The following is a 288358-nucleotide window of genomic DNA, read 5'->3' on the forward strand; positions in this document are numbered from 1 at the left end:
TTAGTATATATTAGAATCCTAAAACTATATTAGTAAATTAATCCATTAGTATCCTACAAATGTACATTGCTCTTTCTGTACAAACTTTACATATGTACAACTATGATACATTTTTAACATGAGTCCTGACCAGAAGTCATTCAGACAAGAATCTTTGTAACTTACTGCCTGCATGAGTCCTGCAGAAGCTCAAATAGCTTGATCTTATTTCGATGCAACCCAAAATCAGTATGAAATAAATGTGTGTGCTAATTATGAATTGTTACATACTTACTCCATCCATGAGTCCTCTTTGTGTTATGATTTTGATGTATATGTATGCATTGATCTATATGTGAAATTAGCATATATGATGAATAATATTACATGACCCATTATCATCAGTCTTTGAATTTAATGTTCTTTTGGTGTTCTTGGTGTTGATTGAATGCAAAAATACAGGTCCTGTGTCTTCCTCTGTACAGTATTCATATTTGCCTGTTATCTCACCTTGATTGAAGTCCTATATTCTCTGATGATTTTAAAATGCAGGATCATGCATGTGTATAAAATTATCATATGCATGCATGTAAGATTGATTTTCTTCATGTGTGCATGTTCATGTTAGTAATTCTGAAACCTTCATGTGTGCATGTCAGTCTTCTACAGTGTGAATATTCATGTGTGAGTGTATGCAATTTATTTTTTCTAATCTGTGATAACTGTAATTTATGATTTTAAAATTTGATATTGATTTTTGTAATTTGAATATCTGGTTATCTGGAGATTTCTGAATCTGTGGAGACTTGGATACCAAGAGAATTTGGATATCTGAATATCTGGAGAAGAAAACTTTCTTTTACTCTTGATTTAACCTTGATTGTTGATATAAACAGAGATTCTTCAAGATGTTATGTGTTCACAGAGGTATGTTTTTGTTTTTCTGTTAGCAGGAGTTTGTTTTACTCTCAGCAGAGATTTGATTGTTATCTGGAGCTATTTTCTTGATATCTAAGATTATCTTATATTTTTATGCAATGCTTTTATTCTGTTTTTTCTTTCTTATTATTTTAATAATTTCTATTTATAGGGACCTTATAAGTTGTTGCTCTTCCTCCCCCTGTTGGTTTTTAGGTGGAGGATGAGAGATATGGGTAACCTGTTTCAGTTCTCATCTGTAAGTTGATTTTAAATGCCTTTAATAACAGATTCATGGTTTCATCCTATGTTGGTAAAATGTTCCAATAGCCTCTTAGATGTTTCCCATATTCATTACTGTGGTCTTTGGACTTGTCATAGCTATGTAGCTAGAGCTTTTTCAATATGATCCTGGGGGTTTTCCTGTTTTGGTTAAATTTTCTTTGTGGTTCTTATGTCAGATCTTATACCTAGTAGTAGTCTAGGTTCTCATAAGGTTTTGTGTTGTATATTACCCTATGGAACTCAAACTAATCCTAGTCTCAACTCTTCTCAACAGATGGTATTTGTTATGTTATGATGTTGAAGGTTATAGAAAATGAGTGTGATATTATCAATCTCTTCTCTAGTTTGTTCTCTAGTATATTTCTTCTAATTCAGTGTTGCTGTGCCCCCAAAAGTCAAATTTAATTACAAATTCTTCATGATTATTGACTCAGCAAATATTTCCTCTACTGATAAAGAGTTTCCTAATTGCTTCATCATCAGGATCATATTCAGAAGAGCTTGTTGGTTCTTAATTTAGGTGTTCACTATGCCAATTTGTGTCCCACACATCCCAATCTTTGTGAACTTTATCATAGAGCTTGATGTACTCAGAGGGTTCTCTTTCTTCTTCACTGTTTTTTTTTGGTAGTTTTTTTTTTTAATTTGTTTTTTTTTTTAATTTGATCATTTCCAAACATTATTCACTGGACACAAAGATCATTTTCTTTTCCTGCCCCCCACCCCCACCTTTCCCATAGCTGACGCGCGATTCCACTGGGTATCACATGTGTTCTTGATTTGAACCCATTTCCATGTTGTTGGTATTTGCATTAAGGTGTTCATTTAGAGTCTCGCCTCAGACATGTACCCTCAACCCCTGTAGTCAAGCAGTTGCTTTTCTTGGTGTTTTTACTCCCACATTTTGTCCTCTGCTTGTGTATAGTGTTTTTTTCTCCTAGATCCCTGCAGATTGTTCAGGGACTTTATATTGCCACTAATGGAGAAGTCCATTACATTTGATTGTACCACAGTGTATCAGTCTCTGTGTATAATGATTTCCTGGTTCTGCTCCTTTCACTCTGCATCGCTTCCTAGAGATTGTTCCAGTCTCCATGGAACTCCTCCACATTATTATTCCTTTTAGCACAATAGTATTCCAACACCAACATATACCACAATTTGTTCAGCCATTCCCCAATTGATGGGCATCCCTTCGTTTTCCAATTTTTGGCCACCACGAAAAACGCAGCTATGAATATTCTTGTACAAGTCTTTTTCCTTATTGTCTCTTCAGGGTAAAAACTCAGCAGTGCTATGTCTGGATCAAAGTTCAGACAGTTTTTTATCGCCCTTTGAGCATAGTTCCAAATTGCCTTCCAGAATGGTTGGATCAATGCACAACTCCACCAACAATGAATTAATGTCCCTACTTTGCCACATCTCCTCCAGCATTCACTACTTTCCATAGCTGTCATGTTAGCCAATCTGCTAGGTGTGAGGTGATACTTCAGAGTTGTTTTGATTTGCATCTCTCTGATTATAAGAGATGTAGAGCACTTCTTCATGTGCTTATTAATAGTTTTGATTTCTTTATCTGAGAACTGCCTATCCATGTCCCTTGCCCATTTATCAATTGGAGAATGGCTTGATTTTTTGTACAATTGATTTAGCTCTTTATAAATTTGAGTAATTAAACTTTGTCAGCGGTTTTTATGAAGATTTTTTCCCAATTTGTTGCTTCCCTTTTGATTTTAGTTACATTGTTTTTGTTCATACAAAAACTTTTTAATTTGACGTAGTCAAAATTATTTATTTTACATTTTGTGACTCTTTCTATGTCTTGCTTGGTTTTAAAGTCTTTCCCTTCCCAAAGGTCTGACATGTATACTATTCTGTGTTTGCCTAATTTGCTTATAGTTTCCTTCTTTATGTTCAAGTCATTCACCCATTTTGAATTTATCTTGGTATAGGGTGTGAGGTGTTGATCTAAACCTAATCTCTCCCACACTGTCTTCCAATTTTCCCAGCAGTTTTTATCAAATACTGGATTTTTGTCCCAAAAGCTAGGATCTTTGGATTTATCATATACTGTCTTGCTGAGGTCACTTGCCCCAAGTCTATTCCACTGATCCTCCTTTCTGTCTCTTAGCCAGTACCAAATTGTTTTGATAACTGCTGCTTTGTAATAATAGTTTGAGATCTGGGACTGCAAGGCCCCCTTCCTTTATATTTTATTTCATTATTTCCCTGGATATCCTTGATCCTTTGTTCTTCCAAATGAACTTTGTTATGAATTTTCTAATTCAGTAAAGAAATTTTTTGGAAGTTCAATGGGTATGGCACTAAATAGATAAATAAGTTTGGGTAGGATGGTCATTTTTATTATATTGGCTTGTCCTATCCATGAGCAGTTAATGTTTTTCCAATTGCTCAAGTCTAGTTTTAGTTGTGTGGAGAGTGTTTTGTAGTTGTGTTCATATAGTTCCTGTGTTTGTCTTGGGAGATAGATTCCTAGGTATTTTATTTTGTCTAAGGTGATTTTGAATGGGATTTCTCTTTCTAGTTTTTGCTGCTGAGCTGTGTTGGAGATATATAGAAAAGCTGATGACTTATGTGGGTTTATTTTGTATCCTGCAACTTTGCTAAAGTTGTTGATTATTTCAATTAGCTTTTTGGTTGAATCTCTAGGATTCTTTAAGTAGACCATTATGTCATCCACAAAGAGCGATAACTTGGTCTCCTCCTTGCCTATTTTGATGCCTTCAATTCCTTTATCTTCTCTAATTGTTACTTCTAGTGTTTCTAGTACAATGTCAAATAGTAGTGGTGATAAAGGACATCATTGTTTCACTCCTGATCTTATTGGGAATGCATCTAGTTTATCCCCATTGCAGATGATATTAGCTGATGGTTTTAGATATATACTGTTTATTATTTTTAGGAATGACCCTTCTAATCCTATGCTTCCTAGTGTTTTTAATAAGAATAGGTGAACTATTTTATCAAAGGCTTTTTTCTGCATCTATTGAAATAATCATGTGATTTTTGTTGGTTTGCTTGTTGATATGGTCAATTATGTGGATGGTTTTCCTAATATTGAATCAGCCCTACAACCCTGATATAAATCCTACTTGATCGTGGTGGATAACCCTTCTGATCACTTGCTGGAGTCTTTTTGCTAGTATCCTATTTAAGATTTTTGCATCTATATTCATTAGGGAGATTGGTCTATAATTTTCTTTCTCTGTTTTTGACCTGCCTGGTTTTGGAATCAGTACCATGTTTGTGTCATAAAAGGAGTTTGGTAGAACTCCCTCTTTGCTTATTATGTCAAATAGTTTGTATAGTATTGGGATTAACTGTTCTTTGAATGTTTGATAGAATTCACTTGTGAATCCATCAGACCCTGGGGATTTTTTCTTAGGGAGTTTTTTGATGGCCTGTTGGATTTCATTTTCTGATATGGGATTATTTAAGAATTCTATTTCTTCTTCTGTTAGTCTAGGCAGTTTGTATTTTTGTATATATTCATCCATATCGCCTAGATTGGTATATTTATTGCCATATAATTGGGCAAAGTATATTTTAATGATTGCTTTAATTTCCTCCTCATTGGAGGTGATGTCCCCCTTTTCATCTTTGATGCTGTTAATTTGCTTTTCTTCTTTCCTTTTTTAAATTAGATTGACCAGTACTTTGTCTATTTTGTTTGTTTTTTCAAAGTACCAGCTTCTAGTCTTGTTTTTTCATTTAATAATTATATCAGTTTTGATTTTATTAATTTCTCCCTTCATTTTTAGGATCTCTAGTTTGGTTTTCTTCTGGGGATTTTTAATTTGTTCCCTTTCAAGTTTTTTATTTGCATTTCCAATTCATTGATCTCTGCCCTTCCTAGTTTGTTAATATATGTACTCAGGGATATGAATTTACCTCTGATTACTGCTTTGGCTGCATCCCAAAAGGTTTGAATGGATGTCTCACCATTGTCATTTTCCTCGATGAAATTATTAATTGTTTCTATGATTTGTTCTCTAACTAATTGATTTTGGAGTATCATATTGTTTAATTGCCAATTAATTTTTGATTTGGTTTTCCATATACCCTTACTGATTGTTATTTTTATTGCCTTATGATCTGAAAAGGCTGCATTTAATATTTCTGCTTTTCTGCATTTGTATGCCATGTTTCTGTGACCTAGTGTATGAGCAATCTGTGTGAATGTGCCATGTGGTGCTGAGAAGAAGGTGTATTCCTTTTTGACCCTATTTATTTTTCTCCATATGTCTATTAACTCTAATTTTTCTAAGATTTCATTCACTTCTTTTACCTCTTTCTCATTTATTTTTTTATTTGATTTATCTAAATTTGATAGTGGTTGGTTCAGATCTCCCACTAATATGGTTTTACTGTCTATTCTTCCTTCAAGTCTCCTAGTTTCTCCATTAGAAATTTGGGTGCTATACCATTTGGTGCATACATGTTGATTAGTGATATTTCCTTGTTATCTAAAGTCCCTTTTAACAAAATATAATTACCTTCCCTATCCCTTTTAATCATGTCTATTTTTGCTTTGGCTTTGTCAGATATCATGATTGCAACTCTTGCCTTCTTTCTATTAGTTGAAGCCCAGAAGGTCTTACTCCATCCTTTAATTCTGACCTTATGGGTGTCTACCTGCCTCATGTTTGTTTCTTGAAGACAACATATGGTAGGGTTTTGGATTCTAATCCATTCTGCTGTTTGTATATGTTTTATGGGTGAGTTCATCCGATTCATGTTCAAAGTTATGATTGTCACTTGTGGACTCCCTGCCATTTTGATATCCTCCCCTAATTCTGACCTTTCTTCTTTAGCTATAACCTTTTAAACCAGTGATTTACTTTAAATCAGTCCACCTAGACCCCTTCTTTGATATGTTTCCCTTTCTAGAGCCTCTCTTTTTGTTCCCTTCCCCCTCTCCTTCCCTCCCTTTTTTTGTTTCCCCCCTCCCCACCCCCCTTGGTTTTCCCTTCTCCCTACCCCTGTTGGATAAGATAGAATTCAAGATCCCAATGGATCTGGATGCTTTTCCTTCTCAGAGTTGATTTCACTGAAAGATATAAGTAAAAACTCTCTTCCTCCTCTCCTTCTTATAGGAGTTATCTTCCCCTCCCCTTCCATGTGTATCTTTGTGTGAGAGAGATTATTCTATTTAGTTTTTTTCTCTCCCCTCCCCCTATTTCTTGGAGTATATCTTAGTACCATCAATGATTCCCCTCTCTCTTTTCCTTTCTATCCCCCCCTTCTCCATATCATCTTGATGCCCCAAACGTTCCCTATGTGTGATTCTTCTTACTACTCTGATGATGCATATAATTTTTGAGAGTTACACATTATATTTTCCCCACATATTAATATATATAAATGTAGTTCTTATAGAAGAGAGTTTGAAGAAAAGAAAAAGATGACATTTTTCTCCTTTTCCCTTTCCTTCATATTTACCTTTTCAGGTATTCCATGCTCTTTGTTTTTTGATATCGAACTTTCCACAGAGCTCTGGTCTTTTCTTTGCAAAAACTTGGAAATCATCTATTTTGTTGAATGCCCAAACTTTTTTCTGGAAGTATATAGTCAGTTTTGATGGATAGTTGATTCTTGGTTGAAGACCCAGCTCTCTTGCCATTCTGAAAATCATGTTTCATGCCTTACGGTCATTCAGAGTGGAAATTGCAAGGTCTTGTGTGACCCTGATTGGCATTCCTTTATATCTAAATTGTCTTTTTCTGGCTTCTTGTAAGATTTTTTTCTTTTGCTTGAAAGCTTTGGAATTTGGCAATTACATTCCTGGGAGTTGTCTTTTGGGGATTTAGTGTAGAGGGTGTTCTGTGAACTATTTCAATGCCTGTATTGCCCCCTTGTTCTAGAATCTCTGGGCAGTTTTTTTTTTAATTATATATTGTATTATAATGTCGAGATTATTATTTATTTCTGTTTTTTTTTTTCTGGAAGGCCAATTATTCTCAGATTGTCTCTTCTTCCTCTATTTTCCAAGTCTATCACCTTGTCAGTGAGATATTTTATGTTCTCTTCTAATTTCTTGGTCTTTTGACTTTGCTTTATTAATTTTTGCTCTTTTGAAAGATCATTGTATTCTAGTTGCCTGATTGTGACCTTTAAAGCCTGGTTTTCCTTTTCAGTTTGATCAAACTGTTTTTTAGTTGTGTTTTTTTATGCTTCAAATTATTAAATTCTTTTTGTATTATTTCCCACTTTTCCTGCCAGAAGGCTTCCATCTTTTTGATCATTTCCAATTTAAATTCTTCAAGAGTTTGTGTAGAGTTTCCATTTCCTTTGGAGGTTATCAGAGAATTTTCTTGTGTTTCCTCTTCTATCTCCTCTATATTTTGTATTTTTGCTCCATAAAATGTGTCCAAAGTCACCCCCTTCTTCTTGTTTTTCTTGGTGTTTGGAGGTTTTTGTACTTTTGTACTGTTTTCCATCTTTATCTGAGTTAGGAGGACTGGCTCTTCATGTATCTGTCTGATGGTCCGAGGCTTTAGCCCCAGGCAGATTGTCCTTTCTCTGCAGCTGTTCTGTCTTCCCAGGGAGGCCCAGGGTCTGTCCTCTCCTGCCTGCCGGCATTTTGGGAGTTACTGCTCTCAGTTCCCTCCAGTTGCTTCTCTGCTGCCTTACTTCCACGCTCTGGGCCTGGCACAGCACTGTCCGAAAGGCATCCCAGTGCCTTTGCCAGCCCTGAGGTTTGTGTTCTTTCAGAAGATCCTGCTCTCTAAGGGGGGAGGGGTCATGGCCTCCCTGGGGTCTGAGGGCTCCTGATGGGATTAAGTTCAGCTGGTGTTGGCCAAATGATCCCCGAACAAAAAAACAAAACAAAACAAAACAACAACAAAAAAACTCCTCCTCTAAAGTCTGTGTTGAATGCCCAGAGATTGGCCCAGGTTACTTTCAAGGAATACCCTTCAGAGCAACCCCTTTGCCGTTCCTGAGGTTTCTGTCCTTTCAGAAGCTCTGAGGGCTCCTGATGGGATTGGGTTCAGCTGGTGTCCTAAAGCTGGAACCTCCCTTGAGACTCAGAAGGAAGGATCCAGGCAGGGGGCTACAGGCTTCCCCCTTCTCTCTATGTTTCCCTGCCATCTTTGTTGGGCACCTGGGAGACTGGCTCAGGTCACTTTCAAGGTGAGTCCTTCAGAATAGCCAGCCCTGAGGCCCTTTTGCCGGCCCTGAGGTTCCCCTTGCTGCCACGAGCTCAGCACTCTGGGTTGGGGGGGATGAGTCCTGGGACCTTCCTTCTGACTACCCCTTAGATCCGAGTGATCTAGGGTTCTGGCTTTTGGGGAGCTGTACCTTTTGATCCAGGTCCAGGAGGAGGGTTCCCCGGGTCTGTCCTGTTGTTCAGTTTGAATTTTGGTGTCCTAGGAGCATTCAGTTTGTGATTGGTAAGGAAGGGTTTTCAGAGATCTGAACTTTCGCTGCCTCTAAGCCACCATCTTGACCGGTAGTCCTCTTCACTGTTTTTATCCACTATTATTGTACCATTTGGTATTGTATTATCTGGGTCTGAGTCTGACTCTTGGTCACTGATTTCTATAATCTTCAGATTTTTCATTGGATTTTGTTCAGTGACATGTAATCTTGTGTCAGATGTTATTAACTCGGGTTTTGGGTCTTGGTCTAACCCTACTTCATTGGTTTCTATATTTCCCAATTGTTTTTCTAGTTGTTTCCCAGTAATAAACTCTAGATCTATGTTCTGTGGTTACAAATTTGATATTAGGGGGTTTACTGCTTCTTGAAGATACACTATGTTGTTACTAAAGTGCACAGGTTCTACCATATCTTTTATCTCAGGTTTTTGTTTATATTCTCCCTCTTTTGAATCTGAAGTAGAAACCTTTCCCTCTATGTTGGTATATTCTGGGAATGACTTTAGTACAGATGCACTTTCCCCTGTATCACTGAGATCCGTGTATTCATTCTTTCCCACTTTATTCTGTACATATGTTTCAGGTGTTTCAGTTGTGAAAGAACCAATTGTCACATTGTTGATTTGCACTGCCCCTACATTAGCCTTTGACTGTATGGTTGGACTAATTAAAATATCTTGGTTTAATTCATTTCCTGACTGATCTCCATTAACACTCTGTCTGTAAGTTGTTATGACTGGGAAATTGAATCAAAACCATGGATAGCTGCCTGCTGTTTTTTACTGACATGGTCAGACAGTCTCCCAGCATTTAGAACTTTGACATCATGGAGGCTGTTTGAACACTGAGCCACCTTGGCAGTTGCTGTTTCCTGCATTCCATCCATATTTTCAAATGTTTCTGTTGCATATTCTGGAAATGATGTCAACCTATCAATAATTTGAATTTGATTTGTACTATCAACCCCATTTCTAAATGTATAATCATTTAAATTGGAATTTTCCTTATTATACCGTAATGGATGAAATATTTCAGCTCCAGGGTTCAAACTAGTCCTTTCTTCTATAGGGGTATACATTGAGCAGTCTTTTGTCCTTTCAATTAGTCCGAGTAGGAATTTGTTCATTTCTGTGAGAGTATTGACTTTTTATTCAGTGTCTTCAGTTACAGGTGTTTTAGTAACAATTATCTCTGCTTTCACATTGCTGACTTGGTTTAGAGAATTGAAATTTTGTTTCCTTTTTGCTGATATCAAATTATGGTATTGTTGATGCCAGGTTTTATAACTTTTTTTCTTTTCTGACCAATCCCTAAACCAAATCTGCATCCAAAGAAATTTTCCAGATATGGTTTAATTTGTTCTCTAGTTTTCTCTTGTCCAGTTACTATGCTCCCTGTTTCTGAACTTTCGACATCTTGTTTCATCTCTGCAATAATATGTCTGATCTCTGTGTCCATCTCCATAACTTCTCTCTGCTTTTTACTAATGTTTTGTTTTAATCCTTCATGGAAAACTCTCACAGAACTTGATTTGCAGGTACCACCCTTGTAACATCATGTCCCTTTTTATATTTTAATTTCAATCCCTTTTGTTTCTTCTTATTGACACTAGTCCAATCATTTCTCCCATACACAATCTTTTGCTTTAATAATTTAGGGTCCTGGCTCCATGCTGTATATCTACCTTTTGCCACAACATCAGAGTAGTGTGGTTTTGTACCTTTTTTGTATAGCTTCCTGCATAGATTTTAAATTCCGCATTTGTGAATCTTTTAGCATACATGTTAGTGTTCCCATAATAAATCTTGCTTTGGTTATTTGCCTGGTTTCTTGTGGTTCTGTTATTACCCTGTTCATATTTCTTCTTTAAATAGAAGTCTCTGACTATATGATTGACCCTGTTGCATAAAAAGCATTTTTGTTTTTCTCTCTGATGGCTGTGATTTTGGTAAGAAGGTTTAGAGTATGTTTTGATGGTGTTTAGGCTTTTCACTTCTTCAATTTTCTTTTGTCTCAGCCTGTTTTCTGTACTTTGCATTTTTTGTTTGAGTTCATCTTTCTCCCTCTCCTGCTCTTTCTGATTTTCATAAAGGTAAGTCGCTATGTCCCTTAGTTCAGAAATATAGAAGGTGTCATACTTGGGGAAGAAATTCCTGAAAAAAAATTCTTAATTGCATATTGCATCCCTTCAAAAACTGCCTTCTGGTCCACTATTTTATAAAAACTGCTGGGGAAATTGGAGGACAGTATGGGAAAGATTAGGTTTAGATCAACACCTCACACCCTATACCAAGATAAATTCAAAATGGGTGAATGACTTGAACATAAAGAAGGAAACTATAAGAAAATTAGGCAAACACAGAATAGTATACATGTCAGATCTTTGGGAAGGGAAAGATTTTAGAACCAAGCAAGACTTAGAAAGAGTCACAAAATGCAAAATAAATAATTTGGAATACATCAAATTTAAAAGTTTTTGTACAAACAAAAACAATGTAACTAAAATCAGAAGGGAAGCAACAAATTGGGAAGCAATCTTCATAAAAACCTCTGACAAACGTTTAATTACTCAAATTTACAAAGAGCTAACTCAATTGTAGAAAAAATCAAGCCACTTTCCAATTGATAAATGGGCAAGGGACATGGATAGGCAATTTTCAGTTGAATAAATCAAGACTATTAATAAGCACATGAAAAAGTGTTCTACACCTCTTATAATCAGAGAGATTCAAATCAAAAGAACTCTGAAGTATCACCTCAGACCTAGCAGATTGGCTAACATGACAGCTATGGAAAGTAATAAATGCTGGAGGGGATGCAGCAAAGTAGGGACATTAATGCATTGCTGGTGGAGTTGTGAATTGATCCAACCATTCTGGAGGGCAATTTGGAGCTATGCCCAAAGGGCGATAAAAGATCGTCTGCCCTTTGATCCAGCCATACCAATGCTGGGTTTGTGCCCCATAGCTGCACTCTTTGTGGTGGCAAAAAAATTGGAAAATGAGGGGATGCCCTTCAATTGGGGAATGGCTAAACAAATTGTGGTATATGTTGGTGATGGAATACTATTGTGCTAAAAGGAATAATAAAGTGGAGGAATTCCATGGAGTCTGGAACAACCTCCAGGAAGTGATGCAGAGCGAAAGGAGCAGAACCAGGAAAACATTGAACAGAGACTGATATACTGTGGTACAATCAAAGGTAATGGACTTCTCCATTAGGGTCAATGCAATGTCCCTGAACAATCTGCAGGGACATAAAAAAAAAACAAAAACCACTATCCACAAGCAGAGGATAAACTGTGGGAGTAAAAACACCAAGGAAACACAACTCCTTGACTACAGGGGTGGAGGGGATATGACTGAAGAGAGACTCTAAATGAACACTATAATGCAAATACCAACAACATGGAAATGGGTTTGAATCAAGAACACATGTGATACCCAGTGGAATGCGCATCAGCTATTGGCGAGGTGGAGGGGAAGGGGGAGGAAAAGAAAATGATCTTTGTTTCCAATGAATAATGTTTGTAAATGACCAAATAAAATAATGTTTTTTTTAAAAAAACTGCCTTCTGATTCTTGTGAGTCCTGGCTAATTCCCATAATGGATTCTATGTTTTCTGTTAATCTGTCAGTGTAAGTGGTTGGGTGCTCATTCTTTTCCTGTACCATCTTGTCAAATTTGCTCCATGCATTTGGTCTAGAGAAAAATGATTTTATTGCTTGCAGGAAGTCTTCTCTGCATCTCTTTAAGTAAGCGAAGTTAGCTGGTCTAGCAAAATCGAAATCCTCAAATTTGTGTGTCCTAGGCCAATCTGTCAAGCTCTCATCTTGCCTGGTCTTTTCTAAAAACTGCCTCTGTTTATGGGGGCTGAATACTTCTCTCATAATCAAATCAATATCCTCAAAATTGGGCTCAAAATTTTTGAAGGCCTATTTCAGCATTTTAATACATTTGTTGGGTTCATTTATGAATTTTGGGAATCATTTTTTCAGTGAGTCCAAGTCTTGGGTAGTGAAAGACTTGTACACTTTTGAATGTAAAACACAAGCACCATCAGTGATTTTTGCCATGTCACAAAGAGGCAGGATTTTATGAGCCTGTGTGACCTCAGTTGTATTTTCCTGTCTGCTATTGTTCTTTACATTGTCAGAAACCTTTTACTTAACCGTGGTGTCATTTGCCTTGCCTTTACCATTTTCTAAATCAACTTTGTCCCGAACCATATCCTTAGGTGTTTCAACCCCTTCCCTAGCATTGTCTTTTTCCTTTTGCCAAGTATTCATTACACATTTTCTGGACCAAGTCTTCTTATTTCCTGTCTAATACAGTGTCTGTGCAGCCTTCCTTGGTGATAGCATCCTTAAAACAGCTATTACATAAGAGAGGGACTGTATGGTGGCCATGAGGATCACATAAATTCAGGTCACCACCTGCCAAACTACAGTATTGGAGAATGATATAATGGTGATGAATGAAGTGGTGTTAGCTATTAGTTCTACTGTATCCATCATGACACTTGTCACAGTAGTATAGATTTTACAATATGCCCAATAGATCACTAGTACCATTAGCACAGATGCCCAGAAAATAAATTGCAGCATCTTGTGTTCTATTCAAGAACTCCTCTGTCCTTAAGCCTTCAAAATATGGCTATCTTTGTTTTGGGGTTCCAATTGACAATCTTCCTTTCAATTGCCTGGGATGGATTCTGGCTTTTTCCTGAGATGCCAAAATGCAATAGCAAGAGGAACTTAGAAAAAAGGAAGGAACCAGTGAACAGCTGTTTGGGGACTGAATTCTATGTGGCACTTCTTTTTTCTTTCACTGATTTGAGCAGTTACTAATGGTGTCAGTCAAGTCAGACTAAAGGGTAAGTCTACTCCCCACAGCTTCCTTCTAAATTGATGGATTGGAACTGTAATATTTATTGGGAAAGGAAATAGGATTTGGAAAACAAGGGGATAATGGGAGGTTTGTATGGGTTATGGAGGAGTTAAGGGAAGAGAGGGAATATTGCTCGGTGATGCAAAGGAGGGAGATGCTCCCTGCTGAGAGGAAACAGCAGGGGTCCAATGAGGTCTTTGAATGACTGAAACTGAAGTTCAGCTCCCTCTATGACCAGAAAAGATAGTCCACTTATCTGACTGCGAATTCAAATAATATAACGATTAAAAACTAGTTGGGATTGGAGTTTTTTTCTCAGCTTCAGACCTGAGGCCAGGCCCCAGATGCTGGCGGAGAATTTGTCCCACTCACGTCTACTCTTGTTGTTCTAATTCAGAATCTTAGCAGTACACAGAAAGCAAACAAGAACAATTCTAACCTTCAGAAGAGATTAGGCTTGAATCTTCAGGCTGAACCAAGAAAAAGGCGGCACACCACACCAGACTGGTCTGAACAAGTTCCTCTCTCCTCCAACACCAGGAAGCAAGTCCCCACATGGCAGGAAGGAAGTGCTAGTCACAAGACCCAACTGCCACTCCCAGTTGGCCCCTTCCCCCACAAACTGTCAGTCTAGTTTCCTTTCCACAATCATCCCCTTTTTTTGTTGTGACCTTCCCAAGGTCACATATTTATATTATAGTTACCAATTTACTAACTCTACTCTAAGGATTCTTTGTGGGAAAGTAAAGGTAAGGGTAATTTTGGGGTTTTACAATAAATTCAGTACAATAAATGTTGAACAAAACTATTAAAAGAAATTTGAATCTTAGTGCTAATACTACTTATTCTAAGTTAACTAAAACTAATACATTATTTACAGAAATTATTTACATATAATACAACAATATACATTGTTCCACATCATGATGTCAATCAAATAGAAATATCTATTGATCTTTCTATTTTCCTAAGACCTTATGGAACTAACTATATACATATTTACATTTGGCATAAATACAATTTCAGACACTTGTTTATATAAACAAGGTCTCTTAATGTGTTAGTTTGTTATTTTGTGTTTTGTGTCTAATAGTGTTGTGTTGAATTAATACTTATCAAGTTTCTTCAGATTTTCACTTCTCATGTTGACTGATGGATCTCTTCTTTCTTCCATGTTATGTAGTGATGCATGCTATTTCCCTAATATGTGAAATTACTTTTGTTTTATTATTATTTCAACACACTCAGTCTTACACATAAGTCTCATTTTCGATCTGTCCTCTTCTTATATAAACAAATTTACAAAGTTAAAAGTTCAAAGTCTTAGCTGTCCATTTCAGCTTTTTCCTCTTTGTTTCTTGTCTCTAGCATCTTTTCTTGATGCTTTTCCTCTGGGCTGGTTTAAAATCTTTTCCTCTGGGTCGCTTTTCCTCTGGGCTGGAAAGTTGTCTCGAACATTGTGTCACTATTATTTCTTTGTGTTGTACTTTTTTTGTTAATTAGTTTTTGTTTCCATTTCTCAGCCCTATCTGTTGTCTAATTATCTTCGATGTCTGTTACAGTGGTGTTGAACTTTTTCTGGTTTCACGTGGGAACAGTGAAACCATGAGTCTTTCCCTGCAACTTTTATAGCTGTTTGGGTAGTAAGCAATACTTCATGTGGTCCAGTCCATTTTATGTCTGTAGCCAATTTTCTATTGAAATGTTTTAAGTATACCATGTCTCCTGGTTTGATGTTGTGCAAATTGTAATCCAGGGGTACGGTTTGTTGTATCAAGCCCATTTCATGCAATTCTGCTATTCTTGTCTTTAAAGCTTGTATATATATTGTTAATTGACAGTCTATTTTTTGAGAAGTTCTACGTCAGAGAAAGGAAGATGTGATAGGAGCATTACATTGTTTTCTTCTTCCTTTTGTTTTGGATCAGGTATATGATTTTCTTGTACTGCAAATTTAGTGTCTCTATCCACTTTATCCACTTCCACATACTTTTCACAAAGTTCTTCGTAATTCTTGACTCCCAATGCTGCCAGCATTTCTTCTGTTGTGATTGTGTAGTTTATTTCCTTAACTAACTCTTCTGACTGGATCGTTTGTTATTGATTTGAGTTGTTATTGTAATTATCTGCCTTTCCTCTTGTAAAGCTTTGTGATCTTGATTGTAAGGTTTGATATATTCATAAGGTTTTTGGTCTTCTTCATTTTCTGAATCAAACATTATTGATAATAGTGATTCTGTGTGATTTGTGTCTTTCATTGACTCTTGCATGGTGATTTCTATATTCCCCAAGTCTTTTGCAAGCTCTTTAACTTGGACGTAACTGGTGATTTGGCTGTCTTCAGGAGATGTTTTAAAAACAGTTTTAGTTGCTCCTATATCAATAAGAGCTGGGTAGATCTCATTACCCACTTTTATCATTTCCCTTGGTTCTGTGTTCTCATTTTGTTGGCACACTTGGACCATAGGTGCCTCTATTTCTATTTTGTTCAAATCTCAGTTTTGTTCTTCTTCTACAGACTTTTCTTGTTGCTTTGAACATTCATTTTGCAATCCATCATCAGTTTGCAAGGGATTTGCATTATCATGGAGACTTAAGGATGGCATGGCAATGTTTGTGTTTGCTTTTTCTTGTGCATTTACTATTGGTTGGAATTTTTCTGCATAAGGATTTAAAATTGACTTTTCTACTATATCATTGGTATTTTCTTTTGTAATACAATCCCTGCTTTCCATGTCATTGTCTCCAGGAGGTCTGCTAATTTGAATGTTTTATGTTATTGCATTTTCCTCCCCATTGGACCCTTCTATTGTTAGTTCATATGCTTCAATTAATTCATTTACAGTTTGTGTATTACAGACTGTTGCCAGTTCAGTTTCTTCCTCTTTCTTTGTAGCTTGTTCCACTGTTCCAAAAATTTTCTCTTTAATCTCTGTTACATCATTATCTAATTGGATTTCTTCTATTTGTTCTTTAGTTTTATTTTGTGCTTTTGGCACCCCATATTCTATCTGCATGCAGTCTCCTTCCTTTTCATTTTTCCCTTTTCCTTTCCAATTTTTCCTTTTTGATGTTAGCCCATGCACCTGGCTTCATAACTGACTTTGTTTGGCAGAACCTGAGACTACTTGCGAATAACGTGGTTTTGCTCCCTGTTGGATATATCTCTCCATGGTTTCTCAATTTGGTGCTTGCAATGATTTATTGCAATTACAATCACAACATTTTGCATTTGTTTGTGTATTATTGCTGCTATACTTTACATTGCTTTTCCAAGACCTTTGTTTGTTATTGGCTTGGAATAATTGTGCCTTTAAATAACAGTCTCAAACCATGTGACCCATTTTTCCACAGAGGAAACATCTGGGTAAATTTCTCCTTTGATTGCTTTGTGTGTAATTTCTTGTGGGTTTGTACAACTTCCCAAGGAAGTGGCAATAATCCACTGTAAATCACACACAGGAGCTAATGATCGTGTGTCTTTAGGAAACTATAGAGCTGACATTACAGCAAAATTTGGAGCTAGGGAAGGACCTTTTCATGTATTGAATTTCTCAATAGTTGAACAGGACAATCTAACTGATGCCTATAATGACCAGGAAATTCAATCATGGATAAAGAACTTAGTAGCAAAACAAATAAGAGAAATATGGTTTTCGCAACTAGGCAAGCCCATCCTGCCTAAAAATTTATTTTATCATGTGTGCAATGCAATACATGCACAAGTATTGTGCTGTGACCAATTCAGTGAGACGATTTTGGACTGCACCAGGAATATCCTCATACGCCATAAGAATTTGTCAAAAATGTAAAATTTGTATGCAATTCAATCAGGGAGTTTATAAGACCAAAGGCTTAGGAGGTCGTCCCTTAGCATATACTCCATTTGAATGCATACAGATAGATTTTATCAATATGCCAAAAGACAAAGGGTTTAAGTATTGCCTTGTCATCATAGACAGACTGACTAGATGGCCAGAAGTTTTTCCTTCCAAAAAGAACAACACAGCATTTGTGGTCAAAATCCTATTAAAAGAAATCATACCTAGATTTGGGGTTCCCTCATAATTGGACTCAGACCATGGAAGTCACTTTACTTAGTCAATATTAAATGAAATTTATAAAAATCTAGGAATACAAGCAACATACCACACACCATATCATCCCCAAAGTTCAGGGCAAGTGGAAAGATTAAATAAAGACATTAAAAAAACATTGATAGGAAAAACACACCAAAAATGAACAAACATTCTGCCATTAGTTCTGTTCCATCTTAGAACACAACCCAGTGGAGATTTGTACATCTCTCCATTTGAGATGCTATATGGACACACAATTTGGCAAGGAAGGAAGTGCTAATCACAAGACCCAACTGCCACTCCCAGTTGGACCCTTCCCCCACAAACTGTCAGTCTAGTTTCCTTTCCAAAACTCCCTTCCTACAACATAGACTCTGAATCACTTTCTGTTATAACTCAAAGTATCTAATTTATTCTGATATAGGATTATAGAAGGAATGAGGAAATGAAAGGAAGGGAAAGGGCAGAGGGAAGGAGGAATATCCCTAATATTTTCTTTCTTAATATAACTCTGGAGGATTTGATAAAGGAGAATCTCTTCAGGGAATATACTCTGGGTTCCCCTATGGGAAGAAGAGTCTTTATCCCAAATTAGCTTCAGCAGATATTAATTGACATTTTCATTCAATTCAAGCAAAAGGATTTTGAGATGAGTACTTCTTCCACCCAGCTCTACACAGAGTCCTAGATAAGAAGAAGAGCTCTCTCTCTCTCTCTCTCTCTCTCTGCTTCAAATGCTTTTATATTGTCATGGAACTCTCCCATCCCCACAGGTCTCATGAAGGTTCCATTTGCCCCTTTTCTGAGGCCTTCCTTCAAAATTCAGGTTTTCTTGCTCTTGGCCATTTGCTTATTCACACCCTCAAGAATTAATATTATAATAGAGAAAGACATTCTAATAGAAGAGTGGTTGGTTAAGGAAGGGAATTTTTGTATTTGGAGACAAACAGATCGTAAATGAAGTAAAAAATAAATAATATAAAATGTCCTCTCCAGAACTGGTTTCTAAACTCTTCATTATTATTCATGAAATTTATATATGTTTTATGTTTTCTCTCTAGCCTAATGATATAACTGGTAAAAAAAAAACACACATACACAGTATCACTATACAAGAGAACTAGTTAGGTATATGAAGCAAAAAAAAAATATTTTTGTTAATTTGATTAAATAATTCAACAAAAATGTATTTTGTATTGAATTGGGGAAGAATTTGGTTTTCTTCTTTCCATTTTTTTATTAAATTTTCCAGTATTTGTCTATTTTTTGTTTTGTTTTTTCAAAATACCAGCTTCTAGTCTTATTTAATTCAATAGTTCTTTGACATTCAATTTTATTAATTTCTCCTTTAGTTTTTAGGGTGTCTAATTTAGTTTTCAATTGGGATTTTTCATTTGTTTCCTTTCAAGTTTTTTCATTTGCATGCCCAATTCTTTGACCTTTGCCCTCCCTAATTTGTTAATATATGAGCTCAAGGATATAAATTTACCCCTGAGTACTGCTTTGGCTGCATCCCATAGATTTTGAAAAGATGTCTCATCATTGTCATTTTCTTCAATGAAATTATTAATTGCTTTTATGATTTGTTCTTTAACTGGTTTTGTAGAATTATTTTATTTTATTTCCAATTATTTTTTTAATTTGTCTCTCCACGTACCCTTACTAATTATTATTTTACTACATTATTATCTGAAAAGGTTATGCTTATTATTTCTGATATTTTGCTCTTGGTTTCCATGTTTTTATGACCTAATACATGGTCAATCTTTGTGAATGTACCACATGCTGCTGAAAAGGTGTGTTCCTTTTTGTCCCTTTTTATTTTTCTCCACATATCTACTAACTCTAATTTTTCTAAGATTTCATTTATTTCACTTACCTCTTTCTTATTTATTTTTTTGGTTTGATTTATCTAGATCTGATAGAGGAAGGTTCAGGTCTCCCACTAGTATAGTTTTACTATCTATTTCCTCTTTTAACTCCACTAGTTTCTCCTTTAAGAATTTGGCTGCTATACAATTTGGTGCATATATGTTGATTACTAATATTTCCTCATTAACTATACCGCCTTTTATCAGAATTTAATTACCTTCCCAATCTCTTTAAATCAGATTTATTTTCACTTTGGCTTTGTCAGATATCATGATTACAACTCCTGCCTTCTTTTTCTCAGTTGAGCAATAGATTTTTCTCCAGCCTTTGATCTTTATCCTGTGAGTGACTATCTGCCTCATGTGTGTTTCTTGTAGACAACATATGGTAGGATTTTGGTTTCTAATCCACTCTGCTATTTGCTTTTGTTTTATGGATGATTTCATTCCATTCACATTCAGAGTTATGAAAACCACCTCTTTATTTCCCAACATTTTTATATCCTCTCCTAGTTCTGCCCTTTCTTCTTTTTCCATTTCTTTTTAAAGCAGTGGTTACAAATAACATTTTCCATATATTAATATAAACAATTTGATCTTATTGATACCATTCAAAAAGAAAATTTAAATAGAAAATCATTTTTTCTTCCTTTTCTCTCTCTTTCTTATTTGTCTTTTCATGTTTCTCTTGATCTTTGTGTTTGTATATCAAACTTACTACTTAGTTCTGGTCTTTTCTTTACAAATACTTGGAAATCTTCCATTTTGTTGAATGCCCATACTTTCCCCTGGAAGTATATAGTCAATTTTGATGGGTAGGTGATACTTGGTTGAAGACCCAATTCTCTTGTCTTTCTGAATATCATTCTTCTTTGTGGTCCTTTAGTGTGGAAGATGCCAGATTTTGTGTAATCCTGATTGGTGCTCCTTGATATCTGATTGTCTCTTTTTGGCTTCTTTTAAAATTTTCTTCTTAGATTGGAAGCTCTTAAATTTGGCAATTACATTTCTTGGAGTTTTCTGTGACTTCAGGGCCTGCCTTGTTCACAGCCTCAAGGGTCCTCGGCTAGATATGGTGACAAAGGCATAAATGAATGATGGAAAGCAGTTGGGAGTGTCAGCCTGGGCCAGGCTTTGCACAGAACTGTTTCACCAGGCCCAGGGTTGGTTTTTATTTTTATAACCCAATGAATATTTATTTTCTTGGCACACAGCTACATTATTCAACATACATGTTTAAAGCATATAATTGGATAAGTGATAGATTAACTTTTAACAAAGCATTTGATTAACACTCTGTGATCATTCTATATCCTTATATTATTACTATTGATTCTGACAATTCTGACAGTACACATAAAACTTCTGTAAAAGATAAATGTTTTTGTCTCAGGCAGCATAGCTAGAAGTCAGTTGGACTTGTGTACAATCAAAGAAAATCATTTGTTACTTTTAATAAAAATAGATAATCAATCAGAAGTTCTAGAAGACAGTCAACAAACACTGCAGCCAAGTTGAGGGAACAAAGGGTCTTATGTTTTATGGGGAGTTTCCAAGATATATTTTAGTTGGTAAAATAAGTCAATGAGGCATGGTGTGTTAGCCTTTCCCTAAGGTGACTGATGTACCTGGCTTAGGAGAATTTGTTCTGTGCATAGGAATGGGGAAGCTCTGAGCACAGTTTTTTTAGAAGTAATATGCATGAGCAGAAGTTAACCCATGATAGTCAATAAGGTTTGATTTTGTAAGTATGATCTTTTGGTGATATTCTGGTGGGATAATGTGGAGCATTAGTATTAATTCTATAAGTATTTTGCTCTCATATTGTTTTTCCTGAAGCTAGGGAAAGAATAATGATTACAGCAATTCCAATAGTAAGGAATATTAGTGAGAGAAGTCGCACAGAGGGGTGCTAAGAGGATGTCTCCATCATTCCAAGGAGCCACTTTGTGATCTCCTAGTTTTCACAGGTGACCATGTTAAAGCATCATGGTTTGCTGGCCCCCAGCAGGAGTTGACTTTTGAGGATTTAATGTAGAGGGTGTTCTATGAACTCTTTCAATGTCTACTTTGCCCTCTTGTTCAAGAACATCAGGGAAGTTTTCTTGGAATCATACTTAAAGATTTTATAGGGAAGGTTTCAGGGAAAGGTTTCAGGGAAGGGCAACATAAAATAACACTAATAAATATATAACAGGGGTATATTTAATAATATGAAGATAAAGGGAATTGGAAGGGGATTTAGGGAGTACTACTACTATTAACCCACCCAGATATTACACCTAAAACCCCTTAATGTAACTAAAACTAAACTACAAGGGTTAGTAATATCCACAGGGCCAGATTCTTACAAACTCCAAATAGTTGGGTCAAACAGCAGAATCCAGATGTAATGTCTTTACAAGGTCCAAAAAGGGAGAAGGTTTTCACCATTCACAATGCCCAACAATGTGAAGGGGAACACTCACTCAACCTTATTTGATAACCCAAAGTCCTTGGCAGCTCCTCAATTGGTTATTCAGGGTGAGCATTAGGCACACCTTCCAGTCTGACTAGCTTGAGAGAAAAAGCCTCTTCAACTGCCTTAGAATTCTGACCCACTCTTATAATCAGAGAGATGCAAATCAAAACAACTCTGAGGTACCATCTCACACCTAGCAGTTTGGCTAACATGACAGCAAAGGAAAGTAATGAATGATGGAGGGGATGTGGCAAAGTCAGGACATTGATTCATTGCTGGTGGAATTGTGAATTGATACATCCATTCTGGAGGGCAATTTGGAACTATGCCCAAAGGGTGCTAAAAGACTGTCTGCCCTTTGACCCAACCATTGCACTGATGGGTTTGTACCCCAAAGAGACAATAAGGAAAAAGACTTGTACAAGAATATCCATAGCTGTGCTCTTTGTGGTGACAAAAAATGTAAAATGTGGGGATTCCCTTCAATTGGGGAATGACTGAACAAATTGTGGTATATGTTGGTAATGGAATACTATTGTACTCAAAGAAATAATAAAATGGAAGAATTCCATGGGAATTGGAACAGCATCCAGGAAGTGATGCAGAGCAAAAGGAGCAGAACCAGGAGAACATTGAACAGAGACTGATACACTGTGGTACAATCAAAGGTAATGGACTTCTCCATTAGTGGCAATGCAGTGATCCTGAACAACCCAGAGGGATCTATGAGAAAGAACACTATCCACATTCAGAGAAAAAACAAAGGAAGTAGAAACACAGAAGTAAAACAACTGCTTGAATACATGGGTCGGGGGGATATGATTGGGGATATAGACACTAAAGGAACATCCTAGTGCAAATACCAACAACATGGAAATGGGTTCTGATCAATACCCAGTGGAATACCCAGTGGAATTGCTTGTCGGCTATGGGAGGGTTGGGGAGAGGGGAGGGAGGAATAGAATATATTTTTTGTAACCAAGGAATAATGTTTGAAATTGACCAAATAAAAGTTTAAAGAAAAGAATCCTGACCCAGCCAAGCTCTGTGGAATCTTGATCTTGCACCATCCCAGGCTGCCAACCTTCATTGCTATGCCCAGCTAGAAATCCGGATTTCATGGTCTATCATCTTGACAGTGAGATATTTTATGTTTCTATTTTGTCAGTCTTTTGACTTTGCTTTATTAATTCTTGCTGTTTTGCAAGATCATTGGCTTCCAATTGCCCAATTCTAGTCTTTAAAGACTGGTTTTCTGCTATAATCTTTTGATTTTCTGCTATAATCTTTTGATTTCCCTCTTTGGTTTGGTCTATCCTGCTTTTCATGGCTTCCAGCTGTTCAATTTTGGTCTCCAATTGGGAGTTCCTGTCCTTTAAACTGTTATCTTCTTTTTTAACTATTTCCTACTTTTCTTGTCAATATTCTTCCATCCTTTTCATAAACTCCAATTTAAATTCTTCAAGAACTTGTGGCCAACTTCCTTTTTGTTTTTGGAAGGTTTGGATGCATTTATTTGTTCATCCTCTTCTGCTATTTCCTCTGTAGTCTAGATTTTTCCTCCATAAAAATTATCCAGAGTCAGTCTTCTTCTTGTTCTTATTGGTGTTGGGAACTTGTTTTTCCTGGGCATTGTTTGCCATCAGTATGCTGGTTTTTCCTTCCCTTTCCAGTCAGAAGTCTGAGTGAGGAGGGCAGGCTTTCTGTGTATGGAGCTACGGAGCATGGTTTTTGCCTGAGGCCACCTTTTACCGGAACTTTTACTGTTTGCAGCCCTTCTCTGAACTATCTCCATGCCCAAGGTCTGTGCTCTTCCACCTGTTGGGATCTCAAGTCTAGCTGCTCTCAAGGATAGGTCTTTGGTGGTCTTAGTCAGCTGCCAAGGACCTAGAGGTGCCCTCTAGTGGCTTGCTCACTGATTCTTGAGCTCGCCAGCTCTGAGTCTAGCACACTTTTTCCATAGGTGGGGTGGGAGAGGGTAGATTGGCTCACATTTTGGTGGGAGATATTTCACACCTTTATAGTGTGGAAATGCCCAAATCTCACATACCTTCAATGCTGCGCCCTACTGTGGAATCCCTTCATTCATATGAATTCGTTTTTGTTTGTTTGTTTGTTTGTTTGTTTTTACCTTTTGAGGTAGTCAGTATATGTAGCCAATGAGGAGAGGTAGATTCCTACATCTAAACTGCAGCCATGTTTACCTGGAAGTTCACTAGTAATAATTAACATGGTTCTTTGAGGTTTCAAAAGAGCTTTAAATGTATTAACTCATTAAATCATTGCAATAAACATGTGAGTTAGGTACTATTATTATTCCCCTTTTGCAAATGAATCTAAAGCAGAAGGAAATTAAGTAAACTGTATAAGATTATTTTGTTTGGTAGGCAAGATTTGAATTCAGGTCTTCTTGACTCCAAGTCCAGTACTCTATTCAACTTAGTCCAACTTAGTTGCCCTACTATCATGGAGTAAGTACATGTTAGAAGATTGAAGGAGGAATATTACACAAATGCACACACACACACACACACACACACACACACACACACAGAAAGATCTACAATCTAAAATGGTATATAATAAATAACTATAATATAGACTAATGTATAATATAGAAATGAGATATAAAACAAGACCTATATAAGATTGGATATGCCTAAAAGATCATTATTGAATAGAAGGGAAAGAGGTGGAAAAGAGCAGAAAAAAGATTTTGGAATAGTAATTTTTGTGGGTAAAGGTAGAGAGAGTAAGTAGACATACATAGAATGATAAATAGCCCAGTTTCACTGGCATAGAGCAAGTGAAGAGTAAGATAAACTATGTTTTTTAAACAAACCATATTTTTAAACCTTTGATTACATAAGTCCATTAATTTCAATAAGTCATATAATGTATTACTTATATATATATATATATGTGTGTGTGTGTATATATATATAAGATTCTTAATTATTTTAGAAAGCCTTTAAATCACACACTCTCATTTTACCATAAGAATCTATTGCGAAGTCCTAATGTCTGAGAACTACAAGTTTTCAAATCAATTCAGTCCACAAACTTTTAGCACTTAGATTAGTGCTTATCAAGCACTATTCTAAGTGCTAAAGCAAAAAATAAAAAATTAAATAGTGCCTACCTTTGAGAAACTCACAATTTTGTACAAACCAAAAACAGACAAGACAAAGTCATCTTAGCAGGAGGGCTTAGGGACTGAAAAGTCTTTTTATCAGAAAATAAGACTTTAAGCTAAGTGGTAGAGATCAGGAAGGGGTAGGGGAAGACAGAGAAACAGAGATAGGGAGAGAAAGAGGAATAGAGAGAAACAGAGACAGATAGAGACAGAGACAGAGACAGAGAGTTGGTTCCAGGAATGGGGAAGAGACAGTGAAAACTCTTGGAGTTAGAAAATATTTGAGAAAACAGTAAGGAGGCTCATGTTGGTAAATGGCTTTGTTCTGAAATAGGTGGGTAGAATAAGGGTTCAAAACTATAAATATATAACAAAATAACAGGTTTATTTAATTAAAGGGAGAAGGGAAAGGTAATCAGGGAATAACTAATTTTACCCCCAAAGATTAAAACCCCTTATAACTTCCTATAACTATTCTAATCTAACTCCTTACATTATTAATTAAGATTAGGAAGGGTTTGGTAGGAGCAAGAATAAGGCCAAAGTAGATCTCACACAACTGGAGTCCTTCTTTGGGTCAATCAGCAGTCTCAGTAGGAAGTCAGCAGCAGCTCTGTTGAATATCCACTCCTCAGTAGCAGCTGCAGTAGAAATAGGCAGAATCTCAAGGAAAGCCCACAGGAGAAGCTCTCTTGGTCCACCCCAGAATAACCAGATTGAATACCCTCTGGGCTCTCTCCTGAGTGTTAGGGGAAAAGCAACAGTCTCTCTTCCCCAAAGTTCTGGAATCCTTCTTGCTCTCCCAGGACTTCCTGGTTTGCAGGATTTCCTGTTCCTGGTAAAATCCCTTACATAGAGGAGAATAAGGTATGAAAAAGGTAGGAAGTGGCCATATTATGGGGAGTTTTAAAAACCAAATAGAAGATCATATTTGATCATGGAGGTAATAAAGAACCAATGAAGTGTATTGAATAGGCACAGGGCAGAGATTAATTATCTGAGTGTAAGGAAGAACTATTTGACAACTGTGTGGAGGATGGACTGGAGTGGAGAGACACTTGAAACAAGGAGACCACTAAGCAAGGTATTTTAGGAGTCCAAGAATGAGATGATGTAGACTGTACCAGAGAAGAGAAGAGGACATATATGAAAAATGTTATGAGGTAAAGAAGAGATTAGATATGGATTATGAGAGGGAGAAATTAAGGATGAATTGATTGTGAACTAGGCAAACTGGGAGGACAGTAGGACTCTCAAGAGGGGAATTATGAAGAGGGAAGTGTTTTAGGAAAAAATAATTAGTTCAGTTTTGGACATGTTAAGTTTAAAATGGCTATGAGACATTCAAATTCAAGATGTTCAGAAAGCATTTAGAAAATGTGAGGTTAGAAGTCAGAAGAGATGTTGGGATTAGACAAATAGAGCTGTGAATCATCATCAGAAAGATTAAATCCATAGGAGCTGAAACAGTAATCAAAAATTCTTGACAATTCTAAGGATAAAAACAAAATTCTTTGAAAAAGTTGTCATGGTAAATACTGGTCTGTGTCAGAGTTAAAAGAGAAATAATTAGGCAGATTGTTTATTTTACAAAGAATGTTTAACATTAAATCATAGCATATGTAAAGAATTATCACGTATATCTACATATAAATGTGTATATAATATATATATAAATTTATACATTGTGTGTGTGTGTGTGCCATGTCTGAGAGCAACTATAGCATAGAGAGCTCGCCTTAAAGCCAAGACAACCTAGGTTCAAGTTCCATCTCTTACACCCATCTCAGTACTCCAGGCAATTCTTTAATATTGTAATTAAAGAAATTGGAAAGAAAGAAAGAAAGAAAGAAAGAAAGAAAGAAAGAAAGAAAGAAAGAAGAAGAAAGAAAGAAAGAAAGAAAGAAAGAAAGAAAGAAAGAAAGAAAGAAAGAAAGAAAGAAAGAAAGAAAGAAAGAAAGAAAGAAAGAAAGAAAGAAAGAAAGAAAGAAGGAAGGAAGGAAGGAAGGAAGGAAGGAAGGAAGGAAGGAAGGAAGGAAGGAAGGAAGGAAGGAAGGAAGGAAGGAAGGAAGGAAGGAAGGAAGGAAGGAAGGAAGGAAGAAAGAAAGAAAGAAAGAAAGAAAGAAAGAAAGAAAGAAAGAAAGAAAGAAAGAAAGAAAGAAAGAAAGAAAGAAAGAAAGAAAGAAAGAAAGAAAGAAAGAAAGAAAGAAAGAAAGAAAGAAAAAGAAAATTATGGACTGAATTAAAATATCTATAAAATCAAATGTCTAATATGAGCAAGAAGTCGATCTATTCCTTTGGAAGTACACATTAGTCAAAATGAATTCACATAAAGGAATTTTGTATAATAAGTTTACTAATACATTTTTGAAATAGAGTTTCCAATTTTCAGTATGCCATTCACATTCATTAAGTGTTTTCTTGCACATGGGGCATTGTATTAAATTATCTAATTTCGCTGGCATGGGGGAAACCAAAGTCATAGTATCAATACTCAAAGAACCTAAATGGAAAAAATAAAACTTGCATACAGGAAACAACTGGAGATCACATTTAATTAGCAAAATATAGCTGTAATTGCAAATAACTATACTATATACCTAATACCCAGCCATAATATGTGATCATAGATACTCTTAAAAAAAACTCTTCAGTTTCATGCTTTTTTATTTGCACTGTATTTACCTCAGTTAAGCCAAAATAGATATAAATCTTCACTTCCCTTAAAGCTGACTCATATCTGAAAAAAGAACAAAAATGTGTGTTCTAATGATGAGATTCACAATGAATTGTGATCTATTCCACTTTAAACAATTCGTAGCCTGGCTTTAGGACTTTCTAAAATGCCATAGTGGTCTCCATACACGTTCCATCTGCCAAGAATAAATATGCCTTGTTAATTCTACTTGAAGGTTATAATTTATGCCCATGGAATTCATGTAAATTTTCTCCTTAGCCTTGTGATTTATATTTCACTTTTCCAAGTTTGCATGTTCTTCCATGGTTAATGTTTCTGAGCAGTAGATGAGAATAGGAAACATGATTGATTTCTGAGGCTACTATAGCTTCATTGGCACAAAAGGGTGGAGAAAGCAAGTGCTTAGTGAATAGAATTATAAATAAACACAGTTGTTAGGTTCTTTCCATCTCAACATTCTGGTATTGGTTTTCATTTGTATTGAAGTTTTGAAACTCTAAAAGCAAAGCATTCTTTGTGGCGTTAACTGTTGTTCACTGAAGGTATATTTTGCTGGAACTAAGACTAGGTAATCCTAATTGTGAAGATTAAAATGAACTCTCCCCTGATAACCAGCAGCAAATAGGTTATTTCTTATGTGAAGATTAAAATTGTAACCCCTGCCTATTTTTAGATTTAATCACCAAAAGTGTAAGCATCCCACTTAATCATTAAGTGGGAGGTCTGTGACCCACGTGTATAATAGTGGGTGATGAATCAGAATTAAAGTAACTGCCCCTGGGCAGTTTTAAAGCAGGGCTTCAACTGTGATTGGTAAACATAGACTTAGGAGAAGGCACAGGAAGTGATGCAAGAGAAATTGTCTTTAAAAGGGAGTTACAATTTCCTAAATGGTTTCAACTTGGAGTTCTACTTGGAGTGGAGGCTGAAGATAATCTGCTGACTGGACCGGAGACCCTGTTCCTGGTGAGGCTGATCTAAAATCTCTTCCTTTGAACCTACACGTGGTGAGTGAAAAGTTGACTTTTAACTGCTGGATTTTCTGAAAAAACTAACCTCAGGAGAGACTTACCTGTTGAGAGAGACTTCCCCAGGTCCTTGGCTTTGCCGAGGCCTAAGGGAGACTAAATTACTTATTGCTTAAGCTAGATATCTAACCCTATCCTCTCTCTGATTTTCTTACTTCACTCTTCCTACATTTTGTAAATAAATGATAAATAAATCTCTTTGGAATAAATTAAATTCCTGGCGACGACACTCTTAAATAATCCAGTCAAACCCTTTAAAAAACAACCCCTTTCCCCCCTTATATAATCCTCTCTAACCTGAAAAATCAACTAATGTCCCTCTATCTCTTTTTATTGATAATACAAGGCTTAGATAACCTGCTACTTCTCTCCACTTGTTTATTGAATTCAATTCAATAAACACTGATCAAATATGTAGTATGCAAAGCACTAGTTGGACTTTTGGGAAAAATAGAGTTTGGATCACATAAACCCCTAATCTGGCCTCATGTATCTTAGAATCTTATTTGGTACTCAAAGGTTTTGAGATGTTGTCATCCTGTGCAATTCATTCACTGATGTAGATTATAACCCTACCAGGCCTGACAATATTGTGATTCTTTTCCATGTCCTTAAACAAATTCATCACAAGTTAAATACAATTATTATCTTCATTTTACAGATGAGAAAATCAAAGCTAGTAGAGGTTAAGTGACTTGTCCAGTATCACATAGCTAGTATGCAGCTGAGAAAAGACTCAGTCAGATTCTCCAAGTCCAGAATTCTTATCACATACACAACCTATGTGTCTAGGAATTAAGGTTTATTTTTCTTATTTTTAATTCTAATTTTTAATTTTAATTCTTAATCTCTTTGTCTTTTTTGTCTGAGTTGGCATGAATAATCAAGATGAGAAAATGTTTTAAATTAAATAACTACTAACTATTTAAATGTAACAAACATAAATAAAGTTAAAATAAATAAATAAATATTACTTATAGTTGACTTTCTTCTTAGTATCTAATATCATCAATAACAAAACCACCATTTTTATTGACTCATTTCAGAGGAACCTGAGATCCTAGAGAGAGTAGAGATTTATGCATTTTCTTAGAAATCATTATAAAAAAATCCATAGTTAACATGCTGATTTTTATTCACAGTCTTAATGTACAAGCTGTGTTGGGCTTGCAAATGACTAATTCTAAAAGCCCCATTCAGGGTAGTTGTGAAATGATATCAGTCCAGACATCGAAAGTAAATCATTCCCAAACATTTTCTCCAATTCTGCCACTCTGTTTCTACCAATCATCTATTTCTCTCTTTCTCTTCCACAAGTTGTAATTGCACCTCCTGAAGTTAAAGCACCAACCTATTTCCATTTGCAATCACAATCTTCCTTGGCATAATACTTTTTTTCTCATTTAAAAAGAAGTATTTTATTTTCCCCAATTACATGTAAAGCAAATTTAACATTCTTTTTTCTTAAATTTTGAGTCCCAAATTCTCTCTCTCTCTCTCTCTCTCTCAGAATAGCTGTCAATCGCAGTTGACCATATTACAGTATTGCTAGTACTGTGTATAATGTTCTCCTGGTTTGCCCACCTCACTCTGCATCAGTTTATATAACTCTCCAAGTTTTCCTGAAATCATCCTGATCATTATTTCCTATAACACAATAGTATTCTGTTACCATCATATACCAACCATTTCTTTTTTGGCTATTCTCCAATTGATGGGTATATGCTTACTGTCCAATTCTGACATAATACTTCTGACTGAGTAATAGCTAGACTCTCCCAGGTCTTCAAAAGGAAGAGAGTAAATATAGCTAATTGTATATACTGTAAATTGGCTGCTGGATTTCCCAGGGATCCCAAAGGCAAGCCATGGTGCTAGGTCTGTCCATTTTTTGAGTTTTGATGGAATTTCTAGGCTAAGATTATGACCATCTATGAATCACCAAGTATATCTGAACAGATTTTTATGCTAAAATGAAATAAAGCTTACATCAAATTGATGTGGTACACCACTTTTATTGAGCTGCCTAGCATTTGGACTTAAATGATGAGTTATTTCCCCAAATGGTGATTATTGGCATCATGAACCCATAACCAAACCAAGCTATGGGCCATTTTTGGAGGGAAAATTTGTGTAATATCTGTCCCTTTCTACAACAGAGAAAGGAACTAACTGGCCATTGTTCTCATTGCTTCTCCAACCGGGTCTGATTTAAGAGGTTGATAGTTTCTTAAATTTCTATGTCATTAAAGGTTTGCAAAACCCTTTTATATACATTATTATATTTGATACTAACAGTAATCATGCCAGATCCTTATTTTTACAGATAAGGAAAAGGAGAATTTGTGAGATTAAGCGACTTTCCCCAAGGTCATACAGGAAGTAAGTAGCAGAGACTGAATGTGAACCCAAGTTTTCCTGACTCAAAACTTTAATACCCTTATCAAGCTGGTCCTAGAAAAAAAAATATATATATATTATCTATCTGTCCATTTACAACTACCCAAAAGGGTCAAATCTGATCTCCTTGGTGGGCTTTTTAATTCAGGGAATATATTAAAGTTTCTTGTTATATATTAACTAGAGTTGGAGAGAAAGGTCTGGGATGGAAATGGAATAAAGGAAGTCCAAGCATCAGGTGACTAACCCAACCATGATCCTTAATGTTTGGAGCTGTCAAGGATCTCAAGAGAGTCTACCCCACTCCCTTCATTTTACATACCAGGAAACTTTGACTCATGAGGATTAAAAGTCTTGTCAAGATCACAGATGTAGTAAAAGACAAAAATCTGAATTTTCTATTTCTAAATCTATCGTTCTCTGCCATATCTCTTGGTACCAAAGAACTAAAAATATTGATTAAGAGAATTATAGGAGTATATATTTAGAGCTAGAAGTTACCTTACAGGCTATCTGAACCAAGTACATTTTATGGATGAGAAAGCTGAGGTCCAGGAAAACTAAAGGACTAACCCAAGGTCACATACATAGTAAACAACAGAAGTAATATTGGAACATAAGTCTAAACCCAATGCTCCTTTTGCTATACTTCTATGGATAGGGCAGGTTTATAGGAGCATTACAGTTAAATATATGGTTTGAAAAACACGAGCCCATTGGTTTCTTGTGTGGCAGGTTGAGAAGAGAATCATCTTATTGTGTATTTAGGGGAAAGGACAAAAGAGAAGACCTAAAACAAATTTCAAAAGTTTGCCTGAAACTAGATTACTTCCTTTCTAGGAACAAAGCAGTAGTCATTTTATTCTTGTCATGGCCCACTTTGAGCCTTTTTCTACCTATTGTGAGGAGAAAGAGATGAATAAGCCAGGAGCTAGCATAATACATTGGGAAACTCTCTAGATTTGAGGTCAGTCAAATTCTAACATTTGCTGCCCATTTGACTTTGGGTGAGTCATTTAACTTCTCCAGGCCAAAATTTCCTCATCTGCAAAATGAAGGGTCATTGGCAAATGGGAGGTGGTACACAAAGGTTAAAGTTATCTCTTTACTGGACCCCCCCCAAAATTGTCTGAGTTGCCTGTGATAGATAAAAAGGGAAGGGAAGGAAAGGGAAGGGAAGGGAATGGAAAGGAAAGGAAAGGAAAGGAAGGAAGGAAGGAAGGAAGGAAGGAAGGAAGGAAGGAAGGAAGGAAGGAAGGAAGGAAGGTAAGAAGGAAGGAAGGAAGGTAAGAAGGAAGGAAGGAAGGAAGGAAGGAAGGAAGGAAGGAAGGAAGGAAGGAAGGTAAGAAGGAAGGAAGGGAGGTAAGAAGGAAGGAAGGAAGGAAGGAAGGAAGGAAGGAAGGAAGGAAGGAAGGAAGGAAGGAAGGAAGGAAGGTAAGAAGGAAGGAAGGGAGGTAAGAAGGAAGGAAGGAAGGAAGGAAGGAAGGAAGGAAGGAAGGAAGGAAGGAAGGAAGGTAAGAAGGAAGGAAGGGAGGTAAGAAGGAAGGAAGGAAGGAAGGAAGGAAGGAAGGAAGGAAGGTAAGAAGGAAGGAAGGGAGGTAAGAAGGATGGAAGGAAGGAAGGAAGGAAGGAAGGAAGGAAGGAAGGAAGGAAGGAAGGAAGGAAGGAAGGGAGGGAGGGAGGGAGGGAGGGAAGAAGGAAGGAAGGAAGGAAGGGAGGGAGGGAGGGAGGGAAAGACTGAGAAAGGAAATAATGAAAAAGAAATAAACAAAAATGGAATATAGAATCATCCTGTACTGTTATATTGGAATAAAAAAATTCCTCTGAGATGGAGTCTGAGGTTATCTATTATAAAGAAAACTGCTGAAGTAAAAGACAGACAATTGTGGTATACAAATCAAAAGGCTAGCTGAGATCTGCATTTATTAAATAGATCTACCCCTGCTGATTGTAGCAGAGGTCATCATATTGATTGTACCTTCTATAATTCTCTTAACTCCAGTAATTTTCAGAGAAATACCTTCCAGTGATCCTTCTTTGCCCTCATTCCTTCTTTCCATTCCCCAGTTTATTTTGTCATTATGATTCACATCTTAAATAATAGTCATATTTTAAAAGTTTTTAATAATCAAAATATAAAAAACAAAAAAAAAAGAAAACCAGTGAAAAACATTATGCCCCCTGTTAAAAAACAAAACATTGTAGGTAGTAAGGAAAAAAGAATTTGTTTAATGGAGGTATCTCATGTGTTGGTTTGTTGGGGTTTTGCTTTTGGAGGGAGAATTAACCTAGTACAGGATCTCTGAGCTTTTCTTAAGATTGCAACCAAATAATTTAAAGGAGGAGGAACCATTTGAAAAGCATTTTTGTGCCTTTCAAATGCAAACATGCATGGTCCTCTACATATTTTTACTATACAGTATAACAAAAAAACAACAGAAGAATAAATTAGGAATATTTAACTTAGGATCATCAAATTTGATTTTTTTTAATATTTTGATAACTATTCCAATGCACCTGGTTTCCCTTATATTTCTACATATCATCTTTTGGAAACTTTTAAAAAATATTCTGAGAAGGTCTCCTTAGATTGTAAAAGGGAACCATGACACACAAAATTTTAAGTATCCTTCTTCTAGGTGAAAGATTCAGTGAGATTATGTTAAAAAATGCTTGCCATAAAGATTGATTAGTATTTCCATTGAAAATAAAATGATGCAAGTCATACAAGAATTTTTAGAAAGATCAATTAATTTTTAATAACAAATATTATAAACCACTGGCTCCAGGGGAATCACACTGATTTTTCCTCAATAAGACTAATTTTCCATTATATTTGGTGTGTTGTGTTTTTTTTTCTACATAAAAGTCAAATACTAATATAAACCTCCTCTGCTTTTGAGTTCCCTTTGGATTTGTTTCACTTGAGTATGTTTTCCTCTTGATTTTGTGCCCGTTATTCTTTTAAATATAATCATGGTGTGAATTCTTCTTTTTTCTTATATTTCCTTTATGTTGATCTAATAACATAATATAACCCATTACATTAAAGCATCACAATCTATTCAGCCATTTCTCCCACTCATTGCATTTATGTTATTTCCAGTTATTTTGTCATAATAAAGCTTCCATGTATATTTTCATATATAAACAGCTGTTCACCCTCTCAATAATGTCCTTAGACCCTAGCCATCGTAATGGGATCTCTATGTCAATGATCCACTGGCATATTTTATTTGGAGATTAAGCCAAGAATTTTCATCTTCCATTCTAAGGAGAACAATTCAATGACATGGGAAGAAGAATATCAATTGCATATAACCAGTAGCTCTTGAACATGGTTTGGGTTATAGAAAAGTTCCAAAGTTCATCTATTTTATCCAACATATTACTTCCTGGTGGGAACAGAATACATCTGCAGCTCTTCTAAGATTCCAATACAGCATTTTTTCCAAGTGTTTTTCCCCATAGGGTGAAATGAGGTTCATAAAAATTTGGTAGTTGGGCAACTGAGGTTAAATCACACCTAAGACATGTCTGAGGAAAGGCAATTTCTCAAAATAAGACAGGTGCTGATTGATTCTTCCTTTTACTTGAACACTTAGAGGTCATTGTAGGCTTATGAACTGATCTAATTTCAATAGGTTGTGTCTTGGGAAATAAAGAGCCCTGAGGAAAGGAGGAAAGACAGTTAATGCAAGTCAGTGCCACAGTCAAGAACACATATAATATTTATCAGTTGTTTCTCATTTTACAAAGGCACAATTTGTGGCAACCAAAATAATAATAATAATAACATCAAAAATCACTGATCACAAATAATCATAACAGATATAATAATGAAAAAGTTCAAAATATTATAAAAATTACCAAAATGTGAGACAGAGACAGGATTGGATATGAGCATACATGTTGTTGGCAAAACGGCACCAATAGACTTAATTAATGCAAAGTTGACACAAACATTAAATGTTTTTTTAAAAAAGTAGTATTTGCCAAATTCAAAGAAGCAAATATTTTCTTTTATCTTTTTGTTTTTATTTTTACCCCTTATTTCCCAACAATTTTTTTTATCAAACTGGAAGAAAATATTAAAAATGCAGATCTTTATATATAACTTCATAGTCCAGTAAAACAAATTCCCATGACAGTCATGTCAAAAAATATACATATTTTTTTTCTCTAGCAGGAGTAAAATTATATATTTCATTTGCTTTCTTTTGGACTCTTAGTTTTTCTCTATGTTGTAATTGTATAAACTATTCTAGTTCTGCTCTCTTAAAAATATATCATTTCATAGATGTTTCTTAACTTTTCTCAGAAGCTGTCCATCTCATTATTTCTTATAACATAATAATATTCTATTACATTCATATACCACTATGGTTTTGGACTTTGGACACTCTCTAACAGAACAAAAACTTCTTTGTTTCTATTTGTGGCTCACCATGAAAAGAACTCAAATATACATCTTCTCTCTCTCTCTCTCTGTCTCTCTCTCTCTCTGTCTCTCTCTCTCTCTGTCTCTCTCTCTGTCTCTCTCTCTCTGTCTCTCTCTTAGTTTCTTTAGGTCTAATAGTGATATTGGTAGGTCAAAGGGTATCCACATTTTAATAATTTCTGAAGCATAGTTCCAAATTGGTTTCCAGAAAGGCAGTACTAATTCACAGCTTCATGAGTAGTGCACTAGTGTGTCTGTTTTTTCAAAGCCCCTCAAAAATTCCTCATTTTCCTATTTTGTCATCTTTGCCAATTGGGTAGGTATGAAGTAGAACCTTAAAGTTGCTTTATTTTGCATCTAATCATTCATGATTTGGAAGATGGTTCCTATGACTTTTGATCACTTGAGTTTCATCATTTGAAAACTATTTATATACTTTTATTTAGTAATTACCTAATGGAGAATGAATTTTAGTTTTATAAATTTGAATCAGTTCTTTATATATCTCAGAGATGATATTTTTGTATAGAGGGGGAGGAAGGAATAATCATAAAAACTGGTCTTAGTTAAGAATAGATGAGTGGATCCACTGAACATATTAAAGGGAGAATTAAAATAATGCAACTCAATCAAGTGTTTGATAAAATTGAAAACAAAAATATTCAAGATGAATTAGGAAAGAATTGTCTATTTGATAAAATTTGCTGGGAAAAGCCTGACAGAAATTGCTATCATCTTAAATGATATTGCATAATAAATTCAAAGTGGATGCATGTCCTGAATATGAAATATATTACTATAAAGAATTTTAAAAGAAGCAGATCATATACTTTTCAAAGCTAAAGGTGGAAGATGTATTCTTAACCAAAAAGGGAATAGAGATAATTACCAAAAAAAAAAAAACCAATGATAAGAAGAGAAGCACATAAATGTGAGGGGGCAGGTATCAAATTTCTTGGAAAATAGTTTGTTATTTAAGATGTGCAGACAATTAAAAGAAATGAATAAACCTAAAATTCATTCTCTATAAATAGGTCATCAAATTAATAAAAAATTAATTCTCAAATGAAGGATTATACATGATTGAGAACTATGGGGGTGGGGGGACACTCCAAAATACTAAAAATAAGAGAAGTAGATTTCTTTTAAAAACCCTGAGATTTCACTTCTATATAAAATGATACCACCTTTTGCTTCAATTCTATCAGTATTTATTGTGAATAAGGGAGTGTCTTCATATTTAAGTTTGTGACAATGAACAGGTATCCCTTCCAAATCACAACTTTCTCCATCATGGTTTCGATATATCACAAGTCAACATAAGATATTAAATGGAAGATTGGGGGGGGGGGCAGGGTAGAAGCCTCAGACAACATGCAAAGGGCAGTAGATAACAGAAAAAGCTTAGAAACTCAGAAAGGCATAAATATATATGTAGAGTATTGTATAATACCAACATATTTTATCTTTTAATAACATAAATATACACAATTCCTTTTTTTTATTAAAATAAGTAAAAAGTTTGCAAAAAGAACATGAAAACCAGCAGATGACATACCAAGGCTAAAAATGTAGGGTGATCTTAAAATGTTTAGTAACTCATAAATGCATATAAGATACTAAGAATATTCGATAAAAGAAATAGAAAAAAATCCAGACTTCTCTGGAAAGAAGGGAAGGCCAAAAAACTTTATGAAGATTTTCCAGATCACAGGATCTCCTCATTCCTAACTGAAAGTTGTGAAAGGCACATCTGTAAATCTTTTCTTACTTTTTTTTTGTTGAGAATGAAACAGAAATTTTTATAATGACAAACTATTATAAACCACAACTAAAATAACTTTGTAATCTCTATATTCTAACTGATTTCACCTCCTCCGTCCCCCCAAAAAACAAGCATAAAAATTGGATAATTTAATCCAATTTTAGAGAGATAGGAGGTGGACCTCTGAATATATTTGGTACAGAAAATTCCTGAATAAGGCAAGTTCATCTACCAATGCAAATTGGCACTTTCAGGGAAAAATTTATTACTTCCAGATTTAAGTAGAATGCTGAGGGGCTTACAACTTGGTCACCAAGGCAAGATGTGTCAGAGACTTGAAATGAATGTAGCTATTCCTGATTCCAAGTATACCATGTTGCTTTTCCTTTTATCAGAAACTATAACTGAACCAGAATTGATTTTGTGAAATTTCAGACTCAGTTATTTTTCTAAAGACAGCTAAGATTTCAATGCTAAATTTAAGAAGTGTGACTTTATATGGCCAAGTGAAGAAATATAATTGGATACTTAAGCTAATTAACTAGACAGTTCAAGAATTAAGAAAAAATCTTCTGAATTCCTCATCTGAATAATTCAAGTAAAATAATTATGATCGAAAAAGTCAAAATCATTGTCTTAAATCACACTTCATTTTTCATGTGCTGATGATTTCTGCATTACTGATAGCAAGTCTCTGAAGGTAATAATCTAGAAAAAACAAATCAATCAAAGTTAGTATAGAATGAAATCAATAAAATTACAATCAAAAAATTTTTTTCTTGGATAACTTCAAGAATTTTGTCTAATTGTAAGCACAATCAAAAAGAAAACTCATTATTTAATTTCCAGGACTTAATTTCTCCACTTGAAAAATGAGAGAATTTGGCCAAATAGATTTCATCTCTTTTAGCTCTAATATTCCATAAGATTATGAGTCTTAAAATACTTGTATAAGTTTGTGGGTAGATGAGAGACAGTCTTTCATCTTTAGATATAATTTGAGCATCAAAGAAAATGGTCAAAATGTTTGTGCTGTTTAGAAAAATGATATACAAGTTTAATATTTCACATAGTGTCTGCTTTCCTGTCATAACCATTAATCATCACTAAATTCTCTGGTCTGTTTATAAGCACACGTATAAATGAATATGCAAAGATTTTCAAAAAGTGTATTTATATCAATTAAGAATAATGATAACTGCCAACATCATCATTCATTTTTACCTATTTTCCCAATTTTGTGATTGTCTGAAGATTCAGCTATGAATGGATGACAATGAACAACTATTCTCCTCTCAAAATGAATAACACTTTATTTTTAAGCTTTCTAGCTTCAGGTATTCAAGTGGAGCCTGGCAATGGGCCCTGTCTCCCTTGGAGTATGAAGTAATGAGGCAGTACCACTCAGCAAGTATGATGGAACCCCCATGATATAGACTTCATTTTATTAGACACAGTAATGAGAGCAAAAGAATTCTCAGACATGGTTCTTCTACAGGAATTATAATTATATAATAATAATAAAATAAGAGCACATGACCTACTCACCAAAAAGAAAAAAAATCCTATATAATTCCAGGAGAAAAATATCTAACATTTCTCCCTATTCCTTTTTTTTTCAATTTTGCTTTAATTTAAACTTAACAAATACCAAATATACAAAATGAACATTTCCATATTCATGTCAAAACCATAAAGAGACTTACACAAGAAACAGTGAAACTAATATGTACAACTTGTTTTTTTCTTTTAAAATGTAAAATGAATTCAATAAACAACTTTTGAAGTTCTCCTTTTTGTGTTTCCCACTGATTTTTCTTCAGTTCTCTGCTGAATTTTTGTAAAAATTACATCAAAGGCCCTCTTTCCTTTTCATTCTTTTTTTTTTACAATCCTCTCTCTAACCCCCATTCTTCTCAAATCTCCATACCAAAATGGAAAAACAGAATCTTTCTTTAAAAATTCATGTTCAGGTAAAATATCTTTGAATACATCTCATTCTACATCTTCAGTGAATTATACCTCTGGCAGGAAGTGGATATTATGCTTCCTCATCACTCCTTTAAAACTGTAGATAGTCATTTCAATAAACACAATTCTTATGTCTCTCTGAAGTGCTTTCATTACAATATCATTTTATGAAATTTTCTCCTGGTTCTATTCACTTCACTTTGCATCAATCAGACCATGTATATCTTCAGAGTTTCTCTGAAAGCATCCCATTCATCATTTCCTATGGCAAAATGAGATACCTTCACATTCAGATGCCACAATTTATTTATCCATTTCCCAATTAATAGACACCCTCATTTTTTTCATAGCTATTACTTTCCCTTTGGCCAATTCTAATTTTTAAGTGTTTTCTTCAGTAAGGCTTTGTATATCTTTTTCCAAAGCTGCTAATGTTCTTCTTATATATTTCTTCAAAGATCAGGGACATATATGAGTGAAATTAATGTAACAAATATTACTTAGAAATTGTGCTGAGTGAGCCCACTTTCTGCAGAGATTGAGGTGAGATATGAGGAACATGCCAGAGTTTAACGTTCTGTCAACATGGTCCTAGAATAGGAAGGAACTAGAAACCAAGGGATGTCTATGAGTTGTGGCATCCAAAGCCTAAGGTCATCTCTGTGTCTCAAGGAGGCATTATAATAACATTTTTTTTTGAGAATAGATAGATTTTTTATCTAGTGAGTTGTCAGTCCATTATATATAATTATAATTCATATTTTAGTTCTATGTGGAGAATATACCTCAATATCCCATTAATCTATGGGATAGATATGCATGCATATTTATGATGTCCATATATTTAGGTGACTATATGTATATATGCATCAAATATGCATACATTTATGCTCTGATGACATGACTTTTGAAACACTAGTGTCATTTGCATGTCATGTTTTTTGTGTAGTATAAGGATGATATTAGAAATTAAGTCTTGTTATATTAGTTTAGAGATAAGAAGTAGAGAAGCTGGCTTGAGAAAGAATTAGACTCTAATTATTAGAATTTGAAAGAGATCTAAGACAGTGTTAGTTTCAAATGTTGACAGTTTAATGGTTTTTCTGTGACAGTAACACACTCTTGGTGTAGCAGTTACTCTGAGGGATTTGGGAGTTGGGAGTTACTCTGTCTCTGTCTCTGTATCTCTCTTTCTCTGTGTGTCTCTGTCTCTGTCTCTATCTCTCTCTCTCCCTCTCTCAGAGTCCTAAATTGGTTCTTGCTAAGACTCAGCCAGCTAGCCTTTGTTATTTTTATAACTTGGAGGTGAAGTTAAGAATTATAAGGATAATAGTGTTAGTTTATTTAGAATAGTAAAAATTTGGGTTAGTAAGATCAGGAAGGATCAGTGTAGCCTGGGAAAACAGGAGACACATTTCCTTGTGGAACCAGGGAGTTTTATTTGGGTGGAGTTAGAATCCCTTAGAGTTAGAAATCCTTTTATCCTTATGTATTTCAATAAATATTTTGTTTTTATAACATGAGTCTCTTTAGCATCCTTGCATCTGGCCCTGAAGAGAAGTTCACTTATGAGGGTCACTTCACTAATATAAACTGATGATACTTTGTAATCACAGCAAGCAGAGTATCTAAATCAGTTTATAATCAATAATCAATCCATTGCTCAATTATTTTTATAATCTGCTTTTTATTTTTATAGCATATATGAATGTGGATATAGATGATGTACATATATGTATATGAAGTACAAAATATATACATATATAATGTTTATATTGGATTTTACATTATATGGCATGTATATATGGTATATATGTGCATGTATATGAATGCATATTCGCAAATACAACTTCCAGAATTATGTCAAAATCTTTTGTTTTCTCACAAATAAAATAGAAGACAAGGCTGCATTGTATTGGCTTGTGTTTCTCCAAACCCATAGGAGATAGGAAAAATCAATTCTGACCAAATTTCCAAATGGAATTCTTAAGAGAAAAAATGTGAAAAAAGAAAATTAAAACTATGAAACATCCTGTCAGCTCTTCATGATAAACCAGGATAAGGTAATACATGGCTAAGTTTTCCTCTAATGTTCTATTTTATTTATATGTTAGCTATACCATTGAAAGAATGGGCATTTAAACAATAGGTAAAGAAAGTTAAAAAGATTTTTTGTATATAACTGTATGTATATATGTGTAAATATACATACATATATGTATTTCCCTCTCAAGTCCAAAATGGTTGACTCTGGCCATTTTCATAGCCAGGACATTTATAATGCAATGAATAATACAAATCATTCCTCCTGGTGACACAGTACATTCCTGAAAACCACATGTATAAGTACATTTTCACAAAATAAACTGAAGCCTGCCTTGACACACTTGTATGCTTAATTGTGTTCCAGAACATCTTTCTACGATTCTCTTCTTGATTTTATATGGTGAAGTACTTATGGAAAATACATGGTTGCTTTTAGTTATTTTTACATAATGAGATTTATTGATGCCTTTCATTTTTTTTATTTTTTACTCTGATCTAAAGGTCATTCATGAATAAAGTCCTCACATATCCAATATCCAAACTGTAACTAAAATCTTCCCTTTTAACAAATAAAATGCTAAGTAAAACCCTCCAACCAGTGACAGTACCTGACAGTTTTGCAATAAGCTGTACCTACCCTTTCAAGAGGAGAAATTAGTTTTTCATTATTTGTTTGAAGTAATTAAAATTTTTCTGAGATCAACACTCTTTCAGGTTCTTCTATTTTACATAACTTTGTGCATGTAGGGATACTGAATCAAATCGATCAAACTAAGTGGATAGAAAACACTGATATTGCCTTCTTAGGTTACTTTTCTAACTCAAAAGGATCACTTGCTAAATCAGAGAGTATCATGAGGATACCTAAGAGTATATATAACCCGATATTACATTATTATCTGTATCAGAAAGTTTTGACCTCCACCCAAGCTAGAGAGACCTAATTGGCCTGGGGATTGTCTAACCCTAGATTTTGTTCTCTGGATATTGTGTCTATACATAAAGAGCTGTCAACCTATGCTTAGTCTTAGAAAAAATTATTTGAGCTACTGAAATTGGGCCAGTTCAAGTTACCCTGAAGAAATTAATCCAGAAGGTGGTAGCAGAGATCAAAGGTTAAACTGCTAACAGAATTATACTCAAATTAGCAGAGCATAAATACCAGCAGGCATCATGGAACCAGCTTAAAAAAAGACTACAGGTCTACCTGCCACAACAGGACCAGTACAGCCTAATACAAAGCATTCATCAGGGAGAAAACTCAAGGAGGAAATAGTGTCCCAAAAGCCATAATGACATCAAACAATAGCAGTGTTCTTACAGCATCATAAGTGTGAGTTGTTCCTCTATGGATATTCCCATGGAATGGTCCCTCAGGAATGATATCTATGCATGGTATCTCTCTCCCCACTCATGGACTACCATATTGTGTGGAAGTAAGCCCTGGGCTGAGGATGGGAGGAGGCAGGATTGTCTATTGTGAACCTTCTTACTAGAATATTTCATTCAATGACTTGCCTTTGAACTAGTTGTATCCTCTGGCCAAATTAAAACAAAAAATATTGGTAAAGGATTATGGTAATATTTGAGTGGATGTAGAGTTCTTTGAAGTTGAGGTAGCTACTATGAGGACCCCACATGTGAAAATGGGATGTCCTAGGTATTATACATATATCATCTTCTTGACCTGCTCTATTTTTTATAGTATCACACTAGTCTGACCATATTTCTCTGGTTTATTCATGTTTATCATTTTTATTTCAAAATAATAATCCATTATATTTAGATTCTACAGTATTCAGCCATTCTTCCAATTAGTGATCTAGATATTCATAGTACCAGACTATACATGATCAAGGAAAAATGGGGAAACTGAGGCATAAGATGGAAAGAAAGAGAGCACAGCCAGAAAGGGGATAAGAATCAAGCAGTTCAAAGGATGATATTGACAGGAAACAGAAAGGCTGAGTAGGAGACATTAAAAGGGACAGCTATGATTGGAAACAGCCTGGGTCCCTCTGTGAAAGAGATATGGTATAAACTATTCATTGTCAAGAAAATTCTTCCAGTAATGGAGAAATGTGATTCCTGGATCCTCTTTAGAAATCCCACATACTTTCAATGATGAGAGCAAAAAGTCCAAGTTGAAAGAACAAACACAAAGAATATTTCTATTCCAATTCTTTTACTGAGTAGCAAAATGTTTAGAAAACGGGTTTATGCCTCCTCACAGTTTTTCATATAATTTCTTGCCATTTCTCTCTCTCTCTCTCTCTCTCTCTCTCTCTCTCTCTCTCTCTCTCTCTCTCTCTCTCTCTCTCTCTCTCTCTCTCTCTCTCTCTCTCTCTTTCTCTCTCTCTCTCTCTCTGTCTCTCTCTCTCTCTCTCTCTCTCTCTCTCTCTCTCTCTCACACACACACACACAGACACAGACACACACACACACACACACACACACATTTCCCTCTCAAGTACAAAATGGTCAACCCTGGCTACCTCTTTGGAAATCCCACAAACTTCCAGTGATGAGAGCAGAAAGTTTATGTTGAAAGAACAAACACAGAGAACATTTCTATTTTATTCCTTTATTGAAGAGCAAACTTGTTGGAAAAATAGGCTTATGCCTCCTCACAGTTTTGCATATACTTTATTGCTATTTCATTGACATTTTAAATCTTGGAATTCTTGAGCATTTTAAAATCTTGCTAATATGCTTGATAGAGTACCTATAAAGGACACTTATTCAGAGCTCACTGAAGGGTAAATATAGCAGACAAGAAGATGATTCATCTTAAAAAGAAACTGAAAGACAGGTCAGGCTTTAAAACCTACACTCACAATAAATCCAGGGTAACAAAATCCTCACATTTTATAACACTTGGACCTTTTTTGCTGAAGTTAAGACTATAAGCCCTAATTCTTTTCCTTCTCTTCAAACAAGTGATCTTTTCGTGACAATATATTGACTCACATTTTGGATCCCGGTTGTGCCTCCTATCTACAACACATCTACTTTCCACCCCAAATTTCTGACAAATAGGAGAACCAAAAAAGAATAATATCAAAAAATCTCAGAGAGGAGATAATAAATTGGAAAAAAAAAAGGTAGTTAGCAGTGTCAAATGCCATAGAGAGGTCAAGAAGAACAAGAAGTAAAGTATTTAGTTTTGGCAACTATATCATTGGGTATGCATGAAATTGTATGAAATAAAGGAAACTAAAATGAGAGAGAAGTAGTCAACTGGGGAAAATGTTGATGCAAATTTCTTTGATAAAAATTTATTCTATAAGATATTAACTAACAGAAAAATTATATAAGATATTAACTAACAGAAAAATTAACAACCAACAGAAATTTACAAGATCAAAACTCACATTATTGCTGATAATTGGTCAAAACATATTAGCAAACACCTCTTAAAAGTTATAAACTATCATCAGCTATATGAAAGAACACCCTAAATCCCAAATAATAATAACAATGAAAACTTGCTTCACACCCAGGAAGCTGGAATATATGGGAAAAGTCAACACTGGAAGCATCATGGAAAGACAACTACACTAATGGTGGAGCTATGACTCTGGAAAGCAATTTTGATTTATTCAAATACAAAAATATCCTTATCATTTGACCAAAAATTCTACTGCTAAGCGTATATGCATGAGAGATCTGAGTCAAACAGAATAGTTTCATGTAAAATGAAATGTGAAGTTAACAAATCACTTTAACCTCTTTGAGTCTAAATTTTCTCACTGACAAAATCAGAAGCTTGGCCCAAATGGCCTCTCAACTTTCCTCAAGTCCTAAGTCTATGATCCTATGACCTATTTATCACATAATGTTATGTAGTATTTTAATTTATTTTATTACACTGTGGAGAAGAGAGAGTCAAAGATGTAACTGAGAGAATGGTGATGGTAATAACAGAAAAAAAGAAAAAACTCACAAATTCATATAATCATAAAATTTGACTACTAGAAGGTATCTTAGCATCCATCAAGTCCAAACAATTTCTTAAAGAAATCCTAATTATAATATACCCAATCAGTATTTATCTATTCTTTCCTTAAAGACCTTCAGGGAGAGAGAATCCAGCACATGCCAAGGCAGCTTATGCCACTTTCAGACAGCTCTAATTGTCAGAAAGGGTGGTAGTTTCGTTGGCAGCTAATTTACATTTACCTCTTTGTAGTTTCCATCCATTGTTCCTGATTTTATCTAATCCCTCTTCTTTTGACAGCCCTTCAATTACTTGTAAACCATTAATATCTACCCTCTCTCAATCATCCATTGCCAACCTTCTTTCCTCAAACCTAAAAATCACAAGTCCTTCAAGTGATGACCATATGCAATGAATCTAGGCCCTTCACAGCCCTGATTGTCCTACTCTGCATACTCTCCAACTTATTGATGCCCTATATAAATTGTGGTTCCTAGATCTGAACATAGTCATGTATTTATTTTTATTTTTTTAAACCCTTATCTTCCATCTTGGAATCAATACTGTGTATTGGTTCCAAAGCAGAAAAGTGGTAAGAGCTAGCCAATGGGGGTTAAGTGACTTGCCCAGGGTCACACAGCTGGGAAGTGTCTGAGGTCAGATTTGAACCTCCCATCTCTAGGCCTGGTTCTCAATCCACTCAGCTACCCAGTTGCTCCCCCCACCCCAACATAGTCATTTAGATGATGTGACACAGCAAAACACCAAAGAAATTACTCTGAATAAAATTAACTTCAGGAGCCTAAGGCAAGATCCAGCACCAAGATTAGAAGGCTATTAGAAGGGATGACCCTGCTTTAAATAAATCACCTTCCTTCTCATCATTCATCTTTTAGTTCCTTACACTGAAAATAAATGCATATCCATTTTGTATATGCATAGGTACATCTTCCCTTGCTAGATTATAAGCTTCTTGAAGATTGGTACTATTTCATTTTTTTGTAATTCCATCAAGCACAGTATTAGGGACTTAAATATTTTTGGTTGATGATATCATCTGTAAATATGACAGTTTCTGGACAAAGAGTTCAAAAATAGAATTTCAAACTATTAATAATCACACGAAAGAATGTTCTAATTAACTAGTGCAATGTTCTTTATAATGACTAGCTTATTGAGTGCAATATAATGACCCTTCAGGTCTACTTAGTTTTCTTCTCTTTGGCAGTAGAGATTTTATTTTAGATGAAAAGTTCTGAGTTCAATCAAATTTCTTTGAGATCCCAATTAGGAAATTTCCAAATATCTTGGCAAATAATAACGATTTCTAGCTAATCTCTGGACTCTTTATGGTTGAGGCAAAATGGAATTTACTAGAAATTTTGAGTAACTAAATAACAGATTAAATTATAGTTTCTTTGCAAAGATAGACATTGGGAAGAGACGTTTTGGGAAAAGCTGGCTTTTTCCTGTGACTGGAGTCTTCTGTTCTGAGAAGCCTGCAAATACAGTGACTCTACTGAATTTTTTCCTTCACAGTCACAGCTCAGTGCTCCCTTTACTCCTCAAAGATGTTCAAGAAATATCATGATTGCTCCAATCTTTCAAATCCAGAAGCCCAGAAACTCTCCATCTAGTTCTAAGTCTGAGATGGATTCTTCCTTTTATTCAAGGTGCTTATGGCATGCCTCATTCTCATACAATGAAGTTGATTGTTTGAATGAGGAATATAGACCCTAATAAAATTCATTTCTGTCTGTTTGATTCAATCCATCTGAGTATCTATAATTCATCAAAAATAAAATCAGGTCATTTCAAATCCATTCTTACACCAATAATAAGAAAAAATCAAATCAAAACAACCCTGATATTTCACCTCAAACTCAGCAAATTTGCAAAAACAACAAAAGATAGGAATACACAATGCTGTAAAGAGGGGAGGGGAAGCCCAGGATGCACTTTTCAGGGAGCCTTGAATGAGTACAGTCATTGTGGAAAGCAATATAAATTATGCAAATATAGTAACTAAAATGTCTACATGTTGACCCAGAGATCCTAGTATTAAATATTTTAGAACTCATTCAGAATGGCCTCCACTTCTTCTGTGCAAAGATCAAGAAGTCCAAAAACAAAATCTTTTCACTGCATTGACAATCTTTTGTAGTCATCCTAGGAAAAGGAGATATAATAACAGAGCTGATTTTATAACTTTAAACCCAAGGAGAAAATTTTCTCTGGCCAATTTTGTCAACAATTCTAGGTTGGGTTGAGGGGGACTATTATTCCTTAATATTTCTCACTGTTTGCCTAAATTAGCATGGAAAATCATAAAACTTTATTATTATACCATAATAAAGAAGGAAATGTTACTGGCATGTGTATGTAATTCAGATGTATCCAAGGACCCAAGGAGGTCACTGATAGAACATCTCCAAATATGTCAAAATATTTATAACAGCATTTTTTGTAATAACGAAGAACAAGAAACATATATATATATGTATATATATATATATATATGCCTGTGATTAGGATATGGGTAAACAAATTGTGGAAAATTAATTAAGAAATAAAGAAATAAAACATTTATTATGTACTAACTATATACAAAGCATTCTGCTAAGTGTTGAGGATACATATAGAAAAATAAGATAGCCTCTTTTCAGGGAATTCACACTCTAATTGGGGAAAGGAGGCACAACACATATGGAAGGCTTCAGTTACCAAGCAAATGGGAGTCCCAAAGATCCTTAGAGTGCAGTGGCAAAGCAGGCGCTAATTCTTCCTTAATACAATTTCCATTGGGGGTTGGGGAGATAATATTTGTTTTTAATGATGAACCATTAAAAATGTTGGGGATTTTCATGACAACTTTTTTTTTCTGGGTTTTCAATAGAGGTATCTGTAGCCAGGTTGCATCTTCACATTCCTAGGATGATATCTGAGGACACAGAATTGGGTGCATTGCTATTCCCAATGCTCATGTAAGTCTCAGGAGAGACGATGGTCCAGGTTATAGTGATGGCATTGTGTTTGCACATTCTGCCTCTTGGGTCTCCTTCAGCATATATGTCCTGATGCTTCAGCTGGGATGAAATGCCTTTCCTCTGTGTAGGGATTGGTTGGCACTTGGCAAAGATATCTTGTCTCTTTTCCATTGCCATTACTTCCCAAGCTGAGGATTATGAGCTGAATTGATGGTGATGATGGGCTGAACACAGAACCAGAAGAAGTGACACTTGGTCCTCAGTTGTTGCTAATGATGATTAAGAAGGTGAGTACCCTCCATATAATAATTTCTACTCCCAATGATTGCTGTGGCAGCTGGGTTGGGAGCAGATATAGTGGTCTGGGCTGGGGCACTGGTATCCTTAAGGTTCTTGAGTTATGGGTGCTGGATTCTCCCTACCAGGATCTGAGGGAGATGATGGTGAAGGGAGTGATGGTGGTGGTTTGTCTTGCCTGACAATGCCACATCCTATCTCTCTTGTAGACTCTTGCTGCTTCAATTAGATTGGCTTTCTTGCCCTATGTGTGATAGTTGGTCAGCAGTTGGTGATTATAATGGAATATTACTACGTGATGAAAAACAATATGATGAATATAAAGAAGCATAGAAAGACTTATTTGAACTGATATAAAGTGAAGTAATTGGAGCTAAGAAAATTCTACACAGACTATAGCAATTCAAATGGAATGCCCATGAAACAACCAAAAATGAATGATATGAGAAAATACTTCCCTCCATTCCTTTACAAAGGTCGGAGGTATCCAATATGTAACATTGCATTTTATTGTCAAATTGTTGGGGGTTTGGGGTGTGTTTTTTAAATCTAATTTTTTCATTTTTATATGAAAAATGTTTGTTGTAAGAACTAGCTTCTGGAAGAAAATATAGAGAGGAACTGGGGAAAATTTAAGTGATATAAAAATAAAATTATTTCTTTTTTTTAAAATATAAACTGGTTTCTACAGATATACTAGTAGTCTATTTATATAAACCTCTCTCCAGAACTCAAAATGTTTTAAAAGTATACCACATAATACAACCAAGATATTTGTATGTGAGGAAACTTTTAGAGAGGGGGAAGAATAGTAATGTGCCTCTGGATTAATATACAAGCCTGTGGTGACTTACAAATAGAATTCATATGGCCATTTTTGTATAATATTGTTCTGAAGGAAAGAGAAGCATATGACTTTTTTTAATAGCCAGAAATGACAATAATTTCTTCATTGGTAGAGTGAATTACTTACAAAAATGAGGCCAGTTTAAAGTCTATGAATGTAGTACCCACAGTACTAAGATTTTAGGGACATACTCTAAAATTAAATTACTGTGACAATTTTGGAATAGTCTCAGGTCTATTCACAGCTGCGATAGTAAAGAAATTGTAATCCACAGAATTCTGGGATTCAGTCAATCAGCCAACAAGTAAGTATCAGAGGAAAAGTGAGCATGCAGTTGAATTTTTTAAATTTTATTTAATTGATTATTTAAGAAAAATTTTCCATGGTTACATGATTCATGTTCTTTCCCTCCCCTCTTCCCACCCCCTTCCCATAGCCAGTGCTCAATTCCACTGGATTTTACATGTGTCATTGATCAAGATCTATTTCCATGTTATTAATGTTTGCACTAGAGTGATTGTTTAGAGTCTACATCCCCAGTCATATCCTCATTGAACTATGTGATCAAGCAGTTGTTTTTCTTCTCTGTTTCTGCTCCCACAGTTCTTTCTCTGGATGTGGATAACTTTCTTTCTCATAAGTCCCTCAGAATTGTCCTATGTGACAAGGAAATCACTTTTAAAAGACTGATATATATTAATTTAAGGTCGCCAAGGAATTCAGCTATGTAATTCCTAAATGAAAACTCAAGTCAGCCGTCAACCTTTTATGGAGTTTTAATTACAAACAGGAGGAAGAAAGGAATTAGAGATAGAGAGATAGAGGTAGAGAGAAAGGGGAGAGAAGGGAATAGGGCTTAATTACCCCTTCTGTTTAGGCTGGGCCAAAAGGCCCAAGCCCTTAGACAGCTGGGGCAAAGAAAGGAGATCAGTCCCTATTACTCACGTGACCAAAATGGAGAAACAGTCTCAGAGCCCCCACCTTCAGCTTCCTTCAGAGCAAGCTTCTTAGAGCACACCGCAACCACTCCGACAAACTCCTAAAAAAAACCTCTGAGTCTTCAGACCCCTCTCTCTTTAAGGAAACCATCCAAGTTGCCTCCCTTCAGTTCTCACATCTACCAATCACTGTCCATCAATTTCCCTGTGCCAATGGAGGCTCTCGCTTAACCCAGGACCGCCCAGAGGTCTCTGGCTTTGCACATGTCTGTTGAAGGTCATATTTTCAAATAATTAAATCTTTGATCCTTTGCTACAGCCCTTCCTAAATCCTGTTAACCTGAGTAGGGTAGAGATTGGAATAATTAAATTTTGATCTATGCTGCAGCCCTTCCTCAATCCTGTTAGGACTGAGTAGGGTGGAGATTGATTCCAAGTATCTCCATTGTATCAATTCTAAAATCAATCATGACTCAAAGAAATTCCTGTTCTATGCTTAAGCATAGGTCAAAGTCCTTTCCATTGTTCAGCAAAAGGTTTCTGTCCTAAAGTAATCTTAAGAAGGGAGGAGGGGGAAACTCTCATGCCAATGAGGTTCACATTCCAATAGAGTTCCCACAATCAATAGGAAATTTTTCAAGTATGAAATTTCCCAATGGTGAAATTTCCAACATGTATAAGTCTAAGAAATTTTGAGGTTTACACCTAGATCATTGCATTGCTGCTAGTAGAGAAGTCCAATACATTCCATTGTACCACAGTGTATCAGCCTCTATGTACAATGTTCTGGTTCTGCTCCTTTCACTCTGCATCACTTCCTAGTGGTCATTCCAGTTCACATGGAATTCCTCCAGTTTATTATTCATTTGGGCACAATAGTATTCCATGACCAACATATACCACAATTTGTTCAGCCATTCCCCAATCGAAGGGCAAGACTGAGTTGAATTTTGAAAGAAAAAGTCATGTCAAATGTATGTGTATAACTTTTCCATCACCTCCAAACTCTAGCCTAACTTTTTAAAACTATTATCTTCTGTCTTAGAATCATTTCTAGGTATCAGTTTCAAGAGAGAAGAGCACTAATGGCTAGACAATTGAAGTTAAGTGAGTCACCCATAGTCACATAGCTAAGAAGTTCCTGAGGTTCCATTTGAACTCAGAACCTTCAGTCTCTGGCTCTCTATTCACTGAGGTACCTCGCACTGTTTTTATTTTTTCTTACTAACTATAATTGTTTCGGTGACATATTTTTTCTTCTGGAAATTAGAATTATAAAAACCTTATTATGAAGCACTTAGCACATTTAGTAGCACTTAGCCTGGCATATAGTAGCCACTTAATATTCTTTGATTCATTGATTGATTCATCTCCTCCTCCTCACTGTAACTTCTCTTTTATATCTCTTAGAAAATTCTGAAATATAACCTCTTCAGCTAATTATCTCATTCAAGCCTCCATGTCCCATTCTTAATTACAGTGAGCTGTGAAGGGACTTTACAAATGATCAAATACAAAATTCCTCATTTTAAAGATGAGAAAACTCAAATCTAAATATGTGTCCAGAGTCACATAGTTAACTAGTAGTAGATCAGGAAGTTGAAACACGGTCTCTTAATTATATATGCAAATACTACAATATCATTCCATTTGTTATGAACTACAAAGCAAATGCAAATGAGTATCGCAAAATTGCAAAGAACAAGCATTGCCCCACAAAGAAAAGATATGAAAAGATATATCTATTTCTTGTCCTTTATGGAGGTAAAGGTGTCTATAGCTCTGAAACATATCATATATTGTCAGATTTGGGTGATATATTTATTGGTTTTTCTGATTTTTCTTCTTTATTAAAAAATATTTGTCATGAGGGACCCTTTTCTGGAAGAGCATATGGGAAGGGACTAGAGGAAATTTAAGTAATACGAAAATAAGGGATACCAATAATTAATTTTAAAATTAACTGTTTTCTGAAGTTATATCATTTAGCCTATTTAGTAAATTACCTCTTTCTACTATATTTTACAAGGTTGTCTCCTCTAGTTTTGCTTTGATGTTCAATGATTTTTGTCATTTTATTATAGAAACAATATTTTATGATAAATTAGAAAATAAATCTATATTTCATACAGCCTTGAGTCTTCAATAAACCCCGAAGTAGAATTCTGACTTTCCTGCAGACATTCAACAACTGACAAAGATAATTTTCTGTTTCACATTATTTTTTATATGAGACAAATTTTATCATAATAATTCACACTTAAGTTCTACTTTTCTCACAATAATCCCATTAGGGTGGATGAATTTAATATAAATTGTACCCATTTATTCCATTTGAAAGCCCATTTTGATCAGTATCAATCCCACCCTCCAACTGGGAGAGCAGGCACTCATAATATGCCAGAGGTCTCATGACTCCCTGGTTCCCAGGGGAGACTGGACCTCAGCTCCTGGCACCCCAAAGACTTGGCTCTGACTTGATGTCAAGTCTGTCCAAGCAAAGAGATTAGAAGGGGTGACATACAAGCTTTTTTCCCCCTAAACTAGAGAGTCTCATGAATGGAGTAGCAGAGTGGCAAACATTAATTAGGAGTGTCGGGTTCTTATGTAATTCTTTTTCTTTCTTTAACTTTTACTAATAAATAACAAATAATTATAAATTAATATGCAGTATCCTGAGAATTTTAATCAAAACAGTTGTAAATAGGGTGAACATTATTTATCCCCATTTTAGAAGTGAAGAATCTGAGGTTCTAAAGAGTTAATTGACTTATCCATAATCATACAATGAACATATGCATCTCAGGGGAGATTAAATCCAGATCTCCTGAATCCAAATCCAATATTCTAGTTGTCTTCTGAAAATTCTAATTTCAAGCTGGAAAGCCTAATAAATTATATAACATAGTCCCCCACCTCAAAAAAACACCCACAACCCATCTTTTAAAATAGATGTCATTATCACAGTACTTTATCATCTTTTTAAATTCTCACACCCAAAGTCCATCATAAATCTCTTCCAGGTTTTGTACTTCTCTCATTGGAATGTCACAGCAACCAAAAGCACAAAAATTAAGGCACAGAAAAAAAGACAATGCCTATGAATAAAAGAAGAAATGTCTTGACAGAAACATGGGAAGGGCAATTTATTAATCTCAACAATTAAAGTAAAATGACACAGGAACAATAGGGAGTTCATTGATGTAGATGTCTTCCTCCAGGGACTCTTATTTACCCTTTTATCCATCTTTTTTGGTAGCCACAACTTTTCAGATTCAAGAAACATAAAGAGAAATTCACCTGCTTTCTAACTCCTTTCCTGAAAAAAAAAGACGAAGAGTAAGATTTTGTTATAATTTTATTTTTGAGCAATGGCATAATTAAGAAACATGGGGCACTCAAACAAACACAACATCACCTTAGGCAACTTGTAAACTAATAAGATCATTCGATTCCTGATAAAATAGAGAATAGGAAATATATATAGAAATAGACATATCTATATAGATACACAGATATTTCATAAAACCATCATAAAAATGATGCCACAATAAGGCAATAAAAATATTTGAGCCTCAGACACTTCATAGCTGTGTGGCCCTGGGCAAGTCACTTAACCCCCATTGCCTTACCACTCTTTTGCCTTGGAGCCAATATACAGTATTGACTCCAAGACAGAAGGAAAGGGTTAAAAAAAAGAATATTTGAACATCAAGGCAGACCTGGAAGAGCTAGAGGAGACAAAAGAATGGGGATATTGGTGAGTGGAACCAATTTCAGATGCAAAGATTCAAAAATTTTAAATCATTTAACTTTTCAATGTCCTAGCAAGTTTCTAGTACTATAACCTGAATATTACACTAGGAGAGGAATTTTCTACCCTGAAGAAGCTTCTTACAGCAAGGAAGGCATTAACTTTGATCCCACCCCCCCAAAAAAAAAGTACATGGAGAGAAAAAAGAAATGGTTTCTTTCCTTTGCTCACCATTATTTCTGTTACCCAAAATGTCCTCCTTTCTCCTTCATCTTCTGAATATTTCCCAATTTTTTAAGTCCAATAAGAATGCCACCTGTCCTTAATTCCCCTTCTCTATCTATCTAGACACTTTACTCTTCTTTCCCCAACCTCACAGAGAGGAAAGAATTATCTGTTGCCTTAATTGAATCTTGTTCCCCACTGACAAGTGCATTTTTCTGATACAGATTAGAAACATGGAAATTTAACACACTCTGAATTACTGGAAGTCAGTGAGTACCTCCTTAAAAATAGAGAGGCTTTTACTGTAGAGGAATTGAGGAGTGGTACTTTAAGGATGCTTAGTGGCCTCTGATAGCACATAGGTAATATCCTTTGTGTAATTAACAAATTCTTCAGGCACAAAAGATTTACCTCCCCCCTAAGACTTTCAAATTAAAACCCAATCTACATACACATCTGCAAAGACCTTCAAATTAATAATAACTAGGGGCTACTTTACCTTCTAGGTGCCCAAGGTTTGCAGACATGACCTTGAACAATTTCTCAGATAGGACAATATTCATTGTAAAGATGCTAACATCTCTCACTACCTTCCTTTTTCAGTTTCTCTTCAAATGGTATCAGGTTGCAATGTACACTAAGAAAGAAGTGATCAGCCCCTTTCTAAGTAGATTCCTAGGTCAAATAAGTACTATTATGGCTTTAAAATTGTTATGACCCAATATCTCATTAATCCTTCCAAAGGCATAAGTTGCAATCCTATATAGATGATTTTTCCACCCTGGAGAAACTTCCTATAGCTAGGAAGGCTTTGACTTTGACCAAAAAAAAATGTGTATTGTAAAGATTAAAATTAATATCCAGAACTCCAAGTATTATATTTAATATTTATTTATTATTATATATGCAACATATAATATTATTATTGTAATAATATTTTTAAATATTTATCTTAAAGTATAAGGAAGTAAGACTAGCAAAAACCAAGAGCTGCTCCTCCCTCTTCCACCATGGAACCAGAGAGCTCCCAGTGCATGGAAACAGAAACTCAAAACTCCCTCCACTTGTGGAGAAGCACAAACAGGAAAAGGAAAAGGGGACTGTGGGAAATGTAGCCTCTAGGGTTCAAGATTCTAAATCAACACAGCATGGAGAGAAAAAAGAAATGTATTCTCACTCCTGTCCCTTTACTCACCATTATTTCTCATTCTCATCTTTTTTAACTCTGGTCTCTGCCATAGGCTCATAGATCTAGAGATGGAAGAGACCTCCCAAAAAAAAAAACATATATATATATATATATATATATATATATATATATATATATATATAAGATGGTGAATAAATGCTTGTTTCCTTCCTCTTTCCCCCTCAAAAGATTTTTAAATCTATTTCATATGCTTTATAGAGATTCAAATTATGATTAAAAAACTGACATTATACAGATGTCTTATCTTATCTGAGTCTTATTGCAACACTAAGAATTAAGTACTACAGAAATTATTTTTTCAATTTAACAGAAGAGTAGCTTGAGACTCAGAGAACTTAATGATGACTATGGCTATACACTTAATAAATTCAAGAGGAAGTTCCAAATGCAGATCTTCCTAGATTAAGAAAATCTGAGTTCAAATCTTGTTTATGGCATTGGTCACACTGGGTGACCCTAAAGAAAATCAGATAACCTTTCTCTGTGAAATGGAGATAATAAAAGTACCTACTACTCAGGGTGAAAGAATAAAATGTATAAAGTGCTTTGAAAACCCCAAAATGATAACTAAATATGAGTTATTATTATCATTGCTTTTGATTTTTATCTTTTTAATTTTTTTCTCTTGGTTTTTAGATAAACACTTACCAGACTAAAAAAACACCCTTTAATACCTGGCTTTCTCTAGTTTTTACCATAGATATGTCCATTATATTTCAAAATCATATAAGTTTTTCAGCACTTGTATTTTTAATGTTTTAGAATGAAAATATTTTTAATATTCATTCATCCTTGTATACCACGTATTAATAACTTCTTGAATATGTTGCTGTAATTTTTACTAAGATTTTAGTTTAAACATTTTTATGTCAATTTCCAGTAGGGATATTGAGTTCTAGCTCCCCTTTGTTTTATCCACTCCGAAATTTAAATATTAGGAACCTGTTTATCTCATAAAAAGAATACTTTCTTTCTCAATTTTAAAGGACAATTTATGAAGCATAAATATTTATTGTTCTTTCATTTACATGTGGAGTAAGGGCTTGCTTAGCCCTTTTCAAGGATACTTACCCACCACTGGTGTCTACTTGCCACCCTAATCCTGCCTGTGGCTTCAAGAAGCTGTCGTATGAAAAGCAGCCAGACTCCAGCAAAAAGGCTAAACCAGCTAATCAACAGGGATTTAAACCTGTCACTGAGTTTGGGTTATGTCTATCACAAGCACATAAAGAATTCCTCCATTGAAAGAGACAGATGAGAACAATTTGTTCCAACAGCCCTGAGGGCAGCTCAAGCAAGTGATTGGTCAGACATCAAAGATGCCAAGGTCATCCATAGCATCCCAAGACATCATCAGTCATCTTGACTTTTTTTTTTTGACTGTGGAAGAGAGAATAAGGCTGGTGACTTTGTTCAATTCTGCCTCACTTAAATCTAATTCATGAAAAAGTCAAACCATGATGTCACTAGTCCTTTTTGAAAATGAAAAAACAACAAAACAATACAACATTGAGACCAAATCTTTTTTTCCTCTTTTGTTAGTTATTTAATGGCTTATTCAACTTACATTTAGGAGGTTAGAGTTATTTAAGATTTCTATTGTATTTCTTTTATTAGTTTCTTTATCATGTGTTTTTAGGTAATACTTTTAAATTTTTTGTTTTGTTAGTGTAGATAGTGTATAATAGTTTTTGATAATAATTATTTTTATTTACTTTCTGTTTTCATCTTTTTTCCGTTTTTATTTTAGTAATTTCATTTTCCTTCCTCTTCTTTTTTATCAGGTTAGTTAAAGATTTGTCAGTTTTCTTACTTATGTTCAAAGAAATAGCATTTAGTTTTTGGTGTTGGTAGTGATGGTGATTTTTGTTTGTTATATCATTTCTAGCACCAAAGAGATGCAAGAATGGAGTGCAATGTCAGGAGTTAGGGAGACCTGGGCACAGATTTGACCTGACACTTATTAGTTGTGGGGTCCTGGGCAAGTCACTTAACCTCTGTTTGCTTCAGTTTCCTCATCTATATAATGGGGATAATAATAGCACCTACTTCCCAGACTTGTCCTAAACATAAAATGAGATAATAATTGTAAAACACTTTAGTGCTTGGCACATAGTCAGCCCTATACAAAAATTAGCTATTATTGCTATTATTTCTATGGTCTTTTTGTCCTTTTTTCCTATTTCTCTAATTGTCAGTGCTTTCTACTTTATTCTTCCTAATCTATTTCCTTCTTTCCATTGTTTTTAAGCTAGTCTCCCATGACAAACTTCACCCCTTGCTGCCTACTTTGTTAAGAGACTATAGAAATTGTTTTTGGTAGGAATGCATCATTCATTTCCCTCTATATTTGATATCTTCATTTTCACCTGACTTCTCATTGAATTATGCCCTTTTCCCTGCAAAAGATACAAAATATTTGTTATAAAATAGTCCCTCTAGCATTTATTGGCTATAGGATGCTAGACAAGTAATTTTAACTCTCTATACCCCCCAAGAAAATTTTCTAAAAAATGTAAATTGCTGGGAGCCATCAGACCATGACACCTCGACAGAGTCACACGTGGTAGCTGGGGAAACCATAGAGTGGTCCTTGGCGAGATATGATTGCCCACCCAACCCTCTTTTACTTGACCTCTTTTATCAATGCCCCTTACCTATGAATTAGCATGATCATTATTCCCCCTAGTCTCAAAAGAAATAATGCAAGAGCAAAACACCTGTACCCTAATTCTCCAAAACACCACCAAAATATCAGACCCTTAAACCCAATCCCAAAAAGACTATCATGGGTTAACTTTTACTTAGGTACATAATCCCCAGCAAAACTGCAGCTACAGACCAAGCCAAAAACTTCCCCACATACAGAAACCTATTTTCATGAAGTCAGCACACAAATCAATCATAGAGGCCCAAGCGATAAATACAAGTACATCAAGCTTCAGTATGCCTCAGTGACTCGATTACACAAATCAGTAATTTCCTAGAAGTCACCAGTCTAAATTTGAATTGTGTTCCCAGACCCCTCAGCCTGGATGATATGATTGTTGAATTGTCTTCTAAGAATTGCTGATTAATTATTCCATTTTATTAAAAGCAATACATAATTTTCCTTGATTGTTTGTAAGTTCAAAACTTCTCACAGGGTAATAAGAAAATTAAGCCACCTGTGATGAAATCATTTATCTTATGTGCAACCTTTATTCTGTCTGTAATCACAATGCAAGAATATAGAATGTTAATCAAGTGATTTGTTACAAGTTAATGTATCACTTCTAATTATCTCTCTTTGAACATGTGTTTTAGGTAATGTAGTCTGCCTGCCAAGAAAATGGGTATAAAAATAAATTCCAAGCCTGGGAATGTCGGAGCAGCTGTCTGATGCAAAGCAATCCTATGGATGTTATGATTTAGCTGTCTTCCATTTGTTATTTTTGTTGACTGATCATTCGCCACCAGTCAGGATACCCTGGAGTTGTGGGCAAGGGTGAACTTTGCCCGCTGAAGTAAATTATAGATAAATTCTTGAACTATATCTATGGAAATAGTTTCCACACTGGAAATCACAGCCTTTGATTAAATCAGAGCTCCAACTCACCACTACCACCATCACCACCATGACCAACATCACCAACATCACCAAAAGAAGACAAGAGAAAACATTATTCTCTTTCCCTTGTTTTCTTCATTATTTATCTCCCCTTTCTTCTATTCTAGACTTTTATTCTTTAATGTTTAGCCACTTTACTTATTTAGTTATTTTTTAGTTTTTATATTCTTCATGGAATTAAAGCTTTGAAAGTCTATATCCCCTCAAATATGTTTTAGCCTAAGGAAAAAAAAATTGATCCAAACAACCACGTAATTGCAAAAGGACATAATTCTCTTTGTAATTTCCTCTTGATTCATATTGAAGATGAGATATGATTAAGCAACACTTGCAAATGCCTCAGTTAGTCCCATGCCATTTAAAGTAAAAAGAATAGGTTGCTTTATGACTAAAATGCAGGAGGTTTTTTCCTACAGTGTAATATTTTTTTAATTAAATAACCTATTTTAGCAATAAAATGCTAAAAAATGCATATTGCTGTGTAGTTCATTCCTACTTTCCATTTCTTATCAGCTGAGCTCTTTCAATATCTTATTATGTAGGGCTCAATCTCTTATTGACAAGAACAAATACAATATCAAGGAGACAAATTAGAAGGCAAATAGCTATTTTTAAAAATATCATTTTAATAGAGATGTCATGTAATTATATTGAATTATAGAAAGGCAAAGAAATAAATGTAGGCACAAAATTCTATGTTTCAAGCTAAGAACAAATATTGCTATGGGAATGGTTTTACTATTGTGTTAAATAGACTTTAAAGTCCTCTTTTTTAAGGTATTTGAAGCACTTGAAGGACACAGTGGGAAAATATTCTAGTTTCTTTAATACTTTGTGCACGTAGCTGTGCACAGTGCCTGACACATAGTACATACTTGTTGACTGAATGATTGACAAGGCGCTAAACAAATTCAAATTCTATCAATCTACTATACCTTATTATGTTCCTTTTCTAATGATCTACATCAACAGGACAATAACTTTGCAACATGTCTTGTGGACAGCTCATCACTGCTAATCTGTTGTTGTCCATTGACTTTGTCATCTTCTACTATGATTCTGGTGTTTTATGGTTCTCAGTTATGTAGCATCACTGGAAAAACACAAATGGTTTATACATATGTGTGTATTTCTATATTGTGTGTACATACATAAATCCACCTTTATAAATGCATATAATCATAAACAGGAACACTTTACATACACATGCATATCTATTCATGTGTGTGGATATTTGTATGCTCACAAAGTACACTTGTCTGGTACCAAGCAGTTTGGAACTACTGAAAATAATGTCTAATTTCCCAGATGCAATCAATTTGATCTATAATAGCCCAATTTGCAATGTATCTTTTTTCTGCAAAGAATGTAATTAATATGTGCTTATACATATAAGAAGAGACCTGAAATCTCTAGACCTGAAGTCAGGATGATCTGGTTCAAAATCCCCCTCTGGCACTGTCTTGTTGCATGACCATGGGCAAGTCAAATAATGAGATTATGCATTCTAGATGGCTTTGCAATCTGGGTCAGTAGAGTGAGTTTATAAACCAGGAATTCTCATCCTGATGTACTCAAAGGTGCTTGATTTGCTGACATAGGAGCATCTCGAAATGTTTATGTTATACCCAAGGCTTTTGACCAGCCCATTCCAATGCTATCCAAAATTAATACTAAACTTCTCTACTAGGAGCAATGCAGTGATCAAAGACAATTCTGAGGGATATCCACCTCCAGAGAAAGAACTGTGGGAGTAGAAACACAGAAGAAAAACAATTGCTTGATCACATGGGTTAATGGGGATATGATGGGGGAGGTAGACTATATACAATCACCCTAGTGTAAACATCAATAATATCTTAATCAGTTCTTAATCAATAACATATGTAAAACCCAGTGGAATTATGTTTTGGCTAATGGGGGAAGTGGGGAAGAATATGAATCATGTAACCATGGAAAAATATTCTAAATTAATTAAATAAAATTTTAAAATTAACATAAATAAATAAAATTTTTAAAAATCAATACTGAAGGGGCAGCAAGGTGGTTCAGTGGATAGAGAACTGGGAGATCCTGGTCTTAGACATATCCTAGCTGTGTGACCCTGGGCAAGTCACTTAACCCTCATTGCCTAGCCCTTATTACTCTGCTGCTTTGGAATCAATACTTAGTATTGATTCTAAAACAGAAGAGAAGGACTGAAAAATAAAAAAATTAAAATATTTTTAAAAAGCTAACACTGAAGAACTAAATGAATCTTGAGGAATATTTTATTCTGGATAGTCAAGAAGAATTGTAGGGATGTTAGTATGTACCCAGCAAAGTGCTAAATGTTCTAAAGGATAACAAAGGAGCATAAAATAGGATCCCTAGCTTCAGGAGTCTTAGCTGCCAAAGACTTCTGCTGGACCTAGATGATCTGCCCAGTAAGAAGACACTGCCATCCACTGCTTGACTTCTATCTCAGATCCTCAGATTTCTCTGTCTAGACCTACCTCGTACCAGCCTTTTCCTGCCTCCCAAATGAACTCTCAGTTTCCCAAGACCTTCCTTTCCCCTGCTCTAACCTGCTTTGATATGGGTCTTCTGGATTCTCCTAAGGGAAAAAAAAAACCTTTGCCACAAGTTAGAACTTTGAGAGAGGATAATATTATTTCATTCATTTCTCGCTGCTATACTCCTAACCTCTTAGAGTTTCCTCATACCAGTCATTTTCAACCCTGTTAATATACAAACATGAAAAACATGTTAGTTATCTTGATAACTATCTCAAGTTGCCCTTATCTGTGTGATGAGAATGTGCAAGACTGACTCTGTTTACCTGGGATTCAGAGTGAGAAATTGATTGTCTTTGGGACCCAGAGAAATCCCAAAAAACTGTCTTTGAGGTAAAGATCATAGAAATCACACTAGACTGAATTGGGTTTCCACCTGCCACTGGCTCATTCCATTCTAGTTCTCATGATTTCTCTGGGACAAGCTAACTAAAAGGCTCATGTTTTGTGTAAGAATGTATGATCCTAGACATGGCATCTCCAGTCACAGAGTTTCTATCCCTGGTTCCACAAGCTCTGCCTACCATTGAATTTATCACTTGGCTTCAACTGTGGGATATCTGAACCTACAACTCAGTGGGTCACTGTATTGCTGAAACCTTGAAACTGAGTCACCTCATATGTTTCTGTCTTGTGCTAAAACTATATACCAGAAATGTCTTTGTACCCTCTTGGGAATCCATCCTCCCCCTTGGAGGAAAGAGAGACCTGGCTTCCATAAAATTCATGCCTCTTTACAAGCCCTCTTTCCCACTTCCAACTGCCTGATGATTTACTCTCATCCTCCTAACCCTATACCTAAATCCTGCTCCAGATCTGCCTGCCCCTTCCAAGGTGCCCTTCTGAAATATCTGCCCCATTATTAATAAGCTTTCTTTTATCTTAAACCTCTTCTTTTCTCATCTTCTAGCCCTGTCTAAGACCCGAATCACTCTTGATGGCATTAATTTCTTCACCATCTTTCTCAGAACAGAATGGCATTTTCCTCATACCCCCCTCCTACTCAATGGATCAAAGTGGGGGGAAGTTTGGAATTTACAGGTTTTTCCTCTTCCATCATTCAGTAACCTTTCCTCTTTTGAGGTCTATACTATACAAACTTATCACTGAATATATCACTGACAGTTATTCTATCAATTGCCTGTACATCATTCTCCTTCCGGCAATGAGATAAGAGTTTTTCTCTCTAACCCAATATTTTTCCCATACTACCAGGCACATATACATGCTTATGTATATGTGGCTAATTGTGTGTGTATACATATACATATATATATATGTATATATATATAGAGAGAGAGACAGCAGTGACAGACAGAGATAGAGATAGAGAGACAGAGAAAGAGACAGAGAGGGAAAGAGAAAAGAGGGAGAGAGAGAAACAGACAGAGAGAAACGGAGACAGAGAGGGAGAGAGACAGAGAGAGGAGAGGGAAATAGACAGAGAGAGGAGAGGGAGAGAGAGAAGAGAGGGAAATAGAGAAACAGAGACAGACAGAGGGAGAGAGAGAGGCATGAGGGAGAACTTCAGAGAAGTTCAGGCTAATGAGAAATCTTCCCTTATGCTTTCTCGACTTCATCATGCCCTTGTATCCCTCTCTCCCCTTTAAGCTTCCTTATATGTGTTGTCTTGCCTCCTTAGAATGATGGCAGGGACTATCTTTTTCCATATATTTTAGTTCCAAGTCATTGTCACACAGTATGTTTTTAATAAATGCTTGTTAACTGATAGAATAAGTACATATTGATGCAAATACCTTAACTAACGTCCCAGTTCCTCAATCTATTCAATTCACATGACTTCTTCCTCCACTCTGTATCAGATACCCACAGAGGTAATCATGCCTTTAATATTGTCATCATCCACAAGGATTCTGTTTCCATGTTCATTAACTCCAAAATTCCTTTATCTGACCATAATCTTTATCACTCCCATCTTTTCCCCTTTCTTGTGACCCCAAAACGCTGATCTTCATTCTCATTGTGTCTTCTATTCCCTCCTCCCCTCACTTCTTTTCTAGGCTATCATCCTTATATTGGAAACATTCTCCTCTCTTTCCCATTTTGAACCCTTGGTGAACCGGTTCAACTCTCTGCATTATGAATAGGAAAAATTAATCTTCCCTCCATCTCAAGCACACTCAGAGTGGTCATATCTTTTACCTCAGCATCACCGTAGATATTCTACCCTCTCAATCCAGAATGTACATTTCTCTATGATGATAACCTCCTGCCTTCTGAGGAAATTGAGGGGATTAGAACAGCAAGTGGTTAATGGTGGGAATTAAGTGAACCACACTGACTCCATCTTTTAACTCAATTCTGGAGCTACTTCAATCCTCTTTCTATCCAATTATGAGTCTAGTCTAAATTCTGTCCTGTGAGAAAATTTTATTCAGTTGTGGGAATTGGGAGAAAAACATATTGCACTGTCTAAACCTAGCCTGTGTGACTAGGAAATTGGATCACCAGAACATGCTGCTTAGAGACCCTTAACCAAGGATCTAGGTTATATTGACCGGAACTTCAGTCAGACCCTAAGGCTGATGTAAGGAGTTTTCTCATAATTGTGCATCTCAAACAACTAGTATGTCCTATCTAAAAACTGGCTCCATATTGATCAGTCATTATTTCCATATGCCTTTGATTGGATACAGACACTTGAGGGAAATAGGGCACCTCCTTTTCTGATTTCAAGAAATTGCACCTGTTTGCTTTCCCCATCCCAATTTGGAAATTCCCAAATCTTCCTCCAGTTAGAAATCAGATTACCTAACACTGTATTGTTCCTTTTAATTAATTGACCTTATTTGATTTTTTTTAATGTGTAAAGATCTGTCTCCCTCAATATTAAGGGTCCAACCCTAAGTTAAGGAAGAGGGCCTAATCCAATTTGTTGGGCAATTGATATGCATTACTTAATAAATGAATATCCTCTGAAGCTTGAACCTTGTTTCCCCAGTCATTTCATCCTTCACCCACTACACTTTCAGTTCTCCTCTGAACTTTCCTCCTTCTTAGTCTACCCTCACCGTGACTCTCCATGTCTCATTGATTTCTCACACATCGCCCCTGCTCTGGTCTCCATTTCTACTCTTGAAAATTCTGACCTTTTAGTTTAACACATCAACTTTCCAGTATTCTTTACCCTTAAATCCTTTGTCCCCAAGAGTCATCACTACCCCTCCCTTTCCAAAGCTAGTCTTTGCATTATTCCCTCTATCAGTCTTCCCTCCTTCTGCTTTTTTGCTGCCTAATACCATTCTCTAGTGACTGGGTCCACTACAAATGTATGTTATCAAATTTCATCTGGACCCCACATGCTGTAAGATATACCCCTCTCCACAGCCTCTGTGGCAAGCTTCTCTCTTTCAAATCTACCTACATGACACATTCTTTCCTCTCACTTAGCAGTATGCCAGATCTCAAACTTTACTTTACAAAGGTCATCTCCCCTGAGTTGCCTACCCTCCCCACTTCCATACACTAAATAACCTCATCATAATCCCCCTTCTCTTTTCTTTGCTCCACTCTTGGGGGATGAGGCGGACTTTCTCATTGTCAATGTCAGTCCTCTCTCTGTATCCTCCATCACATTTTCTCATATCTCTTCCTAAACATTGTCCATTTGATCATTCCCCATTGATTAATTCCCCACCTTTTCTTTATCCATGTATTTCTTCTCTGCATACCCAAATCTCTTCTATCCTTAAAAAAAACATTTACTTGGCTCTCTACCCCTTAAATTAGTGTCCTATTTCTCTACTAGACAACTTCTAAAAAATTCATGGAAAAAGTTATTTACAAAAGTATTTGTCTCCACTTTCTCACTCCCCACTTATTTTTAGTAGTACTAAAATTGATTAAAACATCAATCCAAGGTCTACAATGATAACATTATTGATAAATCAAATATTTTCTCATCCAGTCCTCATTCTACTTCACTTCACAATAGAATGATCTTATTGATCACCCCTTGTTTGGGATGGATTTTCATGGCACTATTTTGTGATAGTTTCCTTTTTATCTATTTAAAGAATCCTTCTCAGTTGACACTCCAGCATTCTGCCCTAGGTCACTCTCTCTTTTTCTTTTTACATGGTTTCATGGAGAATCTCAACTTTTCATCACCATACAAATAATTTCCAATCTATATATCCAATCCTCAAGTCTCTATGGAGCTTTTGTCTTTCATCATAAGTTATCTGTGAACATTTCTATTTGGAAGTCCCATAGGCATCTCAAATAAAATATATCCAAAAGTGAGCTCACAATCTTCCCCCCCTTAAACTTCCCTTTGAAGGCACTGCCATTTTTCTAGTCACTAAAGATCAGAGCATTGAAGTCTTACTTGATTCTAACCCACTACCACTACCTCATATTCAAACACATACCAAGTTTTGCCAACTCTTTTTCTGTGACATAGTTCACAACCATCTCCTTCTGTCACTTGCATAGTGTAGAAAAAAAGCTAAAAGAAAAACACCTTTCACTGGAATCTTTTAAACATTTTATTTAAGCAAAAGGCAACCAGAAGTTTCCCTGGATATAAATAACTAATCACTTTCACTACTCTCCCCATTTACTAACCACCTTCCTAGAAAGAGAGAGCCCTGCCTAAGTGTAGAATTGGTCCTTATATAGACCACCCCCACACCCAGAAGTAGGAGGGGGGGCTCCCTAGCATGGGATTGGTCTAATTTAAGACCAATCCTGCACCAGGAAGTAGGAGGGAGGGACCACTGGGGCATGCTGGGAAATGCCATCCCCATCCAGGATGCAGTTTGAAAGTCACATTTCCCATGTGATCCTTTGAGAGACCAGTGTCCCCAGTGAATCATAACAAACATAACAAACTAATATACATATAATTTTACACGGGGTATATACAACAACCTGGGGACAATGAAGCGAAAGAGAACCAAGAATGAAACCATTTAGAGGGCAGTCCCTTTTGCACAACAAAAATATATATAAGACAAATGTGTTTTAACAAAATAAATGAATTAACCCCCAAAAGTTAAATTTTTCACATCTGGTTTGCTCAGGATCTCCTGGAGCAGTGTGCAGTCTCCACAGGCATCTCCATGGCTTCTTCCGTAAGGTGTTCAGTCTTTGGATTCTGGGAGGTGTTAAGGTCCGGGATTTCACCCACCACCAAGAAAGACTGGGGACAATGTAATCAGGCAAAGAAAGGGCCGTTTAATGAACTAATGCGCATTAGAGGGAACTCAGCCAAAAGAGTTCCGAGTGCCCTCTTGAAGATTCAGTCTTAAATACTTTTCAGCACGAATAGGCCCCCTCTCTTCCTCCTTCCAGTCCGTTATCTGTTGCATGCCCTTGTTGGAAAGTTGCCTGGTCTTTTTGCACCTGGGACCAAAGTTTATCTGTCTGTAGTTGGGAAAAGTATTTAAGACTGAACCTTCCAGAGGGAACTCAGAACTCTTTTGGCTGAGTTCCCACTAATGCACATTAGTTCATTAAATGGCCCTTTCTTTGTCTGATTACATTGTCCCCGGTCTTCCTTGGTGATGGGTGAAATCCCGGACCTTAACAGAGTCAGCAAATGTTTTACCCTTAAAATAATTTAAGCTTTTTATACAAAATAAAGCACATTCCCTCCCTGAGGAGGATATAAAGAAACATTGAAATCACACAGAGATACATGGGTGAGGTATGAGGCATATGAATTGTTGCCAATTAAAACCATTGGGGGAAAAAAATCACAAAAAACCCCAAATAACTACTGGATGAAAATTCTAAATATCCAATTCAAAATCTTTTATGTAAAAATTCTAAATAAGGAAAAACAGAACCATAATAGGTCCCTCAATAATGATCTGATTAAAGCAATTCATATCCTATAAGTCTGTAACAGCAATCATGTACTTATCCACTCAGCAGCCAGGACCACAGTCAACCACCACAGCATAAAAGATGGAAAAGGGACTAGAGTTCTATTCCTTGGTCTGACTTTTTGTCATTTCTCAGGGATAGGGGAGCCAGAACAGCCAATTGTTAATTACTTGAGATAAAGTATTGCACAAGGGGTGTGGTACAAGGAGTCCTGCATCTTAATATATGTAAGTCCCTACAACCACAAGTCTCACACACAGTTCAAGTCCTTTCATATTGATGTAGAAGTTCATCAATCCCACCTGGATTGTTTTCTTTTTGACCTGTGTACTCTTTTGGCACTATTTAGGTTAAGTCCATGCTTCTTTGGCACTGCATTGATGAAGTCTATATTCCTTTTTTATTCCATTTCCTTGAATCAGACATATTCACAAAGCAATGTTCCATAATATTTAAATAATTTAAATAATTTTGGCAGTTTCCCAAAGTAAAAGGCTTTTTGGGCAGGCAGTTACATTTAGAGCTACTGCATATACTAAAGGACATACTAAACTTACACTAATGAAAAATAAAAAAGTCTTCAATTATAAAAAAAAGTTCTAAAAATCCAAATTATATCTTACAATCAGTGACAATCATATATATATATATATATATATATATATATATATATATATATCAAGTGACAATCAATGTCGCTTAAGGAGAGGTAGAATATAAAGGTGTCTTACCCAAACATTTAGATCCATTACTTTTTAACTTAGCCATGATTCACAGTGTGAGTGTAAATGATTTTTCTCTAACTAAAGTAATAGGTTTACAAAACAATAGGCAATGGGTAAGACAAGTTCAAAGGAAATTTCAAATTTTCAAAATACATAAAATATAAGTACATCAAGTTTTTTGTCCAGTTTGTTTATGGACTTTTACAAAAGTATATGTTCATGGTCAAATATAGGATGGTACAAAATACATATCCAATAGCAAAATTACAATAGCTATAGAGCAATAATTCTCAAAGCAACAATTAGTACAACACAAATAGGATCAATACAATTACTCATCATCAGTTAGAAGGTGCTCTCTTTACATGGGAGTAGTACTAGAGAAGGTGTTCTCTGTACATGTGAACAAAATTATAGATAAACCAACACTTTAAATATGGAGCCACACCAAAAATTGGAAAATGAGGGGATGCCCTTCAATTGGGGAATGGCTGAACAAATTGTGGTGTATGTTGGTGATGGAATACTATTGTGCTAAAAGGAATAATAAAGTGGAGGAATTCCATGGAGACTGGAACAACCTCCAGGAAGTGATGCAGAGCGAAAGGAGCAGAACCAGGAAAACATTGTACACAGAGACTGATACATTGTGGTACAATCGAAGGTGATGGACTTCTCCATTAGTATCAATGCAATGTCCCTGAACAATCTGCAGGGATCTAAAAAATACTACCCACAAGCAGAGGATAAACTGTGGGAGTAAAAACACCGATGAAAAGCAACTGCTTGACTACAGGGTTGGAGGGGATAAGACTGAGGAGAGACTCTAAATGAACACTCTAATGCAAATTCCAACAACAGGGAAATGGGTTCGAGTCAAGAACACATGTGATAACCAGTGGAATCATGCATCGGCTATGGGAGAGGGAAAGGTGGGGGTGGGGGGGAAGAAAAGAAAATGATCTTTGTTTCCAGTGAATAATGTATGAAAACGACCAAATAAAATAATGTTTAAAAATTTAAATAAATAAATAAATATGGAGCCACAAATTTTCCCTTCAAAGGATTTACATCAATCACAATGTAATGTCTATTATAAAAATACAGAGATAGTTATTACTATAAAGGTTCCAAATACTGTAAGTCATTTTAAATTTAATAATGATTCAAATTTCTAGTGATTTGGATATGCCATTGTACTTTTTAGCCAATGCATACATTTCTAAGAGAATCTTTTCAATGACAGGAATTAATAAACTCTTATATATACTTGCAATGTTTTGTTAGAAATATTCCTTTTCAATTTCTGGAATTAAGACATCAGGGTCTGGAAAATCAATGGTTGTACCCTCTGATTGCAGTGCCCTAATCCCTCCTTCACACTTTCATAAAGATCTTTCATTATTTGGTGTATTTTGGAAATTTCCTTGGGCTCCCCTAGGCTGAGGTGCAGTCTCACCCTGAGTATAGCGTGTATATAGTATAGTAAGCTCCACTTTGGATATATTGTTGTTTTTGGTTTATCATTTGCCTTATTTGGATTTGGATGTGATATATTATTGCCATAATTGTTAGGATTTCTATAATTGTTACAATTTCTAAAGGTGTTATTATTCCTGAAATTATTATTTCTAAAGTTATTATTCCAAATTGCCTGTTTCCATTTGCAACAATTCATCATTATGTTACCCCATTTTGCATAGAAGTGGCACATTAACAATTGATGTGTGGATTGCTTCAAAGGGCCAATGGCCATTGGCAAGACATTCATTCTCTCTTTCTTTTTTATCAAATCTTTCAGTTAAGGATTTTAATTCCTTCCACAATTCTGCTACCAAATCATTTGTTTATATATATATATATATATATATATATATATATATATACACCTTCCTCCTAGTTCAATTAGTCTGTCCATAAATTGAGAGGGTGACTCATCCTCCAATTGTTTAAGATTTTCAAATTTGGTCCATGTGCCAGGACTGTTGAAGCATTCGCACATTGCCTTTAGCAATGCCTTCCTGGCATGGCAATAGCTGCAAATATTCATCCTCATCATTATAATTCCATTTTGGGTTGTGTTTGGGCCAATGAATCACATTCCTTCCTCTAGTCCTATTAACAGTGGAAATAATTTTGCCTTTCTCCCATTCAGTCAAAAATGTCTGGAGAAAGTTTTGCATATCCTGATGAGCAGGATCATATGTGTGGGAAATGTTCTCCAGGGTTTTTAAGACTACAATTGTTTCTTCTTCATATGAGAGAACATTTTGCTTAAGTTTTTTTTTTGTTTGTTTTTTTAATATCCTGGGTAGTAAAAGGCATGTGGTGTTTTAAGGCCACCACATCTCCTTTTGTCAATAATGTGGGCACTCCCCTTAAGGGGAAAATGAATTCATATGATTCATGTGGAGTCCTTGTCATTTTTGAAGATGTTTGGGTCAAAACCAAAAAGTAAGTGGATGGGTGGGGAAAAAGGGAGGGGTAGGAACTGGGTCTGGGGATGGGCAATGCTGTGGGCTGGGAGAAGGAGCAGGGGATGACAGGTTGGCCAGGCTGTGAGAGGAGAAATTCCACCTGAGATACAGGTAGAGAGGGGTCTTCCACCTGAGATACAGATAGAGAGGTGTCTTCCACCTGAGGTAGAGGTGGAAAGGAATCTTCCTGTTGTATATGGACAAGCTGTGAGAGGAGAAATTCCACCTGAGATACAGGTAGAGAGCGGTCTTCCACCTGAGGTAGAAGTGGAGAGGAATCTTCTTGTTGTATATGGAGAACAGGCAGGGATTTCTTTAAAATCTTCAGTTGGGCTTGCATTTGGGCCTGCATTTGGGCCTGCATTTGAATCTGCATGTTAAGCAGCCAGGACTTTTGGTGTTTATTATTGAGGAATAGAAAAAAGAAAACTTTCTAATATTAATAAAAGAAAAAACCACTCTGAACCCCTAAGGTAATCAAAAACCCCAGAGGACAAGAGACTGTCCATCATAGTGTGCAACATTGTGCTTTATTTTAGAACAGAACAGAATGGGACAAAAACAAAACAACAGGTGCAGGTGCAGGTACAAACCACCCATAGGCAGGAGCTCAGGGATAGCATTGGGCAGGAAATTGAAGGTTGTAGGGGGGTGGGGGAGAATTTGAGAGAAAAAAAATCCACATGAGTGGGAGGGTAGGGCTTCTATGTTGGGAGGTGGTTGAGAAAAGTATATATACTTTACTTTCTTCTGAAGAACTCACAGCAGGGAGTCTGGGATCAAGGGCTGCAGGCTGGGCAGCAATCAGGCAGGAGCAAGGAGCCCAGGGATTGACCAGGAGGGAGGGAAGAATTTGGGGGTGGGGTGATGGGTAGCCTTGGAGTGGAGAGGCTGGGGGGGCAGGGGACAGGCATGAAGTGAGAGAGAGAAAAAGAGCAACAGTAGCAAGAAGCAGGAGGTAGGTGGATGAAAAACAAACAAGCAAAAAAAGAAAGAGAGATGGAGAGTACCTAATCTGAGGTGCTCAGGGGAGATCTGGATCTGGGGAGAGCAAGGAGGAGGGAAAAGTGGAGGAGGAGGGGAAGGAGGATAGCAGGAAAACAAAGAGAGAGGGGAAAAGAGCCCCACTCAGCAGGGACTCTTCTGGTGGGGAAAAGAACTAAGCTGAAGGAAGGGAAGGAGGAAGGAAGGCAAACTTCTCTCACACAGATCTTTTAAACTCTTCATTTAAAGAAAAGGTAAGCCAGTTTTCCACCTGTAATTAACTAATCACTTTCACAACTCCTCTCTCCATTCACTACCCTCCTTCCTAGAAAGAAAGAGCCCTGACTAGGTGCAGGATCGCTTCTTATATAGACCAATTGTGCAACTGGAAGTAGCAGTTATAGACGCTCCCTAGCACAGAATTGGTTCAATTTAAGACCAATTCCATGCCAGGAAATAGGAGGGAGGGACCTCTGGGGCATGCTGGGAAATGCAGTCCCCAGTCAGGATGCCGATTGAAACGCACAATAGCCACCACTCTAATTCATGCCCTAATTACCTTTAGTCTAGACCCTTGTAATAACCTAATTTGTCTACCTAAATCTAGTTTCCCTACTTTTATTCCATCAAGAAACTCCAGTAACTCCTTCTTCTTATACTAAAGAAAAATTGTCATTTAAAGCCATTCATAATCTGATTCTAGACTACCTTTCCAAAGTGATTACTCATTATCTATTGCTTTATGTTATATCCAAATTGACTTACTTGATGCTAATATATGACACTCTTTTCTTCTTTCTTTTACACAAAGATCCTAAAATGCCTTCTTCCTTTACTATCATTAAGGTTCAGCTCAAATGTTGCTTTCCCTAATCCCCTTTGAAATGGAAATGTTATTAGTACCACCTCCCACCCTAAAGGTCATTTTGTAGTTATTTTCTACATGCCTTTTATTTAAGAACCTATGAACATGTTACTTTCCTATAGAAGGTAAACACCTTGAGGTCAGCACTGAAAAATAAAATAAATTGCCCAAAGTCACAGAGCTAATATGTGTTAGTCAAAATAAAAACTCACTTCTTCCTGGCATTGAGGTTGTCTATATCAGACTGTCACTCATAGTAGGTACTTAAGAAATAATTTGCAATTGAATCAATTGGAAAGTCTTTTATTTAAGTACCTAAAATATTCTGAGTTAGAAAAATAAAAAGTACAAAACAAGAATATCTTCAAGGCATCATACAATTAAGTACCAAATATATATCATCAATAAACCTTATGAGTTTACATGATTGAAAAACTTGGAAAATTGGAAATCTTTTGAAAGCCTTCATGGAGCAAATGAGACTCAACTAGGTACTTGAAAGATGTACAGAATGTAAATGGGTTCAGAGAAGTGAGGAAATTACAGGCCAAGAGGATAGCATAATCCTAGAAAGCACCAGGTTCCTTTGGGGACTAGAACCAATTAAGCCAGCATGTGTTAAGGTCTGGGATTTCACCCACCACCAAGGAAGACCCGTGGACAATGCAAACAGATAAAGGGTACTTTATTATGGAACTGGTACATGCACCAGTGGGAACTTCTGCCATCAGAGTTCCGAGTTCCCTCCTTAAGGCTGGGCCTTAAGTATCTTTCATCATGTAGGCTCCCCTCCCTTCCTCTTTCCAGTCCCTTATCTGTTGCATACCCTTGTTGAAATGTTGCCGGCCCCTCAGCCCTTATCTGCTACATACTGTTCTTGGTACCTTGACATTTTTATGTCACAGGGTCTTTTCAGCCCCAAAGTTTATCTGTTACCCATTCCAGCTGGGACCTTGGCATTTTTAATAGTTCTTCCAAGGCTGGGTAATTCCTTGCTCTGGCCCCCCTCACATGAACAAGTATTGATATGAGGTGGTAGAAGGGAATTAAATATGATATATGACACATGGGTGGAGGCTAGCATGCCAGCTCTTGAAGCAACAGGGGAACAGGGACCCTGTCACAGTTCCAATGTTGAAAAGAGTGCTTGTAGTTACTCACAGATCAGAGCATAGGAAATCAAGGAGAGTAGTAAATACACCTCCCCTTTGATCATACCACCTTGTGTTAGGGTCTGGGTATTCGCCCACCACCAGGGAAGACCCGTAGACAATGCAATCAAGCAAAAGGATCATTTTATTGAACTGGAGCTCACCAGTGGGAACTCAGCCAAGAGATTTCCGACTTCCCTCCTTAAGGCTGGGCCTTAAATATCCTTCAGCATGTAGGGGCCCCCCTTCCAGTCCTGTATCTGTTACATACTATTCTTGGGACCTTGGCATTTTTATGTTACTGGGGTTTTCCTGGCCTCTAAGTTTTTATCTGATACCCACTGCAGATAGGACCTTAGCATATTTGTAGTTCTAAACTTCCAAGTCCAGGCAGCAACTTGCTGAACTTCCAAGGCTGGGCAATTTCCTGCTCAGACCTCCCTCACTTGAAAGAACTGAAAACTTACAAGCCACAGAAGAAGTTCTGAAAACAGTTGCACAAAAAAACAATAAAAATAATAATTTAAAAAACACATAAAGCTTGGGATAATGCCCTCTCCACTCTGAGAGAAGAGCCTAATTTTAAAATAAGGTTAAGAGTTAAGAATAAACTTGAAAAATGAGCAAACAACCAAAAAAGAACCTGATCATAGAAAGTTACTATGTTGATGGGGAAGATCAAAATGGAAACTCAGTAAAAGACAATAAACTCAAAGCTTTCACATCCAAAGCATTAAAGAAAAATGCTAATTGTTCTCAGGCCCAAGGAAAATTCCTACAAGAGCACAAAATGGATTTTAAAAAATTAAATAAGAGATGTAAAGGAAAACTGGGAAAGAAAATGAGAGTGATGCAAGAAAATCATGGGGAATAAAGAGTTAAAATCTTGGTAAAGTTGGAATAAAAAAGATGCTAAAGAAAATAAAACCTATTCCTGGCCAAATAGTCAAGATGCACAAAAATCCACTGAAGAGAACTCATTAAAAAATTGAAGGGGGAAAATAAGTATAAAAGTTCAGTAAAGAAAAGAACTCCTTAAAAAGTAGAATCATTCAAATGGAAAAGGAGGTATAAAAGCTCATGGAAGAAAAATCTAACTTGAAATTATAATTGGGTAAGTAGAAGCTAACAATTTTATGAAACAATCAAACAAGATCAAAAAAATGAAAAAAGGAGAAGAAAATGTGAAATATCCCAATTTAAAAAAGCTGAACTGAAAAATAAATATGTGAGAGATTATGTAAAAATTTTTGATCTTCCCAAAAATCTTGATCAAAAAAATAACTTAGATATCATCTTTCAAAAAATTGTCAAAAAGAAAGCTACCCTGATATATTCTACAACCAGATGATTAAATAGAATTTGAGATAATCTTCTGATCTCCTGAAAGAGATCTCAAAAATGAAAACTCACAGGAATAGTATAGCCAAACTCCATAGCTCCCAGGACAAGGAAAAATAACTGCAGGCAACCAGAAGGAAATAATTCAAAAATCATGGAACCTCCATCAGGATAACACAAGATTTAGTAGCTACTACATAAAAGGATTGGAAGACTTTAAATACAATATTATGGAGAGAAAGGAGCTAGAATTATACACTAGAATCACATACCCATAAAAACTGAGTATAATCCTTCATGGGGGAAAATAACATTTAATGAAATAGAGGATTTTGATGAAAAGATCAGAGCTGAATAGAAACTTTGACTTTCAAATATGAGTCAAGAGAAGCATAAAAAGATAAACATTAAATAGACATCATAAGGGATTTGGGATTTTTTAAGTTTTTACATTTTTAAATAGGAAGATGATACTTGTAACACCTAATAATTTTATCATTATAAGGTCACTTTGAAGGAGTGTACATAATCAGAGGACATGAGCATGAATTAGATATGATGGAATAAAATAAAATATTAAAGGATGAGAAGAAGGAATAACACAGTAGGAGAAGGGATAAGGAAAGGTAGAATGAGGTAAAATATATAATATAAAAGAGGCATTAAATAGCTTTTATATTAAAGGGATATATGAGGATATTAGGGAGGAACATTTGAACCTTACACTCATTGGATTATGCTCAAATAGGAAATATCATACATACTCATTTGGGTATAGAAATAGATCTTGCCTGACAGGAAAGTGGGAGGAGAAGGAAATAAAATACTTTTGAGCATGGACAAGGTGAAAAGAAAGAGAGAGAGAGTAGGATCAACAATTGGGAAATAGGATGGAGGGAAAATCACAGTTAGTAATAATAAGACAGAAGAAAATTTACAAGTATCTCCAATAAAAGCCAAATTATCAAATATGGAGAACTGAGTCAAATTTGTAAGAATATATGTTATTCCTCAGTTAATAAATGGTCAGAAGATATGAACAGGCAGTTTTCAGAAGAAGAAATCAAAGCTATATAGAGTCATGAAAACATGGGCTGAGCCACTGCTGATTAGAGGAATGTTAATTAAAACAATTCTGAGGTTTCTATCAGATTATTTAATATGAAAGAAAAGGAAAAGGACAAGTGTTGGGGGACATGTGGGAAAATCAAGGTACTATTTCACTGTTGGTGGACATATAAATTGTTTCAACCATTCTGGAGAACAATTTGAAACTATGCCCAACCAGTTATAAAACCATGCAAACCCTATGATCCAGCAAATAACACTACTATGTCTGGACCACCAAAAAATCAAAGAAAAAAAGACATGCACAAAAATATTTGTAACAGCTCTTTTTGTGGTGGCAAAGAATTGGGAATGAAGGGGGTGCCCATCAGTTAGGGAATATCTGAACAAGTTGTGGCATATGATTGTGATGGAATAACATGATGCTATATGAAACAATGAACAGGGTGCTCTCAGAAAACCCTGGAAAAACCTACATGAACTAATCTGATGCAGAGTGAAATGAACAGAACCAGGAGAACATTGTACATGGGAGAACACTGTACAGTGACCAACTGTGAATAACTTAGCAATTCTCAGTAATACAATGATTCAAGATAATTCCAAAGGACTTATGATGAAAGATACTATTCACTTCCAGAGGAAAGACCTGATAGGGTCTGAAAGTAGAATGAGACCTACTTCTTAAAATTTCATTTTTCTTGTGGGGGTTTTAGTGTGTTTTTTTCACAACATGATTAACATGAAAATATGTTTTGCATGTCTACACATGTACATCCTATATCAAACTCCTTACCATCTCAAGGGGGGGAGGGGAAGAAAGGAGGGAGAGAATTTAGAATTCATATTTTTAAGACATATCTTTAAAAATTGCTTTTACATGTAACTGGGAAAATTAACTCAATTTAAAAAAAATAAATTTTTATAAAACAAAAAATGTACATACAATTGGGAGATTTTTGACAAAATAAATAAAAAACAATTAAAAAAAGAATTGAGGTTTATTATCTGGTACTTTAAAGAAATCCATGATATAGTTAACACAACATTACTTGGTCACTTTTTTCCCCTCTACTTTCTGCCACAGTAGGAGTGGAAGTCAATACTAATGAGATAATGCCTGATTCTAAATATTCATATTTGGATTGTTTGGTACTAAATAAAAGAAGAACAAATGCACAAAAATATCCCAAAAATGATTAAAAGGAGAAAATAAATTTGATCTTAATAATAATATCTAAGATAATATGCACACTGAGATCATTTAACTGGTGGAATTGGTGGATAAGAACATTTATTAGAATCTTTTATAAGCTGACATATGACTCCCTTCTATAAACATCCCTTAGAAATTTTTGGGGAAAATAGTTTTACTTCGACCTAGTGTCACAATGATGTAAAAAAAATCCTCAAGAAATTAATGTAGGATTGGATAACAAGGAAAAAAATCAACTTACTAAAATTACTGACAATTAAGTCACTAGCCTCTTATAGTTAGAGAAATATTTGTTCATATTCTGAAATGGATCTAACCACTTAAATAGACTTCATGGAAATAGATGAGATTAGCAAAATACAGAAGCAATGTTAAGGGGAATGATTCCCTAGTGGGAAGAACTACTAGGCAAAATTGAAAGCAATATAGAAGAAAATAGGTTCAGACCCATCTCATATATCATACATCACAATAATCACCAAATAGATTAAAAACGTCAATATAAAAGGGCATTCTTTGCATGAAAAGAACAGAATATGGTAACTTTCAAAAAATATAATCATATTACATAAAGTAGATAATTTTGATTATATAAAATTTAAAAAATTTTGTATAAGCATGTCTTATGCAATTAAAATAAAAATAGAAATTGGCATGTGAGGAAAATATTTTCATCTAATATTTCTGATGAAAATCTGAGAACAAAGACTATATATTGGGAATTGGCACAAATATGAGACCAAGAGCTATCTGCCAACATATCTGCCTTGGCATAAAGGGGCAAAGTCAGCCCCTAGAGAAGCCCAGAGGTAGGTTCCAGGACAGAGGGGTTGTACTTCTATCAGGGAAGCCAATGTTTGAGCTCCAGACACCCAGATCCTCCTAGGAAATGGAGTAGGGAATGGTCCCAGGCATCAAACCTTTTTTTACTGTAGTTTTTCAACAATAAAGTCCTTCAACCTCGTTATAAGCGCAGTACCCATTTTGCAAATAGGTATCTGTTATATGTGGACACCATTTCATAAGGATCAAGAGAGGCTGGAATTGTCAGGAGATGCCTTCATATATAACCACAGAAAGAAGTGAAACTATGCATCATCACCCAGGTCTCTCAGAAGAAGTGAGTGGTATCTAAGGAAAAACCTCGAAAGGAGCAAAGATTTACTCTCCCACCTTGGACTTACAGGGATGGAAGGATAGGTATTCTTGGCTGAAGGACCAGGAAGTCTGAGTCTGGGGAGGAACAGGGCACCTCAGTATCAATTCTGGCACTGCTATAAACAATATTGCAAAGGACTCTTAGCAACTGTACTGTGGATGATAATGATCTATGAGGAGAATTGGTGACTGTGTAGAAAGTGCTCTCTATCATCTACGCTGAAGCTTGGATGTTTCTGGTATTGCTCCAGCTGATCAGCTCTGCTTTATATTAGGAAACTCATTGTAATCTGCAAACATTTGTCATTCCTCACCACAAGGTCTTTAGTGTTAATTAAGATCAAGGATTTTAAACTTGTAAAGAGGAAGGGCAAGTCTAGGATTACTGTTCTTTACTCACCTCCATATTGGGTCACTCCCATAGTGGTTCACTGTCTTCATTGATGTCTAATTTGGCATAAATGTTAAAAATACAAATTTTTAAAATATTTTAAAACACTAAAACATTGGGGAAATTAATATTTAAATTATTGAGGAAATTATTATATAGAGAAAAATGTTTTTATAGGTAAAACCTTAAATCATATTACAGTATTCAAATTAAATTAATTCACTATTTTTAAAGCTAATATTGAAAATGGGAGAAAACAAATATGCTTATTTCAAATATGGAAAGGGGGAAATACTTGTTTACATATTTAAAGTACAAATATAAAGTACAAAATAAATATTTAAAGTACATGAATTTAATTACATAAAATAAACTTTACATAATAAAAGGGTAGATAGGCATATATACAAATGTGATCTAATATAATTATTTCATGGATATCTTTAGAGTTCTTTTTAAATAAAATACTCCATGAGATATATAAACTAAAAATATAGCTATTTTTTACTATGAAACCATTCAACTTTTTGAAAAGTATTTATACTGAATAATGAAACCACTTCCAAAATGTTGTTAATTTTAAAATTACAAAGCATAATTTTTAAAATTTGTAGATATTTATATTATATATATGTTATTTATATTATGATATATTCCATGAATATGTATATATTATTTAAAATTTTTAAATCAAAGACTTTATTTCTCTCTTCTTATTCTATTCCACTGATCTGCTCCTGTTTCCTCCCCAGTAGCACTACGATATTTTAAAAATATAAGCATTGACTTTTGGGTAATCATGGCTGCAATCTAGACACCACATGCTTCCTCTCCCCGGCACCAAACGAAATAGACTACATCAAAGGAGCATGTTATTCTACAGGAGATTATAAAAGAAAATTGCCCACACATTCTGGAGCAAGGGGGCAAAATAGAAATAGAAAGGGTTCATAGAACACCCTCTATACTAAATCCCCAAAAGACAACCCCTAGGAATGTAATTGCCAAATTCAAGAGCTTTCCAGAAAAGGAGAAAATCCTACAAGAAGCCAAGAAGAGGAGCTTCAGATATAGGGAGGCTCCCATAAGGATCACACATGACTTAGCGGCTAACACACTAAGAGACTGCAAAGCATGGAACACGATATTTAGAAAGGCAAGAGAGCTGGGTCTCCAACCAAGAATCAACTACCCAGCAAAACTGACTATATACTTCCAGGGGAAAGTATGGGCATTCAACAAAATAGAAGACTTCCAAGCATTTGCTAAGAAAAGACCAGAACGTAGTGGAAAATTTGATTTCCAAGCACAGAAAGCAAGAGAAACATGAAAAGGTAAATATGAAATAAAGGGAAAAGGAGATAAATCTTATCTTTTTCTTTAAGTCAAACTCTCTTCTATAAGGACTACATTTACATCAAATTATATATATATTAATATGTGGGGAAAATATATTGTGTAACTCTCAAAAATTGTATGCATCATAAGAGTAGTTAGAAGAAACATGCATAGGGAAAGATTGGGGCATTAAGAAGGTTTGGGGAAAGTGGGGGCAAAGAAAGGAAAAGGGAGGGGGGAACCATCGATAACATTAAGATTTACTTCAAGAAATAGTGGGGGACTTAATAGAATAATCTTTCCCATATAAAGATACACATGGAAAGGGTAGGGGAAGAACTCTCATATGAGAAGGAGAGGAAGAGAGCGTGAAGTGGAATTACTTAAACCTTACTCTCAGTGAAATCAAATCTGAGAGGGAAGAACATCTAGATCCAGTGGGATCCTGAATTCTATCTTATCCAACAGGACAAGAAAGAAAGGAAAATTAAGGAGGGGGAGGGAGGATGGAGTATAAAAAGGGAGGGAAGGAGAGGGGGGAGGGGAAGGGAGCAAAAAAAGGGAGGGGCTAGAAAGGGAAGCATATCAAGGGAGGGGATGAGGGGGACTGACATAAAGTAAATCACTGGTTCAAAAGGAGATAGCTAAAGAAGAAAGGTAAGAACTAGGGGAAGATATCAAAGTGCCAGCGAATCCACAAATGCCAATCATAACTTTGAATGTGAATGGGATGAACTCACCCATAAAACTTAGACAAATAGCAGATTGGATTAGAATCCAAAACCCTACCATTTGTTGTCTTCAAGAAACACATATGAGTTGGGTTGACACTCACAAGTTTAGAATTAAAGGTTGGAGTAAAACGTTTTGGGCCTCAACTGATAGAAAGAAGGCAGGAGTTGCAATCATGATATCTGACAAAGCCAAAGCAAAAATAGACCTGTAAAAGGGATAGGGAAGGTAAATATATTCTGTTAAAAGGCAGTATAGACAATGAGGAAATATCACTAATCAACATGTATGCACCAAATGGTATAGCATCCAAATTTTTAATAAAGAAACTAGGAGAATTTAAGGAGTAAATAGACAGTAGTAAAACCATATTAGTGGGAGACTTGAACCAACCACTATCAAATTTAGATAAATCAAAACAAAAAATAAACAAGAAAGAGGTAAAAGAGGTGAATGAAATCTTAGAAAAATTAGAGTTAATGGACATATGGAGAAAAATAAATAGGGACACAAAGGAATACACCTTCTTTTCAGCACCACATGGCACATTCACAAAAATAGATCATATACTAGGTCACAGAAACATGGCATACAAATGCAGAAAAGCAGAAATAATAAATGCATCCTTTTCAGATCACAAGGCAATAAAAATATTGATTGTTAAGGGTACATGGAGAGCCAAATCAAAAATTAATTGGAAATTAAATTATATGATACTCCAAAATCGGTTAGTTAGAGAAGAAATCATAGAAACAATTAATAATTTCATTGAGGAAAATGACAATGTCGAGACATCCTTTCAAACCTTATGGGATGCAGCCAAGGCAGTACTTAGAGGAAAATTCATATCCCTGAGTGCATATGTTAACAAATTAGGGAGGACAGAGATCAAGGAATTGGAAATGCACATCAAAAAACTTGAGAACGAACAAATTAAAAACCCCCAGAAGAAAACCAAATTAGAGATCCTAAAAATTAAGGAAGAAATTAATAAAATTGAAAGTGACAGAACTATTGAGCTAATAAACAAGACTAGAAGCTGGTACTTTGAAAAAACAGACAAAATAGACAAAGTACTGGTCAATCTAATTAAAAAAAGGAAAGAAGAGAGGCAAATTAACAGCATCAAGGATGAAAAGGGGGATCTCACCTCCAATGAAGAGGAAATTAAGGAAATCATTAAAAACTACTTTGCCCAACTATATGGCAATAAATATACCAACCTAAGTCATATGGATGAATATTTACAAAAATATAAATTGCCCAGACTAACAGAAGAAGAACTAGATTTCTTAAATAATCCCATATCAGAAAAAGAAATCCAACAGGCCATCAAAGAACTTCCTAAGAAAAAATCCCCAGGGCCTGATGGATTCACAAGTGAATTCTATCAAACATTCAAAGAACAGCTAACTCCAATACTATACAAACTATTTGACATAATAAGCAAAGAGGGAGTCCTACCAAACTCCTTTTATGACACAAGCATGGTACTGATTCCAAAACCAGGCAGGCCAAAAACAGAGAAAGAAAATTATAGACCAATCTCCCTAATAAATATAGATGCTAAAATCTTAAATAAGATACTAGCAAAAAGATTCCAGCAAGTGATCAGAAGGGTCATCCACCATGATCAAATAGGATTTATACCAGGGATGCAGGGCTAATTCAATATTAGGAAAACTATCCACATAATTGACCACATCAACAAGCAAACCAACAAGAACCACATGATTATCTCAATAGATGCAGAAAAAGCCTTTGATAAAATACAACATCCATCCCTACTAAAACACTAGAAAGCATAGGAATAGAAGGGTCATTCCTAAAAATAATAAACAGTATATATCTAAAACCATCAGCTAATATCATCTGCAATGGGGATAAACTAAATCCATTCCCATTAAGATCAGGAGTGAAACAAGGATGCCCATTATCACCTCTACTATTTGACATTGTACTAGAAACACTAGAAGTAGCAATTAGAGAAGAAAAAGAAATTGAAGGCATCAAAATAGGCAAGGAGGAGACCAAATTGTCGCTCTTTGCAGATGACATGATGGTCTACTTAAAGAATCCTAGAGATTCAACCAAAAAGCTAATCAAAATAGTCAACAACTTTAGCAAAGTTGCAGGATACAAAATAAACCCACATAAGTCATCAGCATTTCTATATAATTCCAACAGAGCTCAGCAGCAAGAACTAGAAAGAGAAATCCCATTCAAAATTACCTTAGACAAAATAAAATACTTAGGAATCTATCTCCCGAGACAAACACAGGAACTATATGAACACAACTACAAAACACTTTCCACACAACTAAAACTAGGCTTGAACAATTGGAAGAACATTAACTGCTCACGGATAGGACGAGCCAATATAATAAAAATGACCATCCTACCCAAACTCATCTATCTATTTAGTGCCATACCCATGGAACTTCCAAATTTTTTTTTTACTGATTCAGAAAAAAAATAACAAAGTTCATTTGGAGGAACAAAAGATCAAGGATATCCAGGGAAATAATAAAAAAAAAACACAAATGAGGAGGGCCTTGCAGTCTCAGATCTCAGACTATATTATAAAGCAGCAGTCACCAAAACAATCTGGTACTGGCTAAGAGACAGAAAGGAGGATCAGTGGAATAGACTGGGGGTAAGCGACCTCAGCAAGACAGTATATGACAAACCCAAAGATCCCAGCTTTGGGGACAAAAATCCACTATTTCATAAAAAACTGCTGGGAAAATTGGAGGACAGTGTGGGAAAGATTAGGTTTAGATCAACACCTCACACCCTATAGCAAGATAAATTCAAAATGGGTGAATGACTTGAACATAAAGAAGGAAACTATAAGAAAATTAGGCGAACACAGATTAGCATACATGTCAGACCTTTGGGAAGAGAAATACTTCAAAACCAACCAAGACTTAGGAAGAGTTACAAAATGCAAAATAAATAATCTGGAATACATCAAATTAAAAAGTTTTTGTACAAACAAAACCAATGTAACCAAAATCAGAAGGGTAGCAACAAATTGGGAAACAATCTTCCTAAAAACCTCTGACAAGGGTTTAATTACTCAAATTTACAAAGAGCTAAATCAATTGTACAAAAAATCAAGCCATTCTCCAATTGATAAATGGGCAAGGGACATGGATAGGCAGGTCTCAGATAAAGAAATCAAAACTATTAATAAGCACATGAAAAAGTGCTCTACATCTGTTATAATCAGAGAGATGCAAATCAAAACAACTCTGAGGTATCACCTCACACCTAGCAGATTGGCTAACATGACAGCTATGGAAAGTAATGAATGCTGGAGGGGATGCGGCAAAGTAGGGACATTAATGTATTGCTGGTGGAGTTGTGAACTGATCCAGCCATTCTGGAGGGCAATTTGGAACTATGCCCAAAGGGCTATAAAAGACTGTCTGCCCTTTGATCCAGCTATAGCACTGCTGGGTTTGTACCCAAAGAGATAATAAGAAAAAAGTCTTGTACACAAATATTCATAGCTGCGCTCTTTGTGGTGGCCAAAAATTGGAAAACAAGGGGATGCCCATCAATTGGGGAATGGCTGAACAAATTGTGGTATATGTTGGTGATGGAATACTATTGTGCTCAAAGGAATAATAAAGTGGAGGAATTCCATGGAGACTGGAACAACCTCCAGGAAGTGATTCAGAGTGAGAGGAGCAGAATCAGGAGAACATTGTACACAGAGACTGATACACTGTGGTACAATCGAAGGTAATGGACTTCTCCATTAGTATCAATGCAATGTCCCTGAACAATCTGCAGGGATCTAAAAAATACTACCCGCAAGCAGAGGATAAACTGTGGGAGTAAAAACACTGATGAAAAGCAACTGCTTGAATACAGGGGTGGAGGGGATATGACTGAGGAGAGACTCTAAATGAACACTCTAATGCAAATACCAACAACAGGGAAATGGGTTCGAGTCAAGAACACATGTGATAACCAGTGGAATCGTGTGTTGGCTATGGGAGAGGGAAAGGTGGTGGGAGGGGGGGAGGGGAGGAAAAGAAAATGATCTTTGTTTCCAGTGAATAATGTTTGGAAATGACCAAATAAAATAATGTTTTGCAATACATTTGGGGTTAGTTGGAGCTTAAGGAACATAATTTTTTTCTTCCTTTTTATCAATCAACTTTTTATTATATTTTGTTTTGATACAATATGAACTTTATAATGAATAGCCAGAAAAACTCCTACAATTCTCAAAAATAATTAAACAAAATCATTTAATTATTTAATTGTAACTAATAATATATGTCATTTTCTACCCTTGTAGTTTACTGGCTTTTAATGCTTTAATTTTTAATATATAATAACAATATTATACATTGTATTTGACTTTAGTCCATAGTTTTCTGTGCCATCTACAGGTCATTTCCACATTCCACTTTGGACTTTGACTTCTTTACCCTACCTCACTTCATACACATCTTCCATGTTCTAAATTTTTATATTTTTTCATTCTTTATGATTCATTAATAATACTCTGTTTCATTTAGATGCCACCTTTGTTTTAACCATTTCTAAATCTTTTGGGTATATGCTTTGTTTCCATATCTTACTTATGCATTTTTGCATATAGTAGTCTTTTCTTTCTCTTATTACGCTCCTAGGTTATATCTATAGTAGGATCTCTAGGACAAGGTATATGAATAATTTAGGAACTTTTCTTGCATAATCACTTCTGTTTTACAAAGCAGCTGAACTAATTGTCACTTCCATCAGCATTAAATTAGTATAATTCCCTTCTCACAACATCTCCAATACTATTTCCATTCTTCATCTGATTTTTCAATCTGATTATCTAGAGGTAAAGACTCATCTCCTTCATGCTATATAACTGACTTTCCAAGACATTTAAATAAATGAGATGATGTTGAAATTGCTCATCTAGTAAGCTATAACTTATAGACTTTACATGAATCAATGATCTTCTACTGTGAAAGGATACATCATCAGGCAAGACTGATTTTTCCTTTGGATAAAGTAATAGTGACTCCAAGCATTTAGCCTTTCAGAGACTTGCAATACAGCAACATGTAAAAGTCTCAAAGGCTTACACATAAAACTAATAGGAGTACTCTTAACCTTTCAGTGCCCTAACAGGGATTAAAGTCAAAAAAAGTGTCACAGGAAGTTTTTCATTCTAAATCCCATGTCTCAATCCTACTGTTAGAGCATAATGTTTTTCTGGAGATTGTAATATATTTTTATAACTTGACACTATATTCTGTCATAAGAATTCTTAATCTGTGTGCATATATTTTTACAAATGAAATTTCTGATAATTTTTTCAGCAATCACCACTATATTATCTAGAATTACTGAGTAATTTAATTGATTATTAAAAGACTTTTCATGTAGTTTTTCAGATTATATATTATTCTTCATTGGAATTATGTATTTTCCATTGGTGGATCTTTGTTTTTAAGCAGGTCATCAGTTCAATTCATAAAATGAATTCATTTTTTGAGTTATTAATACTGTACCCTCCTCTTTTTTTTAAGACCAAATTTCCCTATCTCAACCAGTCTGAAAGTAAAATGGCCTCTCTTGGATCCAATACCACTTTTTCCTATTCCATTTTGAAACTTCTTTGTTTACATGAACAACTATGGATGTGAAAATCATAGTATTAGACTTAATTTATGGATTAGTTAGATTTACTAAATTTCTATTTTCCCCCTTTTTTATTCTTTGATAAGAGAGATAGATTTAAGAGCTGATTAAAAACAAGAATAACACAATATGTTGTTTACAAGAAAAATATTTGAGGCAGGGAGATGCAGAGAGAGTAAAGGTAAGGGGCTTGAACAGAATCCTTCAACTGAAGTTAAAAAAAGCAATGATAACACTCATGATTTCTGAGAAAGCTAAAACAAAAAGAGATCTATTTATAAAAGATAAAGAAGGAAATTATATCTTGATAAAAGGTACCATAGACAATGAAGTAATATCAATAATAAATAATAAATAATAATAATATTATTATTTTATTATTAATATTTATTATTTTTATCTTTATAAAGATAATATTAATATATTATTAATATTAATATTAATAAAAAATAATAATAAAAAGTTAAGAAAGTGAATAGAATTTTAGAAAAAAATCATATTTAGTAGATCTTTGGAGAAAATTGAGTGGAAATGGAAAGGAATATACCTTTCTCTCAGCAGTATATGCCATGTACACAAAAACTGACCGTGTATTAGGACATAAACATCTCACAAACAAATGCAAAAAGCAGATGTAATAAATACATCCTTTTGAGAAAATTCAATAAAAATTGTAATCAACAAAAAGCCATGGAAAAAACAAATTTAAAATTAATTGGAAACTGAAATCTAATTCTAAGAAGGGGGATTGTCAAAGAACAAATCATAGAAGCAATCAATAGTTTGATTTAAGAGAATGAAACAAAGAGACAACTTATCAAAATTTGTGAGATTCAGCCAAAGCAGTATTTAGGAGATAATTTATATCACTCAACGTATCAATAAAATAGAGGAAAAGTAGGTCAATAAATTGGCCATGCAAATAAAAATAAGTAGAAAGAGAACAAGTTAAAATTTCCCAATTAAAAATCAAATCAGAAATTCTGAAAAATCAAAGGAGAAAATCAAAAGTAAGAAAACCATTGAACTGACAAATAAGACTGGGAATTGGTTTATGAAAAATGAATAATATAGAGCATAGGTTAGTTTGATTTTTAAAAAGGAATGAAGGAAATCAAATTACCAGTATCAACAATAAAATGGGTGAATTCATCACCAATGAAAAGGAAATTAATGCAATCATTCAGAGTTATTTTGTATGATCGTATGCCAATTAATCTGACAATCTAAGTGAAATGGGTGAATATTAACAAAAATATAAATTGCCTAGATTAACAAATCCTATATCAGAAAAAGAAACTGAATAAGTTACTAATGAACTCCCCAAGAAAAAGTCCCCATGGCCAGATGGATTCATAAGTAAATTCTATCAAGCATTTAAAGAACAATTAATCCCAATACTATATGAACTATTTGGGAAAAAAGGCAAAGAAGTCCTACAAGATTCCTTTTATGACACATAGGATGATACCTAACCCAGGAAGAGCAAAAACAATAAAAGAAAATTATAGATTAATTTCTTTTATGTATATATATGTATATATAGGCACAAAAATGTAAATATAACACTGACAAGGAGATTACAGCAATATATCACAAGGATTATTCAATATGACCAGGTAAGATTAACACCAAGAATGCAGGACTAGTGTAAAACTAGGAAAATTAAAAGTATAGTGCATCGTATCAATAAAAAACTAATAAAATTTCATAAGCTTGCAACAAAATTAAAAGTATAGTGCATCGTATCAATAAAAAACTAATAAAATTTCATAAGCTTGCAACAACAAAATATTTTCCTATAAAAAAAATAAAAACACTGTAAAACATAGGAAAACATAGGGCCTTTCCTTAAAGTCATAACTAACATCTATCATCAAGTATTATCTACAATGGATATAAGTTAGAAGCCAGATATCAAACTGTATGATAAAGAAATAATCATCAAAATAATCTGGTCCTGGCTAAGAAATAAAGTGGTAGATCAGTGAAATAAATTAGATACATAATAAACAGTGGTATTTGATAAACCCAAAAATCATGGTTTTTAAGATAAGAACCCACTTTCAGACAAAAATTGCTGGGAAAACTAAAAACAATAAGGCATAAATTTGGAATAGACCAATATCTCACACTCTGTACCAAGATAAAGTTAGTATGGATATATGACATATATAAAAGGTGATATCATAAACAAATTAGGGGAACATGGACTAGTTTGACCATCTGATGTATAGAGAAGGAAAGAATTTATGACCAAACAAGAAATAGAAAACATTGTGAGAAGAATGAATAATATTGATTATATTAAATTAAAAAGGGGTTGTACAAAAAAAAAAAGGAACCACGGTTGTCAAGATTAGAAGGGAAAAACCAGAGATGGGAGTTGGGGGTGGAGACAGATTCTTACAGCAAAATTCTCTAGTAAAGTCCTCATTTCTCAAATATGCAGAGAACAGAGACAAATAGGTAAGAATACAATTCATTCCCCAATTCACAAATAGTCAGCTTGAGTAGGGAGTTTTCAGATGAGGAAATCACAGCTATCCATAATTATATGAAAAAAAAGTTCTAAATCACTCTTGATTAGAGAAATTAAAACAACTTTTGAGGTATGACCTGTCAGATTGGCCTATAGGATAGTAAAGGAAAGTGAGAAATGTTGGAGAAGTGGCAAAATTAGGACACTAATGCATTGTTGGTGAAGTTGTGAATTGTTCCAATCATTCTGGAAGACAATTTGGAACTATGTCCAGAGGGCTATGAAACTGCATACCTTTTGATCTAGTAAAAAACTGTCTGTATTCCAAAGAGATCCAAAAAATGGAAAAGATCTGTTTGTATAAAAATATTTATAACACCTCATTTCATATTAGCAAGAAAAAATGGAAATTGAGGGACTACCAATCAGTTGAGGAATAGTGCAACAAATTGTGGTATATGATTGTGATGGAATATTATTGCACTATAAGAAATGATGGGCAGATTAATTTCAGAAAAAACTGGAAAGACCTACATAAACTGTTGGAGAGTGAAGTAAGCAGAACCAGGAAAATATTGTGTAAAATGATAGCACTATTATATGATAATCAACCATGAAAGACTTAGCTATTATTAGCAATTTAAAGACTCAGGGCAATTCTGAAGAACCTATGACAAAGAATGCTGTCCACCTCCAGAGAAAGAACCACTGGAGTCTTTATTCAGATCAAAGCATACTAATTTTCATTTTATTTTATTTGTGCTTTAACTTGGGGTTTTGATTTTATATGAATATTCTCTTACAACAATGATCAATATGAAAATATATTTTGCATGATCATACATATATATATATACATGCATACATACATATATAACCCAGATCCAATGCTTACTATCTCAGAGGAGGGAGGAAAAGCGGGGGTAACATTTGGATCTTATAATTTTTAAAGCATATGCTGAAAATTATTACATATAATTGGGAAAATATGGATAAGGAGAAGAAAAGAGAAATATTTGGAAATAAGAAGATGAGACTAGCAGAGAAGAAAGAGTGGGAGAAAGGAGTATGCATCACAGTTATCTTAAAAAGACCTAGAAAACACTCCAGTAGGAATCTTGCTTGGGAAATTCTAATTTTGAAAAGGGAGGGAGAGAAAAAGGAATATACTGGGGATGGTGAGAAAGGAGAAAAAGAAAAGAGAGGCATTATCTCACCTAATTAGGGTCTGGAAGGAAAAAACTATATAAGAAAGAAGTGGGAGGTGTTTCATCTGAACTTGTCAAAGGAGAGAAGAATATATGTGCACAAACATGCACACACACATAAACATGTACACACACTGAGTACAGAAATACATTTCACTAAACAGGAAAACAGAATGGAAAAGGATGAAGAGAAAGGAAGGAATACAAGAAAGGGTTGATTTGGGTTGATCTCATGTCAAGATATAGATAGGGAAGTGAAAGTGAAGAAAGAAATAAGAACCAGTGACTTGACTCTCTGCATGGGAAAGAGAAGAAGGGTAGAAGAAAAAAGCAAAAAAGAAAGAACAACAAATTTTCAAAACCTAATTAAACACAGAAGAGAAATTCTGAAAGTTAAAGAAGACACTAATCAAAGTTGAGAGATGTTTCTTTAAAAGAACAAAAAAGACAAACCATTAGATACTTTCATTGTTAAAATTAGAAAACCATTTGTAGCCCATGACAATTGAAGACAATGTGAAAAGAAGAGAATGTATATTTGAAATCATAATTTCTATATATTTTCATTTTTAAAAATCTAATTTCCATAGGTCCATATTTAAGATGAAACACAAAGTGAGACAAGCCCACTCTAAAAATAACTGTTTTCTTTTATTCCATTTTAGTTACTAGGTACCAGAAAAAGAAATGTTAAAATACTGCTAAGGAATGTTCATTGCTCATTCCAAATGGGAGTCTAATTGCTACTACAAATTCCAAGGTAGTTTTTTTCTTTTCCAGGTAATCAGTCATTCCAGTCTTGGTAAGCAGTCAAATGTTAATGTGACTTCAAAAGAGTGACCAGATTTTCTACAGAGAAAAGAAATATGAACCATGCAAAAAAAGGACCTCAAAAAGCAAAGGTAAAAACAATAAAAAGATAATTTCATGAAAAGAAGCTGTATGATTAATTTTTGAGTCAGCTGGGTGGTGTCATTGGTAGAGTGTTGGACCTGGAGTCAGGAAGACCTAATTTGAATCAGAATTCCCTTTGGAATAATGTTCACAAACAGTATTGGGAGTAGTTGGGGCTGTTAAGATAATAGAAGTATGTATAGCACCAGGAAAAGTAAAGGAGAGTTTGTTCCTCATTTTACTACTGCTCACAAGGGAGAAGGAAAACAGACGCTGACAAAAACTGCCTTGGGCTGTGGTCACCATCACCCTTGACTTAGGAAGTGCACAATGAAGTGGTTTCCAGACACAGAACTGATGCAAAGACTTTTACCTCCATCAGAGGCTCACAACCCCTTAGGGATACCTCTATATGGTTTGAGACAAAGAACCGATTAGAACCAATAGGAGACTGACCCATGATTCAAAAGGGAAGACAGTAGGGACCAGCAAATAGTACCTACTTTCTAGATTGTCTAATAAGAAGTAAGGAATGGGGGGCAAGGAGGTTGGGCACTTAATTCTAAGGATGTCACTCCCTTTCTCTGGACCTAGAAAATACAGACGAGTTACATTACTAGTGTCTGGATTTCTTCCTCCTAATTGTGGCTCTATCCCCAGTCCAAAAAACCAAAAGAGTCAGTGTGCCCAGGCAAATTGTTTTTTTTTTCCTTTAAAAGAGAAAATTCAAACCCACATATGGAGGATTTGGATAGACCAAAACCCTGGGAAAGAGAAAGAGGTTATTGGTTTTTATGGTGTTTTAAGAAAGAAGGGAAAGGATCTAAGGGAGAAACTTCTGCCCCCAAATAGATGTTCATCAGTCTCTTGGAATATTCATCAGGAGTTGACTCCTATAAAACAGAGAAAAACAGTCTTGCTGTTATTTGCAAAAAAAAAAAAATACTTCAGAGCAGTCTGAAATGTTCTTGTACAGAATTTCCAAGGCATGCATCATTGCCTTAACAAATTAATTCTGAAGTTCTAGGGTAATTTAAACACCAAAAAGTCATTAGAAAGTTGTTAACCTTTGACAGAAGCAATGTGGTTTAATGGATAGAATATTGAATAAGGACTCAGGAAGACCTGAGTTCAAATTCCACCTAGATACTTCCTGACTGCATAGTCCTAAGCAAGTCTTTTGTACCTTGGATTTCCTTGTATCTAAAACAAGGAGATTTAAATCAGTGGCCTCTAAAATCACTCTCAGCTTTAACACCAAAATTCTAAATTCTTAAAAGTAATTAAGTAAATTTGACCTCACTGGTATAGTCTTTAAGAGTCATTTAATAAAACATTCCATCTAGTATAGGAATTCCTACTACCTTTGCTCTGATAAATGGCATATAACTTCAATTTGAACACACTTCTTCAAATTCATTATTCAGATTTAATAATTATAAAAATGTCTATCTTAGTTCAGCTGAAAACTATATATTTCTATTTCACTCATTGGAAATCTCTCTTTACTTTTATCATAATTAATTCTGTTGCTTCTCTTGAGAGACAGTCATATAAAAAAGGAGGAAACCAATGTGTTCAATTCTCAGCATCTAACTTGTTCTATTAATCCCTAAGATACTAACTCTTAATTGTCTGCCAAAAAGGCAGCCTAGAATAGTGTGTAAGCACTGAATTTGGAGTCAAGAAGACATGGGTTCAAATACTTATTGGCTGTGTGAATCTAGCTTTAATTTTCCCTAGCTTTGTTTGTTTTCTCATATGTAAAATAAGGAGGTTGGATTCAGGGGACACTTAATTGCCTGTGATGCAGGGAAAGTTACTTAAATATTCCTAGGTCTCTGTTTTCTCATTTTTAAAATGGGGAGAGTGGATTTAATGGCCCTTAAGGTCCCTTTCTGCTCTAAATCTACACTCCTATCCTCAGTAAAAGTAAACTGAACTTGATATGAATCACTGAGAATGTGGAGAGTGTGTAAATCATTCAATAACTTCAATTCAAAAAACAATTCTTGTCTACATTGTATAAGGTACTCAGTTAGGTGCTCAGGTTACAAAAATGGACATGAAAAGTGATCCCTGGCACTAAGGAATTTAGGTTCTATTCATGAATGGAATATGGTAATGAACAATTGTCTTTTTAATCAAAAAGATGATAGGACTATAATATAGTAGCATCACATATAAAGATTTGCTCTCAGGAAGTATGAGTCAGCAAAGAGAAAAATGCTAGAAAATCTTTGGACAAAATCAATGAAGAAAGAGAAATGGGATTCGATAATAATTTATTCAAAAGGAGAAATGTATGGTGAGTTCTGGAAGCAGATGGCAAAGCTAACCACAAAGGCATGGCATAGCAATAACATTGGTCTTCAATTATCTAAATATGTATTGGAGTTGTTCCTAGATGTAAAAAAAAAAAGCAGTTCATATGTTATTTATTTCATTATGAGTAGTTCCATTCTTTACAATCTTTTATTTTCTTAAACTTTCCACAATACTCCTCCCTCATTCTCTCAACTGAACACCCTCAACCCAACAATTTGCCAAAGAAATCCAAGCCATTAACTATGAGCTCCCTCTTTCCCTTTCTCCTCATCTCACAACCCTTTGATCTCATTACCTATTACTAGTCTATTTACTCCCATTTCTGTTGAATAGCTGACCTCAGCAAATTCAACACCCTCACATGTACACTTGATTTTATTCATCAGGTTATTCCTACTAACATCCTCATCTCTAATCTTCAATGTCCCCCTCAATTATTTCCTTTCCTGTTGACTACCAAAAAAAATCCATCCTTAGATCCTACTGTTTTCATTGACTTTCTAATCCATCCTCCTTTTCTCAGACTCTTGAAAAATCTCTTTATTCTCATTGCTTCTATTTTTCCCCCTCACCTTTTTTAATCTCCAGTGATCTGACTTCTACACGTTTCAACTCAAACTCTCCTATCCTCTGTCAACAACAGTCACTTAATTACCAAACATGATTACTGTTCTCAGTTCTCATTCTTTTTTTTTTTGCCTCCCTGTGGTATATGGCACTAATGAATACCCTCTCCTCCTGGGTTTTCAAGACATTGTTCTCTCCTGGTTCTCCTACCTATGGTGACCTGTCTCTTTTTTCTGGATAATCAATTGCATCTAGCCTCAAAATTGCAATGTTCTTTATGTATTGGTCTAACTGGAACCTATGATGAATGAAGGAGAGTTGTTGATCAGGAATTTTGTGGAGAATAGCACCTCAGACCAACTTCAGACATGATACTGGACAATTCACTTAAGTCCTGTTTGCCTCAGTTTCCTCATCTGCTGATGAGTTGGAGAAGATGACCTGAAGAAGGAAATGGCAAACCACTATTTGCCAAGAAAACCCCAAATGGGGTCACAAAGAGTTGCACATGACTGAAACAACTGAAAAACAATGTATATACACATTATGCATGTATCTTTATCTATATATGCATATATATGTATATATATATATGTATACATATATATCATCTATCTCCCTGTCTCCATATATCTATCTGTATAGCAAATGTATACAGGGTATTCCAAAATTTTAGTATGATTTTAAATTAATAAAGCTTAATGCTTCAGCAAGATTTTTGGAACACCCTGTATATACAGTAAAACTAGATTTCAGCAAAGTGTCTGACAAAATTTCCTATGATGTTCCACAAAATAAAGTGGAAAGGTATGAACTAAAGACTAATAAAAGAGAATGGATTCAGAATTAGCTGAATGATTAGACCTGAAAGATGGATGATTAATGAATCAATTACAAATGTCAACTTAATCATGCACTGTAATTTTCCTGGTGTAATGATGGGGAGTAGAACAAAAGAACCATTAGGGAAAATGGAAGTTGAGAGCTCTATCGTAAGAACAGCAGTTGGGAACTGAAGAAGGACTTCTGGGAAATTCTTTTGAGGAGGGGGTCTTGGGTGCTGAGACACATAAGGGAGTGGAAGGAGGAACTATTTCTCAGGGCCATTTCAGGGCACCTGTGGAGATTTCTGACACTGACAGAAATCTTAACATCAAGGGTTCCTGTTTAAAACATTGCTGGTTCCTGTCCAGAAACCTAATTTCTTCAAAGACTTTCATTCCATAAACTATTGAGATACTGGACTCAAATTGGTGAGCAGCGCTCTCTTCCCTTTTTCTAGCTCTCCTTTGCCTATGAGAAAACCTAGTACTTCAGTCATTAGTTTTATTTAGGAAAAGATTTAGGACGATCTACAATCCCTCTAGCCTTTACCTTTTGCCCCAATCAAAAATTAATTCAAACAAGCAGTCAGATAGCAAATTCAATCTCTTTTATTTACAACTAGAGAATAAGCCCATTGGCAGACTCCATCTTGTTGTCAGTTCTCAAGACATGAAGGAGAGGTTTTGTGAGTACCCCAAAGCAGTGCATATCCAGATTGAGGTCCCTCATACCTCTCCTTGTAGAGAGGACTTCCCAGCCACCCTTGAGGGCCAGCCCGGCCACCGAGGGGCAAGCCTTCACTGAGGGGAGATCTCCATTTTGTCTCCCTCAAGTAATTCAGGGACTCTGGGAGGGAATAGTGAGGGAAGCCGTTTTCATTAACCCCTCTTCACTGCCTTCAACCCTCATTTCTCCATCTAAGGAGTGTGAGTCCCCCAAAATTATACTGGCATTGTCTTTAGAGGACTGTACCCTGTTTGCTATGTTGATCTTCAGATATCCCCTTTTATTTTACCTTTTCAATGTAATAATCTATGAATCAGAAGCAGATTTTTAGTAGAGTTGTCAAGGTTCTTCCTTTAACCCTACTCCATTCAACAATTTTATCAACAACTTGGAAAATACTATGGATGACATACATGCTTAACAAACTTTCAGATGATGTAAGACTGAGGTCAGTTCACATCAGTTGGAACACAGTAGGGTACATAAGGTCATAAGCAGAATAGAAGGATCCTTAGAGGGCACTGAATCCAAACACTCCTTACTGGACAAGTAAGAGAACAGAGACACAGTGAGATCAAATATTTGCCAGGGTTACATAGCTAATAAGTGTCTGAAGAAGAATTAGAACTCATATTTTCCTGACTACAATGCCAGCATTCTACACTTATACCATTATACCATCACGCTCCTCAATTCAGGAGAGGGGACAGGTTAACATGAGATGAGACAAGAACAGCATGAAAAACTATACCATATGAAGATTGACTGGAATAAATAGGGATATTTATCCCAGAGGGAAAAAAAAGACCTGGACTTACAAAAATATCTATCTTTAAATACTTGGAAAATTATCATGAAAATTAAACTTGTCTGCTTGACTCCATAAGGCAAAAATCAGACCAATCCATGGCCAATATAATAGTAAAGGAAAGTGATAAATGTTGGTAGGTACGTAGCAAAATTGGGATACTAATGCATTGTTGGTGAAGTTGTGAACTGTTCCAACTATTCTAGAGGACAGCTTGGAACTATGTTCAAAGGGCTATAAAACAGTGCATTCCCCTTGCTCCAGTAATACCACTACTAGGTCTCTATCCCAAAGAGATAACGTTTAAAAAAAGAAAGAAAGGACCTACTTGTGCCAAAAAATATTTATGGCAGCTTTTTTTGTGATGGTAAAGGATTGGAAATTGTGGGGTTGCCCATCAATTGGGGAATGGTGGCATGTAGTGGTGATGGAATACTATTGTTCTATAAGAAATGATGAATAGGATGGTTTCAGAAAGAGCTGGAAAGACCTACATGAACTGATACAGAATGAAATGAGCAGAACCAGGAGAACATTGTACACAGTAACAGCAGTATTGTGAAATGATCAACTGTGAATGACTTAGCTACTCTCAGTAGTTCAATGATCCAGGACAATTCTGAGGGACTTTTAACAAAGAATACAATCCATCTCCAGAGGAAGAATTGTTGGAGTCAAAATACAGAATAAAGCATATTATTTTTCACTTTAGGTTATATGGGTTTATATTTTGGGGTTCTGGTTTTATATGAGTATTCTCTTACAAAAATGAACAAAATGTAAATATGTTTTGCATGAAAAGATTTGTATAACCCAGATCAGATTGCTTATTAGCTCCAAGAAGGAGAAGGGAAGTAAGGGCAGGAGGCAATTTGGATAATATAAGTTCAGAAAACTTATGTGGAAAATTATTACATGTAATTGGTAAAATAAAATATCTTTACACAAATCAAAAATAAAAAAAAATCAGATCAATCTGGTAGAAGATTCAGAGGAACAGGCTGATTCAACATGAGAGAAATTTCTAACAATCAGAGCCCTTCAAAAGTAGAATAGAACATTTTGTGAAATAGGGGACACTAAAATTCTTTAAGTGGAGGTCAAAGATGTTGTTGGAGTAGGTGACATACAGCTCCCTCTCAACATTGAGAATGTGGTCTCTTAAAACTTTATACTCCTCTTCTACATCTATTATATTCTAATTGTCTGCATAAATATATTCTCTCCCTAGTAGTCTGTAATCTTTATGAGACCGAGAATCATATTTCATTTTTTTCTACTCTCCTCTAGTGCCTGGAAATGCATTACACAAGCTACAAATGTAGCTCATGTTTACTTAAATAAGTGAAAAAGAACAGTGTTTCATGTTTGAAATCATGTTAAATTTGAAGATAATTGATAACTTTCATTAATTTGTTTCTGGGTGCCATTCAGAAAAGAAATGTCTCCTCCAGATTTTTTCTAGCTTTGGCAGTATTTCAGAATGATTTTCACCAACATTACCATTGCTTTCATCTTCCACTCCAAAAGACACCCAACTGCAAACATCATTTCTCTATGTGTTATGTGCAGAGTCCTAGAGCTACTAAAGAGATGAAGAGACTCTTGCAATTAGTAATTATATTATATCACCTCCTTGAGAGAACAAAGCAATTAAAAGAGCATTTGTAACTAAATGCATTGTCTTTTTTTTAATCCAAGTAATTGAAATGAATGGCCAGTGGGCATAATCATAATACCAAATGGACATTTTGTGCAAGTTGGGGTAAAAGCATTGAAAAGTTTTCAAATTTTTAGGATTTATTCTAAAACAAAATCCCATTTTTTCTGCTTTGGGTGAAGAAAATCAGTTTGAGTTGTAACTAGGGTGGGGAAATCAGCCTGTGCCCTAGGGTGCTGATATATGAGAGAGAAGAGGTGTTTCCTTTCTTTAATAGTCCTCCAAACCACTCTTCCAGGTCCTTTCTTTAATAGTCCTCCAATCCACTCTTCCAAGTCTCTAGTCCTGAACATTTCTCCTCCCCCCTTTACATTTTTGGCTGACCTCTCAGCAAGACTATATTAAACTGATTGCCAGTATCTTTGTTGCTCCCTTTCTCACCCTCCCCCTAGAATCTTTCTTCCTATCCCCATGCTGAACTGAATTTTCCATGAACTCCAGAATTCCCTCCCAAGTCCTTATTTAGCTGTAATGGAGCTACTTCTTAAATATTAGATTTTTAGAATTGTAGATACCTATTCTGTTAAAAATGGTTTCTCTTCTGTTCTGTATTTTCCAGGGAAAACACGTATTCAGATATATGTGAACTTTATGCCGTACATGAACAAACAATCATTAATAATGTAAGTGCTGAATTCCATTTTTAAAAACTGTCAGGCACCTGGGAAAACTCAAGTAAGACTTAGAGTTACTGAAGTGAGAAATAGGAAATGAGTCATTGTTGATAACATAAACATACTTTGGAGGATCTACCATTTATGGCTCTTAAAAAATAATAAAATCATACATTGAGAAGTAGAAGGACCCTCATTCCCCTCCCTTACAAATACAAATGGGGGGGGGGGAAGAGACCCACTGAAGTTAAGCAATTTGCCCAGCATCTCAATGGTAGCAAGTACCAAAGCAGGACTTTGAATCCAGCTCTTCTTACCCCAAAGCTGGTGTTTTCAAGTTGTCATCTTTTACTCATATTATGTTCAGTCCTCAGGTCTGGATACAATTTTCTGGTGTAGTAAAGATAATTTCAACTAAAAAGCTAACACACTTAATAAACACCAACTGAACTGAGACCAAAAATATCTGCATACAAATAACTAAGGAGAAAAGTACCATCTCTCCAAAGTTACTCCTTGCTCACTATGGATCTCACTGAGGGGACAATGATTGATTTTATTAAATAATTTTATGAGGTTTGGTTTTTTTTTCTTGTTAAAAGAACCATCTATCAATCACTCTCACTTCCATGTACATAGACATGGAGAAAAAAAAGGGTTAATGAAACATTAAGAAAGTCAAGAATTTGAATTGCTTGCCAGATTGGGGAGGGAGGGAGGAGGGAAGAAGATAATTCAAATCATATGACTTTGGAAAACATGTAGAAATGTTTTAAGTTTAGTTGGCAAAAATTAAAATTAATTTTTAAAACAGTAACATTAAAAGAAAATCAAGAATTCTTTTCAAAAAACAACTGCAATTAGTTATTTAGTCATAATTTCTTTATAGTTATTTATTATAATAATATTTATTTTTTAAAAAACCAGTCCATTCCATTCCCTCACAAGTCTATTGCCAAAAATGGAATATCTACTGTTAATTTTTTGGAGGGTGCAGGAGTCTTACTAAAACTATGCAATTTTTTGTCTCTCCCAGCTGCACTCCTGATGGTCACCTCAATATCTCTATTTTGTCTCAAAAGCCTCTCCATTCTAGCTCTATACTGCCCTATTGGAATTAAGCTTCTTGAAGACAGGAATTGTCTTTCTTCTGTTTGTATTTGTATTCCCATTTCTTAGCATAGTCCATCATATATAAGTTTAATAAATGCTTATTAACTTGATAAAAATATAGTTTCTTCTTTAAAAAAAATTAGTCAATATTTGTTCTATCTACCTTGATTAAAAGAAAACACCAGTGGACTTTGGAAACAACCGTAAATATTCTGTATTACCTGTGTAATGAACCTTTGTGCAAGCAGTTGCAACCTCTCCATATGGAGAGGGAGCTTGGCTTTGAGAGAATCATGTTAATGTTGTTTTTTATAATTGTGTTGGAAAGACTCTTAAGCATGTTTGGACAATTGGTTCATGTTGGCTAACTCCATGGTCAAGAGGATCCTTTTTTTGATTGGCTGCATAGCTAGAACTATCAGCATCTTGCAAAGGAGAAGCTTGTTGATTCTTTTTTTCACAGCATCTGATGATAAAGAAAAAAGTTTCTGTGAATACTTCTTTTCTGAGACTTTGTGGCCCTAGAAATAAGCATCAGGGCTTAGTCTCTGGGTTTGTTCTTTGCCCTTTTAGCTGAAGAATTGGAGCCCTAGGAGTTTCATAAAGTGGATAGAGCATGACACAGAAATCCATACATCTAAATCTAGACTTAGTTTTGCAGACATTCCAGAATCAATGCCAGGAGTGCACTCTAGCAGGGATCTCCAGAATCCTAGACCAGGGGAAGCTGAAATGATGATTCACCCATCAAAGAGGCAGGATGAGTCCATATCCAAAAGGATGTGAACATGATGAGACCCAACCTATGAAGCAAATTTTGAACCTATTGTCCCAGAGACCAATGTGTTATGGGGGAGAACAGGTTCTAGGGTGTTGAGAAGGGTTAGAGTGAAAACAAACACCTTATGGGGGGGAAGAGGGGTTAAGTCCATGACTGAAGATAAATCACTGATTGTAGGGTGTCTTCAAATGAAGCTCCACTAGCACTGATCTTAAGACCTCTCAAGTCACTCTGCATGATGATGAAACTTCAGAGCAGAGCCTTAGTGGAATACAGAGGGGAAATGAGGAAAAATTATATGAGCAAATGCATTTAATTTACATAGAATCTTGACAGGCTGAGTGAATTGTTGTCTAATATTTGTTGTTGGTTTTTAAGAAATAAATAGATGCAAGTTCTTGAACTCAAAGTTCATACATTACATATTGTGGATAGTTTTTCTAGTCTTTTATAATTTTTTTAACAGATGTAGTTGGCCTGGCTCTGGGAGAGAGGGACAGAACACATCATATTACACAAATATTTGGAACATATTTTCTTGTATTTGTGCTCAGAAAAGTCCCCTGAGACTCCTCCTTCCCCAAATGCTCTCTACCACCTGGGTATACTATGAGAAATTCATGGACAAGCTAGTGTAGGCTTAAAAAACTTAGACCTATACCTTTTTAAATTATTCCTCTGTCATATCTACTGAAGGTCAGACCAGACTTTTTTCTACAGTGGAATGATCACAAAGAATGTATATACAGAGAGGCAGTAAGTTGTTGAAGATAAAACAAAAAATTAAAATTAATAATAAAATAAAATATAGAACAAAAAATAATAAACTGTGAACCAGAAGACCCCTAACTTCATTTATCTTTCCTCTACCACTAAATAACTGTGTGAATTATAGATAAATTCTCCCTTTGGATCTCAGTTTCCCCATTTGTGAAAAATGGATAAAAGAGTTTATAGAATTCCTGCTAATTCCAAAAATCTCCTTAACCCTTAGTGAACAGTGTTGCATGATGCCTTTATGCCAGATGTTCATTTGTTAGGCTGGTTGTAAGGGGAGTCATTTTGACTATGAGAAGGATTAGTTGATTATTGAGATCTCTTCCAACGCGCTCAGCATCAGTAATTCCTTAATTCTTAGTCTTTTAGTTTGAGCAACATTGATTCAAGAATATTTCCCATGTACTTGAGTAACTCTTGTAATTATTTTGAAAAAATTGGATCAACTTTCCTAACAAATAGTTTGAACTGAATGAATATTTGCATTTCCTTAAATTATAATCTGCACTTTTGGAGAAAATAGCTAGCTATACCAATGAAATCCAAGCCCCAGTCTCCTGTAGCTCTTACCTAACTGCTCTTTCCTTCAACCCCAGTGGTATAGTTAGATACTTCCTTTAAAAATGCAGATTATGATTCATCAAGTAAATGCAAATATTTATTAAGTACTGACTAGCAATTAGGAACAGGTACTAATGCTACATGGACAGTTAAATGGCATAAGTGAAGGGCAAGTCAATTATCTCCCACTTGCCTCAGTTTCTCAATTGTAAAATGGGGATAAAAATACTCACCTTGCAGGGCTATAGTAAAGGTCAAATGAGATAATAATTATAAAGTGCTTGATACATAGTATGTACTATATATTCCATTGCCTTTCTCCATTATATGTGGGACATTGGCCTAGGTTCTAAAGATTAAAAAAATTTAAATGAAATAGTCTTTAATCTTAAGAAGAATATAGTATAATACACATTACATGATGCCAGTACCCCTCCCCCCCAAAATGATGATTGAGGAAGGAGAAAAAGAGAAGTCGAGTAATTGCTCAAGGAAAGTTTAAGAAGGAAGAGCACTTAAATTCAGAAATCAAGGGGAGCTTCATGGAGGATATTACAACTGAGCTGTACTTTTCAAATGATGGGGAAGAGAAAATATACATTCTAGTCACAGAGATAGCACTCCTGTGCAAATGGATGGAGACAAGAAAATAGAGGACATCAGAAACGGCTAATAATCCAGTTTGGTTTACAATCCAATCAGGGTAGACAACACACAAGAGAAGTCAGGGATGGGGTACCAGGGGCATTTGGGCACAAAGGCATCTTGTTCCATGGAGTTGGAACAAGGTAGAGGCACAGATGTAAAGGGACTGGTCCCAAGTCACTCAGCCTCTTCTCTCTTCTCATTAGAGGGCTGTAGAATAAACTCTTCCCAAAGTTCTCTTTTATAAAAGACTAGAAACAGACTTTCTCACTAATTATCCATTTTCTATCTGTAGCTCTGCTTGGTCTGCACTCAATGGAGCAGTATAATGTCCCTGATGACATTGCCTTAGATATCCCCTGGTCCTTACCACCACCACTTTCCAGCTTCCTTTTGTGTTTTGTCTTCCCTCCATTAAAATGTAAGCTCCTTGAGGACAGTGGCTGTTTTTTATAATGTGTACCCCTAGGGCTTAATACAGTGCCTGGCATATAGAAGACACTTAATAAAGATTTATTAAATTGTTCATCGATTATCATTCGAAGACAGTTTAGATGCCATTTGCTACATCTCTTATTTCACAGATGAGGAAATTGAGACCCAGAGAGTTGGTCATACAAAAATTATATGCCAGAGAGGAATTTCAATCCATTTCCTCTGACTCCAACCCAGTGCTCTTTCCATCATAGTGAAGAGTTTCTAAATTCTGTTTGTAAGGCATTTTCAGAATTTAGACAAGTCTCTAATGTGTACACCACTGACTATGAGCACCATCTGTCCAGGCTAGTCTGGCTTCTAGGAAGAAATCCAAGAAGTGAATGAGGCCTCACACTTAATGAAAGAAGTATTCACAGATCAATCAAAATAAAGCCAGAAAGAGCCTGTATTATACTAGATAATTAGACAAAAGTCCAAAAAATGTCATACATAGAAAGGATTCATCAATGAGAAGAAGCAGGAGGGCAGAGCCATGACTATAATCATGGAGAAAAGAAAAAAATCAATGAAAATGAGAACTTGGTAATTCAAGGGAAAGTTCCAAGCAATGCACAATAATTTGTCCCACTTAGCTAGAGCAACCTGGAGGCTTTTTGCTAGGGAGTATCTGGCTAGCTCCATCTACCTAGTTTTCTTGCTTTACTATCATTATCAGAGATTCTCATTTTACTTTCTCATTATCTTGGATGGAATTGATGACAAGATGTCCCATAATGAGGAGGGATCTCAGAGATCATGTTGTCCAAAGCTCATTATTCTATAGACAAGTAAACTAAGGTCCAGAGAAGTTATTAAACTTACTCAAAGTCACATAGAATCTGTTGTTTTTCTTGACTCCATGTGCAGTACTACATAACAGAAGGTCCCTATGTGCAGAGCAGCAGCAGAAACAATTCCTTAAGTGATGTGTGGCTTCACCATGGACAGATGCTTCCTAAATTACTAACTTAATGATTTGAAAAGGCCACAAGAGAATGGATTTGCTATGACCGCTAGCCAACCTAAAATCTCTGAATCTCTGTTCCTCTACTGGAATTGCAACTATGGCACCAATGGGAGATTCCTTCTTCCATTATTCATTGAAGTAAAGTAATATCCACTTCCATGTACTGTCCATTGTGTACAAGGGAATGATAAAGAAGATTTGAATTTGGAAGAAATGCTCAGAAGAGGAGCAAATGGAACCCCACAAGACCTGGGGGGATGGGATGGAATTCCAGTCAGGCTCAAAAGCAGTTGGAGGAGAAAAACCAAACTTCTTATCTTGAACTTTTTGGAGCTGGAAGGGAGAACTACTTGACTGGGAATATCAAAAATCTCTCCATCCTTTGCTTGAACAGAAGATAACCAATCTTTGGGATAAAGACTCTCTTTTCCCTTAAGGGAACCCAGAGCTTATTTCTGAAAAAGATTACCTAGGTCAAAGCCTCAAGAGTTTTCTAGGAAAGATATCTTAGGGATATCCTCTTCCCACTGTCCTTTTCCATTATCCTTTCAATCCTTTATACCCAAATAAATTAGATATCTTGATTTATAACAGAATCAGAGCCTATGTGTTAGGAGGGGAGCTTCAAAAAAATCCATCATTACAAGAAGGAAGCTGAAGGAAAATCTGACTTACCCTTTAGTCTAGACTGACTGACTCCATTGGTAACAGCTCAACTTTGGGGGAAGGAGGAAAGAAGTGTCACCATATATTAATTCCCCCAATTAGCTGAACTTTGAGTTCCTCCTTTTCAAAGTCCCCCTCACTAATACACCATGTAAGTTATGTATATCTCCATGAGTCTATTTAGATGTGACTCAGAGAAAGAAAATATAGATATTTCTAGAGTATCCTTCACCTATTCTTCTCCTAGGGAGACTGATTCCTACAAGAAAGGGAAGCAGGAATTTGGGACCAGAGGCAAGTACTGTTTTTGCCTTTCTTTGTACCCTCAGTACTACCCATCATTCTTATTGTTCATCTTCTGTTTCAAAGGGAATCAATGACATCATGGAGCAAGATAAACTCAGGACAGCTGGTGATGGCCCACCATTCAGTAGATGACCTTGACAGATATAAGTAAACAAGTCTTTGGGAGCTCTTGGACAGCAAGAAAATTCTTTGTATTCTAAGAAATTCATTCAGAGCTTGACACACTATGGTAGATGGTTAACAAATGCTTATTCGTTTGTTGATTTATAGAGTTTCTGGGCCACTTCAAAACTCTGCCCCTACCTTTCTAGCATTACTTCTCATTTCCCTCCCACTAGAACCTAGATTCTGTCTTCTGAGACTTAGGTCTCTGATAGGCTAGTTTTCTCCTTATCTTGTGCAGAACCAAGTTTCTAGCTCAAATTCCAGCCATCTTCACACCACACTACCATACACATAAATTCTCCTTTTCCAGCTCCCCTTTACATATTATCTTCTGCTATTACAATGTAAGTTCCTTCAAAACATGGGTTGTCTTGCTTGTTAGCATTTGTATCACCATTGCTTAGCCCAGTGCCTAACTCATAGTAAGCACTTAGTAAATGCTTTATTATTCATTCACTTACCAGAAGTACCTAAAGAAGTTTTAATAGAGAAAAAACATTCAACCAATATTAACAAATGACCCAAATGCCTTTCTACCCCACATACACAAATGGTTGGAAGACAGAACATCTGCACATACCTCAATCCTTTGACAAATCAATGATTGTATAATCCATATTGTAATGGATGGGGAAATGGAGCCACCCACTACCTATACTTTGAGACTAGAGAGTGACAGAGGTGGGATGGAGTCAGAAGATAGAGAGGGAGGAGAGATTAGTCCTCCCCTTTCTTTCCCTAGTGAGGACAGTTCAAGTTGTCTATGGAAGGAACAGAATATGTCCCTTCAGAGACTGAGTTGAACGTAAAGTCAAGGGGACTTTTTGAAGAGAAAGTACAGCCTTCCTCCCCAAGCTTCAGGTCTCTCTCTCTCAATATTATGAGGCAGGCACTTGATCTAAAGAACAACTATTTATTCTAAAGGGATACACACAAGACAGAGTGAATAGGGTTATTGAGTAAGGAAGTGGGAAATGAGAAGTAGGAGATCCCTAAGAGCTAACACCTGACCCTCTCCCCCAAACCCTGAAGGATCAGGTTGCTTGCCTGACCCTCCTAAGTCGGTTGTGAGAGCTGTCCTGACTTCTATCTAACCTGGTTGTGGTATAAAGTTCAAGGACAACTTTAGGGGATGAAGAGGAATGTCTTCTTTGGATAGATAGCTTTATAATAAAAGTCCTATCTACTCCCTTTCTCATCAGCTGGATCCAAGGGGTTTGGGTTCACAGAGAGAGATGGTCAGTGCTCAGAAGTTCCTCTGCCTCAGAAATTTCTCTTAGACCAATCACCCTTGAGGAATTCTGAAAGAAGTAACTGCTTTTGAATCTTCTCAGGTCTTCTGTTCTTTCCCAGAATTCTCTGTCTTCCCTTGCTCCTCCCCCACTTGGGTTGCTTTTCTTGGATGTTGAATATGATTTTCCTCTCTTACAATATCCCTTTTTATCCATAAATTCTTGATAGGGCATCTATAAACTATACAAAACTCTTCTCTTCAAAACCTTTGGTCCTTGGGGGTAGTAAAAAAGTTGTCAGGATATATTTTGTCTTGAATCCTGAATACTCTACTAGTCCCAAACCATGGTGCCCCCATTCCCATCATCATCTTTACCTCTTCCCCACAGAAAACTTGGACTCCAATCTGGTACCATTCTAGGCTCTTCTAGTTAAGCTTTCATCTTATATTTCCTGAAACACAGGGATCTATCTCATTTCCCAACCCCTACTCCCAAATCATTATTTATTTTCTTCCCTCATTAGGATACCCATTCAGAGCAGAGTTTATCTTAGTTGGTTGTATTTATATCTTCAATATTTATCATCTTGCTTAGAATATGGCAATCATTTCATAAATGTTCTGTCTATATCTCTCCATAAGCATCCCCCATTTGGTCTGTTTTCTTTGTAGATAGAGGAAGCTGATGCAAGGTCCTACAGCTAAGAACAAATGTCATGTCCCAAGACCTATATGTAGATTTCCCTTCCAGCATGAGTCAGTCACCAATGTCAAGATACATGGCTCTATACCAAATGTGTGGGACACAGGGGGATAGCTGAGATGTTCTCATCAATCCAAGGGTAGCAGTTAAGGCTCTGAGCATGGGTCCCCAACCAGACAACTCAGGAAGCATTGACTCCTTTTCTTCTCTGGTCCAGATACAAGTGAAGTGCCCACAACTCATCTTTCTCTGGGCTTTGTTTCCTACCTGTGTTTCTCCATCTCTATACTCATTGGCCTTCAAAGGGCATAAACAGGTCTAGAACTCAGGTCACTCCAGACACAATTGATTTCACTGCTTTATTGAGCATTTTGAAATTGGAATTGAATTTCCTATAGGATTGTTCAAAGTCCTTCCCTGACTTCCTCAAGCAGTTTTCATGAAATTGAAGTCTTGAGCACTGGTAGGCATGGATTTGGAAACCCATGAATTAAAATCTTATCTTAGACACTTACTAGCTATATGTCCTGAGGTCCTACATCCTCTTCTTATCGCAGTTACTATACCTGTAAAATGAGTGAGTTAAACTCAATAGTCGTTAAGGTTCCTTCTAAGTCTAATTCTATGATCCTATGATTCTCTACAGAGCTACCCCTATCACTCATTCTCTCTTTTATTATTTTTCATTTTTCCTTATCTCTCTACCATTCTGTTTACTCTAGTTAAGAAAATATATTCTCAGTTCCTTCACTCTAGTAAAGCAAATCTGTTCCCACAAATGAAATACCAATAACATGATTATGAAAAATACTACTGAAGAAAAAAGTTGATTGATTAATACATTGACATGACTTGGTGAAGAGGCCTCTGAGACAGCATGATGAAATGGAAGGTTAGCTTTGGAGTCAGAAGACATTATTCTTAATTCTGTCACAGAATTATATATGATTTAAGTCAACTTACTTAATATCTTTGAGTCTCAATTTCTTCCTCTGGAAAAATAAAGAGGCATCCAGACTAGATGTTTTATAATATTCCTTCTAATTCTAAATTAATGGTCATATGATATCAATTTTAATGTCATTGGCAAATGAAAGATACATGCTAATGATAAAAGGATAAAGATAAAGATAAAATGGTCCTAAATTGTATTAGGAAAACTATAGTCCACAATGAACTAAATCCTCTATGTAACTTCTAAAAACAATAGAAATACATTTTTAAGGTATGTTAGAAGGAAGCGGGAAAGGGCTAATTCCAGTTTGGGATGGATAAAATAATATATATTTCAAACCTTTCCCTTTTGTCTGAGAGAGAAGAGTGATCAAGACTAGGTACAGAGTTAAGGGACTTGCCCAGGGTCACAAGAGCTAGGAAGTGTCTGAGACCAAATTTGAACTCAGGTCCTTTTGACGTTTAAGTCTGATCCTCTATCCACTATGCTACCTGTTTATTTTTTTTTTGAAGTGACAATAATAACAGTTGACCCAGGAAGAGCATTAATGAATATACTTTAAATTTGCTTCTGTCATCTTTATCAAGGAATGACAAGAGATAAGGATAGACCTATAATTTCAAATACAGACAATTCCCAAGATGGGAACCTCCTACCAATGAAGGTAACAATCTTCTATTCAACTTACAGTCGCAGAGAGCTTCCTAGATCTGTGAGAAGTTATAAATTATCAGGATCATACAGACAGTATATTTCTAAAGCAAAACTTGGAATCACATCTTCCTTGATGCCAAATAAATTCTCTATTATGCCTAACTGTCTCTCTCATCAGGAAGAGCACTTTTAAAACTTGAAAGGAAGAATAGATATGTTTTAAAGGGAATGGAAACCTAACATAAATAAGGAAATGTTATGAAAGAAGAAAGGTTTAAATAAAAACTTAAGTTCACATTTTATAAGTACTTTTTTTCACAGCTCTGTGAGAGAGCTAGAGCAAATATTTATTACAATTTTCTGGATGAAGAAACAAATTCTCAGACATTTCATAACTTATCCATGGTCATACAAATAGTATTATAGGAGCTTAGTCTTAATTTTAAGTCATGAGCTCTTTCCTCTATATTGTAAAAATAAAAATGATAATGGTGAGTTATAAAAAATAAAATATTTAGATGGAAAAACTGTTCAATATCTGTTCAAAATTGTTTGGATACTTTTGATATAGTTAATCAAAAGTATCCTCAGTTGATGAAGTGAAATTCAAATGTGAACTTCCCTTCAGGGCCAGGTGCAAGGATGCTAAAGAAACTCTTATAAAAATAAAATATTTATTGAAATATATAAGGATAAATGAAGGGTTTCTAATTCTAAGAGATTCTAAATCCACACAAATGAACTTCCTGGTTCTGCAAGGAACCACTTCTCCTGTGTTTCCCAGGCTACACTAATCCTCCCTGATCTGACTAACCCAAATTTATACTATCTAAATAAAAACTACCACTATTATCCTTATAAATCTTAACTTCCCCTTCAAATTATAAAATAGCAAAGGCTAGCTGATTGAATCTCAACAAGAATCAAATTAGGACCTTAAGACTCAAACTGAGTCTTAAGAGACTCAGAGTCCAAACCAAAGACCAGGTTTTTCTTTGGTCTTCTCAGAGTTAAACAATCTATAAAAATCCAAAATAGATATTCAATAGTGTTTCCCAAGTTGGGAAAGGAAAACACTAAACTCCTTCAGATCTTTCCCTCTGACAGAGAGAGAGGCAAAGATGTTACCTCCTTCAGCCCTGACTGAGTCTCTGAAAGTCTGCCAGAAAGCAACTCCCAACTTCCAGAGAGAGTAATTGACATAGAAAAATGGTTATAACTGTCACATCTGAAATTAGCACACTCTCTCAGCTCTGCTTCAAACTCCAGTTCTTTTCTCGAGCATGCCACTTTACTTCTTATGTCTAAACTAATAAAACAATACTTATTTTCTAATATCCTTCAGAACCATTATCTCAGCAGGAGGTCTGTGGAAGCAGCTAGAGCTGACAGTTTCACTCCCAGTAAACATGATACAAAGAATCTGTACTCTCAGAAAACCTGGTGAATTAACTATATAGAATCACCATGGAATTTTTTTTCTCTGTTAGATATAACTTCTCTCATTTACACCATTGTACTGGAATATATACAAAATGTACTTGCTTATGACTCTCTAATGCCATTCCTCTCATTGACACTCCTTCAACTAATCTCTTATGTCCCTGTGCTTTTTTTTTATCGTGTTTTCACATGATTATCAAATCTTTGTCAGTTGTGTTTAAACATTTAAAAGCAAGCATCAAGTAAGCTACTGCAAAGAGTGATCTAATGTTATAAGTGAACTATCTTGAGACTAAACTAAATAGAATGCAAACTCAATATGAGGAATTACTCAAGGCTAAAGGGACAATGGCAAAACTAAAGAACATGACGCAACTAAATTAGAGGGTGCAACTAAATCAGATAATCCAACTAAATTAGAAATGGAAACTGAAGAATTAGAAAGCAAACCAGCTCATATGTTCCCTCTAAAGGAGGTAACTATAGTGTCCTCAGTGTGTGGTATAGTTAATCTTATATGCCACAAAATGTTTACACAGGCTGATTTAGACAATTTAAAGAGAAATACTCCATCATATGAAGAATAACCCATGGAAGTTGTAAAGCAGTTCAAGCGCTTAGTTAAAGCTTTACAGTCCTTCTTATTTGGACTTTGACATCTTTAGGGATTTATTATTAACAAAAAGGGAGAAATAGCATATTATACAGGACACTAATAATAGCCCCTGAATTGCCAATTAGCCAACTGAGGATCCTGGGTGGGAATATAACTCTTTTGCAGGGTACAGAGACTTAACTAGAGCCAGGGAGGCAATAATTGAAACTATGAGGCAAAATTCCAGATTCCCAGGAACCTGGTCTAAATTTGAGCACCTAAAGCAGGAAGTGGGAGAGACTACCTCTACTTTCCTTGATAGAATTATTGACTGTGCAGGAAAATGGATTGGGTTGGAAAATTTAAAAGATGAAAACATAAATCACATTCACAGGCAGTTTGTAAAAAATACATGCCCTGTGGCCTGAAATTATTTTCAGAGCAACTGTCCAAATTGGTTGGACATGGGTCTTGACAAAATTAGGAGAATTGCAAACTATGTTTTCCAAGATGAGAAAGATAGGCAATCAGAAGAGAAAAATTATATAATTGATAACTTAAGCAAAGAAATCAGAGAGCTTAAACAAAAATTGAAATTGAATAAAGTGCAGGAAAAAACAGTAACTGCACTAAGAACTTATAGACAACCCAGAAATAATTATAACTCCAGACAATACAGACAAACCCCAAAATATTTTGTTAGTAAAAGACCTGGTCATCTCATGAGAGAGTGCAAATTTAGGGGACAATTTTTTGGATAAAGCTTCAGGGGAAACTGAGGCAATAGATTTAATAACTTTAATGGATTTAGGAAAATGGATATAGAAATTATTGGTTTAATAATGGAGTTAATAATGCATTCCAGTATGGGAGACCAAATTACCCAAATTATTTGGATACTGGATGCTACCATAAGTCATAACAAGTCACAGAACTGAATACCATGCAAGAATATATCAAAGCAGGTGCTCATCCAAAATATTAGCAAGTAGCTGGTGAGAATCCTCAAAAACTTGATATGCAAAAAGTACAACTTCATTATGAAGGCATGCCAAGGCCTGTGCAGTTAAAAAATATAGTATATGGAGAAAATGGACTAGGAAGTATGGGAAATAAATAAAAAGTAATGAAAATGACAAAGAGATTTTAAAAACATGGGAAATTGGTGCAGTAGAAGTCAATGAAGAATTAGAGAATGAGGAACAGGAACAATTGTTGAATTTTACTGATTCTAGTGTGTTAGTTCCTGTGATGCCTGTCCATTCTTCAGAAAATAGCACAGAATCCCATGTAACCCTAAAAATAGGAACACAAGTTTATGATTGTCTCTTAGACACAGGTGCTGCCAAATCTGTATTGCAGAAATCCCCTGAGGAGTGCAAAGCAGTGGGTTCAATAGAAGCTGTGGGTGTGACAAGAAGACCTCAAAAAGTCAAAAAACTAGAATCAAGAATGGTTTCACTTGGATCTCTAAGTGTAGGACACTCTTTTCCCCAATTGAAAGCTAATGATAGTATGTACTCCAACCAGAGATATTTCTTTAAAAATCTCAAAAGAATCCCTAAGCCTTTTCCCTATATTATTCCTAGATACAGTAGAATCAGAGGGAGAAGGGAATAACATCTATCAGATACCAGGTGATATTCCATAAGAATTATGGGTTACAGATTCTACAGATGTAGGTTTATTAAAATCAGCAACCCCTGTTAAAATGCTGACTAAAGGAGGTACACCACATGTATTCCACAATACCCACTTAGCAAAGAGGCCATTGATGAAATTACACCAATAATAAATTCATTATTGCAGCAAGCCATAATAATACCATGCATCTCTGAATATAACACCCCAATTTTACCAGTAAAAAAAACACAAGCTAGATTGAGAAGGATGAATAGTCGATAGATTCTTTCAAGATTTAAGAGCTGTTAACGGCCATATAATAAAATCTTACCCAGTAGTACCAAGTCCTGCTACCATCATTTCATCTATCCCAAGTCATGCAAAATATTTTATTATGGTTGATTTATGTTCTACTTTTTTTCTCAATACCTATACATGAAGATTCACAAAAGATATTTGCATTCATATGGCAGGAAAAAAAATATTCATGGTCCCATTTGCCACAGGGATTGTGTGAAAGTCCTTCATTAGTTTCTCAAATCTTAAAGATTTGGAAAATATTCAGTTTAAAGTCAGTAAACTAATTCACTTTGTAGATGATTAACTTCTAGCATCACCATCTGCAAAAGTGTGCCTACATGATAGTAAATATCTTCTGTGTGAACACTACAAGAGGGGACACAAAATATCAAAAACTAAACTTCAATGGTGTCTTCCTCACATAGAATATTTAGGGTTTGTGCTGTCTGAGGGGTCCAGAAGCATTTCCCAAAATAAAGTAGCAGGCATACAAAAGCTGAGTGCCCCTAAGACCAAAAGACAACTCAGTGCTATCTTAGGAACCTCATGGTTTTGCAGACAATGGATACCTAATTAAGGTGAACTAACAAAACTACTCACTGCTTTAACAAAAGACTCTGAGAAACATCCACTGAAGCTAAAACCAGAGCATTTGCAAGCAATTGCAAAGTTAAAAGAGGCAATATTATCAGTTCCTGCTCTTGGTATCCCTAATTATTTGAAACCATTCTCCCTCTATGTCCATGAGTGAAAGGGAATACCTTCAGGAGTTTTGACTCAGAGCGTAGAACCAAACCAACATCCTATTGCATATTATTAATGTCAGCTAGATCCACCTCCATGCTTACAAGGGGTGGTAGCAATTGCATTGCTTGTTACCAAATCTGCAGGTTTAGTGTTAAGCTGCCCACTGACAGTTTGTTGTTCACAGGAAGTCGAAGCACTTCTCTGAAAGTTCAGAACGCAGGTATTTTCAGATCAACACCTGACTAAATATGACATAGTGCTTTTGGGGAATTAACATATAACATTAAAGAGAAGCAACACTTTAAATCCAGCTACATCATCACCTTATTTACCAACACAGGGGAAAGCACTGCACGATTGTGGAACTGTAGTGCAATTAATAGAAAAGGCCTCGAGAAAATCTGTCAGACACACCTCATGACAATCTTGAGCTGATCTTATTCACAGATGGATCATCATATATGCAGAATGGAATAAGATTAGAGTTGAGGTCTCCCTTTTCATCATGGATATTGTCAATTTGGTTTTCTTCTTTCCTTTTTTTTAAATTAGATTGACCAGTACTTTGTCTATTTTATTTGTTTTTTCAAAGTATCAGTTTCTAGTCTTATTTATTAAATCAATACTTCTTTAACTTTCAGTTTTATTAATTTCTCCTTTGATTTTTAGGATCTCTAATTTAGTCTTCATCTGAGGATTTTTAATTTGTTCACTTTCTAGTTTTTTAATTTGCATGCCCAATTCACTGACCTCTGCACTCCCTAATTTTTTAATATATGAACTAAAGGATATACATTTCTCCCTGAGTACTGCTTTGGCTGCATTCCATAGTTGAAAATTATTCATTATTAATTGTTTCTATGATTTGTTCTTTAACTAATTGATTTTGGAAAATTGTATTGTTTTTGTTATTGTATTTGTTATTGGGAGTAAAAGCACCGAAGAAATACAACTGCTTAAATAAATGAGTTGAAGGGATATGATTTGGGATATAGACTCTAAATGAACATCCTAGTGCAAATATCAGCAACATGGAAATAGGTTCTGATCAAGGACACAAGTAATACCCAATGAAAATTGTGAGTCGGCTGCGGGAATGGTAGGTGGACAGGAGGGAGGGAAAGTATATGATTGTAACCAAGAATAATATTCTAAATTGACTAAATAAAATTTTAAAAAAGAATGGGACAAGAATTGCAGTATCAAGTGAATTTGAGACCCTATGGTTTGCTTCACTACCTAGGAATATAAGTGCTCAGGGAGCAGAATTAATTGCTTTAAAACATGCATGTGAGCTTACAAGAGAGAAACGTGGAAATATTTATGCTGATTCCAAATATGTATTTGGAATTTCCCATGCCTTTGGTTCAGTCTGGTTTCAGAGAGGATTTTTAAAATCTACTGGGAAAAGAATCACTCATGCAGAAATAATTTGAGAATTACTGTCATCTTTCCAACTTCCAAAAGAGTTGGCAGTGATTCACTGCAAAGGGAATTCTTTAGGACAAGACTTAGTTGCCAGAGGAAATCATAGGGCAAATATGACTGCACAATATGCTGCGCAAAATGCTCCAGCTTGCATTATGAATCTCTCTGTTATAGATACCACAGATTTAGAAAAAGCATACAGTGACAAATAGGTTCAGAAGTGGGAGCAAAATTTTGGATCTAGAAAAGAAAATGGGATTTGTATAGCATCAGTGGGAAAACCAAATCTTCCAAAAGCATTTTACTCTTACATCTTCCAAGAAATATACACAAAAAGGGTTATTTTGGGACACAAGAATTAATTGATACTGTTAAAAGAACTTGGTTATCTCCAGGAATTAGCACTGTGGCAAATAATATTTGCTCAGCTTGCTCTGTGTGTACACAATTTAACCCAAGCATATTTAAGCAAAAGGCTTTTGGTGGTCATCCACTAGCTCACGCACCATTTGAACATTTGTAAATAGATTATATTAACATGCCCGATTCAGGACAATTTAAATTTTGTCTAGTAATACTGGACCAACCAACTAGATGGCCAGAAGCTTTTCCATCTAGTAAAAACACATCAAGCTTAGTAGCCAAAATCTTTTTGAAAGAGATCATTCCAAGGTATGATACACCACTAAGAGCAGATTCTGACAAAGGGAGCCATTTTACAGATTCAGTTCTAAAAAAAGTTGGAGAGAATCTGTGTATCATGGCAAAATTTCATGTCCCATATCATCCTCAAAGTTCTGGGCAAGTGGAGAGACTAAACAGAGAAATCAAAACTATGGTTGGGAAATTATTCATGGAAACTCATTTGAAGTGGCCAGAGATTTTGCCTCTAGTGTTGTTCTATCTGCACACTAGAACAAGAGAAGATGTGCATATCTCACCATATGAAATGTTATTTGGACATTTACCATTGCAGGCAAAAAGTTTTAAAACAGGTTATGCATCTGTGCTTGGAGGGGATCTTTAATATATGTTGGATGTATCTGAATATATGACAGAGTTACAAAACAGGGTTAGAGAATTACAAGAAATGGGAATTTTAACTCAAGGGCTGTGTTACATTATGCATTCTATTCAATAAAACCTGGGGATTCCATTTACATAAAAACTTTAATAGTACTAGAGCAACTCAACCATTATGGGTAGGACCTTTCCATGTTATTTTGACAATATCCTCAGCTATTTGTGTATTAGAGAAAGAAACGTGGCTGCATTGCTTGAATGTGAAAAAAGTAACAGCAGCAGAAGAGATTGCATCAGACAATGTGACTGCAGTCAAAAAGATAGAAGAAATTATTCTAGAAGAATAATGAAATGAAGACAGAGATCAAGATCAAGACAAAGAAGAAGACAACATAGAAGAAACATAGTTGACACCAAAAAGGATGATTAAACTGTAACAAAGACATTGAAAAACAAATCAACACAGAGAAGATGAACACAGATTGAGTATGGACATGAACTGTAAGATTTTTTTACACCATTCTAACATTAAACACTTTTGTTATAATTGCAAACAAGCACTACATAGTGTTGGTTGTCTCTCGAACCAAGGATGACGATTGTCTTTGTGCATTTTTGTGCACAAAGACACCTGTGCATGAAGATTTAAGTGGAAAAGTCGATGCACAGAGATAGTCCCACTCTCTCGGCGTTGGAAGCCTGGGTCCATTGGCACGAAAAGTCGTTACACCTGGAGACTTCCTCAGCTGCATTGGATGGCCGTGTTGTCTTTTGTGCTCCAACACGCCTTAAGCACTCCACAGTGCCTTGCTGCATCGCCATTTCAGCCGTTGAACCTTCTTGTTGGTTTCTTCCGCCTGTTCCGCCGAAGCAGTCTTCACATGCTGAGTGAGCAAAGCCCTAGTTCACTAGGGGTCAATGACCCGATGACTACCCTCACAAGGTTTAGCCGGCAATATGAAGACAATAGCAAAGAAGGTAACATTAAAGATTTGGTAAGCATTCACTACAAAATAACATACACATATAGGACCCATTTCTCACAAACTGCAACATTATAACCAGGTGATGAGTATCCATAGAAATAAATAAATACAGATAAATCACCTTGGGAAAATAATAATAATTATATACATTAAAATAATAATATCTTATCTCACAGGAAGACTTTATGTATTACTAAGAGATAAAATCAAGAAAACAAACATATTTCTAAAGAAAATCTTTTAAGTTTTTCTTAGACTATCTTAAGGGGGAAGTTTATTTTCCTCCTACAACATGTAAATAGTTTATACATAACATACATAGATTTAGAAATTTTACAGATCTGTACATTTATATAGATGTGTATATAGTTAAATTATTAAAAGGTTTGGTTTTATTAGTATAGTAAGTTGATTTTGAGTTTTAATGTAGTTAGTTTTGGTTTTCTGTATTAATGATAAGTTCTTAGCATAGTAAAAAGTTCCATTTGTATTGTTCAAATAGGATTTGTAAAATGAAGTTTGCATGAGTTTTGCATAGTTATTACTTTAGATAGACTTTAGTTTTTTATAAAATATAAGTTAGTTTATAGCTATATTTAATTGTTTCAAAAGTTTTTCAACAGTTTGCATTTTATATTTTGCATTTTGAATTTCTGTAATTGTGTTTTGCACTTGAATTTGTGCAAATATGTTTTCATTGATTATTTGTTTTCATTGCAATATTCTTTTCTTTCATTTGTATCCTTAATACATGTTAGCATAGATAAAGTGTAGCAATAAGAATAGAATAAGATAAGCAAATGATTAAGACTATTTTTAGGAAATATAATAATAATAAGGTTAGGTATAGCTTTAGGATTACATAGAATAGCAAGCATATGGGGGAGATTTTTTATCTCTCCATATGCTCAAAGAGGGAAAATTGTAAGGATAATATTAGAAAATAAGTATTGCTTTATTAGTTTAGAGATAAGAAGTAAAGTGGCTGGCTTGAGGAAAGAACTAGAGTTTGAAGCAGAACTGGGAGAACATGTTGATTTCAGATATTGACAGTTATAATCGTTTTTCTGTGTCAATTCCTCTCTCTGGCATTTGGAAATTGCTCTCTGGCAGTTAGCAGAGACACACTCTCAGAGACTCTCAGTCAGCGCTGAAGGAGGTAACATCTTTGCCTCTCTCTGTCAGAGGAAAAGATCTGAAGGAGTCTAGTGTTTTCCTTTCCCAACTTGGGAACACTATAGAATATCTATTGTGTTTTTTTATAGATTGTTTAACTCTGAGAAGACCAAAGAAAAACCTGGTCTTTGGTTTGGACTCTGAGTCTCTATCAAAAGTATCTGAAGAGTTTGAACCTGATTGGTGAATTAAAAAGTTCTGAACCTATATTGGAACAGTTTTTCCATATAAATATTTTATTTTTATAACTCACCAAATTTATTTTTACAGTTTTAACTGCCCAAATTGACAGTTAAATACTTAAAATCAGATTGTTAGGTTCTTTGTCCTATTTAGCTCACCAAACTGTAAAAGTAAAAATGGTGAGCTAAACAAATAAAATATTTAGATGGAAAAACTGTTCAATATAGGTTCAAAACTGTTTGGATACTTTTAATAATCAAAAGTATCTTCAGTAGATTTAGATTTGACATAAAGAGGGCTTAAAAAACTAGAGAATGCTATAAATGTAATTACTAAGTTCCCTGGTATTTAAGCAATCAAGCAGAATTTATGAATGGTCATTTGTTGAAGATATTAAAGAAAAAAAGTCACAGGAGATTAGGCTAGATAATTGTTCTTCCAATTTAAATAACATTTTCTGTTGACATAAAGTACCCCTGTCTGAAAGTGATTCATTTCTAAAGTTTTGGGAAACTCATCATCTCTCTCTGTCTTTGTTTCTTAGATCCTTCATCAATAAACCAATGATCTCATATTTTCTTCTGCCTAAGATTTTTTTGAACCACTGAGGTGATTGATTGCCATTAACTTTGAGGAAGGACTGTTCAAAAGAACCATGCAAATATTATTATGATTTGCATACCTTCTCAATATTTTTAGAAATAAAAAACACATACACACACAAACAGCAACATGTCAGTGGAAAAGGATAAGTGGGGAAATTAAATCTGAATGTGATAGAAATTTCACAGTTTCTCTTGGTAAGCCTGAGAAGAAAAAAACAATTCCAGTTCAACACATGAATTATATGTTTCCAAGGAACACAGTGTAAAACAGTAAGGGAAGAAAGCATGGAAAATCCTGGGAGAATTAAGTATAATGGTAAAAATATCAAACTATCTCATCAGTTAATTAAATCATTAAATTAAATTATTAATTATTAAATTAAAATCATTAAAAAGTTGCTCTTCTAGCATACAAAAAATATGCATTATACCATGAAAAAAGTAATGTTTGCCCTAACAGTAAATGATCATGATCTGAATATGACTATGATTTCTTAAGGCAATACACAGATATTATTTGCTACAACAATGTTCCAAGAAAATCAGTATTCCTTTGTAATTGATACTCATAAACCTAAAAGTGAATCATAATTTGTTTAGCAGGTTGAAAGACCATTGTCAGATATATTTTTTCCAAATATAGATTTGAAACATCAGATGAAATAATATAATAGTAATTTACAACATACAATTTGTCCCTACAAATCACCCATTCAAAACCAAACTTTTATTCCAGAAAAACAATGCTTTTGAAATGTATGGTTTTTTAAATCTTTACCTTCTGACTTAGAAGCAATAATGTATTGGTTCCAAGGCAGAAGAGCTGGGCAATGGAGAGTAAATTGCTTTCCCAGGGTCACAGAGCTGGAACATGTCTGAGGCCAAGTTTGAACTCAGGACTCACTGACTCCAGCCCTAACTCTCAATCCACTGAGCCACCTAGTTGTCCCCTGTGTGTGTTTTAAAAAAGTAAGTGCAATTTAAAATACAAAAAATAATTTAAAAATAAAAAATAAAAGTAATGAAGTGCAAAGGACTTTATTAGAACAATATCCCTTTCATCCTATCCTTCTCAAGATAGGTAACTAGGTAGATAGAATACTGGGTCTGGCATTAGGAAGACCTCAGTTCAAAGAGGGAAAATGTAGTCCTACCAAAGGCTTAGTTTATCACTTCATCAGAACCCCTGTGGTTCAAGAAAGTATTGATTTAGTTGTCTCCACTTTATATGTATACAGGTTCTTTATATAGGGAAATGAAGAGGAAATCATAATGATTTTAGTTTGGATGCTAGGTGAAAATGACATTCCAATTATATATTCTGGACAGTTATACCTCTTGGTGTCATCTCTAGAATAAATCTCACTGGCAAGATTATCTTGGGAAGTATGATCCAGGAATTTTGTAATCTTAGGCAAGAACAGAAAAGAGGATCAGACCCATGGTTCCCATAAATGAAGGATGAGCAAAGGGTTATAGCCCTAACATGTGGAATCAAAGGAACTGAACTTCTTTTTCCACTATTAACTTGAATTATTTAAAATGCACAAATCTTGTAGGAAAAAAAAGGTTGCCTTTCTAGCAGCCCTAAATTCATTTATCTTAAAAGATGAGTTCAGATTACAAGATAGTATTGTATAGGATATTAGGAATCTGAGTAAAAGTGAGGTCCTCCAGAGAGGGAACAGAATTGTTTTCTTCTATTGACTATTTATGAATGATGGAGTCCACTGGGGTATTGTGCATTTTCTCTGAGATGGAGTAAAAGCTGTTGTGAATTGATTGTTTTATTAACCTCAATGCTTGTATGAGAAAGAGGAGCCTGTGGAGAATTTGAGCCATAATTGAGCTACAATATATTTTGAGGCTAACTGCCACAAGCCACAGAAGGAAGATGAAGGAGGTGAAAAAGGAGAAAGGGCAAGAAGGAAGAGAAGAAGTATTTAAGGAAAAATTAGTAAGGTTATATTGGGTGATTTGCAGAATATGTGTGGAAATAAAATTTAAACTTCACATATATATAAAAGAAGATAAAATTATAATGAGTAATAATTTATATACACTGGCTGCTGCCAAGTAAAAACAACAGGGGGAAAAAGGCAGAATACCTTTAGCCCAATCATATTATTGGAGGCCCACAAAACAATCAGGAGTATAAGAGAGGATCAATATCAACAATAACTGAGACCAAGAAGAGAAATTGTGTGCCATTTCACCAAAGCTCTTTCCTTTAGTTCTTAACCTCCACCTCCCAAACCACTCTCTGAGGAGACATTCTGTCCCCTAGGGAGACAAAGCCTGGTTACCTTCCCCAAGGGGAAGAGGGGAAGATCAATCTCTTCCCCTTTTTCATTCTCTCAATTCTTTCTCTCCCTCTCTCTCCAGTTCCCCTGTGTATGTGTGTGTGACCCTCTTTCTGATGATACATTACAGGAGTTAGATGAGTAGTTTCTACTTAAGAAAATGAAAAATCCTCTCTTTACCAGGAAGGGGTAGCTAATGCTTGGCTCTGCAGCAAGGCAGAGAAGGGGAGCTAGGTGATGCATGGTGGATAGAAAAATAGTCTTGAAGTCGGGAAGTCATCTTTGTGTGTTTACATTTGACTTCAAATACTTTCTAGCTGTGTGACCCTAGCCATGTTACTTAACCTCAGTTCCTTCTCTATAAAATAAGTTGGACAAGGAAACAACAAACCAACAAAAGATACAGGAGAATCTTTGCTAAGAAAACTCCAAATGGGTTAACAAAGTAGCAGACACAATTGAATTTTAAAAATTTTGCTTGGTTTCCTGTAAAGAGCTATAATAGATTGTGCCAGCATATTTTAATCAGGGTCATGATAATGTGGTTGTTGGAAAGGTTTGTGTGGTTGTGTGGGTTTGGACAGGAGGACTAGGAAAGTAATTCAGGTGCTCTCTTAAGGATGTGTTGTCTTGTCTTCACTCCTCTCCAGTCTTCACTCCTTACTCTCCATAAGACTTAACTTCTGTGATGTTAGAAACCAAGGATCTCATTCCACTTTGGGAATGGCTTCTATGGCTTCTACACCTCTTTGTTTCCTCCTAGAACTTCCATTTTAAAGACAATGTCCAGGCCAACCATATTTTCATTCCTCTCCAGTCTACATTCCTGATGCTTTCCATAATTTCTGCCTTTATTTTTTTTTTATTTCCTGGCCTTTTCAGCTTCTTTTTTTAGTTTTTTTCCCCCCATTTAATTGTGAACTCCTTGAAGGCAGAGACTGTAATTGTATTCCCAGAGGGTAATAGAGTGTCTGACACATAGGAAGAGCTCAAAAAATTCTTGTTGGAGTGTCAGCTAAGTAGCTCAATGGTTTGAAAGCCAGATCTAGAGACATGAGGTCCTGGGTTCAAATTTGACCTCAAACATTTCCTAGCTGTGTGACCCTGAGCAAATCATTTAATCCTTATTGCCTAGCTCTGACCTCTTCTGGCTTGGAACCAAAATACAGTATTGATTTTAAGATGGAAGGGAGAGAGAGAGAGAGAGAGAGAGAGAGAGAGAGAGAGAGAGAGAGAGAGAGAGAGAGAGAGAGACAGACAGACGGACAGGGAGGGAGGGAAGCAGGAGCAGGCAGAGAGATAGAAAGATGTTCCTTGCCTTCACTTGTTTTCCCCTTTCAGTGTCGCCAAGTTACTTTCTAATACTATAAATTGCAAGACTGATTGAATTTAGTAGAACGTTTGCTCTCAGATTCCCCACCAAAGAAATCAAAGGTCTGACTCAAAACAAACTCACAGTATAAATCAACCAATATAACTCTCTGTAGAGGAAAGCTGCTCAGTTGAGGTTGCTAGAAGTGCTCGGTTTGGTTTGAGAACCCCAAACTTACAACAGGTAAAAGGAGTGAATTTGTATGTTTGTCCCCATATTATCTTTTATATTCTGCGGCCCAGCTCTAGCTCCTTAGCTCCTGTATTTGGCTGGCCAGATGGAGATCATGTCCTAGAATGACTCCTGGCAGAACCCAACATACCATGCATGCATTTAGCACATTATCCTCTTCTAGGTCTCCAGTCAGTCACCATTAACGCCCACCAAATTCAAACTCAGAGAACTCTCTCCATCCTCTGAGAAACCTCCAGAAAAAAAAAAAAAATTGAGCTTCAGGCTGCCCCTGCTCCCCTTGTACTAATGTTGACATTGCTAGAGGATTTTTATTTCCTCTTTGATCAAAGAGTGCCTATTTCCGCAAGACAATGCAAGGAGTTAGGAAAAAGAAGTTGTACAGGTCTCAGAGAATGAGAGAAACAGCCCCGGAAGGAGAGAGGAAAAAGAAATTCCACTTGAAGAGAAAGTTGAAATTGCAAAGAAGAAGGAAATCAAGGAAGCCTGGAGTTTGCGGCAGTGGAGACTTCTCTCCCCACCTCCTGAAAAGCCTTAATAAGATACTTTAAAAATCACTTGGGCAGACATTTGGCTGAAGAGAATATCCTAAATCACAGAACACTTAGAATAGGTTCTTGCTGTAGGGAAAAGCCTGTAAAAGTATCTAAGAGAATATATAAAGCAGCTAAGAGATGTAAAGGAATGAGACTCGTGGTTTCGGGGGGCTTGTAAGGGTCCAGGAACCTAAGTTTCTCCACCTCGCATGCACACACCACCTAGCAGCCCTGAATGAATGAAAGGCGGGGGTGGGGAGCCAGGCAGACGCGAGTTCCTCTCAGCCTATGAAGCGCCGGCCTCGCTTCTCCCTGACGTAGCTGAGGGCTGGCGATGTCTATAAAGGGTGTGCAGGCTGCTGCAGCGCGGTTAGTTCAATCCCAACGCCCGACGAGAGAGAAAGATGGCTTGAGCTGGACTCCCTCCAGCCTGACCAAGGGAACGCTTACACCTGCTGCATTCTTGGTGACTCGGTTAAAACCGCTAATATCATCGTCCTCTTTCTTCCTTCCTTGCATCTCGCCTTCATCCTTCCCACCCCACCCTCCATCCCCCACCTTGCTCATGTCTCTGGATCTCCAGGTTCCAGACTCTGCCCGGACAGTAGGAGCGCGTTTTGCCGCCCATTCAGTCCAACTCCCCATATATATCACTTTGCTTGCCAGGGAGTAGAAGGTGTCGTTTGCATTGCTTCCCTGGAAGGTGGAGAGAGAAGAGGAAGGAAAGAGGAAGGTCAGGGAACTTTGAGGGGATCTGCGGTCAGAATGGTTGGCAGGTGGGACAGTTGAGAGACTTCAGCCAGAACTGGGATGATGGCATCTCTGTCTGGAGCCACGAACTGGACAGAGGACGGTGGTGGAGTTAACCCCATAGAGTGGGGGAACCAGAGCTCCTCCACTGTCCCAGGGGCTCTGGAGGCAGCTGGGTTCGCAGGAGGCGACTGGATGCAACTGGTGGCCCAGTCGGGGAACCTCTCTTTATCCTTGCCCTCCCTGGATTTATTCGGGAGTGCTTTGGCCACAACCTCCCCAGCGCCTTTGCAGCCGATGGCAAATGTCACCAACCAGTTTGTCCAGCCGTCCTGGCGCATCGTGCTGTGGTCCCTCGCCTATGGCGTGGTGGTGGCGGTGGCTGTCTTCGGAAACTTGATCGTGATTTGGATCATCCTGGCCCACAAGCGCATGAGAACCGTGACTAACTACTTTCTGGTCAACCTGGCCTTCTCGGACGCTTCCATGGCCGCCTTCAACACCCTGATCAACTTCATCTATGCTCTGCACAGTGAATGGTACTTCGGCGCCAACTACTGCCGCTTCCACAACTTTTTTCCTATCACCGCCGTGTTCGCCAGCATCTATTCCATGACTGCCATTGCGGTGGACAGGTAAGAAGGGGGAATGAGGAGAAAGAGCAATGTGAAGTGAAACTTCAAAAATAGAAGGATACATCCAGGGAAGAAACCTTGAGCTTGCAAGCTGTTTGTAACAAGGGACAGCTGTTGGGGAGCTCGGAAGGGAGAGCTAAAAAGGAAAGTGGAGAAAGGGTTGTGAGAGAAGAAAATACAAGCAGGATTCATCCCCCAGGAAAGATTTTCGTCTTTAGAATCTCCTTTGCCAAAGAGGGTCCAGAAACAAAACTGTATTTCTTCTTTTCATAATCCAATGCTCTTGGGAATTCAAAGTACATACATTCCAATCCCCTCATTTTACAGATGAGGAAACTGAGAAATTGGAGAACAAAGCAACAGGAAGTGTCAGGCAGTTTTTGAACGCAGGTCTTTAGAATCCACTATCACTGCTCTTTCCACTTATCCGTTAATCTCATTTTTCTTCACGTGCTTGTCACCAATCCACGCAGCAATTCCTTTCTCTAGTCTGATTTGGAGTTGTATGGAAGCACCCTCTCATTTCCCCAGGCTAGCACTAGAGGGAGAAGGAGTAGAGGGATAGGGGAACTGTGAATATGACCTTGAATTCTTTCTCTACTTTTGTGAAGTGGGTAGAGTTTAACCCAAGCCTAATCATTATTAGCCCAAACCTAATTAATCTGGCTAATATTCCCTGAGCTGGCTCTTGGTATTTCATTTAACTGTTGCTGCTCAAACTTTATTTCTTCTAGTCCCAGGACTATATTCTAATCTGTCCATCCTCCACACACTATTCCATGCTTGGAATGGCTGTGGCTTGAGGATATCCCCCACCGCATTCTGGGACTGGTGGCTCTCCTTCTGCTTGGGCAGTCTTCCCTGTATTTGGTGCAGAACTCCAGGAAGAAGTAGAGTTAGAAATAGCAGTTGGGGGTAGGGTTGGGGGAATGGGAAGAAAGGAATAGTGTTCAAAACTCCTGCCTTTGGCCATAAGGCCAAAGAAGCAAGCTGATGGGACCTGTTCTGCTTTAGTACTACCCCCCACCCCACCCCCCACAGTATTATTATCTTGCTATGAAGTTGGGACTCTGAAGCTCATTAAAAGTCTGTCTTTTAGTAAGACAGAGGGAATTGAATCATATGCTTGCTGGTGCTAAGGACTGCCCTGTTTCCTTATAAATTACAATGTTTACATCTGTTTGGCACCTCTAACTTTCCAAAGCCCATACACATCATTACCTCATTTTAAGGGAGGTAACACTCTTTCCCAAGATGCCCAAGTTATTAATGTTACACCAGCAAAGCTAGATTACTTGCTCCTATTGTCCCCTTTAAAAACAATCATGAAAAAAAAATTTTAATCTCCATTCTCATTATGAACCTTTAGAAGCACATCCAAGGGAAAACAACTTTGAAATCCTTATCTATTAATGAAAGTAACTTGCACAATGATTCAGTTAACCTATATTAGGCAAATTTTGTGGATGTATAAATGTGTGAATATATAAATGTCTCAGAATAGGGGCTGGATCTGGAATTTCTTTGAAATAGAAGACTCTAGCAATGCAAGGGGGCATCTTCTTTGTAATTTACCATCCGAGAATTGCTAGAACACCCAGAGCAGTAACTTGCCCAGGGTCCCAGAGATGAGGTTTGAACTGAGAGGTCTTTCTGCTTTTTAGACAAGCTCTCTGATCATTACAGTGGTGCTATCTCTCAATGTAATATATAAATATATATGTTCATATGTATGTACATATATGTTGTTATAGTTCAATTGTGTACAACTCTTCCAGACCCCATGGAGTATAGTTTTCCTTGGGGTTTTTTTGGCAAGGACACTGGAGGAGTGTACCATTTCCTTCTCCAATGAACCCAGTGGACCCTTTTGTCAGGCAATGAGAGGTGAAATGCCTTGCTCTGTGAGTTAGGGACAATAATTCCAGGGTCACACAACTGGGAAGTGTCAGAGAGTGTGATTTGAACTGTCTTCCTTACTTCAGGTCCAGAGCTCTTAACCATTGAGCCACAGCTCCCTCCTCTATTGATGTGTAGATATATGATTTGAATTGATATAACTAACATCCATCTATCATCCTTCTACATCTCCATCTAACCTATTTGAGATTCATGAACCCTAACATTCATCCATATATCTATATTTTTCTCTCTGGCAAATATCTTCTCTATCATCTATCTTCCATCTGTTTCTCTTTCTGTAATCTCTGTCATCTATCTTCTACCCATTTCTCTTTCAGTCATCTATCTTCTCTCTTTCTATCTATCCATCTATCTTCTAATGATGTAGTGGATAAAGAGCGATCCTAAGCAACTCATTTACCTTCTCCTAATCTAGGAAATTCTCTGAGACTAAGTTGCAGAGAACTGGAAATGTAGGGGGAATTTCCTCAAAGAAGTTCCCCTATGAGTGAAGTCACAAGTCTAGTCTAGTCCTTACCCCCACAATATTCATACACACACATCTAATTTGCGTTTTCCAGATCTGTCTCAAATTTGCAGGTTAAGTTGGTTAAAGCATTCAGGAACGTTAGCCTGAGGTGCTTCATTCTCTTCCTGTGAAAAAAGAATTAAAAGAATTATTGTTCCTAATTCACAGGATAGTTTTGAGGTTAAAAGGAAATGATGTGCTTCATTTATTCCTCTCTTTTCATGATTTTCCCTTCCCCATTTGAGGAGAAAATTGAGAAGAATGATTCTCCTGCCTAAAAGCTCTTGACCAGGGGTCCATTCACTCCCCCTATGTTGAAGCAACCACCCTGGCTCTCAGGAGTTTTAAGGATCATCAAGGAGCAGAAACTACAAGGGATTAAACTGGAGGAACAGGGGCTGCTTGCCACTCTGGGATGAGGAGAATGAATCAGCATTTATTGCTCTAATCCTACAGTTGCTTCTTCCTCTGCCCACATTTTAATCTCTGTCTCCTTCCCACCACTTCTCTCCCTTGAGCTAGGTGCTAGAGCACTGAGCTTGGTCAGTAGTAAGTGTTAATTGCCAGTAAATAGATTCTGCCTTGGTATGAGGTAAACACTGACTCCTTTGGGCATTTCTTGTACATTCCAAAGCATTTTCAACCTAATTGTGAGTTGTTATAATGATTGCCTCTTAATCCTTATGGCACTAGGGGAAGAAAGGGGATTTAAATCCTTTAGGCAATTTCCTGAGAGTCTCTGTCTGTCTGTTTCTCCCCCTCTCTCTTACTCTTCCCTTTTCCCTTCCATTCCTTCTCTTTCCTCTCATCACTCTCCTTTACCTTTGTTCCTTTCCCTCCTTCTCCCACTCATCTTCTTTTCATACATTTCTCTCTGTATTCTCAAAGGATACTCTAGTATGCACAGGGCATCTTCCAACGCAACTCATCCTTCTTGATTCCTTTATGACAAAATTTGATATTGGTGCTGAAGCTTCCATCAGCTCAATTTAGAAGGCAAGGAATAGGGAGAGTTGGTTGACATTCCAGAGAGCAAGATTATGTGGTTATTGATAACAAACCTTTTTTTCTGACAGCCTGTCTACAATAGAAATTCAACTTTGTAAATGACTCATGTTTTCTACAATTAGAAATTGAACCTAAGGTTTACTATGTCTGTGATTTTATAAGTTGATCTTGTGTTTGGGATTCACAAGTGATCCTGTGAATTGGTATAATGTTGATTGCTGACAAAGTCAAATGTCTACTTTTAGAAAATTATTTCTCCTCTAGCATAGCTTTGATCATACTCAGAATCCTCTACTCAAAAAAAAAAAAAACATACAGTAGCTCTACATTGACTGATAGTGAAAACTAACATTCAAGATCTCCCCAAATTTAGACCCAGCCTCTTTTTTGTTTTCTCTCTCTTACCTCCTAAATATTCCAGCTTCTCTGATCCAGCCAAATTTTATTGCTTGTCATTATCTAAATTTGCTTAACATATTCCTAATCCACTGATCTTACTGTTCTTTCATCCTCAGATATTGCTTCTCATCATCTTCAATAGTCAAAATCCCAGTCAGCCAGCCAGCCTTCAAAATCTGGCTTAATTGGCAGTTCCTCCATATTTCCGTATCCAATTGTCCTAAAAGGAAGTATCCCTTCCTTCCTCTAAAATCCCATAGCACTTAACATATTTTTAGAGAAATTAATGCATTCTGCCCCATATTATTATTATATATTTAGCAGGAGATTAGGCTGGAGAATCTCTCATGGAGATGTGCATACATTTTGGCTTCTTGCTAAAGATCATGTTATCATTGGAAGGGGCCTGAATGCCTGCCTAGATCTTTGAGGAGTGCTATAGAACATCCTTAATATCTTTTCTATTAGATTCTTAATTTTCTAAGGTAAGGGAAAAGCACTTTGAACAACTCTAAAGAGATATATTGATATAAAATATCATTATTATTATGAATGTTGGTACTATTATTACTCACTATCCCTGATAGTGATTACTTATAACATAGAATCTTGGAATTTTTAGAAAGGAAGGAATTTTAAAGATTATGCTGTCCAGTTCTCTTATTTCACATATAAGGAAACTGAGCGCTATCTTAGCACAGTGCTTGTTGATTGACTATAGGGGAGTTGTTTACTCAAAGTTATATAGCTAGTTATTGGAAGAAAAGGCATTCATTTGGCTTCAGAGCATTTCATAAGCACTCTACCTTCCCCTGATTTTAAATTCACTTCAATATATATTATTAAGCACTTGCTGTAGGTTCCAGGCACTGTGCTAAGGCACTAGGGATACAAATAAGAAAAAGAAACACAGTCTCTGCCCTTTAGGAGCTTACAATCTAATAGGGGAAGACAACATACAAAAGGAAGCTGAAAGTGGGGCTTAGCGCAGGGAAGGTGTATAGAGGGGCACCCCAGAAGAATCTTGTGGAGATCAAAACAAACAGAACTGGAGATGGAAAGTGGATCAGGCAAGTCAAAATCCCTACATCTATAAAGGAAATCTTTACTTTCTAACCCTTGCCTGACATTCCCATTGTTTTCTACCTTAAAATTGTCTGTTTCTATCTGTACTACATAAAATCACAATTTACCTTTTTAAAAAGTCACCAGGGACTGCATGCCCCATTATGTTCTTTTCCAAACAAAGGTTTTTGTTTTGTCGTGTTGTGTTTTTTCTCTGCAATTGAATGATACATCATTGAAACCCTGGTCATATCCAATGATCAGATGAACTTGATCCTGGTCAGAGTGCAAAAAAGGCACATAACTTGAGGTTTTAGGGGTATGTTCTTTGAGTCTCTCAGACTTGTTAAACAACTCTGAAAGTGCAAATCAGTTACTTGGATAGTAGTGTCAAAGTAATTTGACAAAATTGTCAACCTGCAGCAACAGGATTTTTTTTTTATTCTACTGTACTTGTGAACTCATCAGTAAAGGGCTATGTGAGTGATTAAATTTCTCCTACAACTGTTTTGCAACTGACATGTATTTGGATTTTCTTGGAACATTGAAAAGTTAAGAGACTTTCCAGGTTCACACAGCCAGTATACATCAGTGCAGGGAAGATTTCCATCAAATCTTACCTTCTGTAAGAAATCTCTCCCATTTCCCTCAGCTAATAGTGCCTTCCCTATTAAGGTTAACTTCCAATTACTCTAGATCTCTGTACCTAATTTGGGCACCCGCCCCCAACATAATAGAAGCTCCTTGAGCACAGGGTCTATCTTTGTTTTTTCTTTGTAACTCCAAAGATTAGTACAGTGTTATTACATATTCAATACTTAACAAATTTCTGTTAATTGGGTGATTGATTGATTGAACCTGGGTTTTCCTGACTTTTCATCCATCACAACATCCTGGAGTGGTTGGATATTTGAAAATGATAAAAGGTAGTGAATAAGATCCATTTGCTGGTTCTGACACTAATCATTGAATTGGCAAATACTGATCCATTATGTTCTCCTGATTGATGAAGCCATTATGACATAGAAAATATAGCATTGGCAATAGAGGCACCAATAAACTCCTTTTATATTTCCTTCCTTATTTGAAATCTAGCATTTGTGCAAAAAATTCCATTACATAAAACCACTAAAGGTACTATTTTAACCACCCAAACTGGTTTCTAGCAATTAAACATCCCAGTTCTAGCCTGAGACTTATTAAGGGGACCAAACCCTCCTATCCCTAAGCCATTCTGAATAGATGAATCTTTAAACAGAAAATTTCATGTATTGCAGAAAAAAAATTTATCTAACTCTTAGAGAGGAAGTTTACTGTCCCCTGCCAATATACTTTTATTGTCTATTTCCTCTTGTAACTCATGTCATTTCTTTTAGGAATTTGGATTCCATGCCATTTGGTGTATATATGTTTAATATTGATATTGCTTCACTATTTTTGGTTCCTTTTAGTAATATGTTATTTTTTCCTTATCTATTTTAATTAATTAAAAGTAACTGATTTGCACTTTCATAATTGGTTAGTAAGAATGGGAATATTAATTAGTTAATAATCTTCCTTATCTCTTTCTCTCCTCTCAGATTTCCCCTGTTCATAAATGTTTTTGCTTCTGATTACCTGTCTCTCCAAATTTTTCTTCCTTTTGTCTGCCCCCCCACCTTTTTTTGTTCTCTCTCTCCTTTTTACTTAACTATTGAATGAGAGAGTTTTATATCTTATTGTGGATGTTATTCCCATTTTGTTTCAATTCCAATGAAAGTAAGATTCAAGTAATGCCCACCACCACTCCCCCATCTTCCTTTAGTTTTCACTTTTGCTTTATCTGAGATCATACTTGCTACCCCTGCTTTTTAACTTCAGCTAAAGCATAGTAGATTTTGCTCCAGCCCTTTACAATTACTGTGTGTATCTCCCAACTTTAAGTGAATTTCTTGTAGACAATAAATTGTGGGATTCTGCTTCTGATCCATTATGCTATGCTCTTCTCTTTTATGAGTGAGTTCATCCCATTCACATTTACAGTTACGATTATAAACTATCTTTCCCTCTGCCTTATTCTCCTGTTTATCCTTCTCTTTCTCTCCTTTCAGACTTCCTGTTCACAAATATTTTTGCTTCTGTTTTCTTGCCTCCCCAAATTTCCCCTCCCTTTTATCTGTCCCTTCCTTTTTTGTTGTTCCTCTGCTCCTTCTTACTTACCTATTAGATAAGATAGGTTTTTAAATCTGATTGTGGTTGTTATTCCCATTTTGTTTCAATTCCAATAAAAGTAAGATTCAAGCAATGCCTTCCACCACTCCCCCATCTTCCATTCTACTCTATTGATTCTTATCTGCCTCCTCCTGTATACAATTTCCCCCTACTTTCCCTCTTTTTCTCTTCTCTCAATTGGAGTATAAAATGAAACACAAAAGCTATAATTATGCAAGTACTTGACTTTTCATTTGAACCCATTAAAAGTCGAGGATTCTTGGCTTACATGAGGCATTTAAGATTATATGAGAGGGGGTATCTACATGATACAGTAGATAGAGCATGAAGCCTGGAGTCAGAAGGATCTAAGTTCAAATTTAGCTTCAGATATTTCCTAGCTATGCAACCCTGGGCAAGTTGCTTAGCCCAATTCACCTAGCCTTTCTGTTAAAGTTGTTATTAAGACAAAGAATATATGAGGATTCTTGCATGGCACAAAATTTAGATAATTTGAGCTTTTAGGATTTCTTTTAACTTTAAGATGATATGATTCTATAACTTTGGAAAATACATATAACAAAGATAGAGAATATGCTAAAGGAAATGTTGATATGTTTGAATTCAAATAAGTAAGAAGTATAAACTCTTACAGAAGATAATGGAATTGTTTTATAAAAGATAGGAAGAAAAGTTTATGGTTATAATATAATATAATATATGATATGATATATATATATATTATAATATAATAGCATATATAATACTGAGATAAATAGGTCAGAAAAGAAGAATATAGTAGGTTATGTCTTCGGACAATGAGATTTTATAGGCATCATTTATTTATTTATCCATCATATGACTATTGAGAGTTTAATATATGTAAGTCGTTGCTTTATAAAATATCATGAATATCATATGGTCTTGGCCTCAAGGAAGAGCTTGGTTAGACATCAAAGAGACCAAAGTCATTCATTGCATCTGAGTCATCATTAGTCATCTTGACCTTTGTCTTGCCATTGGACTTAGTTGACTGGAAGAGAGAGTAAGGTCAATGACTTTGTGCAAGTTGGCCTCACTTAAATCCAATTTATATGCAAGTCAGAAGACATCAATAGTGATGTCATTTTGGTCCTCTTTGAGTCTCTTTGTGTTTATGAGAAAGGTAGGTTAAATTATGCTGTATTATGTCATGTGTATGTTATTTCACATCATGTCAATTTTATTATTATAATTTAATTTATTAATATAGTAAAAATAACTTAAGTTGATCAGTTTCACCAGAATATATTAATGCCTATTCCTATAAGACATATGGGCAGCTAAGTAGTGATAGAGTACTGAACCTGGAATCAGGAAGTTTCATCTTCCTGAGTTCAAATCTGATCTCAGACACTTAACTGTATTCCCTGGGAAAAATAATTTAACACTGTTTGTTCCCATTTCCTCATCTATAAAATGAGCTGGAGAAGAAAATGGCAAACCACTCCACTATCTTTGACAAACGTCCAAAATGAAGTAACAAAGGTTCAAACCAACTGAAAAACAATTGAGCAACAACAATAAGAAGACATATAGCATTTGTGGGAAAAACAAATAGTATGATTTTTCTTGAGATAGGAAATTTGGGAAACTGAAATCCCTTTTTCTAGAGTCTAGGCTATCATCCTGAAAATGGCTTTTAGTGCACATTATCTTTTCATTATCTTGACAATTAAGTTGAGTATGTTTGAAAGCTACATTAACTCTTACTAAATACAATGGTATTATTTTAGGGCATTGACACATTAATATTATACTTACTTGACAAAATATTAATATAATTTCAAAAAATGAATTTAGTTACCTCATGTCCTAGGAGAATTTAGCCCATTAACACAATTCATTTAATCTAAGTAACCAGAGTAGCTATTCTTTTGAGTCAGACACCAGGATTTAGTCAACATTTGGTGCATTGTGGAAAAAGTAGTTCCTTTTTAAGATTTTAATGTGAACAGTATTCAAAATAGTACTACAGCTGATGTTTCCAAGAATTTATTATAGAGTTATAAAATTGTGTTCTCAGGTTAATAAACAAAGAAAGCTTTAATTTGGGAATCACCAAAAATATTTTTATACATTTTAAATAATCATTGTAAATATTTTAAACACAAATATTTTTTTCTGACCCTTCAAAAACTTTAGTACCCCCTTTTTTGCTAAAATACATCTACTCTTCCTTTCCTTTTCACTTCTACCCTGGATTGAATCCTTGGCAATAAAACACATTATATGGGCTTTATTTTTTTATTATTATTCCATATAGCCTAAATCAGTATTTAATCAAAGTAAAGGAATATATAAATTTAAATTATAATGTTATTTTCCTGGAGACAATTAGCATCTACTAGAGCTACTTAAGAGGAGAGACCATTGTAAAATCTGTGCTCAGGAATGTCACTTTGTCCACTAAGTGGAGACTGGATTTGAGAAGAGAGACTTGAAGTGTGGAGACCTATTAAGAAGCTATTGCAACAGTCCAGATGAAAGGTGATAAGAGTTTGAAATAGGCAATGAATATAGGGATGAATGGAGGTAAATTTGGCAAGAATTGACAACTGATTAGATATGGGGGAAGGGAGAGAAGTAGATGGAAAAGTTCATAAGGAATCTTGAAGTTGTGAATCAGAGTATGGAAAGAACAATAGCACCACTGGCACAAATAAGGAAGTTAAGAAGAGAGGGTTTGGGAGAAAACTGATGAGATCTCTTTTGGATATGTCAAATTTAATATACTTACAGGATATATGGTTGGAAATATTCAAAGGATAATTAAAGATTCACTTCTGGAGCCCAGTAGAGACAATAGGTTTAGATATTTAGACATGAGAATCATCTCCTTATGGAGATTAATTGCACTAATGGGAGCTAATGAGATCATAAAGGAGGGAAAATAATTGAGAGAAAAGAAATAGTGCAGGATCCAACAAAGGAGGAGGAAGAGAGCGACAGACAGAAAAAAGAGAGAGTGAGAGAGGTGATGATGATGATGATGATGATGATGATGATGACAATGATGATGGATAACAAAAACTCAATGAAGGGAAAGTAACTAGGAGAAATCAAACCTTTCAATCCTTTCAAAAGCAGAAATGAGGTCATAACCCTGGGAGATAGATACTATTATGAAAATAACCCTATTAGCAAAATAACTGAAAGAGGTTTGAGTACTGAACATGTCAATTTATTAAGTAATGCATAAAATTGCATAACAAATCAGGACCAGGCCACTGCTGCTGAGCACAGTACCCTGAATTCAGGGGGAGATGGATTTTTATGCATTAAAAGAAAACAATCAGCAGAATATATGCCATGATACAAGATTGGGTAATCTGACTTCTAATTAGAGAAAACATCAGGAACTTTCCAAGTTGGGAGGGGAGAATGAACAAGAACAATTCCCTGAAATCAGAAAAAGAGGAGTCCCGTTGACTCTCAAGTGTAAGAATTCAATCAAAGGAACACAGAAACTGTAAATGGATTGACCAGTACAGAGTCAGTTTTCAGATAAGGGAAAGGAATTTCTGATGCTGTATAACTGTAAGGAAACATCCTGCATTAATCATCAGATCTGACTGGGTTTCTGGTCAATATAACCTAAGTCTTTCTGACTCTCAAATCCAATGCTCTGTCCATTTTGCTATCTACTTCCTTGTTAATAATAGTTTAATAAATGTTCTAACAAATATAATAAATTAGTTGAAATTTTCCTGTTCAGAATCATTTTATGTCTCTTTTTTCCACTCTTTCAGAATATTCCCTTCTTTTCTCCTTTACATCTTCTTTCCCATCCCCTCCTAATCTTAAAAATCAATTCCTACCTGGAGGCAACTGGGTGATTCAGTGGATTGAAAGCCAGGCCCAGAAATGGGAGTTCTTGGGTTCAAATATGGCCTCAGACACTTCCCAGCTGTGTGACCCTGAGCAAGTCACTTAACCCCCATTGCCTAGCCCTTACCACTCTTCTGCCTTGGAATCAATACACAGTATATGGAAGGTAAGGGTTTGCTTGTTTTTTACTGCAGAACTAAGATTTAAATTCAAGTCCCTTGACTCCAAATCCTATGTGTTTTCCATGGTGTCATATACCTTTTTCATAGTGAAGGGGCTAAAAGTTTATTTAGAGTAATTAGGAGATGCCACTTTGGAAGACAGAAGGAAGTAGGAAAGAATGAGAAAAAAAAATTTTTTTGAGGAATATTGAGAATTGATAGATTATGAAGTAAAGCAAAAATTCATGTTCCACATTGACTTTGGTTTTTATTCCTTTGTGAAGAATAGTTATGCATTTTTCATTCAGCAATTTTTTAAAAATATCCATAGTATGCAGTGAAGTGATAGTCTCTGGTGCTGTCTCTTTGTGTCTATGTATCTTTGTCTCTTTATCTTTCTCTCACTATGTGTGTGTGTGTGTGTGTGTGTGTGTGTGTAAATGTGTATTAATTTATCCATCTATCCATCCATTTAGATGTATTTTTACAAAGAGGAATAAAATATGATTCCTCTTCGAAAGGAATCTAAAACTCAGTAAAGGAGATGACTAGGCCACAATTAATTATGATACAATTTTTATCTAATAAATGTATAAGAAAAAAAAGTACAACAATTCTTCCTGAACATTCCTTAATCCTAAAATTCTGAATCAAGTCAATCCAAAACACTGATTTGGTAATAAGGAAATGTAAGAATAAGAAACATACTTAATGGGCCACTACTAAATTCATATACAAATTATTTAATGACATTTAATGAATAACTTTAGATCTGAAAACGTCTAATTTAGCCATTTTAGATCATATGAGAGATAAATTATTATTTTAAATTTTTATTATTTTATTATATTTTATATTTTAGAAGTATATTATTTATGTCATGTAATAATCATATCATAATATATTGTTTTCTTTATTATGTAAATATACATTTATTACATTTAGCTGAAAATTTTACATATGCATTTAAGACTTTAAAGATAACTATTAATATCTACATAAATTCTGTTTAAGCTGTTTTCCTTCGAGCATTCTTCTTGTTTTACAGAAGTAAGAGCAATAAGAAAAAGTTGCAGGTTTTAACAATAAGAAGAAAGAAATCTTTTCCTTCAGAGAACCAGAAATGTAGATCACTATCTGAAAATTTAAATAGAAAGACAGCCATGTACAATGCACAATTTCATCTCTTATCTACAGTCTAATGCTCCATTATAGAAAATTCAGCCATTCCCAAGTAGTTATTAAATGCCTATTATGTGCAAGGCTCTGAATAAGATCTTGTATAGAATACAAAGTTGTGTAAAACAGTGTCCCAGCATGCACAGACCCATTCAACAAAGCTCAAGTTGGAATGGAGATGATGAAGGGATGAGGGGAAGGAATGAAGGTGCACCCTTGTGTGCACAGAAAACTTGGCTCAAGTCAGTAATAAGGATACAATAACTTCTTACAGAAAAGAGAAAAAGTAATCTAGAAACAGGGCCATAAAGAAATCCTAAATTAAAATCCCAAATTCTTTTTTTTTCTACTCAATGTAGTTATACTTTTCAGCTGTCCACCCTTTGGTGGGCTAATTTATCCACCTATAAAATTATAACAATAAATATCACTGTAATTACTGTCTATAATGTTTCATATTCCATGACTCCTATATAAACACAAATACAAAATATAACTATGAAGTAATGACAGTAACAGTTGCTACCTAGGAAGGAGAAAAGCCTATAGCAAACAAATTTTCTCTGGAGAAAAACAATTTAACCTTTCCACTGGAACCATCTCTAGAGCTACTGCTTGGGCCATTCAGAGAAAATGGATTTTTGACAAAAGCATAGTGTTTCTCTCTAGCTTCATTAGGCATAATCATCACAAGGTGTCTTGGGAAGACTTTTAACTCCTTCAAAAAATCAAATCCACTCTCAAAGAATGTGACATAGTCCTAGAGAGAATGACATAAGGGGGAGAGCCAAAAATGTTATGTGATATCAGTAAGTATTATAATAAAAGTATAGCCTACCATGGAAACTGGCTGATGGGGCCGGCATTAAATTTAGCCATGGTTGTGGGAAAAGTCTCTCTTTATCCTATGATCACTTCTATAGTAGTTGAGAATCAGGACTGGACCTACGATTTCACCAGTTTAGGGATAGAAAGGGGAAAGCATTTATTAAGCACTTACTGTGTTTCAAGAGTGCTTTATAAATAGCTTATTTGATTAGCAACCCTGAGGGGTAAATACTATTATTTCCATTTTTGAGTGGAGGAGAATGTCTGGTGTATTATTTGAGCTCAAATCTGTATACTGCGATAGTAAGTTGAGTGTCTACCCTAAATCCAGAACCAATTTAGTAACCCTCTGTAAGAAGGGGCCCACCAGGCTGCTTAAAAGGAAGGCCAACTGGCCAAAATCAGCAACAGGGTTGGTCAAGATTCTTGGACTGATTATTAGTGGGATCAAGTGAGAAGTAGCTCCTCCGTTACTTCCAATCTAGGTTAGATATAGAAACCCAGTCTCAAAAACAAACATAATTGCCATCACCATTAAGGACAGAAGAGGGAAAGAAATTAGTTTAATTTAGGGCAAAAGGAGGAATTTCCAAAGAGGTATCTTGAAAAGTCATATTCCTAGAGATTCAAAGCATAGTCTTGACATATTTTAACTTCTCCCTCTCTTTCACCAGTCACCAAATCCTTCACATATTTCCTTTATCACCTAATCACTTGATTACTGACTTTCTCCTGGTCCCCTTGTCTCTACTATTTCTCCATTCCAACATGATCTGTGTATATACTTCAGTGGTACTACTTGTTCTGAAATAGTTATGAGCTATGTTGTCATGTTTCTTATCATGACTTCATGTCTATGTTAGATGGGATTCAAGTGCCACAGTCTGGCATTCAATTAATTAATAAATATTTATTAAGCAAGTAATAGGTACTAGGAAATCTGTTAGGTAAGTCCTTAGGCTACAAAGATAAAAAAAATAATAAAACATTCTCAAGTTTCATTGTTTTTAATGAATTCATGCCCTCAAGAAGCTAACATACCATTGAGGGGGGATGTGTTCAACATTAAATATAGGGAGAATAAATACAAAGTAGTTAGTAATTAATTAGAAGGTAGATTGAGAGGGACATCACTAGTATGAAGGGAACATGAAAGACTTTGTGAAAAGAGTGGTATTTGAATGGAATCTTGAAAGAATGGGGGAACCTGTGAAGTAGCAATATGGAAGGAATGATTCCAGATTTGAGGGACAGCCAATTCAAAGGCAAAGAGAAAGGAAATGTGGTGTTGTAGTTGAAAAACAGAGAGAAGACCAATTTGAATGGGCTATACAATTCACGGAGGAAGGAGAAAAAATTATACCAAGGGTGGAAAAACAAACGGAAGCCAAGTTTCTAAGGGCTTTAAAAACCAAACAGAAAAATTTTAACTTTTTTCTAGAGATAGTAGTGAGCTACTAGAGTTAATTGAGTAGGACAGTGACACAATTGGACCTTCACTCAAGAAAAAATCACTTTAATATCTATGTGGAGGATGGATTAAAGTGGAGAAGTGACTTGAGGAAATGAGACCAATTAGAAGGGCACTGAAAAATATTAAGGTCTGAAATTAATTGATAGTTGTGTGAGTAGAGAGAAGGGGCCAAATGTAAGAGATGTAGAAGTCAAAATGGCAAGATTTGGCAAATTAATTGGGTATATAAGATGAGGAAGAGTGAAAAGTTAAAGGATTTTCTCAACTGGCTGAATCATATTTATATACCCTTCAATATGAATGTTTTTCAACCAGAAATCTCCTTTAAGAAAACAAAAACAAAAACAAAACTTATTTTCTGTCATAGAATCTATACTAAATATCAGTTCCAAAGCAGAAGAATGGTAAGTCCTAGGTAACATGTGTTAAGTGATGTAGGACCTCCCATCTCTAGGTCAGATACTTTTTCCCCCCATTTGAATAGGTTTATTTAGTCAATTTAGAACATTATTCCTTAGTTACAATAATCACATTATTTCCCTCCCTCCCCTCCACCCACTCTTCCCACAGCCAACTCAAAATTTCATTGGGTATTACTTGTGTCCTTAATCAGAACCTAATTCCATGTTGTTGATGTTTGCACTGGGATATTCATTTAGAGTCTACATCCCCAATTATATCTCTTCGACTCATGTATTGAAACAGTTGTTTTTCTTCTGTGTTTCTACTCCCACAGTGTCTCCTCTGAATGTGGATAGTGGTTTTTCTCTTCCGTTCCACCAAGTTGCTCAGGTTCATTGCATTGCCACTAATGGAGAACTCCATTACGTTCGATTTTACCACAGTGTATCTATCAGTCTCTGTGTACAATGTTTTCCTGATTCTGCGCCTTTCACTCTGCATCAATTCCTGGAGGTTGTTCGAATCTCCATGGAATTCTTCCACTTTATTATTCCTAATGATTAGGGAAGATAATTTCTGCCCAGGAATCTAAATCTCTTGGATCTCAGGGATTCTGAATAGGAACACAGAGTTCAAATGTGTTTCAAATCTGGCCTCAGACATTTCCTAGCTGTGTGACTCTGAGCAAATCACTTAACCCCCATTGCCTAGGCTTTACTCGTCCCCTGCCTCAGAACCAATACTTAGTATTAATTCTAAAACAAAAAGTAAGAGTTTAAAAGAAATATAGGATTTATGATGCTACCACCCCTGCCTTAGAGGTGGGCCACTTGCCCAGGAATAAAGATATTCTTGAGGTTCTTCCTTACATACATTCTAGGAGAGATAATCTACTCTACTATGAAATGAGCTCTTGAGTAAAGCTGACTTAATTAAGAATTGGGTTGTTAAAGACTAGGCAATGAGGGTTAAGAGGCTTGCCCAGGGTCACACAACTAGGAAGTGGCTGAGGTCAGATTTGAACCCAGAACCTCCCATCTGGTTCTCAATCCATTGAGCCACCTCACTGCCCCCCTATAGTTCTTTTGAGGCACAATTTAGAAATCAACATGTCAGGTCTCATTCTTTAATTTGCTTTTCCTACTTTATATTTTTCCCACAGACAGGTAAAAGTGTTGAAAGTTATCGTGTACTTCAGGATTAGTATGAATCAAAAGTATGTCATAACAGTATGAAAATCTGGTCCATTTTATTAGAATTTGAAGCCCAGAATAAGGGAGTTGATAGTTGCAATACTCAGCTATAATCAGACCATCTGTAATATTATGAGTTTAAAGTGCCAATCAGATGGTCCTGTCCACTTATCATTCACTACCCAAAAATAAGGATCTTGAACCAGTGTCTATAAAACATTTTATCTGCACATTGTTAGAGTCAAGAGGAATAAAGAGTAATGAAGGAAAGAACAAAGGTATCATTAGATTTTCCCTAGGCTTGAATTACTTAAATCTCTTAAACACTTACCCAAGCAAGTCTCTAAGCATTAAATCACACTATATAGGTTGGAGAAGAGAAAATGGATTGATGTTAATTCAGATATTTTGTTCAGTATTTTCCTTTGTGTTATTTTGCTATTAGATGGAAAAATTGGACCAAAAAATATTAACCACATGTAAAGTCAAGCTACAATGAGTGCCAAGAACAACCATTATGGGGCACAATGTAGTATAATGCAAAGATCACTGGTTCTGGAGTAGAATGTAAGCATTTTGAGGGCACTAACTATTTCTGTGTGTTTTTGTTCCTACTTTGCTTATTTTGTATATCCAGCATTTGTCATAGAACGTTGATGTAGACTGTAATAAATGCTTGTTAAATTCAATTTAAGTCAGAGAACTTGGATTCAAGTTCTTTATTAGGACCCTTACTTCCTGGACTAGCTGGTTCCTAAATTCCATTTTTTTTAATACTTCCCAGCTTTAAATGGGGAGGAGAGGCACTCAAAGCCATTTCATACAAGAATGTGATGCAGGAATTGAAGATATTTACTTTGGAGAAGGGACATGATTAGATCATGTGGTTGCTGTTTTCAAATATTTCAATTTGGAATTTTTGTGTAATTGAACTTCCTGTGCTTGGAGGCATTCTACCAGATGAAGAAACTGGATGCCCATCTTCTTTTTTTTTTAAACCCTTATTTTCTGTCTTAGTAGCAACTCTAAGGCAGAAAGAGATTTTTAGCATGCCCCACCCCTCTGTACAGCTGCCCAAAGCAAACACTGACCTATTTTAGCAAAATATTACTGCCAGTATGACAAATTATAATAGAATCTCCTTTGAAGGAACTTAGAATTCTTCTCTCTGTCTGGAGTGGCTTCAATTAAGCTTGTCTATAAGAAAAGGGATGGATCAAGTCACTGTTTCTGCCATTTGATTACTGTAAGTAAGGATTATAGGTTTTAATAGAGTATATTTATATTATCAGGGCAGGTAGATGGCAAAATGGACAGAGTATCTAGACCTGTCAGGAAGTCTCATCTTCTTGAGCTGAAGTCCAACATTTACTGGCTATTTGACTGGGCAAGTCACTTAACCCTGTTTACCTCAGTTTCCTCATCTGTAAAATGAACTAGAGAAGGAAATGGCAAATCACTCCAGTAGCTTTGCCAATAAAACTCCAAATGGGGTCATGAAGAATTGGAAATGACTGAATATCATTTAAGTCATACTATTAGTTCTCAAATTGGACTTTTATTTTCTCACTCATGTTTCTAAGTTTAGTTTAAATTTTCCTTAATGAACAGATTAAAAAGTATATAGTATGATTCCACTTCAGTCAATAGTGATCAATGTATTTCCTATAAATAATTTTGAGGATTTGTTTTTGCCTACAATTGTAGAGCAGGAATGGTTCTACTAAATGTGTTGTTGGCTGGAAAATCTATTCTTTCTCTATTTCACCAGAAAAAGAAATAGAATTTTCCTCAGATTGTATATACCACATTTAAATTCAGGTTGGGGGAAGGGCTATGAAAATTCTCTTCAAATACAAATTCAATAATATATTTATATTAAGCTGAATACTGTTATCTCTTCTATAGATAGATTCTATAAAATGGAAAGATATTTTCTTTCAACAAGAACTTGAGTTTCCAATAAAGGAAGAAAACAATTCTGGTCAAATCCCATATAAAATGCTATCTATTCACCCAAAGGATTAAGCTTCCATGCTGAATAGCCATCCCTCCCCCCCCCCCTTAATTTCAATTAAGATATCCTTTTGAATTACTAAAATACAAGATTACACAATAATACTATTTTTGAATTTATATACATATAAGAGGGGCTGAATCACAAAAGCACTCTCCTAAAGATGTCCAATGAATTACAAACTCTTAAGCCAGGAAACTCAAATCTTCATTATATCTAGGTTTTATCCTTAACTATATTAAATACAGATATTTTAAAGGTTTCATCAAAAAAAGATTTAGATTATCTAACATTCAGATGGAGGACTTCAGAATTTTTTATCAAGAGGGATTAGAGTAATCCAATTTCAGCCACAAAAGAAAGGATTAAATTGAATAGCTTTCCTTTGTAAGCAACTAGTGACAGCCAGCATTCCCAAGCCTTAGGAGCCCAATAGATAATAATCAGCAGTCAACCAGAGTTAGACAGAGACTCCTTGGACACAAATCAAAGAAAACTGCTCCCTTAAACTGCATCAATTTATAAATGGAGTGTAAATCTCAAAGAAGAAAAGAGTTTTCAATTTCCAGACACAGAAGAATAACCAAATTCCAAGTACCATAGAAATAGCCATTTTTGTTTTTGAATGCTTTTTCTTAGAGCATGCTACTTAATTTTAACTAATTGATTAGTTTTGATCATACAATTGAAACAGGTATAAACATTCTTCTAATAAAAACATTATTAGAGGAATGAATTGCATAGTGGCATAAGATAGGGATAAAGTCAGTTGATGCTAAAGATCCCAAAAGTAACTATGTAAAAAAATTTGTTGGTTTATTTTAACACCAGGTTTTCTCTAGGACAAGTGTCTTTAATCTTTGTTTTTCAACATTTTGATTACTATAGTTTAATATAATTGACTTCTGCTGTAGTCTTTTGTATTTTATCATATGTATTTAAAAACATTCTGAGAAGGGATCCATGACACATGCAAAAAAAAAACATTAAGAACACCATGATCTAAGACAAATATGAATAAAGCTCATGTTTAGGCTAGGTTTCCCCAAATATGTGTAAGGAACTTCTTAACTCCTTCAAGGAATTATGGGTGGCATTATGGGTTTCTAATACAGAACATTTCATTTACCACCACTCTAAACACAAAACATGCAAAGGATTCACAGGAATCCATCTGTAAAAGTACTCAAATAGCCCATTAGACAATAAATAAATAATCATTAAGCACCTACTGGGTGCCAGGCACTTAGCTCTAGGAATACAAGGAAAGATAAAAGAGAGTCCCTTTGTTGGAGGAGAACATGCAAACAATCAGGTATAAGCAAACCATGCAGAGAATAAATTGGAAGTAATCTACAGAGGGACTGTATTACAATTAAGAAGGATGGGGGACCAGGCCTAGAGACAGGAGGTTCAAATCTGTCCTCAAACACTTCCCAGCTGTGTGACCCTGGGCAAGTCACTTGACCCCCATTGCCTAGCCCTTACCATTCTTCTGCCTTGGAGCCAATGCATGGTATTGACTCCAAGACGGAAGGTAAGGGTTTAAAAAGAAAAAAAAAGAAAGATGGGGGATAGCTTCCTATAAAATATCACATTATGCTGTCTGGATTGTTCAACATACCTACCTTCCTGTAGATGATGGAGTTTTACTTGGGACATAAAGGAATCCAGGGAAGCCAGGAAGCAAAGCTGAAGAGGGAGACTACTTCCAGGCTTGAGGAACAGCCAGTGAAAATATCTAGAATAGAGAGATGGAGTGTCTTATTTGAAGAAGGGTTAAGTCTAGTGTCACTGGATTAGAGTCCATATCTAATAGGATAGGATAGATAGGATGTTAGATATAAGAGGACTGGAAAGGTGGAGACTGGTAGGTCATGAAGGGCTTTGAACACCAAACAGAGAATTATTATTCTCCCCTCCTGAAAGTTAAATCCATTTCAGAGGTCTCTCTGGACCTATACCTTTTAGCAACTCACCATGAGAGCAAAGGAGGTAAGGTCCAAATCTCCAGACACCCGATAGCATGGTTTAAACCTTTAACCACAGTGTGATTCTACTTCTTCTCTGAGGGACATGTTAAAGAATTCTCATTCTGGGAAGCTGGCCCATGAGTGCTTGAGCTAAGGAACTTTGGAATTCAGGGTGTGCTGTCTTAATACAGACTTGGGAAATTGCAGAACACTAAAAGCCTAGTACCAGTACCAAACAATGCAGAAACACTGATGTAGTTCTAATAATACTCGCCTTTAATCAGAGCTCAGATGGCCAACACAGAGCCACCCTTCACCAAACAGAGCCACCACTCTGCGAGCTCTGCGAACACTGTCTGCAGAAAGACACCAAATAATGGGAATTTCCTTCAAACTAAAGAACCTTAGGGAATATAATCAAGTAGAAACAATTGACTGTTACATAGATGCTTGGGAAAGAGGTTGTAGCTAGAGGCTAGAAGATCTGAAAGAAGCCAATTCACCCTATGAGAAATTCAGAAGACAAAAAAGGTTCTTGGTCCCATCTAGGGTGCTCAGTCTGCTTGATGGTTTATGGTCCAGTCTGGGACAAGGGTCAGTCAAGGAGTTCCTTGAAGGCAAGTTCTGATGGGACAAGGGCCAATTTGGGGTTTCCTAAAATAAGGCTGTCATCAGGAAACACATTAATCATGACAGAATAATAAATAAGCCAAGTTTTGAGAGGGCATATATTAGGAAGGACAGTTAATCAGGGAAGATGGAAATGGAACAGTCTGGCGATCGGTTTTTTAAGGGTTTTTTTGGGGTCTAGCAGTCCCAGGCATTGGGCAGAAGGTGTGTGGAGTCTGGACTAGGAAACTGATACAGATTTGTCCTAAAAGGGGAGGAAAAGGGCCTGAAGAAATGGGAACCTAGATGATATTCTAACCTCCCTCCATGAGAAAGAAATTTTGAGTCCCCTCTTTGGCTGACTTGACTTTGCCAGAGTGGCTTACAGGTTTCTTCATTTAATAGGGTGTAGAGGCTATTGGGGTCATTACATTTCCCAAGGAGTAACTGCCAAGGCTGGAAGTGCCCATTTCAGAAACTCTCGTGTCTGACTGTGCTCAGAAAAGGTAAAGGAAAGATAGTATAAGCCTGGTTGCCCATCTAAGGATGACTCCACCCTGGGGTGACATCCCTGTTTGGAGAGTCCCTGCCCCAGCCATTCTGCTTATTTCAGTTCAAATTCTTGGTTTGCTCTACATTCTTACCTCACCAGCTTCTCTGGGGCTATCTTATTCCCCTCCTTCTCTTCCTCCCCTTTCACTTCTTTTTTGTAATTTGTCCTTTCTCTATAAGAATGTACAAGTGGTTAGATGGTACAATGATAGAGTTGACCTGGACTCAAGAAGACTATACCTGATTTTAAATCCCTCCCTAGACTCTTATGGCCCTGGGCAAGTCACTTAAACCTGTTTATCTGAATTTTCTCATCTGTAAAATAAGATGGAGAAGGAAATAGCAAACCATTCTGCCAAGAAAACTCGAAATGGGGTCACAGAGGGTTGGACATAATAGAAGAATGACTAAATAACAATTAGAATGTGAGCCTTCCTCAGAGGAAAGATTGTTTTCTCAATTTTATATCTCCAGCACTTAGTGCACAGTTACACTAAATGCTTTAGCAATCAATCTAGAGGACCTTAAAGATATTCTTCGGGCTATCTGGAGAAGCCTGGCTCCTGACCTGATGGTTCTCTTTCAAGTCACCATTTTTTATGCTCCTAGGTAGAGGGGAAAGACAAGATCCTCTTTGTTAGGTTGCATTAGCTCTGAGGACCTCAGTTTCTGAATTCAGTTCAGAATGAGCCACCCTTTCAGACTACAATAATGCAATTTTTACCTTTTATGAGAATGGTTGAGGATAAAGAAATCTAGGGGACATGATGCACAATGAGACACAAAAGCATGTCTGTTGGTAGAATTTTTTTGTCTCCTTCTGTCCCCTAAAGTAAGTTTTATTCCAAGGGTCCCAATAACTGGGATGCTACTAAGTGATGCCTTCCTGAGACTGCTTTTTATCAACAAAAGTTGAATGCTGCCTTAGCCCTGAGATCCATAAGACATCTGTCAAAACAGGTCTTCATAATTTGGCCCTGGTCTCTGAACTGTGTCCAATTTTTTGCCTTCTTTCTCTGAACTCTTCCTCCCAACTCCACTTAAATTCCTACTATGTCTTTGGACTTCCTTACTACAGAGACTTTTTATCTGGCGTCCATGAACTTTAAAAACTATTTTGATAACTATTTCCAAATAATTGATTTCCTTGACAACCCTACATATTTTTTATTCATTTTTTAAAGGCAAAAGAGATTAAGCCACTTACCCAGAATCATGCACCTAGTAAGTGTCTGAGCCTGGATTTGAACACAACAAGATGAATATTCCTGATTTTAAGCTCTATGCTTTTTCCAATGCATCACCTAACTAGCTGCCCTGTTTTATTCATTTAAAGACATCATTTTGAGAATGGGCTCCTAAACTTCACCATAGAAACCAAAGAGGTCCAAGACCAAAACCAAGGTTAGGAACCACGGACAGATGCTTAGATTGCCAGCCTGGTCAAAGCCCACCAGAGTGGTGAACCAGCATCTTGGCTCACCTTAATATATCATGCGGGGAAAAAGTGACCCATCCAAGCAATAGTCAAAGTTGCTTGACTCTCCAGTCACTGATTATCTTGAAGGCAACCCCCTGCCACTGGGAGCATGCTTGACCATCACCACCACTATGCCCTTATAAAAGGAAACAATAAAAAAGACAAAAGACTAAACCATGTTATTAAATGCATTTATAATTATAAATCTAGAGCTGAACGAGACATCATAGACCACAGAGTCCAACCCCTTAATTTCATCAATTTATCCAAGAATTTATGCTTTATATTTATTGTTTAAAAGTTTTTACAATTTTATTATTATAATTAATTATAATTTCTCCTAAGCAAATATAATTTAAATAAAGCATATGTTATCATTTTACTTTGAAATAAAAATTGTGATCTGACTATCTCTGGTACATACAAATCTTTTGAGGTATTCTTTAATTCTGGTCCTTCTTAGCACTTGAGGAAATAAAGGCCTAGAAAGATGAAACAACTTATCTGAGGTAACATAAAATAAGCATCAGAGGGTTTTTTTTTCTTTTTTCTTTCTTTTAAAAAACTGCTACCTTCTGTCTTAGAATCCATATAAGTATTTGTCCCAAGGCATAAAAGTGATAAGGACTAGGTAATAGGGGTTAAGTGAATTAGCCAGGGTGACACAGCTAAGAAGTATCTGACGCCATTTTGAACCCAAGATCTCCTATCTCTTGGCTTGGTTCTCAATCCATTGAACAAAAGAGTTGGCCCAAGACAATGCTTTTTCAATGGTACCAAACTTCCTCCTATTTATAGACTCTATTTGCTGTCTTGCCTTTTTCTTATCATCCTATTATTCTGTTTCTTTCTAGAATTCAGGCTGAGCATTTCGGTTTCTCATGGATGTTCATGCAAGTCTTTGAAGTCATTAAATGCAGGTCATTTATCAATAGATAGCATCATCAGTTCAATCCAAGGAACATATATTAAATACTTACTGGGGGAAGAGCACTGGGAAAGATGCAACTTCAGTGAATGAGGAGATGGGTGTTTACATTTGTTTAAAACAGGCTAAATGGCACATTGGATAAGACCTCCAGACGTAGAATCAGAAAGACCTGAATTCAAATTTGGCCTCAGATACTTAGTGGCTGTCTGACCCTAGGAAAGTCACTTAACCTCATTTGCCTCAGTTTCCTCAATCTGTAGAATGAGTTGGAGAAGGAAATGGCAAACCACTCTAGTATTTTTGCCTTAGAAAACTCCAAATGGGGTCATAAAGAGTCAGGCATGACTGAAACAACAACAAAATTTAATCACATAAAAGAGGTGATAGAATGCATCTCACTTCTTTGAAGAATGGAGGACTGTGAGTGAACTAGATGATATTGGTTGGTTTTTCTGAAATGCATTTTTCTCTCATTCTTTTCTTCTTTTTTATACAAGAAGAGTGAGGATGTTCATATGGTGCTAAATATGTTTGGAAATGAGGATGATATAAAAATGAAATCCATCAATAAAAAAATAAAAATAAAATTCACAAGAGTTGGATGTATCTCCAACATCTAGGCTGATATTTTACTGGGTTTAAAAAAATACATCATTTATGTGCACTATATGCACATAAGGTTTCAAAATAAATGAAACAGATAATTGCACAATAGTTCAGAACTGATGTGCTTTCAGATACCCTTTTTTCTAGTTCCCATTTTAAAATCTGGATACTGTCAAATATGGTGCTATATAATGCAGTCTCTTATTGTAATTGTACTGTCAGATATGTTTAGATTCCTTAAATTTCTGAGGTCATTGGTTGATTTTTAATCATATTTCCTTCACACGAGTCCATTTTATAATGAAACATTAATGTTTTCTTCAATACCAAGCAACATTTCTGGGAAAAGTATAAATTTAATAAATCATCCATCTTCATTTGAATGCTTCTTACATATTCACTTAACTTAAAAATGATGAAAAATGCTTTATATTTCTCTCATTTGTATTTGTACCATATAAGGATTCAATATTGTTTTGCTTATGTTTAATTGTATTGCAAAATAAATTAGTTTCTTTAAGGTCAAGCTTTCAAATACTCCATTGTGATGTGTCATTCATCCAAAGAAATTGAATCTTAGAGAGGGGTGAGTTGTAGAAATATTACATTTCTCCAAAATAAAATCTAGGGGAAGGGGGAAAGGAGAATATAAGATAGAAGAATCAAAAAAGCAAGAGCTAAAGTTATTAATAAAGCTAAAAGCTAAATCCCCCCAGTAGAAATAAAGGCAGAATTAATATGATAATTCAATATAACACTTAGATTTTTGTTTATATATTTCTTAAATTTATACTTATGCTGTATAGATTATGTATGCATATGTATAAGTATATTTAATTTATATATTTAAATTTACTCACTGTCTCTCAAATTATAATGTAAACTTATTGTGAATAGGAATCATTTCATTCTTAATATAGTACCTAGCATATAGTTAGTATTTAATTGATACTTCATTGATTGAACAAGACTATATTGAGATAAATGTTATTAAAAGTATAAAAATCATGGTTAGTTTTTAGGCAAATGTAGACTGAAGCAAATGGTTACTTGATAATCTTTATTCTTGAAACTATATATATTTTATATATTTGTATAATATACTTTATACTACACATCAAGCTTAAATGATGAAGTATGTCAGGCAAATTTAGGAGAGAGTTTAGATGAATAGCATGCAGCCACTCTAGGAATGGCTTACTAATACTCACAGCCAAGCCAAGAATAGAAGGATATAGATGGATAAAAACTTAGTGTGGCAGTGGCAGTCAACATGCATCCTTCCTGATCCCTAGGTAGCATTCAGGATGGAGATCCTGAAAACCAACATCCATATGTCCTTCCTTCAAAAGCCCAGAGAAATGTCGGTGATTCCAGTTTATAAAGGATTTTTACACAAAGGCCCTTTTAAGGTAACTGTCATGGTGGCAGTGGAGTGATGGGGTCAAGGAATATTATTTGACTAGTAACAAAAGAAGGAAGTTTAAAAATAATTCAGAAAGATCTATTAAGAATGAGAACAGTAGAATTGTTTAACAGTGCTCCAAAAGCAAGCTTATAGGAAGGTTTCATTGCATAGACCTATCTAGAACAAAGTGGGATTAAACTTTTAGTATGCTAGAATTGTTTGGCTGGGAGAATTAGACCAAATCAAGTTTTCCCTACTTGCTTTATATGAATCTATATGGTTTGCATACAGAATTGATTTTAGTTATAGTCATAGTTTTCCATATTAGAAACAATTCTGATCTAAAGTTTAAATTGACTACATGTTCAATATTGGGCTAAAGCTATTATAACCAGAACAGCAATTTTTGGCTGAAGAAGTCTCATATCAATTGTACTCTATTTTAGTTAGACAGCATTTGAGATGTTGTGACTTCCCTTTCCTCTTCTCTTCTCACTTTTAAACCCTCTGTGATCTGGTTTCAGATTTTCTCATTCAACTGAAAATGGTCTCTCCAAAGTTACCACTGTTTTTGTTTTTGTTTTTTAATTGTGTTGATATCTTTTGTTTTTATATTGCCTACATTTTCCTGGGTCCCTCCCAGTGAGTCTTCAGATATTATCAAAAAAATGTGGTGTTTTTTTTTTAAAGAAATAAGGAAAAAAGAAAAAGAAATCAACACACCCAAATCAATTCATTGGAAAAAACAAAAACAAACAAAACAAACAAACAAAAACAACTGATGACATATGCCAAGTTGCCCTCCCACAGATCCCACATCTCTGCAAAGTATCAGGAAAAAGTATATTCTTATATGTCTTCCTTGGGGCCATGCTTGTTCTTTTTTTTTTTTTTGTAATTTTGCAATATTCCTTTCCAACTGCTTTGTGGTGATTGTTCTTTCCATTTACATTGCAGTAATGCTTCTCTATATTATTTTCTTTGCCCTGTGTACTTCACTTTGCATCAGTCCATACGAGTCTTTCCATGCCTCACTGTAACCATCATATTCATTGTTTCTTACAGGGCAGTAATATTCCATCCAATAATTGCTTAATTTCCAAATCCAATCAACTCTTCTCAATCTGCATCCTTCTTGAGCTCTCTGAGCTTTTGACACTGCCCATTGCCTTCCCCTCCTATAGAGTCTATTATCTGTATTTTCTGGGTTGTAGTTTACTTTGATTCTCCTCCTGCCTGCCTGACTGCTCTTTTGAAGTCTCCTTCACTGAGTCATCTTCATGTTCCTATATGTCATGCATACTAACTAAGCATCCCCTAAAGGCCATGTCATGAGCTCTCTTCTCTTTTCTCTCTATATTCATTCCTTGGGGATCTCATCAGTTCTAGGGATTAAGCCAAAGTGTTTCTCCCATGTTCTCCAGTACCCTATAACCAATTCTCTATTTTACATTTAGAACTGGTTGTCCCATAGATATCTCAAATTCAACATGTCCAAAATAGAATTCATTTTCATGAAATCTAAATGAAATGAGGCTTTAAATTTGCATTTCCTTCAATTACTTAAAAACTGTAAATGGGTCCAGTGAGTCAAATAGCGTTTGTTAATTATTTACTATATTTACAGTGTTGTACAAAAGGCTGAAGGAATAGAAAAATGTAACAGCAACAAAAAACAAAGTCAACAAAAACCTGCCTAAGGAGCCCATCATACACACACACACACACACACACACACACACACACACACACACACACACTCACTTACAGTAAAGGGTATCATCATTCTCCCAGTCAGTCAGATTTGCAACCTCAGATTCAATCAGCTTTTATTCAATTGGCCCATCAAGCCACATTTTCTTCCTTATTGTGCTGAAGACATCACACCATCATATTCAGGCCCTTATATATATTCAGAAATCTCAGAGAACTCTCTGGACTTGAACCTGGCTCAGTGGAAGTAGATGCTTTTATTATTCCACTAATTACTAGGTGAGATAGAAACAATGATGTTTGTCCCTGTAGTGTGCACTAGTCATCCTGGCTTCCCTGGCTTTCACCTTTCCCTCATAATTGTCTGTCATCCTGAGAGCCAAGTGGTTGATTCTTCATAACCTGGACATAATTTTGTTCTGAGGAACAATAAATGTCATATTTTGTTATCAGTAGAGCCAGTCAATGAAATAGTACCATAGATTCATCAACTTTAGATTTACAAAGGACCTTAAAGCTATATCCTTTTTATATTTTTAGATAAGCTAACTCAAACCCAGAGAGATTATGTCTTTCACCAGAGTTTTACAATAAGATCCAAGTCATTATTGCATGTAGGTCCTTTGACTCAAAATCAAGGCTGTCTCCATTACAATTTGCTGTATTAACCACCTTGAATCATGAGACCCACTTAGCTGTCTCAATAAGCACCAAATAAATATTTTAATTCTTATTATTAGGAAGTCACCAACATCATCATTATTGAAGATCCATACTCCCTGATCTTAACACCCCAACCTGCTGGACAAGATGAACTAGGTGGGGTGATCTTTACCAAGTTGGATTTAAGGATATCATACAACCTCAGCTGTGTACAACACAAATACCAGGTTATAAAATCTGGATTGTTCAGAGACCCTGCAATGTTATGATAATTCATAAACACCTACCATCTTCTAAGACTTAATGTACTGTGGAAATGATTTATTAATGTATTACCCAAAACATAACCAGCAGACTTGACTTTTTACTCTAGCTCATTGCACAAGAACAAATGGTGAAGTTATACTTTTAAAACCACAGTTCATGTGCTTAAAAATAAAAAGAAGAAACAGACCTAAGGATTTTAGTGGACAAAAATCAGAGCTATCAGCAGGATGTAGCAGTGAAAAGAGATGGCATAATATTTGATTGCAGAGAGGATCAAGATCTTGGTGATTATTCCCCCATATTCTGCCTTAGTCAGCTGACATCTTGAATGGCTTTGTTCAGTTCTAGGTACTATATTTTAGAAAGGAAATGGATGAACTAGGATGTAGAAAAAGAGGATTACTAGAGGGGTGGGTCTGGGAATTCTGTTTGAAGTGGAACAACTGAAGAAATTGTTGTTTATCTTTTAGAAGAAAAGATTTAGAAGGAACATGATAGCTGTCTTTAAATATTAGGGAGATTTTCATGGGGAGAAGCCTATAACTTATTTTCAATCAAGCTGGAAGGATGAAACTAGGACCAATGGGTAAAAGCTAAAAAAAAGTAGTTTTGAGAAAAAAAACTGACAAAATTTAGAGCTGTCTAAAATAGAACCTTCACAGATAGTGAGTCCCTTGTAACTTGAAGTCTCCAAGTGGATGGATGCATAAATTACTCATCCAACCTCCATTTGGAGATTTCTAGTTATAAGAAATGCACATAGAGATGCTACTCATTGAAATTGAGTATGGATTGGTCTAGATTAGGATTCTTAACCTGATATCTAAGGATTCTTTGGGTATCTGTGGATACATTACAAAGGATCCATGAAGTTAGATGTGAAAAAAGTTACATTTTTTATTTTCACTAGCTTCCAATTAAAATTTATAATTTTTAAATGCAGTAACACATATTTTGAGAAGGGACACAAGGTTGGTTTGGGTCTAGATTTGGTAGATTATTTAGGCACGAAAATAGATTGTACTAAAATGGGAAAAGATAAAGACATGGAAAAATGTAAAAACTACTAGTCTGGATGATGACTCTGGTTCTTTCAAACTGTAAGATGGTATTATTTTAAGGTAGTAATTGAAGTTTAGAGACATGGAAGGAAGCTATTATTCTATATTACCTCCAGGGATTATAAACAGTATACCCAGATTCTGAGGGGGTATCTACAAGTGAATTTCTTATAACTGGAACATTTCAAAAGGAGGATAGATGATCATCCATCCATCTATCCATCCATCCATTCATCCATCTGTTTGAGGACTTCCAATTAGAAGGAACTTGATACCTACAAATGTTGCTCATTCCATTTCTAGACTGTTCTAATTTTTAGCAGTCCCCCCCACTTATCTATTGATAAGTGTCAATCTATTGAGTCAATCTATTCCCTTATCAATAGCAGATATTTTTTATGTACTATCATTTAGCAAACTAGACTTCTGTTATCTGTTCTCTGAGAGGCAGCAATTAAACAGCCAATACATTATTGTGAAATCCAGAAGAAAAATACTTTCGTGGCTTATTTATCTTGCTATGTCCTCTTATAGTTCAATAACTTTTATATATCAGAGTCAACTGGACCTCTCAAAGCTCATCAACCAACAACAAACTAGGGGCCTCCCTAACAGTTGTAACCTCTACAATATAGCAGACTCATTTTTATTGTGATAAAAAATTAACAATAATTTGAAACAAAGTGGTTACCTAGCACTTGAGGATGACTGAACAAACTATAGTACATAAATATCATGAATAGTATTGAGTCATAAGAAATGGAAATAAACAAATGGAAAATAATTTATTAAATATTTACCAAGTTTTAAATACTCTTATGAATATTGAGGATACAAATGAAAAGTGAAACAGTTTCTGTCCTAAAGGAAGTAACATTCTAAAAGGTGGCTGAAATATCTAAGGTAAAGTGATAGTCAAGGAAGAGAGTTTTGATCTGGTGAGACACAGGGATTGATTGCTGAATTGGATCCACAGATCAGTTGGCTAAGTTTTCTATACCTATTTCAGAAGCAATAATAATAATACTGATTATTGCTGAGTTCAAAATGAGAGTTAGAAAAAAATATGGCAGAGCAGAAAGGTGGCAGGACCTCATATGTGAATGACTAGATGGGATGTGTAACAAGGCTTTTTTGGGTCTAGATTTGCTGGAGTATCCAAGAAGATCTGACCAAGGGAAGTTACGAAACTGAAAAGAAAGGAGAGAGAGAGAGAAAAAGGAAGGAAAGAAGGGAGGGAGGGAGGGAGGGAAGGAGGAAGGAAGGAAGGAAGGAAGGAAGGAAGGAAGGAAGGAAGGAAGGAAGGAAGGAAGGAAGGAAGGAAGGAAGGAAGGAAGGAAGGAAGGAAGGAAGGAAGGAAGGAAAAATAAGATGACTTCATCAACGTAAAAGGCAGCCAATGTCAGGTGAATGCCAATGACCAATCTTTGTCTTAAGGAGGAAAAGATGAAACATACCTTTTTCACCTCTTGGTAGAAAAATAGAGGGCAATGGATGCAGAATGATGTCTATACTATCAGGTACACGAATCTTCTCTTTGTTGGTTGTTTGTGCACAAGTATTTTTTGTTTTGTTTCTTTTTTGTTACAAGAAAGGGGTCAGTACTGATAGTAGAGCTGTATATCAGAAAATGACTATGATGAAAGACAAAAGGCATAGATTGTAATTTGGGCAGTCAGTAATATGATTAGAAGTTTTGATGTTACTTTAGGAAAGGTATGTTGGGTTTGACTTGGCTTTCCATGATTACCTGCTAACCCTCTATGCCACCTCATTCTCACCTTTGAACACTATTAACTCAAAAGTTTTTCAGCCATACCTGGATATTTGATCTTTTCTTTTTTGAAACTTGTTTTTATATAACCTTCACACCAAACTCCCTACCCTTCCACATTAGTTTTCCTAGTAAAAAAAGATTTTATTTTATTTTTTAAATTAATATATTTAGTCAATTTAGAACATTATTCCTTGGTTACAAGAATCACATTATTTCCCTCCCTCCCCTCACCACACCCTTCCCGTAGCCGATGCACAGTTTCATTGGGTATTACATGTGTCCTTGATTAGAATCTATTTCCATGTTGTTGGTATTTGTACTAGAATATTCATTTAGAGTCTACATCCCCAATCATATCCCCTCAACCCCTGTAGTCAAGCAGTTGTTTTTCTTCTGTATTTTTACTCCCACAGGTTTTCCTCTGCATGTGGTTAGTGTTTTATAGCATACATCCCTCCAGATTGTTCAGGAATATTGCATTGCCACTAATGGAGAAGTCCATTACATTTGATTGTACCACAGTATATCAGTTTCTGTGTACATTGTTCTCCTGGTTCTGCTCCTCTCACTCTGTATCAGTTCCTGGAGGTTTTTCCAGTTCCCGTGGAATTCCTCCACTTTATTATTCCTTTGAGCACAATAGTATTCCATCACCAACATATACCACAATTTGTTCAGCCATTCCCCAATTGAAGGGCATCCCCTCGTTTTCCAGTTTTTGGCCACCACAAAGAGCACAGCTATGAATATTCTTGTACAAGACTTTTTCCTTATTATTTCTTTGGGGTACAAGCCCAGCAGTGATATGGCTGGGTCAAAAGGTAGACAGTCTTTTAGCATCCTTTGGGAATAGTTCCAAATTGCCCTCCAGAATGGTTGGATCAATTCACAACTCCACCAGCAATGAATTAATGTCCTCACTTTGCCACACCCCCTCCAGCATTCTTTATTTTCCCTTGCTGTCATGTTAGCCAATCGGCTAGGTGTGAAGTAATACTTCAGAGTTGTTTTGATTTGCATTTCTCTGATTATCAGAGATTTAGAGCACTTTTTCATGTGCTTATTGATTTCTTTAACTGAGAATTGCCTATTCATGTCCCTTGCCCATTTATCAATTGGAATTGGCTTGATTTTTTGTACAATTGATTTAGCTCTTTGTAAATTTGTGTAATTAGACCTTTGTCAGAGGTTTTTGTTATGAAGATTGTTTCCCCATTTGTTATTTCCCTTCTGATTTTGGTTCCATTGGTTTTGTTTGTACAAAACCTTTTTAATTTGATGTAGTTTTTTATTTATTTATTTTACATTTTGTGACTCTTTCTAAGTCATACTTGGTTTTAAAATCTTTCCCTTTCCAAAGGTCTGACATGTATACTATTCTGTGTTCACATAATTTACTTATTGTTTCCTTCTTTACGTTCAAGTTATTCACCCATTCTGAGTTTATCTTGGTGTAGGGTGTGAGGCATTTATCCAAGCCTAATCTCTCCCACACTGTCTTCCAATTTTCCCAGCAGTATTTATCAAACAGTGGATTTTTATCCCAAAAGGTGGGATCTTTGGGCTTGTCATATACTGTCTTGCTGACGTCAGTTACTCCAAGTCTATTCCACTGATCCTCCTTTCTGTGTCTTAGCCAGGACCAAATTGTTTTGATGACCACAGCTTTATAATATAGTTTGAGATCTGGGACTGCAAGGCCACCTTCCTTTGTATTTTTTTGTATTTTTTTCATGATATCCCTGGATAGCCTTGATCTTTTGTTCTTCCATATGAACTTTGTTATGGTTTTTTCTAAGTCAGTAAAAAAGTTTTTTGGAAGTTAGATGGGTATGATACTACATAAATAGATAAGTTTTGGTAGGATGGTCATTTTTATGATGTTAGCTCATCCTACCCATTAGCAATCAATGTTTTTACAATTGTTTAGGTCTAGTGTTAATTGTGTGGAGAGTGTTTTGTAGTTGTATTCATATAGTTCCTATATTTGTCTTGGCAGATAGATTCCTAAGTATTTTATATTTTCTAAGGTGATTTTGAATGGAATTTCTCTTTCTAATTCCTGCTGCTGAGATGTGTTGGAGATATATAGAAATGCTGATGACTTATGTGGGTTTATTTTGTATCCTGCAACTTTGCAAAAATTGTTGATTATTTCCACTAGCTTTTTAGTTGATTCTCTAGGATTCTTTAAGTAGACCATCATATCATCTGCAAAGAGTGATAACTTGGTCTCTTCATTGCCAATTTTAATACCTTCAATTTCTTTTGCTTCTCTAATTGCTACTGCTAGTGTTTCTAGTACAATGTTAAATAATAGAGGTGTTAATGGGCATCCTTGTTTTACTCCTGATCTTACTGGGAATGCATCTAGTTTATCCCCATTGCATATGGTGTTGGCTGATGTTTTTAGATAGATACTGTTTATTATTTTTAGGAATGACCCTTCTATCCCTATACTTTCTAGTGTTTTCAATAGGAATGAGTGTTGTATTTTATCAAAGGCTTTTTCTGCATCTATTGAGATGATCATGTGATTTTTGTCGGTTTACTTGTTTAAATGGTCAATTATGTGGATGGTTTTCCTAATATTGAACCATCCTTGCATTCCTGGAATGAATCCTACCTGATCGTAGTGGATAACCCTTCTGATGACTTGTTGGAGTCTTTTGGCTAATATCCTTTTTAAGATTTTTGCATCTATATTCATTAGGGGAGATTAGCCTATAGTTTTTTTTCTCTGTTTTTAACCTGCCTGGCTTTGGGATCAGTACCATGTTTGTGTCGTAAAAAGAATTTGGTAGAACCCCTTCTTGGCTTATTCTGTCAAATAGTCTGTATAGTATTGGGGTTAGCTGTTCTTTGAATGATTGATAGAATTCACTTGTGAATCCATCTGGCCCTGGGGATTTTTGCTTAAGGAGTTCTTTGATGGCCTGTTCAATTTCTTTTTCTGATATTGGATTATTTAAGAATTCTATTTTTTCTTCTGTTAATCTAGGCAATTTATATTTTTGTAAGTATTCATCCACATCACCTAGATTGGCATATTTATTGCCATATAATTGGGTAAAATAATTTTGAATGATTGCCTTAATTTCCTCTTCATAGGAGGTGAGTTCTCCCTTTCCATCCCTGATACTGTTAATTTGGTTTTCTTTTTTCCTCTTTTTTATTACATTGAGGAGTATTTTGTCTATTTTGTTTGTTTTTCAAAATATCAGCTTCTAGTCTTATTTATTAGTTCAATAGTTCTTTCACTTTCAATTTTATTAATTTCTCCCTTAATTTTTACATTTCTAATTTGGTTTTCCTCTGGGGGATTTTGATTTATTCACTTTCAAGTTTTTTGATTTGCATGTCCAATTCCTTGACCTCTGCCCTCCTTAATTTGTTAATATATAAATTCAAGGATATAAATTTTCCTCTGAGTTCTGCTTTGGCTGCATCCCATAGAGTTTGAAAGGATGCTTTATCATTGTCATTGTCTTGTGTGATCCTGATTGGTGCTCCTTGGTATCTGAATTGTCTCTATTTGGCTTCTTGTAGAATTTTCTCCTTAGCTTGAAACCTCTGGAATTTGGCAATTACATTCCTGGGAGTTGTTTTCTGGGGATTTACTGTAGAGGGTGTTCTATGAACTCTTTCAATGTCTATTTTGCCCCCTGTTCAAAAACATCAGGCCAGTTTTCTTGGATGATTTCTTGTAGTATGATGTCAAGATTTCTGTTTATTTCTGGCTTTTCAGGTAGACCAATGATTCCCAAATTGTCTCTCCTTCCTCTGTTTTCCTGACCTGTCACTTTGTCAGTGAGATATTTTATGTTTTCTTCTATTTTGTCAGTCTTTTGACTTTGCTTTATTAATTCTTGCTGTTTTGCAAGATCATTGTTTTCCACTTGCTCAATTCTGGTCCTTAAGGCCTCATTTTCTGCTTTAACCTTTTGGTATTCAGCTATGATTTCTTGGTTGTTGGTTTTTTTTAAACATTTCCCACTACTCTTGCCAGAAGGCTTCCATCTTTTTGATAAGCTCAAATTTAAATTCTTCCAGAGCTTGTAGACAATTTCTGTTTTGTTTTGTTTTTTTTTTAGAAAGTTTTGCCTTTGTTTGAATTTCTTCCTGTATTTCCTCTGTAGCCTGGGTTTTTCCTCCATAAAAATTTTTGAGGGTCACTGCCTTTTTTTTTGTTTGTTTTGTTTTGTTTTGTTTGTTTGTTTTGGAAGGATTTTGAGGATCCTGTGTGCAATTATCCATCACTATGGATGTTTTACTTTCCCTTTTTAGTCAGAAATGTGAGTGAGCTGGGCAGGTTCTCTGTGTATGGAGTTAAGGAGCAAGGATTTTGCCTGAGGCAACCTCTTGAATCTCTGCAGTCCTTTGCAGCTCTTCTCTACATTACCTTCCCAGGGGAACCCAAGGTCTAAGCTCCCCTGTCCACCTGGGTTTCCGATTTAACTGCTTTCAGAGGTGGGTCCTCGGTGGGTCTTGTCACCTTCCAAGGACCTAGAAATGCCCCTTGCTCGCTCTAAATGTGCCCCTTGCTCACTTGCTGGTTCTGGCGTGTGCTGGCTCTGAGCACTGAAGGTCTGTGCTTCCTCACACACCAGGGTTTCCAGTCTAGCTGCTTTCAGGTGTTGGTCCCCAGCAGTCCTAGTCAGTTCCCAAGGACCTAGAAGTGCCCCTTGCTCACTCTAGAGGTGCCCCTCATTCACTCACTGGTTCTGGCACGCTCTGGCTCTGGCTCCGTAGGTTGGGTGGGGGAGGCTGGATCGGCTCACATTTGAGTGGGAGCTTTTTCACCCTCTCATAGTGTGGAAATGCCCAAATCCCACATACCTTTAATGCTGCAACCTACTGTACAGTTCATCCATTCTTCTGAAAATGATTTTTAAGAACTTTTGAGGTAGTCTATATCAGTGTGTGCTGGGGAGAGGAAGTGTCCCTCATCTAGACTGTTGTCATGCTTACCTGGAAGTCCTCAAATCTACATTCTTTTCTTGAAAGACATTAAATGCATGCTAAGGTTGTAATTTGTAAAATCTCCCTCCTGGCATAAATGAGCATGAGGCCCATATCATCTGAGCAGTTTTGAGTTACTTTAAATATTGATGAGCAAAGTCTATAAATCTTTGTGTTAATCAAAATATAGATGTCTTTTTGGGGTTGTGATTTTCAAATTTCTTCTAGGACTATCAAGATTGTGGAGCAGGAACTATCAAATTATACCTTTACAGTTAACTGCAAGGACATGTACAAATTCAGCTATAATTTTACTAGCATTTTATGCCATCTCCTTCAGATGGGAGTACTATTTTTAACATTTCTAAAAAAGAGGGACCTGACTGAAATTACTAAAGAATGATCAGTTTTATGCCATTTGTTTTGGGAGACTATTTTGATGTGTCTTCTTAATTTAGACTCAGTAATTTTAGAAAATATCTGAGTCTAGTTTGGATTTGAACCACTTCATGAGGTTTCCTTGTTTGTTTTAACAAGCAAAAGTATGGTTCTGATTGAAGGTCAAAAAATAATATTTGGGCTCAGTTCATGATTTAAAAAGTTAACTGATTCATTATAGTTTAGAAATCAAAAAGTCTAGAAAACACAAATACTGTTCCACTCCCCCCACCTGCCTTTTTTTTCCTGGGAGATAGAGAAAGGCAGTTTATTTTTCAATTCTAAATGAAAGCCAAGAAAAAATTCCTTCATGTCAAATCTGATGAATTCAGATTTCATGGGCCATGGGCAGCTGCAGCAATAGCCACTAATCTTTTTGATGAGAAGTAGAGTCACCAGCCTCCCTTCTACATTGGACTTCAAAGATTAAAACTTTTTGTACTAGATCCAGAAGTAAATGGGAAGGTGGTCAGGTCGGAATAGTACAAACAAATGTGCTTCACCTGGTTAGCCCTACCAAGCAAGTATCTACAAATGCATTATGACTTCAGAGAAGTGATAAGTAGCCAAAGGAAAGCATATTCCAGTAATCTCACCTACAGGGTACCCAGGGATATAAAGAGTAAATGCATCTAGGAAACTGAAATTGCCTTAATAATGGCAGCAAGAAAGGAGGGCATCAAAAATTACCCACTGCAATGTCCCAGAAAAGCAAAGAAACCAGAGGAAAAAAGAGATAATTGATAACAATCATAATAATTAAGATTTATACATTACTTACTATGTACCAGGCACTGTGATTAGGGTTTTACAATTATTATCTAATTGGGGGGTGTTGTTTATTTATTATATTTTTTTTATTTTTCCAGATTACATGTCAATGCAATTTTTCAATATTCACTTTCTCATATTTTCTAATCCATTCCACCCTATCCCTCTCCCCCAGATGGCAGGTAATATGATATAGGTGACACATGTATCCTAAAATACATATTGCCATGTTCATCTTGTCAAAAAAAGACACTTATTGCTTTTACTAGAGAAAAATTTATGGTGGAAATAAAGTACTTGTGTTTGGACTCAGTCTATCCTATTCATGGTGATAGGTTTCCTTTTTTTTATCAGAGTCTCTCAGAGTTGTCCTGGATTGATAATGGTTATCAAGTTGCCTTGTTGATAATAGTTGTCATTCACAGCTGATCATTATTCATTATTGCTGCTACTGTGTACAAATTTCTCCTGGTTCTGCTCACTTCACATTGTATCACTTCATGTAAGTCTTTCCAGGTTTTTTTTGTGATCATCCTGTCTGTCACTTCTCAGGGCACAACAGTATTCCATTATAATCATATCTCACAACTTGTTCAGCCATTCCTCAAACGATGGACTTCCCTTCAGTTTCCAGTTCCTTGCCACCAAAAAAGAACTACCATAAATATTTTTGTACTGGTAGGTTCTTTTCCCCTATCTTTAATCTCTTTGTGATAAATTATATCTCATTTAATCCTCACAATATTCCTGAAAGATAAATGCAGCAAGTAAGTGTCTGAAGCTGAATTTGATCTCAGGTCCAGCATCCAGTATGGGGCTCTTCACCACACCATCTTGCTACTCCCAAAAGACATTTTTAGAAACCCGTTATAATGTTTTATAAGGGAAACCCAAAACTACCTTCAAGGAGGTCCAGCTCAAGATCAAGTTAAAAGAAAATTAGACTCTCTATATTAGATTAGAAGGAATAATGAGGAAGAATGGAAATGGCAATGGTGAGTTTTTACTCTTTAAAAATCTATATCTAAACAATGACTTTGAAATTCTTTTGGCAATATTTGTTTGGAGAGTGAACTCAGTTTGAATAGTGAATGATATAGTTAAAGATTATTTCAATTTATTGTGTGGGCACAGGATTAAAATCCCTGCTACTGGGAAGGCCAAAATTGGTGGATTCTTGAGCACTGGAGAGGTCTGAATTTCAGTGAATCTGGAGCTGACTAGGTGTTTACACTAATGCCAATATGGGAAGGGAATAGGAATAAACATTTATTAAACACTTACTATGTGTCATCAAGCTCTATGCTAAACACTTTATAATTATTATCTATTTTTAAATTATTTTATTAAATCCATTTAAATTTACCATTAATTTAATCACTTAATTAATTTGCTTAATTATTAATTAAGTTAATTATAAACCATAACCCTGGGAGATTAGTGCTATTGTTATTCCCACATTATAGTTGAGGAAATTGAGGCCCACAGAGGTTAAATGACTTGCCTAGAATCATAAAGCTAAAAAGTAGCTGAGACCATGTCTGAGTTGAATCTTCCTTCCTCCTGACTCAGTGCTCTTTCCACTATTCCACCTGGTTTCTTATGGTTAACCTCTAAGGAGTGGAGGACCACTAGGCTTCCTAAAGAGGGATGAAATAATACTGGAAGAAAAAAAAAAGAACACATTATAGCTTCTATGCTCATCAGCAGATCAGTTCTGATCATCGAGGTCTTCTAAGTGGTTCCTATACTTCCAACCTAGGAGAAATGAAGAGTCCTGGGCTCAAAAAATACATAAACAAAAACATTATTTAAGCAAACTAGATTTTACTTGTTATAATTTTATTGAATCCAGAGTCATTATCTCTGTTAAGAATTTAAGAAGTCTTGGAGAAGACTTAATCTATAAATGATTAGCTCATGAGAGATAAACAGATTTAGAGACAGGGACAAAAAGAAGCAGATAACATAAATAATATGATAAAATTCATATAAGTACATATATTATGTGCAATATATTATATGTAACATATAATTTTATGTAGAAAGAGAAAAAACTTCAGTAAATTAAAAATGAATGTAAAAGAGAGACCTGTCTGGTCCAGAGAAATTTACAAGTGAATTTTATTTTATATTTAAAGAACAAGTAAAGCCTATGCTACTCTAAGTCCTACATAGGGAGAAAAGAAAGGACTTCTTAAATGTCTTAAGTGAAATGCTCCCACCTCAATTTCCACTGTTCTCCACTCATGTATTCCAGAAGAACAATTTTTGCCTGTCATTACTGAGCTGCCCTTGCTCAGACAATCTAGAATGGTATTCCATTTTGAACAGTCACCGTGCTAAGGTACTAGTACAGAAGTGCTTTGTTTCTCCAGATGGCTACCATTTCTCTGATATAGTCTCTTCAAGATCAAAATCCTCAGAAACATGGGAACCTTTGAAAAATGCCTGCCTATCTATAGAGAGACACTTCTCTTCCAACAAGTCAACATGGTAATGTATCTAGGCTAGAGGAGAGATCCACACTGAGATAAGGACTACACTACAATAACTATTTATAATAACTGAAAAGGAAGATACTACACTACATTCCTTTCATGATTAGAATGTGGTCCAGATTACTCAACAAGGGAGGGAATATAAAATAAAATAATAGCAACTATATTATAGGAATAGATATCAGATATTATTCATTATGACCATGTTGGTTTTATAATATTAATTCATCCTTTGGTAATTTGACGTAACAAGCATTATTCTTCATATAAACTATAATAAATACATGATTATATCACTAATTGCAAAAAAAAAAAGTCTTTTTTTTAAGTTTTTTTAAAAGTTCATTTGTGTTTAAAATCATGAAAAGAATGCAAATGAAGAATCTGCCTTTAATATGAAAAATGTATTAAAAATCACAAGTTCACATTCTTTGTAATGAAGAAATATTGAATGTTTTCCTATTGTAGACATGGATGAAGCAAGATACACATTTACCTCAACATTATTTTATATAGTTCTGAAAACACTTGCCACAACAATACAAAAGAAAGGTCAAAGGAAAGGCATATACAGAGGCAAAGAGCAGGCAAAAATTATAGCTCTTGATAGGTGTCAAGAGAAAGCTGCAAAGAATCAGCAAAGAAATTAATACATATGATTGGTATTATAGCAAAGGAATAGTTTTAGTGAAGCAAAAAGATAAAAGATAAATTAACAAAATCTTTTTTTAAAAAAAGGATAGAAGAAAAATCTGTTCAAAATTACTGTAAAATGATGAAATGCCTAGAAATGAAATTTCCAATTCACACACAATCAGAACTCATGCAAATATAAAAACTAAACATTCTTAAAAAGACACGTACAAGAATATTCATAGCTGTGCTCTTTGTGGTGGCCCAAAATTGGAAAATGAGGGGATGCCCTTCAATTGGGGAATGGCTGAACAAATTGTGGTATATGTTGGTGATGGAGTACTATTGTGCTCAAAGGAATAATAAAGTGGAGGAATTCCATGGAGACTGGAACAACCTCCAGGAAGTGATGCAGAGCGAAAGGAGCAGAACCAAGAGAACGTTGTGCACAGAGACTGTGTTACAGTCTCTGTGAACACTGTGGTACAATCGAATGTAATGGACCATTTATGTACCATTAATGGCAATGCAGTGATCCTGAACAACTTGGAGGAATGTATGAGAAAAACCACTATCCATATTCAGAGGAAACCCTGGGGGTAAAAACACAGAAGAAAAACAACTGCTTGAATACATGGGCCAAGGGGGATATAATTGGGGATATAGACTCTAAATGAACATCCTAGTGCAAACATCAACAACAAGGAAATAGGTTCTGATCAAGGACACAAGTAATACCCAATGAAATTGAGCATCGGCTGCAGAAAGGGTGGGTGGAGTGGAGGGAGGGAAATAAAGTGATTATTGGAAAGAAAGAAAGAAGGAAGGAAGGAAGGAAGGAATGAAGGAAGGAAGAAAAGAGAAAGAAAGAAAGAAAGAAAGAAAGAAAGAAAGAAAGAAAGAAAGAAAGAAAGAAAGAAAGAAAGAAAGAAAGAAAGAAAGAAAGAAAGAAAGAAAGAAAGAAAGAAAGAAAGAAAGAAAGAAAGAAAGAAAAAGAAAGAAAGAAAGAAAGAAAGAAAGAAAGAAAGAAGAAAGAAAAGAGAAAAAACCCTAAACATTCTTTTCAGAAATAAAGGAGAATAAATAATTTAAATATTCACAGATATTACTGAGCTATGCCCACATAATAACAGTGCTATTGATTGTCAGTTGATAAATGTTTTAAAATATATATAGTATATAGACTGACAATCCCATGTTATTTTCAAGAGCAAGACAGACCATATATAATATAACTCAAGCATTTTCTCTTACAATGCTAGAATTTTTTTTCTGGAGTTTTCTCATTGTGTTTGCCTTTTAAAACAACAATTCAAGTAATCTACTATAAATAAATACTATAAATAAAATGTTTTAAAACAAAGGGATATAATAGCTACTATATTCTTAAATTTTCATTTTTCTTATTCTGAATTCACAACTAGTTGAATTCAGAATAAGAAAAATGAAAAAATTTTTTTGTAGAGACCAGAAGATTATACATGTAATCATGGATGTCTCTTTAAGTATTTCTTAATTTTATTTGCATAATAGCTTCATTATGTAGTTTTTAATGCTATCCTATTATTTATGTTTTTTTCTGCCTATCCATTTTTTTTTCATAAAGCACTTTATTTTTTTTTCCTTTTTTTTAAACATTATTTTATTTGGTCATTTTCATACATTGTTCATTGGAAACAGATCGTTTTCTTTTCCTCCCCCCCAAACCCCCCCCCCCCATTCCTTCCCTAGCCAACACACGATTCTTCTGAGTATCACATGTGTCCTTGCTCTGAACCCATTTCCTTGTTGTTGGTATTTGCATTAGGGCACTCATTTAGTGTCCCTCCTCCATCATGTACCCTCAACCTCTGTAGTAAAGCAGTTGCTTTTCCTCGGTGTTTTTACTCCCTCAGTTTGTCCTCTGCTTGAGGATAGTTTTTTTTGTTTTTGTTTTTTTGTTTTTTTTCTCGTGGATCCCTGCAGGTTGTTCAGGGACATTGTAAAGCCATTACTGGAAAAGTCCATTACGTTCTCTTGTACCACAATGTGTCAGTCTCTGTGTACAATGTTCTCCTGGTTCTGCTCCTCTCACTCTGCATCACTTCCTGGAGGTTGTTCCAGGCTCCATGGAATTCCTCCACTTTGTTATTCCTTTGAGCACAATAGTACTCCATCACCAACATATACCACAATTTGTTCAACCATTCCCCAATTGACGGGCATCCCCTCATTTTCCAATTTTGGGCCACCACAAAGAGCACAGCTATGAATATTCTTGTACAAGTCTTTTTCACTATTATCTCTTTGGGGTACAAAACCCAGCAGTGCTATGGCTGGATCAAAGGGCAGACAGTCTTTTATCACCCTTTGGGCATAGTTCCAAATTGCCCTCAAGAATGGCTGGATCAATTCACAACTCCACCAGCAATGAATTAATGTCCCTACTTTGCCACACCCCCTCCAGGATTCATTACTTTCCTTTGCTGTCATATTGAACAATCTGCTAGGTGTGAGGTGATACCTCAAAGTTGTTTTGATTTGCATCTCTCTGATTATAAGAGATCTAGAACACTTTTTCATGTGCTTATTAATAGTCTTGATTTCTTTAACAGAGAATTGCCTATTCATTTCCCTTGCCCATTTTTCAATTGGAGAATGGCTTGATTTTTTGTACAACTGGTTTAGCTCTTTATAGATTTGAGTAATTAGACCTTTGTCAGAGGTTTTTGTTATGAAGATCATTTCCCAATTTGTTATTTCCCTTCTGATTTTGGTTCCATTGGTTTTGTTTGTACAAAACCTTTTTAATTTGATGTAGTCAAAATTATTTATTTTGCATTTTGTGACTCTTTCTAAGTCTTGTTTGGTTTTAAAATCTTTCCCTTCCCAAAGGTCTGACATGTATACTATTCTGTGTTCACCTAATTTACTTATAGTTTCCTTCTTTATATTCAGGTCACTCACCCATTCTGACTTTATCTTGGTGTAGCATGTGAGATGTTGATCCAAACCTAATCTCTCCCACACTGTCTTCCATTTTTCCCAGCAGTTTTTATCAAATACTGGATTTTTGTCCCCAAAGCTAGGGTCTTTGGGTTTGTCAAAGACTGTCTTACTGAGGTCATTTACCCCAACTCTATTCCACTGATCCTCCTTTCTGTCTCTTAGCCAGTACCAAATTGTTTTGATGACCACTGCTTTATAATATAGTCTGAAATCTGGGACTGCAAGGCCCCCTTCCTTTGTATTTTTTTTTCATTATTTCCCTGGATATCCTTGATCTTTTATTCTTCCAAATGAACTTTGTTATGGTTTTCTCTAATTCAGTAAAATAGTTTTTTGGTAGTTCAATGAGTATGGCACTAAATAGATGGATAAGTTTGGGTAGGATGGTCATTTTTATGATGTTAGCTCATCCCACCCATGAGCAATCAATGTTTTTCCAATAGTTTAGATCTAGTTTTAATTGTGTGGTGAGTGTTTTGTAGTTGTGTTCATATAGTTCTTGTGTTTGTCTCAGCAGATAGAATCCTAAGTATTTTATATTGTCTTGGGTGACTTTAAATGGAATTTCTCTTTCTAATTCTTGCTGCTGAACTGGGTTGGAGATATATTGAAATGCTGATGACTTATGCAGGTTTATTTTGTATCCTGCAACTTTGCTAAAGTTCTTGATATTTCGATTAGCTTTTTGGTTGATTCCCTGGGATTCTTTAAGTAAATAATCATATCATCCTCAAAGAGTGACAGCTTGGTCTCCTCATTGCCAATTTTAAACTTCAATTTCTTTTTCTTCTCTAATTGCTACTGCTAGTGTTTCTAGTACAATATTAAATAATAAAGGTGATAATGGGCGTCCTTGTTTGACTCCTGATCTTATTGGGAAGGCTTTGAGTTTTTCCCCATTGCAGATGATGTTTGCTGATGGTTTTAGATAGATACTGTTTATTATTTTTAGGAAAGGCACTTCTATTCCTATACTTTCTAGTGTTTTCAGTAGTTATGGGTGTTGTATTTTCTCAAAGGCTTTTTCTGCATCTATTGAAATAATCATGTGATTTTTGTCAGTTTGCTTGTTTATATGGTCAATTATGTGGATGGTTTTCCTAATATTGAACCATCCTTGCATTCCTGGAATGAATCCTACCTGATCGTAGTGGATAACACTTGTGATGACTTGTTGGAGTATCCTATTTAAGCTGGCTAGTATCCTATTTAAGATTTTTGCATCTATATTCATTAGGGAGATTGGCCTATAATTTTCTTTCTCTGTTTTTAACCTGCCTGGCTTTGGGATCAGTACCATGTTTGTGTAGTAAAAAGAATTTGGTAGAACCCCTTCTTGACTTATTCTGTCAAACAGTTTGTATAGTATTGGGGTTAGCTGTTCTTTGAATGTTTGATAGAATTCACTTGTGAATCCATCTGGCCCTGGGGATTTTTTCTTAGGGAGTTCTTTGATGGCCTGTTCAATTTCTTTTTCTGATATGGGGTTGTTTAGGTAATTTATTTCTTCTTCTGTTAATCTAGGCAATTTATATTTTTGTAAGTATTCATCCATATCACTTAGATTGCCATATATTTTGCATATATATCCCCCCTTTTCTCTATGTTTCCCTGCTGTCTGTGTTGGGCATCCCGGAGACTCTCTCAGGTTGCTTTCATGGTGAGTCCTTCAAAATAACCAGCCCTGGGGCCCTTTTGCTGACCCTGAAATTCCCACTGCTGGCATGGGCTCAACACTCTGGGTTGGGGGGGATGGGTCCTGGGACTTTCCTTCTGCCTGCCCCTTAGATCCAAGTGATCTAGGGTTTTGGCTTTTGGGGGGCCATACCTTTTGATCCAGGTCCGGGAGGAGGGTTCCCTGGGTCTGTCCTGTTGTTCAGCTTGAATTTCGGTGTCCTTGGAGCTCTCAGTTTGCGATAGGTAAGGAAGGGTTTCTGAGGTCTGAACTTTTGCAACTTCTAAGCCGCCATCTTGACCGGAAGTTTCCTGCCTATCCATTTTAATTTAGTTGCTTTTCCTTCAATGAAAAAAGAAAAATAATACCCTCATAACAAATATGCACAGACAAGAACATTCTCACATTGTATCTAAATATGCATGTCTTATTTTGCACTATTATGCTCTATTCAATCAGAAGCTCATTAGCAAGCTTCATTTTTCATCTTAGGGATAATGGTTTGTCATCAGCATTCCTTAGCCTTTCAAGGTAGTTTTTCTTTACAATGTCATTGAAAAAAAATTGTTCAGCTAATTTCACTCTATATCAGTTCATAAACACTTTCCTAATTTTCTCTGAAACCATATTTTTCATAATGTCTTAATATTTCATTACATTCTTATACCACAACGTGGTTAGCCATTCCATACTTGGTGAGAGTCCCCTTAGGTTCCAGTTCTTTGCTGTTGCAGAAAGAACTATTATCAATATTTTCATACATTTTGATTGGAAAAGCACTCTCCAAGACACAAGGAAAAACTGTGAAAAGAGAATTTCTTCAGACCTCTTTCTTGCTAATGAGAGACTCCTAAGGGTAGGGTTGAGCCTTCATCCAGCCAATCACTAAAAGTTCCTTGTTTCCCATCAATTGCCTCCATCCAAAAGCCAATGCCCAATAATTCCATCAGGTTGACTAAAAGTTCCATTGTGTTCTCAAACCACTTATAAAATTTTTCATTCAGTATGTTACCAAATAATTACCTTACATTTTTAAAATTTGCTTATGAAAACTCCAATTTCATTTTAATTATCACTTAATTTCAGCCTCAGAATAGCACTTATCTCCTAGGGTTATTATGAGGATCAAATGAGATAAAACACTCAGCAGGTAGGTGCTTAATAAAGACTTGTTCCCTTCTCCTTTTTCTATTCCCTGATTGAATCTCCTAACTCAAGGAAGAGTTTGGTGTCAGATTAAGAGATAAACAGGGAAGAGCCCCAGATAACTGTTTTTGGCCTGGTACTGTTTAACATTTTTGTCAGTGACTTGGAAAAAGGCATACTGATGCAGGTCAATCACATTTTCAAATGACACAAAACTGGGAAGGCTAGCTAACCAACCAAATGGAGATTAGAGGTGCAAATCTTTGACTAAATCTAAAAAGGAGTTAAAAGAAATTGAGTAGTAATAAATAAGCATTTTTATACTTAGTTTCAAAATATCAATTGCCCAAGCACAAAATGGTTAGAAAGTAATTTGGTTTTAAAGATCTGGGGGTTGGGGGGGTGGTATTAGTGGATTGCAAGTTCAACATAAATCAACACCGAAATATATTAGCCAGAAAAGTGACTATCATTTTCAGCTAAATGAAGGAGAGCATAGCATTTAGAAATAAAGAAATGGGGATAGTGTGGATCCTCTGGTCAATTAAAATCATACTTGGAATTTTTTATACAGTTCTGGGAACTATATTTTATAAATGGCATTGATAAACTAGAGAAAATACAGAATAATGAAAGGCTTTAAACTGACACTACATGTATGGTCTAATTCTCAAAAAATAATAAAAGAAAGGAAAAGGACCTACTGTTATAAAAATATAAATATTTATAACAGTTCTTTTTATTGTGGCAAAGAATTGGAAAGTGAGAGGATTTCCATCAATTGGGGAATGGCTAAACAAATTGTGGTACATATTGGTGATGGAATACTATTGTGCTATAAGAAATGATAAGCAAGATAATTTCAGAAAAATCTGGAAAGGTCTGCATGAATTAATGCAGAGAGAAATAAGGAGAACCAGAAGAACATTGTACACAGTAACAGCAATATTGTTTAATGATCAACTGTGAAAACTTGGCTACCCTCAGCAATGCAATGATCTGGGACAATCCTGAAAGCCATATGGTGGGGAATGCTATCTACCTCCAGAGGAAGAACTGTTGGAGTTGAATAGATGCAGATCATGGCATATTATTTTTCACATTAGTGTATTTATGGTTTTATTTTGGGGTTTTGTTTACATATGACTTTGCTCTTATAGCAGTGACCAATATGGAAGTGTGTTCTGCATGCTAAAAAAAATTAATTAATAAATAAATTGACACCATATGAAGAAAGAAGTACAGAGTGTTAGCCTGGAGAATAGAAATCTTGGAGGGCATGATGACTATATTTAAGTATTTGAAGAGCTGTCATAAGAATTTAGTCTTGTTCTATTTGTTCTGGAAGGCAAACTAATTGAATGTTGAAAGAAGAAAATTTGAGCTTGATGTTGGGAAATTTTTAGTAATGACTAGACCTATCTAAAAGTAGAACAGTCTAACTTGAGAAGTAATGGAATCTCTTTCATTAAAGGTCTTCAGTCAAAGGTTGGATGTCCATTAGTCAGTCAGACTGTAGCAGGCTCCTTTCTAGGGTATGTTTTGGGCAAGATAGCCTTTTGAGATCCCTTTTAATTCTGTGATATCCTTACTATTTTCATCTAGAACCACAAGATTATATTTTTTATTCAATCTGATTATAAAAGTATCAAAAACATAAGTCCATATCCAGTACACACCAGAAAGGAAATCATGTTTTATTCAAGTATATTCTGTATAATTGGTGATTCATGATACAAACATGGGTCCTTCATGTACTCTGTTCTCTCTTAGTTCTCTTGTCAAAATTGAGGATATATTTGATTTAAGAGTGAATAGGTACCATTAACACTGTTTCAACAGCATCAACAATATGAAATTTCTCTTGAAATTGAACATTGAAAAGGAAAAAAAATTTTAACCATCTTCATTTTGCTTTTCAGCATAAGGAAAATCTTGGTCACTGAATCTTGAACACTTTCTACATGAAACTCAGTCTCCTAACAAGAATTTGGGTTGTTGGTTTGTTTTCAAAACAGATACATGGCCATTATAGATCCTCTGAAACCCCGACTGTCTGCAACAGCTACAAAAGTTGTCATCGGAAGCATTTGGATCCTGGCTTTCCTTCTTGCCTTTCCCCAGTGTCTTTATTCCAAAACGAAAGTGATGCCTGGTCGAACACTTTGTTATGTACAATGGCCAGAAGGTTCAAAACAGAACTTTACGTGAGTTGATTTCATCCTTTATCTCTCTTGTAAATAAAATCAGGGTAGGAAAAAATTGTGAAAGAAATGGAATAGCAGGAAGAATTTTCTGTATCCCTACTTTGTATGTCATATTTTAGATGTATGTTTAAGAAAATCAAAAGGGGGAAACATTCTTTTTAATGAACTTGAATGTTAATATATCCCATGAAGGAAATGAGAAACACCTAATTATACATTTCCTGGAAGTCATAGTTCTGGATTGATCTTATGTCTCAACACATATCTAGGGGAAGTTCTATGAATACCACCACTTGAGAGATGTTTCATTTTATATTGCTTTTTACTTTTACTGTTCTTATGTTAAGATCAATGCTGTATACAATAGAATATATAGGTATATGTGACATATATTATGTATGCCATTAATTCCAACTGGAATTTTAGTATTTCTATCAGTTTTTATATTTCTGGCAGAAGGATAAAAACCTAACCCACTTAGAAAAGGAAGTTAGCTCTTCTATGGGTCCCAAGGGCCTGTTGACAATTAATTGTACTAGTTTGTTCATCTAGTTCTAGAGGACAATTTTGGGCATTCATTCAATAAGCATTTATTATGTGCCAGGCACTGGGATTACAAAGACAAAAATGAAAGGAATTTTGACTTCAAGATTACATTTTGTTGGGAGAGATTGGAAGGGGGACCAGATGCATGAAAGGAAAAAGACAAAATGGAAAGCCTTTTCTAATGAGGGTAGTAGCAATTAGGGGATCAGTCTGTATAAGATGACATGAACTAAGCATCTAAGGAATGGGAGATAGAGTGAGTGAATTCCAGGCAGAGCCTTCTAAGGTTTGAAGGTAGGAGATACAATTCCCTAGATGGGCAACAGCAAACAGGACCACTTGGCACCTTCAGGTTCTCATATATATCAACCTGGAAAAGCTCAGAAATACCAAAACAGTTACAAAGGACAAATTTTTAAACAGGACAAAGGAAACAGAATTCTTATGGCGACCACACGGAGTCATGCACACACAACACCAAGACCATACCAAGCTACTCTCCAAGACTCTGGGAACAATGTCTCTGGGAAAATGCCCCATGAATGGGAATTTCTATTATGAGAATTTCCAACAAATGATGAAGAACTTGGGGTTTAATATATATTTTGGGGAATAAAGGAAAGGATAACTGATTGATTTACATGGAGACAGGGAAGGAGGTTTCCAGCCAGGGGCTGGACTACCTAGGAGATGCCTAGATACAATGGAAGAAACTTCTAAGACAAAAGGGTACTTAATATTAGACTATATCTACTACTTATATATAGGTTGAGATCGTTGGGTACTTGAAGGTTTATTATTCAGCCTTGGACAAACCTACTAATCCTATCTAGGGTGATTCTGAGGTGTCTGAGGGTTTCATAAAGCAAAATTGTCATTTGCTTCTTCCAGTTATCATTATCCCCCACTGTGAGACTTTGATGTATATGTGCTTTGTTTTCTTTTTAAAAGTGAAAAGAACATTCAGAGGGTGAAAGCATAGCTATTTTTTTTTTGAAAATTTTCTGTTTGATTCACAACCAGAGCCAATTCAACCTATGTCTTTTCCTAGAGTTCTCTTTTGACCTTTGTTCTTTTCCATTGCAGGTACCATATTATTGTGATTATACTGGTGTATTGCTTCCCATTACTTGTCATGGGCATCACCTACACCATTGTGGGAATAACCCTCTGGGGAGGAGAGATCCCAGGAGACACATCAGACAAATACCATGAGCAGCTCAAAGCCAAAAGAAAGGTACTATTGTTTCCTTTCACCTCTCAGCTAATTGCATGTTAATTCATTCCTCCCCATCCCCTTTTTTATAAAGTCAATTAGCCAACATGCTTTTTGTCAAATGGGATGGCATTCATAATCACAGCTAGATTAGGGAGAGAGGGGAGAAATACATTGATTAAAATGTCACCTTCCTAGAATTATTTCAAGTAGCTTCTATTCTAGTGAGTAGATTTTAATTAATTAAAAGTCTATCTGGAAGAAACAAGCTTGGTTTAGGCTATTCGGTGACTGAAAACTTTCTTGGGTTCCTAGGGTGGGAAGAGATCTCCAAAAGTTGTTTCTTCTTTTCCTTGCCTCCAGGCTGTCTCCTTCAGATTATCCAAGGATCATATCCAATGATGGCAAACCTTTTAGAGACCATGTGCTGTGCCCTGCCCCCAGAGACTGTGTGCTATGCCCCATGCCCCCATGGGTGCCAGGCATCCCCTTCCTTCTTATCCCACACAGGGAAGGAAAAAAGCACTCCCATTGGGCTGTTGGGCAGAGGGGCAGGGCAAGTGAAAAAATGTCATCAGCAAGTGTAGAGAGAGGCAGGGAGCACTCTGCTCCCTTCCAGCTCTGCCACCTGTGAGCTGTGTGTTTCCATTTGGCTGCTGGGCAGAGGGGCAGGTGATGTGAAAAAATGTCATTAAGTATAGTGGAGAGGGGAAGGGAGCAGTTCCACCCAAGTCCCTCTGCATTTCTAATAATGAACTTTAGCGGGGGACAGTGCACATGCCCACAGAGAATGTTCTATGTGCCATCTTTGGCATGCATGCCATAGGTTTGCCATCTCTGGTGATGTCCTTGCTAATTGTGTGAATTATGTGTGAATTATGATTCTATTCCTCCCCCCTACCAGAACCAAGAAAATAAAAATTTAGAGTTCTGCATTTTTATGCAAATCTTGACGATCTTAACAAAACATTAAGAAAAATATTTCTGTAAGTAGAAAACATTAGCTAAGATCAAAGGGTCACATTATTGTGCTTATTCTCAAATTATATGTAAATAATTCCTTTGCACTTTGGAAACCCAATTAGTGTTTTTGTTTTTAATCTCCACAGAGACTCATGCTATTCTCCTGCGATGCATTTATATTTCCCCCTTTTTGCACCAAGTCTATGATTCCAGTGGTGTAGAGAACTCCCTATAAGAAAACTCCTTTTATTAATGAAATCGCCATTTATTCTGTACTTTATTGCATTAGAGATTTGTCTAGGGAACTGAAAAACTGTGCCAGTCCCATAGCCAATAAGTGTTGGAATTTAAACCTGGGTCTTCCTGATGCTTAGTCCACCTCTCTATTATCATTGCCCTTTTCCTCTTTTCTTTTTTTTTTACTTACAAAGAACATTATAATTAATCTATTTATTTCATGAATTTGTCAATAAAAATTGCTTCACAACCTAGTGATATGCAAATAAGTAGTAATCTCATTCTTCTCGTATTTTTGTGAAATGTTTTGTCATTCTTATTTATTCTTCAAATCTTCAAAATTCTTCAAAATGTTTTCTCCATGAAAATTCCATATGAAGGTGGCTCAGTGGATAGAGAGCCAGGCTTGAATATAGAAGGACTTGGGTTCAAATATGGCCTCAGACACTTCCTAGCTGGGTAACCCTGGGCAAGGGACTTAGTCCTAATTGCCTAGCCCTCATTGCTCCTCTGCCTTAGAATTGATACTTAACTGTTGATTCTAAGACAGAAGGTAAGTGTTAAAAAACAAAACAAAACAAAAAAAGAAACCTCCTCATAGTGGAAGGGGAACTGACCCTGGGTGAGTGACTTAACCTGTCTACTTCAATTTCTTTACCTGTAAAATGGGAATTGATAAATAAAAGCATCTAACTCCCAGAGTTGTTAAGAGAGTGAAATGAGATAATGTTTGTAAAGCATGTTGTAAATGTTAAGGCTCTCTATAAATTCTATATAAATACTAGTCATTATTATGGCTGTTCTTTTCCTGGTTCTGCTTGCTTCTTTTTGAATCAGTTCATGTAAGTCTTTTTATGATGCTCTGAGATTTTATAGCTATTTTTATTACAGAACAATAATATTCTGCTTATAGTCTTATGCTACAATTTATTTAGTCATACCACGTCCAATTTTATTTCCAGTTCTTTGGTACAACAACCATAGCTGATAGACTTCTCTTTCTTTGTATTGTTAAGTTCCTTGGAGTTTGCACCTAGTACTGGAATCCCTGGGCCAAAGGGCATAGATATCTTGTCATTGTTCATATAATTCCATATTGCTCTATAGAACAGTTGGACCAATTCACTGATCTACCAATAGTACCTTATCCTACGTTCTACCTTTGATTCTTTGGAGTCTGTGACTAGCAGTGGAATCAGAAGGCATGGACATTTTAGACATCATCTGACCTAATTACTGAAACAGAGAGGTGGAATAAAGAGAAATCCCCAAATGGTCAATTGGCTTAAATCTTTACCCAAACACTCTATTATGTGTATGCGTTGTCAAATTATCCTTCAAGCACCAAATGTCTAATAAAAGTTTGAGAGTCCTTTCTAAGGAACCATTCTAAAGTTTAAATTAGGGACAGAAGGCAGTCATTGGGGCATGATTTTCCATTCAAAGCCCTAACACTAACATACCTCTTTCTTCCTGGCTAGTAAGTTATAATTAAAATTAAATGTTTTCTTTGTACCCTTCACATTTTAAATAATGCAATTGAAAGATGAATATCAAAATGACATCACGTCCTCCATTCTTATATAATGCTATTTTCCTTCCTTGTGCTTAGGTTCCCTTCATTCCCTCCTGCTTGGTCTCTTCTTCATAGCCTGCTGTTTTTTTGAAGGCCAGCTGCCCAAGAGCAGCTCAGTTATCACTCTAGATGTTCAAAGTCTCACCCAGTTTTTTGTGGACTTCTCTAGTGAGCTTAATTTTCTGAAGTTCCTTTAAGTTTACTTATTTGTATACCTATCTTCTCAATTACATCCCCATGGAATGGAAGCTATCTGAGGGGAGGAACAGTGTTTGTTGTTGCTGTTTTGTTTTTTATTTTTATTTTTGTTTTTTGCCTTTGAATCTCTAATGCCTTAGCACAATGCTTGGCACATAGTAACCCCTTAATAAATGCTGATTGAATGATGGAAGTGTTTGTTGATGTCTACCCCTACATCCAATAGCTGAGTGTCTTATCCAAACTCAGTATCTCCCTGGCCCCAAGATATTTTTCTGCGTACAGCTAGCAATTAAGAAATATGTATTAATCAATTATCTTTGCATCGCTAAAGCCATCATAATCCCTTGCATGCAGGAGTTGCTTTAGATTGTTTACTCAATCAAATTAAACCAGTAAGCTTCTCTCTTTAGAGATGAAGTTCAGAAGACCCTGAGCAAGTAATTTTACTTTTCCATAATCTGAGAGGATTGGTCTCCCAGAGCTCTAAATCTGTGATTCCCTTAAAAACAACTTTAAATCTGTAGACACTATTTCCAGAATCTGGGGATATCAGGTTAGCTCCATTTTACGGGCCTGGAAATGGTTCAAATATTCATCAAACCTCCCCTCAGGAAATGCATGTGTATTTTGCAATTGGACATAAAGTGCAACTTAAAAATAATAACCATTTTGTGATTTAAGGAAGGTGCTGGGCATCATGACCTCATTTACACAGTTAGCTCATCTCTCAGTACTCAGAGGCTAATGAAAAAGAAACTAAGAAGTCTAGACAAGGAAACTACATGAATATAAAAAACTGCTACTATAGTGTCAGGAGGAGAAAAAGAGTCTAGAAGCCTATTTATTTAGCAGTGCTCCATCTACCTACTTTTCTTAATAAATAAAATGTTACAGTTTTCCTGGTGGATACTATCACCAGAGAAAGAAACTAAAAAGAAAACTTTAGTGGCAAGATTATGTATTAAAAATATTTAAAATTAAATGCTGCTTTGGAATATGTGTATAGATACATATGTGTATATATGCAGAGATATCCTTTAAAAATGTTACCTCATGGGGGCAGCTGGGTGGCTCAGTCAGGTCTAGAGACAGGAGGTCCTGGGTTCAAGTCTGGACTCAGACACTTCCCAGCTGTGTGACTCTGGGCAAGTCACTTAACCCCCATTGCCTAGCCCTTACCACTCTTCTGCTTTGGAGCCAATATGCAGTATTGATTCTAAGATGAAAGGTAAGTGTTTAAAAAAATGTTACCTCACATGTCTGACATATGCAAACACAAGTAGGATTTAAAAAAGAATGGGCTCATTTGCAATTTTATAGAGAATTCTGTGGTTATCATAGGCTTTGATGACAACTCATTTATATAACACACATATAACGCACAAAATATTTTCTTTATAATAGTCCTATGTGTAGATGGTGCAAGATTGTTATCTTCATTTTGCTTAGAATTTATGCATTCTGATTCTAGGTTAAGAGCATGTATCTTAAATTATAGCCCACTGCTAACTAAGTGGGGATTTCACACTTTTTTCTGTGAATATACTAAAGGGTATAGCACCAGTCCCTGACTCTCTCTAGGCTTTGTTTCTTCCTAAGTTGCTTTGAGTCACTCAAGTAGCCATGATGGGAGTCTAGAGTATTCTTCAGGAAGAGGGTCACACTGGCATAATTTCCTTTCAGGATCCTGTTGGCACCTTCACTGTGGGAGAAATATTCATTTGCATTCGTTCATTTAACTCATGAGTCCCCACCAGTGAGTTTCCCATTTATATAAATTAATAACAATAACCCCTTTAACCATTAATATATTTACTAACCCAAATAGCAAAAACAAAAGCAAGCGTAAGATTTACTCACTAGAAGGAAAAAGCGATGGTAATTAAAACAACAGTCTATTTATAAATCTGGATCCCATTTTCTCACTAACAGCATCTATGGGAATAGGGAAACATGAACTCTTATCATTTCAGCCATGAGGCATATAAGAAGAGAAAACCATAAACCTAGAGCAAATCATGACTGCAGGCTGTGGTCTATTTGTCATCTTTTTAGGGGTAAGTGAGTCAAGCCAACCTAGAAAGAGTCAGAGCCCAGAAAGAGTTGGAGGTTGGTGCTTAAATATTAAATATTCTTTATTTAAAAAGTATATATACCTCATATCATCTATATCATCCACCATCTACTTCTCTTCTGAACATTTCTAGTATCCCGTCAGACAAAGGTGTTTCTCTACTGCTCTTGACACCAAAATAGTGTTAAACATTTTTAGCTAAATGGGGTGAAGACTGAGGTCCAGAGAGTTTCTGAGGCCAACCCCCTTGGCTATATGCTAAGTCAGCATGACACTCTTTCAGTGAAAATCAGTTCTCATTAATCTTCAGATCTGAAAAACTATTCAGATCTTATTCCATATACAAGCTTTTCCCTTCTTGAACCACAGAAAAAGTAAAGGAAAACATAAACAAACCTTTGGTGATTTTTCATCTTTTAGACAGCACTAGATAGTGAGAGAGCTTTTTTCCTACCTAGATATCAGAACACCTCAGAGGATTCTCCTCTTACTATCAGATATTTCTTTTTTTCCTCCAATATATCATTTAACTTTTTCCCAAATATAGAGAGAGACAATTTTTAACACTCATCTTTTAAAAATGTTAGTTCCAAATTCTCCCCAGCCTTCTATCTCCCCTCCCTGATATGGTAAGCAATCTCATATAGGGTATACATGTATGATCATATAAAATATTTCCATATTGGCCATATTGTGGGAAAAGAGATATCAAGGAAAGAAAACTCTTTCTCTGGGTGTGGATAGCATTTTTCATCAAGTGTACTTTGGAATTATTCTGGATCACTATATTGCTGAATGGCCACGTCACTCCCAGTTGATAATCATACAATATTGCTGTTATTGTGTACAGTGTTCTCTTGGTTCTGCTCACTTCACTTTGTATCAGTTCATATAAGTCTTTCCAGGTTTTTCTGAAATCATCCTTTTTGTCATTTCTTTAGCACAATAGTATTTCCTTACAATCATAAACTACAACTTATTGAGCCATTCCCCAATTGATAGACATCTCTGCAATTTTCATTTCTTTGCTGTCACAAGAAGAGCTACTATATTTTTTGTACAAATAGGTCCTTTTCCTTTTTTAAAAATCTCTTTGAGCTAGAAAGACCTATATGAGCTGATGCAAAGTAAATTAAACAGAATGAAGATGACTTTGCACACAGTAACAGCAATATTGTGGAATGATCAACTGTGAATGACTTAGCTACTCTCATGAATGCAATGATCAAGGACAATTCTGAGGGACTTAGGACAAAGAATACTATCCAATCACTAAAGAACTGTTGGAGTCAAAATGCAGATCAAACCATGTGATTTTTCATTTTAATTTATTTGGGGATTTTGGTTTTATATGATTATTCTCTTACAAAAATGAACAATTTGGAAATTTGTTTTTTGTGATAATACATGTAAAGCCCAGATCATTCCTTGTCAACTCCAGAAGGGGGAAAGGAAGAAAGGGAAGGAGACAATTTGGATCATATAATTTATGTGGAAATTAGTTATTATATGTAGTTGGCAAAATAAAATTTCATTATAAAACCTTTTTGGCATACAGACCTAGTTGAAGATTTGCTGGGTCAAAGAGTACTCACAATTTTATAGCCCTTTGGATATAGTTCTAAATTGCCCTCCAGAATGGTTGGATCAGTTTACAGCTCCATCAGTGCATTAACATATCAGCTCTTTCAAATAACAGAACTTTCCCACAATGAGATCAGTTCTCTTCATCAATAGTATGGTGAAGTGTCAATTGCCCTTAGTTTCTTTCAGCTTTTCAGCACCAGTGACTTTCCAACTCCATAGGCAATGATCTTTCTCCTCAGCTCTTCATCTGTATGCAAACTTTTCCAGCAGCCCCACTAATTTTTCCCTAACTTTGCTTCTTCTATTTCTGACCCCTGGTCTTCTGATCTGGTTTTTCATTTGCTTTATTTACTGAAATCAGTGTCCCTTCTTGTACAGTGATCTCTCTCTGACTTGGCTTAAGAAACCCCAATTTTCACATTTCTGTCAGATATTCTAGAAATAGTCCATATACCATAACCCACAAACAGTGTTTTGATTCAGGGTTTTCCCAGTTGTTACCTTCAAAGTAACATTCAGAGGAGCTGCTTGGAAACAATGCATTGCAGTCATTTCTACTATTAATCAGTACCTGCCTCCCTGAGGTGTTGTTTTGTCTTAGGTCCTTACAGAACTTTTGTCTGAGGACCTGCTTTTCTCTCAGTACTGTTTATGTTTCTTCAAATTTCGTTTCTCAATGTTCCTCACAGAATGTCCTTTTTCTGTCCCTTTCAACAAGTCCACATAAGAAAAGGAAAGTACCTTACATTTCCCTACCAGCAAAGATTTTCATTCCTTGAAAATTAGAAATCTCAATGACAGTGTGCCAAGATAATATAATCAATAATACCTCAAATATTTCAGATGATTGTATTTTTGTTAGTTCAACAGAAAATAAGTTTTCTTATTCAAGGAAATATATACATGGCATATGGTTTAAAAGTTTCATTCATGATGCTACACACATAATTATATTGCACACAAGCAATCAAATACTCATCTGTAACTATCCTGTAAATATAACATGTAAATATATGTAAATATAACAATTACACACTTTGTCAAAAATATATATAATCAATATAAATGATGAATATACATGAAGCATACATACATATGGATCACGTTTTTATAAACACTTGAAAATACCTTTTGATAACAGCACTGAATGGTATAAAACAGAGCAAACTATAATAGCATATATTGTATAAATTTAAAGAATTAATTGACTATATGAATAATTGCCTCTCATTTTGCTTGATGTACTGTAAAGTTTGGCCACTGGTTTAATAGTTTTGGCCTTCTTATTTTGAGTTTTGAGCTTTCTTAATGGTTTATTATTAATATGTAATCATAACTCCAAATTCCCAAGTGGCCCAAGCTAACTATCACTGTCCATTTTGGTGTGCTCAGGTCCCTCCTTTTATTGAGATAAAATGGGGCTACTTTGGGATTTAATACCCCCCCTCACCTGAACTAGTGTTCTCTTAAGACTGCACTGTACCTCATGAAATTACTTGAACCTTTAGCAAAATATAATCACATCTATATCTGAGGTGGAGTGTTCCTCAGTTCTGGGCATGAGGTCTTTTTATTGGGGGAGGGAATAGATGACATGTTTTTGTTTGTTTTGTTTGATGGAATTCTCTTGGACCCTTTCCTACATTTATTATCTTATACACTTTGCAATCAAGTGACATTCCCTTCTTTACTGTTCCTCTTACCAGACCCTTCATCCTCCAAAGATAAAAGTTTTCCCTGACTATCCACCATGCTTAGAATTTTCTTCCTCCTCATTTCCACCCCCTATAGCTTCCTTTCCTGGCTTCCTTCAAGTCTCCACTAAGATGTCACTCACCACAAGAAAGCCTTTCCAAATCTTCCTTAATCATGGTGTGCCTTCCCTGTGAGACTACTCTCCATTTTTCCTGCACATATCTCATTTGTACATAGTTGTTTACATGGTGATCCTCTCATTGAGACATAGGAGCTCTCCAAGAGCAAGACACTTTGTTTTCTTTTTTCTTTCTTTTCTTTTGGTCTTTCTTTACATCCCCAATGCTTAGTACAGTGTCTGGCATGTAGTAGGATTCTAAAAAATGTTAGTTGACTAGTTAGTCTGTCTGCTTTCTTGGAAATAAACTTAGTTGCCCACTCGGGCTGTTTCTTGGATTAATTAAATTACTGATGACATCTGACTTCTGGTTCATATCACATTGTAATTTTTTCTTCAGTTGACATGTACAATTCTTTAGCATTTCTGCCTAGTCATCAAGTTTCTCCATTATTCTCTGAACATTGAAGGATCCTCCCCCTCCCCCTTCAAAACATTGTCATCTTGCTTCAATTCTTTAAATCAGATCAACACTAGCATTCCTGGTATAGACAAGTCTATTCTATCTATGGGTGTATCACCATTCTCTCTTGAGTTCCATGTCCAGAGCACTTACTTCTCCCATACTGTAACTTGCCTTTCAGTCTTTTTTTTTAAACTCTTACTTTACTCTTGTCTTAGAATCAATACTGTGTATTGGTTCTAAGGCAGAAGGGTAACAGATAGGCAATGGGGGTTCTGTGACTTGCCCAGGGTCACACAGTGAGGATGCCTTTCAGTCTTTACTTGGTGTGTCTATGTCCATATACACATGTATACCCTACTTTGATGCCTAATCATAGAATGGAAATGACCTGGGTTTTTAAAGATGACTTTTGGAGAACAAGTGGTGGTTTTTATCTTGGGATCTGTGAATTTGTATAAATGCATGTGTATATGTGTATATATGTATACATCAGATAAAGCAATAGATGGAGAGAACCAATGCCAAACTTTGCCAAATCATCATAGGACAAAATTCTGTCTTAACTGAAAAATAGAAAATCTCAGAATTTTCTAACTCCATGTATTTTTCTAAAAAAAAAAGTGTAATAAACATGTTCTTTGCTCTATCAGTTCTATAATGTAGAAGTCTGTTTTTCAGTCCACCAAATATCAGAATATTAAAATTGACATCTTCTAAATCTCTTTTAGCATGTACTCATTAGCTATTTTTCATTATTGAACTAGCCAAAAAAATTAAAATGCAAAACCTTGTTACTAAATCCCACTAGATTATGCAGGCCAACAAAAAAAAGTGAATCTATTTCCAAATTATAATTAGTTGTTTTTCTCATTCCTTCAAAACATGGGAAAGACTTTATGCCTTTTATAATGCATTTGACCCCCAAAGCAGAGGATTTTGAAAAGTGAAGCAAAATTCCTCAATGTTTGGTGCTATTGTAGCTATATTAAAGGGTGGAAGGATCTTGTAATTTTTTCAAGTTCTGGTCAAGATTATGCCAGGATGCCAGAGTCATAAATTCTAGAGAGATGGTAGAAGAACATATTATTGATACCCTCTACTGCTTCTCCATGCTAATATTCAACTATATCATGCTTTATGAAGAACGTTTGATGATTATGTCTGCAGAGCTAGTGAGGACCTAAAGAGAGGCAATACACCTTAGAGGATATGTTGGATTTGTAGTCTGGGACAGCTGTATTCGTCTGACACTTATTATTTGGGTGACCCAGGCAAGTTACTTAAATTTTCAAAGTCTTAGTTTCTTCAATGATTAAAAGAAAGGGCTAGACAAGATGGTTTGAGGGCTTCTAAGGTCCCTTTCAGCTCTAAATCTAATGTTGCTTCTTGACTTTCATTCCCATGGTCCCCTCAGAACTAATACACACACATCAGCAGCAGCCTAAAAGCCAGACCCTAGAAGGTATTAGAACCAAGAAATCTATTTGGACTATACCTAAATAAAGCTAAAGGTAACCCTCAAGAAGTTTTACTTATACCTGATTAGAAGAGATGGGGTAGGAGTGGGACACATGGAATACCTTATCAGTTTAAATATGCTATCAAACATCAGCCCATCCTTAAAATTATTTGAAAAGGAAAAATATGGGAAGATATTCATACTGTATTTGTAATTACAAGTTACCAAGTTATAGTTTGGAGAAGTTCTCATCTTACTTAGGGAAAAGAGTATCAGTAACTTTTTCTTTCTCATTTTTGTTCTTAATTTTCCATACAAAAAATTTTATATAACTACTAATATTTACCATTGGTGGAACATAAAATCATAGAGAAATTTGGTGTTGGAAAGGACTGTGGATTACTTCTAGTCCAGCCTCCTCATTTTACAGATAAAGAGAATTGGTCTCCCATTAGTTTTACCATAGGGTCACAATTGAACTTGAACCCAAGTCTAATTATCTAGGTGTTTTTCCATTCCATTGAGAAATGTCATCCTTTACATGTATAATGGGTATCTTGTCTCTCATCTTCAACAGAGAAGAAAGGGGAGAGAATTTGGATCTAAATATATATATTTTAAATTGTCATTATGTGATACATGTAAAACCCAGTGGAATTGTGCATCACCTATGAGAGGGGGGTTGGGTGAAGGGGAGGGAAAGAATATGAATCTTGTAACTGTGGGAAAATATTATAAATTAACTAATTAAATAAAATTTTCCCAACAAAAAATAAATTAAACCATAACCAATTAAAAAATGAATTGTCATTATGGTCCTATGATGTGCACTCATCTCTAAATTATGTTCTAGAGAACTATATACAAATGAGTACGTATTGGGTAGACCTTCTCCCAGCATGCTCTATCCCTTGCTGTCTGGCTAGAGACTTTAAATTGATTTTAACTTTGGTTTAAGCCATATGCACCTGAGAAAGTAAATCTGCTCTGAGAGGTTAATTCATTATGTGTTAGGGGTGAGGGAATGCAGCTGTGGCAAGAGGCTAAGAAGAATTACATCAAAATGCAAAGATGTTGAAATACTCAGCATTATAAACAAGCAAGTCATGTTTGCTCGTGTGTGTGTGTGTGTGTGTGTGTGTGTGTGTGTGTGTGTGTGTGTGTGTGTGTGTGTGTGTTTCAAACTTTATCTCTCAAGGTCAGTCAGTTTTAATCAAATTCCTTACCAAATAAATCCCTTTCCATCCTAAAAAAGCCTCTTTTATTTTAATCTGTGAAACCAGACTATACTGGCCATTCAGTGATTGTCATTCACTCATTCTTTTCATCCATGACTTACAATTTATGACCCCTTTTGGGGGGTTTTTGGGGGCAGAGATACTAGACTGGTTTGCCATTTCCTTGCCAACCTCATTTTACAGATGAGGAAACTGAGGTAAACAGAATTAAGTGACTTCCTCAGGATCCCACAGATAGGAAGTGTCTGAGGCTAGGTTTGAACTCAGGTACTCCTGATTCCTGACTCCTGACTCCAGACTCTGCACCTATCCACTGTGCCAACTGGATGCCCAGTGAATTACAATGGCTATATCTGAATCTGAACTCATCTTTCCTCTGAACCTCATTTCTTCTGATATCTTCTACCAGTCCCAGAAGATCAAAAGATCACTGTCCCTTTTGATTGCTTATTCTTTCTTCTAGGCATTCAATAGTCAAATTCTTTAGAGTTTAACTGTAATACTCCTCAAATTCACACCTTCCTTCCAATTCCAACGGTGACCTGACTAGTTTAGGTCCTCATCTCTCCACTGGACTATGATTCAATCCACAAGCATTTATTAAGCGATGTCTGTGTACCAGGCACTGAGCTGGGTAAAAGGTTAAAGAGACACATCCATAAACATGGGGGAAAATAGTACCTGCCCTCAAAGAGCTTATATTCTATGTGGGGAAGGAGGAGAACAACTTGAATACAAATACAAACCAAATATATCTAGAAACCAAATCCGTGCAGAAACCAAATCCATACAAAACAAATGCAAAATCATTTTAATGGTAGGTACCAGAGTCAGGGGTAGGCACACTAACAACTGAGAGGATCAAATCGCCTCTTTTTTATTTTTTTTTACCACATTTGTTTCTTGGAAATTCTAAATTCTCTCTCTCTCTCTCTCTCTCTCTCTCTCTCTCTCTCTCTCTCTCTCTCTCTCTCTCTCTCTCTCATTCTCTGTCTATCTCTGTCTCTATCTCCATCTCTCTGTTTCTGTCTCTGTCTCTGTCTCTGTCTCTGTCTCTCTCTCTCCCTCCCTCCCTCTGTCTCTTCGTCTCTTCCTCCTTCCCACCCTCCCTCCCTCCTCATCCCCATCCCTGAAAGACAGATAATTTGATACAGATTAAGGTACAGCCTCTTGAAGGACATAACATCACAGGAAAGTAGAGATCCCAAGGGGAGAATATTCCAGGCATGGAGGACAGGCTATGCAAAAGACAAATGAGAATATATTTGTTTCATCTATTATAATAATTAGACTCACTTGTTTTGTTTTGTTTTGTTTTTATGGGGAGGGATCATGACTTTACCTCTCCCTGAGTACCTAGCATACTGTCTTGAATTAAATAAATATTTGTTGAATTAAATAAAATGATTAGGGGCAGTTAAGTGGCTCAGTGAATAGAGAGCCAGACTTGGATATAGGAAACCCTGGGTTCAAATCTAGCCTCAGACACTTCCTAGCTGTGTGTTCCTGTGTTTAAGTGACTTGCCCAAGGACATGCAGCTAGAGTCAGCCTGGTGCTCTATCCATAGTGCCACCCAACAGTTTTATATAAATACTAGCTGTTCTTTGCTCACCACTCACAATGCACTTACTTATCACCCTTTCTTACTAGTTAGACACAAATCCCTCTTTTTCATCTCTGACAATTTTTGCATCAACAAAATTGCTTTCCTTCTTGCTTCTTCTATCCTACTTTGTTCCTCATTGGAGTCAAGGCATGACCTTAAGTCTGAAAGTAGAACCAGTGCCACGAAAGTACCAAGAGAAAGAGAAGACATAAGGTCAAAATGACATCATGCCTAATAAGCAGTTGATAGCATCAATCTCCAGAGTCCAGAAATCCCCTTTATGATATTCACAAACGTCTTTAATTTAACCTGCTTTTCTTTAAGCTCCAGCATTCCAAGTGAATAATAAGCTCCTTCTTATTCAATGGCATTCTCCTTCTGTATTTGTTTAATCACAATTATTATAATTGTAAGCAGCTTATTTAGATAAAGTACTGAACAGGGCGTCATGGGATCTAGAGCTGAAAGAGACTCTGGAGGTCATCGAACCAAACTGCTTATTTTTAAGATAAGGAAACTGAGGGAAAAAGTTTCCATGACCTGCTTATGGTCACCTAAGTAATAAAGGAGCAGAGCCAGGTTATCTCTAAATTCTGGTTCTCTGATTCTAAAGCCAGTACTGTTTCCACTACACATGTCTAGGTCACTCTGATTACATCAATAACTTTGATACTAACTGCTGTGTGACCTTACCTCATGTGATCCCACTGAAACTCAGTTTTTTCATCTGTAAAATGAAAAGGATGGACTTGACAGCCTTTAAGATCTCTTTTAATCTTCAGTGATTCAATTTCAATCCAATTCAATCTGTGATCTCACCTCTGACACTACTTATATGGCAATCTGCTTGTAACCTAACTTCTCTTTGACTCAATAATAATAATAATAATGACTGTGGATTACAGACAGGAAGTTTCTGATTTGTTGCTTTTGAGGAAGGAACTCTACCCAAAATGTTGGACAATGGGCTTCCAAAAAATGTTCACGTAGTACTCTTTTAACGTTAACCTGTATTATTCATATCTTTCCTCATTTTTTAAGTTGTAAAAACACAAAGACTTATAAAACTTGCCCATTTCCAAGGTGTAAATACTCACCCTGAAAACTTAACAATTGGCTCAAGAGCCTTTTAAGCAGGATCCACCTTGCTGTTTTCTCACACTAATGAAATCAGAAATGCTTGATTTTTTATGTATTGTAACTATATTGTTTTCTATCATTTCCCTTTAAAATCTGTTGTTTAAATTAGGTTGTGATGAAATATATATTTTTGGTCTAGCAAATAATCTAACCAACATTTATAATACTATTGATATGAGAAAATAAACCGTCAGCTTGAAACACAATTGATTTCTAAGTTGGAAGAGGCATGAACTTAAAAACTCAGAAAAAAAGAAAGGAAGGAAGGAAGAAAGGAAGAAAGAAAGAAAGAAAGAAAGAGAGAGAGAGAGAGAGAGAGAGAGAGAGAGAGAGAGAGAGAGAGAGAGGGAGGGAGGGAGGGAGGGAGGAAGAAGGAAGGAAGAAAGGAAGGAAGGAAGGAAGGAAGGAAGGAAGGAAGGAAGGAAGGAAGGAAGGAAGGAAGGAAGGAAGGAAGGAAGGAAGGAAAGAAGGAAGGAAGGAAGGAAAGGGAAAGGATGGAGAGAGATGGCAAGGAAAGGGAAAGACAGGAAATGGAAAAGTCATGTTGAATCAGAAAAAAATATATAAATGTTGGTGTCAGAATACTAGTCATGTCATCCTGGGAAAGTGATTTAATGACTCAGCGCCCAAGGCAACTTTTTAATGTTATAAATCTCAGAGCAGATGCCAAACTGTGCAGAAGGAGTTTCCCTATTAGAGAGCTCCCTAATGTTATGAGACTGAAGGGCAGACTTCATGAACTAATAGTATACTCGTTCAAGAACCAAAAAGTCCTGAGATCAAATCTTGCTTCTCATGCTTACTAACTATGTAAGTTTGAACAAGTCATGGAATCTCTGTGGACTGCCATTTCTTGATCTATAAAATGAGAGGGTTAGACTAGTTGGCCTCTCAGGTCCTTCTCCAGATATAGAGCTATGATCTTATGGTACTTAAAAAAATAAATTAACAATTAAATTTATTTTTTCATTTATATTTAAAAAATTTTTTTAATTTGGGTAAGCTGCATATTTTAGCAGTTTCTAGCTTTTTTTGACAATGTCAACAAAATGCAGATTGAGAATCACTCTTAAGCCTCCTTTTAAATTGATATTACTCACACCTAACCACATAAGTATGATTAGACATTTAAAAGAATTACATTCACATCATTCCTTACATAATAGAATTTAAAAGCCAGAAATTACCTTAGAGATCATATGGTCCAACCCCTCATTTTACATATGAGAAAACTGAGGACCAAACTGAGAGTGATTTCTTCAAGATTAAACATGAATGGGGCAACTAGGTAGCACAGTGCTAGTCTTGGAGTCAGAGTTTAAATATGACCTCAGACCTTCCTAGCTGAGAACCCTAAGGAAGTCACTTACCTTGTTGCTCTTCTGTCTTAGAATTGATATTGACAAAAATAAAAATTTAAAAATAAAAAGCTGGAATGTGGAATAGTAGCAAAGTCAAGATTAGAACTCATGTCTTTTGGCTCTCAGCTCATTGTTCTCACCATTGGACAATATTATCCCTGATATAACTGGGTTAATCTAACTATGAGAGAAGTAAAGGGAAAAGAAAGGAATAAACTTTTATAAAGTACTTATCATGTGCCAGTGACCTTGCTAAGCACTTTATAATTGTTCTCTTATTTGATCTTCACACCAAACCCTGCAAGATAGGTGACAAATGGAGGGTGACTTGTCCAAGGTCACACACCTAATAAATGTTTGAAGCTGGGTTTGGACTCAGATCTTCCTGACTCCAAAGCCCATCGCTGTAACCTCTACTCCATCTAGCTGCCCAAATACTCCTGATTTAGCAGCATTTGAAACCCAATATGAGTATTTCCCCCTGCATAGAGAATCCATTTTTTTATATTTGGCACTATATTACAAATATATAACATGTTTATGTGCGCTGAGCTGTTATGTGCCCTACAGAGTCACAAAATTCATAGGCACTCAATAAAAAGCAAGTAATGAATCAATCCCTACTTAGTACCTGATCTGAACACCAGAAGAGGAGAGAGATCATGATTTCAATTTTGCTTTCAAAGATCTTAACATCTCCCTTGTGTGCATAAAACATTCACAAGGAAAAAAAAATTAAATGATGCCATAAGGCAGAATACAACAAAATGTCAAATGAGTTACAGAAGCAATATGGAATATGGGAATTCAGAGAATTTGGGGGAGTCTTCATAGAATAGACAAAACTCAAATATATATTAAATAGTATTTGAACAGATGGAAGGTAGAGGAATGAGCCAATAAAGTAATAAATACTTCAAAATCTGATAGCTCTGTGCAGGTTACCACAGCCAAACACATCCATCACTCAGTGGCCAGGGAGCGATGAGTAGATCTTTAGCTTGCTAGGATGATCCTCAGATGGCAGGCACATTTTGTTATCGAGGTCATTCTTGAAACTTTTACATCACATTGGAACCTATAAGAGCTGGTGTGTCACCAAGAAGACTTCTGAGGCTCCAGATTCCCATTTAAGCCACAATATACTTTTAAAATAAGAAAAAATATTCAGGACAAAAAAAGATCTAAATTTCATTCTCACCTAAGATACTTAGGGTCTCTGTAATGCTATGAATAAGTCACTTAGTCACTGAGCCTTTTTTTTTAAGCCCTTACTTTCTACCTTAGTAACAACTCTAAGATAGAAGGACAAAGGCTAGGCAAATAAGGTTAAATGACTTGCCCAGGGTCACAGAACTAGGAAGTGTCTGAAGCTAGATTTGAACCTAGGTCTTCCTAGCTTCCAAGCCTGGCTCTCTATCCACTGGGCCACCTGACTCTTAACCACTGAGTTTTAAAATCTTCATCTGTAAAATGAGGATAAGAATAGGACAATGTCACAGTTTTGTGTAATGATCAAAATCAAATGAGATAATGCAGAAAATGCTTTGCCAAGGTTAAAATGATATCTGAATATAATATGAACAATGATGATGTGGCAAAGATGATAAGGCTATGACAAAAGCAAAGGGGTAACAGAGGTACATCCATTATGCTGCACCCATACCCACAGATTTTAATATTTAATTTTTATCATAAACTTAGTCCAAAAAAGAACATTTTATTATATAAAGAAAAATGAATTATATTGTGTATGAAACTGACATTTCTATTCCTAAGTGTATATTAAATATAATATGGTTGCCCTGCTTGTGTGTTTTTATAAATATAAAATTTTATAAATAATAAAAATTTTAAAATGTAAAAGGAGAGAGTTCCTGCTTTCAAGGAATTCATATTCTACTTGAAGAAGATAGCCCTTAACCATTTTCTGACATTTTGAAATCCATGTTCTTTTCCTCCCTCTCCTTCATGAGATAGCAGTCAGTATGATATAGGCTATACATGTTCCATCAAGCAATACATTGTTCTATCTTCATCATAGTTTGAAAGAAGACACATATTGTTTATACAAGAAAAAACCTCTTGGAGGAAATAAAGTGAAAAGTGGTCTTCTTCAATTTGTATTTAGAATCTATCAGTCTCTTCTATGGTGGTTGATGGCCTTTTTCATCATGAGTAGCCTTGGATTTGTCTTGGATCTTTGCATTGCCATTCACATTGTTCATCATAGTAATTGTGTGTAAGTCCTTACAGTACATTGGAAGGACAAATGGTTGGGCTTAGACAGCTCCAAAGCATGCCTGCAGGACGAATGGTAAACTATCCCTTACATCAGATAATTATTGTCAAGAAAAATTATTCAATGCATCATATTGTCTAAAAATGCACATTCTACACCTTTGGTCTATCAGCTCTCCGTCAAAAGCTACGAGGCATACTTTGATTGCCAGTCTTTTTATAATTATTCAGTGTATTGATCAAAGTACTTTTCCAAAGGCATTTTCCTCTAAACTCTGATGGTCATTAAGTTATTATTTTTCAAATTCTATTCATTTCGCTCTGCATAAGATTATACAAGTTAGATTTCTTCCATCTATTAAATTTAGTTTGTTTTCCCAAAGTCACAGCAAAGTTTTAAATGTTAACAAACTTTAAGACTTTTTAGATATTCTTTATATGGTAGTAATACAATTGTTCTAAGTCTCTCTAAATTCATCACATTTGTCATTTCCTTAGAACAAATAGATCCACTATATTCGCATACCAGAATTTGTTAGCTATTCACCAGCTGTTGAACATTCATTTAGTTTCCAAATTATCAATATGATATAAGTGCTATAATAGATATTTCCTACATATATGTCCTTTCTCTCTGTCTATGCCCTCTTTGAAGTAGGTACCTAACAGTTTGTATTTATAAAACGTGAAAAAACGTCAAATGGGACATTTTAATCTTTTGAGGGTCATTGATTCCTTTGATAGTTTAGGGAATCTTATGTACCTAGAATAATACTCTTAAATGTATACAGTCAAATATATAAAATTATAAAGGATATCAAAGATTAGCGAAAGTCAAGGTGTTTATTTATTCCCCATCTAAGTTCATGGATCCCTGAAATCTTTACACAAATCCTTTAGGAGGTCAAGAACTTGGAAGAATATCTCTAGTATAATTGCAGAGAAACTCAAAAGGAAGATTTATGGGGAGAATCTAGACATAGGAGCAGTGAGGTGGCCCAGTAAATAGAATTCCAGGACTGGAGACAAAAAAGGCATCTTCCTGAACTCAAATCTAACTCTTACTCCATTTCCTAATCTGTCAAATGAGCTGGAGAATAAAATGGCAAACCATGCCAATATCTTTGCCAAGGAAGCACCAAATAGGCATCTATGTCAATGGGTTGAGAACCAAGCTTGGAGATGGGAAGTCCTAGATCCAAATCTGGTCTCAAGATACTTCTTAGTTGTATGACCCAAGGCAAGTCCCTTAACCTCAATTACCCAGACCTTCCCAATACTTAGTATGAATTCCAAGACAGAAGATAAGAGTTTAAGAATAAAAAAAGAAAGTCCCAGGATCACAAAAGAGGCAGACATGACTGAAATGATTGACCAACAGCAAAGACATAGGTCCCACAAAATTATGAGATATTGTTAAAGCCCAGTCTTGGATAGTGTACAGTGAGGAGGGACAGAGAGGAGAGAAACAATTAGAGCCCTGTTGTCATCATCTGGTTGTGATGCTGGCAGTGCTTAGAAAAGAGTGCAAAGAAAGAATGGAAGTGACAAGTGTAAAAGAAAATACTTAACAGTACTTGACTGATTGAACATGGGGTAGGTGAAAGAAATAAAAAAAAAAAAAGAGAGGCTAAAGGAAACCAAGATTCCTAAACTGGATGACTGGGGGAAATAGTTACTTGTTTGACAGGAAAAAAAGTCATCAGCATAAGTTGATGGGGAAAAGAGAAGTTTAGGTTTTTATATATTGAGTTTGCACTGATAGAAAAATAATTGATGGACAGGTTTTTTTTTTCATGATCTAATGCATTTTTAATTTTTAAAATTTCTTTTCATTTATTTTTCCAAATGTTCATGGTATCTCCCTTCAACTTACTCCTTCCCAAATAGAACATAAAAAAAAAAAAAACCAACACCAAGAGATCTCTAATTAAACAGTTCAGGACATTACTGATAGATATCAAGGAGGGAATGGTCCCCTTAAGCATTATTGGACAGTCGGTCAATCAATAGCCATTTATTGAGCTCTTTCTGGGTTCCAGAAACTGTGCTATGAAATGGAGTTACTAAGAATGATAAAAGTCCAACCCCTGCTCTTATTGTCGCCTGGGGGAGACACCAGAAAACGTCTATATTCAAAGATACATACAGACTAAACTGAAGATTTCAGAGTCCAGACTCTAGTATTAAGGACAGTTTCTACCTATTATTTTCTGTGACTCAAGTAGAAAAGTCCAATAGAAAAGTTTATTCTTACCTTGACTAGATAGAACATAATACCTAATATCAGATAAATATGGACTAGATAAATATTTACATATAAATTATATAATTATAAAATGCTTTTGAAAAAATGGCTTGACAAAGAACTGACAGCTGATGGCACTATTCCTATCCTTTTAAAATCATTTTTAAAGATTTTAAGCTCTTATTTTTTTATATCCTAGTAATAACTCTAGGACAGATGGAAAGGTCTAGACAAATAGGGTTAAATGAGATGGCCACAGTCACACAACTAGAAAGGGACTGAGGTCATATTTAAACCTCGGTCCTCCTGACCCTAAGCTTTGCTCCAACCATTGTGCCACCTAGCTGCCCCCATCCCTATACTTTTTGGACTATAATTCAGTGATTTGTTTCTCTGTTCTGAGCACCATTCAGTTTATCATCTACCATTCTTTAATATTGATCACAAAATCACTTGCAGGGTAAATAAGTGGCACAGTGGATATAGCAATTGTACCTGGGGTCAGGAAGATCTGAGTTTTTAATTTGGCCTCAAACACTTCCTAGCTGGACAATTTACATAAATATGTTTGCCTCAGTTTCTTCATCTATAAAATGAACTGGATATCTTTGCCAAGAAAATTTCAAATGGAACAACAACAAAATAATGATTTTGCTATTCCTTTCTCCACTAAAATCCTGCCCTAATGTCTCATCCTAGACCAGAGGAGATACTTAGTTATCAAAGGATCCCCACCAGTGGTGTGGATACCAATACAAAAAGGCAGACAAGTCTCATCCTCAAGAAACTTACATTCTACTGACCACCTCAGCCAGCTCAGTCAGGCTCATCATCAATGGTCAGCTTAAATGGCCAGTTTAAAGGCAGCAACTTGGGACGGTGTCTACTAAAGAAGGGAGGAATCTCAAATCTGTGCTGGTAATCTCTCATACTGATGAAACCAGTTTCATTTCAAGTGAAAACTTTGAATTATTGAAGGAAGAATTAGCAACAAAGCAATTCCCTTTGGATTATTCTTCCATTATTAGTAAGGGAGTAGACCTAATCTAGCTACAACCTCTTGAAGCTTCCCATAAACCTCAAACCATACATTTATTAAGAAAACTGGCTAAAAACTAACAGAATTCTGTAGTGAAGCAACAGAAAAGGAATAATTAACATTAGCTATTTGCTAGAATTGAACCCTTGACTCTACCATCAAAAGTAACTTGTTCTTACTTAGTGGTTAGTACTCTATTTTTGTTGTTGTTGTTGTCTCTGCTAATATTTTTTTACCTTAACATCAATTCTAAGGCAGAAGAGTGTCAAGGGCTAAGCAATTGGGGTTAAGTGACTTTCCCAGAGTCACACACCTAGGAAGTATCTGAGGTCTGATTTGAACCCAGGTCCCCCTGACTCCAGACTTAGCACTTGATAATTATTTTTTCCTATGCCATTCAAACATTATTTTGTTGTTGTTCAGCCATTTTCAGGCATGTCTAATACTTGCTGACCCCAACTTTTTAAATTTTTTTAAAAATTTTTTACTTTTTGTAATATTCATGTATTTTGTCACAAATACTAACTAACCTTTTTTTTTTTTTAGAAAATTGTATTTAGTCAATTTAGAACATTATTCCAGGGTTACAAAAATCATATTCTTTCCCTCCCTCTCCTCCCCACACCCCTTTCCATAGCTGATGCACAATTCCACTGGGTTTTACGTGTGTCCTTGATCAGAACCTATTTCCATGATGTTGATATTTGCACTCGGATGAGCATTTAGAGTCTACATCCCCAGGGTGACCCCATCTGCTTGAGTAAATACTGGAATAGTTTGCCATTTCTTTCTCCAGTTCATTTTACAGATGAGGAAACTGAGGTAAGCCAAGTTAAGTGACTTGCCCAGCATCACACAGCCAGTAAAATATCTGAGACCAGATTTTAACTCAGGTCTTCCTGATTCCAGATCTGGTTTTATATCTTCTATGCCATCTAGTTGGCCTCTCTTCAAACATATGAGAGGCAATAATGGCAAGAGAGCTAGCTTTAAAGCCAGCATTCAAATCCTTACTCTGACACCTGGGTAGATCACTTAACCTCCCAGTTCTCTAAGCAACTTTCTAAGACTGCATAGAAGTCTCAAACCTACAGTTGTAGAGGGAGATTCCTCATCTAGAAGCTTCTGATACTGAGGAAAGTACAAATCCAATTCCTAATCCTATTCAAAAGAATAGCAACTTGCTATCTATTGCTATACCTCCTTTGTGTGTCTCTCTGCATGATTAATTTGCAAAGAGATGCCAGATAATATCAGGGTTCCATTGATGTATAATAATATCTTAAAAGAATAAAAGCCATTTTCTTATTTTATCCAAAAACTCCTTATCTCTAGCGTCCATATTGAAAGCAACAGAACATCCCAATTGGTTTTATCATTATATGTCTGCTTCACTGGTACCTTCTTTGCTTCTCTCATTAAACATCTTGAGATAGCCCATCATCTCAAAATGATTCTCATAGTCCTCTGTTGATAAGTTCTCTGACTTGGAAAGTGTGTCTTGCCACTGCTTTGGATTTTCATTCTTCTTTGTTCCCAAATTTTGAGACAAGCTTTGATACTATTATTAGTCTGATGCAATGACGATCAGAAAGTAATTTATCAGACAGAAATCTCCATGAGCACTCTTTCACCTTTAAAAGGATTTTTGTGCTCTGAATCTCCTGACTATCCTATCCTTTTCCCTTTCTCCACCCTGAGTTCCACAATGGCCCCTTACTTTTTTTAACTATAAATATAAATAATTTCAGTTCTCTGATTTGTAAATTGTGAGATGTGAATAAATATTTCACTCAATCATCTTCATTTTCTATTTAAGGATGCTTTGAAAATAAGCTTGGCATTATGGGCAGGAATAAAATTAAAGAGAATGGCATAAGAAATGAGGAAGGGAAGGAGAAAGATGAATTAAAATGAAGCCCAAATTACAATTATTCCAGATAAGACAGTCCACAGTGAACAATGTAAAAGTTTAAATAATCATCACAACTGAAGAAATAAACATTCATTGCCCCTGAACAAGAGTGATCAAATCTGTTGTATTTTGGTACTGATCCTTCTCTCTCATGTGGAAAGAAAAACAAGGAGAAAATGTCAAGTTTAAGAATTGTAGCCAAGAAAATGACCTTTACATAAATAATATTTTATTGGTGGTTGCCATAAAACCATGGAAATAATATTTCTTTTCTCTTTCATTTAAAATGAAAACTTCAAATTATTTTTGATGAAGTCAATCAATTAACTGGTTTTGCTATCACATTGATGTTGAGTCATTTCAATTGTGTCCAGTTGATTGGTTTTCTTGACCAAACTACAGAAGTGGTTTGCCATTTCTTCTCTGGCTCATTTTACAGATGAGAAAGCAGAGGCAAATAAAATTAAGTGACTTTCCCAGGGACACACAGCTAGTAAATGACCGATGCCAGATTTGATCTCAGAAAGAATTTTGACTTCCAGCCCAGGTGCTCCATATCACCTAGCTGTACCTCTTAGTATCTAGACATCTCTGAAGCTATGAAAGTGGCAAGAAATGTGCATGCATGTATAATGTTACAAAATAGAGCAAAAAACATGATTTGAGGTCTGCTTTTGGGGGTAGTCTTCTTTACTCTACTTTACAGTCTTATTCCATAAAAATGGCAATGAGTAAGGCTTACAAAAAGTGGGTGGAATTATGGACTTTAGAAGTGAAAAAATCTATCTAAAGAAATCTCTGACCATAGGAACTATCGAACAAAGATTACTTGCAGCCCACAATACTCTTGAATGTGGTCCAAGCCAGGTTAAAATGTAATTAGTAAATATTTAATCAATAAAACACAGATAATGGCATTATGTGGTTTTCAAGTCCACATGCAGCTTGCAGGAATTCTGATGCACAGTTTAGTGACCCTCATTTCCATTTCCATTTGACCCTGCTGCTCTAATAATTGGCAGAGCTGGAAGTTTTTACAATTGACAAGGAACCATGGTCAGGAGGCAATGAGTCTCCAGGGGTGGATTTACTTCACAAACATATCCTTCTGCTTTATGGATATCTGGTGCTCCATTGCTAGTCACTCTATTTCCCTTAATTTATGCCTTAAATTTCTAAAGGCAGACATTATTAATGACAGATCCTGGTGCTAACTTCATTCACTATTTAGCTTAAATCGCTTAAAATTGCATTGAGACTTTGGGGATATCCTGGTTATATGAAGTCATAACCAACATTTCATGCTCCTCCACTAAATAGGAAACTTCAGATGAATTCCAAAAAGACTATGGATCAAATGTAAACAAACAAAAAAGTGGCATACTTGAACCCTATCTGATAGGTTATTAAGCCTTCTGACATTAAACATATAATCCTTGTTTGATGGTGACTTTTTTACAGTGACAATGAATTGCTAAGTTAGATGAAAAGGTTAGATTTTGAAGAGGAGTTTAATGAGAAAATAAAAGGCAGGTTTTATACATTCAAGAACTCGTCTCTTTCAACTTCAGTCTCTTGAAAGTGTTTTTGAGATCATGACTAAATAATGTGCATAGAATTGGTCTCTTTTGTTAAATGGATTGTGAAAAGTAATCTATTCCTCTTCTGAAATGAGGTGTAATCCCTGTTTGCCCATAAGTAGAGAAAATAGCCCTTGATCAGTTGCAAGTTTTCACTTTTCCACCATTTGTTCAAACAATTTCTATTTCTTCTAGAGTCAACAAAAAACTAATGGATATATTTCCTTCAAAAATCCTAACAGTTGGGGGCAGCTGGATAGCTCAGTGGATTAAGAGCCAGGCCTAGAGTTGAGAGGTTTAGGTTCAAATCTGGCCTCAGACACTTCCCAGCTGTGTGACCCTGGGCCAGTCACTTGACCCCCATTGCCTAGCCCTTACCACTCTTCTGCCTTGGAACCAATACCCAGTATTGATTCCAAGATGGAAGATAAGGGTTTTTAAAAAAATCCTTACAGTAAACTGAAATTAATGACTTCTGTATACCTAATATATTTTAGCCAGAAAGTTTTAAGTGGGAGTCAAGGAAAAGATTTGAAGAAAGGATCCTCATTAGTAAGATTTATTAAAACAATTAATTGCTTTTCAACTCCTTTATTCTTTTACAAGAATCCTAAATTCCCTGGTACTAAAGACTGGCCACAGGTTGTAAATAGATGATATATAGGCATTTACTTTACATGGTATAACTTTTAGTTTTAATTTTAGGGTTTTTTTAAACTCTTACCTTCTTTCTGTCTTAGAATCAATATTGTGGATTAGTTCTGTAACAGTTAAAATTTAGGACTATGGGGTGTAAACCTTAAAATTTCTTACACTTATGAATGTTGGAAATTTCCCCATTGGGAAATCTCATACTGGAAAAAATTTCCTACTGATAGTAAGAACTCTATTGGAATGTGAAACCCCTCGGCATGGGAGGATCTTTCTCCTCCCTACCTAAGACTACTTTAGGACAGAAACCTTTTGCTAAACAATGGAAAGGGCTTTGACCTATGCTTAAGCATAGAACAGGAAGTTCTTTGAGTCATGATTGATTTTAGAATTGATAGAATAGAGATACTTGGAATTACAGAACCAGGTCTTGAAACTACAATCTCCACCCTACTCAGAATAAAAGGATTTAGGAAGGGCTGCAGCAAGGATCAAGATTTAATTATTTAAGAATATGACCTTCAACAGACATGTGCAAAGGGGCAGACCTCTGGGTGGTCCTGGGTTAAGCTAGAGCCACCATTGGCACAGGGAAGACATGGACAGTGATTGGTAGATGTGAGAACTGAGGGGAGGGAACTTAGATGGTTTCCTTAAAGATAGTGGGGTCTGAGGAGAGAGGAGAGGAGAGAGGTTTTTGGCTCTGGGAGGAGGTTTTGCTCTGAGAGAGGTGGCTCTGAAGGAGGACTGAGGAGGTTGCTCTGTGGGAGGACTAAGAGAGAAGGCTGGCTCTGAAGGAGGAGAATTCTCTGGAAACATTTCTTGAAAGGAGGCTCTCTTGAAGGTGGAGCCTGAGGTTGCCATGAGAAGCCTTACCTAGAGAGATCTTGGGTGAGTGATAAACCCAACTGACTGATTTATTCATTCTTATTCCTTTCTTTCTCTCTTTTTCTATTGATTAATCAGTGTATTATAAATTAAATTTCTCTATAAAACCCAGTTGGCTTGGGCATATTCATAAATTGGGAATATATTCCCTGGCGACCATCTTATATTTATATAAAACCAAGACACAGTAGAAAACATATTTCAGTGGTCATAATTGATATATATTTCCCTTGCTCCCAAAACATTTTAATTATCATAGTTTATGGCTCCCAGTCTCTTATCTACAACTATTTAACACTCAAAACTATTTTAAATCTAACAGGGGAAACTGAGGCAGGTAGAAATTAGTTTCTCTCTGCAAGGAGTATTATATTTTTTAGAGGTTTATGAAGGACTAAGGATTAAAGAATATACAAGTAAGAAACATGTGCCTAGGCCAGAGGCCTAGAAAAAATAACCTCGTCATGGAAGAGATGCCTCTGCTCCAAAATGAAAATCCAAAAGAGACCCAAAAACCTTTGCCACTAGCTTAAATCCTTCCTCAATCTCAGCCCACCTCAGAATTCCCATGAGATTACAAAGCATTTTGGGGAAGTGGAACAAGGGCTTGTGGGGATTGTAGTCCTGTATTTGAGTCTATTTTTTACATGCCCACCGTCTGATCCTCTGGGAAGAAGTCCTTCCCCAAAGGATCATAAAAACATAATCAATTTAAAGACTACAATAATTTGAGGATAAGAGAAAAAACAAAACAAAACCAATAATTACTGGACACATTGACAGAAAGCCAGTTAGGGGGCAGTCTCGTTTGGCATAAAAGTATACATACAAATAAATGTTCAATCAACCACACCCAAAGTTCAATTTTGTGTAACTTGTGGTCTGGAGGCTTCTTCATGGTGGCTTCTCCAACAGTTCAGTTCTGGATTCAGAGAGGTAGCTTTTTTTTTACCTAAAATTCTTCTCAAAAGGAATTTAAACTTTGCAATTTAAATAATAATATTTTCTTTTACATTCCCCCCATTAAGAGGGTGATTAAAAAACCGGGATCACTTAGGGATGCATGGCTGAGGTATATGAATCAATTGGCAACAGATATTAAAAGACATCAGAAAAATCAAAAAAAGAAAAAAAAGAAAAATTTCTGGATGAAAATATAGACTATCAAAGTCTTATGTGTAAAAATTCCAAGTAAAAGAAAAATAAATCTATAACGGGTCCTTGAATCAGGGCCCAATTAAAATGATCTTAGCAATGATGCATTTACCCAGTCAATAGCCAGGACTACAGAAAGGTACCACACTATGAGAGGCAGAAAAGAAGGGGACCAGATTATAGAAGCCAAGTAGGAGCCAAGGTTTTGGGGATACTCGTCTGTGAGTATCTTCAGGGTGAGTGTGGATACAAGGAAAGCCTATGTCTTAACACATGTTAAACATAGTAACCTTGAGTCTTCACACTAGGTTCAAGACCTTTGTATTGGCCTAGATGTGCATCAGTCCATCCTGGATTGGCCTTTCTTTGGCTCTTTGCAATGGCTCTTGTGTGTATATCTTGTCCTGGAATCAGACAGAATCATTAAGCAAAGTCCCATCATTTATTTAAATAATTAGTGGCATCGTTTTTATAGTCACAAGCCTTTTGGGGCATGCATTAGCAAATGTATTTCAAACTTGTAGCACTGAAAAGTCAAAAAGTTAAAGAAAATCTTAATGCTGGTGACATGTGCTTCAAATATAAAAAGGAGAGAAAAAATAATAAAATAAACTGAAAAAGTATATTGCACATGCAAGAAAAATATAATAATAAAAGAGCTTTAAAAATTAAAAAATATAACTCATAATCATTGACACTCTGTGTCAGCTAAGAAAATATAAAATACAAGGCTTTCTCACCAAAAATGAGATCCATTTCCTCTTAATATCTGGCCATGATCACTGTGAGTAGAAAGCAAATGAATTGAACAAAGGTTAACAATTTTTCATTTTTAAAAATACAGTAGTACAAATATGTAGTTATCAATGTCTCCAAAATTCTCAATAGCCCAATCAATTACAATAGCAAACAAACACACTTTCACATTTCACATAAGTTGCTGTATGACATTTTTAAAACCTATGAATTGATGGACATTTGTCACAATTTTTACAAACGTAGCAATCTTTCAACCTTGGCATTTAAACATTTTTAAACAAAGTAAAACTCATCTTGGGTTTAGAACATAATCAAGAAATCTATATATCATTCTGGTAGAAGTAAAGTAGTGAGCTGAAGAGTATAAATAAAGGGATACTCCTTTTATTGGAGGCTTATTAGGGGTACAAATGCCCTGAGATTAACTGCCCAACTTCCATTCACATATTTAGAAATATGGGAAGGTTGGGGGTTATAAAATGTATTTCACTTCAGCTACTATTGGCCTTACCTTGCAGTAGGAGTAGGCAAAAATAACCAGAGATTGTTAAAAAAAAATTCCAAAAATCATATTTAAAAAACCCTTAAAATCAAATCATTTGAGTTATTTAGCACATTAAATTTTTCCAAGGTTGTTAATACAATTATAACCAGTTCTGAAGTCCATCTATGTGATAATTTACAAAGTCAAATTAGAAAGGCTTTTTTTTTCATATGGGCTTAATTACAATAATATTTGTTCAGCACAATTATAGGGGGAAAACAATAGAATTTCAAAACTCAGTACATTCAAAGTAAATTCAATCAACCTTTAGTGTAACAGGATAATATTCAATCCCGTAATATATGAACTTAAAATCACAAAGTTATATCTTAAAACAATCAGGAAAAATACAATAGAGATACACAGATTTTTTTATAAACCATTGGAGTCTGAAATGCCTTAGAATATAGCCTTTAGTCTCTTCAAAGTTCCTTGGGTGTTTTTTTTTTTTAATTATTAATTATCCATTTAAATGCCTATTGTCCGAAGGCAGAGTGGTAAGGGCTAGGCAATGTGGTTTAAGGGGTCTGCTCAGGGCCCCACAGCTGGGAAGTATCTGAGGCCAGATTTTAACCCAGGACCACATGCCCTCAGGTCTGGCTCCCAGTTCGTTGAGCCACCCATTTGCCCCTTCAAAGTTAAAGTTGAATCTTTGGGCTGAATCTTTCTTCTGGCACACAGGTGAAATCAATGAAATTACCAGAACAGTCAAAAGGTATCCTTTTAAACAGACCATTGCTATTAAGTTTCTGTTTGAAAAATCTGTTTCTTCTCTCCCTTTTCTCTCTCCCCTGCTCTGATACCTCCTCCTACCCTGTCCACTCGGAGGCTTAGCCTAAGGGAAAATTACCCGTTCTCCTTTCCCTCTCGTCTCTCCCCTCCGCCTACGTGGCCAATACTGTTACCAGCTGGTCGCAATGAGTCCTCAGCGATCTGCTCCAAGGATCTGGGTGATGAGCTGTCTGGGTCGGAGGCCAGATGAGTGAGAGACAGACCTCCGGGGTGGGTAGGGCCAGGAGCCAGAGTGCAGACAAACAGGGCCAGGAGCTCGGGCACCAGGTGAGAGGCCAGGAGCAGAAGCAGGAGCCAGAGTGGGCTGCAGGCAGGAGCTGATCAAGATGGTTTTCTAAAAGGCATCTTGGAGATACGTGGCTTAAAAATTTTTTTTTCTAGGCTAAAAAATTTGAGAAGTTCTCATCCAATCTAGTGGTCGCCATCTGTAACAGTTAAAATTTAGGACTATGGGGAGACTGAGGCAGGTAGAAATTAGTTTCTTTCTGCAAGGAGTATTATATTTTTTAGAGGTTTATTAAGGATTAAGGATTAAGGATTAAAGAATATACAAGTAAGAAACATGTGCCTAGGCCAGAGGCCTAGAAAAAATAACCTCATGTCGTGGAAGAGACACCTCTGCTCCGAAACGAAAATCCAAAAGAGACCCAAAAACCTTTGCCACCAGCTTAAATCCTTCCTCGATCTCGGCCCACTTCAGAATTCCCATGAGATTACAAAGCATTTTGGGGAAGTGGAGCAAGGGTTTGTGGGGATTGTAGTCCTGTATTCGAGTCTATTTTTTTTACAGTTCCAAGGTAGAACAGAAAAGGCTAAGCAATGGGGGTTAAGTGACTTGCCTAGGGTCACACAGCCAGGAAATGTCTAAGATCTTATTTGAATCCAGGAACTGGCCCTCAATCCACTGAGTAACCTTGCTACCCTCTTGTGGTGTAGATTTTGGGACATAACTAATGTGAGAATCTATTTCTCTTGGATTAGTATATTTATTATAATTTGTTACATATTTATAACAAATTATATATAATATTATTGTTATGTTACATGTTATATTGTGCTCTATATAAAAAAGTAAAAATAAATGGTAACTAGAGAAAATCTAATTTTAAAAAATTTCAGGAGTGCAAGGAATGATCTTTTCTGAAATATCTTCTTTGTCTCCTCCATGATGGATTAATAGAACACTAGAGTCTTCTTCAATCATAATTAGAACTAAAGCTTAACACACAACTGAAGGAAGCAATTCATTGACTTATACCTTTGTTATAACATACATTATATGTGTTTTCCTAACTAGTGAATAAATTTAGATGGGAGCATGCTAGTTTGCAGAGCTGCCCACTAATTAAATGATGGAAAACAACTTCATCCCACTTACTAATTCTGCCTTGGCATGCCTCTCTTGTCACTGTACTGAGAAAATTATAAATCAGTCAGTCAGTCAACAAGCAATTAATTGCTTACTATGAACCAGACATTGTGTTAAGCCTTAGGGATACAGAGAAAGGCAAAATCATGAACCCTATTCTCAAAGAGCTCACATTTCGATAAGAGAGACTCCATGTAAACAACCATTTATATACAAAATATATACAGCATAAACTGAAGATAATCTCAGAGGGAAGGCAAGAAGCCGTTAAATTCTCAGGCATAGCCAAGATACACAAACTGCAAAATAGTTCAATTTATTCAAGATTAAGTCAGAACTGAGGATTTTTTAACCTTTGAAGGAGGCAGGGAAGGTGCCTTAAAGTGGAGAAAAAGGGGCACTAAACATCTTAGGACCCTGACATGAGGGATAGTGGAAAGAGCTCACTTATGCAAATCACCTGGTGCTATTCAGTCCAACAAAGCATTTATTAAATGCTTTCTGTGTTTTAGGTCCTGGGGATATAATGAAAACAAAATAATCCTCCCCTTTCAGGAATTTGCATTTTATTAAGGAAAGGGGAATATGACATGTACACAGCTAAGCATATACATCATAACTCGAGAAATGAAGGAGCATCAGCAACCAAGAGGATCAGAAAGAAGTTCCTATAAACTTGCCATAAAGAATAAATAAGATGAACCTCAGAGTTAAAAAATGGTCAAAGAATATGAAGAGGCAATTCTCAGATGGAGAAATTAAAACTCTCTTCAGTTAATCTTATGGGGAAAATGCTCTAAAACATTAATGATTAGAGAATGCAAATTAAGACAATGCTGAGGTACCACCTCATATCCATCAGACAGGCTAACATGGCAAAAAAAGGAAAATGATAAATGTTGGAGGCAATGTGGAAAAATCAGGACATGAATACACTATTGGTGGAACTGTAAATACATACAACCATTTTAGAGAGCAATTTGGAACCATGCCCAAAGAGCCATCAAACTCTGCATACCCTTTAACAGCAACACCAGTACTAGGTCTCTATCCCAAAGAGACTAAAGATAGGGGAAAAGAAGCTACCTATGCAAAAAAATATTTGTAGCAGCTCTTTTTGTGGTTTCAAAGAACTTGGAAAGTGAAGGGATCTCCATCAATTGGGGAATGGCTGAACAAGCTGTATTGTATGATATGATTGTAATGGAATATTATTTTTCAATAAGAGATGACAGACAAGATGATCACAAAAAATCTGGAAAGACATATATGAAATGATGCAAAGTAAAGTGAACAGAACCAGGAGAATGCTGTATACAGTAATAGCAATAATGAATGATGATCAACTCTGAATAACTTAACTATTTTCAACAAGGCAAAGATCTAGGATAAGTCCAAGCAAGAGATTGATGACAGAAGGATATCCACTGCCATATAAAATTATATATATATATATATATATATATATATATATACACACACACACACATATATACACACATATATACACACACATAAAGAGAGAGATCAAATGCAAAACTGAAACATACCAGTCTTCATTTCTTTTGTGCATTTTTCTTTAGTGTAAGCAATATGTGCCTTTTCACAACATGATAAACGTGGAAATACATATTGTATAATATGCAGCCTATAGCATATTACTTGCCTCCTTGGGGAGGGAGAAGAAAAGAGAGAGAAAAAGTACGTGGATTGAAAAAATCACAAAACAAATATTTTTACATTTTGCACTGACATATAAAAATTAAAAAACAAAAAAAATTAAAAGATAGAGCTTAAATTAAAAAAAAAAGATGAGTCTCAGAAGTTAGCTAGGAATTCTTAGAAGTAGAAGTGACAAGAGAGAACATCCCAGGCACAAGATGGAAAGCTGAGTTCCAGTATCAGCAAGTAGAGTACAGTGTGTATGAAGGGTGGGTAGGAGAAAATTAGCCTGAAAAGAAGAAATATTTTCTAGAGTTAAAGTACATGGGAAAAATTAAAGGAGTTTTCAAAAGACCTAAGAGTTATTAACAAAACATGAAAAGTTGCCCCAAATCAAATAAATGAGAGAACAAATAAACAATAAGGTAGAGCTCTAGCCTTGGAATCAAGAAGAACTAAGTTCAAATCAAACCTTAGACACTTACTAGCTGTGAGACTCTGAGCAAGGCAATTTACCCCTGTCTGCCTCAGTTTCCTCATCTATAAAATGGAGATAATAATAGCATCTATCTCATAAGGATAAAATGAGTGGTTAATTGTAAAGTGCCTTAAAGTATTATATAAGTTCTAGTTATTATTATTAATAACCAAAATCCAGTGTCCACCACCTTTGCCCTGCAACACCATCAGATGAGCACTACAATTCAAATACCATCTACTTCTATGTATACTGTGGCTAGCAGACTCCCAGAAGCACCTGTTACTCCCCCCCCCCCATCCTCATATTACTTCATCAGAAGCTATGTAGGAGCAGAATATCTTCAAATATCACCTCCCATTTTCTCTTTTCCATACTCTTCAAACCTATCCTGTCCATGTTGCCCTCCAATACTACCCATCCACTTCCATCATGCTCTCTATAATTCCCTTTTCATAATGAACAAACTTCTCTTTTTGGACCTTTCCTCCTCATCCTCTTCTCATAGACTTGCTCTTAGAGACTTAATTTTCCTGAAACGACACTTTGTAGCACTGATAGGAAGAACTCTTACGTGGTTCTCCTCCTAACTTTGTGTTCATCTTTGCTCTCCTCTCCTGGACCCCTTCCTTTCCTCTCTTTCCCTCCTCTTCTCTCTCTCGCTTAACTTTTTTTCCTCTCTTTTTCTTTTTTTCCTATCCTTAAAAACTCACCAGGTTCTACCACTTGAATTATCACCTCTATGCATTTGATATATAAATATATACATCCAACTCCAGTTTCTCCCTAAGCCTCAATCTTACATCACCAATTGCCTATTGAACATTCCTGAACTCTTTCAAACATTTAAAACAGAATGCATTATCATTTCTCCAAAACCTACCCATCCAATTATAATATAACTAGGAGTTTTCATTTTGAGGTTTCCTTCTGCTTATACATCACCCTCTTGTTCTAAAAGATCAGAGCAGGATTTAAATTTCAGTCTTCCCTATTCTGTGTTAATAGTTGTGAAACTATAGGCACAAAATTTTAGGACATTTAATCATACAGGAAAAGTCTAAAAAATTAAATCATTGTCAGAAAGTAAAACTTCAGGAGTTTCTAATAATTATATAATAATAATAATCTAATAATATATAAAATAAACATTCTAATAACATCTAATAAGACATTACATTTTGTGCCACAACTTCTCCAGAAGCTCACTTGCCATTTGGAGAAATATTCGAACACTACCCTTATGAAAACCTTATTCTAAGTTAATGTCTTAGTTGTAAGCAAGAACTTACTGGTAATATTTACCATCCAGCTGGGGGTGAGGGAAGGGCAAATGTCGGTTTGACACACTTTTCAGTTTAATATGCATGATTAATATTTTCTCTGTTGTTTTCTTAAGTTTAGACAATTATAATAATAAAATGAGCCCTGATTTATAGCTTTTTTCTGATCTTCAAAGTATATTCACACTAAATATTTCATATTTGACTTTCATGAACTAGTTTGACTATGCTACTAAGTGAAATAGAATTCAGTAGCATGTATCCTCAGGATCTTTCTTCTAGCTGAGCTTCAGTTTTATTTAAAGAAACAACAAGGACTGATAGAAAATACATAGGCTAGGAATAAGAAAATTTGATTTCAGTATTGGCTTTGCCATTAATTAGTTAAAGTGATTTGAGTCAAGTCTCTCAATTTTCCTGTCTCAGTTTCCTCATTTGTAAAAACAAACATTTTCATTCTTAAATCACACAATTGTGGGCAAGATAAAATGTTGAAAAAGTACTTTTCATCAAGGTTAATGAGAATGTAAAAGAAAAATGACGGTAAAATATTATAGTTAGACTTTCTTACACTTTATAGGAATGGAACTAGTGTTTCATAATATATTTTCATTGTCATTTTCCTCCTTTTCCATTGTAGTAGAAACAAAAAGGACAAGGGGTCATATACTTTCCATTTCAATCACTCATTTTATAATAGGCTGAGACTGCATATTTGCATAAATTAAGGGTTGCTATTACCTTAATTATTATGGTAATTCCAATAAAGTTCTAGTGTAAAATGGGAAAATTATGCAATTTTTAATTTAGAAAAATATGAGAAATTTCCCATCAGGCAATACTATTCTTCCCCCCCTCCCCATGTTTTAGAATACACTCTATTTTTTAAGACCTTGGATTTTGTGTATAATAAAACATAACCAAGAACTAAAATGGCTTAAATGAAAAGATTTTGATAATTATTCATCATTAGCATATTGACAACTGTTTTAGTTATTCTTTTGCTCACTTCCCTCATGGTGGACAGTCTTTTCCTGAATCCTTGCAGTGCTGATAATAATTAAGTTGTTCAGAGTTGAGTTTCATATATTATTATTGTTGCTGTGTACAATGTTTCCCACATTCTGCTCACTTTACTTCGAATCACTTTGTATAAGTCTTCTTGTCTTATGGCAAAATAGTATTCCATTACAATTATATACCACAACTTACTGATAGACATCCCTACACTTTCCAGTTCATTGCCACCACAAAAAGAGTTGCTATAAATATTTTTGTACATGTAGGTGCATGTCCCATATTTTTAATCTTTTTGGGATATGAACTTAATAGGAGTATTGCTTTTAAGTTTAAACTATATTAACAACATTTTCTCCATCAATTTCTCTAATACACTCCATCACAAAACAATAAATCAAACCCTAATCTGTAGCATTTGCCAATTTCACAGTGTAAATGTTCACACTGAAAATTTAACAATTTCATAAGACAATATAAGCCAACTCCAAGACATTTTTGCACCCTTAACAAGTGTTCACAAGGAGTAAAGATTGGGTCTGAGACTAGCTCTTATTGTATTGATACAGCGTCACTGCCATTGATATTCACTGCAAAGGACAAATATGTAATGCAATGGATGGAGCACCAGGCCTGGAGTTGAGAGGGACTGGGTTCAAATATGGCTTCACATAAGTTTCTAGCTGTGTGAGCCTGGGTAAACCCTGATGACCTAGCCTTTGCCACTCTTCTCTCTTAGAATTGATTCTAAGGCAGAAGATTATGGTTTAAAAAAATAAAAGAATCACTGTAGAAGATGAAAATACTGTCCTTCAAATTACATCAAAGTTTTCTTTTTTAGTCTATAAAACCTGTATTGGAAAATATGTTTTGAGATCAAGAAATGAAAGAGGGCCAGTGGCATATAGCTATTCCCACTCCCCAAGGAATGATGATGCAGTTTCACAGTTAGAAAAGAAATGCTGTCCTGTAATGGTCATAGGAAGAATAGCTGAATTGATGATTGGTTACTCCATGCCAAAGCAGCCACTTTTTGGCACTACAAAAACAACTGGGCTAGATAATGGATTCTCAGGATATGTTTGTGTTGTATGTATGTAGTTGTTGTTGTTTTTTGGTATTGTATTTTGAGATTTTAGCACAATGCCTGGAACATAGTAGGTGCTCAATATACATTTAATGTACTGAATTATAATCCAGAGGTAGATAGATAAATATCCCTTGAGTTTCACAAATTTTATTTTAAAAAACAGATGTGGATAGCAAATCACCCTCAAATATCTAGAAAGCATAATATCTGTAAATATGTGACACTATAAGTAGAGATAAATAATAATTCATAGGACACAGTATCTAAGAAGAAAACCAACAATAAACCCATGCCCTCCCTGATGTGGAAGTGTATTGCATGTAATTGATAAAATATCTTTATAATAAATAATGTATATATGTTCATTTAAAAAAATAAGACCCATGACCTAATAATCTACCCACAAATAAAATGTGGGCAATAAAATAAACTAGAAACTCTAATGCAGGGAACCAAAGTCAGCCACAAATTTTCCTGGAATTTGATGGAATGTGACATACAACTAGAATATAGAAAATAAATACTTGCCTTATTAACAAAGAAGATAGATAAATGGGGCAGTGAAAGAACATTTTATTTTAGGAAGATATGATCATGCCAGAAAATAATGTAGAGCTTTTAACTGAGATTCAGCAAAGAAAGAAACAAAACCCATTATTCTGACAATATATACTACAGGCCACCTGTGGGAGGATAAAAAAAAATGAAGAATTTGGGGAACACGCAGAATTTAGGCATGATTTAACAGTGATGAAGAATTTCAGTTCTCCCAAAAGATGATAATTAAATTTTAGTATGTCAATGATAATTTATTTATTTAAAGGGTGAAGAAAGCAGTCCTGATCTGAATTTGATTCTGATTAGGAACAAGGATCAGTTGTTGATGCAGAAATAAAATAGAATTTGTGACAAAAAAAAAGAGGGAAGTAGGAGCCTATTCCCAAAATCCAAAATCCCAAAACACTAAATTAAGGGTAAATAGTGTTATCAACCAGTAAAGGATGTTTTAAGATATTTTCACTTTCATAAATGAACAATTTGTTGCCTGAAAAGAGTTTGAAAAGAATTTTGGTTTAATGGAAATTACTAAATCTTTAGCTGCTAGTTTCTGGTTGGCTGAATAAAGGTTAGAGTTCTAGTCATTGTCCTTTGATATTACCTAATAATTAAGAATCCTTGACTGACTGGCCAACTGTGTGGTACAACACTCCACTCAATTTCTGAAATAAGGGCTCCAGCCCAGAGGCATCACAAGGCAGTAAAGTGACCTGGCAGGGTTTGAATATTGTACCTCTTGAATGTGAACATCCACCAGTCTTCTGCTTTGTGGTCTTCTCTGTAATAAATGCAAACTCACTTAACACCAAATGACTATGTGCCATAGAGAGTAGAGTTCTCGAGCATTAAAATGCATGCATTTTAAAATTATAAAAAGAAATATTCTTTATAAAAAGAAATATTACAACATATTCCTTGTCATGCTTCATTGCAATTTGTGCTTTAGGCAAATAGCTGCCTTGCCTACTCCTAGACCTGGCACTGCACTAATGAATCATATCAACTGATGCCATCTGATTCCTCCAAGATACAATTTATTCATACAACATTTTTTTATAACCTTCTGGCATTTTAGTCTTATCAAATGGAGTTGTGGCCATTAGTATGCAAGTAGTCCAACCAAAAGGAAAAGAAAAACAAAACAGAAGAAAAAATAAGAAAAAAAAGAATCAGTGATATAAAAGGTCTCAAGAATGATTTTTTAAAAAATAGTCTCATGAGAATTTAGGATAATGTTCAATCTCCAGGTTCTCAGACTTTGCCTGAGAATTCATATCATTGGTCTCAATTTGATATTTTTCTTCGACAATTCTTTTGTCTTTGTCAGATAATCTCACAAAAGACTACATGTTCAAATTATACTATTTAATAGGAAGTGAGACTTTTTAACAAGAAAGAGAAGCTATTTAGAAAAGTAGCTCAGCACTGAAAGTAGTCCCATTTTTTTCTTCATCTAATGTCAAACCCTTATTCTGACTATGCATTTATTATAGTATAATTTGCATCCATGTCCTATCTTCCTTACTAGATTATAAACTTCTTTTTGGGAAGAAACTATGTGCTATTTATTTTTGCATCATCAACCACTAACATAGGTAGAACCTAGTAAATGTGTGTCATGGACATAAATAAATAAATGAATATTTTGAAGATGAGTAGACAAAAATATCATACTTCAAGACTTAGAACCTCAGTGACTTGAAGCGTACTTATTCCATTCAAGTGTTGCATTCCCCAAAAAGTTTAAAAGATTCTACTTTCAAACTATAGTAATATTGAAATTAGACCAATAATTAAAATGTTCCTTATTTGTAACAATATACACAACTGAGATTTCAAAAAAAGAAAAATAAATCAAACATTTTGAAATAAATACAGCTGTTTCACAGTTTACATTCTGACTTTTAGTTAAGAATTAAAATGACTTCTAATTTTTCCCTTCTTTAGTGCATAATATATTTCTTTTTAAAATACTACAGTATATATTATATATTTTAAATTTTTCTGGGATATTAGCAAGACAATCATTTTCATTTTCAGAAATTGCTTTTATTTCCTCTTGTCTATTTTATAATAAAAATGAGCACTTAAAATATCAGCTTACAATTTCTTGGGAATAGTTAATGCAGTTATGCTTCTAAGATTAAAAGCCAATGGCAAAAATAAATGCTAGACTACTGGGTAAACATTCAGGTCATCTTATCTTTTTAAAGCCTTTTCTGTCTGTCTTATAATCAATATTAAGTATCTGTTCCAAGGCAGAATGGTAAGGGTGAGGCAATGGGGGTTAAGTGACTTGCCCAGAGTCACACAGCTAGGAAGCATCTAAGGTCAGATTTGAACCCAGGATCTCCTATCTCCAAGGCGGGTACTCTATCCACTGAGCTGCCCTACAGGTCATCTCATATTAATCAGTCTTTATCTAAGAGAAAATTACATTTCTGCTCTGCATTACAACAAAACATAATCTTATAGAATAGCATCAAAGAGTTGGACTATTTCTGAAAGGTTTCATAGAATCTCATGATGTCAGACCACAGAGGACTTCTAGGGAAGGAGGCAGAAGCATCCTGTCAGGTCCCTAAAGGTCCACGTGGATCTTGTCAGCTAATTGCAACTTTCTCATCTTCCTTTTCCCTTGCATACAACCCCTTCCTCTAATCTTCCAGTACAAGCAGTAAGTTATTAAAGTATAGGTTTAGGGGGCATCTAGGTTACTCAGAATATAGGAAATCATGGGTTCAAATCTAGCTTCAGACACTTTCTACCTGTGTGACACTTAACCCCAGTTGCCTAGCCTTTACCAATCTTTTGTCTTGGAAATATTTAGTATTGATTCTAAGACAGAAGGGAAGAGTTTAAAAAATACTATAGGTTGGATTAGCAGGTTGCCAGGGTCCCTTAAATATTCAAATTCCAATAATTTGGTGAATGAAGGCAAATAATTCTAGTGGTTCTTCCACAGTATTGTTTCCTCTCATTGGAACAAGAACTTCTTGAGAACAGGGACCATTTGCTATTGGATATCCAGTGGCTGGCACGGGGTCTGGTACACAGTAACCACTTAATAAATGCCTGTTAATTAACTATCTAGAAATTCTGCTCACCAAACTCTCCTCCTTCTTGTGGTTCCAGAACCTACCAGGTAATAGTTTTGTTTGGAATCAATATTAATTCTTTTGGGAAGAACTAGATTATGGTTGCCAGATAGAATAACCTAAATTTGAGCTTATCAGTCTCTACCATGGAAAGTTTTGGAATTAAATAAAGAACAAGGGATGGCAAAAAATGACAAATTTGATGAATTCAGAAAACATGGGGGAAATGGTATGAATTATTAAAAATCAAAGAAAGCAGAACCCCCAAAACATGCAAATAATGACTACAAAAATGAAAATGACACAAAAAAGCAACCAATAAAAACTAAGTAAAAAAGACCAATTCATGTTATGTGCCTCCTTCTCCCCAATGGAATGCAGCCTCCTTTTATCCATGTCTCCTCTCACAAAATGCAGAGACTATTTCATTTTTAGATCTATATCCTCAGCATTAAATATAATGTGCAATACTTAGTAGGGATATACAAATACTTGTCAGATGCTGAAAGAATATTCTTTTTAATTAGAAAATTGAGGCACATACCAAAATCATTGAAAAAACAGGATTAGAATAGCTGTGTGACTGTGAGCAAGCCACTTAACCCCAACTGCCTTTCCCTTACTGCTCTTCTGCCTTTGAACCCATGCTTAATATTAATTCCAAGATAGAAAGTAAGGATTTTTTTTTAAAAAAAGAAGACTGAGATAAGGAGGATGTAAGTGAAAATAACACAAAACGACAACTGAACTGAGGGTAAATGGAATGCCCAATCCTATCCATGTTTTGCATCCCACTGCCCTAATGGAATGCAGCCTCTTTGAGAGCAGGGTCCTCAGTTTTTTCATCTGTAAATGAGAATGTTAATATTGATGCTTCTTATCCCCAGTGTTATTATAAAGCTCCATATGAAAATATAGGTTAAGTGTTGGGTAGACCAGAAAGTACTAACAAATGGGCAGGATCATCTGATATTCAGTATATATACATCACACCTAAAGCCCTAATATTCTAGCATTTTCTAGGCAAGTAACTGACGAAACATAAGTTGGTATCAAGTAAGACTAATTCTTCCTTGTGTATTTCAACCCAGCTCCATTCCAATACCCCAATTTTTCTCCCCTTCCTCCTATTATAGCTGAGCTTTCGAACAACACCTTTATATTGATGGAGCTGTCTCCAAACCAGTCCTGTATCCTTTGCCACAATAGCATTCCCCAGAAGTTCTACGCATCCCACATTCCATCTTTACCAAAACACTAATCCTTTGTCATAGGGAATGGAACAAGAATTGCCACAGGACCCCACACACCTAGGAAAAGATACATTCAGAGATACACACTGGTATACCAGCTGGTGAGCACTCAAGGAAAGAGAAACAATGACTAAACACAGTAGGAAGACAGGAATACCCTGGCCATGTCTTCAAGGCTCACTTAGGTCTTATTTCTACTCTATTCCAGATTGCCCAAAAGTCACAAAGATATGTCAATGAAATAAAATCTACTGTCCTAGAAATTATTCTCTTCTTCTATAAATATCAAGGTAACAGAGTAATGGAGTGAAAGAAACACCAAATCTGGAACCAGACTAATGCTGATCATAAAAGTGTTAAGAATTTTTTCCCTTTAAAGATTTTTTTCTTTTTCCCCTTGTTAGGATCAAGTCATAATTTAAGCTTCTTACATGGACCTAGAGAACAATGGTTCACATCAATAAGGGAAGTGACTTCTTCCTTTATTTATTCCCATGAAGCAGTTAGTTGTTTCCAGTGTCTCCTTAAACTCCTGTCTTTGACATGTTGTCATCTCTAGTGCCAACCAATCCTTCCACGCAGCTCTGAGCCTGTCCTACAGATGTCATTGCCCCATGCCCATCATTCTCTGCTCAGGGTTCTTCCTTTTGCCCTCTTCTTAATGTGCTGGTTAGTGCCAATAGTCATTCTAATTATAATCTGTGCCACAATGACCCAAACTATATTTTGGATATTGTGTTAGGAGGGTTTGCTAAATCCATACTTAGAAACTTATATTTTAAAGTCTAATCTGCCCAAAGATTCTTCATGGACACTAGTGGTCATCTCCTTTACCCAGGTCAGCTTGTCTTCCAAACCTTCTGAGAGCTCTCTGCCTTCTTATTTAACTGCTCTCTTGGATTCTTAAGCTGGGATATCCTTGAGGGTCTGTTGATAGAAACTCCTTGAATATAGGTGAGAAAAAAAATCTTTATTTTCACTAATGAAGATTACAACTTCCATCAATTGGGATTTTTTAAATTCTAAAACAGGGTCCATAGGCTTCCCTAAACTGCCAAAGGGGCCAGGACACACAAAAAAGTTAAGAACTCCCAATCTAGGGAGGAACACACTAATTCACTGCTAAGCTGCACATTTTACAATTTCTGACGGTTAACAATTAAACAGGGCTCATGACCATCAGGTTTCCCCATCCCTCATTAGAAACATAAGCCTTGAGTGGTAGCAGCATTCCTTAGGACATGGCTTAGAACACAGAATCTAATTAGAAATGTCAATCAATTCTGGTTTAAGTAAAATTCTGTGCAAGTGATTATCAGAGGAATACTGATGAAAAAACCTGCAAATTTTTAGATTAATAATCATTCCCTCTAAAAGATATTTCAGACTTTCCCCAGTCTCTTCAGTGCCTAAAGTCTACCCTGAATAGCCCTTACCCTTTGAAGATAACTACTTTTCTTGCTTTTCATGGTGTGATACAAATCAGCATCAAACATGACCTCCTTCAACTTCCCTCCTCTTCCCTTCAAATTTGCTCTGTCTTAATGCATTCTTCTGTGTCTGTCTGTCCATCTCTCTCTCTCTCTCTCTCTCTCTCTCTCTCTCTCTCTCTCTCTCTCTCTCTCTCTCTCTGTCTCTCTCTAAAAGAGTCATCTTTCAGTTTTAACAAAACTAACCCCTATTTAATTGTTCTGATTCCTTTCTCTGGAAATGTGTTCTTTCAATTGCCCCCTCTCTTTCTATCTCTCTGTCTCTTGGTATCTCTATTTCCATCAGTTTGTCTCTTCCTCTATCTTCCTCTATCTCCATATCTCTATCTCCCTATTTTTCTGTTTCTCCATCATTCTTTTGTCAACAGCTAATATTCGCTCTTCAGTTCTTTAAAATTTGTCCTCTGTTTTTACCACTCTGCTTGAACTATTCTCTCATGTATTATAGATAACTTCCTGATTCCTTCAATTTTCATCCTCCTCACCAGGATTAGACACCATTGACTAAGACCTTCTTTTTGAAACTCTCTTGGGCTTCCATAGCATAGCAATAACATTCTTTTCTTATTCTCTCCCTATACTTTTGTCCATTCCTTCTCCATTCAAAACTTCTCTAGCCAAAAGACATTGTATACCATGAATGAATGGATCAATCAGTGATAAAGCAATTAATAAATACTTTGCATTTGCCAAGCACTATACTAAGAGGTGAAGGTACAAATAAAAGCAAGCAAAATAGTACCTATCCTCAAAGAGTTTATATTCTAATGGAGGAAGACAATACAAAAAAAAATAGGTCTGGAAAGTGTTGTACACATGATATGGAAGCTTCAGGAAGTACCATGAAGGTATGGTTCCTGGTCAAAAAAAGAGAGGCAGGGAGGCATCCAAAGCTCATGCAGGGACCCAAGTTTTTGAGGAAGGGAGATGAGAAAAATGGCCCAAGTTCTGACATCATGGTACCATTTAGACATGGCATATACCTTAGGTATTTTGTATATACATGGGCCCTAGGGGTCATAGGATCGTAGAACTGGAGCTAAAGGGGACCTTGGACATTACTAGTGCAACCCCCTCATTTTACAGATGAGGCATCTGAGGTCCTAGGAAACTAACTTGTCAGAAGTCCTCCAGGTAGTACTGAGCAGCAAAGCTGGGATTTCAAAGCAAGCACCAAAGTCTGTACTGCTGTCTGAGATCATATCTGTTGGAAGGCCCTCAGTTTGTCTAGTCTAGTCTTCTTTGATGTGAAGAGAAGACCAAAAAAATTTACACCAATTTTTGAAATCACAGGGGTGTCAACCCCCTAAACTCCATAATGTGGAAGGGACATCTGTAATTTCCAAGAGTCCTCTAATCCATTGCAGGTCAAGGATCTCTAAAGAAAGAATGCACCCCTTATCTTTCTGACTTAGCTATTGCATTTGACTTAATCTCTCTGGCCCAATTTATTTGACCTAAACTTCATGAATTCACCCACGTTAATTCAAAGTGATAGGTGGGAACAGCTGCAAGCATTCTAAACTGACCTGTCTAGGAGGCAGAGTCAAAGGTTTTTCCTACTTCTCCAGCAAAAGTGCCTCCAGCTTATTCTAACCAGGATATGACCTGTAAGTTATTCCTGCCTGTGTGTGTTGGAGTGTATTGTTAAGTTATGAAATAAGTCCATCCCTTTTATTGACCTGAGATTTCTTTTGACATTCCCCCTCTGCCTGCACTCTACTGCCAAAGCAATGAATGAGCTCTGTCCCTGGCATTGGAAGAAATCAAAATGGGAGACCAGAATCATTAAAAATGGATGGTGATTACATCTGAGTGTTCTCCAAGGTGTCTGGAGTCTTCTGGCAATGCTTGGTTCCAATTCCTATGACAGGACCAGTATTTGATACTTGTCTTTGATAGTTTGATGTCTTTGATAAAGACAGAATGTGGGGTGAACAGACTTTCAGCTAATGGACACAAGACTTCTGCTCCTACTATAATGGTGTTGTTTGAAAGCTGATCTATAACAGAAGGGAGGGAGAAATGGGGATATTGGAATGGTATTGGGTTGAAGATGTCTGGTGAAGAGTTGACCTCCCTTACTTGATGTCAATTTAAATATTGTCAGGGCTACTTGCCTAGAAAATGCTAGAGTGTTAGGGCTTCATGGACTTCATGTACATGCTGAATACCAAACAATCATGTCCATTTGTAAGTACTTTTAGGGTCTACCAGCACTTGACCTATCTTATCTCATCTGAGCTTTATAACAACACTGAGAGGTAAGAAACACCAATACTATTATTATCCCTGTTTTACAGATGAGAAAGCTGAGGTGCAGAAACTGGAGCTGCTCTCAAAGAGGCTGCATTAGTTTGGGGATGAATAACATGAACAGGATTGATCATTACATTTAATTTGAATTCTATTGCCTTTTAGTATTTTTTCATTTACATATTTCTTACCCCAATCCTTTTTTTTTTTGCAATGATTTTGGTATGTGCCTCAATTTCTGATTACAAAGAGCATTGTTTCATCAGTCAACAAATATTTGTTAATGGATGACTACTTTGCATCAGGCACTCTGGTTAATACTGAAAATATAGATATAAAAATGAAGCAATCTTTGTACTTTGTGGAGGGGGATATACAGAGACAGAGAGGGGATGTGACTAAAAATAATCAAATAAAATATGTTAAAAATAAAAAGTTATGGGGAGCACTAGAAACTAAGACTATCAGGGTCTACCTCACAACAGCAGTAACATTTGAATTGAATCTTCAAAATAGCTAGGGAAAAAACAGTGAGAAAGGAATGCATCCTTGCCACAACCTCTCTAAAGACATGGAGAGGGGAAATGGAGTAACATGTAGACCAGTTTGGATAAAATATCTGTTGTTTGTAGGAGCATGGCAGGTAGTGAGGATGGAAAAGAAGGCTGTGAAAGGAATTGTGAAAAAAGAAGCTTTTTTACGTTAAAAGGCCATCCTAGGGCCTCTTCCACCTCCTTCTTATAGAAGTGAACCACCCAGAACCTATGAGTGTATAACACATAAATAATGAGCTAAAAGGTCAGCCAGAGCATTTGTTATAATAATTTATAAACTTAGTAGTTTTTCAGTCATATTCAACTCTTAATGGTCCTATTTGGGGTTTTCTGGGCAACGATCCTATCTCTTTTTCCAATTCACTTTACAGATAAGGAAACCAAGGCAAATAGGGTTAAGTGACTTGCATAGGGTCACTCAGTTGTTAAGAGTATGAAAAGCCAGATTTTAATTGAGGAAGATAAGTCCTGCAGTCTTTCCACTGTGCTTCCTAGTTGCCCTTATAAAGATGAAATGTAAATAAAAACCATAAGGGAATGTGAACTATTAATATGGTTAAAAGCTAAAACACAAACATTTGAGAGCTTGAAGTAAAAATATAAATGTGCAGAAAATTAAGTGAAACCTCCCCACCTCTGAAACACAGTGTACCATGAGACGCAAAATCACAGACCTTTCATGCTTTTGGCTACAGTTGACATTCCCTATGCTATTGACCTGAATTTTCAACTCCAATGGTCAAATCTCCATCAGTTCAATGTTAGTCACCTGCTTAGTAAAGAGATCAAACCCTTTGGGAGTTTCTGCTTTCAACTTGATTTTCTTTAGTGCTCTAGCTGACTGTTTCTGGAGTCATGCTTCCTATAACTCTAATCTGTCAGCTTCCATCTGAATCTCCAACCTAAAGTCAAGGGACAAATCCACTATTTGAATCATTTGTTGGTGTATTTCCAAGTCATTCCACCAATCCCTCTCACCTTCAAACTATATGTCAAGACCTCTATTGACTAACCTAATTTCAAGTAATTTTCAAATTCATTTTGCTCTGCATATAACAAAAATTCTAGTATTGCCAAATTTTCAAAGAAAGAATAAACTAACTTTATTCTCTTTAATAAACAAGAGGCATATTAATTCTTATTATATTAATTATAATGTATGTTATTATAATATATTTATATTAAGGAGGCACAGTGGAAATGGCACTGGTTCTGAAGTTACATGATATGGATTCAAATTTAGCCTTGGATACTTCCCATGTGACTTAGGGCAAGTTACCTCCCTGTCATCATACATAAAGCCACTTATTACCTGCATGCCCTTGTGTAAACTTTGACCTTCATGAACCTCAGTTTCTGCAACTCTAAAATAAGAAAGATCCCAATAAATCAAAAATATATCTGGGAAAGGAATGAAGGTTAGCCAGCCTAGGACCCTTCCCCAATATGGAAGCCTTGGGAGGAACTCATCAATGAATGAAGGCAGCCAACGTGGCAGAGGGATCTTTGAGGGTGAGACCATAACTGAGGCATGGATTGAAGTCTAGAGAAGCTTCAACTCATTTTTAGGGGAAAATATCATGTATGTCATTGATGTGTCTGTTATTGGTTCTTAAAATCTGATATTCATTTCAACTCAGCAATTCTTTACTGAATGTTTATTATAAGGGCACTATGACAGCTTGAAAAGAGCACGTCTCTGAAAATGATACGTTCTTGTCTGATGGTTTTGTGAATTTCTTAGAGATTTCCTGAAGGAGATGAAAGGATTTAAATAAGGGCAATTCTGATGTACATTAAAAAAATACCTTCTCTCTCCTTTGTAGGTGGTAAAAATGATGATTATCGTTGTGGTAACATTCGCTATCTGCTGGCTGCCCTATCATATATACTTCATCATTACTGGAATATACCAGCACTTGAATCGATGGAAATATATTCAGCAAGTCTACCTGGCTAGCTTTTGGCTGGCCATGAGTTCTACCATGTACAATCCAATTATCTACTGCTGTCTCAATAAGAGGTAATGATGAAATGAACAAATGTATGGCTATAATTTCTTTATACATTTTCTGTGCAAATACACTGAGGTCTTCTTCAATTGTCATGTAAATTTCCAATGGGGGGGGGGAGAGTTTATAGATGCCATTGAAATTTCTTACCATTTTGGCATTAGGTAGAGAGACATTGTTTTAAGAATCTCATTTTAATCAGTCAAACTAACATTTATTAAGCACCTGCCTACCTTTTTTTCTTTCTTTTTTATTGTCATGCAAAACACACTTCCATATTGGTCCTTGTTGCAAGAGAAAACCCATACATAAGCAAACCCCAGAATAAAAACAAAGATACATTGATGTGAAAGATGATTCCACAGTTCTTTCTCTGGAAACTGCCTACCTGATGCAAAGCATTGGGGTTACAAAAAGAAAAATGAAAATAGTCTCTGCCCTCATGGTGCTTGTAGTCTAGAAGAGAGAGATAGCATGCTCATATAGACTATATGTAATATAAAAGAATGTGTGTATATGTTAGACACAAATTGACTTTCTCCCTTTAAAAGTTCTGAATCATCCAGTTTTCACAGAAATCACATTCTTTCAGAAGTCTATAATTTAGTCTTCTGGAGAAATTTGGTCAGTCTAAGGACTGTGGTTCAAATTTTTAAGAGCCAAATGAATAATTTTAAGCACAAAATGATATCCAGCACCAAGTAGAGGAGTAATAGCAGATTTTTTTTCTTTAGCTTTACTCATTCGTTTTCACCACAGTAGCTCTCTTAACTCTATATAGGGGAAATTTATTTTTTGTTTAAATTAAGAATGTTAGAGTGAAATTACAGACAAATTTGAATGTGTCTCAAAATAGTTTCCATTGGCACCATTATCTACAATTTTTCCTTCTTTGGCAATTCTAGACATATTTCTTATCCATGGACTTCTTATTTAAATGTCGCCAGCCCAATAAATCTCACAATTAAAGAATCTTTAAGTTTAGTTATATCACTTTCACTTCTAAAATAACCTTACCACAGAATATTCATTGATAAGTATAATTACTGACTTGGAGTTGGATAGTTTCAACACAAAACCAAAACAGAAGACCACTTTAGGTGCTTGGTGATTCTTTCCTTTTTTTGACATAAAATATCAAATCTGGAAGACCAAAACTTGATTAACATATAATTGAGAAATATTTAATAAAATAAAATACAATAGAACATTGATAATATTAGTGTGTGCTTTTATAAATCAATATGTGGTCTCACATGAATAATTATATAGAGTTTAGTGCTCACCCTTTCTATTTGAGTTTGGCACCACTTGCCTAAAAGGTTCAGAGGGTCATTATAGACCCAATCTCAGACAACCAGTAGGTATCAGAAGAGAGACTGAGAACAAACTCTCCTGGCTTTAGAGTTTGGTTTTCCATCAAATACAAAAAGCTTCAAACAATAAAAATAATCAATTAGAGCAGAAGGAGACTCACTCACAGAATGGCCCCGCATATGTACTTCTGCATTTGAATCTCACTTCTAACCATATCTTCTTTTTGCATTCAAATAAACCATCTTCTTTATAGTAAGCTGTTTACATATTTTAAAATAAACTGAGAAGAAAATATTAATGAACTTTTAAAAGATTTTTCCTTACAAGTACTAAAGCCTGTTTGATTACTTTGTATGAAATTTTAATTTTCTCAAAAGCTAACCAAATCTAAAACAAAAGCAGTACATCGTCTAAAAAGAAAAAAATATATATTTTTGTTTGTTTTTGAAATAACAACAAAGAAATATACTTTGAGTAGATTTTCTTATTAAATCTTGGAATCTGATCCTTGAAACAAGAAGTCACTTAAGTTATCCCCCTTTATCTGAGCTACTGCAGACAAATCCCTAGACTAGCAGACTCCCAACTTTTTTGATCATGCCTCTTTCAGGAATAATATTAAATTACCATTTAACCATATTTCCTTCATTTTGGGTCTGAACAGAAATACTTGCCATTTTCTATGAATCTAAAAGTGTTTCTCCCTCCCATCCTATCACATTTAAACATCTTCCCAAGGTAAAAAAAAATCAAAAGCTTTTTTTAAATTTTTATAATTATTCACATCATTTTTCTCCAAACTCTCAAAATTGCTCTCTCAAGTTTGAATAAGGACCTTTGGATTAACTTTGGAATAAGGACCTTGCTGATTCTATGTAGAGGGAACATTTTATCTTGTAATTCCTACATGCCAATAATACCATTTTATTGTTCTGTTATCTTCAGCCTACCATCTACTATGACCCTGAAATATTTTACCGTTTCTGCAATATCTATGCATTCCCTATAGTCTGTATTCTCATTTGATATACAATAGACAATGCATCTTAAAATTCAAATTTAATTATTTGCAAGAAACAGTATTAGGAACTAAGAATTCAAATATGAAAAACAACACATTGGCTTTCCTTAAGAAGCTTGTAATCTAATTGGAGGGACTTCCAAAAGTCATGAAAATAACCAGGCATTAGCTTTTTGGACTATCAAGTTCTGTGGATTTCTGGTATTCATTTAATTTCTCTCAGCCTCAGTTTCCTCACTGGTACAATAAGAATCCTAATAGAAAAAACATTCTTTTCTTTTAAACCTTTACCTTCTGTCTTGGAATCAATACTGGGTATTGGTTCCAAGGCAGAAGAGTGGTAAGGGCTAGGCAATGAGGGTTAAGTGACTTGCCCAGGATCACACAGCTGGGAAGTGTCTGAGGTCATATTTGACCTCCTATCTCTGGGCCTGGCTCTCAATCCACTGAGCCACCCAACTGTCCCCTTAGAAAAACATTCTTTAAATATTCTTTAATTTAATTTTAATGTAACTAATTTTAATTAATATAATATTAGAAGAATCCTAATTCTACCTCATAGAATAATTGTAAGAATCAAAAAAAAATGAATGCAAAGTACTTTGTAAACTTAAAGCACTATACAATTATTAGTTATTATATCCTTTATTTCTGTGATGTGATAGAATCTAATCCAATATAGACATTGACAGTTTATTTTTATAATTCAGATCTTAAAGAAATTAAATTGATTGTACCTTTCCTTTCCATTATAAGCCTTTTCAGTGGAAAGAAATGTATCTTTGTACCTTCCCAAGATATAGATTGGACCCCTAGTTACACAAAAGTTAGCTTTTAATTTTTAATTAATTTCCTTAGGAATCTGTGATTGTGGGGAAACTATAAATGTGTCTGCACCTGGTAGCTATTTATTGACCTTCCATGATCTAGTGAAGAAGGAATTAGAGATACTCATCAAAGATGAGTAGATAGACAGAAACAGCACAGGTCAGGTCTAATCATTTTGAGAAATTAAGCTAAAGAACTGAATGCCTTTTTGTCACTTAGTTTGCATTTGGAATTTATTCCTTCAACAAATATTGATTGAGGGTGTACTATTTGCCAGGAATACACGGTGCTAGGAATTGGGAAGACAAAAATTCAACAAGACATAGTCTCTGCCCTCAGGTAAGCAGAAAAGATTCAGGGGATCCTTGACTTAGAACTAAAAGGGAACTCAGAAGTCATGTAATTCAACCCTCTTATTTTATAGTAGAGAAAACCAAAGTCTAGAGAGGAAAGAGGAAAGATGACTTGACCAAAGTCATATAAGTAGTGATAGAAACATAATTAGAACCCAGCTCCTCTGAATCTGATTCAGAACTCTTTTCACTATTCTCTCTGTCTGGTCTGTCTATCTGTCTGTCTCTCCCCATCTCTCCCCTCCTCCCTCCGTCCTCCCTCCCCCTTCCTCCTCACCCCCCACCTATTTCTCTCTCTCTCTCTCTCTCTCTCTCTCTCTCTCTCTCTCTCTCTCTCTCTCTCTCTCTCTCTCTCTCTCTCTCTCTCTCTCTCTCTCTCCTCTCTCTCTCCATCTCTCTCTCTCTCTCTCTGTATCTATCTCTGTATCTGTCCCTGTCTGTCTGTTTGTCTCTTTCTCTCTCCCTCCATCTCCCATAGGTATCCCTTCTACATCATGACTTTAAATGAAAGATGTTTACACTAAAATGATATTTGCCCCAGCAAAAGCAGCAAATATTTATCCAAATATTGATTTATTCCATACAACTTCAACACTTAGAGACAACATCCAAGATTAGTTGATTCCCTTAGTTAGTAGAATACAACTTTATACACTCTAGAGTTTATGGGATTTTAAATATGTAATTCTCTGAGCCACTCGTGTTATATTTGCCTGGAGCCTTGTAAATCTAATCAAAAGGGCTATAACCTGGAAAAGAGTTGAAGAAAGAAAATTGCCTATGTATATCCACCAAGCTAGACACCACTGAGAGTAGTCATGCTGTATGAATTAAAATCAATACCCAATGTTCACAGGAGACAACATCTAAGAGAGCAATCAGTAATAAAATACATGGCCTCAGATAACCATACATCTGCCCAGAAATGGGTTTAAAAAGCACAGCAAAACAAAACAAAAAGCCAAATTAAGGATCCTTAGGAAAAGAGGCAAATCATGAGTACTACTGAAATTTGGTTAGTTAGTATCGAGAATGCATATCTGGTATCCTGTTCAAAAGATACAGCATTGATGAATGAGGGAGCCAGAGTAATACTATATATTACTGTTATTATTAATATTACTAATATTAAGAAAACATATTTATGTGAGGAAATCTAGGAATTAAAGCTAAATGAAATTAAGGTGAAGGAACTTATTTTCCCTTTTGGCACTTGATTTACAGTTAGAATTTTTCCTTTGGCAAATTTGTGGGGATGTACAGAGTGTTTAGAGGAGATATCAGCAGAGTCAAAAAACCCCAACATTTTCACTGTATTATATATACTAACAGCTGAACAGAAAGGGGAATAATATAAGGGCTTTAGTCAAGAGTTCATAAGCTTGGTGTGGATACCAGGGAGTAATGATGGATAATTATCCATTCATCTGCTGAACCATACTGAATTCCCATAAACATAGTTGCTAATAATTTCTTGTCTTGTCTTAAAGATGGTTTCAATTCTTCAGAAGGTGGAAGAATCAACAAGGAAAAGTCTTTTTTAAAATCTGATTTCCACTGATAAAAAGGAAATCAATTCTAAGAATGGAAATCTTGGGGAGAATTGAACACTCCATTTTGAAATCTATTATAGAGAAGAGGAAATCATAGAATTAGATTTTTGGAAAGCAAATTTCAAAGGCTTCAGAGAAGAGATTGATAGGATCCCATGAAATAAAGTTCTACAGGCAAACTCTGCTAAGGAAATTATTAAGGATAAAATTCTTAATCAATTCAACAAGCATTTATTAAATTCCCATTATATACCAGACATTGTGCTGTAGGCTGGAGATACAAAAATTAATGGAAACACTTCAGGGAGGATATATTCTATTCATAAGATCCAAAGAATGTACATGGAACTCACCAAAAAATTAGAACTTTTTTTTTAGTTGTATCAGGGATGAAATCAGGGAGAGGTAACAGAGGATGAGTACAAAAATTTGACAGGTCTCTCTGAAAGAATAATGTCAGAAGTGCTAAAACTCAGAATGAGCAGAGACTGGCAAGGACATTGAAAGGATAACAAAAAGGAAGGTAGCTATAGGAAAAAAAGGGAAAACTACAGCTCTGGAGAAGCAGTGATGATTACTCATGACGGAAAGAAGGCAGAGCTGCTCGATTGTCATTGTGTTTGTTTCCTCTGCAAAGGAGAGCAGTTGGACTGGAAAGGACACCACAAAAACAGCTTAATAGCAAATTCAGGAGCCAATAGAAGAAGATGCTAAGAGAGGAGCTAGATGAAGCTGAGTTACCAGATCCTGATTCATTATGTCCAAGGGCATAGCAAAAATTAGTAGATGTGATTGGTAGGTCAATGATCCAGACCCATTGATTCTTCTTCTTCTTTAAACTCTTACCTTCCACCTTAGAATCAATACTAAGTATCAGTTCCAAGGCAATGATAAGGGCTAGGCAATAGGGGTTAAGTGATTAACCCAGGGTCACACATCGAGGAAGTCTCTGAGTCTAGATATGAACTCAGGATCTTGTGTCTCCATGCTTGGCTTTTAAGCCACCTAGTTGCCCTAGTCCCATTCATTACTAAAAGATAGTGATAAAAAAAAAAAAGAGTATATGTAACTTAGGTTTGGAGAAGGGAAAATGCCATGATTTTTTTTTGTGGCCATGCATTCCCTTAATAATTTTTAGCTCTATATTTTTTTTAAATATTTTTTCATGTTTACATGATTTGTTTTCTATCCCTCCCCTCTTCCCTACTCCTTCCTAGAGCTGACAAGCAATTCCACACTGTTATACATGTGTTATCACTTGTACCTATTTCCATATTATTCATTTTTGTAATAGAGTATAATCTTTTAAAACCCAAACCCAAATCATATGTCCATACAAACAAGTGATAAATTATATGTTTTTCTTCTGGATTTATGCTCCCACAGTTCTTTCTCTGGATGTGGATAATGTTCTTTCTCATGAGCTCCTCTGGGATTGTCCTGGATTAATGTATTTCTACTAGTAGTAAAGTCCATTACATTGGATAGTTCCACCGTGTTTCACATTCTGTGTACAATGTTCTCCTGGTTCTGCTCCTTTCGCTCCACATCAGTTCATGGAAGTCTTTCCAGTTCACATGGAATTCCTCCAGTTCATTGTTCTCTTCTACATAATAGTATTCCATCACCATCAAATACCACAACTTGTTCAGCCATTCTCCAATCGAGAGTCACCCACTCATTTTCCAACTGTTTTGCCACCACAAAAAGCCTGGCTATAAATATTTTTGTACAAACATTTTTTATTATCTCTTTGTGGTACAAACCTAGTAGTGGTAGCACTGGATCAAAGGACATGTGCTCTTTTAAAGCCCTTTGGGTATAATCATTGATTTTTTTTTTAGTGTAGAATAGATTCTACAAAACTATAGTCCAATGAGCTTGATATTTTTTTTCCTTTAGAATTTATTATTTAGAAGTGGTTATAGAACATATAGGTAATAGGTAGAATTTTTGTAGTGTTTTAAAGTTTTCAAAGGACTTTACATTCATTATCAAACTTGATCCTCATAACAACCTTGGAAGGTGGGTGCTATTATTATACCCATTATACAGTTGAGGAAACTGAGATAAACTGTAGTTAAGTGACATGTCCAAGGTAATAGGGCAACTATATAATTGAAGCTGAATTTGAACTCAGATCTTCCTGACTTCAAGCCCAGTGCACTATTCTGCACTATCTTCTGCGCCACCAGCTGCCTCATGCTATATTGGACTTGAAATGAGGAATATGTAAATTCAAATCCAATCTTAAACACTCATTGGGTATGTTGATTAGATATGATATTTAACCTTCTTCACCCCCAGTTTCCTCATTTGCAATATGACAGTTATAATAGCACTTAACTTCTGGGCTGTTGTAAGGATTAGATGATATAATATTTGTAAAGCACTTGCAACTTAAAATGCTAGTTATTCTTATTTGGTTCTTATGGCCAAGGATTGATAACTTTTTTTAACATCATGTTATATCATGGACCCTTTGGCAGGCTGGTAAAGCTTTATAACCCTTTCCAGAAAACTGCATATAATATAAATGCATATAATAAAATACATAATATAACAATTATACATAGGAAATCAATTATATTAAAAAATCATTGTAAAAATATTTTCAAAAATAAGTTCCAAGGGGATGGCTAGGTAGCTCAATGGATAGAGAAACAGCCCTGAAGATGAGAAGTCCTGGGTTCAAATGTGACCTCAGACAGTTCCTAGCTTTGTGACCCTGGGAAAATTACTTAACTCCAACTCCCTAGCCGATAATATTCCTCTGTCTTTGAACCAATACTTAGTATTGACTCTAAGACGAAAGGTAAGGGATTAAAAAAACATTCATGGACTCTAAATTAAGAATCCCTTAGCTAACAGGGAATCATTGAAGAGTTTGAGAAAGACATGTGCATTTTATTCATTTATAAGTTCAAAAGGGATTCACTAAAATTTGGGGTTTTCGTCATACTAAAAATTCATGAATGACTGTTAGAATTTTTCTAAAATATATATTTCTGTAATAGATGAATCTATATGTATTTGCTCCAAGCCTTAAAAAATAAATTTTTTAAAAAGAAGGGGAACTCAAATCTTTGCTTCGTCATAAATTCTCAGGTGTCTCATTGGTAGATACCAGCTTAGACCTTAACAGACTTTCTAAAAAATTTGAATGTCATAAATGGAGATTTTTTTAAATTTCAGAATTTTATGAAATTACAGAGTGAAAACAAGTCATTTCCCCTCTTGGTCTTCTTCTTTTCAGATTCCGAGCTGGTTTCAAGAGGGCTTTCCGTTGGTGTCCATTCATTGAAGTATCTACTTATGATGAGCTAGAGCTCAAGGTCACCAGGTTTCACCCCACCCGACAAAGCAGCCTGTACACTGTGTCCAGGATGGAGTCCATGACTGTGGTGTTCGACTCCAATGATGACCCCAACTCTAAATCCACTCGAAAGAAGAAGGCAGCTTCAAGGGACACCAGCTTCAATGGTTGTTCTACCAGGAATTCCAAGAAGTCAGCTTCTACCACCTCTAGCTTTGTCACTTCCCCTTATGTATCTGCAGATGAATATTCCTGAAATCCTTAACTATTAGCAAAAGATTCTATTGAGGGCAACATTATGGTAAAAAAAGAAACCTATGTGCCTACCTTAGACCCATAGATTTCTTGAGCTCCAACAACAAAAAAGTTGTCTGTAGGCAATCATGCTTCAGTTTATGGGTTGTCCATAAAAACTCCATACAATGGCGCCATATTAGTATTGCCTGTGAGGGAAAAGTTTAGGCTATTTTTGTACATATGACATGTTCTACCATTGAAAATTGTATCTCATGTGAAGGAATTCCTCAATCTGTTTAAAACACCCTGTTGCTTTTTTATAAAGTTAAATTGTTGTTATGTGTCACTAACTTGAGATGATTCCATTGGTCATTTGACTTATGAAATTTCCAGTGAGTAGCTTAAAAGTTATCAAAACAGAATGGAAATACATTTTGTTCAAATTCATCTTAGAAGTAGAAAAGTTAAATAGATGATACAGATCAGAGCTGGAAGGCCCTCATAAGCCATCTTGTCATTATTCAAAAGAGGAATAAGGCACAAAGGACTTAAATAACTTGACAAGTTCACACAGATGAAAATCATCAGACTTTCCAACTCCAGAGTGTCCTTTCCTATATCCTATATGGTTTCTCTGTAAACTGGGTGTTTTTACACCTCATCTTTTAAATTTCCAAAGCATTTTAACTTTATGAAGTGGACAAGAAAAAAAATCCCATCTTTTTTCTAAATGTGAAAGTTGAGTTTCAGAGTAGTTAATTAATTGCCATTTATCACACAGCGAATAAATACTAAAATTATAACTGATATTCCATCTCCTTCATCCTCGGTCAGGCTGATATCAAATGCAAATGAAAAATAAATCATACATAGGGTAACTAGGCAGCACAGTGCTGGGCCTGGAATAAGGAACACTTAGTTTCCTGAGTTCAAATCTGACCTCAGATACTTAATAGCTATGTGTCCCATGGCAAGTCACTTAGCCCTGTTTGCCTCACTTTCCTCATTTGTAAAATGAGCTGAAGAAGGAAATGGCAAATATTTCTGGCGGCTTTACCAAGAGAATCCCAAATGGGGGTCACAAACAGTCAGACACAACAACTGAAAATGACTGAACAACAAAAATTATACCTAAGTATCCCTTTTGTTGCATGATAGCTTAGAAAACCACCAATCACTGTTATCTAAATGTTAAGATATTTTTATTTTATTAGGTATTTCCTAATTACATTTTAATCTTGTTTGAATGTGTCACGAGTTTAACAACTCTGTCCTAGGCCAATATTCCTTCTACCATGCCACCTGTTTTCTACATACTATACAAGTACTATCTAATGGCAACTATATAATATAATTGGAAATAATTCTTTAAGAAAAAGACAAAATCAAAGTTAAATGAAAGGATAAATGGTCACATTATTTTCTCATATAGTCTAATTTACATATATTTGTTTCCCATTTTCCCTAAGAAAATGAAGGTCAGAAGAAAAACATGCATTCTCATTCATTCTCTATCTTAAAATGAAAAATTAAGAAGACTTGGATTATAAGATTCAAATTGAAAAAAGGAGTCATCACTTTCTTTTCTCTTTGCCATTAATAAAAAAGATCAGAATTGATTATAGAACAAGGGAATATGTGTTAGACTAGACTGACTTTCTTTTTTTTCCTTTCTCTCTTAAATCCTTACTTTCCTCTGTGAATCAATGATATGTTGGTTTCAAAGCAGAAGAGTGGGAAAGAGTAGGTGATTGGTATTAAGTGACTTGCCCAAGATCACATGGCTACGAAGTGTCTGAAATCAGATTTGAACTGAGGACCTCCTGTCTCTAGACCTGGCTCTCAATCTTAGACAATAGCTTCTAATGAAACAATATGGTGTCTCCAATCACTCAGAACAAGTATTATGGATAGGCAAAAAGAGGGGACCATAGAGAATTCTTTCACAATCTGTAGTCATGAAGGCTCCATATAATCATTTTTGCCCCCACAAAATGAAGAGAATCTTCTATGGAAAAATTATGGTTATAATATCACAAGGGTTTAAAAACAGATTTTGTTTACCAACTGAGAACCAGGAAAGACATAATACAAACATAAAAAGTGTATATATGTATATATGCATATATATATGCAACCCCTGACAAAGACAAATGCTATTTGAGTTGAAAGGAAGAATAATTACATAGTCAGGCTGAAAAATATTAGAGTTAATATAGAAGCAGAGAACCCAGCCAAGTAAAGATGAAAGCCATTTCTACAGTTTGATAATAATTGTTAACCATTTAAATGTATGCAAATGAGGACTAGGAAAAAGAAACTGAACCACCCTTCTCCCAAACAGAGAAGAGTTCCCTCTATGAGGTAGCTGAATTATTACACACTCCAATTCCCATCGATCGAGATGAGAATTCCTCCTTAAGTAGTATATATTTTCTTAGATAAAACAATACTTACAAACCTTATTTTTCCCTGAAAGTCATCACAGAACAATGACAAATGAATTTTCAATATTAATTTTTAAGAGCACAATTTTCTTTGAGATCCATTCTGATAGTCTTCTCTACTTAAATAAAAGTCGCCACCAATCTTATTATATTATATTGAGGAAGCAATGCACTGGAACCAAATAAATCAAATTTAGAAAGATTTAATCAATCATTGAGCATTTAGTAGGCTCCTACTATATGGCAGAAACTATGCTAAATACTAGAGATGCAATGACAAAGTGAATCAATCCCTGCCCTCAAGGAGTTTACATTCTATCAGGACAGACAACTTGTGTATAGAGAGAGGCAAATGCAATAGAGATGCAAGAAGAAAGAGAGCCCTGGAAAGTGATACTTGAACTTAAAGCAGTAGGACTTTTTTCCCCCCACAATTCAATTAGATTAAAGTTTCTTAACCACTTTTGCATCCTGGACCTCTTTAGTCATCTGGTGATGCCTTGGATCCCTTCTCAGAACAATGGTTTTAAATGCATAAAATAAAACACTTAAGATTATAAAGAAAGCCAATTATATTGAAATAATTACCAAAATATTTTTAAAGCACTCACAGATCCCAGGCGAAGAAACCCTAAGTTAGGATTTAGAAGGAGTCTTAGTAAAATTATTATCTCTAAAATGTTAACAGGGTCTTTCTTCCTCCTACCCCAAGAGAAATGTAAAAGACTAAGGGGAATAAAGGGAGAGCAATTCTTTCTTAGCAAACCATGGTCCATTTCTCCAAGAACATTTGATTGATTTCAACATTTCACTTCTCATTTTAGAGCAATATGAACTGAAGCTAGGAGTGATTTTTTAAGTGTGAAGAACTTTAAATATAGTTGCCCTAGAATTGGTTACAGTGCATAGCATTTTGTACTGGGGTAGATAGAATGTAACTATTTCAGAACTAACTGCAGGTTCCAGGTGAGGAAGTCTGTCACCATGTGCATGTTTTATAGGCAAGTTTATTATTCTTGTTTAAATGTTTTAATGTGTTTCATTAGTGTAACTTTTTGAAATATTGTTGGTTTTGTAAACATGGAAATATATATCACATTATGTAATATTAGGGGGAAGAGATCTAATATTGAAAAATTGGAATGTTGCTTTGTTCTTAAAGGTCTAAATTATGAAGGCATTATTGGAATCTTAATACTATAGACACATGGCCAAAATTCTACCATGAAAAATACTAGCTAAAACAACTAGGACCAAAATTCTTAAGATATCCATGCTTCTCATCCAACCATACATTTTCAAGGCATGACTCAACCATCATATAAAATAAAGGAACTCATTGAAAATGACAAGGAAGAGCTAAGCTAAAAAGGGGGGGGGTGGATAATGCCCTCTTTATTTGAAAGTTGAAATATACATTCCTATCTTTACCCAAGACTATCACCTTGGCTATAGCACAACCCAGAAATATTGGTTGTACCTTTTCCTCTTTGGCTGTAAGTGACATGCAGCTTTAGCCCAACAGTAGAGGTTTTCAACCAAGACTCATGAAAGATAAAAAAGAAAGGACAAAAATAAAATTCATATGGGAAATATGCTTGCTTTCATATATATTACAGAATCTGTGCATTTAGAAAAAGGAAAAATTAAAGTTCAGGCTTTTCCTTCCCTCCCCCAGATTTGCCACAAATTCTAGGGCCAGGCAGGTGAAATAACTCATTGTCACATGTAAAAATAAACTCCAGACCTGATATAAAAAAACACCCACTTAAAAAAAAACTTAACTTTTCTCTTAGAATCTATCATAAGTATCAATTCCAAGGCAGAAGAGCAGTAAAGGCTAAGCAACTGGGCTTAAGTGACTTCCCCAGGGGAACACAGCTAAGGAAGTGTCTGAGGTCAGATTTGAACCAGGTCCTCCCAACTCTTAAGTCTGGCATTCTAACCATTGTGATACCTAGTTGCCACTAGAAAAACCACTTTTTAAAAACAATCCCAAAACTCAAATATTTGAAAGGAAAAAAGTAAAATTTATATCTATGCATCACTCTATCTACTTGTTTCCAAACTAAATGGGAACCTTCCTATGTTAAGGTTTAAGGCAATGACAAAAAAGCAAGCTTATGTTCTTTTTATGAATATATATCCAAAAAAAGCATGAGTTTACTAGATTTTAACAAGCACAGAAATACAAAAATATTCCAACCTAAGCCTAAAAAGGGTCAGATATTTTCATAACTTCAAATGCATTCTCTGAGAAATTAATGTAAAGATTTCATTCTTATTTTTATTTTTCTTAATAAGTGTGAAAGACCTGGCAATTGCTGTAGAGGAAAACAGATATTTTTTAACAGTCAAGAATATTGTAGAACCCAAAACAGAATCTCTCCCAAGCTCACAACTCTGACATTCATGATAGAGCATCCTTATTCTCATCCTTCAGTTCTTTAGTTTCCTATGAATACCACTTTCATATTCAAAACTCTGAACAGGTTCAAAGAAACCTTCATACTCAGAAATCACACAGGAAATTGCCAAGGGGCATCTTAATATTAAGAACGAGAGAAATAAATTGAAGGTTAAAAATGATTGTTGGCTAACCCTTGGATGTGCTGACTACATATGCTCACTCTAAATTCCAGCAGACATGCTAGAATGACTTGGGCTCTTCCCCCTCATTTTTAAGGCAAAGGAATCAAATGAATTTCTTACATAGGTACCAGCAAGAATCCTAATTCAGAACTATTAATGTGAACCACAGTTGAATAAAATGAAGCAGAGAATCAGATGCCAGAATAAGGTTGATGTAACTTAGAAAATTATTCTGAATGAGAGCCAAGTTTAATAGTGTTATATTGGATTACTAGTCAAGTATTACAATGTTTTGGTGAATACTTTGTGAGCATAAGAGATTAATGTACAAAATGTTTATGGTTGGTTAATAAAGTTTTTGTGACATCCATTTAAAAAGTATTGTGTCATGAATTGGCATTTGTCACAAACCATGGTAAATTTATTTTTTTTTATATTTTCTAATAAATTTATAAAAAAGATGAGGGAGAGGTAAAAAGGGGGAGAGGGGTAAAAAAAGGAAAGAGGAAAAAGGGAATGAAAGAGACTTAAAAGTTACTAATAACTTGTTATTGGCCAACAAAAGAGCAAATTCTTGGAATCCTCTTGGTAAATTCCATTTTAGAGTAATGATTAGTTAGAGATGTAAATTAGTAATAGATTTCCAATATCATAGAAAGGTTAAAATACAGGGATATTTCATTACTTTTTCAAAAATTTCTGATAAACAAAAATAATAACTAAAATACTTTCTGCACTGAAAGAAACTGAAATCTAAATTAAGTCAGAACCTCTAGATGTGTCCCATTGATATTGTAGGATGTGACTGTTTACCTGCGTGACTCTTTAAGTTCATCTCCTTGCACCGTATCATAACATCATAAACCTATTGCTGAAAGGGACCCAAGAGCTCATCTCTGAGCTCTACTCATTTTGCAGCTGAGAAAACTGAAGCCAAGAAAGGTTTAGTGATTTGTCCAAGTTCACAAACATAGTAACTACCAGGAGGAGTAGGATTTCCACCCACATCCTCTGCCTCTTTCCACAAGAAATTTTATATGTGAACAAAGCTATCTCAATGTATTTTCTTTCTGTCTATCTGATTAGTACAGGATGTCCCCAAAGTCCCAAAAGCTTAAATTTAAAACTGTACTGAGACTTTTGGGGTGTACATATATACACACATATATAGTCATAGAAATATATATATATGGAGAGAGAGACAGAGAATTTAGAGAGATGTAGATCTATAGATATCTGCATGTATATGTGTGTATATTTTAAACCTTTTAAAATATTTCTTCACTAAAGCCATATTCTGATACTTTATTATAACATAGAGGTGGCCTGAGACCTCAAAGGCTATAAGACATTAGAGCGGATCCTGACAAGATAGAAAAAGTCAAGTACAGACTTTTTGGGAGGTCCATCTGTCATCTGAGGACCAGTCTAACTACATGAAGAAAATCTTATTACCAGAATGCTGGTCACCAACTGACAAAGAACTGTTTAGAGTCTGTCTACTAAGTGGTCTTAATCTTCTAGTCAGCAAGTCAACAAGACCTTTTTAATCACTTATGAGATGCATTTATTAATTGCTTAAGAATTGCCTATGTGGGAAAAAAAACCTAATACATTGAAGCATAGAATCACAAATATTATGAAATCTCTATCAGAAATCTATCTCTTCCATTTTTGTTTTGGCTTGTTTTTTAATGCTGGGTTTCCATATTACCCTGGATTAGAAGTGCATGACAACTCACAGTGTGGACAGTTAATGAGCTTTAACTACTGCAGCTTGGAATTCCCCGAATCAAAAAGTCTGCCAGCCATCACCTCCTTGGTGCCAGGAATCACAAGATATCACCATGGCTAGCTACAAAAGTTCAATTTCCATAGTTCTGATTTGAAGGTTAAGATTTTGATGAAAAATTTTAAAAAGTGATTATAGTCAAGGGTTAGAGGTATAATTAAAGGGAGAATATGGAAAAAACACCAACTTTGTTCCTCCTAAAAGGATCTCTTTTCTACCATCTTTTCCCTCTATCTCAGGTTTCATTGTAAATCAGGTTGGTGCTCGTCTAAATCATTATTTTGAGCTAGAGTTGGCTAATCCAGTAGCAAGACAGAGGCACAGAGACAGTAGCAAGACAGAAAAATGAACAAAATGGGAATTAGACATGTATTTATGTTGTAATTGACAAAAATGTAAATGGCAAAAAACATCACCCAATGTCATTTCCATCATCTTTGAGTACAAAGGACAACCAACCGACTGATGGTTTAATCTGGGGACAAGGTATTGGAGAGAGAATAAATACATATTTCTTGGACCCTCCAGTATTCAAGCTACAATAGTATAGTAGTACTTCCTTAGTAACTTCTACTACATTATAGCATCAGTACCAATAAATTGGTACTAATTGGTGGTGCAGTAGATAGAGAGTCCGGGCCTGAAGTTAGGAAGGCTCATCTTCCTGAGTTCAAATATGGCTTCAGGTACCAGCTGTGTGACTTTGGGCAAGTCACTTAATCCTGTTTGCATCAGTTTCCTCATCTGTAATAAATGAGTCAGAAAAATAAATGACACCACACACACACACACACACACACACACACACACACACACACACACACACACACACACGTACCAAAAAGATCCCAAATGGACTTGCAAAGAATCAAACACAACCAAACAACAACCATGAAGTTACTCTTTTGTGAAGCCAAAATACTCTGAAAAGTCTAACCTTTAAGCACCGGGGAATTTAATTGTCCAAACTATAAAAGCAATAGAGGACCAGATTAATGAGGCAAAAAACAACAGGAAATTTGGAAATAGAAAGAATAAAAGAAGAATCTGTGCTTTATTGTCAAACTAAAAATATTGGAGGAGAATCAAGAGAGGGATAAGTGAACAAAAGAATAAAATTAAATGTGAGAAAAAATTTTTTCACAATCTATTTGAGATAATGAGTGTGTTAAAGAATGCACCAAAGTTCAAATTAAATACTTTATGTACTTCAATACACTTTAGCACAACATGAATACATACATTCTAAGGTGGCACAGACATTAGGCAAGTAGAAAGGACATATAGATTATGAAGTGGAACTTTTTTCTTTTTAATGAAATGACAGAAATTAAAATGGTGAGAGATAGAAAGTATCTTACATCATCAAAAGCATGTTTGGTTCTGGCCTATTCCAGGAAATCCAGAAGGGCCATAAAGGATTCTGGTTTAATTTTGAGTCATTTCTTATAATGGGTTTCCAGAAGTGAGCAAGATACATTCTGGAACTGACCTATGAACTTGTATTAGTTTCCAGATGAGCAAAACGAAATTGGATCATTGTAGTTTAGCTGGAAAGCACTCAAAACCCTAGATTTTCATGAAAGCTACTTATGTTTTTTTATATATGGTAAGAACTCTCTAATCTAGAAAAAAAATTTTTGGTTCTTAGTAATATAAAAGGGCGCTCTGAGAAAGTGTTACTCTAATACAACAATTAAAATGAGGCAAATCTTTTCTAAAATAGAGAACAGAATTGCAACAATACTCTTAAATTTTTAAAAGAATAGCAGGGGGACAAAAATATGAAAATCTAAGAGAGCCTTGCTGAAATGAAAAATGATACCAACTCATGCCTCTCTAGATACAGGCTAAAAAAGTGTCCCATACACTTTGGCATCATAAATATTACATTTAGTACCTATCCCATGTGGCAATACGGGATAAGGGATAAAGAGCTAGCCTTGGAGTCAGGAAGTCCTGGGGTTGAGTAAACCTCAGACATCTGGCTGTGGGATTCCAGGAAAATTAATATTTCTCTAAGATGAGAAGTTAAAGACCTACGGTTGAACTGCATTGGGAAAAATCACAGATACAGAGAAGGGCAAAATTGATTTCTTTGTTCAGATCAAGTCATTCAATAATTCCAATACAGGTCTTATTAGTGTCTTTCTATAACTTAATCAATAGATATTTATTAAGCACCCACTATGTGTCTAGTACTGTGATAAGGGATAGAGTTACAAAAAGAAGAAAAATACAGTCCCTGACCTCAAGGCAATTATAATCTAATGTGGAAGACAACAAGCAAATATATACAAAGCAAGCTATATGTAGGATAAATAGGAAATACTTCACAAAGGGATGCCATTGGAATTTAAAGGAGTTAGAGAAATCTTCCTATAGAAAGCAGGATTTTAGCTGAATCTTAAAGGAAATTGAGACATCAGTAAGTGGGAGTGAAAGAGAAAGAACATTCCAGGCATGGGGATACAGCCAGAGATCGTGATGCTCCACATCTCTGGAAGCCTATCTTTACTCCTGTGGTTTCATGGTGTATGGAACTCCTGAATGAGAATGCTCTCTCTACCAAAACAGGGTGGGTACTTTCTCTCCAAATTATAGTATTTAAGAATTGCCTAGAGTGATGAAAGATTAAGTAACATACTCAGAGTCACATAGTCAGGCTGAACCACTGCTGGGTCTTACTGTTTTTCAGGTCAAACACTTTTGAATGACGACAGATTTCTTCCAAGAGACTGCAGTGCTCCTGGACTTTATATGACCAGCACAAAGTCCAACAAGACCATCTGGAATACCTCATCATCCACATCCCTTCTTCAATTGGGATTCTTCACTCATTCTCCTGAGAAGCACCTTTGACAAGCATCTATCTCGTTCTGTCTCACATGAATTATTTCTGTTATTATGGTTTTCAAGCAATCTTGAATGGTTCTTGACATTTGAATGGGAGTCAGTTTGTTGGAAACGAGATTCTAAATTGGAGTTTTGCTATAGTGAATCAAATACTTTTTATAACCAACAAAAGACAAGGACAATGGGATCTTATCACCTCTATACCTTTCCAGTTAACTGTGAAATGGTAAAAATATGGTCCATGATAGAAAGGATTTGTGAAAGTCTGTTCTTATGTAAAACATTTCAAGAACCTTATATAAATGTTAGCTATCATTGTTATTTTTATTAATACCTTCATCAAGGATGCCTTTATTTCACATATGGATTACTGTCAATCCTATAGTCAAATAACATTTATTTATTCAGTACCTTCTACTCTGTCCAAGGCAGTGTGCTAAATGTTGGGGATACAAAAAGCAGTAAAAAACAGTCTATGCTCTTGAGGAGCTCACAGTCTAAAGATTTTGCATGGAAGGGAGGATAGGCACATAAATTTGGTAGTTATTCATGTTTCATTTGTATTTACAGAGCTTGAGATTTTTTCCTCCATGTCTTTTTCCCTTAGTATGTCACCCTCTTTCAGATATCTTGCATATTGGTCTCAGTACCCTCACAGTTGTTCCCTCTATCACTCACCTCCTCCAAATTGTATATTTTCCCACTTTATTCTCTTTAATGCTATTTTTAACTTCCCTATAAGTATATCTGGAACCTTCATGTTAGGATCCAAATGTAATAGTTTCACTATTTTTGATAGGGAAAATAGTTTTTTTTTCCTCTAGTAATCTTTATATTTTCCTTTTATTTTTGCTTGTTGTCTTTACATTTTCATCCTTAAATGCCCCCTTGGGATGACTTTGCCTAGCTGAATCCTTTATAAACTTTGTTTAAAATGATTCTATCTTCTTCTACATCTCTCAGCTTTCTGAAACAAAATGGATTGTAATCATCCTTTATTATTTTTCAGTAGATTTTTTAAATTAGCTTTTAGTTTAACCCAATGTTTCCTTTAACTGTCATTTCTCCACATTTGGCAAGTAAGTAAAATGTGCTAATTAATGTGCTCTCTTTATTGGTCATATTATTTGTTATTTAATTGAAGTTCATTAGCTAATCTTTGGTTATGAGATTATTGTAATCTGTGTCAAAGTCATTTATTTTCTTTATGTTTCAATCTAAATTACTTTTTCAATTATTCATGATTGAATTGTTTCAATTATATGCTACATATCTTTTTATTATTGGTCATTGTTCTGAATACACACAGATAGTTGTTTTAGTGATAATCCTCACATCAATAATAATTTTTCTCACCTGTTAAAATACAACTATTTCATATTTGTAATGTTATTTGATGCTTACAATGTCTGATGCCTTGTCATTCTCTTCTTAAAAAAAAAAAGAAAGGGTTTGTAATACAAGGTCAGAGGCATCTATTGGCCTATCTCATGCCTTTTTCCTATACTCCACTTTGCTATGTACATTTCATTATCTCCACCTGTTTCTGCTTTTTCATTGAAGTTCCTGATTAAGATAATTTAATTTAAAACTTCTTGCTGAATTGCAATTATTTTCATTGTGGACTTTTTGTAAATGCTTAGAATCAATGTTGTCATAAAAGAAGGACTTGTATCCTATGAAAGAAAGTTTTTTATTGCTCTTGAGTCTATAATAAACCTACCTCTAGTTCTTTGCTTCTCTGGGGGGTACTTGTGAAATATCCTTTCATTTAGCTCCAACTTTGTTCTTTTATTTTCATTAAAATGAACTCAATTCATATGTACACACATACACACACATATAATTCAGATTTTCTAGTGGAAGATACAATCATTGACCACTGAACAAAAATCTCATGTTCAGACTACAAAAAGTACAATTAAAATAAATTTTCTGAAAACCATCTGATTAGGAATACTTTCTGTTCCTTTTCCTGCCACTGTCACTGTCACTACAGAATCATAAAGGGGCCATACAGGATTGTGAGGTATTTTGTATTTTTCTTTTTTGTTTCTTTCTTAACTCTTACTTTCTGCCTTAATAACAACTCTAAGACAAAAGGACAACTCTAGGCAAATGGGGGTTAGTGACTTGCCCAGGATCATACAGATGCAGAGTCCTGAGATCAAATTTGAACATAGGTCCTCCCAACTCCAGACCTAATGCTCTATCCACTGTGCTACTTACCTGACCCCATTTTGTATTTTTCTCAGTCTCATGAGTTGCCATGGCCAAAGATTCATTGCTGAGTAGGCAGCCAGAGTTCTTTCTATACTGTATTGGGTTGGTTCCTTGAAAGCAGAGCCATATTTGAAACCTTTCCAGCCTCATAAAATCTGATGGAGGTTATATTAGAATAAGAACCAAAGGTCACTTCTATGGTAATTCATCAGAGGAGAACTTTATGGAGACACTGGTGATTATATGAATTTAATTTATATTGGGTCTAGGTAGTAGTTTTACTATTTTCTCTCCCTCCTTTCAGCAGCATGTGAATAGAAATGATGATGGTTAATGATGGAAATAATCTTAATTAAAATAAATAGTAGATTGTAGAGGGAACTGAATCACCAGAGGATGAAAACAGGGAAGGTTTTTGACCTGTGAAAGTTCTGAGGGGTGGAAGGATTAACGGTTAGGGTAAGTATAAATGACATGGTGATAAATCATAAGGAATAGCAAAGGATAAAATGATATAATAAGATATAAACATTACTAATATGGAAGTATAACACTTGTGAGTAATGACAAGATCAATGATAATGTAGCTAGGATGGAGTGAAGGAGTAGATTGGGTCATCTGAATCAAATAAGGAACTCAGAGAACAGGATGAAAGTAGGAGTTGTGGAAGAGAGAAATTCTATGAATCTGGTACTGAACTCATTGAGGAAGGAAGGAAGGAAGGAAGGAAGGAAGGAAGGAAGGAAGGAAGGAAGGAAGGAAGGAAGGAAGGAAGGAAGGAAGGAAGGAAGGAAGGAAGGAAGGAAGGAAGGAAGGAACGTAAGAAGGAAGGAAGGTAAGAAGGAAGGAAGGAAGGAAGGAAGGAAGGTAAGAAGGAAGGAAGGAAGGAAGGAAGGAAGGAAGGAAGGAAGGAAGGAAGGAAGGAAGGAGGGAGGGAGGGAGGGAGGGAAGGAAGGAAGGAAGGAAGGAAGGAAGGAAGGAAGGAAGGAAGGAAGGAAGGAAGGAAGGAAGGAAGGAAGGAAGGAAGGAAGGAAGGAAGGAAGGAAGGAAGGAAGGAAGGGACAGAAGGAGGGAGGGACAGAGGGAGGGAGGGAAGAAGGAAGGTAGGTATCCTGTGGGTCAGTAAATAACTTTCAAAATCTTGATTGTCATAATTATGGATTGAATGAATCTCAAATGAGGAGAAGTACCTGAAATATTGTAGTAAATGGTGTCTTGGAGTGGCAATGGAAAGCAAGGAGTATTCTTCTCACTATGACCACTGAATTAGGGAGTATAAAACCAGCACACAGAAGCATAGGCTGGGATTTGTCACCAAGACAGAGTTCCATATCTGTGAATAACAGAAGATGAAAGAAGTGAGAAAGGAAATTATTTAAGATGAAAGTAAATTCATTAGTTATGGAGCAGATTTTTCAGAGAGCACTTTGACAGAGCCATAAAGACAGGCACTGAGGAAGTGAGGATAAATCTGGTGTGAGAAAGAGCAGGGAAGGGAATATAAGATTGAGGGTGATAGGAGTGAGAAGGCAGTTGGGAATGGGGAACAGAATTTGTAAGTAGGCAGCTGGGTGTTCAGAATAAATAGGGAAATTATGAAAGAGTTGTAGGATGCTAACAATTAAGGAATTAGTCCAATTTGTGTCTCAGAAGTTGGAGAGATGTCAGCTGAGGAAGGCAAGTAATTACATTCTTCAAGTTCCTCCCTCAAGGTTCAGACCTATAACAAGTGGTGATGTTATATCCTGCAAGGCTCAACCTCACAGCAAGTAAGAGTAGAGGCAAAAAGTATGGCTTGGGGGAAGGCAGAAGGTGGCAATGACAGATGGGTTTGGAGAGGGGAGGACTGTTCTCTGGAGTACTGAAAAAGGACCTGGGGCAAAGACAAAGGCTAAAGGGGGTTAGGACATAGAAGTGAATGGAATTTCATATATTTTATGATAGGTAAGGAGAATGAGGATTTCCAATGGGCAAAAGCAAAAGCTTTACTGCTGGCAAATATGCACAATAAATATTAGAATTTGACTTTGGCATTTTGAGAACACTAACTTTGCCTCTTTATCTACATTTTGTTTCAAAGGAAATAGCAGAGTATTTTAAGTCATATTTATGATAAAATATATTGAAAGCAAAAGCCAGTTTTATCTTAACTCCAAGTTTAAGTGTTGATGGTGCCTTATGACATCAACTTCAGTAAATGGCAATGGGTATAAAGGTTAAAAGATTTGGACCAGGTAGTAAAAAACAATAGGATAATTAGGAATAATTAAAGTAATGACTATCCTGATGAAATGCCAAAGCCATAGAAAGTATACATACATAAACACCCATCCCTTGAATACCAAGACTATCATACACTAATGAATTCCTTAATTACAGTCACTCTTCTAATGAATCAAAGGCCATATCCTAATGTAGGTTGTTTTTTTTTTAAATACAAGGTGAAGATATCTTTCAGTGAACTATATTTTTTAAATTCTAGTGGACATTTTGTTGAGTTTGTACTTTAAAGTATAGAAACTTGCTATAAGGGACCAGAGTAGGAGGAAAAAATCTAGAAACATTATAGTACCTTCTAAATCAGGGATGCTTAACCTGGGATTCATGGATTTCTAAGGGACCCATAGATAGATTTCAGAGGATCTATGAATTTAAATGTAAAAACAACTTCAGTATCATTGGTATCCTTTGTAATCTCACCTGTGTTATCCTATGTATTTAAAACTATTATTCTAAGAAAGCCTTTACCAGCTTGCCAAAAGGGTCCATGGCACACACAAAAATAGTGAAGAACCCTGTAATAGAGGGAAAGCAGATTCAACATGCTGGAAGAACAACTCAAGGAGAGGGAAGAGCAAGAAAGACAGAGAATTCCAGAGAAGGAACAGAAGAGCTGAGAAGATCTGAGCAGTTACTTCACTTCTCTTTGGGAACACCTTCAGAGAGGTTGGTCTAAGAGAACCTCTGAGCCTTGATCATCCTTCTGTGAATTCAGACCCCCTGAATCCAGTGGAAGACAACAGGAGTGGATAGGACTTTATCATAAAGCCATTCACTCCAGGAATATTTCCTCTGTATCCTCTAAAGTGGTCCTTGTGAACTTCATATTATAAATAAGACAGATAGAAGTCACGACAGCTCTCACAACTGTCAGCCTGACCCTTCAGGATTTGGGGAGGGGGTCAGTTGTTAGTCTCTTAGGGACTTCCTACATTCCACTTTCCCATTGCCTTACCCAACAATCCTATTTACCCTATCTTATGTGTGTTCCTTAAAAATAAATAGCTGTTTGTTTAGATCAAGTACCTGTCTCATAATATCTAGCGAGAGGGACCTGAAGCTTGGGGAGAAGAGCTACACTTTCTCCTCTAGGAGGGAGAATCAGTTCAGACTTGGATCTTATGTTCAACCCAGTCTCTGAAGAAATATAGTCTGTAACACTGAAGACAACTAGTGTGGGTTTTACTAAGGAAAGAGAGGGGAGAAACAATCTATTCCCCCCTCTCCATCTTCTGGCTCTATTCTATCTCTCCCTCACTCTGGACTCAAAGTAAACATAGGGGGTGGCTCCATTTCCCCCCTCCATTACAACCCCTAAACTGTATACTTAGTTTTTCTCTATACTTCCAATATAGGGACATTATCTGACAAAAGGTATTTCTTTTGAAAAGTCTTATTAAAAGTACTTTTTTCTTTTCTCAAAACCAGAGTTGTCCCAGAAAATCCAGGCTTTATCTATTCCTCTAGTGTCAATAAACTGTTGTTTTCAAGTTCTCCCAATGTCATGTATCAATGTGACTTTGACAAATCATTTTATCTCTTTCAGCCTCAGTTTCTTCATCTGTAAAATAAAAGTTGGATCCATTGCCTCTGAGGCCCCTTCCAAATCTAGACTTTGGATCTTTTGATCTTATCAATCTCCATTTATAAGAGTTGCCTTTTTTTCTTCTTTTAGCTTTCCAAAGAATGGATTTTTTCATATGGGATAAATGATTTGTAAAGCTTTCCACATCCCAGTGATAAATTACCCTGGGGTTAATTTGTGTTTCGAATACACTGGCAGCTGAGCCCTCTCCATTCTCCTCACTGACACATTTCTCCTAACTCAAGGCAAAAGCAACTGCTAATGAGCCATTGAACAGCATGGGGGTTAGAGAAAAGGGTGTTGTTCATCAATGAAAGAAGAACCTGGGCCAGGGAGATGCCATACTATCAGTAGCTATTTAAGCAGCAGGCTAGGAATCAGCTAAAGCTTGTGGCTCAGACCCTATGGCCTACATTTTCAGATGCATAAACCTAGATTCGAGCATGGAACATTTACATAAGGCTCTTTACTGAAGAGGAGAATGATGACTTGGTGGTTTGAGGAGCAGATGTAGCAAGCCTGGATCTTTAAAACTGGAGCAAAGAACATAAGAAAAAAGATTAAAATCAGTCCATTTGATGAGTTGACTTTAATTCATTTTCTGTTTAAGAGATTTTCAGGATTGTGCTGATACAAGCATTTACACTTAGGAAATTAGTAAATCCTATAAATAAAAACTCTTGTTTTGTCGCTAGTTTTAGGAAGTGATGAAGAAAATGTTAATAATGCAGATTAAAATTAAAATTATTTCATGGGTATTTTTTCTGGAATTTAGTTGTTAAATATTTACCAATAAATCTTTAATTAAAACTCTTTGAACCTCAGAGTTCAAAATTAATTGTAAATCGATATGTATGTTGGAATTGGAGGCTGGAATTTTGAAGCCTGGAATCTCTTCACAGTTTCAGGATATGGGTTTCCAGTGGTTTGGGGGATGCTTTTACCAGGTATGATACATTCCCAGGAAGGACAGATTCTACTCTGATTCTTGACTTACTTGTGGGAACATGGGGATTAAAGGATTAAATCAATAGGCAATGGTAGCACCAATTCTCTCTATAGATCTGGTAAGAAAGATTGAACACATCAGGAATGATAACACATTTTTGACAGATGTGAGCTATCTGAATGAAGCAGCTTTAAGTACCAAATAGCTTATACATGAGAAAGGGGACTATTCATTATTGGGGTGGAGAAGGAGGAATAAGCATGTTATGAGGGACAGGGCAGTAGACCCAAATCCAGAGATCAGTCTGCAACTGAGAGTGGGTCAAAGTCTCCTTGGGCCTCATGATGAGAGCATTGTCACAAGTGAAAGATGAATCAACTAAGGAAACAAAGTTCAGTCTTCTTAGAATACCAACTCATGAAACAATGTGTGGGAGTTGCCCAACAAATTGAGGCTTGATCCCTTTATCAGCCCAAATATAAGAGGAAACAAATTTTTATAAATCAGAAACAATTAGCCAGTTAATTAAAATTCAACATACTATTAGGTAATTTGATTTCAAATAAAAGGAAAGATTAGGGACTTTCTAATTTGGAAGGGGAAGAGCAAACAGATACAAATTCCTGAATTGAGAATAAGAAGTACCTCACTCCTCCCAAAGATCTGTATACAATCAAAGGAATCTGGAAATCATAATTTATCAATCTGTATGGACCAGTTTTCAGGTAAGACATATGAGTACAATTATGAAGAAATACCTTGTATCAGTCTTAGGATCTGACCGTGTTTCTGGTCAATATAACCTACATATTTGGTTAAGGGTATCTAAGCAGCAGGTAAAGGTGGTCCAATTTCCCAGCAAGCAATGCAATAAGACTTTCTCCCAATTCCCATAAATGAATAAACTTTTCTCACATGACAGAATTTGGACTAGACCTATAATTGAATAGAAAGGAAATTAAGCTACCTCCAGAATTTAGAAACAAGATGGAGACAGTGTGGTTCCTTTAATTTCCTCAATTCCCTTTACTACTTGCAGTCCTAATCCCCTCAGTGCCCTCAGTTTTCCTCATCATGAGATACAAAGAAAGGGGGAAAGAGAGAAGGAGTATATAAGAAAGAACCCTGGAATGCAGGCAGCATGGAGTATCAACCAAAAGAACTTAATAGGGAGACCCACAAGGAAGTCAAAGTGCAGCCAAAAATGAGGGCAAAGAATAGATACATCATGATAGTTACCCAAACGTAAATTTTATCAGCTCCTCAGATTTGTCTGGAACCACCAGTTTCATTTCACTGAAGAATTTAAGTTAATATAATTGCTTCACAAGCCATTATAAAATATTAAAGTGTGAAGGGGATTTGGCTGAACATAATCCACCTATCATTCCCATCCATATCCCCTGTGCACCAAAGTCAACAGGCAGGAATTAAAAAGAAAAGAGGAGAGGGGTGGAATATTCTCACTCAATTCCATTTTATTAGATTCAACCCAATGTTTTAGCCTGCTCAAGATTTTTCTTAAAATCCAGATTCATTCATCAACTACATTAGCTGTCCCTCCCAGTCACTTACACATCTGATAATCAAGTCATTGATTTTTTTTAAATGTTAAAGAGCATATGGTCACTCACAGATCCATGAAGTTCTCCACTAAAGACTTTTTTAGGCCATGACACTCAACTATTTGCTAGTAAATATTCTTAGCCATTCAATCAGTCCTGAATTCACCTTATTATACTGTTATCTAGCAATTATTTCTCCATCTTTTCAAAAAAAATAGCATGGCACACTGCTGAAATCTTACTTCACTAGGTCCTGCCCTCTTGAAGGTTTTTTCCAATTAGATACTTTAGTCCAAATTATTATAAAAATCAAAAGATCCGGTTCTCTATACTTCATTGCCTAATTTGTAACACAGTACAGACAGTAAAATCAATCACTATTCTTCTCCCATAGGAAGTGCTACTGGAATAGTAAATGCTTAACAATTGGACTTATCATAGATGCATTGATGCATGGATGCATGGATGCATGAACTTTTGTTGAATGAATAAAAAGGTGTTTATTAAGTACTTGCCAAAATATACTTACTTTTAATTTTATGTTTACTATGTACCAGGTATTGCACTAAGTTTTTGGCATATATACATGCATACAAACACATATGTATTAGTCCACTTAGCCCTCATCTACATATGTATATACACTTAGATGATGGGCAGCTGGGTTGCACAATGGGTAGAGTTCTGTTCCTGGAGTCAGGAAGACTCATCTTTCTGAGTTCAAATCTGGTCTCAGACATTTCCTACCTGTTACGATACTGGGAAAATTACTTAACCCTGTTTGCCTCTGTTTCCTCATTTATAAAAATGACTTGGAAAAGGAAATGGTAAAACCACTCTGGTGGTCTTTTGATAATATCCCTAGTTACTCTTTCTAGTGCTGCTGATACTCTCATTCATCCCACTCCCCCACCCCAGACTCAGTGGTTGGTGGGTAACACAATCCTTCCTAAGTGTCTGGAGAGAAAGAATGCAAGTCTCCTCTAACAGGTTGCCATTTGCACTCCCTTCTCATTCACATTTGAGACCAATCCTTTTTAAATCAGTCACACTAACAGCTTCCTCCATTGTTACCTAGCCAGGCATATTCTTATGCCTTATGAAGCAATGATTTTGTTTTCTTCCTTGAGTCTCCCACCATCCTTGGAAACACGCAGACACACACACATAAAGCTTTTGTCCTGTAAGGTCTTTTTAAGGATTTCCTGTTCTTTTATCCTCTGAGAAGTACATAGATTTCAGAATGGTCTAGTAATACTCTCCATAGACTCAGGAAATGGCAGGTTCATGTTTGTAGAAATTCCTTGGATCCTGGTGAATAATCAGAATGATCTTTTTTTTAACTAGGTATAGATAAACTGACAGAAAGACAGGACAGACTAATCAATAAACCAATAGAATGATAGACACAGACAGAAAAATTCATTGACATGGGGGAGAGGTGGTGGAGACACAGACAGAGAATTTAAGTTGAAAAGAAAAGAGAAAACAGGACATTATGCTGAAACTGAACAAGAAAACTCCAATTGTGGGGAGTAGCTGGAAAAGTTAGTCATATATGTCATTGCACACTCCACACAATGGAGAGTCCACCCTCTTTGGCCCCGAGCCACTCCATGAAAGAAGCTCTTTCTGAGAAGGATGTTTCAGTGAGGAAAAGAGGAGAAACAACAAAATAAGCTGTGAACTTTCATCTTTGCTTCTGGGTTAGCTCAGTTTGAAGTGTCCTTAAGAGTTCATCTCATTTCTTGTCTTCAAAAATACTTTGCCAAAAGCATCCTAATATCAGTAAAACTTGGTTCCTTCAAAGTTCTTCATGCTATGACTATGGATGAGGGGCTGTGGCAAGAGGAAACACTCTTCCCAAAAAGACTCCAAATGCAAAGCTCAAAAAACAACCCACTATTGTTTGGGAAGTCACCTTGACCCCAAGTATGACAGCTCAAGTGCAGACACCTTTACTATTCTCCCCAGGCTGAAAAACCCATCAGCCCATTTTAGCTTCAAAGAGAAGGCCAGAATGGACTTCTCTGAGACTCTGCTTAATGATTACTTACCAAGATTCAAAGAACTTCTGCAAACATAAATCAGCCATTTCACTTTTATGCCTGTCAGAGGCTATGGAGGGCATGACTAAATTATTCTGAAATCTACCTGCTTTTCAGAGGATGAAAGAGGAGCAAACCTTTAAAAAGATCTTGTAGGACAAAGGTTTTCTGTGTGTGTGTGTGTGTGTGTGTGTGTGTCTGTGTCTGTGTCTGTGTCTGTGTCTGTGTGTGTGTGTGTGTGTGTGTGTGTGTGTGTTTTCAAAGCCCAGGAAAAGGCTTGAGAGAGAAAAAACATTGCTTAGTAATTGATAAAAATAAAATTTGTTTTCTTTAAAAAGGATCTTACAGGATCTACAAGTGACTGAGTTCTCTGTTGGGTACAGGTAATCAGAGGAAAAGATAAAAATAGCTAATGTTTACATAGAGCTTACTAAGTTCATATACTAAACTAAGCACTTTGCAATTATCTCATTTGATCTTCATAACACCCTGGTAGGTATGTGCTATTATTTCCTACAAGTGTTTCCTTGGGTTCCAGAATCCAACAGACTACTGGAATACGCCAGGCTGGAATAACATAAGAGGAACTTAGGAACACTAGAAATTTATAATGATAAAAAAAAAATGCAGCAAGGCAATTTTGCTTCATGGATAGAGCACCAGTCTTGAAGTCAAGAAATTGTAGGTTCAAGTCCTGTCTCCATCTACACAAATCTGTACAAGTCACTTAACATCTTAATGCCCCCAGACAATTCTCTAAGACTCTAAGTTGCAGAGGTGGTGCTGGTCTTTGGGGGAGAAGGAATTTTCTCACTGAGAGTTTTCTATACCAACAAAGGTGCACTCATGTTCTCCCTCCCCCCACTTCCCAAAATAAAACCAACATGGAAAATTGGGCTTATAATGACCAAAGAGGAGACTAGCATATGTATTCTTTCACCGTCAAGTCCTTGCTCAGATAAGAAGCTTGGGACTTCACCATCCTAGGATAAAGCATCCTGCCTTCCTACCCCATTCAAGGGAACAACTACTCCAATTCAATAAGACACTTTTGTGGCTCTGAATAGAGTTATCCCCCCTTCCCTATATATTTACATATCTACATGGGTTAGGTCAGGAAGAACTAGCACCTCTGGAATGAGAGCATGTTGAGTCTTTTTCAGGGCTCATCAGTCATCTTTGGTGTTCACCTTTCATCCAACTCTCACCTGTGGCTCCCAGAAACTGTAGCTTCCCCATCAGCACCACCCTGATAAAAACCATCTCAGCAGATGGACTAAACCAATGAGTTTGGGGGTATCCATCCCAAGCATGTGAAGACTTTCTCCAGTTGGATGGGTGGATGAAAACAATTTGTTCCAATGGCCATGAAGGCAACTAAACTAGTGCTGTTGAGTGCCTGCAGCTTGGTCAAACATCAAAGACATCAAGGTCTATATCCATTTCCAGACATCCTGACTTCTGTTTTGTGTTGTAAGGATTAGTTTTTAGCAAAAGCAAGAAGCAAGAGATCTTGCAAACCAACATTCCACACAGAACTCTCAGAATCTGAGGAACTGAAACACACAAGCCATTGTTGGACAGAGTTGGTGGACTCCTCTGGAAGAGGGAGGGGCTGCTTTTCTCTAGAAATCAGGAAAGCCAGGAGTTTCTGTCTGGTATCTCTGGGGTGGACCCAGAGGCCAGTGGTTCTCTCTTCTTTGGCTTTCTTGATATTCTGCCTGTCCTTGCTGCTGTTGCTGCTGCTGCTGCTACAGAGAAGTGGATTTCAACAATGCAGGTGACTTACTACTGGGATTACTGCTTGAATCAGGATTCCTGTGTTGTGAAATTCTTTGTCCCTTTGTCCCTGTTCCTACCAAAACCCCCTAACCTTAATTACTAATTTAAGAATTTAGTTTAGAATCATTATAAAAGGTATCGAGGTTTTAATCTAGAGTTAGTTATTCCCTAATTCCCTTTTTCCTTTTACCCTTTAGCTGAATGAACCTGTTACTTTATATATATATATATATATATATATATATATATGGTAGTAGTCTCTTGGTAACCGAGGATGATGATTGTCTTTGTGCGTTTTCATCTATGATAGATGAGTGCACAAAGACACTTGTGCATGAAGGAGATTTAAGTGGAAAAATCAATGCACAGAGACAGTCCCACTCTCTCGGCATTGGAAGCCTGGGTCCAGTGGCACGAAAAGTCGTTACACCTGGAGACTTCCTCAGCTGCATTGGATGGCCGCGTTGTCTTTTGTGCTCCAACAGGCCCTAAGCACTCCACAGTGCTTTGCTGCATCGCCATCTCAGCCGTTGAACCTTCTTGTTGGTTTCTTCCACCTGTTCCACTGAAGCAGTCTTCGCATGCTGGGTGAGCAAAGCCTTAGTTCACCAGGGGTCAATGACCCAATGGCTACCCTCAAAAGGTTTGGCTGGCCTGTGGAAGCCGTTGCCCGGGGTGTGGCCGCTGCCGCATGCTAGCAGCTACTGGGAACCACAAGTGAGAGCTGGGTGTCAGGTGAGGGTCAGTGGCTGGAGAGCTGCCCTAGAAGGGCACGACAAGCCCTCCATACCAGAGATATTACCCCTCCCTGAGCACCCCATAGTTAGTTAGTTAGTTAGTTAGTTAGTTAGTTAGTTAGTTAGTTTTGAACCCTTCTTTTAACCCACCTATTACACTTGGCACTGGACTTTGATGACTCTGAAAGAGAGAATGAGGCTAATAACATTGTGCAACTCTGCCTCACTAATTCCAATTCATGAGAAAGTCAACACATTAATCATGTCTTTGGATAACTTCAAAAATGAAAAGTAAAAATAACCCAACATATCTATATGAGGAAAATTGGAGTTTAGTACCTTTATGAACTTAGACAGGGCAGAATTTTGAGGGGAAATCCCAGACATCTCTTCCTACCATCTACCTTTAAGATTTCTTTCCCATAGGGATAACTAGGTAACTGAAAGTTAGGCCTAGATATGGGAGGTTCTGGGTTTAAATCTGACCTCAGACTTCCTATCTGTATAACCCTGGGCAAGTCACTTAAACCCCAAAGCCCAACCCTCACTACTCTTCTGCTTTGGAACCAAAATGCAGGATTGATTCTAAGACAGAAAGTAAGGATTTTTTTTTTTCTCCCACTTCAGAAATGCAGCAGGAAGGAGAATTGAAAGAACATATGGACTTTTCAGTGAGGTCTTCGCTTCCATAAGGAAATGGAACTTCAGTAGAAAAGGAGCTACCATGGCCAGGTCTCCTGGAGGGAGAAGGAACTCCTCTACAATGCTGGTCCTAGCAGGAGGTGAAGACAAAAGGAAACTAGGGACAGAACCATATGTGGAAGAATAAGCTGATCTTTGCTACATATTAGCACTGTGAATCAGAAGGGAGATAGACTCTAGTATAAACCTTAGTTCTTCTTTTTGAAAGACCTCCAATCTTTGAATAATTGGTTTTCAGATCTATGGGTAGACATCTGCAAATTACTCAGAACAAACAATAATGTAATTATGGTTTAATTATGGAGCAGCAGTTGATATGTGCTTCCATTGCCATTAGCCTGACTCAAGAACTAATTTAAACCAGATGAAATAGGGTTGGGCTGGTTACCTCACTTTATCTGCTTTTATGACTCTCAGTGGCTGAATTTTGTGTTCTAGACATGTTTCATTGGCCTCTTCTGTTGTTGTTTTTAATTCTGTAATTGTTAAGAATGGATAATACTCAAAGGAAACATGAAAGGTTGTAGTTCTTAAAGAACATCATCTAGTGACTACTGGTGTGGGAAAATAAAGCATTTCCAAGTATATCAAAGTGTACAATGAAAAAGGATCAATTGCACCAGAGAGCAAAGGAAAGGATAGTTGAAATAAGGGAGAGGAGGGAAAGAGGGGAAAGATGTCAGGATCTGACAAACTACTGCTGCTTAATCCTAAGAAAATAATCAAGGACTTCAGAGGCACTTGGGAGTGAGAGGGCTTCTTACTGATTCCCCTATACTGTGACTTACACTTCTTGAAATTTGAAGAACAGCCAGATCAGGATGAGAATGGCTGGTATAGTACCTTTGGCCTTGGATTGAATTTTGGCTTTGGATTGAATGAATGAAATAAGCATTTATTAATCACATATCGTATATGTGCAAATAGGGCAGCTAGATGGTACAGTGGATAGAATGACAGGTTTTCTTCAGGAAAACCTGAATCAAATCCACCCTCAGAGATTTACTAGCTATGTGATCCTAGACAAGTCACTTACCCCTGTTTGCCTCAGTTTCCTCATCCATAAAATAAGCTGGAAAAGGAAATGGTAAACCCCTCCAGTATCTTTCCTGAAAAAATCCCAAATGGGATTATAAAGAGCCAGACAAGACTGAAAAAACTAAATATGTGTAAATCATTGCACTAAGCACAGGGGATACAGATAGAAAGGCAAGACAATCTCTGTTTTCAAGGAGCTTTTTATTCTAATGGACAACTCTTATGGAAGGTTTTGGCTGCAAGTCAGATGGAGAAATCCCATGATTCTTAGGGCTCAGTGACAAAGCAGAAGGTCATGCTTTTTCTTTAATGTCATTTTCATTGATAAAATTATATAAGTTTCTAATGTTGAACTTTTTGTAGAACTAAAGATTTTAGTAGCAAGAATTTTCCTTTTTGAGTCTTCAGCAGGTATGATTGTAGCACCTACATGAGAAATTTCTGGACAGCACCTCCACATGGTTTCTTCCCAAGATGGCTTTAAGAATTGGCCTGGAAGCATTGCTATTCCCAAGGCTCTTAGTTTCAGAATCCTGGGCTTTTTCCATTGGTATCTTTGAAGAGACTTTGACCAAGATGGTAATTGTGGCATCTGTTCTTTTTTGTTATTTTCCCCCCTAGATTACATTGGTTCAATTTTTAATAATCATTTTTATACATTTTATAATCAGTTATCTCCCTCCCCCCACCCTTCCCTCTTCCATAAGAAGTCTGGTAATATATGATTATATATGTGTGTGTGATCATATAACGCATATTTCCCTGTTTGTCATGTTATGAAACAATATATGTATTGCTTTTACACTGGTGAATAGATGACCTCTTATTGGGTATTGTATAGAAGGAATTCCTTTCAAGTAAGCAATGGACTTGACTTCATCTGAGTCCTTTTCCATCTATGTCTCTCTATAATTCTGTGATGAGTCCTAAAGCCAAAAATTTCTTAGAATTAATTCTTTCCACCAAATTGAGCAATTCACCTTTTATGTTGTCCTTTTAGTTCTTACTAGAAAAGACGTCTCATTCTCCTTACCTGTTCTTAGCCACAATTAGGAAAGTGAGATGAATGGACATTTATCTTAATGGATACTTAAAAGTTTAGAAATAATCCTCTATAACTTCATAGCTAAAAGTCAATGTGGAGTGCACTTCATGTATCATTTCTTAACCTTTGAGAGGAATTGTTCTCAAATTTTTGCACCATTTATGAAAGAAAACTCTAAAAATTTTAGGACTCTTACTGTCTCACTCTAGAGAGTCAATTGCTAGACTTTAATTTTGTTCTTTCTTTGAAATAGAACCGTGGATGTTATCTTTTTTTAATTTTTTTGTTTACATTTTGAAATCCAAATTATCTTTCTTCCTACAGCTCCTTCCCTACCCATTGAGAAGGCAAGCAGTTTGATATCCACTATATTAGCATGAACATTATCTTATTAACAGTATTATCTGCCAATGGGTAATGCACCATGAATGAACATTCCACAAATAAGTTCTCTTAGTCAGTCAATGAGCAGTTATTATGTGTCCAACTATGTGCTACTGATTCTGGTGACACAAAGAAAGAGAAAATGAAAACAAAATCCTCAGCCCTTGGACTTAAGAAGTTCACATTCCAATGGGGTAGACAACATGCGAGAGATTTTATAGAAAATATAGAGATAGATATCCCTCAGGGAAGAGACCTGAAGGGGGGAGGCCAAACAGAAGCCAACTGCAATAGGCTGAGCCAGAGTGGCAGCTAAGTGAGTGGTGAAAATGGAGAATATAGGACCAGTGTTGTAAAGGAGAAAAAAATAACACTTTTCAACAGATTAGAGTCAGAGAGTGTCAAAATAAGAATAGATGGAAAAGAACAGGAAATATAAATATGAATATTTATTTAATAATATATTTAAGAATAGAAAATTAGAACATTATGAAAGAACATACCAAGTGACAATTCAAACTACTGAAAATTATTATTAATATGGAATTAATACAGAATCATTGAGTAATGAAGAGTCATCTTCAATAAAGCTTTATTTTTTAAATATTTTATTTATTTATTTCATTAATATTTCCCAACTCTATGTAAAAAAAATAAACATTCTTTTTTGATTTTGAGCTCCAAATTCTCTCTCTCTCCTTTCTTTTGCTCCTCTCTCCCTGAGACAGCAAGCAATTTGATATCAACTCTACCTGCATGGATCATTTGGAATTATCCTGTTCAGAGTAGTCTTTCACAGTTAATAATCCTTATAAAATTATTTTTACTGTGTCCAATATTGTCCTGGTTCTGCTCACTTCACTTCACATGAGTTCATATAAATCTTCCCACTTCTTTCTGAAACCACCCTGCTGGACATTTTTAATAACGTTTTCTTTTCCCCCAATTACATGGAAAAATAATTTTCAATAGTCATTCTTTAAATTTTGAATTCCAAATTCTCTCCCTCCTTTCCAACCTTCCTCCCTCACAACACTGCCCTACCCCATGGCGAACAATCTGATATAGATTCTACATGTGCAATCATGTAAAACATTTTTCCATATTAGTCCTTTTGTTTAAGAGTTCTCAGAAAGACCCTAAAAATGGTCTTACTCCTAAGAGCACCTGATAGGCTTGTATTCTCTTGCAGAAGAAAAGAATAAGAGGAGGAGAGTGGAGAAATTTTTTTCCTGCTAAACTGAAGTCAGAAATTGCAAAGAAAAATTATGGGATATGGACAGGAAGGTGGTGGTAAATATTTAACAAGTTCTCTAATGGAAAAATGCACTCAACACACTTTAAATTTAGTCTGCATCATTTATATCTTCTCCATAACTTTCTTACATCTAAACAATCAACAAAACAATAAATTCAATTCTCATTTGCAGTATTTTCAAGTTTTCTGGTTGTAAATATTCACATTGAAATTTTAACAATAAGCTCTCTCCAAACAGTATATGCTATCCTCAGCACACCCCTGACTTGAACACTCTAGAAATTGAAAAAAGAAGGAAAGGCAGGAAGAGTTATCTGTACCAAGAGGAAAAGAGTCAAAATTTAAGAGAAGCAAAGATTTAAATATCTTTTTAGGCTGGGCTGAGGTCAAATGTCCAAAGCAATTATGGGATACAAATAGCTAAAGAGTTAAGCAGAGCACATGAATAATGGAAAATCAGAGACCAAAACTGACAGAAGTTGCCAAAGGTGAGCAAGTCAAAACATAAAGAACAAAGAAAAAGAACACTGTCTGAATCCAACTGCTTTTAGAAGTCCAATTTTTTTTTTTTATTCAGCAAATTTGTTTACTATGCCCTAAATGATAAGGATGCTCTGTGTAGTCACAAAATCACAGGATTTTAGAATTGGAAGGGACCTCAGTAGTCACCTTCTTCAACCTATCACTAAGAAAGAATTTCCAATATGACATACCTAACAAATCACCATAAGCTTCCAGAGAGAAGGAGCCCATCACCTTCCAAGGAAACTCATTCTACTTTGGGAAAGATCAAATTATTAAGACCTTTTTTTCTGGCATGAAGCATAAATTTGTCTCTATGCAAATGTCTACCCATTACCATCTGATGAGGCAACCATGTTTGCTGAGACATGCATCTTTCTCACCATTCCTCCTCATAGAACACCTTTCCTGAAGGCTATGGCTTGGTCATTTGACAATGGTGAAAGTCTCTGCCAATCGGACCTTATATATTGTGCACAGGCTACCATGTCTCTTCTCAGGGCTAAAATGCTGCCTGTCCAATCTCATCCTTTCCCTACTCTTCTTGTTTTCTCATTTATAACCTATTGCCTCCTTGTGTTCTGTGAAGGAGCCTGTTCTTACTCAGGTCAAGCTCCTTTTTGTAATAAACTCATGGATTCTCTTTAAAAGGAGAAGAGGGATGAGAGGAGCAAGCCCAGGGCAAATAACAACTCTGAATATCTTGGTTCTTGGTCCTAGAGAATATTTGCTCTCTGTCCAGTCTTCATAAGTCTCCTAATGGGAAGATACTTCTGTTATTCAGAAACTACTGAAAGAATGTCAAACTATTAACATAGCTACTTTTGGTAAGGTTCTAAGAAAGTGTTACACTCTTTTGATGAAAAACAATTCCTCTAGCCATTTCTTCCAATAGCAGAAGACAATGCTCTATACAATTGGTTCTCAACAAAACCTGCTCTCACAACAAAGTAAATGTAATATCCCTTTTCTCACTCTTTTTCTCCCTCTTAAATCAGAAAAGTTAGTAGAGGTCATCTCTCCTCCATCTCCTCCCAGATTTCTCCTCTTTCAATCTGTTGATGGCATAAGAGAAATAAGCCTAGATAATTCTTAACAAAGCAGTAGGATTTAGCTTTCTTCCCATGAGCTTCCAGCAAAGGCAGAGGCTATTAGCCTTTGGCTGACAATTTCACTTGACAGTCCCAATCAACCTTCTAGATTCTATGTTTGTTTTGTAAGCAACTTTTCTCATGATTTCTGTCCCCAGCTGCTACAGAATTCTCTTTCCTTCCCTACCCCCCCCCCACTTCTGCTCCTCTTCTGTTGGCCTTTTTCTGGTTTCTAATGCCCCAGACCAGTGCCTCCTTCAGAGTAGTGACATTTCTATTGATGATACAAAACTGAATATTTCTACCAATCAGTCAGTTTAAAAACCCACAATTATGCTCAGTTATGAAGTTGTGCTTTAAGAATAGCAGCTAGGTGGCCAATAGATAGAGCATTGGCACTAGAGTCAGGAAGACTCATCTTCCTGAGTTCAAATCTGAACTCAGATACTTATATGGCCATAGGCAAGGCACTTTACCTTCCTAACGTCAGTTTCCCCCTCTGTAAAATGATATGGAGAAAGAAACAGCAAACCACTTCAGTATCTTTGCCAAGAAAACCCAAAATTTGGGCAGCGGGGTGGCTCAGCAGATTGAGAGCCAGACCTGGAGATAGCAGGTCCCAGGTTCAAATCTGGCCTCAGAGATTTCCTAGCTGTGTGACCCTGGACAAGTCACTTAATCCCCATTGCCTCATCTTTACCACTCTTCTGCCTTAGGACCAAAACACAGTAATGATTCAAAGATGAAAGCTAAGGGTTTAAAAAATTTTTATTTAAAATTAAAAATTAAAAAAAATTTTAATGGGTCAGAAGAATCAGATACAACTGAAAAACAACTAAACAAAAATAACTTTTAAGACTATGAAAATAGTGACATTCAAGTAAATTGATGGATAACAATGCCTCACAACCACAACTTTTATTACCTTACATTACCCTTAAAAAAGGTCCATTTGGTTCTTGCTCTGGTCCTCAAAGCCGTTTGTTTCTCATCAACATTTTGTTTGAGGGGCTCTAGCTTCTCAAATTGATTTTGTCAATGTTTCTACAGAAAAGTCTATTTCCTATCCCTTCCAGAAGCCAAGATAAACATTCACAAAAGAGACAATGCCTTACAAAACAAATAGTGCTGAATTTGGAAGCATAAGAGACAGGAATTCAAAGTCTGCCTTTGATATTTACTAGCTTTATGATCAGAGAAAAGACAATTAACCACTGTCAACCCCAGTATACTCTTCTGAACAGCTGAGGCAATAATAATGCCCAAGGTTTCCACTTTACCAAATTGTTGACATGATGATCACAATAACTGACATTTATATTACATTCTAAGGTTTGAAAAGCATCATACATATAGAATCAAAAGAGAGAGTGTACACAAAGTGCTCTTCAAACTCTACATAATGCTCCACATAAATTTTAATTACTATGCAGTTTGGAGTCAGTGAATAAATCAAGTTTTTATAACAATACTCTAGTGGACAAAAATGTCATCTTGATGGTATAGCACAAGGAGGAGACTCTGAGGTCCAGATTTAAGAAGCAGCAAGCAGACTGACTGGAGATGGAGTCTAGGTGGTAACTATTAGGAGAAGAATTAATAATAGCATATCTGTGGGACAGCTGAGTGACTTGATGGATTGAGAACCAAGCCTAGAGATGGGAGATCCTGGGTTTGAATCTGGTCTCAGACACTTCCTAGCTGTGTGGTCCTGGGCAAGTCACTTAACCCCCATTACCTAGCTCTTACCACTCTTCTGCCTTGGAACCAATACACAATATTCTAAGGTGGACAATAATGGTTTTAAAATAATAATAGCATATATGTAATAGGGAGAGTGCTGTGTGAAATTTGGTAAGTCTGACTATGCTGCTGTAGCCAAATGTTCTCCAGGGATAGAGGAAAAAATAGTTCATGACTGATATTCAGACTGAAAATGTCACAACATTTCTCTACTTGGACCCAATGTAGCCCAAGCCTCCCAGAACCAATCTATGAAAGCATTTCCCATGAGCTTGCACTCCTTGGAATGGATTCCATCATGGTCTCAGAAAACATTTTTGTCTGGTGTCCTTTTGTGAGATTATATCAGTTTTGGTACTCACATCCCTAAGAAACTTCTGCTTGTCTGACTGAAGATTCAGATAGAAAAACAAAGGATTCTTCCCAAAGCTTCCATTGAAAGGGGGCTTCTAAGCCTGCCATCTCCTTATTTCCCAGCAGCCTGTGCTCCTTGGACAGGACTTCATCCAGTGATCCTGCAGACAGGTGTGTGGGTTAACCAACCTAACAAGGCTGCTAGGTGACATAGTAAAAGAGTGCTGGACTTGGAATCAAGAAGGCTTGAGTCCAAAGCCTGTCTCAAACACTTACCAGTTGTATACCGCTGGGCAAATCATTTAATATGTCTTAGTCTCAGTTGCCTTATCTAGAAAATGGAGGAAATAATGACACCCACCCTGCAGGATATGTGGGTGAAGATCAAAGGAGATAGTGGATGCAAAGTGTTTTATAAACATTAAAGCACTATAAAATATTATTGTTGTCATCACATAGAGGAAGTGGAACCTCTTGATATCATTCTCTAACAGGATAATATTTATGATGTTTTGGCAAACTTTAAAGCTCTGAACAAATATTAGCTATTGTAATTGCCAAATTTTCTATGGTATTTATTAAATAAGTGGAACCCAGGTTACTCCAAAGTTTCCAAAAACCTCATTGGGCTCACTGATTTAATTCAATTCAAGAAATATTTGTTTAATGATTACTATCTTCAAAGACACTGTTCTAGGTAAAAAAAAAAAAAGAAACAACTCTTGTCCTCAAGGTGTTTACATTCTACTGGAAGGAAACAACCTAGACATAAATAAGTAAATATAAAATAAATACAACATAATACTTAGTTGAGAGGAGAGACAGAGATAGAGAAACACAGAGAAAAAGAGCACTAAAAACTGGGGGAGGGGTTAGAGAAGTTCTAGGAGATGGTACCTGAACTGTCTTTTTAAGAAAGATAAGAATTCTATGAAGTCAAGGTGAGGAGGAAGCATGCTAGCCCTGGAGAGCCTCCTCTGCAAAGAAATGAGCAAGGAGATGAAATGTTAGTTATAAAGAACAGTGAGTCAGTTTGGCAATAATTTTGGTATTTGTATTTAGTTCTTTTTCTGACAGACACAACACTTCTGTGCAGTTTGATATATCTGATAGAAGAATATAATTCCCTCATAACTCCAAAATAAAAGGATTTTAGATAATATGCATATGTATGTATATGAGCCTGTGTGTATTAGAGTATAATAATATATACTATTTTGCAATAGTATATAAGTTTGTATTTTCATATATATTCAATGTAAAGATGGTCTGTATATATATAAGGTTTATTAAATCAATCACTTTCACCTCACTTAACATAGATAACAACATGATATTCCATCCAATACCTTTAATAGATGAATTCCCTAAATAGTGAATTAACTGAATCAATCAATTAGAGGCATGAAATTGGGTATTGGGAAGAACAAAAACCCTTCCAGCCATTAGATGAAATTCAATAATAGTTACAAAGGAAATGTATTGGAATTATGTACAGAGTAACTCCCTGGGGTGCTCGTATAAAAAAGCAAACTAGTTTAGAATTGAACACTCTAGTGTCAACTCAACCCAGTGGTAAAAATAGCTTCAGCCCACTGTTTTCTACCATATTGGACCTTGTTGTAAGAGCACACTCATACAAAAACAAAACCACCAAATAAAATTGTAAATACACTGATGTGAAAAATAGTCTGCTTTGATCTACATCCATCTGACTCCAACAGTTCTTTCCCTGGAGATGGATAGCATTCCTCATCATAACTCTTTCAGAATTGTCCCAGTTCATTGCATTGTTGAGAGTAACTAAGTTTTCACAGATAATCATTGTCCAATACTACTGTTGTTGTGTACAATGTTCTCCCAGTTCTTCAGTCAACTTTTGAGAGGGAATAGATTGGAGAAAAGCAGGAGTCCTTAATTTCCTATCCCCCATTGACCAGAAGACCTTGGGAATTTAGGTCAGAAGACTTTTGAATCCCCCAAGAGGTCCTATTAGTGTCCCACAGCACAGCAGTAATTGATAATAATATCTGCATTAGGAGCTAAGAACAACTAGATATCCTGCAGAAAGGTAGTTTCAGAACTTATATGGAGCCTAGCAAAAACCAACCAAACAAACAAACAAAAATCCCTAACTTCATGGGGGGGGGGGGGGGGCATTTATTTAAGCACCGACATTGTGCCAGGTATTGTGCTAAGCTATTATGTCACTTGACCCTTATATCAACCCTAGGACTTAGATGTTACCGTTTTCCCCATTTTATAGCTGAGGAAACTGAGGCAGACAGCTGTTAAGTGACTTGTCATAAATCTAGTAAAGTATCTAAAGCTAGATTGAACTCAGATCTTCCTCACTTCAGAACTAGTATTCAATGCTCTAGACCACCTAACTGTCTCATGAATGGAGAAAAGGACTTCGTTCAGTAGCTATGAGATAACCCTTTCCCCCATTTATTTGTGGGAGAGTTTGGTCCAGGCTTTGGAGAAGAAACTTTTATACCTAGTATTCTTACTCTGCCACCTTAATAAATTTTGTTTGTCCTTCCATCATTCCGTCATATCCTACTATTTGTGATGCCATGGATCACAGTTGTCCATGGGGTTTTCTTGGCAAGAATACTGAGGTGATTTGCCATGCCCTTCTCCAGTAAATCTTTAGTAAATACCCATTTCTACAAGCTAATTAATCTGGTTGATTCAATGAGATCAACCTATAATTAATGAAGCATATTGGTGGAGATATGTAAGCAACAGCATTAAAAGGACATACTTTGCAAAACTCTCAGAATCACCCCTAAAACCCTTAAGTTATACCCACTACTTGTGAATGCAACCTGATCTTGCAAGTGGTTAGCCCAAAGTCTGGAATATACATATATTAATTAGACTTTTGAATTTCAGTTATTAAGAGTTCAGAAATTCCATTATTTCAATTCTAGAAATTCTAGAACTCTCCCTATGGAGAGACAATCTAACAAAGGCACCTGCAGATGTCATGGCTCCACTCTTGAAGACTCAGAAAGGAAAGGTCTTGCCACCCAAGTATTTGGCACTATCAGATGATTTAGCATCAGAAATGGATATGATAGGGACCAGGAGGTGGTTCAATGGATTGAGAGGCCTGCCTGGAGTCAAGATGACCTGGGTTCTGTTATTATTAAAATGGGTTTGAAAAATATAAGAATTTTTTAAATTGTTGTGGTCACTGTTGATAACTCAACAGTATTAACTCGTCAAAAGGCTGTTAGTAGCTTTAGTAGATTTATTACAGCAAGGTAGAGATAGTAAGGGGGGAAATGTAGGAAGGAGGTATATTGCCTAATTCCAGATCTGAGTGCCTCACTGAACAGTGTCCCATTGAAGACAGGAGAAGAGCCAAAAGGCCAGTGCCCCTGCTAGAGTCTTCTCAACTCAAGCAAGTCACCAAAGTTGAACCTTTGAAGCAGCCGCTGCAGAGATACCATCACAGAAGTCCTCCCTCACCAAAAGCCACCAAGGCAACAGAATGAATCAGAATGCACTCAGCTGGTTTTTATAAGCAGTTTTCTCAGGTTCTTTACTGTCTCTCTGGTTTCTAGTTCCCTCAAGAACCAATCATAGTCCAGCACTTCCCAGAGGGGTGGGATGGGGGAAATGCTTATGGTTTTTTAGAACTAGGACTTAAGGGGGAGGGGCAGACTCCAAGTTCTTGATTGATTAAATTAAAAATAAACAAAAAGAGTTTAAATTCTCTTTCACAGTTTAAATCTGATATCAGGTCCGCCTAGTTGTGTGGCCCTGGGCAAATCAAATAACTCCTATTGCTTAACCCTTATCATTTTTGTGCCTTAGAACAAATATACCATATTGATTCTAAGACAGAAGTAGGAGTTAAAAAAAAATGGATATGACCTTATCTTTGGAAATAGCATTAAAGAGATGTTATCATTTGTTTTGAATATACCCTAAGGACCATGAGATCTTTCCAACTGACTAGTAGCTGAAATCTTTCATATCTGTTTTCTTCTCAATTTAAAATGTTAGCTCCTTGAAAGCAGGGATGGCTTGATTTTCTTTTATTAATATCCTTAAGGCTTATCACAAATGTTCTATAGGCAATGAACAATAAATGATTCTTTCATTCATTTAAAAAGTCTAAATTTTTTAATTTGGTAGCTAGAAAACACACCCACACATAAAAAATGCTTATAGTTGGTAAGAACAATCTCTTTCGAATAAAAGATCAATCTCTTCTTTCCCCTCCCAAACTAGAGAAGCATCAAAAGGAAAAAAATGAAAGAAGAGAAGAAAAAAGAAAGTAAAAACATCATTTGCCTCTGGAGGCAGTCAAATAACAAGAGCTTCAGACAAATTTAAATTAAATTAGAACAAGAAATGTAGGATAAAGGCCTACCTGGATTTATGCTAACCTCTATCTCCTTTGACTTTTTACAGTTGAAAAAGCCAAAGAGAGCAGCTAGGTAAAGGTTATAAGAGGTACAACACATGAGTGATTGAGACACTATAATGCATGACAGGATGGATTCTTCCAACTGAAGAACCTTTCCAAGTCTTTCTGCCAGTGGCAATGTCACTCAAAACAAGTTAGAGTCTTAGTCAAGGAATAGAATGTTCAAACAATTAATCCATTTAAATCCTGTTTCCAATAAACAAGACTTGTGTGAAGGAAAATTTCAGCCTACCAGAAGATATTGAATACTTTTTGCAGAAACTTAGGAAATATGATTAGGAAAAGGTGCTCTTCAGAGGGTTAAAAAGAAAAACTTTTTTTCCCTTTAAAGTGGGTAACTAGGTAGCTCAGTGGACTGAGACATAGGCCTAGAGAGGGGAGAGAAGAAAGAAAGAAAGAAAGAAAGAAAGAAAGAAAGAAAGAAAGAAAGAAAGAAAGAAAGAAAGAAAGAAAGAAAGAAAGAAAGAAAGAAAGAAAGAAAGAAAGAAAGAAAGAAAGAAAGAAAAGAAAGAAAGAAAGAAAGAAAGAGAGAGAGAGAGAGAGAGAGAGAGAGAGAGAGAGAGAGAAAGAAAGAAAGAAAGAAAGAAAGAAAGAAAGAAAGAAAGAAAGAAAGAAAGAAAGAAAGAAAGAAAGAAAGAAAGAAAGAAAGAAAGAAAGAAAGAAAGAAAGAAAGAAAGAAAGAAAGAAAGAAAGAAAGAAAGAAAGAAAGAAAGAAAGAAAGAAAGAAAGAAAGAAAGAAAGAAAGAAAGAAAGAAAGGAAGGAAGGAAGGAAGGAAGGAAGGAAGGAAGGAAGGAAGAAAGAAAGAAAGAAAGGAAGGAAGGAAGGAAGGAAGGAAGGAAGGAAGGAAGGAAGGAAGGAAGAAGAAGTAAACAAGAAGAAGAAAAAGAAGAAAGAGAGAAAATCAGTTCTCTAATAAAGCCTAATGAATCCATGATCTCAAATCCTAAAACAAGGGAATCTATTTTCCTGTAAGTCTTAAAAAAAAAAAAAGTACAGGGGACAGGTAGCTGGCTCAGTGAATCCAGGCATAGAGATGGGAAGTCCTGAATTCAAATCCAGATTCAGACACTTCCTAGCTGTGTGACCCAGAACAAGTCACTTAACCCCCATTACCTAGCCATTACTGCTCTTCTGTCTTAGAACCAAAACATAGTATCAATTCTAAGATAGAAGGTAGTTTTTTTTTTTTAATGAATATTGACTCCTACATGTGAATAAATTCAAATGTAGTTCTTTCTAGGAAATGGCATAGACCCGATGACCCATTCAAATCCTTTCTGAATCTTTGATGTTATAATCCTGAGAATCATAAATCATTAAGAAAGAGAAAGAGTTGGCCTAATAGAAAGAATAAATTAATGAGGTGAGAGGATAAGCAAAGTGGAATATTAATGTACTATAAGAAACAACAAATGTGAGAAATTCAAAGAAACATGGGAAGAATTAGGTAAACTGAAATAGAATGAAGTAAGCAGAACCAGGAAAAACCCACACTGACTACAATATATAATAATGAACACTAAAAAACAACATTTATCCATTTTATGTACAATAGTTTCTTTAGATTGCAGAAAAATTATGATGAAAACCATTTCCCTCCTCTCAGCAGAGAGGTGGAAAGAATGAATTGCTTTATATGTTTTTCTTTTCTTTTTATTTGGTCAATTTCATACATTATTCCTTGGTAACTAAAATCATATGCTATTCCTCCCTCCCCTCTCCCACCCCTCCCATAGCCAATGCACAATTCCATTGGGTATTGTAAATCTTGAAATTTCTCAGACTTGTGAATGTTAAAAAATTTCCCCATCGGGGAATTCTCAATTGGAACAATTCCCTACTAGGAACATTCCCCATTTTGACTGTGAGAACTCGCCAGGATCAGAAATGGGAGGACCTCTACTTCATCCGTACTTAAGACTGCTTTAGGGGAGAAAACTCCTTGCTAAACAATGAAAGTACTTGGACCCATGCTTATGATGAGGCAGGGAGTTCTTTGAGCCATGCCTGTTTTTAGAATTGATACAATGGGATGCTAGGTAGTAAACTTGCCAGGAGCAAAGAGGTGAAAACTTATGCAGAGGTTTTCTCTTGAGGGGTTTAGTTGACTCAGCTGTGTTTTCTCTGTTTCAGACTTACTCAGAGGTTTTCTCCTAAAGGGATTAGTCAACCCAGCAGTGTTTTTAGAATGGGTTGTCCTTTAGAAAATGTCTACAGTGATTGGTAGATTTAAGACTTAGGGGAGGTGACATAGGAGAAAACCCCCTATATAAGAAAAAGCAGAATCTCTTGAAGGGGAATCCTTTTGGAGAGATCTTTGATGAGGATCTCTTAGGAAGAATCTCTTGAGAGAGGCTCTGGAGAAGGGAAGCTTTTGGAGGACAATCTCTAAGGAGGTCTTGCTGGAGCTCCTCTGAGGGGACACTGTCCCTCTGGAGGCTCTTGAGAGAGGCCCTTTGAAATAGTCTCTAGCTGGAAGGCTCTTTGAGGAGGACTCTGGCTGGAACTCTCTCTGAGGAGACTCTGTTACTAGAATCCTTGCTTAGACAGACCTTGTGGTGAGTAATAAAAGACGGACTGACTGATCTCTCCCTCTTAAGACTCAGGTCTAGGCCATGTTGGCTTAAGGTCCTTCATACTTATTTCCTTTTTCTCTCTTTCTCTCTTTTCTTTAATTACTCATTGTATTATTAATTAAATTATCTATAAAACCCAGTTGACTTGGGCATATTCATGATTGGGAATATATTCCCTGGCGACCACCTTATATTTGATTAAAACACCAAGACACTAGTGAAACATATTTCCAGCAGTCACAATTTACTCACCCACTCTTATATCTAGCATGATTTGTATCTTCCACTATTTACTCACTACAGTTTACAACCTCAACTCTTTTAACTGCCACAGTATTACATGAGTCCTTGTTTGTGTTTGCATGAGGATGTTCATTTAGAGTCTACATCCCCAGCCATATCCCCCTCGACTTATATATTCAAGCAGTTGTTTTTCTTCTGTGTTTCTACTCCCATAATTTTCCCTCTGAATGTGGATAGTGTTCTTTCTCATAGATCCCTCTTGGATGTTCAGGAACACTGCATTGCCACTAATGAAAAGTCCATTACATTCTATTGTACCACAGTGTATCAGTCTCTGTGTACAATGTTCTCCTGGTTCTGCTCCTTTCACTCTGCATTACTTCCTGGAGGTTGTTCCAGTTCCCATGGAATTCCTCCACTTTATTATTCCTTTGAGCACAATAGTATTCACCAACTTATACCACAATTTGTTCAGCCATTCCCCAGTTGAAGGGCATCCCCTCATTTTCCAATTTTTTGCCACCACAAAGAGCGCAGCTATGAATATTCTTGTACAAGTCTTTTTCCTTATTATCTCTTTGGAGTACAAAGGCAGCAGTGCTATGGCTAGATCAAAGAGCAAACAGTCTTTTAGTGCCTTTTGGGCATAGTTCCAAATTGCCCTCCTGAATGGTTGGATCAATTCACAACTCCACCAGCAATACATCAATGTTGGAAAACTTTGCCACATCCCCTCCAGCATTCATTACTTTCCCTTACTGTCATGTTGGCAATCTGTTAGCTGTGAGGTGTTTTTTTGATTTGTTTTTTTTGATTTGTGTCTCTCTGATTATAAGAGATTTAGAACACTTTTTCATGTGCTTATTAATAGTTTTGATTTCTTTGACTAAAAATTGCCTATTCATGTCCCTTACCCATTTATCAACTGGGGAATGGCTTGATTTTTTGTACAATTGATTTACGTCTTCATAAATTTGAGTAATTAGACCTTTGTCAGAGGTTTTTGTTATGAAGATTGTTTCCCAATTTATTATTTCCCATTTAATTTTGGATACTTTGGTTTTATTTGTACAAAAACTTTTTAATTTGATGTAGTCAAAACTATTTATTTTACATTTTGTGACTTTCTAAGTCTTGCTTGGTTTTAAAATCTTTCCCTTTCCAAAGGTCTGACATGTATTCTATTCTGTGTTCACATAATTTACTTATTGTTTCCCTCTTTACGTTCAAGTCGTTCACCCATTCTGAGTTTATCTTGGTGTAGGGTGTGAGGTGTTGATCAAAGCCTAATCTCTCCCACACTGTCTTCCAATTTTCCCAGCAGTTTTTATCAAACAGTGTATTTTTGTACCAAAAGCTGGGATCTTTGGGCTTGTCATAGACTAACTTGCTGGAGTCACTTACTCCAAGTCTATTCCACTGATCCTCCTTTCTGTCTCTTAGCCAGTACCAAATTGTTTTAATGACCAGTGCTTTATAGTATAGTTTGAGATCTGGGATTGCAAGGCCACCTTCCTTTTTATGCTCCCTTCCCCTCCTCCCTCTCCTTCCCTCCCTTTTTGTACTCCCTCCACCCTCCCCCTCCTTGAGTTTCCTTTCTTTCTTGCCCTAATGGATAAGATAGAATTCAGGATCCCACTGGATCTAGATGTTCTTCCCTCTCAGATTTGATTTCACTGAGAGTAAGGTTTAAGTGATTCCACTTCACGCTCTCTTCCTCTCCTTCTCATATGAGAGTTCTTCCCCTCCCCTTCCCATGTGTATCTTTATATGGGAAAGTTTATTCTATTGATTCCCCCCCTATTTCTTGAAGTTAATCTTAGTATTATTGCGATTCCCCCCTCCCTTTTCCTTTCTTTGCCCCAACTTTCCCCAAATCTTCTTAATGCCCCAATCTTTCCCTATGCATGTTTCTTCTAACTACTCTTATGATGCATACAATTTTTGAGAGTTACACAAAACATTTTCCCCACATATTAATATATATATAATTTGATGTAAATGCAGTCCTTATAGAAGAGAGTTTGACTTAAAGAAAAAGATAAGATTTATCTCCTTTTCCCTTTCTTTCATATTTACCTTTTCATGTTTCTCTTGCTTTCTGTGCTTGGATATCGAACTTTCCACAGAGCTCTGGTCTTTTCTTAGCAAATGCTTGGAAATCTTCTATTTTGTTGAATGCCCATACTTTTCCCTGGAAGTGTATAGTCAGTTTTGCTGGGTAGTTGATTCTTGGTTGGAGACCCAGCTCTCTTGCCTTTCTAAATATCATGTTCCATGCTTTGCGGTCTCTTAGTGTGTTAGCCGCTAAGTCATGTGTGATCCTTATGGGAGCCCCCTTATATCTGAAGCTCTTCTTCTTGGCTTCTTGTAGGATTTTTACTTGGAAGCTCTTGAATTTGGCAATTACATTCCTAGGGGTTGTCTTTTGGGGATTTAGTATAGAAGGTGTTCTATGGATCCTTTCTATTTCTATTTTGCCCCCTTGCTCCAGAACGTGAGGGCAATTTTCTTTTATAATCTCGTGTAGAATAATATCGAGTTTGTTGTTTACCTCTGGTTTTTCTGGGAGACCGATAATTCGGAGATTTTCTCGTCTCCCTCTGTTTTCCAGGTCTGTGACCTTCTCAGTGAGATATTTGATGTTTTCTTCTAATTCATTAATTTTTGGGGTTTGCTTTATTGATTCTTGCTGTTTTATCATCTCACTTTCTTCGAGGTGCTTAATTCTGGTCGTTAAGGACTGGTTTTGCTTTTCAGCCTTGTCTGCCCTTCTATTGGATGCTTCGAGTTCTTTTTCCAATTGAGCATTCTTATCTGTCAGACAGCTGATCTCTTTCTCCCATTTTTTCTTTCCAGGTTTCCATCTTTTGGATAAGTTCCAGTTTGAGATCTTCCAGAGCTTGTTGATAGTTTCCATTTTGGGAGGCGTGTTCTGAATTTTTTTGGATTTCCTCCTCATTCTCCTCTTTTCCTTGGGTACTTCCACCATAAAAGTTTTCAATAGTCACTTTTTTCCCTTTCTTCCTGGAGGCTTGATTTTGGGCCATGTGAGCCATCCCTTTGGTGGTTTTATTCCCCTTTCCTTTTTGGTCTGGGATCTGGGTTATATGGGTGGTTTTTCTGTGAATTTAGGTTGCTTCAGACTAGTTCTTCCCAGCCTCCGAGGTTTCTTAGAGCGCTGGGTCCCTGATCACAGCCACACTGCCCAGGTGTTCAGCTCCGCCCAGATAATCAGCGTGTGGTCCTCCCGGGTGTTCATCGCAGCCTGCCCCAAGTACAGTTCAGCTGGATTCTCCAGTGAAACCGCCCTGAGACGTTTTTTCCTGGCAGTCCCCAGATACCAAGGACCCTGGAGTGCCCCCCCCCAGACAGAGACGTTCCCCACTCACTCGCTGTCCCGGTGAGCACTCAGGTAGCTCACTCTGGTTTAGTGGGGGAGGTGGGGTGGGGGAAGGGCGGTTCAGTTCACTTTTCTGTGCAAGCTTTTCCTTCTTATTTTAGTGTGGAAATGTTCAAGCCCCACATACCTTTGCCTCTGTGGGCTACTGGGGAGTCCTTCTGTTCCTCCAAAGGTGATTTTATGCTCCTTTGATGTAGTCTATTTCATTTGGTGCCAGGGAGAGGAAGCGTGTGGCGTCTAGATTGCAGCCATGATTACCCAGAAGTCTGAAAGGCCACCTTCCTTAGTATTTTTTTTCATTATTTCCCTTCATATCCTTGATCTTTTTTTCTTCCAAATAAACTTTGTTATGTATTTTTCTAATTCAGTAAAAAAGTTTTCTGGAAGTTTGATGGGCATGGCACTAAATAAATACATAAGTTTGGGTAGAATTGTCATATGTATTATGTTAGCTCATCCTACCCATGAGCACTTAATGTTTTTCCAGTTGGGCAGATCTAGTTTTAGTTGTGTGGAAAGTGTTTTGTAGTTGTGTTCATATAGGTTCTGTGTTTGTCTTAGCAGATAGATTCTTAAGTATTTTATATTGTCTAGGGTGATTTTAAATGGAATTTCTCTTTCTAATTCTTGTTGCTGAGATGTTTTGGAGATAAATAGAAATGCTGATGATTTTGTGGGTTTATTTTGTATCCTGAAACTTTGCTAAAGTTGTTTATTATTTTCACTAGCTTTTTAGAGTTATGATTCTTTAAATAGACCATCATATCATCTGCAAAGAGTGATAGCTTGGTCTCTTCATTGCCAATTTTAATACCTTCAATTTCTTTGTCTTCTCTAATTGCTACTGCTAGTTTTTCTGGTACAATGTTAAATAATATTGGTGATAATGGGCATCCTCGTTTCACTCCTCATCTTATTGGGATTGCATCTAGTTTATCCCCATTGCAGATGATGTTGGCTGATGGGTTTAGATAGATACTTTTTATTATTTTTAGGAAAGACCCTTCAATTCCTATACTTTTAATGCTTTTAGTGCTTTTAATAGGAATGAATGTTGTATTTTGTCAAAGACTTTTTCTGCATCTATTGAGATGATCATGTGACTTTTGTTGGTTTGCTTCTTGATATGGTCAATTATGTGGATGGTTTTCCTAATATTGAACCATCCTTGTATTGTCGGTATAAATCTGTGACAAGGAAATCACTTTAAAAGACTGATATACATTAATTTAAGGCGCCAAGGAATTCAGCTATGTAATTCCTAAATGAACACTCAAGTCAGCAGTCAACCTTTTATGGAATTTAATTACAAACAGGAGGAAGAAAGGTATGAGAGAGAGAGAGAGAGAGAGAGAGAGAGAGAGAGAGAGAGAGAGAGAGAGAGAGAGAGAAAGGGGAGAGAAGGGAATAGGGCTTAAATGCCCCCTCCATTTAGGCTGGGCCAAAAGGCCCAAGCCCTTAGATAGCTGAGGCAAAGAAAAGAGATCAGTCCCTATCACTTATGTGACCAAAATGGAGAAACAGTCTCAAGGGCCTCCACCTCCAGCTTCCTTCAGAGCAACTCTCCAACCAACCACCTCTAGTCCTCAGACCCCGCTATCTTTAAGGAAAACCATCCAAGTTCCCTCCCCTCAGTTCTCACATCTACCAATCACTGTCCATGTCTTCCCTGTGCCAATGGTGGCTCTAGCTTAACCCAGGACCACCCAGAGGTCTGCCCCCCTTTGCACATGTCTGTTGAAGGTCATATTCTCAAATAATTAAATCTTGATCCTTTGCTACAGCCCTTCCTAAATCCTGTTACCCTGTGTAGGGTGGAGATTGGAATAATTAAATTTTGATCTATGCTGCAGCCCTTCCTAAATCCTGTTAGGATTGAGTAGGGTGTAGATTGTAATTTCCAAGACCTGGTTCTGTCATTCCAAGTATCTCTATTGTATCAATTCTAAAATCAATCATGACTCAAAGAACTTCCTGTTCTATGCTTAAGCATAGGTCCAAGCCCTTTCCATTGTTCAGCAAAAGGTTTCTGTCCTAAAGTAATCTCAGGTAGAGAGGAGGAGGAACCTCCCTTGCCAATGGGGTTCACATTCCAATGGTGAAATTTCCAACATTCACAAGTCTAAGAAATTTTAAGGTTTACAAATCCCACCTGATCATAGTGAATAACCCTCGTGATGACTTGCTTGAGTCTTTTTGCCAGTATCCTATAAAAGATTTTTGCATATATGTTCATTAAGGACATTGGTCTGTAGTTTTCTTTCTCTGTTTTTGACCTGCCTGGCTTTGGAATCACTACATATTTGTGTTATAAAAGGAACTTGGTAGAACTCCCTCTTTGCTTATTATGTCAAATAGTTTGTACAATATTGGGATTAGTTGTTCTTTGAATGTTTGATAGAATTCACTTGTGAATCCATCAGGCCCTGGGGATTTTTTCATAGGGAGTTCTTTGAGAGTCTGTTCAATTTCTTTTTCTGATATGAGATTATTTAAGAATTCTATTTTTTCTTCTGTTAATCTAGACAATTTATATTTTTGTAAGTATTCATCCATATCGCCTAGATTGGCATATTTATTGCCATATAATTGGGCAAAATAGGTTTGAATGATTGCCTTAATTTCCTCTTCATTGGAGGTGAGCTCTCCCTTTTCATCCATGATACTGTTAATTTGGTTTTCTTCTTCCTTTTTTTATTAGATTGACCAATATTTTGTCTATTTTGTTTGTTTTTTTTCAAAATACCAGCTTCAAGTCTTATTTATTAGTTCATTAGTTCTTTCACTTTCAATTTTATTAATTTCCCACTTAATTTTTAGGATCTCTAATTTAGTTTTCTTCTGAGGGATTTTTATTTGTTCACTTTCAAGTTTTTTGATTGGCATGTTCAATTCGTTGACCTCTGACCTCCCTAATTTGTTAATATATGAACTCAAGGATATAAATTTCCCCCTGAGTACTGCTTTGGCTGCATCCCATAGATTTTGAAAGGATGTCTCATCATTGTAATTTTCTTCAATGAAATTATTAATTGTTTCTATGATTTATTCTCTAACTAACCAATTTTGGAGAATCATATTATTTGTGTTCCAATTAACTTTTGATTTGTCTCTCCATGTACCATTATTGATCATTATTTTTATTGCATTATGATCTAAAAAGGTTGCATTTATTATTTCTGCTTTTCTGCATTTATTTGCCATGTTTTTATGACCTGGTACATGGTCAATATTTGTGAATGTACCATGTGCTGCTGAAAAGAAAGTGTATTCCTTTTTGTCCCTATTTATTTTTCTCCATATTTCTATTAACTCTAATTTTTCTAAGATTTCATTCACATATTTTATCTCTTTCTTATTTATTTTTTATTTGATTTATCTAAATTTGATAGTGGTAGGTTCAGGTCTCCCACTAATATAGTTTTTCTTCCTATTTCCTCAAATTCCACTAGTTTCTCCTTTAGATATTTGGATGCTATACCATTTGGTGCATACATGGTGATTACAGATATATCCTCATTGTCTATACTCTCTTTTATCAGGATGTATTTACCTTCCCTATCCCTTTTAATCGGATCTCTTTTTACTATGGCTTTGTCAGATATCATGATTGCAACTCCTGCCTTCTTTCTATCTGTTGAGGCCCAATAGGTCTTGCTCCAACCCTTAATTCTAAACTTGTGAGTGTCTACCCACCACAGGTGTGTTTCTTGTAGACAACAGATGGTAGGATTTTGGATTCTAATCCACTCTCCTATGTGTTTACTCTTTATGCGTGAGTTCATCCCATTCATGTTCAATGTTATGATTGTCATTTGTGAATTCCCTAGCATTTTGATATCCTCTCCTAGTTCTATCCTTTCTTCTTTTGCTATATCCTTTTAAACCAGTGGTTTACTTTTGATCAATCCTCCTACCCTAATATGCTTTCCTTTCTGGCCCCTCCATTTTTGTTCCCTTCTTGTTTTTTTTTTTAGGATCTATTAAGTTCTCTCCCCCCTCTCTTTCCCTCCCTTTTTGTAATCCCTCACCCTTACCCCCCTTAGTTTTCCCTTCTCACTTTCCCTTTAGGATAAGATTGAATTGAAGACCCCAATGAATCTAGATGCTCTTCCCTCTCAGAGTTGATTTCACTGAGAATAAGGTTTAACTATTACCTATTAGCACTCTCTTCCTCTCCTTCTTATAAGAGTATTCTTCCAATCCCATTCCCATGTGTATCTCTGTGTGATAAAGGTTATCCTATTTATTTTATTTCTTCAAGTATCTCTTGGTGCCATCTTCGATTTCCTACCATACTTTTTCTTTTTTTTTTTGCACATCATCTTATAGCCCTTAATGCCCCATTCTCTTCCTGTGAGTGATTCTTCTAATTACTATAATAATGAATACAATTTTTGAGAGTTACAAATAACATTTCCCCCATATATATATATATATATATATATATATATATATATATATAATTTGATCTAATAGTATCCCTTAAAGAAGAGAGTTTGAATAAAAAACATTTTCCCTCTCTTATTTACCTTTTCATGTTTCTCTTGATCTTTGTGTTTGGATGTCAAACTTTCCACTTAGTTCTGGTCTTTTCTTTACAAATACTTGGAAATATTCTATTTTATTAAATGCCCATACTTTCCCCTGGAAGTATATAGTTAGCTTTGATGGATAGATTATTCTTGGTTGAAGACCCATATCTCTTGCCTTTCTGAATAAAATGTTCCAGACTTTGCAGTCCTTCAGTGTGGATGCTGCCAGGTCTTGTGTGATCCTGATTGGTGCTCTTTGGTAGCTGAGTTGTCACTTTTTGGCTTCTTGTAGAATTTTCTCCTTAGCTTTAAAACTCTGGAATTTGGCAATTATATTCCTGGGAGTTGTCTTTTGAGGATTTAGTGTAGAGGGTATTCTATGAACTCTTTCAATGTCTATTTTCCCTCTTGTTCAAGAACATCAGGGCAGTTTTCTTGGATGATTTCTTGTAGTATGATATCAAGATTTCTATTTATTTCTGGATTTTCAGGTAGACCAATGATTCTCAAATTGTCTCTCCTTCCTCTTTTTTCCTGATCTGTCAGCTTGTCAGTGAGGTGTTTTGTGTTTTCTTCTATTTTGTCAGTCTTTTGACTTTGCTTTATTAATTCTTGCTGTTTTGCAAGATCACTGGTTTCCAGTTGCTCAATTCTGATCCTTAAGGCTTGGTTTTAGGTTATAATCTTTTGGTTTTCTTCTTTAATCTTTTTGTTTTGTGGTTTAATCTTTTGATTTTCTGCTATAATCTTTTGATTTTCTCTTTGAACTATTTTCCACTTTTCTTGCCAGAAGGCTTTTATCTTTTTGATAAGTTCTAATTTAAATTCTTCCAGAGCTTGTGGACATGAATTGCTTTATATGTTATTAGAGATAGCCATTGTGTATGGGAAGGTTTACCTGACTTTTTTCATTTTACAATAGAAAGTTTATTGGAGTTGACATTATAAAAACATAAATCCTCAATAAGACAATTATACACCTGATTTATCTAGAATAAGTCTGTTCTCAACTTCTGCATTTGTTTTAATACAGAGTTTGATTCTCTAATACTGGATAAAGTTATTTAGAAGGTGATGAATTACTTGCTTGTAGAGCTATTCAAGGTTTAATTAATGGAGCTACAAATGGTTAGCCTTTAACAGAGAAGATATAGGGGAGAACATTGTAAATGTATGTAAAAGACCACTATGTCTGAGACATTAGTCTTATTCTGCTTCTCCCAGAATGTAGAAATAAAAACAGTGGGCTAAAGATGTGAAGGCAGATTTCAGCTAAGCAACAGCAGAAGAGAGGGATTGAAATCAGTCAGTCAAAAAACATTTATTAAATGTTCACTATTGTGACACACATTGTTTAAGAAAAGGAAAATATGATCCCTGACTTCAAGAAGCTTGTATTCTTATTCTGATGGGAACAACATGCAATTATGTAGGAGAGATAGAGAGCTATAAATATAGACATAGATGTAGATAGAAGGTATGCATACTACTATCTGTGTGATCTTAAACGTCGCTTAACCCTTTTGCCTCAGTTTCCTTATATGTAAAATAAGATGGAGACGAAAATGGCAAATGACTTCAGTATTGTTGTCAAGAAAACTCCAAATGGAGTCATGAAGAATCAGCACCACAGAAACAACAGAACAACAAAATATATGTGTGTGTAGATAGATATCATATATGTATGTATACATGTGTGAATAATATACACATGTGTATATTGTGTTAATAATATACATGTGTATATTGTGTGAAATATATAAACATGCACATGTGTATAACACATATGTAGATTGTGTGAATAATATACATATTTGAACAATATACACAAGTGTACATCATGCTAAAATACATAAATACACATATATGTATGTAATATACACATATGTGTGTGAATAGAATGCACATGTGTATATTATATGAATATATAAATATACATATAGACTATAAAAATAAAAGAGGGACTGCAAAACTAATATAAGCAATGGATTTATTGATCTTTATAAATTGATTTTAGATACTCTGCTTTTTGTGCTCACAAAGTATCCTCATCTTATATAAGTGAAGTGAAGCTTATAAATGAACTTCTCTTCAGGGCCAGGTGCAAGAATGCTAAGGAGAGGGCTGTGGGAAGGGTGGGTAGAGAGGAGGGAGGGAAAAATGTGATTATTGTAAGCAAGGAATAATGTTCTAAATTGACTAAATAAACTAATTCAAATGGGGGGAAAAAGAATGCTAAGGAGACTCCAGTTATAAAAACAAAATATTTGGGGGCAGCTAGGTAGCTCAGTGGATTAAGAGTGAGACCTAGAGAAGGGAGGTCCTAGGTTCAAATCTGACCTCAGACACTTCCCAGCTGTGTGACCCTGGGCAAGTCACTTAACCCTCATTGCCTAGCCTTTACCACACTTCTGCCTTGGAACCAATTGGTTCCAAGGCAGAAGGTAAGGGTTTTAAATATATATATATATATATATATATATATATATATAATATATATATATATAGTTGAAATATAAGGGTAAAAAGGATTTCTAACTCTAAAGAATTCTAACTTCACCCAAATAAATCTCCCTGTTTCAGCAAGGAACCATTTCTCCTGTGTCCACAGGCTAAAGTAATCCTTCCTAATCTGACTAATCCAAATTTCCCAATTCTGCAATAAACTAGCACTATTATCCTTATAATTTTTAACTTTTCCTCCAAGTTATAAAAATAACAAAGACTAGCTGGTTGAGTCTCAACAAGAATCAAGTTAGAACTCTGAGAGAGAGAGAGAGAGAGATACTCCTCATTACCTCCAAGAGAGTAACTCCCAACTCCCTCTAAGTAACAGTCACACCCAGAGAGAGTAACTGTCACAGGAAAACTGTTCAACTGTCAACATTTTGAAATTGACACTATGTCTCAGCTCTGTTTGAAACTCCAATTTCTTTCTCAAGTCAGCTTCTCTACTTCTTATCTCTAAACTAATATAACAAGACCCAATTTCTAATATCATCCTTATAACACATATGTGAATAATATGCACATGAGTATATATGTGTTTATATTTTTTTAAACTCCTTTCTGCATATCAGGTTCAGTACAAGGAAGTGCCAGAGAGAGGAAGTGATCCAAATATATAGATCTTTCACCCTTGTGTCTTCTCCTCTAAATTTTCATATCTACCAATCACATCAAAGGCGTTTCTCCAGGACTGCCCAATACTTTTAGTTCTCATCTTCTTTTGATTAGATTATATATTTAGAGTTACTTAACACTTTTTTGTTAAGTTCACCCTTTTGTTAGTTACTTGACCTTTTTGTGATTAATTTTAAACCTTTATAGTTACTTAACACCTTTTTGTATTAAGATCTTAAAATAGACTTAACTTAAAGTTCTAACTTCACTATAAAGGTAAAAGTTAAGTACCTTCATTGTTTAATCAGGAGATTACAACTTTAACCTCCCCTAAATTAGGTCTAAGTAGGGTGGAGTAATTTAAAGTTCCCAAGACATTCCTGATTTTGTTAAACTAAGTATCTTCATTGTTACAATCAGGAAATAGCTAAATCCAATCTTCACAGTACCTCAGGGTCATGAGATCTTTCATTTTATTTGAAGCTGAAATCTTTCATATGTGCTGCACAGTCCCATTAGAATGGGAGCTCCTTGAGAGCAAGGTCTGGTTTGCTTTTATATTCCTATGAAAGTCCCCAACAGTTACCATAATGCTTTTCACATAATAAATTCTTATTAAATCCCTGTCACTGAATAGATGTTTATTGAACTAGTGAATGATTGTTTTAGTTTCTCCTGATTTAGTATAAATTCCCCAGCATTTCAAAACAAAACAAAATAAAACAATCCAAAACAATTCTGCTTGATTAAACAATAAAAATAGATCTCTTTTCTAGGCACCTAGCTGCTGAAGTGGATAGAGTTCTGAACTTCAAATCAGGAAGTCCTGAGATGGAATTTGTCTCAGGAGCACTCAGCTGTGTGATGTTGGCCAAATTATTTAATTTATCTCAACCTTATTTTCTTCATCTGTCCAATAGTAATAATGACACCTTTATCATTTATTGTGCTATGAGGACCAAATGAGATAAATATTTATAAGATTTTTTACAAATCTTAAAGCAACAAATGCTAGCTACTCTTTTATTACTTCAAGTGAATATCATGTATATACATATATATGATAAACATTTTCATTGTGTAACTATATTATGTCCATTTGCATTTATGTAGATAAAATATAAATATCATAATTGATATAACATACACATTATATCAATATTTTTACATATAAAATTAATGAAAATCCTATATATAATTATTTTTTATTCATTGAAATATAGATTTAGTATACATTCTGCTTACCTAAACTTAAATTACAAGGGTAAGTAACAGAAGACTGAAATTTGAGGGTATGAAATGAAGAAACTCCTTCTTGGACATTTGCTATTATAATTTAAATTTTATTTCATAAATACTCTCCCTGGTACACTTTTTACTTTTGGTGATTGAAAACAAGGATAAAATTAATTACTTCTCATTTCACAGTCAATTTCAAATTCCAAATTTGTTAACAAGGAGAATTTTAAAACTCCATCTTCTACTTTGCCCATATAAGATACTAATTTGGAATGAGATGTTCCAAAAGAAAGGCAACATATGAAAGAGCTAAAAGAATGAAAGGCCTTTGTAAAAATGAATAATAGGGAGCCAGCTAGTGACTCAATGGATAAAGAGTCAGATCTGGACATGAAAGAGGCTGGGTTCAAATCTGGCCTCAAATACATCTTAGCTGTTGTGATCCTGAATAAGTCACTTAACCTCAATTACTTAGCCTTACTACTCTTCTGGAAAAAGAGCATAAGGATTAAATAATTGCGGTTGTGTTTGCCTAGAGTCCCATAGCTAGAAGTGTCTGAAACCAATTTTGAATCCTATCTCTAGACCTGACTATCTCAATCAAAATTATTTTTATAAAAGGATCCTATATATTAGGACATCTGACACAGAAGTAGGACTGACTGAATCAAAAATCTAAAATTATAATATATTAGATTAGGTGAGGTCAACCATTCCTTGGTAGACTCTGCTAAAGGACCTCCAGAGAGAAGGCTAAGTAACCCACTCCATTTTTGGACAGCTCCAATTGTTAGGAATGTTTTCCTTATATTAACCCCAAGTCTATATCCCTACAAATTTTGTCCATTGTTCCTAATTCATCTCTAATTCATCATTATCTAACCTCTCTCTCTTCACATTAAATATAGATATCTTAACTATATATATATTTTTTCTTTTCTGGATTTAATTCAGATTTTTTTGGTATAATTGTGTGGCCTACAACTAAATCATTTTATCTCTCCAGGTCTCAGTTTTCAAATACATAAAATAAAAAGTTTGAAATAAAGGATATCCTAAGGCTCACTCCAATTCTAATATGCTATTACTCTCTTCTATCTTAATACTAAGCAATCAGAAAGAATGACTATATAAAAAATACATGTCTATTTGGGCTCTCATTTGAGAAAAAGAAATGTAACTTTTCTCATCTGATGGAGAGGGAAGGAGAAGGAAGGGAGGGAAAAAGGAAGAAGAAAAGAAAAGAAAGAAAGAAAGAAAGAAAGAAAGAAAGAAAGAAAGAAGAAAGAAAAGAAAGAAAGAAAGAAAGAAGAAAGAAAGAAAGAGAAAGAAAGAAAGAAAGAAAGAAAGAAAGAAAGAAGAGAAAGAAAGAAAGAAAGAAAGAAAGAAAGAAAGAAAGAGAAAGAAAGAAAGAAAGAAAGGAAGGAAGGAAGGAAGGAAGGAGAAGGGAGGGAAGGGAGGGGAGGGAGGGAGGAGGGAGGGAGGGAGGGAGGGAGGGAGGGAGGGAGGGAGGGAGGGAGGAGAGGAAGGAAGGAAGGAAGGAAGGAAGGAAGGAAGGAAGGAAGGAAGAAGGAAGGAAGGGAAGGAAGGAAGGAAGGAAGGGAAGGAGGGAGGGAAGGAGGAGGGAAGGAAGGAGGGAAGGAGGGAAAGAGGGAAGGAGGGAGGGAGGGAAGGAAGGAAGGAAGGAAAGAAGGAAGGAAGGAAGGAAGGAAGGAAGGAAGGAAGGGAAGGAAGGAAGGAAGGAAGGAAGGAAGGAAGGAAGGAAGGAAGGAAGGAAGGAAGGAAGGAAGGAAGGAAGGAAGGAAGGAAGGAAGGAAGGAAGGAAGGAAGAGAGAGAGAGAGGGGGAGAGAGAGAGGAAGAGACAAAGACAGAAAGATAGATAGATAAATAGATAGCTCTATTTTTATATGAGCTCTTTTATTATTCAGAGAAATGGAGTCAAGGGGAGTGACCATCAGTTGAGGAACTGCTAAACAAATTATGGATTATGCAAATAATAGAATAGCATTGGACCATAAGAAATAAAGAAGTGATGGTTTCAGAGAAACTTGTATCAACTTGTCTGAATGATGCATGATAATACTGAGTGAAACCAGGAGAAAAATTCATTCTGGAAGAAAGAAGCTACATCTCAAGATCAGGTCACAGAGAAATAGATGCTTCTGTAAAACTCTTTTGAAGAGGAAAGCAGAGAAGCACAAATCCTATGAGTGACTCGCCAAAGTCCTCATGACCCCATTCTAGGTCACCAGCTTCCTCCTCCTGTTTCTCCAGCATCTCTTTTCCAGAACCCTCTGTGACCAACTCCAGTCACCTTCCCTCAGGCTTCCCAGAGTTTCTGTTTCAAAAATATGTATTGCTGTGCATTCTGAGATTGATCTGATTCAGAAGTCAAGGCTACAAAGAGATTCATGGTTTAATAGTTAACTTTCTTTTTCTGTTCTACTTTATATATGGAAATGTTCTACCTTCTGGAACCTTGTGACTCCTTCACCCATGGCATCTAGTAAAAGATGTAGTCTCCCACCGGATGAGAGACAGCGACAGGAATCCAGGAGTTCAATTTGGGTATCTCAGCCAGTGTAGCATCAATACCCAGACCCTGAAAGTACCCATCAAGCCAGCTCAGTCTCCATAATTCTTAAACTGAGTGATAAAATGTCAAGCTTGAATTATTTGTGTTTTACTTTGTAAAAACCATAAAGTACACCACTTGAGTATTTTACTGTAGACTAACATTATCTCAAATGTCAGTTTTCAGATAGTTCAAAAAAACAAACAAAAAAGTGATTTCAGAATATGTTGATTTACTTATCTGTTTTATGTGTATTTTGTATTTAGACAATTGGATTAATTTAGATTATGCAGGAAAAGAAGAAGGTTGAGAAGAGAATAACACAAAATCTCAATACAAAAAAGAAATTCTCTCAAATTAATCCCAAATCTGAATTATGATACAAATGATTCAAGTGAATCCCAGAATCTGAAAATCTCTTAATTTGTGAATTTAAATGATTAAAATAAAAATGAAAAGTCTAGTTAATTGCAGATAATCTGTCATTTGTGTTGAACTGAAATTCTTTGTATTTTTGTGACTAAGCAGTGACTTTTAATTATTTTTTGATGATTATCTTGAGTTCTGTGCTTGGGCATAGAATTTTCTGTTCAGGTCTGGTCTTTTTCCTTACAAATTCTTGGAATTCTTCTATTTTGTTGAATGATCATACTTTCCCCTGTAAGAAGATAGTCAGTTTTGCTGGGTAGTTGATTCTTGGTTGTAGACCTAGTTCCCTTGCTTTCTGGAATATTGTACTCCATGCCTTTCGATCCTTCAGTGTAGATGCAACCAGATCCTGTGTTATCCTCACTGTGGTTCCATGGTATCTGAATGACTTTTTCTTGGCAGCTTTTAATATGTTTTCTTTGGTCTGATAGTTCTTGAGTTTGGCAATAACATTTCTGGGTGTTGTCAGTTGGGGATTAAGAACATGAGGTGATCTGTGGATTCTTTCAATCTCCACTTTTCCCTCTTGTTCCAGAATATCAGGGCAGTTTTCCTGAATAATTTCCTGTAGTATTATGTACAGTGCTTTTTTTTTTTTTTTGTCATGGTCTTCTGTAGGTCAATGATTCTTAAATTGTCTGTCTTTGAACGGTTTTCTAAATCATCTGTTTTGTGAATGAGATGCTTCATATTTTCCTCAATTTTTTCATTCTTTAGTTTCGTTTTATTGTGTCCTGCTGGCACTTGTGAGGTCACTTGATTCTAGTTGTTGTATTCTGGTTTTTAAAGACTGGATTTCATCCTTGGCTTTTTGGTCATCCTTCTCCTTCTGGTCTGATTTTCTTTGGAGGTCATCTTTCATTCTCTTTACCTCATCTCTCATCTCCTTTGCCTCATCTTTCATCTCCTTTGCCTCATTTTCAACTGGTTGATTTTGGCTTTCAAAACACTATTTTCTGTTGCCAGATGACTTATCTAGTTTTTAAATTCTTGTCCCAGTTGTCTTCAGCCTCTCTTAGTTGTGTTTTGAATTGCATTTTGAGTTCTTCCAAAGTCTGTGTTTAATTCAGTGGGATTTCTGTTTTATTACTTTCATCCTCCTGTGTATTGTTTGTTCTTGGTTTGTTGCCTGTGCGGAGGCTTTCAATTGTAATTTCTTTCTTCTTTTTCTGTTGTTTGCTCATATTTACCCCCTTCTTGGCTCCCCGTATTTGTCTGTGCTCTTGCTCCTCTTGTTTTTTTTGTTTTTGTTTTGTTTTTGGGGCTTTCTGTCACTCTCCCCTCTTGGAGCTTTGTCAGATCTCTAGGTGCAGTCTCTGGGAGAGGAGTGTTGTAGTTTGCCCGTTCCCCTGTCCTCTGGAGGCTTTTGATTGGATTAAAGTGCAGCAGTCAGTGTTGCAGTCTAGGCTTCCCTGAGTTCAGAAGACTTTTGTTGGGATTAAGTTCATCTGGGTTGGGCTAGGTGTGCTCTGAGACCAAAAACCTCCTGGAAGGCTGGAGCAATATGGAAGATCTCCACGGCTCTGACCAGGCTGCCAGCTCCCTCTCTAGCTCCTTCCCTGCTGTCTTGCTCAACGCTCCGAGCTTGGCTCTGCCCTGCCTACAAGGTACACCTTCCAGACCAGTGCCTTTGCCCGCCCAGAGGTTCCTGCTGCTGCTGGAGGCCCAGTGCTCTAGGTGGTGGGGGGAGGGAGGGAATGGGTCCTGAGACCTTCCTTCTGCCTTCCCCTTAAACCCGAGTGTTCTTGGATTCCAGCTTTGGGGGGGGGGGGGGGGGGCGTACCTTTTGAGTTGTGTCCAGCAAGAGGGTTCCTTGGCTCTATCTTGTTGTTGGGTTTGATTTTCAGTCCCCTAGGAGCATTCAGTTTGTGATTGGTAAGCAAGGGTTTTCAGAGGTCTGAACTTCTGCTCTTTCTATGTGGCCATCTTGATTCCTCCTCCTAAGCAGTGACTTTTTAAATCATCCAGTTTTTGCAATTTCTTAAAACAAACCATGCAACTAAGCTCAAGAAGAAAGAAGTAGCACTCTGAAAAAGCCTGCTCAACCAGATTTAAATGTTGGTTCATTAGAAAAAGAGACAATAAAACTGTCCAAAATGTCATCTGTCTTTGCTGAAATGAGCAAGAATTTTTTCAATTCTTCAGCTCAGCACTTCCCCTTCTGAAGAAGAAGAAAATTGCAATAAATTAATGTATATTCTCTCATGAAATTTTACTACAGAATCTGGTTTCTAATAGTCCTATGTTGTAGCTACCATTTTTAAAAGGAAAGAAAATTAAATTGTAATCAAATGCAAGTTCTGATAGTTTTCTTTTAAAAAAAGAGTTCCTTCTTGTTTATAAGTCTAGAGAAACTACAAATGGTAGACCATTACATTCTCTTTATGTATTCACATACCATCCAAAATATCAAGCAGAAGGAGAATATTAACTCCATTTTGCTACAAACCAGGAGCGATTGATCAATACAGGAAAAAGCACACATCAGTTTCAATGCCACTGAGGCAAAGCAGGAACCGTGACTTCTACAGTTCTTCTGTCCCATGATAACCTGGGCACAAACCTCAGTGCATTCATCTCTAGAAACCATACTCTTTCTACAACAGTCTCCTAACTTCGAAGTTGATTGACTACCCAAAACAAAGGAGACATATTACCAGCCTTTACACACTCCAGAAATTTACTCCAGGTCTAAGATAATCTTTGAATCAGCACTCACCTAAAGACAAAGCTCAAAAGCTCCCATCAATGTTTTTGCATTTAGTAGCTAATCAGAGAATTCAGTTCAAAACAAAAGACAAACATAACAGTTTAAGTGATGAAAAAAGAGTCCTCCCATATACAAATGGGGTTCACTTTCCCATAATTTATCTAGTAAAGAAGTAACGTGATCAGTGAATATATATATATATATATATATATATATATATATATATATATGGAGGGCACAAACACATGCCAGGGAATTTATGTCAAGAAAGGAAATAAACAATTTATTAAGTGCCTCTTACGTTCTAAGATCAGAGCTTCACACTTCACAAATATTATTTCTTTTGATCCATATAACAACCATGGAAGTCAAGGGCTACATATTTAAATGAAAATGATACTTTTTTATTTTTGCTATGTACTTCACAGATTTTCAGTAAAAAAAATCAAATGGCATTATATACATAAAGTACTTTGTAAAATCTGATGTATGTCCTCCGGTCATATTAACCTCTCTCTCTGCAGCTCTTTTCCTCTCTATTTCTCTCTGTCTTTGTATCTCTGTGTCTTTCTCTGTCTTTTTGACAATCTTTGTCTCTCTCTCTTTCTTTCTCTCTCCCTCTCTCACAGTGCACTAAGTCAATGATCCTCACTAGGATTTCTTGCCCTTTCTCACTGAGGTTCCTTCTCT

At 35.9% G+C, this 288358-nt stretch overlaps 1 protein-coding gene and 1 long non-coding RNA gene across 2 annotated transcripts; one reads left to right on the top strand and one right to left on the bottom strand.

Annotated features, from left to right (window-relative positions):
- Positions 1-100172: 100172 nt before the first annotated feature.
- LOC107649288 (uncharacterized) lies at positions 100173-105164 on the bottom strand. Its single transcript, XR_001622778.2, has 2 exons — positions 104866-105164; positions 100173-100448 (listed from the first exon to the last, which is right to left on the bottom strand). It is a non-coding gene; the product is annotated as an uncharacterized LOC107649288 (long non-coding RNA).
- Positions 105165-123753: 18589 nt separating this feature from the next.
- TACR3 (tachykinin receptor 3) lies at positions 123754-236806 on the top strand. The gene is made up of 5 exons (XM_001368063.4): positions 123754-124770; positions 173160-173348; positions 174981-175131; positions 222579-222775; positions 231093-236806. Exons 1-5 carry the CDS (start codon positions 124196-124198, stop codon positions 231406-231408), a joined length of 1428 nt encoding a protein of 475 aa, XP_001368100.3. The 5' UTR covers positions 123754-124195; the 3' UTR covers positions 231409-236806.
- Positions 236807-288358: the final 51552 nt, after the last annotated feature.

This window comes from Monodelphis domestica, chromosome 6 (genome assembly GCF_027887165.1).
Source record: "Monodelphis domestica isolate mMonDom1 chromosome 6, mMonDom1.pri, whole genome shotgun sequence".
Taxonomy (NCBI): Eukaryota; Metazoa; Chordata; class Mammalia; order Didelphimorphia; family Didelphidae; genus Monodelphis; species Monodelphis domestica.

What these genes read in the sequence shown, in the direction of transcription:
- TACR3 (XM_001368063.4), top strand. Translation starts at nt 124,196, where the DNA reads ATGATGGCATCTCTGTCTGGAGCCACGAACTGGACAGAGGACGGTGGT. An exon ending in ACTGCCATTGCGGTGGACAG is followed by an intron (nt 124,771 to 173,159) that starts GTAAGAAGGGGG and finishes TTTTCAAAACAG; the next exon opens with ATACATGGCCATTATAGATC. An exon ending in GGTTCAAAACAGAACTTTAC is followed by an intron (nt 173,349 to 174,980) that starts GTGAGTTGATTT and finishes TTTCCATTGCAG; the next exon opens with GTACCATATTATTGTGATTA.